The sequence below is a fragment of the Periplaneta americana genome, chromosome 4 (genome assembly GCF_040183065.1).
Source record: "Periplaneta americana isolate PAMFEO1 chromosome 4, P.americana_PAMFEO1_priV1, whole genome shotgun sequence".
Lineage (NCBI taxonomy): Eukaryota > Metazoa > Arthropoda > Insecta > Blattodea > Blattidae > Periplaneta > Periplaneta americana.
The window spans coordinates 88849693-89138050 of NC_091120.1; the positions used below are offsets into that span (position 1 = coordinate 88849693).

Here is a 288358-nt window from a genome sequence, read left to right on the forward strand (position 1 = left end):
GTAAAAACACGTGGATAACTCAGGGAATTAAAATATCATGTGCTAGAAAAAGGAATCTATATTTAATGAGTAGGAATAGTGATGATCCTCATGTTCTTAATTACTACAAGAATTACTGTAAAACTTTGACAAAAGTTATAAAAGATGCAAAGAAAATGTATCTGAATGAAAAAATACAAAATTCAGATAATAAGATTAAAACTATTTGGGATATTATTAAAAATGAAACTAATCGATATTCAAAGAGTGAAAATATTACTTGCATTAAAATCAATGATAGTAAAATAGATAACCCAAAATCAATTGCAAATCATTTTAACGACTTCTATATAAATATTATTCAGAACTTAAACATTCAAGATTGTGCAGAAGATGCTGCACTTGGTTACCTAACTGATGCATTTAACACTGAGTTTTTAGGTCTCAAATTTATTCCCACTACCGCAGCAGAAATCATGCATGTGATAAAACAACTAAAAACAAAATATTCCTCTGGATATGATGAAATTCCAAGTAAAGTTCTGAAAGCTTGTTCTGAAATATTATCCCCTCCGTTAAGCTATCTATGCAATTTGTCAATGCAATGTGGTATTTTTCCAGAAAGACTCAAATATTCAATAGTAAAACCAATATACAAAAAGGGAGATAAATGTACTATTGCTAATTACAGACCCATATCATTATTAACAACATTTTCAAAAGTGTTTGAGAAAGTTATGTATAATAGATTATATCATTACCTGGAGTCCAACAATATATTAGTTTTAGAACAGTTTGGATTTAGAAAACAAAAATCGACAGAGAATGCTGCTTTTAGTTTGGTGGATGAAATACTAAATTCATTAAATTCGAAACTACATGTAGGTGGGATTTTTTGTGACTTGGCTAAAGCATTTGATTGTGTAGACCATAGTATATTAGTAAAAAAATTGAAGTTTTATGGCATTAAAGATGAGATGTTGGGTTGGTTTACATCGTACTTATCAAATAGAAAACAAAAAGGAGAAATAAATGTACCAAATAGTCATAAAGTTACTTATTCAGAATTTAGAAATATTAAACATGGTGTTCCGCAGGGGTCAATTTTAGGTCCATTGTTGTTTCTAGTTTATATTAATGATTTAGCCTTGACCATAAACAATTCATCCCATATAATTTTATTTGCAGATGATACAAGTGTAATTATTTCAAGCAAACAATACGATCATTTTATAAACACTTCTAATACAGTGCTGAATCTAATGAATGAATGGTTCCATGCAAATAAACTAGCACTTAATGTTGATAAAACCAGTGCAGTCAAATTTAGTACACACAATAGTACTCAGGTTTCCTACAGTATTCGATTAAATGGAACTCATCTCAAAGAATCTATAAGCACAAAGTTTCTTGGTTTAGAATTGGATAATCACTTGAACTGGAAAACGCATATAGAATGTATTACTCGTAAATTGAGCTCTGCCTGTTATGCATTAAGATCCTTATCTACTATTGGTGATATAAACTTACTCAAAATGTCATACTTTGCATATTTTCACTCTGTAATGAAATATGGCTTAATATTCTGGGGTAACTCGTCTGAAGCTAAACACGTTTTTGTTTTACAAAAGAAAGCTATAAGAATAATGGCCGGTGTGCATAAAAGGACCTCATGTAAAAATATTTTCCGAAACTTAGAAATCTTGACTTTACCTTGTGAATACATTCTTTCCGTAATGATGCTGTATATTAAGAACCAAGATAAATTCAGTACTAATCAAGACATTCATCATTTTAATACAAGACATAAATCAGATCTTCATCTACCCTCTGTTAGTCTAAGCTGTTTTAAAAAAGGAGTTCGCTATTCATGTATAACAATCTTCAATGCACTGCCTAATTATCTTAAAGATTTGAAGAACAACGAGAAAAGGTTCAGAAAAGAATTAACCAAATTTCTACATACTCATACCTTCTACACAATTGATGAATTGTTTATGCTTGTGAATTGAATTATTCTACTTAAATGACATGTACAATTTTATATAGCTCAACTAAAATATGTTTTTATATTGACTTAATCTGTTTACTATGTATTGTATTTTTTGTTTAGCATAACTGATGAATTGTATGTACTGTAAATTGAATAGTATACTGTATAGGTCAACTGATGAATTGTTTAAGCTTATAAATTGAATTAATCTACTTCATATGAATTGTATAGCTTAACGAAAATAAGTTTGTAAATTGAACTAATTTGATTGTATATGTTTGTATAGTTTGGCTGATGAATTGTATATGTTCTTAAATGATTACTAGTCAGTGTAGCTCTACTGATGAATTGTATACAGACCTACTGTAAATTGAATGGTAATATGTATAGCTCAACTGATGAATTGTTTATGATTATAAATTGAATTAATCTACTTGATATTAATTGCACAAATTTGTATAGCTTAATGAAAGTATGCTACTTTGTATTGTATATATTTGTATAGATTTGGCCGATGAATTGTATATGCTTTAAATTGAATAGTAATCTATATAGCTCTACTGATAAATTGTTTGTTTGTAATTTGAAGTAGTTTGCATGATATGTATTATCAATTTCTGTATATCACAACTGGTTGAATTGTTTATGCCTTAAATTTAATTAAATTGTTTTGTATTATAATATAGCTCAACTTATGAATGATCGTTTGCGTTTGTAAATTTAATAATCTGATTGGCTATGTATTGTATACTTTTAGTAGAGCCATCGATGTTGGTCAGTCGACAGACTCGCTGGGCTGCTGATTCGGAGCTGCGTTCGGGCTTGGGTTGGACCCCCCTTTGGACTTTGGTTTCTTCGGAGGTTTTCCCCAGCCGTGGGACTGAAGCCGGATGGTCTATGGCGAGTCCTTGACATCAACCCCTTTGATTTGATTACCCCCTTTGATTTGATTACCTGGTTGGGTTTTTCCGAGGTTTCCCCCACCGAAAAGGCAAATGCCGGGTAATATTTTGGCGAATCCTCGGACCTCATCTCATCTCACTACATCTCGCCAAAATGTAAAAAAATGTAAAAAAATGTAAAAAAATTGTACAAAATTGTAAAAATTGTAGAAAATTACTAAATTGTAAAACTATAAAAATTTGTAAAAATTGTAATTGTAATATTGTAAAATGTTGACATGTTCCACATCTTAAAGCTTCATTGCTCATGTAAGATCTATGGAATAAAATAAATGAATGAATGAATGAATGAATAACTCAATCTAAAATACGAAACTTATGTACCAAATTTAATTCTGAGACTACTGCTAAATTTGAAGCATATTTGAGCCATTCGTAGGAGGAAAGCTTAAGAATTATTATTTTTAATAACAGCTATTAAATAGGATAAAGAAAACATATTTATATACAGGATGAGTCGTAATTATGTACTATAAAGTATTGCAGAGTATTCTATACACCAAAACAAAAATATTTTGTCATATACACTTTTGGTCGCGACAGCTTCATTATAGGAACAGTTTAGAAATACAAACAACAGATAGTTTCTTAGAGGAATGTTTATTGACATTGCACGTTCATAGATGATGTTCGAAATGTCCATCATTAACTTCACAACACAATTCTGCCCTCCTTCGCCGTCAATGTCTTGTTAACTGGAAGATATTAGGTGTGTCCCAGATTGTATTTCCGACAGCCATGATTGCTACAATGTCTCGTAACATATCATTCGGAGTAAACTAGTCCTTTCATGTGTCCAAAAGTCGCAGGGAATGAGATCGGGCGATCACGCCGGCCATGCAATAGGCCCATTGCGTCCAATCCATCTGCCTGGGAACCATTCATCCAAATGAAGTCTCATGGCACGATCGTAATGCACAGGTGCTCCATCTTGAAGTAGCTACATATTAATCGTGTTGGCAGTGGTATGACGTCCAATTGTTGGGTTAGTTCAGTCTGTAGAAAGCATAAATACGCAGCACCTGTTAATTGTGCAGGAAGTTCACATGGTCCCAGTAGGATATCCCCAATTACACCCATCCAGATATTGATGGAGAACTGATGTTGCGAGTGTACTTCCACAATACGAGTAGCATTTGGATTCTGGTATGCCCAGAAATACTGTTTGTGGCGGTTGAAGATACCATTTCTGGTGAATGTTGCTTCATTCAGTACCAGTATTTTGTTTAAGAAATGTCGATCAGCTGCATTTTCATGAAGTAGCCATTTGCAGAATATCTTCCGACATTCAAAATCAACCTCTCCTTGCAATTCTTGCATAGGTTGTAGATGGTATGGGTGGAGTAATGCCTCATGTATAATTCTCTATACTGACTTCTGAGACATATGATGGACGACGTGCAGCTAATCTGCATGTACTTGTACCTGGTGAACAATCTACGGAATGCAGAATGTTTTCTTCAGCAGCAGCAGCAGTTCTGCAACTTCGCTGTCTACTGGCATTATTCATCGCAGGTGCAAAGTGACCAGTTTTCCTTAGGCGATGTTCCACCACTGCTACAAATGTTTTTGGAGTCGAGCAGAAAAACGTTCAGCGTAGATGCAAGCAGCAGCAGAATTGTTTCTTATTTCACAGTAAATCAATCATATCGATCATTTCACTGTTTGTGTATGGTTCCCCTAGTCTGTATTAGTGCCAACTGTTATATTATGCAATTCAGTAAAGTAAAAGTAATACTAATATCAGTTACAATACTCAACATCATGAATCAACATAACGTCACCATAACTACAAGACATGGCCAACTATGAATACATCTCGTAACCACAAAACATGGACTGTTAATTCCGATTTTAGCCACGGGTAATTGGTAGACTATCCACAGTATAAAGAAGATACAGTAGAGACAACTCTTGTCGGCACCTTTGATGTTGTTGGTACTAAAATCAAACTTAGGGAGGTGTAGTTATCAATGAATCCAACTATGTCGCTAGTATCGGCAGCGCTAACAGCTGATTTTAGTGATCAGCTGTTCAGACATGCTAAACTTTCAGATGAAACTTTGTATTAACTGTTGTAATTATCCCTTTGTTCTGTAGTGATATTTGTGTCTTATTATGCAGGTCTAATGAAAATTCACTTTTTCTTTTCAAAATACATATAAAATTGCAGTGTTTATGATTGAAGTAAAACATAGACTACTATTAGCGAAGTGCTTACCGTTTTATTCTATTTCTTCATATCCATTGCATTTCTTTCCATATAATGTTATTAGCTAGTCAACAAAATTTTATTATATCCATTGTTGACGTAACTTCATCGAAACGAATGTCATGATCTATGTAGCTAATGATTGAATATTACGTTACCAACATAAGCATCTACCAGTGACTTTAAAATTAGCGTCAATTAGTGAATATTTTCATGATGTTTATATACGGAAGTAATTATTATTATGATTATGTTGCCATTCCTTTGCCTCATGTCTTTCATATTGTTAAAAGATGAGTAATAAATCTTGTCAGTTAATATTAAATTATGCCAGCCTGTCGTAGATGAAGAACCATCTGGCGGAGGTTCCAGACAATACACCCGGTTTCGTGACATGCGCACTCAGAATTTGTTCCCACGAAATGGGCTAGTTGACCTTACTGTATCTTCTTTATACTGTGGACTATCTCTGAAATAACGCAATGTTGCCATATCTTGATAAAAATGCAGTATCGGCTATATGTTTATATGACAAAATATGTTTGTTTTGGTGTATAGAATACTCTGCAATACTTTATAGTACATAATTGTGACTCACCATATATATATATACATATATATAGTAACACAAAAATAAAGTTTAAGCTAAATATTAAAATTTTCATCTTCAAGATATTCATTCACCGAGTACCAGCACTAGTAGCAAGACTAAATCCAACAGCCAGTTTTTTAAATTTTGTTTAAAATTGTTTGTCGTTTGTTTTATTTCGTCAGATAGTTTTATTCCCATGTATTGTAGATGCCACTGTAGTAGGGGTAGCCTCTGAGAGGAGAATTTTAACATTTCTTATGTCTAGTATTATAATTACATGTCTGCTGGATACTGTACTGAACAAAAAGCAAAATTGTCGTATAAGTGCGACAAAAACTCTAGCAACTACTGAAGAAAATGCTTTTCTTAATTCTTAAGCTTTTGAAATGCGACCTGCAATACTGCCTATCAGATGAGAGAGTCATGATTTGGATGATTTTTTTTAATTACCGGTACTTTAAAAATTATTTTCCAGTCTTTACAGTTTCCCCAAAATATTATACCATAAGTTATTATAGAATGGAAGTAGGCTAACTGTAGCAACAGACAGTCCTATTTTTAGGCTTGTAATTTGAGCAAGACAGGACATACTAAAACACTCTTCATTTAGTTTTTTTTTTTTTTTTAACAATGTACAATATGTATTCTTTCCAGTTAAAAGTACTGTCAACAACAATGCTCACGAGTTTTGTGGAATTTGGATACCAGTGTTGAAATACTGTTTTAATGTTGATTTACCATTAGGTTTTAACTGGGTTTCAAATGGAATTATATTGTTTTTATCCATTATCATCCTCAGAAGATCGAGTCCAAATATGCCTCCATTCGTCTCTGTCTTCCCAAGCTTTTTTCCTGTTTGTTTTTATCCATATTTAGTTTAATTCAATTTTTTGTGAATCAATTTGTTTATTGTCTCTCTTCTATATGCAGTACTGTTGTGTTATCAATGTTTCTGGTGTTTCTGTCTGCCGACCAGTGCAGGGCCCCCACCCCCACGACCATTGCTGCTTGCATCCGTGAACTCATGTGCTTATCCAGATTAAAACTTACGTACTATGTTATATTAATAACAATCAGTATACACCCTCCTCATAGTAGCTGCTGGAAGTGTTGCCCATCTTGGGTGATACATAATTTACATCATACAGTAGCGGTGCGTCCTATGTGTTCAATGGTTCAGAAAAAGGAAAAACAATTTAATTGTTTAAATAAATTTATTTATAATTTACATTATCATTCTTTGTTTCTTGCTCATCTTTAATAAGTTTACTTGCAGCTGTGATGTATTTTTGTCGTATGAAAACTTATGAACCGCATGCTTGTAAGCTTCCAAGATCCAGTTTTTCCTCTGAACCTCGCTGACCAGCTTCTGGATTTTTGTGCAGGACAAGAGGCAAGGGGAAATGCTGCATGGCAAACGTGTGGTTGCGCTGGTGTTTGGACCAGCGCAGCTGTAGTTACATGATCGTAAGACAGACACACGAAAGAGTTCGTGATGCAAACTGGAAGTTAGCTCCAATCTGTAGCTGAGATCACTCTTTTAGCACGTGTACATGTGTGTTATTGATTGCTGTATTTATTTTTTATTAATGGTTTCTTACAATCCCTTAAATGTCCATTTAATCTTTCTTGGTGTTTTAGTCTTAATATATTCATCTGTGAATGTAAACAGTGTTCGTTTCCAAATAAAATGAATAGTGTTCAATATCTTTTACAAACAAATTTTTCAGTTTTAATCTTGGAAGATAAGTGTAAAATAAAAAAACTTGGAAGGTCGTTACCTCAACTCGATTTAAAGCAAGTACAAACAAGCCGAGATAAGACATTTGCAGGGCTTTCAATGTAAAAAAAAATATGAAAGAAACAGCGGATTTGCGGTTGTAAATCTACAAATAAATTATTTTGTTTCCTATGCCTGCTATTTGCTAAGGGTAAAGATACGAGCACTGGTGTGTCAGATTTAAGCCATTTGATACAAAAAATTAAGAAGCATGAGGAATCTATTGCTCATAAGAATGCTTGCCTAGATTTTTCAGTCCTTGGACGAATAGAAATTAGGCAACAGCTTAGCTGAGCTTTCAGGCAGAATATTGAAAGATAGAATGAAAACATAAGAAAAAAATCGCTATGTTCTTTCAAAGATGATGATGATAATTTTAAGGCAATTATCTACTTTAAAGAACTGTAGTATTTTTTTTTAAATTTTCAGAAATGAGATATTGTTTAAATTGTTGGAAAACGATGTAATATAAAAGTAGTGAACCCCTTGTCATTTTAGGCATGAACCGTCACTTAATTTATTGTAAAGTAATCAAATATTAATTATTGGTCGCATATTACATTTATGTTTAATTAAATTCGCGTTTCAGAAACTTCGGAAAAGAGCAAGCAATGAAAAATAATATATGTGTACTGCAGAGTGATAAATAATTTCACTAATGTGTATTAAGAGTGTATAGCGTGGATACTTTTGAATTCTTGGGATGATTTGTTGGCTCTTATTTACTTACTGCTTATAAGTTCTATTTCACTATATAGTGAATTTTTCCGCTGTTCATTTCACTTGATTACCATTTCCAGCATTCATTTCTACATTTATGAACAAATATTGCTCATATTAGAAAAGGTCATAAACCGTGGAGTACAAATAAGGGAGCCTGGGGAGGTTTGACCCATTATTTTTATTTTATTTTTATTTCCAAAAATAAATTTCCTTAGAGGTGATGAAAACATACCATTAGATAGACTAAGATCTCAGACATATATGGTAAATTACAGAACAGCCTATTCTTAATGTATTAAATTTCATATATGTTTTTTAATTATACTACTTTCTGGGTCAAACCTCCCCGCATAAGGGAGGTTTGGCCCACATGTTGGGAGGTTTGACCCAAGCCTACAAAACAGTACAAGTCTGCAATATTTAAATAAATTAGGAACATGAATACAAAGAACACTATTTCTAACAAAAGTACCAAACACAAATATTATAAAAATATAGAAAATAGTAAAAGTTCCACTGAGAAATAGCACTGTTTTCACTTAACGCACATTTAAATTAATAAATCTCACTGAGAACCTAAGTTTTGAAGACATTCTTTCAGTTCCATCTTGAAAAACTGGTTTTGGAAGAATTTTCATATCTTCAAATGGCACATAACTAGTGTCTTCAACATCAGGATACACAAAGCAGTCTGACCCGAATCGGTAGCGCCGCATGAATTTCACTTTACACTCATATTCTCTGATCTGTATAACTTTTCCAACATAATGGCATGCTGTCGACTTGGTGCAGAACTTAACCAAGACGAAATCACCACTTTTAGCAGACATCACTCCCCAATCTTCATTATTCACCTCCTCGCAGTCGTCATCATCAGTTATATTTTCAGAAGCCTCGTCCTCATCAGCCGTAGGAGTAAAGTGAGATTGTCTTCTCTTTTTCCTCTCCTTTTCAATTGATACAGAGTCCTCACAGTCATTAGGAAATATTTTCCTAATAGTTTTGGAAGGAAGGGTAGCCTGATTTCTCTTCCTATTGACGCGTTCTTCGTACTCTTTCTCAATAGCTGCTTTGACAGGTGTGTCTGTCAACACACGACTAACAACCCTTTTGCGGCCATTTTTACTTTTCTTTGGACCAGCTTTCGGGAAAGGTCTTACTTGTTCTGGTGAAATTCCACTACAACTTGGCTGGGTAATCAGTGTTGGATGGGGTTCTTTGCTTATGGCTGCTGCATCTTCACTGGCAGGACTTGGTCGATAAGTTACATATGAGCTCATAAAATCAGTAGAATTGAAAATAGTGGAATCAAATGGCCAGATCCCAGTGCATTTAAAGCCACTGATTATATTGGCAGGAGTGAAAGAAACAGGAAATGCATTTCCAACAAATTTTGGGATCTGGTAGATAGTTGCAGTCTCTCCTGGATGAGTGGTCATGAAGTCATCAATAGCTTGATTGTAAACAGTTTTGAAGGGCCCAAATACAGTTCTATCAAGTGGTTGAGTTTTATGGCTTGTGTGGGGTGGCAATGTTATTAGTGTGATACCATTGTCCTTAGCGATCTGAAGTGTCTGTGGTGTTACGTGAGATTCATGGTTGTCTAAGATGACAAGCACAGGACGTTCTTTAGAGCACTTTGTGTGTTTGATAAAGTGTTCCCAGTAATGAACAAAGGTCTCTCCAGCCATCCACCCACTTGGACTAACACCAGCACAAGAACCCACAGGAGCACCATCAATCATTTTATCATTTAATCTCTGTCTTGGATAGACAAAGAATGGTGGAACAGCATTTCCTGTTGCACTTACTGCACAGCAAAGTGTAACAAGTGTCCCCCTCTCAGCGGATGTCATTTTTGAGACCTGTTTTTCCCCTTTTGGTGCAATTACCTTGCCAGGTTTCTGTACATTTGTTACCCCAGTTTCATCCAGATTGTAAATTGATTCTGGGCCAAATTTATTGGTGTGATACACAGAACGAAGATTCTGGAAGAACTCGCCTACACTTGTTGGGTTAAAGGCTGTCCCTCTCCCTAGACTTTTTCCCTGGGGATTCCGCAGTGACAGTCTTGGGTGACGATGCATGAATCCTCTCTCCCAATCATAACTGGCTTGATTGTTTTTCTTCCAATTATCACCGATTGGTTTACCTCTAGCGACTGCATATTCATAAGCAAATCTTCGCAACTCTTTAGGAGTAAGACCATAATTCAACCTAGCTGCTGTTAGAAGGTACTTTTCTAAATCATTTTCCTCTTCTGAACTAAAAATCTGAGAGCTGTTGTGGTCTGCCTTGAAAGCTGTTTCATTTCCTTCCTTTACTTTAGAAACATACCTCCCTAAAGTCTTCCTATCAACTTCATATTCAACTGCAGCTGCTCGAATGCTCACATTATCATCGAGGACACACTTTACAGCAGCTTTCATTACTCCTGGATCTACTTTCTTCCTTGGATTTTCAGTAGGTTTCCACTTGAAAGGCATCCTATTAAGAAATAAAAAAAATGTTATGAAATCACACACCATAACATGGGTCACACCTCCCTGCAATTTTGGGTCAAACCTCCCTCATGGGACTTTTTGTATATACTAAAATATTTATATACTTAATAATAAAGAAAACTACACAATAAATATATGAAATTGAACCTAAAAGGATGTAGAATCAAATGTAACTATCACTATTACCATTAAGATTGCAATTACTTACTTGGATTCTTATAAACAAGAGCATCAAACCAACATCAGCAAGCAACAAATCAAACAGGAAGTAGAATCTCAGCTGTTCTTGGTTTCACTGCCTTGATGAGCATAAATATTACCTCTGACATTAAAAGCAAAGAGAACCATGACAAATAGCAGAGATAAAAATGGCAGGATTTCAAATTATAGAGATGGGTCAAACCTCCCCTATGGTCAAACCTCCCCAGTCTCCCTACACTAATATAATTATTAAAATTTGGTAATTTTCTGATATGTGCCTGTATATATAAATTTAATTCTGTAATAAATTTAGTTAGTTTCCATTTTTATAAAATACTTTATTAACATTATGACAATATTGAAAATATTTTAATACAGTAGTTTAAGGCACAAGAAATGATCACGTTGTCAGTGATTTATTGTTAGTTGTACAAAATCATTACATATTTTAAAGGCAGTAGTTTAAAACTTGTAACTTCATAAATTTGAAAGGCAATAGGAGACATTGCCTTTTCTGGTATGGTGTTATAATTCAATAAGACAAAAGCTTAGAGTACAAAAAAAAAAAAATTGTTCATTCCTACTGACTTTTTATGTTCATGGTATTTTTCCATATTCATATTTTTTCGTCAACTAAATACAAATTCCTGAACTTGTCCTTTTACAGATATCAGAGGTCATAAGTACAGTTTTCATAAAAAAATAAATTGTTTTTCTATCAATAAAACAGTGAAGAATTAAAAACAATTTTGACAAGGTCTTATTTTGAACACATAACGGTACTTCATTTCTGAAAATGTGAAATAAAAAAACTGAAATACTTGTGTAACTTTAATTGAAAACCTTATAGATTTTAAATAAATTATATGTATCCTAGTAAGTTATTAAGTTAAATTATTTAAGAAAGTACAATTATATCATTAATCTCAAAAGCTTTGTAGGCCTACTCATTAGCCTATTAATTGCTTTTGAAACAACATACAATCATAATCTTAACAGTGATTCTTTTATTCTTCCTTATTCTGAAGTATGAAGTATGTAGGCATTCTAAAATCAAGAATACTATTTTCGAACAGGCACTTCTCCAACCAGCCCTATTTATCTTTAGTACATGTAGAACTGCCTAATACTCTATATACGGTATCTTATAAAGAAAGATTATTTATTCCCTTTAATGTAGTCTGCAGAGCTCATTACTGTCATGCTATAACTTGTCCTTCACTCAGTTCCTCTTCACTGCGATTATTACCTTCCACTCCTGAATGATTACATGTACCTGTAAAAGTAATAGTAATTGTTTAAATTAAATAACAAAGTACAGAAATAATTATAGCACTTATTCTTTAGCCTATGTAAATTAACATTTCCATGAAGTGCATTAGAAGAAACTTATATGAGTTGTGGAAAGATTCAGAAATCCAAGTTGGTTTTTCATCTAAGAGACAACACCAGACATTCATAAAAGCGTGATTTCTAGTTGACATTCATAAGTACGCGGGATTTTTGGTCATATCATGTAAGCATGGAGCACACATATTTTGTAATTCTACTGTTCTGGCATAAGCTGAATGTTTCTCATGATCGTAACAATGAAAATCTCGACTGGTACTGTACCAGTAATGAACATTATCTATAGTGTTTATGAATTACCGGTACATTACATTCAGGACAAAATAGTTGTGCGTGGACTATTTCGTTTTTATTCACATATCCTGAACTCGGATTTTTATTCTTTTGACGCTGAAGTTCATTGAGATATTTCATTAAGATTTCAATAGATTAGTTAACTTAACGATGTTGTATCGACTATGAGGTTACCTAGCGTCAATGGTCTTGATAACAGCAAATAATATTTTGGCGAAAAGAATCTGAGGATTCAGCAAGAGATTGCCTGCCATTCGCCTTATAGTTGGAGAAAACATCAGAAAACACACAGCCTAATCGGAATTCGAACCCATGCCCAAGTGCAGCCTCAGAGAACGAGTCCCATTTGCTAACCTCAAACCATGCTGAGTTGAGATACTTGTATAGGAGCAGTAGGCCTACATATTTTCTGTGTTTTCTGAGAAGACGTTATTTTTATAACATCACTAGCTATTTACAAGGGAACTACTAACGAGCTCATGTCTAAAGCTCCCCTCAGAGTATACATATTGTTAGACCTCCACATCAGAGAGACAAATACCAAAAATTAGCTGCCTACAGAGTTACAAAATTGAAGATTGAATAAAAGATTATAGAAAAATTACGTAGCCCTCAATCTTGCTCACTCAGCTGGCGAAGAGGATTGAGTGCACGACCTTATCTTGTAAGGCACCTGACAACATAGGCGGACGTTTATCAATTTCATGTTGTAGTTTGCCGATAAGCTATTAATATTTGACTATAATTATTTGTTTACTATGCCGCCTGTGCTTATCTTAAAAGTAAATGATTTGCATTAACGTTTTCGATACATGTGTATCATCTTCAGATGTGAAGTGTTAAATTAACATTTATAATGAAAACCTTGCCTATTAGATGGAACTTAATATGATGATTTTCGGGTCATACTAGTGTGATTGCTTAGACTTAACTTAAGTTGATCTATGATATACATATTATGTTAGGTTAAAATCACTTGCAGATCATGTGGTATAATCTAAAATATATAAAACTATTTAAGAATTGTATACAACTATAAATGTAGTCATAGAAATGTGAAAACTTTGTAGAAACACTTTAAAAAGTTTAAAAACACTTTGAACACTTGTTGGCTGTGTTTAGGCTTCGTTGAATAGGGCAATTTCTGCTGGTCTTGATGTTTGACAACGGACTAAAGCACAGTATCGTTTTGTCTCTAACATGTCTATATTTTATTAAAATGTATGTTGTTAAAACGTTTCATCCAATTGTGGTTGATAAATTGATGTAAATCATAGATATATATTACTGTTACAAGATGGAAGTTGTCGGGTCCATAAGTTTAGTACAGCCTTGTGTGTGGTTTGACGTGTGTTGATCTGCTTCTACTTGATGCTAGGCTGATACTCTTTAAACTTTTTAAAGTGTTTCTACAAAGTTTTCACATTTCTATGACTACATTTATAGTTGTATACAATTCTTAAATAGTTTTATATATTTTAGATTATACCACATAATCTGCAAGTGATTTTAACCTAACATAACATGTATATCATAGATCAACTTAAGTTAAGTCTAAGCAGTCACACTAGTATGACCCAAAAATCATCATATTAAGTTCCATCTAATAGGCAAGGTTTTCATTATAAATGTTAATTTAACACTTCACATCTGAAGATGATACACATGTATCGAAAACGTTAATGCAAATCATTTACTTTTAAGATAAGCACAGGCGGCATAGTAAACAAATAATTATAGTCAAACATAGGCGGAGTTATGGGGGGCCACTGCCCCCCCAAACTTGGCTGAACCTTTTTTCTTTTTAATAACATTAGAACATATTGAATTCAAAGGATTTTTCTTATTTTTGTTTGTGATTAAGTTTATGTGCTTAAATTGACGAATTATTGTCTTCAGACCATGTGTCTGGACTATATTTATTTTAAATTTCTGAATGTATAAGAATTTCTATACCTCATATGAGAAATGGAAGCAATATAATTTTTTTTTATAAGCCTGTACTGATGTGTTAGAATTCTGCAGGTGTTCAAGCAGCCACTTGAAGAAATATGAATAACATAGGCCCTACTGCACATAATGTAGAAAAAGGAAAAGTGATCCCAGTTAAACTTAAAGACGAGATTAAATAAAATAATTAGAATTTACATTTCATATGATATCTTGCGCTTTTAAATAAACAGATAAAGTAAGTGTAAAATTGGTCCTCCGCTGCAGAGTAATGGTTAGCACATTGGCCATGAAATTAGTAGTTTGGACAAGTTACTTGGTTGGGGTTTTTCCTCAACCAATTGCAGAATTGCTGGGTAATTTTCGATGTTGGACCTCAGACTCATTTCGGTATCATTAACCCACATATTATCATCCATACAACAATCCGGGTTAAGTTCACTGTGCGGCGTGCTATATTTGTACAAGAGCTCGGCCGTTTGGCTACCCCATGATTCACAGAATAGAAGTGGTAAGCACAATAAGCCTCAGGCTGCAGTGCAAGTCTTCGGGTCACTCTTCCTTACAAAAGGAAAAAAAAAGTAAAATTGTCTGTATATTTTGTTGCAATCTTACTTTATTTTACAATACCTTTATTAAATGATCATATTCTGATATACTGTACCAAGGTCAAGCTATAATGGGGGGAGAAGATAAATGATGTTCCTATAATCTCGTTATATCAGGATTCTATGGTTTTGCTTTGCCCCCCCAAGGAAACGGTTCTCTCCCCGCCTATGCTTGACAACGAGGAATTCACAAAGAATGACAATTCAACTATTTTCTCCAAATATGCAAAATTATTTCTTAGTGCAACATTTCAAGTAAGTTGGCATAGGCACCTAATTTAGGCCTATTATACCCATTTGTTTGCTGTGGAGATCTAAATAGTGATGAATTCAGAGGGTGTCTGGGGGGAATCTCCGATCTTGATTGGTAGAAATTTGAACTGTCTGAATGAAGATTGGTAGACCTACAGTTAAGAAATCAGATGTGCTGTATTTTTAATGGCGTACTTTTCAGTGTTAGTTTTGTTTGGCAAATAATATAATAATCTTATTTACTATAGCATATACACATACAGCAAATATAAATATTTCAGTGTATGATAGAAAGGAAACAGACATTTACTTTTCTTAAAAAGAAAAGACGTATTGTGGAATCAATGGAAAGTGCAACTGTTGCAATTAATGAAGAAAATTCATAATTGACTGTAAGTGAAAGTGAAATCTATGAACTAGTAATTCCATCTGTTACATTCATCTATGCTGTTAGTGGTGAATTAATGAATTTATTTTTTTTAATTTGGTTTATTTTAAGAAGCTTTATCAACCGCAATGGTTATCTAGCATCTGAGTGAGATGAAGATGATAATGACAGCGAAATCAGTCCAGGGTCCAGCGCCGAAAATTACCCAACATTCCTCTTAATGGGTTGCCGGAAAACCCCAGAAAAACCTCAATCAGGTAACATGTCCCAACCGGGATTTCAATTTAGAACCGCTCGTTTCATATTCAAACATGCTAACCGTTACTCCACAGTCCGGTTGGACACGAAATCAAATATAAAAAAGATTGGAAACTAAATATGATTAGTTGTACAGCATTTCAATCGTACTTAGGGTGGTGCATTTTCTAACTGTGTGAAATACATTAAAAAAATTACTTCGAAGCTCTTCAAAAAACAGGTGCGGTCTTTAGAGCAGTGCCCTTTAAAAAATTTAGAAAAGCTACTGGAAGACGCATTCGTTTAATTTAATTGGTGAGTCATTACCCTACTACTTGTATTAAATTTGGGTGGTTTATGTAAAAAGGACAGTTAACACCAGCTTTACCTCACAATTTTACACAGAAGGTTAGTTTATATGAATTATGTTTTACATAACAGTATTTCATTTCATTTTCATTTGATGTTCTGTCCAAGGGCAGGTCTTTCACTGCAAACCCAGCTTTCTCCAATCTTTCCTATTTTCTGCCTTCCTCTTTGCTTCCTCATATGAGCCATATATCTTAATGTCGTCTATCATCTGATATCTTCTTCTGCTCCGAACTCTTCTCCCTTCACCATCCCTTCCAGTGCATCCTTCAGTAGGCAGTTTCTTCTCAGCCAGCGACCCAACCAATTCCTATTCCTCTTCCTGATCAGTTTCAGCATCACTCTTTCTTCATCCACTCTTTCCAACAGAGCTTCATTTATTATTCCATCTGTCCCCTTCACACGTTCTATTCTTCTACATATCCACATTTCAAATGCTTCTATTCGCTTCTCTTCACTTCGTCGTAATGTCCATGTTTCTGCCCCATACAATGCCATACTCCATACAAAGCACTTCACTAGTCTCTTCCTTAGTTCTTTTTCCAGAGGTCCGCAGAAGATGATCCTTTTAGTATTAAAAGCTTCCTTGGCCATTGTTATCCTCCTTTTGACTCCCTGGCAACAGCTCATGTTACTGCTTATAGTACACCCCAAGTATTTGAAACTGTCCACTTGCTCTACTGCCTTATTTAGAATTCGCTACTTTATCTTCTATATTTTTCTTCCTATGACCATACTCGTCGTCTTATTTGCATTTATTTTCATCCCATACTGCTCACAGCTGTCATTTAGCTCCAGTAGGATATCCTTTAGTGTCATTTCCTCTTCTGCTAACAACGCCATATCATCAGCAAATCTTATGCACTTTAGTCTTCTTCCTCCTACTATCACTTCTCCCATATTCTGAAAACAGTACTTTACTAAAACCTTCAAGTAGATGTTGAACAGGGTAGGTGATAAAGGACATCCTTGACTAAGGTGACCAGACATCCTCTTTTGTCCGGACATTCAAATTCAAATTCAAATTTATTTACAATTTACATACGAATTGAATACATATGAATAGATACCCGAAATGAGCATATGCTCGTGCTCGGGTACAGTCCAGTAGTCTACATGCCCTCCTTTTTAAGCCTTTGTCTGGGGTCCGGGTGGATTTTTAAAAAATCGTAACTTGTATGCCTGATATTTCGAAGTTATCTGATTTGACGCCTTTTTCAAGTAATTTGCCTGTAGATGGCAGCAGCATCGACGGAATATATTCTTTCTGCCCTCTTTAATTTGACTTTTATATGGAGCTAACTGTAAAATCATTATTATTAAGTTTTATCATAATTATTTTGTAATAAAATAGATATTAACATACTTTTAAGTATGATAAAAGCCTAAATCTGTAAAATAAATATTCACGTAATTTAAAGTACAATATAGGCCTAAGTCTAAATCTAAATAGCCATTGGCGTAGCTCAGTCAGTTAAGGCGCAGGTTCGATCCCTGTTTGGGTTGATTATCTGGTTGGGTTTTTTCCGAGGTTTTTTCCAATCGTAAGACAAATTTCAGGCAATGTATGACGAATCCTGGGCCTCATCTCGCCAAATATCATCTCGCTATCACCAATCTCATAGACGCTAAATAACCCAGTAGTTGATACAGCGTCGTTAAATAGCCAAGTAAAAATAAATAAATCTAAGTACAGGTACATAATATCTTCTGTCCCCTTTTTTCGAACGACGTCCTCGTTTTTGGAGCTTTGTGTCCACTTTTTTTATCGATGTGAATCTGGTCACCCTATCCTCGTACTCCTCTCCCAATTTCACTTCCTTCTGACACTTTTTCTCCTATCCTGACTTTGACTCGTTTCATATAAAGATTATTGAACAGTTTTCTTTAACATTTTTAAATTAATGCCTATATCATTAACACTTAGTAGTATTTAAAACAAAATAAAGAATGAAAGCTATATTTATTTAATTGACTCCATTTTTTCTATGTTCCCTTTTGCAGAGACTACCTCTGTTGTTAGGTAAGACCTGAATTATTGTTTCTTTTCCTGCCAGTCTCACCTTCTTCGATATATTACAAATCCCCCTGGGGGGAAAGATTTGAATTCAACACTGGATCTAAATGTGTGCGCAGATTGAGTTGAGATTTCGACATGAACTCATTAACAGATTCCTTATTAGAGTAGATACAATATTTCTTATACTTTACCTATTGCCTCTTTTCTGCTTACCTTGATGTCTTCTGAACTGCCTCTGGACCACACCAGTTCCATGCTGAAAAAAAAGTAATCACTCTTGAAGCAATTAAAAGCAACAACACATACTATAAACCAGTAGCCTACCGGTAACTAATATATAACAAAAGTAAATAACAGAAAAATATTCAGGAATTTTTAAATAATGTTTCAAAATCTGATTACAATAAAAGCTAAATTATTCAGCTATCTTAATTCTTTCAGTCAGATTCCTTCACATCAACAATTGTAATATGTAGTTTAAAAAAATGAAATTTCTTGAAGTTATGGACTATAATGAAAGTTTCAAAATCTGATTATAATAAAAGCTAAATTATTCAGCTATTTTAATTCTTCCAGTCAGATTCCTTCATATCAACAATTGTAATATGTAGTTTAAAAATGAAATTTCTTGAAGCTATGGACTATAATAAATGTTTCAAAATCTGATTATAATAAAAGCTAAATTATTCAGCTATTTTAATTCTTCCAGTCAGATTCCTTCATATCAACAATTGTAATATGTAGTTTAAAAATGAAATTTCTTGAATCTATGGACTATAATAAATGTTTCAAAATCTGATTATAATAAAAGCTAAATTATTCAGCTATCTTAATTCTTCCAGTCAGATTCCTTCATATCAACAATTGTAATATGTAGTTTAAAAATGAAATTTCTTGAAGCTATTGACTATAATAAATGTTTCAAAATCTGATTATAATAAAAGCTAAATTATTCAGCTATTTTAATTCTTCCAGTCAGATTCCTTCATGTCAACAATTGTAATATGTAGTTTAAAAATGAAATTTCTTGAAGCTATGGCCTATAATAAATGTTTCAAAATCTGATTATAATAAAAGCTAAATTACGAGGGGGATCCAGGAAATAACGACCGTTTTGTTGTAATAACTAAAAAAAAAAAAAAAATATTTATTTGAAAAAACAAAGTCTGTTACATAACTGAAACTTCCTTTACTTCTCTACATAATCACCACCTACATTTAAACATTTGTAGTATCTGTTCACTAGCTTTAGAATTCCCGTGTTATACTCCTCTGCCGCCAGTTCATTAAGCCAGGTGTTCACTGTCTTCTTCAACTCTTCATCACTTCCAAAACGCGTACCACCCAGAAAGTCTTTCAGCTTAGTGAAAAGGTGAAAATCGCTAGGAGCAAGGTCTGGACTATAGGGCGGATGATCAAAGATTTCCCAACCGAATTGATCCAGCAATTCTCGAGTTGAAGCAGCAGTGTGCGGGCGGGTGTTGTCGTGAAGAAGCACGACTCCTCTCGAAAGCATTCCTCACCTCTTGTTTTGAATGGCTCGCCGTAGTTTTCGTAAAGTCTCACAATAACGATTTGCATTGATCGTAGTGCCTTTTGGCATGAAATCCAGCAAAAGAACATCTTTGCGATCCCAAAAGACAGTAGCCATGACTTTTTGTGTTGAGAGAGTCTGTTTGAATTTTCTCGGTTTCTTGGGTGATGAGGGATGATGCCACTGATGTGATTGGCGCTTGGTCTCTGGGGTGTTGTGAGACACCCAGGTCTCATCACCAGTCACAATTTGATCAAGAAAGGCGTCTCCATCTGTATGATATCGCATCAAGAATGTCAATGCTGAGGCCATTCTCTGAGTTTTGTGTTGGTCACTCAGTTGCCGTGGAACTCATCGTGCACAGATTTTGTGGTAGCCAAGATGTTGCGACACAATTTCACCAAGCAAAGAACGAGAAATGTCAGGAAAGGCAATATGCAATTCGTCGAGTGATGTGCGCCTGTCTTGCAAGATTCTGTCGTTCACTTTAGTCTTCAGGTCTTCTGTGATGAGTGAAGGGCGTCCGGGTCGAGTCTCATCATGAACATTTGTTCGCCCATTGTTGAACATTTCTTTCATTCGTTGCAGTATCACCATACACTTCTTTCAATTGCCGGTAAATTTCTGCAGGTTTCAAATGTCGGGCATTCAAAAATCGAATCACACTCCTCACCTCACAGTCGGCGGGATTACCAATCACGTCGTTCATTTTGAAGTAACACAAAATGCACAATGGCGACTTGTTGCAACCAGTACTCACAACATTATGAGAACACATGTTAAGGAAGCCAGTTGACCTTCAAACAAGGAAGGGGAGTCAGCTGATTGGCGGGTATGCGCGAACGGTCGTTATTTCCTGGATCCCCCTCGTATTCAGCTATTTTAATTCTTCCAGTCAGATTCCTTCATATCAACAATAATTGTAATATGTAGTTTAAAAATGAAACTTCTTGAAGCTATGGACTATAATAAATGGTAAAGTAAGCTTTTCAACATTATAAAATAAAAAAAATATACGTTTTACAGTTATGTCTCACCTCTGACGTTCCACATTCATCATCAACTGATGCAGATATATATACAACATTAGTATTTGCAGGAGTTCTCCATTTTACATTTTTACTTGTATTTGGAATATTATTCATAATCACTTCTCCTTCACTGGTGAGGTACTGGAAAACAGTTTTAACCATATAAGAAAAGACTCTGCCTTTAAACATATTAACTTTATATACAAAATTAGAGATTTCGGCTGCAAATACTTAATCTCAATGTCAATACTAATTTCTCACTTTATGGTGCTTACACAGGTACTTAAGCTATTTAATCTAATAGATTAATCAGATTTCCTATTATTTCATACATGCATTTGATGGCTATGAAAACTATATCTCCAAGAACAATATGATATTGAAGGGTAACTAAATAAATTTGTTTCCTAATTTCCCGTGCATCATGCATTATACAGGAAACTGTCTTCTTTAGCTGTAGACAAGCTTTCCGTAATATTTGAAATTTAAATTCTCTGCACACGAAATTTAAAATTGTTACTGTGCTTTGTGAATCAGTTTTGTTTTATTAAATAAATTAGTTAGGTACGTTCTAAATGATAAATAGCAACGGTGTCGATCTGTGTGATCAAATTGATAACTACATGGCGGATTTTAGCATATTTGCATGTTTCATTCCTTAGTTTCAAATCATATGTTACCATTATACAAATGCATTCAAGTTAATTGAAACCAACAGTCAAGGTTTTATAGTGCATATATATGCATATTTCAGCTTTTAGCGCATATAAAAGCATATTTTGTTATTTTTTTAGCAATGTGATGCTTAATCCAATATTCAGAATATGAAATATCGAAAAAATGGAATATAGAAGAAATGCACATTACGGTAGTTATATTACAATCTGACAACATGTAGACAGTGCACTGTTGTCGGCGAATCATTGTGGACAATTTACATGGCAATCAACAAAGCACTTCATAATAAAATATATTGCTGAGTGAGCAAATGTATAAAATTGGAAATTATGGTGGATGAAAGTTGAGGTTAAAAGAACAGATAAAGAGATTCTCAAAACAAGACGCTGCTTTATGGTCTGCTTTGCAAGTGCATAAGATTTTGACATTTATTAGAAGAAGGCTGCAATATGATCGGCATGGAAGTTACAGAAAGTGTTAACGAAAAATGTACCAGAATTATACTGCTTAAGCAGTGGGTTGAAGAATATGTAACTTTAAAAAGAAATTAACTACTATATACCGCCAATGTTAAATTTGTTTATTTAATAATCCATTATCTCAGGAATTAATCACGATATCGTACTGAAATTTTTACAGAATAAAGATACAATGTTTCTAAGAAAACTGAAGCTGATTTATCAAGAAATACAAATTGTAAAAAAAGATCTGAATCTTTAAAATTATTTTGGTTTTGTATACAAATGCCCAATTTTTTCATGATAGAAGGATGGAAATTTTAAACACATATCGATAACAATACATTAATGAATTTGACGCACATTAAGTAGTGTATGTACCGGTATATTAGTTTGATCAGAAAAAAATATTTTACATAAAACGTAACAATATGAAATCAACATTACCTAAAAAAATCAAATCTATTTATACAACTTTTATTCCTTAATAAATCTACGTCAGTTTGCTTAGAAACCTCGTATCTTTATCCTGTATAAATAAGCATATTTAACATTGGCGGTATGGGCAGTTAATCTCCCATTAATAACTGATGGTGTCTCAATATTCTCAATGTAGACTATAACAGAAAAACCATCAATAATAGTAAATTGCTTAACATAAAATACTACTTTCTCTCAATCTTAACAGTGCATATTTTGTTATTTTTAGTGCATACATGCATATTTAGCAGTTTTTTAGTGCATATAAATCCGCCCCCTAGTAGTAAGTGTCTGATTTAAGAAAACAGATTGCAGACAGTTTAACTGTACTGATTACTAGCCAACAGTGAAAATGTAACTGCGATTAAATAAATGTTTGTGAACTATATCGACCACGCTGATAACGAAAACGAAAATAAAAAACTAGAATTAGCTCTCGTTTCCAAGTTAAAGGGGGGTGCATTTGATTATATTTAATTATAACACTGGCCAAAAAAAAATTTTTTTAACGTTTCCTGCACTTCATGAGTCAATTCCTACTAATTTTGGGTTGAGAAAAACGAATATGAAAATGAAAAAATTTTCTTAACTCTAGCTTCTGTGATACACAATAGGTGAAAGTATTTCAGTTAACGGATTAAGAGAAAACGATACATTTGAATTACATATGCCAACAACATTGAAAGTGCATTTGAATTTTTTTAAATGGCAGTTACATTCTAAGAGTTCTAAATTGATGGAAGAATACCTGGCAGATGGTTGGGTCTGAAGAGAATCATGTGGTGACTTCATGAGATCATCGTCTTTTAGCTTGCCTCTTGTAAGTGAGTTCCAGAGCATCCCTACACAAAGACCAGCAGTAATCCGCAAGCATTGTTTCATTCCAACGGCCCTGATATCTTTGTTCCATACCAGAAATACCCTGATGGAATCTTTCTCCGTGTTCATCACTGACAGCTCCACAACTAGGAGGGAAAAAGTCTAGGAGTGGAGCATGTTTCATTAAGCGTTGTTTCAGTCTGTTACAAGCTGTGTTCTGGTTGTGTGCTGGAAGAACGTGTTACTGATTAGTGCGTGTGGTCATTGTAATTCCTGTGATTCAATATGCCTCGCAAATGTGTAAACAGTGCTGACAATTTTTGCTACATTTGCAGACAGGTAACATTGAAATTGCAAAGGAGGCCAATAACGCTATATATTAGGAAGGCGTACAGACTGTACTTTGGCTGTGAAATCGAGGACCAGGACAAGCCCTGGGCTCCTCATGTATGTTGCATATCTTGTGTCTCATGTCTTCATTCGTGGTTGAACCATAAAAGATCTTCCATGGGCTTTGCTATACCCATAATCTGGCGCGAATCATCAAACCATGTGAATGATTGCTACTTTTGTATGACAACTCCATTAACACATGATATTTCCAAGAAGAAAAAGTCTTCCTTGACATATCCTAACATACCGTCGGCCATGCAACCGGTGCCTCATGGAGACGGACTGCCTGTTCCTGTCCCACCTGATTGTGATAGTGATAGTGTTGAGGGTGGCAGTGAAACTAGTGCTGCACCATCACCTTCAAAACCCAGTTCTTCGAAAGATGCTGATTTTGTGTGTAACGATGAGTGTACAGAGATTCACAAAATAACACAGTGTGAACTTAATGATCTAGTGCGAGATCTTGAATTGTTGAAAGGTAAAGCTGAACTGTTGGCGTCAAGACTACAAGAGTGGAATTGTCTTGAAAAGATGGTAAATGTGACTGCGTTCCATAACCGCCATATGCCATTCTTTGAACTTTGTATTTTGTAGTGATGTACAGGGACTAATGGCAGCTATGGCCATTGACTATAAAAGTGTTGAGTGGAGGTTGTTCATAGACTCCTCCAAAGTAAGTCTCAAGTGTGTGGTGCTGCATAATGGCAACATGTTACCATCAATTCCGATTGGGTGTGCACCTTACATGAAAGAAACATATGATAACATGAAACAATTGTATTGCGATTGAACTATGACAAGTTTAAATGGCAGATTTCCGGGAATCTGAAAGTCATAGCCATATTACTTGGGCTACAACACGGCTACACCAAATTTTGTTGTTTCCTGTGCCTCTGGGATAGCCACGCCAAAGCACTTCATTATAAAAAGAAAGATTGGCCTATGCGTCAATCACTTGAACCAGGATCTCACAATGTTATGCACGAGCAACTGGTCGAATCCAAGAACATAATTCTCCCTGCTCTTTATATAAAATTGGGCCTAATGAAAAACTTCGTTAAGACCGTGGACAAAACTGGGGAAGCATTTCTCTATTTGCGCGAGAAATTTCCACGTCTTAGTGAGGCGAAAATAAAAGAGGGGATTTTCGTGGGTCCCCAGACACGCAAACTATACAAAGATGAACATTTCAACACCATCCTGACAGGTGATGAAAAGTTAGCTTTGTTCAAGTGTCAACAAACTTTCTAGGAAATAAGAGAGTAGAAAACTATAAGGATCTTGTGGCAAATCTTCTGCACTGCTTCAATAGACTGGGGTGCAACATGTCCTTAAAGATACATTTCTTATATTCCTACTTGGACTACTTTCCTGACAACTGTGGTGTTGTAAGCGACAAGCATGGGGAACGCTTCCAACAGCAAATTTCGGACGTGGAAATGAGATAGCAGGGAAAGTGTAATGCATCAATGTTAGCCGATTACTGCTCTATGCTAATCAGAGAATCACCAGCAGAAAACTACAAACGCCAGGCAAAGCGGTTGCGCCTTCAGTGACCTTCCCCCCGAGGGATAACACCAAGGCAAATACATGCAATGAGCTTATATAGGCAATAACGTATAGTTATCATAACTTCAAAACGAGAGCTAATCTTGCATGTTCACTATCATTTTCGTTATCAGCACACCCGAAAACATAAAGATTAGCTGTTTTCATTCCAGTTACACAAAAAAAGTAAAATTTTGTTGGCTAGTGATATTATTGCAATACAAGGATTTCGTACAAGCAACTTACGTGTTTGTCGTCGCAGTGGCAGCTCCATATTTCACCTACGCTATGTGTACAATTATCAGTATGACATGAACACCAGTACTCTTCTTCTCCTATAGATTCTACAGATGTAAGAGTTTTTTCTGTACTACAAGCATTATAGGACACCGACAGTTCTCCATCTGATGATGATTTCTGCTCCTGTGTTAAATAATCCAATTATTGTTATACTAAAGAGTAGAGGCTTATATTCATATATTCCTAAGTATCTTACTCATGACTGAGAATTTTTTTTTTTTTTTTTCATAATTACTGTTTAACTAGATGGCATTTCGCAAGGCGGCCAGCTGCTACATGTGCCATAGCATTTCTGGTATGTGACGTCACAAACTTGTACAGTAGAACCAATCAGAATCAGTCTATAACAAGTATTTCCAGAGTTCGTTTGTTCACGTGTGTGTGTTTCAATACAATGAATAAGTAAAACTAACATTTACTGTGTATGTGTAAGATAAATAAATGGAAGAAGAGACTGTAAAAAGACGAGTATTGCACAGGCAGGCGTGGAAAATAATGTTTAAGGTTTATAATTATTTTAAAAACGTTGACGAGCAGAACGCTGCTTGCCATCTTGATGCTGGCTACAATGTTGCCAACGCGCAAGAAACGACTGCAGAAGCATGTGGTGTAGGATTGAGAAACGTGCAAAGAATATGGTTAGTGAAGGAAAGAGGGTTTGTTTGGTGTCATGCTTACAGGTACAGTAATCATTAAGTAATCATTAAGGTCATTATTGTCTTTTGATAATTTAAATTCTCTCCTGCACTATTTGTATTGCATGTGCGCATGAAGTACGATTGCCACATCGTGGCAATGTTGTACACTGCCTTGCTCTCTCTATCTGTCTCTCTCGACGCAAACGCTAGCAGACTACCGCCTTCCGAATTGCCGTCGACTCTAGATACATTATTTACATATAAAGTAAGAATTTACAATTTTCATTTTACAATTTCTAATTCTTTTGGTAGTGTAAATTCGTCATCGTCATTGTCGTTGTCATCGTCAACAACAGCACTATGAAATAATAAAATATCTTCACCCTGAATGTTTAACAATGGCACATATTAGACGTAGTTTCTCGGTCTTGAGTAATCAAATTTGATACTAGTCGAAAATATTCAAACTATAAGTAGTGCAGTAAATAATACTTCCTGAAGTGATTCTTTTTTTGTAAAATTGTTAATATGTCGAAGATCAGAAGTTTTAAATAGGAGCTTAACAAAACATTAGGCCTGCACAAACATACAGACAACTTTTTATAAAAGTTAATTAAAATGTATTGTAGTGCATTAGATTATTAAATAACGATGGCACATTTCGTCGACTTACAAGCAAGACACACTGAGTAGAAAATATTACCTATGAGGAAAAGGCGTTCTGAAAGCTCTTAACAAAACTGAATCCTCAAAATATTTAGTAAGTTGTTTCTTTTTATGTGTATTTAATTTTTCAATTCTAAGTGTATACACATACATTATGTACATTGTATACACCTTTTTCTCAGAAGTAATATTTTTTACTTAATGTGTTTTGCTTGTAAACCAACAATATTCTCATCATTTACTGAACTATTAAAACGGCTTATTGCACTAAGTATGAAAAGAAATTAAAAAAACGTAACATTGTCAAAGTCACATTCCACACTGTCTCAAAATTTCCTAACATAGCAGATAAAAGTAAAATAAAGTACAACCATCTAGATGGATCAAACTGCCAAAATACTTACATTGGACAAAGATGTGCTGTTGTGAGTTGTTTCTGTAGTAATAGCATTAGGACTAGGAAGATAAGTACCAATAGCCCCTGGATCTTCCTTTAGAACTGGAGAACCTTCTTGCTGTAAACCTGAGGAAGAACTTTCTTTTTTATTCTTATCACTTAATTTATTCCGAAGACAAGCAAACCATCCATGTTTCTTTTTCTTCTTCTTTTTGTCTGACTTGTCATTGTCAGTTGTAATCATATCCATTTGGGTTTCTGTATCTACTTTTAGAGCTATACTTGTGTTCTCAGTATCTAATGGTTTCACTTGATTATTAGTTGCTACTTCAACAGTTGGTTGGCCCTCTTCAAGGTTATAACATCTGCAGGCATCATCAATCTCAGGGTGAGAAGGTGATGCCATTTTTCGTTGAAACGAATGTAAATTATGAAAGTTCCTGGAAATCCTGACTCGATGTTTAGATGTCGAAGGAACTGATTCTCCAGTTTGGTTATTATGAGTGCAGATATCAGTACAATTAAACTTACATGGAGGTAAAATCAGTTTTTGTGTTGGAAAACTGAATGGTGATGTACTTTTATCTACAGTAGATCTAACAGGAGATGTTTCAGCAATGCTGATAGGAGACGTTGCTGTATCTACTACATTTACAGATTGGCATGATGTTGCTCTATCTGTATGTTCTATTGTTTGAACGCTAATTACAGAGACTGCTTTGTCTATTAATGTACTTTCGCGTGTGGAAATTTTCTGAGATATTCCACCATGCCCTTCCATAATATTGATGGGAGATGTTGCTGTATCTACAACATTCTCATGAGGAAGAGAAGAACATGATACAGCTTTACCTACACGTTCTGTGCTTAGAATGCAAGTGGTAGAAGTTGTTTTGTCAATTGATACTTTGGAAGGAATATTAATGGGTGAGGTTGCAGTATCAACACAAACATAAAGTGGAAAACGCACACATGACGATCCTTTGTCTACATACTTTGTAACATGAATACTGTTGGTAGAAATTTCTTCCTTCATTTGTGTATTAGAAAGAATGTTGATAGGAGATGAGGCTTTATGTATTTGTTCCGCAGATTTAAAACTAGTACCAATAGTTGAGGTTGCTTTGTCTACTTGTGTTTCAATTGAAAAACAGGGGCATGATGATGCTTTATCAATATACTGCAAATTTGGAATTCTAATAGGAGATACTGCCTTCTCAACTGTCTCTTTCTTTGCAGATTTCTCAGACAGAATAACAGATATATCCGATATAACTTCCTCTAAATCTTCTTGCATGGCAACTTTTTCTTTACAAAGAACTTTGCTTGGATGGGAAGAAGACTTCGAAATTACTGTCCTACAGGATGATGCCTGTTGTAATTTTTCAGTTGGTTTTACACAGTCAGAATGACAAATTTGTTTCTCTTGTTGCTCTGATAGTGACGAAGAATTTATAAGTTTCTCAGTATCATGGTCACCCTTTAATATATCTTCTGAATCTCCATCTATATAAATAGAGAAGAAAAAATGTTTAAATTCTTGAATAGCAATTTATCATGTTACGATTTGTGAAATTAAATATGAATGTTTATAACACATTCTTATTTGTTACTGGTACTTATAAAATGGCTGAAATTAATATGGTAAAATAAACTGGAACAAAATGCACTTAAAATATCACTTAAAAAATAGGATACACAGTTGACTGCCTCAGTCAGCTTTACATCTATATCTCCTCAAACTGAAAGTGGAACATATTAACATCAAGAAATACAGTACAATTTTCAATGTACACACAAAAGAAAAGGTGAAAGAAATGTCTTCTTTGCATTTATATATTGTGTAAAAATTTAAATTCGAATGTTATCATCATCAAGACAGTCAAAACTGAAAGACAGTCAAAACTAAATATAATTAATACTCTCCTAGCTAATCCTCCTCCTTCTCGCGAAAAATTTTTGTTTTATGGTCTAGGTATTAATGTAATAACTATGTAAGTAATTGTATTCAATTAGAATTAGAGTCTGGCTGGGCAGAAGAGAAGGCCTACTGGCCTTAGCTCTGCCAGATTAAATAAATAAATAAATAATAATTATTATTACTGATTCTGAAGTAAGAAGGGCTCTTAAAAGCATTAAATCTAAAGCACAAGGCACTGATAACATGAGCATAGTCTTTATCAATAAGTTAGTCGATGTCATGCTTCCTGTAATAACCCATATTTTCAATTCTTCAATTATCACGTCTATTTATCCGCAACTCTGGAAATCAGCTTTGGTACGCCCACTTCCTAAAGTAAATTCACCTACTTCTGCAAAAGACTATAGGCCAATCTCCATTCTTCCCGTTTTATCTAAAGCCCTGGAACGCATCATTCATAAGCAGTTGTCAGACTACCTAATAGAATTTAATCTTTTAGACCCTTTACAATCAGGATTCAGAAATGGCCATAGCACTTCTACTGCTTTGTTGAATGTTACTGAGGACATACGTGCAGCCATGGATAAACGACAGGCTACTGTACTAGTCTTATTGGACTATAGCAAAGCCTTTGATTCTGTTGACTTCGATTTACTATTGACTGAACTACAAACGCTACACCTTTCTGATAGTGCTATCACCTGGATGTACTCCTACCTTACTGGCTGCCAGCAGCGTGTCATATCTAATAATCGTTTCTCATCCTCGCGTACTGTAGACACAGGAGTTCCTCAGGGATCAATATTAGGCCCCTTGCTCTTCTCTATTTATATAAATGGAATTTCTAAATCATTTAAGCACTGCAGATATCAAATATATGCAGACGACGTTCAATTGTATATTTCAGCCCGTCCTGATGCACTAAATGATAGCATTAATAGTCTTAATGAAGGTCTTGATTCCATCTCTTCCTGGTCTCAACAATTTGGGCTTAACCTAAACGCATGTAAATCACAGGATATTCTGTTCGCGAACCGTAGATTAATTCCTGAAGTCAACGACCTGAATATTCCACCTGTGAAACTGAATAAAACAATCATCCCGTTTAGCTTTACCATAAAAAATCTCGGAGTGCATTTCGAATCTAATCTCAATTGGGATACGCATATTAAATATACATGTAAGAAGGCATTCTCTATTCTCCATTCACTAAAAAGATTGTATTATTATCCATCTAAATTAAAACAGACGCTGGTACAGACACTCATTCTACCTCACTTCGATTATTGCGACGTTTTGTTCAGTGATCTCAGGATTGATTCCGCTCAGAAACTACAACGTGTTCATAACACGTGCGTCTGCTTCATTTGTAATGTTCGATACTATGATCATATCTCACCTTCTTTCGAGAAGTTATCATGGCTTAGGTTACATGAGAGGAGAAATCTGCATTCACTTCCTCTCTTATATCGAATTATGCACACTTCATCCCCCTATTATTTATTCGCTCGTTTTCATACTCTCTCTCGCTATCATAATATTAATACTCGATCACAACGCGATAACACGCTAGAAATTCCACTTCACACTTCATCTCTGTATTCCTCATCTTTCACTGTTGCTACCTCTCGTCACTGGAACTCTCTGCCGCCTGAAGTCAAGGGCTGCCGAACATTGAAATCTTTCAAATCCAAGTTAGAAAATTATCTTATGACGAGTTGCCAAACTAACTTACTATTATGATAAGTGTTGTATTGCATGTTTCCACGTATTCACATTTTTAAATGTTCTAGTGATATTTAACTTATTTTATATTTTTGTTTTCATATTTTCCGATAATGGTATATCTCTAATGTGATAAGTTGAGCTATATATAATCATAATTTTCCTTACTGTGTGTACTTAATATTGTATTCATTGTATGCTTTGTACTGCACTATTTTATTACTATTATTATTATCATTATTATTACTATTCTTATTTTATTATTATTATTACTATTCTTATTTTATTATTATTATTATTATTATTATTATTATTATTATTATTATTATTATCATCAATAATTGTCTTTTTTTTATACTTTGTATGCCTCATTTATTTTGACCTGCTGTTCACATTTTATTATGCTTTTTTCTTTCTTTCTGTATGTTATATATTATGTCTGATTTATTCTTACTTGTTGTTTACATTTTATTATTATTATTATCTTATTCAGTTTTGTGTGTAAAATTGTAGTGTACCTTGTAAATTTGTAGTGTTTTTGTAACACAGTTTTTACTCCTGGTTGAGTGTTAGAGAAGGTCGTATGGCCTTAACTCTGCCAGGTTAAATAAATCAGTATTATTATTATTATTATTATTATTATTATTATTATTATTATTAATTACAATCTTCTTCTTCTTCTTCTTCTTCCTCTTCCTTTCATGCTGTAATCCTGAAAAAACTGTTACAATCTACAAGAAATCTTCCATTCATCTCTGCCTTGAACGACCCAATGATCTTTTACTGTTTAGTTGGTAATTTAATAAAATAAAAATGGCGAGCATCTATATTTCTGAATATATGCATTTCTGAAAGAAATCTTATTTTGATCAATGGATGTTTTTGACTTAATTTGCAGAGTCTTATATTATCATGATCCGTGATAACTATTGAATACAATGTAAGATTTTGATTTGATTACCCCCTTTGATTTGATTACCTGGTTGGGTTTTTCCGAGGTTTCCCCCACCGAAAAGGCAAATGCCGGGTAATATTTTGGCGAATCCTCGGACCTCATTTCATCTCACTACATCTCGCCAAAATGTAAAAAAATTGTACAACATTGTAAAAATTGTAGAAAATTACTAAATTGTAAAACTATAAAAATTTGTAAAAATTGTAATTGTAATATTGTAAAATGTTGACATGTTCCACATCTTAAAGCTTCATTGCTCATGTAAGATCTATGGAATAAAATAAATGAATGAATGAATGAATGAATGAATGAATGAATGAATGAATGAATGAATGAATGAATGAATGAATGAATGAATGAATTAAACATTTCTAATAAGCATCAAAATGACAATAGAAGAAAAAGCACTGATTCAATATGAAAAACTTATCAGATTACCAGGAAACAATTGGCATTCATACAGTCCTCTCTGTAGATTGAAAACTCAAAAAAGTTTCATATCCATTGTTCAAGAATTAAAACAGAAAATCAATATCCCGAATTTAAAAGAAAACTTACAAATTAAACCAAACCAAACCAAACCAAACTCTATTAAATCTAGAAAATAATCTAAATTTAACAGAAGAAATACTGAAATCAGAAGTAAACACTGAAATACTAAAATAAGTGAAAGTCTCAGGAATCTTCTATGCCACATCAATAAATTTAAGAATGCAGTTATATTGTCAGACTCCAAAGCAGCTATTCTATCAATAGTCTCTAAACACACACCTTCATCTCAAACAGCAGAAATAACTAAAATGCTCTCTCAATTAATATCACTCAATAAAAGAATTGTATTCCAATGGATACCATCCCATTGTGGAATCCTGGGAAACGAGAATGCGGATGCTTTAGCAAAGAAGGGCAGCACTGCTATTTACAGACTTGTTACTAAATCTACGTATTACTCTGTGAAAAGATTTATTAAATCTATACTGTATACTTAGACTTCAACAAACAAAATTTGATAATACAATCTCAAGGGAAAAAATGGAACTCTCTGCATCAAAATCCACAGTTAATTCCCGATTTACCACGAAAATCGTCTGTAGCTGCATTTAGATTGGCAACAGGCCATGATTGTTTGGCCAAACACCTGCATAGAATTGGAATATATCAGTCCCCTAACTGCCCATTGTGCAACTCAAACCAAGAAATGGATTCGGAACATCTCAAAATCTGTGCTTCAGTGGCTGGCCATGATAATATCTTTGAAAAATATTGGAGTGCAAGAAGTCAAATGACTTTATTGTCAAACGCCTGGCATTAGAAAACAACAACAACAACATTTCTAATAAATTTATTGTCCCAAACATTATAGAAAACTCGTTTTAAATACCTTGACATAAATCATTTCACGATTATCTAAAAAACTGAATAAAAGTTTAAAAATTTTGAAGCTCATGAACTCGTGATAAAACTTTAAATGCTATTTTTATTCAAATAGCAAAGAATTATATAATTCAATGAAAATTCTTAACAGACAGTCATAATCTCCAAAATTAAAGCTCAACAATTCAATTCTTTTTGTTGTAATCATCATGACTAAGTTAAGAAATTTCAGAATTTATTAATTACAATACCGGTACTGATAACTTACAATTCCTCTCTAATTTTTTGTTATGGATATAAGTACTAAAAAAAATGAAAAATAATAAACATTTCAATTATACGGTTAATTACATAATTTTCTTTAAGAATTTATTACAAGTTACTTGACAAAGAAAATGTGAATGAAAGCATTTCATGTTTGAGATGAGAAAATCTGAGCCAGTTATTTTCTTCAGAATGATTAAAAAAAGCCAAACGAGATACAGGTTAATAAAAGTGCCAAAGTAATTACCCTCAAAGAATTAGAGGAGGCCTGTGTACCTAGGACCATAATGTACCTAGGGCCAGTGCTGTTTTCTCTGGAGATACGAAGATAAATTTTAATTTTAACAGTTACACATGTTGGCAACAGTTTAACATATGTTCACATCAGTTTTGGAGGAATTTCATACAGTTGCATTGTTGTTATATCATGCTGACTGATTTTCCTTCTCAGAAGTAAATTTTTGGAGAAATATCGAGATATTTTTTACAAGCAAGGTAAGAAAAGTTATTAATTTATTTATCCATAATAAATATCACTAAAGTCTGTAGATGATACTACAAAAGTTTCATTCGGTAATAGTCCCATATTTTATGTTAGCTATATTAGCTATTTTGAAAATTATGAGCTGTGATTGTATGAGCTGGCCATGGCCCTAGGTACAAATGCATGGAACCAGATTATATACCTATAGAATATATTTTTACATTTCAAATTACTTTACAGTATCTAACTTTGATCATGCATTCTGTGTGTATGATTCTGTTGGATAAATACTTACACCTAAGGCCTTGCATTCACATTACACGAGGATAAAACATACCCATATTATTTGTATCTAGATGCCCAGAAGTAAAACTGATGTGAAGAGACCCCAACCAAATCCAGAAGCTGTTGATAAGGCTGCCAAAAGAGTTCGAAATGATGGACTGAAGGTGCATGAGGCAGCCAGAGAATGTGGAGTTGCAAGAATGACGCTAAAACAGTATCTAGACTACGTAAACCAACGTGATTGTAAACCAGAAGAATATTTTAACAAGTGTGCTGTTTGGACGGTTTTTTTTCAAAACAAGAAGAAAGCAATTTAGTGCAGTAAGTCACCTATTACACGGATACATAGTGGAACTTTTGTGACGTGGAGTTCATATGAATCTAGGCTTCCCCCTAAGACAACATAGGACATCATGCCACAAAAGACAGAGTCATTCTCCAGGCGTGGTTCGAATATACATCTACACACCATTAAAGCTGCTACAGCGACAATGACGAAAACAACAGAAATATGCTGAAGCACTAATCTTCCACTGAAATGCGAAAAACAAATTTGCTTAGCGTACTTACTTGTTCGATCTATGAAAATGTTTCTCAGTGCAAATAGTTTCAGAAAGGAAATCTTTTTGAAAATCAGAATTACCTGGTCTGGTAGCCGGAACTTCGTTCTTCCTTGAAATAGGTTCAGAAGTTTCATCAAGTTTATTTTTGCATGTAGAAGTTGTACAACCTGTTGATATGAAATAAAGTTATAGGCCTAATCTTAATTACTGGTACCGGCATTAAGAACACAACACATAGCTCTGAAACAGAGGTAGGCCTAGGTATATCTTGCTCACTGCTAGCCTGGTGATAGACAAATTTCTTTTCTGAGAAGGCAGTATATGTCTGTAAGAAGAAATTCATCACTCCCATAATATGATGATTATCAAGAAATTGTGGCTAGCAGTTATGCAATTTTATGTTATTGAGAAATGGACAATAAGTTCACTCATAAGGAAAATTCTTTCATATTCTGTAAATCTACAAAAGAAACTTCTGGCTTTACTTCTGTTCATAGGCGGAGTTATGGGGGAGCCTAGGGGGGCACTGCCCCCTCAAACTAGTCTCAACTCTTTTTTTTTTATTATTAACGTTAGAAAATATTGAATTCAAAAGATCTTATTTGCTTTTGTTTACGATTATGTTTCTGTGCTTATATTAACGAATTAATGTCTTCAGATCATGTGTCTGGACTATAATATTTATTTTAAATGTTTGAATGTGTAAGAATTTCTATACCTCATTTGGGGAATGGAAGCATTGTAATGTTTCTTTTGTAACAGCCTGTACTCATGCGTTAAAAGTCTGCAGGTGTTCAGGCTGCCATTTGGAGAAATATAAATAACATTCTGCACAACAATGCAGAAAAAGGAAAAGTGATCCTGGTATAATGTGTAAACTTTAAGACAAGATTAAATAAAATAATTAGAGTTTAAATTTCATATGATATCTTCAGGAAAGCTTAATATAAAAAAGTTTCTGTTAGCACTGTTATATAGTTACGTGTTTCTATACGAGAGAGAAAAAGAGAGGGATTATTTTAAATTATGCCCTATTATAATTTGTAGTAGATCTACAGTTCAAACCCTATACAATTCCGTCCGAAACATCGCGGATGTGGATGTAACACTGTAAGAAAATGCCCCCCGAAAATATCTTTATTAAATTATCATATTCCGATATTCTGTACTGTACTACAGTCTCCAGACCCCAAGTTTGCACTACGAGCACCAAATGTAATGGCCAGTATGCGAGCCAGATTTCTATTTACTTACAGAAGCAATATTTTTTAGGGGTCCAATGTATTCGTACAGAGAAGAGAGATGTCCATGCTATATATATTTGCGCACACCAAAATAAAGTGGCCGAGCATGTAGATAAAAAATGTATATCTCTAAACATTCTGTGAATATACATCAGTTTCAATTATAATGTTTTATTTTCATTGATCATAAATAAATAGCAGTACCTACTTTAACAATTCCTGTTCATTTGCTTCAGTATTCTCAACTTCATAATTCTTTAAAATTGTGCCATGCAATGCAAATATCTACTGTATGTGCTGATTTTATCTTTGCATGTAGCAAGTAGGCCTACACAGTGTACAGACATAGAGTCCAAAGAATATTTTAATTGTAGTTATAAAAAGGTTAAAAGACAATTCATAAAGACAAATCTCTCAAGTAGAAAGATATAAATGGGAGGAGAAATTTCCCACATTTAATGGATACCGGCACCTAATTATAATGTTTTCTAGTCAACTGAATAGTCCTGTAAACTTGATTTCATTAAGTTATCCATTAAAAATAAATAAAAGCTAATATAAAGTAACATTTTACCTCCTTTAGACTTACCAGTAATATATCCATTTTCCTCTGAAATGATTTCTGGAACTTCAGCTCTTTGTCCAACTCCACTTTTGCATGTAGCAGGTACACAACCTAGAGATGTATACATAGCGAACACATTATCATAATAATTAATTTGTTGAGGAGTGATTTAGGAGTAAATCACGAATCAGACACAAAAAATCATTGTTTCAAAGATTACATACAATTTCCCATTTACATTTTACACATTGCGTAGCAAGTCAGCTTTTTTATCATGTTAGAATAACAGTTCATTTCCTTGGATTATGATTTAAAATATCACATCCACGCACGCACGCACACACACACACACATATAAAATCATTTAGTATATACTCAAATAAGAAGATAAACTTTTTTCTTTGAATTGCACACGAAACGTACCTAATCCAAAAAAAAAAAAAAAAAGATTTCTGATGTACTGGTATGCAATTAATGTTGTACAAATTTCACATAATAAAATATTCTTGTGTTGTAATCGCTTGTATTATTTTTCTACTTTCGAAAATCAATATTTAAAAGTGGTAGAAATATTAATTAATGTTCATAATGAGATTCTAAGTATGATATGGACTTTCAAAAAGCCGGTAGCACTGTGAAATCAGAGCATTGAAGAGAAAGTTGTAAAACTATTTTATATTTTAACATTCGTCCATGCATAAAAACGCAGCATTAAGAAGCAGTGTCGGCTAATATAGGTACTTTAAAAAAGAGTGAGCCCAAATTGTTCTGTCATCCTACGTAGCTTTCAAATGATTGTAATAAAAAGGAGTACATTTTTCGACTTCATCTACAGAAAAGTCAAGTTTCCACAAAAAAGAAAATAGCTTCCTTATTTTGTTATATTTTTAAAGTGGCTAATGGTTTTCTAATTCATACATAAAAATGGAGTCGACTAGAGAATAAAAAGGTGGTTTTAAAGAAAATATACGAAAGAGAATGACCCACAAAGGAATATTGTGAAGAAGTTCAGATATGCAGGATCAGTGAAACTAAAAAAAAAACACTATTCTTATCTAGGAGAATTTTTATGATACATAGAATAAGTACTTGTGAAGCTCTATTTTTTAACCAGTGAACATATGTTTTTAACCAGTGAACATATGACAGCAATTAAAATTTAATAGGAAGAAAAGAAAAAAAAAAAGACGAAAAGAAATGAAGCTATGTTAGAAAGAGTGGGTGAAGAAAGAATGATGCTGAAACTGATGAGGAAGAGAAAAAGAAATTGGCTGAGTCACTGGTTGAGAAGAAACTGTCTACTGAAGGATGCACTGGAAGGAATGGTGAATGGAAGAAAAGTTCGGGGCAGAAGAAGATATCAGATGATAGACGACATAAAGATATATGAATCATATGCGGAGACTAAGAGGAAGGCAAAAAATAGGAAATATTGGAGAATGCTAGGTTTGCAGTGAAAGACCTGCCCTTGGTTAAAGAACTATGAATGAATGAATGAACACTAAGCATATAAAAGACAACAAACAGAGATTATTGCTGATACATTAATTTATTCACTGTTTTATTTAACGATGTCTTAAACTGCAAACGTTATTCAGAATTTGTGAATTGTAAAGATAATTATGTATTAGAGAAGAAGGTGAGAGAATAATTCGAGGTCTGCTTCAGCGAAACAACCGAAAATTCAAGTAGTTAAACTAAAGCTTAACTCAGCATTATGGCAAACAGCCACCCAGCATCATGATGAATTTGGAGAGCTACAGTAGACAGTCAAATCTTGTTTCGAAAGCTAGCTATAAAGACTAGGGGGGAGGGGGATCATTGTTCTAACCACACATTACTCCTGTACTGTTTGGATGATCGTTCACCTCTGCTGGGGCATGTGGACGTGAGGCAGCTGTCTGCTGGGAGACCTTCACCCTCCATAGGCTGTCTTGCAATGGATATGGATTTGTATCTCTCTTCGAGGTTAAGGGAAATCACTTCGTCATTTTCATACTGACAAATTTATCAAATTAAGAAATGGTATTACTTCTAATATGTACTGTATGAATTCTATGCGTGTTAAAATGGTAAAATATATTTTAAATACGATTTATTTAACTTGTAATTAAATATATATTACCAGATAAATGTGATGATTTTTCATCAAGTGCTTCTATGATTTCACTTTCTACATTCTCTTCTACAGAATCTTTTTTCTCGGATTCTTCTTCCCAGTCATCTTCATAATTATCTTCAAGTTCATATTCATTCACACTTGTACTATCACCTTCTCTTTCTGATGGTGTTTTTTCATCCTGAAATCAAGTTCATACATTGCTTAACTGGAGCTAACTTATCTTAGAAACATTAACCTATAGTAAAAATGCATGTATAGAATTTACTTCAACTTATGTACTATACGGTATTTTACAACTTAGTTATTGAATCTGAAGATGCTATTGTAAAATAATATTTGGCATAAATACAATGTTTAGACTCGTAGCAGTCTAACGCTGTATCTGATATTTCTCAAACAACATTCTGCAAGGCTGTACAATTAGACTATTGTAAGTTCATAATACAAGCAACTAATAATAAATTGGGTTAAACAAGGTCCGTCTATGCTTATCTTTGAAACAAAAGTTATTTGTACACATTATTTAATAAGTTTAAACGTTTTCGACTCTACAGAGTCATCATCAGAAGTCATGCTGTAGAATACGTATGAGTTTGAATGTGCATTTATGTGATCTACTGTAGTATATAACACTATTAAGGCTACACAAGTTGCAAACAGTAGTTATAAAATACAATTATAAAATCTTATGCTGTCTAGCTGCCAAAGACATCGGCACTTTCACCGTGATCCTCAATTTTTGTGTTTATTATACGCACAAGACACTGCACTGGAATTATGTGATCCTCTTATCACAGACTGTCTAACAAGCTGTAGTCCATCTTCGTTTTAACATTATACTGATGTAACAGCTTACACAAGCATTTTAATTATTTTTAAATTTTAATTACATAAGATTTTATCATGAAACGTTAAAACTTCATTCATATTAATTAAGGATTGTACTTAATGTAGTAACATGACAATATCAACCGGTATCAAGCATTATCGTCTTGCTCAAAATGTGTAATATAGTAGTAAATGGAGGTCTCAGAATTAAGTTTCAATGTACTGCGCCTTTAATTTTATATGGCAGAGTCGTTGGAGATTAACTGCACGAAAATGTAAAAAACAATAAATAATAATGTCTCTTTTACTATCCATGTCACCACAGTTCAGTCTAACCTTTGTATCATTTGATGAAGGAGTAGACGCAGCATTTGAATTATTGTAGTTTTCTTCTTCATCGTCATCTTTAACATGATCCAACACATTCTGTAATTCTTCTTCGTTTCCCACTCTGCAAGTATAATTTAAAATTTTACACGTCTATGACAAAATTTAAAAACATTCTTGTTTTTAGGTATTGAAATATAATAATAATAATAATAATAATAATAATAATAATAATAATAATAATAATAATAATAATAACAACAACGACGACAATGTGAACAATATCTATTCAAAGATCAGATTTTTCAGAAACAATGAACATAATAAAGCAGCCAAGGTGAACTGGAGCCAGATTTTAGAGACACTGGTACGATTTATCTCTGAACAAATTTATTAACTAGAATTTTCCAGACATTATGAAATTAATGAATGAATAATTTATATCATAATGGCTTAATTATCAGTACACAAAGATAATCAGTGCAATATTATCATAAATTTTATACAGAATATTATTCTACTTGTGGCTCCCCCCAAAATAAGACTGAAACCAAGCTTGAGGTATCATGTTAGAATTGCATTTATAAGAAATCATGTTGGTGGGTCATTGTAAGTTCACGTTCATCAAAATAATGCTCACTGCATCCTCTTTTTTCAGGGTTGCCAGATTTTAGATTCACCAAGGAGGGATATCCTTTTTCCAGCATACCATACCTAAAAAATACTAAGTTCTGTCTTTGAGAGTGATGTGAGCATGGGCAGAGTTGATATGTCATGATCGAAAAAAATAAGAGAAGGAAAAACTATTCTCTTATACAACGTTAAAAACTAATATGATTATCAAAATTGCCTTTTTAATAAAAACATTCTAGAATTTGCTTCCTCCTTGAACTGTTAACAGCAGATCATTACAAGTTCTGGGAAAAATTGATGCAGCAATAGTAGACTCATAAAACTGCTCATTTCTATGATTCGTAAAGCTGTTTCTCAAGTCATGTAATACAGAAAGTAGCTCTACAATGAGCCAGTTTTCTGATTACAGTTTTAAATTTGCTTGCTGAAGAATACTCCCAACGTTTACAAGAAACCATAGGCAGCACTGAGCAAGTTCATCTTCAAAAAATGGAGTATTTTAGGTGGTTTCTCTTGTGACAGAAAATAAGCCTTTACAGCTCTGAAATTCCTTAACAGCTTTTCAATTTCTGGAATCAAAGATAGCCACCTTGTGGGCACATGACGGATAATTTCAGTCCATTTCATATCAAGACACTAAAAAAAACGTTTTCAAAGAGGCATTTTTCTCGCTAGTTCATCCACTAAACTCATTATATAAAAAATTACAAAACACTTTATTTTGCATTTAAAAGTATTAAACCATGTCTGACACAATTATTGATCAAATATTATGGGCAACCAATAACAACTATATTTTTATCATGTTACTTCAAAGCAGTGTAGGCATTTTTTTTTCTTTTCAAAATTCACTGAAACATTATCAGCACAATAACAACTGTTTGTAAAACATAAGTTATCATATTTATTTATAATAGAGAGTTATTTATACTTGGAAAATCTTCACTGTATAAATTATAAAAACACAATTATTTTGTTTCTACTTGCTTAGTAGTAAAGTATCTCAACTTACAGTAATGGGAACGTTTTAATATTCCCTTTTTGGTGCATCTGTTTGAATGTCAAACATTTTTTTTTCTTTTTTGACATCCTGAAGTTCGGTGCCAATACTACTGAAAATGGTCATAAGATATTGTTAACTATTTTTTGTCATCTTTGTTCTCTCACAACTATATTTACTGGATATCTCAGAATCTTGAAATTTAATTATTATCCTAAACAATCAGCTGACAATTGTGAGAATACTTGGCACAGTGATATAGAAAGTTTAGTTCCACCTTAATTACAGCGTATACTTCTTTACTTACGCTTAATTTAATTTTAATTTAAATATTTAGACGAAAATAGTTACTAGGTACCTAATGACAAAATTGTACAGGTGATGTTAATTTTCTAAAAGCAGGACTTTTTGGGTTCCGTCTTGATTCAAAGTGGGACGCAGGAATTTTATGTGAAAATCGGGAATGTCCAGCCAAACCGGGACATCTGGCAAACCTGTCTTTTTTCTTCACATAAATGTTGAAATTCCACTTATTATGATAAAGAATAAAATAATAAAGAGACTATATACCGTACATCTAAAGCAGTGTAGAGAATGAACAATATTGACATTTTAGGAGTGAACAAATTTCGACATGGGTAACAGAAAGATATAGTTTCAGCTGCGAATTCTTTTTAACTACAACATAAAGTAAAAAGCAGACCTAAATAGTTAAAACAACATAGGAAATCTGAGGAAACTGTCACACACAGTCAGAAATTTAAGCCCCAAAAGAACTGTTAAGGAAATAGGGTTGAACGCTCTACAACTGAAGGCCTACAGAGTATCAGTAGAAGTTTGGCTTCAGTTTCATTTCACAATAAATTATGACCCTTTAAACAGAGAATATCAAGTATTTCTACCAATAATTTTTTTAATAATTTTAAAAGTTTACGATATAGTAGCAATTCCAGCTGTATGATCACTGTTCTTTATCCATAATAGTTGTATCTGGAAAATAAATATTGCCTATGCTATAGACATACTAATCTACAAAGCTGAAATTAAATCTTTAGAAAAAAGGGAAACGATTTTTTTTTCAGTAGTACCGGGTACCTAAAGTTTTGGACATTATTCTTTCCGAAAAGAGAAGCTTAAAACACTATTTCATAAAAGAAAGCATGTTTAGTATGATATCCTGGCAAAGTAAGGCGTTCAGAAAATAACAAATATTGGTACAGACCATACTAGGTCTACAGCGTTAACAAAATGTTTTAATCATTGTAACTTACATTTTAACATCTCTGATTGAAGTATCTGCTCTGTTATCTCCCTTCCACTGTTTCTGGTGCACAGGTGAATCCTCTGAAACAGCAGCCTTTTTCACTGAATGTTGAGGCCCATTATCATTAGAAAATTTCTGATGATATTTTGAAGTATTATGTTTGTTATAGTCATCAAGTAATGAATCTGGTTTGTATTTTGCAGATTTATCATCATTATTATCATCATTATTTTGTGCTTTTGAAGCATTCTCAGATTTACGTAAATCATTTTCACTATTGTGGGAACTCTCTGACTGGCCTTCTTCTGAAGTAGTTTCATGATATCTCACTTTTTTATTCAGTAAAATTTTAAAATTAGTATTATACACAGGACTTTCATCTCTCCTGCTTTCGGTAATTTCGATAATTTCTTGCTTGCTACTACGTTTATTTTTATTTTTCATGAATTTCTTATTATAGCATTTAATATCAGACTGTAATGATTTGTTATTTCTTTCACTTTTTTCAAAATAGGAATGTTGTGTTTCGTCTACTAAAGGTGATTGTTTTCCTAAGTTTTTCACACCCAATTTGGGAATTTTCCTTGGTACATCTTTAATTGTTGTTTGAACGGATGCTATCTTACGTATGTTGGTCTGTGTTTCTTGTTCTTTTGGGCCACGTTTTGGTTGTATTTCAAACGTTTCTTTTTTAGTTCTATCTTCAGATATACTACTTTTACTATCACTCTCATTGCCAAAGTCAGCATTTTCAATTTGATCAACATTACCATGCTTTTTTCCTTCTACTACCTCCATCTTCTCTGAGCCACTGCTATCATCGTCTGTATCCAATCCGAGCATAGTGGATAATCTATATAGGTGTTCTTTGTCTTTGTAGGTAAAATAAGGCATTGCTCGGTGCCTGAACTCTGATCTAGCCCAAAACGGGGCATCTTCATCATTTGAATCTGAATCAGGACTAGGACTCTTAAATGTAACTGTAGGTGAGAATGGGATTTCCTTACCATTTTGCATTTTCGTCTGCTTAAAACTACTCTTTCTCGGGAGATCAGTACTTGATGTTACATCTTCTTTTCCTTGACCTTCAGTTCTTTGTGTAGTTTCCATCTCTTTCTCTGTAGATTTTGATAATTGAAGAGAATTGAGTTCTTCTTTGTTCTGATAAACTGATGAATTTTCTCTAATAGGATAGGTTCTATTTATTCCTTGTGCATGGTTGAGGTCGAAGAGAAATGGTATTCTATCAAAGAGTCTGTCAAGTGGCTCTTGAGATTGTGGATCACCAGACTTAACTCTCTCTCGACAATTCTTACATATCCCATTAAGAAACTCTACACTTGGAACACTGTTAAGGCAAACCCTACACTGGGATAAATGTACGTCTTCGTTCATAATCTGACACTGAATACAATGGCCACGAAAAAGCTCTGATTTAGGAAAATGCCTGCAGCAAGTATGGCACTGGTGCAACTTAGCAGCTGTTTTTACAACAGTACTTGGTGAACTCGAAGCACGCTGATTTTCTTTATGAACGGGGGCTGTAACAGTACGACATCCAATACATATTCCGTAGTAGAGGTTCCTCAATGGAAATTTATTTTCACAAATCTTACACAAACTTTGATACTGTTCGAAACGTAAATCCTTTTCATTTGAAGGTTTTCGTGGCTCTCTGTGCGAACTATCACTTCCCATCGCTAATTTAGTATTTTTCCTGTGACTAGTCACAATTTGTTTTTTCATTATGTTATTTATGAGGGAATTGTCTTCTCCTTCGTTACTTTGTATGTCTGCCACTGGCATTGTCTGAAACACTATGTCTTGACGATTTCCTTTTGCCTTTTTATCCGACATACTAGGAGTACAAGGTGCTTCAAAAGTATTCACCTTTGTTTTGTGTGCTTGTATTTCAACTGAGTCTTGCACATCACGGTAAACTTCTGATATATCTTCTTCATTGTCTAAACTGCCATCACTCGTGTTCGATTTACATTGGCCAAATTCTAACTGACTATGTGTCACATTACAGTGTCCCACATTCTTGCGTATTGATACAGATGGTGGTATTTTTGGAGGATGTATTCTAACTACAGGCATTTTCTGCACAAACAAATCTCTTTCAATTTTTAAAGTAGGTAGTGCATGAACTGCCAATTTATTTTCTGGACGAAATGCATGTTCTTCTTGTCCTGTCTCAGTAGGAACAGAAGATTTTATGTGAATGAGAGCTGAATTATTATTGGTTATGCCTGCTTTACATTTACAACACTTACAGGGTAATTTATACTCTCTTGAGTCACTACCTTTATCCATCCCTTTAGATTTCATGTTTCTTTTCTGTGAGGCAACTGGTGATGTAACGTATGGGGAACGGTGCTCACAATTGCAGACAGCTGAAGTTGCAAGTTGAGAGTGAGAATCGTGCAGCACATTACTTCTATCCAATGTGTTTGGTACAATTAAGGGATTTATAATATTATGGGGACAAGCTGGTATGAAATTAGGCTTGTCACTTTGGCCACTCAACATCCATTGGGCTGTATCATATTGTTTATTAATATGAGTATGATTCTTAGCATGTGCATTATTGAGACAATGTGATTCTCCACACTGTTCTTTTCGTGATTTTAATAACTTCATATCTAGATTAGACTTCTGCCTTTCTTGTCTAAAATTCGGCACAGTGGGCACATTCTTTGTTATACTGAGAGCTTCCTGAATAGTAGCCTCAGTTTTAAGCATTCCTTGCTGAACATCAGTATTGGTAGCTTCATCCTGATGGCTTCCTAAAATAAACTGTTGCTCTTTGAAATTTTTTCGATTCCTTTTTGTTTCGTGAAGCATAACAGGACTTTTCTTCGATTTCTCTTCTTTCGAACCAACCATTTTCTGTTTCTTTTGCTTGCTTGAAGACACGGGACCAGAGATAAGATGTGCCTAGAACATTAATTTACAGTATTTAGTATTCATTATTCCTGTCTGAGCTATATACATTACATGATAATTTTGATATTCTGAGAAATAGCCGGTAGTTTTATATAAAAAAAATATATAGGTAAAACATGACAAACAACAGTGTTAAAGAGTATTTGTATGACAAATATATATTTTCAGCTGGAAAAATAATTACTAAACGAATTTATTCATATTTAATGAGTATTTTTTTTTACACATCACAATTCTAGTAATGCAGCTGCACATTAACTAAGAGAAAAAGGATCTGAACATTGGTATGTGAGTGCAAATTGAGTGCTAGATGGTCAGACAGAATTCAAATATTTGTCTGAAATTTTTAATATAATATACATATATGCTATATGTACTGCATACGAAAAATTACTTGTCATGAAGGTGACACATACTTTCTCATACGTTTTATTTGTATGCCAATAATTCAATCCCTTTCTCATGTTGCGCATGATATTACTTCATTTAATATGCACTCAAATAAGTTTACACGAAAAACATTATCCATAATCCCAAAATTAAGACATTTGGCCTCGTTTACAAATTGTAGAGTTGAAGTAGGTATAATTAATTAATTGTTTACAAATATATATAAAATAGTTATGTACTGGTATGTAAGGCATTCTTTACAATCCCAAAATTGAGATATTTGGCCTCATTTATAAATTGTAGAACTGAAGTAGATAAAGTAGTGGTTTATAGTTTCAAATTTCCTATTCATTTGAAAATAATAGTTGAAAATAAACCCATAGAACAAGTGTCATAATATTTTTAATTAGGTTGTAATGTACTTATTTACTTATGGCTTTTAAGGAACCCGGAGGTTCATTGCCGCTCTCACATAAGTCTGCCATCGGTCTCTATCCTGAGCAAGATTAATCCAGTCCCTACTATCATATCCCACCTCCCTCAAATCAATTTTAATATTATCGTCCCATCTACGTCTAGGCCTCCTCAAAGGTGTTTTTCCCTCTGGCCTCCCAACTAACACTCTATATGCATTTCTGGATTCGCCCATATGTGCTACATCCCCTGCCCATCTCAAACGTCTGGATTTAATGTTCCTAATTATGTCAAGTGAAGAATAGAGTGCGTCCAGTTCTGTGTTGTGTAACTTTCTCCATTCTCCTGCAATTTCATCCCTCTTAGCGCCAAATATTTTCCTAAGAACCTTATTCTCAAACACCCTTAACCTATGTTCCTCTCTCAAAGTGAGAGTCCAAGTTTCACAACCATAAAGAACAACCGGTAATATAACTCTTTTATAAATTCAAACTTTCAGGTTTTTTGATAGCAGACTGGATGATGAAAGCTTCTCAACCGAATAATAACAGGCATTTCCTATATTTATTCTGTGTTTAATTTCCTCCCGAGTGCCATTTATATTTGTTACTGTTGCGCCCAGGTATTTGAATTTTTCCACTTCTTCAAAGGATAAATTTCCAGTTTTTATATTTCCATTTCGTACAACATTCTGGTCACGAGATACTTTGTCTTTTCGGGATTTACTTCCAAACCTATCTTTTTACTTACGTTGTAATTTTCGAAATGAATTCCAATTAATATGTGGAACAATAAATAGAGCACTACTAAGCAAAGCAAGAGAAGTTCTACAACATTCTGACAGTTCCAGTGGTAACATAAGGAAGCGAGTCATGGATACTTAAAGAAACAAGATAGAAGTAAATTACAAACAGCGGAGAGTATGTTAGTGGTTTACTGTAAGATAACAAACAAATCCCTTTCTTTACATTCTATGCCTATCATAATATGTTCTTTAACCATTCATCCACCGCGCAACAAATGTTTTACAGCTAAGCGTAAATCTCTTAAAAATGGAGTTCCTGGACCTTCATATCTGTTCACAGTCAGTTAAAATGACTTGTAGATACAAACATGAACACAATCCATTCAATAGTTCAGAAGAAAGAGTTGTATATAGAGGGACAAATGACATGCTCGAAATCAACTTTTTGCAAGATCGTAATATTTTATCTTGTGAGAAGGCCGAAATCAGTGTCACGAAAATGACACACCTTTTCATTATACATTTCATATAGGGTTGCAACCCTCCCGTATTTGCCCCTAATTTTTAACAGATTCCCGGCTCCCGTGTTATTCTTCTCTTTGAACATTTTCCTCCCTTATTTTTGCATAATATAAACATTTCTATTCCAAACATTTGATTTTGCCGTGAATGATGATCATTTATATGATGAATTTTGTTGTCTAAGACAGGCATTAAAATGTGCAGCCTTTTTAGAAGGTAATTGTTTCAGAAATGTTAGTGCTCACCCGTTTAAAATCAAACCATGTTAATGTTGTCAATTTGGAAAAACTGGCGAATTTTTGTTCTAAGCTTACCAAGTAGTAATGCTCATACAGAGGATGTTTTATCTCATCTATACTAATAATAAATCTGTAGCCGAAATTTCTCTGGTAATTTTCGATTTTCCAAAGACAATTGGTCCTAACATATATAATTAACCACCCTGAAACCGAAAATCGCTTTTTTGAAAATTTTGTTTGTATGTCTGTCTGTCTGTCTGTCTGTCTATATGTTTGTTACCTTTTCACGCGATAATGGCTGAAAGGGGTTCGATGAAAATTGGAATATAAATTAAGTTCGTTGTAACTTAGATTTTAGGCTATATGGCATTCAAAATACATTATTTAAAAGGGGGGTTATAAGGGGGTCTGAATTAAATAAATCGAAATATCTCGCTTATTATTGATTTTTGTGAAAAATGTTACATAACAAACGTTTCTTTAAAAATAATTTGCGATAAGTTTTATTCCTTGAAAAATTTTGATAGAACTAATATTTAATGAGAAAACTGAGTTTTAAAATTAAAATAACTGCCATCTAAGGCCGTGTAATGAATTAAAAAACAAATGACTTCGTCTATAAGGGGTCTTGGACAGCAACAATCGAAAGCTATGAAAGATAGCCTACAGAGAATGTTTCTGTGTTTGTATGAAGTAATATCGGAAGCTAAATTAACCGATTTGTATAATTAATTATTAATTCACCATTGGAAAGTGTAGTTTATCTAGATGGACATAATTTCTGATATAATATAATATAATATAATATAATATAATATAATATAATATAATATAATATAATATAATATAATATAATATGTAATATTATATAATATAATTTAAGTTATTTGAAGGGTTCACAACCATAGTGGGCCAAGCGCCATTTACTGAATACGTAGAAAACAACGGTTAAAATTAAGTTATTACCGCAATTCAATGGAAACCTATAACAAGTAAAATAAAATATACACATTAAATCTAAATGATGTCAATCTTCATTAAACTATGGTTGCATGTAATAAAAATTAAGAAACAGGTTAAAGGAATTGTCATTGCACCAAATGAGTGTCTCTGGACCAAAATGATCGCATTTTAATTATTTGGATGCAATTTAAATTAAGTAACATATTAAACGATTTATCCTTCTATCAAACACGAATGTTCCCTGGATCAAATGTCTTATTTTAATTATGTAATTACTTTATATTTATTTTTAACGGGTGCAGCGGAGCGCACGGGTACGGCTAGTGAACAATAATTGGACAGATGTTTGAAAGAGGAGCATGACACATCTAAACAAATCAGAGCTGAAAACTGCAGTCGACTTCAAACTATTACGCGAGATAAAATCTACCTCAAAATATTCTTAATTTATGCCTAGCTGCCGAAGTATAGAATAAAGTTGTTTTTTTAGTAAGTGAATAGAATAGTTTGTCAATTTCCTATGTGAAATTTTGTCGATTCTTTAGTCTCCCGTATTTTCTTCTAAAAAAGTTGGCAACCCTAATTTCATATGTATCGCAACAATTCAGTTATTTATGAAATGATGCTGTGAATGATATTACGATTCCTAGTCTATTTTCTTGAGCCATAATTCAAATTACATACATACGAGTATACTGATCGTTTACGAAAATAAACTCTCATTTTTCGGATTACACACGAAAGGAATAATTCTTTATAATCCCAAATGTAAGTTATCTGATTTCATTTATAACTAATACCGGTACGGTTTATGTTGTGCCCATGTAATTAATTCTGAATAAATTCATATCAAATATGCTAGTTACTCGTATACTGTAATAATTTATACGTGGGGTGTAACTTTAATAGTGGCAACACTGCTGTAAAAGCGAAACGAGACGGAGTTAATTGTAATTTCTACCACATGTTAGTCAATGTCTGCCCTCCTCCCCCCTAAAAGGACTCTTCCGACCGACTCAGAGCACATGCGCTGTGGAGAGTTGAAGTTAGTCTCATGTTAGTTACAGCTCTAAGCTGTTGTGTCTCGCCATGTTTACAAAGCAGAAACAGAGATATTGGCTAAAAATTCAATCTACCCGTGGTCGTACAGCACGCCAATGTCATGGCGGTCTTGTTGAGGCATGTGGAGAGACGGTGTTATCATACAGGTCTGTGGCGAGGTGGGTTCGAGCCTTCAACGAGAGGCGTGACCGCGTGGAAAACGTGGCTCGGCCGGGCCGTCTGAGTGTTAGTGAAGAGGAAGTGCAAGCTGTTTCACCGCGCTATTAGACAACGATCGACGACAGACGGTACGTGAGTTAGCCCAGGAGATAGGAATATCGTATATGACTGTGTTTCGTATTCTAAAGAATCGCCTGAAAATAAGAAAAATTGCATCTCGGTAGGTTTCCGGGATTTGACAGAGACACAGCCATGGATTCGATATGACACCGCTCAGACTCACTTGGAGCGTTATGATCGTGACGGAGACGCCTTCTTACGGCGTATTATTGCGCTTGATGAGACATGGGCCAGGTCATACGAACCTCTACTTAAGCGCCAATCAAATGAGTGGCGCCATTACGGGTCACCACGCAAAACAGTGGTGCGTCGTACCCCCACGAATGTGAAAAGTTATGCTGATTGTTGTGTACGACTGTGACGGCGTCATCCTAACACATATCGTCCCGCAGAATGTTAATGCACAGTATTTCCGTCATTTTTTGGAGCACAATCTGAGACCAGCGCGCGTTGCGAAGAAAGCGTCCACACGTTTTGCAGAACCCTCCGATCATTCTGCAGGATAACGCAAGGGCCCTGTAGCTGATTTGTACTGTCGCTGGGAGTAGGAAGTGCTTTTCCATCCACCACATTCACCGGACTTAAGCCTCTGTGATTATGACTTAATCCCAAAGATGAAGGAACCACTTCGTGACGTTCGATTCCAGACTGTTCCCGATATTCCGCAGGCAGTAGGGCGCTCCATCAGAAACATCAACAGAACAGGAAATGCTACAGGGATACTACGACTTCCACATCGCTGGCAACGAGTTGTAGATAAGCTGGTTACTACATTGAAGGACTGTAGAAGTTTCACAGATGTATCATTTGTATATTCGTAATAAATAAATAGTTGTCATTATTAAAGTTACAACCTGTGTATTATATATAATTTATATTAAAGTGATATAAATATAAAACTATATTAGTAATTTATAATTACCACATCTAAACATATTATATTTTTAATAATCAGCAGTAGGTAGGCCTACTACTAAATCAGGAGAAGATTTAAAACTAATTTGATTTTTTAAACTTTCTCCCGTGCTTAAAAAGGGGACTTAGAGCTAGTGACAGATAATAGTGGGTAATGCTAAAAGAAAAAGACCGAATCTTTTATCAGGCAGTGTGTTAGCCCGTCGCGTAATATTTTGCTACGAGTTTTCTGTGCCGAGGGCAATAGAACTTCGCTACATAATCACAACAGTGAATGAAAATAATTCCGTTTTTAATAATTCTTCTGAATTTTTTTTTTTTTTTTTTTTGATATGAACTGTATAATTTTATTTGTCGGTTTATTCCATTCGATAAAAGAAACGCGAAGAATGTCGTAACATTTGATTTGACTTGGAGCATGTCGCCATTGTTTGTTGTTGATTTCAAATGAAGACAAAGAATTAATTATTATTCTACTGTATTGCATGTCATGGTTCTCGAATAAAATTTGGTACTGGTATTTAAAAAAAACTCAGTAAGAATTACGCCCAATAGTTTTAGGGAAATCATTGTACAGGACGAATAGGCAAACGACATGCAAAAAATCAATCTTCAGTTATCAATGATGATATTCCGTAAGAATCTTGAAATCAATTCTTGCAGTATCACAGTACTTTCTCTTTATACTTCTTATAATAATAAAGTATAAAGACTGTATGTATAAGGCAGACCCGGCAGATATAAAATAATATAATCTACGGTATGTCTTTTGCTTAGTAAATATGTTAACATTCACTAAGTAATAATATCTATTAATTACATACACGTACAGTACATTTTCATTTTGTCTAAATGAAGACAAGCATATTTCACTTATATTCGGTACAGTATAATCACAGTCTAGTATATACAGTCACGAAGCTTGAGTTGTGAGGACGCTAGGAACAATAGACTGTGCCGGTATTATTTCGCATTATATTTAATGAGGCGATATTAGCGATCCTAGTGGTTAGCAACTATCTATGGATGCATATTTACTACGTATTGAGCTTCGTGACTGTATATACTAGACTGTGGTATAATAATAGATTGATTTACATATACGAAATAAACTGTATGTGCTTACCTTGTAACTCTCATCCATGCCACAGGCTGCAGTGTTGTGGACCTCATCTCTTCTACTGTGGATGTTTTCGCCGCTGATAAAAGACAAATTAAGACTTTAAGTAACATTTTAAGTCCAATCACTATTGCAGGATATAAGCAGTAGCGGTGACAGTGGCGGTAGCGGTCGCGGTAGTGGTGGTAGTGGTATTGGTATTGGTAGTCGTAGTGGTAGTAGTGGGGGTGGTGGTGATGGTGCTAGTAGTGGTAATGATAGTGGTAGTGGTGGTGGTAGTAGTAGTAGTAGTAGTAGTAGTAGTAGTAGTAGTAGTAGTAGTAGTAGTCTCTATTGCGCAGGCTCTTGGGTGGCCTTCATTCGCAATATATAGACCTAAACAGTAAAATATAAATAATACGTAGGTGCTATATTTAAATGTCAAACTTACTTAAATTTACTGACAAAAGGAAATGCACAAAAACTGTAGAACTTTAAATTAGTACCCGGTACCATATTTACTTATAACTACAAATCCTTGTATTGCCGTAAAAAGTTGTATTTTTACATAGCCTATTATTCCATGTATAATATGAACAATAATTAGATTGGTCATCTAATACGTCATAGATTATAGTAACGTTTTAGAAATAAACAATAATTATATCAAGTCAATACTACTACTACTACTACTACTACTACTACTACTACTACTACTACTACTACTACTAATAATAATAATAATAATAAACAAAATTAATTTCATTTTCAAAGCTATATTTAATTATATTGTTGATGTGTATTCACAATCACAAGTACTAATTTTAAATTACTTAATTATCAATCGATGAATAAATAAATAAATAGATAAATAAGTAAATAGATAAATACGTAAATAAATAAATAATATAGACAAGAAATAAATAACTTCCTCACACTTTCTGATTGCGCGTTTTATGTAATAACTACTTAAGGATTCTTTTGCGAATCGACTAACGAGGTTTGTAACTGAATTTTTGCTAAGTAGTAACTATTCTTACTGCAGAATTAATTCTTTCTTAGATACTTATTAAATCATTGTAGGTGGTACCTGCAAGGGGTTATCACAGACGTTCCTCCAAAAATAGATGTGAGTTATAATTTTCTCTTATACACATACACATACTTCACCTCAATAATTTTCTACAGAATTCAAGCAGAACTTTTATGACTATAAACTTTCCTTCAAACAAGTGTTCGATATTAAGCATATTTCGGAATAATAATTCATTAATATTGTTCTACAGTAAAAAGGATTGTAAGCATAATCACCGTTACAAATAAATATCAGGAAGAAAAACGAATACTAACCATTTTCCTTCATTTTTCTGTTTACACTCTTAACACTATATCACTGATTAAATTTCCAACTTCTTTACCGTGTTAATATTTAGGATTTACCTTGCTTGACTAGTTTCGAAGTCTTGTGCTCAGTTATCCAAGGCCTAGTCTTTGGACAATGCTTTTGGTTTTATCGTACATGCAGTGAATATTATAATGAAACGAGTGTACTCATAACGTAAATTAAATATCATAGCTATCTATAGAATACCTTTGAACATTTTAGAGAGCGATTAAACAATATTTAATCTTCTAAGATTTAACAACACGGTGTAGCCAAGTAGGAGTATTATACAAAGTAGAACAAGCAATTTTCCTTTTAGAAATAAACATATACGGACGCATTAGATGTATTTTTGGCTTACATAGTTTCCAATTTTGGCGTTCGTGGTACCATCCCCAAATACGCCTACAACCTTTTAAAATCAAAAGGATTCACATTTTGCAATTTTCTTCTATAAGAAGTAGTATTTTATTTATCGACGCTTTCAATTGCAGAGGTTATTCAGAGCTGAAATTCAACGTGGGTGAAAAAAGGTAACTCTTGCCTGGAAACGTCTGTCAAGAACAGGGTACTTTTACGTGCCGTAAATCTATGGCATGAGTTACACAGTTTTACTTTGCTTCCGATAAAAACCACACACTTTTCTGTTTTCTTTCAATTCTACGTCGACATACTGACATGCTTGCTATGCTTAGACCATTATGTGCAGCTATTATATTGGGTGTTCATTTCAAAGTGTGTCATGACGTCACTGTTGTGAGTCAGCGATTTGAAGCGAGTTTCAGCTTTTATGTCAGAGAAGTTGCCTATTAATCAAGGCGTTCAATCTGAACTTGAGAACGTGTATGGTATAACTTGAACGTCGTAGCAACAGATGGCTGTCTGTAAAGTCTGTGTGCTACCATAACCTCTTTCGAACTGTGTTTTGCGCGGGCAAGTCGTACGCAGGGTATTTGTTATCATTGGTTGCGTACGGCAACATTCCACAACACAAATCAAATGCTCTGTGTCCATGTTGATCGTCGAAGTTAATGTCAACAAATACGTAAGTAATCGTCTTAACCCTCTCCCCATAACCCGACAGTAAGAAAAAAACAAACCTCAGTACGTGTTTCCAAACAGTTTACATTCCTGCCACAATAGGCATTACCGTAGGTATCGGCAAGTACTCTTCAGCATGAACGCCGTACTTGCTAGGCAACTTCTCTGGCACATAGGTAAGACGCCTCTGCGGAAGTGTAGGAAGATTGAATTCTCTAGGCTCATCGACTAGCCACATGATGGCATACAGCGAGCCATGACACATTTTGAACTGAACACGCAGTAGTTATAATCGATATGTACATTCAGGTCTATCAAGACAGTAATTACCAGGGAAAGGATTTATAAGTAAATACATATTTACTTATAAAGCTAATATAATTTATATTTTGCATTATCTTTATGTTTCACAATGTGTAGGGTTGAAAAATCCTACTTTTATTTTCCATATTTTTCCATATTTTAGAGTTTAGTACATATTTTCGTTAATTTCCATATATTTTCCATATTTCATATAAAACAGTCCATATTATATTAGGTTTAACAATAAAACAAAACAAAATTCCATTAACTTTTAAAAATACATTTCAACAATAGAGATTTAAACACATGTTCAGTAATCCCTTTAACATCAGAGTTATTTGAAAATTAGCAGTCCTATCAACAATGGGAAAGTAAGTTACAAAACTGTATTAATTTAATTTAAAATTTTTAACAGACTTCAGTTGTGCAGCTCAACAGTTAAATGCCAGTCAGAGTACACATAGGTTCAGTTTTGTAAATCATACTATAAAGACGGTAAATATGCCAAAAGTACGTCATTCAGTCAATTTAAAATCAAAACTAACAAGTTACATTTCAGAATTTAAAGAAGATGGTTTATCAACTGACAATAAAATATTATTTTGTAATTTGTGTCAGTGTGCAGTATCATCTACACAAAAGTTCCTGGTGCAACAACACATTACAACTAGTAAACATCAGGCCAACAAACAACTAAATTCCAAGCAGAGACAATTGTTTTTAACACAACCAACAACATCGAATGTAAGATCTGAGTTTAACATCGACCTGTGCCGTTCTCTCATCTCTGCTGATATTCCTCTCTACAAACTAAAGAATAAGGTCTTCAGGGAATTCCTTGAAAAATATACTCAACATACAATCCCGGATGAGTCAACACTTAGGAAGACGTATGCTCCATCCATCTACGATGAGACAATACAGAAGATAAGAGATGAAATTAAAGATAGTTCAATTTGGGTTTCCATTGATGAGACTCCCGACAAAGAAGGTAGACTTGTTGGTAATGTAGTTATCGGTTTGTTAAGTGAACAATATTCTGAACGAATTCTTTTACATTGTGATGTTCTAGAAAAGTGCAATAACAAAACTATAGTTAAACTGTTCAACGAAGCTATGGGTATCCTGTGGCCAAAGGGTATTATGTACGATAATGTGTTATTCTTTATTAGCGATGCTGCCCCTTATATGGTCAAAGCTGGACAAGCATTATCTGTTGTATATCCTAAATTGACTCATTTTACTTGTGTGGCGCATGCATTTCATCGTGTGGCAGAAGTGGTCAGAGACAATTTCCCTAAAGTAGATTTGTTGATTTCATCAGTGAAAAAAGTATTTCTCAAAGCTCCCAGTAGAGTTAACGTGTTGAAAGAAATGTACCCTGAAATTCCATTGCCACCAAAGCCAATTTTAACTAGATGGGGTACATGGCTAGAAGCAGTTGAATATTATGCCGAACATATAGACTCTATTAACAATGTTCTCCTTGCATTGGACTCTGAAGATGCCGTCTCAATTGATACTGCGAAAACAGTTACCTGTGACATAAGTGTGAAGAATGACTTAGCTCACATTCAGCATACATTTTCATGCATCATAAAAACGCTCAAAAGTCTCCAAAATAGGCACCTTTCACTATCTGAAAGTTTTGAAATTATAAATAGTACTGTGGAACAACTGAATCGTGGTAGAGGTAAAGTTGCAGATGCAGTAAGAGCTAAGGTGGACACTGTACTTTCAAAAAACCCTGGATATGAAGAACTACAAAAGGTTGTTGCTGTGATGAGTGGTGATCAACAGTGAAGATTAACTTGGACTTATCCCCAGCAGACATTGTGAAATTGAATTATGTACCAGTTACTTCTTGTGACGTCGAACGCTCTTTTAGTCAGTATAAATCTATCCTCAGAGACAATAGAAGAAGATTCACTTTTCAGCACTTGAAAGAAATGTTTGTAACCTATTGTTATGGTAACAGACAATAAAAATTGTGTTTTGTTGAAACTACATTGGAAGATAAGGTACGTCCATTATATTTTTTGTTTAGTTTGATTAAAATGTACCAATATTTAACGTACATAGTCATTTTTTTTATAATTTTAAGTCCATATTTAATTCCATATTTTGGTAAAAATCCATATTTAATTCCATATTTTGGTAAAAATAACTACATATATATTTACATATTTCATATATTTTTAGTCCATATAAATCCGTTCCCTGGTAATTACACACTGAAAGTATTGTAGATTAATTTGTCAATGTTGTATATACAAATACATAAATACATAATGCTGGAAGAAAATTAGTTGCCAAGATAATTCTGTCCAAAATAGGTTGAAGGTTTGTATACCTTCAATATTTCAATGATAATATTTTTTTCTCTGGAATGCTGCTTACGTTATTTCCAAATTTTTGCGTACGAATGTCTAATCAGACTGTAAGATGTCAAATCGAAAGACAAATATCCTCTGACTATTTGCTTGTCATCAATAAACAGTCCATAGATGGTACTGATTGTACCGTCAGAATCAGATACAACACACGACAATGTTGCACGGTCACTTTTCCACGAGATTACGGATTCTACGACCTAACACGACAGAACTCTCAGATGCACGGAGGGGCGGTAAACGCGAACTTCGTCGAAAATGAATGTTGTGTAAACTAAATAGACAGAAGACACCAAGTCGTGAATCACGATACTTACAGGAATGCGGTCCTACAGACTTCAATAATCTTCCGTAAGATAGGAGTAATAAACACATTTTGCGCGACAACTCGAAAACTCGTAATATGTATCATTTTTAATACACCATAACAAATTTTCTTTAACTTTTGTATGCAATCGCAAGTTACTAGCTACGCCCGACTACCTCTACTGTGAATGCCTGGTTCTTCAGTTGCCTTAAGAGCCTGACTATACAAAATGAAGTCTGGTTCCGTATGTAAACAGAACAAGATGGTCCAGCATGTGCAATCCCTCTGGCTAATAACTGTTCAACCAATTTCAGCTTCTCTTTCAAATACTCTTCTGCAAAGATCTACTTGACTTTGCCGTGTTACATTCATTTATTTTAATGTATAAGGTTCTAGCTGTCAAATATATTTTTTAAAGTAGCAAAACGACACTTAGTTAAACATTTTAAACATGAAAGTGGATATATTTAAAATAAATTTGGTTGGAAATACTAACCTGGAAAATGATGATGTAGAACACAAGTTACTGAGATTAAAATGGCTCCTCTGCATTGTCATATCCATCTGTATGTCCAGCAGTTGACGTTTGGTTGCACGTAAGAGTTTTTCAGCCTGCTTCACTACTGTGTAATTTTGTGGAAATAACACTACGTCGTCGAGGCCCAGGGAAGAAAAGTAATATGCTTCAGATGGCTCATTTCTACTTCCAAAATCCTGGAATAAAAATTTTCAAATGTTTTATTCGTTTAGTGCTTCCATATTTTTAAATTAGTAGGCTTACTCACATACATGAGAATGTCAATTCTATTCTCGCGTTCGATCATAATTTATGTGATTCCTTGTTCCATTAATTGTATGTATGTAAGTATGTATGTATGTATGTATGTATGTATGTATGTATGTATGTATGTATGTATGTATGTATTAACACTACAATTGGGTATACACCCGGTGGCAGTGATATATAATATACAATAATTACAATTACAGAAATAAAATAAAATAAACGTAAATGAAACAAAATAAAATAAACGTAAATCTATAAATATTAGATGCAATAAACCTAGGATTATAAATAAAAACTATTCTATAATAACGCCTACGATAATCAAAAGTAAATCTAACTTATAAGTACTTCTATTTCACCCAACTATTACCAATTTAAATAATTACATATCACCTTAATTAATTACATACCAACTTAATTACATATCATCTTAATTAATTACATATCACCCTAATTTATTTACATATCAACTAAATTACATATCATCTTAATTAATTACATATCAACTTAATTAATTATATATCAACTCAATTACTTACATGACACAACTTAAATAATTACACTGCACCTCCAATTACATTTTCAGTCTAATCTTCTCAAACTTTCCTTAAATGTGTTGATTTTAAGAGGACCACCCTGAAAGATTGCCGCAGGTAAGCTGTTCCAGTCTACTATTGTGCGGTTAACAAAGGAAAATTTTGCCACGTCCGTTCTTTGTTTTCTACATTTAAACTTCCTAATATGATCAGCCCTTCCTAAGTATGATGGTGTTGCTAATCTAGCATTGATATCGGTCCATGCTTTGTGTCCCATTTGTGCCTCAAGCAATGCGGTGAGTCTCGTTTTTCGTCGCCTTGATTTGAGAGGTTCCCACCCTAAATCTTTTACTATCTTCTCACCATGTCCCTTCCCCATTTTGACATATTTTGCTGCCTTGTGTTGGACCTTTTCTATTGAATCGATTTGGTTTTGTCTGTACGGATCCCAACCTACTGTTCCATATTCCATAATTGGGCGAACAAGGATTTTGTACGCTAATTCTTTTGACTTTCGGTTAGCCATTTAGAATACGCATAGAGAAATGTAGTGCTTTCCAGGCTTTCCTTGTGGTATTATTGACTTGTTCCTCCCAACCCAGTTTGTTACTTAAATATATACCTAGGTATTTACAAGTATTCACTTGTGGCACCGATGTACCATTCAGCTGATATCCGAGACAAATAATAATTAATGCTAACGGAAACAATGAGCAAATTGTTCTTCAAACAGAGCATCGAACGTCAGTCTTTCATACTGCAACCACAGTCTACTATATACAGTCACGAAGCTTGGGGTGATTTTTTTGCAAATCTTGCGATAGTTGCTAGCCGCTTGGAGCGCTGTGAGTACTAGGAACCACAGCCATCGTGATCTAATTCAGGCCGTAAGGCAGACTATGTAACTCGCTTAACCCGATCACGAAGGGCGGCGTTTCAACCATATAAATTAGTTGGAATACATAAACAGTAACATATGTTTCTCTAAAATGTAGTGTAATTCCATTAATAAAATTTAAAACAATGATTATGAGACACTTCAGACATAATTTACTTGCGAATTAAGATGTAATATTATTTATGGTGTGAAAATTACGTTGTTCGTATGTGTAATACCTGCCTTTATTTCGATTAAATATTGCGCAATTCTTGTACATTCATTTATGCACGATTCAATAATTTTCAATTGCACTGCACGGATATTTAGATATGTTGAAATTATAGGTTATGTTTACTGTACCAGTTGCCCCTTTCTGTCTAAATTTAGTGATCTCCAATGCCTTGCCATTCATATGAAAATTTAAGGAAGGTAGATGTGCTAAATTGAAATCCCAATATAAATTCTTTTTTATTAAACCTCAAAATAGCTTCCATTCTAAACTTGAAATGTTGACGCGAACAGATTATGTTAACATGTAAGATTCTCTTCACATTAAAATAACACAGTTTTGTAATTATTTCTGCAACATATTATGCAACAAGAAGTAAACGGAACTTATAACACATTACCACTAAATAAAGCTTAGCAATGATAAGCAATAAAGTTATAATATTTCACTGAGCTCCATACACTGAAACAGAAAACCCGAACAAACATTACGGCCTGGTCTAGATCGAAAAAGCATTGACTGTGCCGTATTTCGCATTTTTGTGAAAAGTTCGTTATCGGTTGTAATAACTGTAAATGGCTAAAATACAATAATCTGAAAAATAATATGGGACAAGGAGACGTTTGTAGTACTATAAATTGTAAGAAAAATAGGTTAGAGTTATCCTTCCGAAAGATCCAGGAAGGTGAGTTTATAGAATGTAATATATATTTTATTAAAATAATATATAAACCTTATGTATTTCATATTTAAATAGTGGAAGGAAGGTGTTAATTTTTTTCAAAATAACACGATATCGAAAGTACAATACATTTTATGGTCTGCTAGGGAAAGAGTCTGTGATGAGGCGATAGTAGTGATCCTGGTGGTGAGTAACTATCTATGGATGCATATTTCAACTGTTTACGTTTGCATATTTAGTAAGTATTAAGCTTCGTGACTGTATATACTAGACTGTGCTGCAACTCTCCTTTCTCTATTAAGTATCTAGGTTATTTTTCACAGCATAATAATACTCAGCATATAGTATCTTAACGTTTATAAAAGAGCACTTCTCTAACCACAAGTAGTGGACTTAAATTATTATTTTGACAATACTCAAATGATCATCTTAGAACGAAAAGTACGGGTTTACCTCTCATTCCTCAATATTCCGAAAATTACTGACTATGCAACACATATTCAAATTCGGTTGTCAGTGCTGTAGACTTGTACAGTTACAACAGATAGGTTTCTCATCCGAGCTCAAATTGTATTGGGTACGAAAATACAACTTTTGGTAAACAAATATGGCGTAGCAGATGGCAACTGTACAGACTAGTTCAAATATTTGATTTTTTTTAAATTAAAATCGATTAATGTAGGTATTCATAAAATTATTAAACATAATATCAGGTGGTTATAATTAAACTGGCGGTGTTCAGAGTGGCACAGCACGGACTGTAATGATCGTAGGGGTGTGAAACCTCGTAGATATGCTAATTAAGCAATTCACTCGGGAATTATTAGGCAGAAAATAGTTCCAAGTCTGGCTACCAGGTAAAAACATGGCGCTGTAAGCAGTCAGAACGTGGTATGGGCGCAGGAAAAAGGCAGGAAAGATCAAACACATGATAACGATGGTGGTTCTGGCACGTTTATTAGGAACTAAGGTTACAAACACTGGAATTTGATGGAAGAGTAGGGGAAACGCTGCAGTATATCGAATCTGAAGGACAAAACTCTCATTTATATTACTCCAAGTATAGAGTACGCCATTTGACTGCTTACAGTGCCATATTTTCACCTAGTGGCAAGATTTGGAATTAATTATTTTTACATAATTCGCGAGCGCATTGCTTAATTACCATATCTACGAGGTTTCATACTCCTACGATCATTACAGTCAGTGCTGTGCCACGCTGGACACCGTCAGTTTAATTGTAACCACTTTGTATATCTGATAAATTAGAACGTTAAATATTAACGCCCAGTCACGGAAGTGACTTAATTGTTTTATAACACTGTATTTCTTTCGAAATAGAAAAGGGTAGGTCTAATGACCGTTTTTTAATGTAGAAAAGAACAACAATGGATATATCTCATTTCTAGTGAGCTTATTTTGACAGATTTCTGTCATTCATATCGTAAGTGCTAACATTAAAAACCACATCACATAATATTGAACAACAGAGGGTTTCTGCGTGAAGCATGTTAAACGTGACAAACAAGGCACTTGGAGTTTTGGTACTGGTAAAACTATCATTACACTTATTTAATATTCTGTACGATAGTAATGTAAGTTACATGTAGTTTCACTTACCAAGTCATCGGTATTATTTTGAATATATGATGGTTCTACGTTTTCTCTTTCTTGGTTCCTGAAGCCTTTAGTCAATGTCTTTGGAACTGCGCCTTTAGAATCCAAACTTTTATGAATTTCTTCATGATCATCTGGCTTGTTCTGCATCTCCCTGCAACAGAAGCGATGCAAGTAGAGAAGTTTTTTTCTAAGCACATAGAAGTTGGTTTTTATTCAGAATGTTGTGATACTGAAACAATCTATTTTGAGATTTTCAGGGAAATACACTTTTGCACAAAAAGTAGTTTGGGCATGTTGTCCTACGTACAGCAGCTTCAGCAGCTTCTTCAGAATTATTGGTTGAATTTTTTTTATTCAACAACTACGCGGTACATTTACCCGAGGATAATACATATAATATACAATAATTTTATTAAAACAAACATTTAGAGAGTCTTTATTAGAAAGGGAAATTATACACATATTTCTTCAAAATTGGTTCCTATTATTTTTTCACTATTTTGTTTCTTCCATAAGATCACGTTACAAATAAAATGGTACAAACGACATTTCTCCAAAAATGTTTTTGTCAAAGATATGACTTATTTACATAATCATATCCTCAATCGAAAACTCCTTCAGAGGAAAACTTCAGGACTTAAAGTTATACATATATACAAATGGGTTGTCAATTTTGACACTTCCTTAATCATTAAAGAAATAGAGAAGACTTTTCCTACAAAAAATTAACCGTTGCTTAGAGAATTTTATTATTCCACGAATTGAAAAGTTCTCGAGGAAAAAAAACAGAACTGAAAGATATCCACACGAATTATTGTATCTACTTTTTAAAATTGACGTAATTCCAGCCACTACGGAAATGAGACTAAATAAAAGGTCTATGTTTTTCTGTGAAAACTTAGATTTTCTGTAGACTAAGTCTAAAAATGTACTTTTAGGTAATAGTTTGTCACGCAATTAAAAGACAGGTATGAAGAGATAATTCAGGATTTTTAATAATTTCTAAGGACATTTTTACAAGCAAACTAATATCCACAAAAGAAACAGTTTTACAACATCTCTTTCAACGATCTGATTTCATAGTACTGCTGGGTATATTTTATGTGAATTAATATAAAATTAATTACGTTCACCTATTTCAAACATAACATTCATAAATGAAGTCGCATTTTTCCTCATTTCAGTGACTTCTTTTAAGTGTAGAAGAATTACATTGAACTTTAAAAAGAAGACAACGAATGTCTCAGAACTCAGGAGGATATGGGTCTAGCAAACAACAAAAGGTTCAACTTTAACCGTTAACGATCCGAGGACAAGAGGTATGTCAAAGAGGCCCGCTCACGCAACTGCGAATATTCCTCGTGCTATTTTGTATCTAAATCCATCGCCAAGCCGAGCGGCACACGCTGCACCTATCCCTTCCCTCAAGTTCTCTGTCTAAAAATAGCTGAACTTGACTATTCCGATGTTGAATAAGGGCCACGGCTGTGACCCTGGCTTATTATTAGGCTTCTCTCTCTCCGCATTCCGTTTATGTAACTGGACGAAACCTAATGAAAATTAACTCAGAAGTGTTGCTGTGGGCAAAAAACACCACATCATTACAACGTAGTCGTCTAGAAAAGAGAAAGTGTTTCTGTTTCTACTGCAACATGAATGAATCTCCCTAGCAATGGTAGCGTTTATCGTACGACGTCCGGGATATGTATTTTTAAACCCACATGGTGAGGGGCACAAAGAGGAGAAGGGAAACACTGTTCAGTGACATTGACAGCACATTAAACAACCAACCAATGTTCACTATCATCCATCTATGTTAGTTTTTATATCTACATGATGTATTATTTAACGTCCAGCTTCTGTAAGACTGTCAAGCTATTACAATTATTGTAATCTTGGAATAAAGTGATAGTAGGTGAAGTTACTGTCAAAACATTTTCCTGGAGAAACTGACGAAACTAATAAAAACCTCTACTATGGGAACCAACACTGAACTCCGAAAGTTTCGAATACACATTGAATCTCTTTGTCATGTTTATTTTTATATGTACATTTCAGTGTCGCTTAAATATTAATGGCTTATTAAAGTATGTTAACATTTTCACTATAGCAAATAAATAAATAAATAAATAAATAAATAAATAAATAAATAAATAAATAAATAAATAAATAAATAAATAAATATATAAATGTCCAAATAAATAAATATATATATATATGTCCAAATAAATAAATAAATAAATAAATAAATAAATAAATAAATAAATAAATGTATATATATGTGTGTCCAAATAAATAAATAAATAAATAAATAAAGTAAATAAATAAATATATATAAATGTCCAAATAAATAAATAAACAAATAAATAAATGTCTACATGAATGAATAAATAAATAAACACATAAATAAATAAATTTATGAATAAATGAATGAATGTATAAGTAAGCAAATAAATGAACTCGCAGTAAGAGTGCCCGAAGAAATGATTACAGACTTTGACGATACATATTATTCACTAACATAAGTAAAAATAACTTTTATTTTTGTACCTACATATTACAATTCCCTCAAAGCTGAATTTTCCTAAATTTGATGAAAGAGTAGGAAAACGCTGCAGTATATCGAATCTGAAGGACAATACTCTCATTTATATGTGTTCATGTCTTATGCTAAGGACAGAGTACGCCATTTGACTCTCCAGCATTTCTTATCTTTGCAAAGATACCTTTAGAGTGATTCTGTACACCCTCTGGAATGCCACATGTTTGTGAGGTCTAGTTAATTGTCCTGCAGGGTCCCCTATTGTTTTGGTGAAAGAACTTGGCTTGGCTTTTCGAGGGCTGGAATCGGAACGGATCCTTGTACTCATGTTTGCTTTGGCCCATTATGCGCCCTATGCATGCGATGATTGTCCAAGTCCGACAAGTGACTTGAGTAGCATTCATGAATCCGATGTCTCAGCCCTGACAGAGTCAGATCCCATCCTCAGTCGAGTATCTGATAACCCCTGGCCAGGATCTCAGTTCATCATCATCATCATTGAAAACTCGTATTAACGAACCCCAAGACTTCTTTACAGCCTTTTTTCAACCACTGAAGTTTATAGATCAAATGGGAAGAATGTGGAGAATATTGGTGACATTTAACGACTGTGGTGCATTGAAGGTCAATGAATAACTTTGAGAAATTACATTAACGCATTCGTGAGCAACCTGGAATATTCTCGAGCCAACGCGAGCTTCTCTGTGATGAAGGGCTGAAAACTGTGTCAATAGCTGAACACCACATACAGCATTTTTTTTCTGTAGCAGTAACAATGAAGACTTTGTAACTCCGTAGATATTTTTCGACGAATGTTTCATTCATCCATCTGTCTGTCTATTTATTTATTTATTTATTTATTTATTTATTTATTTATTTATTTATTTATTTATTTATTTATTTCAGTAAACATTACATACCGCTAAAGTATGTAACAATTTTTGACGCAGATTTAACTGCATTTGTCAAGCACTCCATATTACCTGGACCTGTGCGGTCTTATTTCGTGTCAAGTTGCGGCCTCGCATCAGACAATTAACGACCGTGACCGGCAGATATTCCATTTCTGTATATCGCAGACTAGAGTGATTAAGAGTCTGTGCCTGATCGCGGCAACTTGTCTGGCCGCCATGTATGACGGGTAAGTCGAACGAACAGAAAGGCGTAAAGCAAAACGGATTATTATTCACAAACGCAGTGATCAGATCGAAACTCAAAAAATAACCTTAATGAAGTACGCTAATTCACAAAAGAGAAAAGAATGGAAGAAATGTATACTTAAATAATAAGGAAACAGGAATAACACATTTCTGTCTACAATTATACAATAGTAACTTCTTATTCCTCCCAACTACAGCTCGGGATGGGCCTTCTTATATTCGTAAATACTGTACATGTTCGAAAATTTGTTCGATCTAATGCTACAATTAACACTCGATGGGACTCTCGTGATATGAGGCACTTCTTTCATAGACACTATTCTTGTGAGGGCTTGACCTCTTTGACGTGGTTCAGCACTTCGCCAGACCTCCACCAAAGACAACACAGGAAATTACATTTACAAGAACAGAGAGCCATGTGGGGAATCCGAACCCACGACCTTAGCCTCCTCGCAAAATTTAATCTTTAGTTGTATGCATTGATAAACAATACAAATATACATGGAAATAATGTTTAACGAAAAATTAAATAACAGAAACAGAACGTTCTTCGAAATATAATCCATTCTTTTCGGTGAAAGCCCGTCATCTTTCAGGCAGTAGTTAAATTCACTGCGATACGATTTTTTAAACTCGGAGGGAAAGAAACTTTTGTAATTCAATACGTATCTCATCAAACTTACTAATAAAACGAGCCATCGATAGGAATGAACTATATCAGAAACAGCAACGACTGAGCTAGAAGCATCCAGCTTTTGGGACTTGGATTGTGTTGATTGGGTGGAAAGTTATTATGCTGGTAAGGAACACACTTTATGTTGATTAAAGATGGATATCCATTATGCAAAATGTAGCAGCAGCAGTAGTAGTAGTAGTAGTAGTAGTAGTATTTTAACGACGCTTTCAACTGCAGAGCCTATTCAGCGTCGAAATGAGAAATGACCGACAAATTTTGCCAGGAGCCCTCTTTCAGTAGTCTACAAAGAACTTGTAAGTGCTCTAAATCTACGAAATGGAACCTACAGTGTTTGAGAAATAGATAATTATTAATTAGATACCGTTATTTATTTTTGTATAGATTTCATCCCAGATCACATATATTACAGATTGATCATCCCTATGTTAAAATCGGTAGCACTTTGAAGAGAACAACCGCCAGGATCGCCACCCGTTCGCAGTAAACGAACACGAGATGGCAGTACAGTCGGTAATGCAATTCAAATGGGCGTTATGACGTCACTCCTTATTTAAGAACTAGATGGCAGCATAGTAAACCTGACAAAAGTTGTTTCCGTCGAGCAATTTGGGCATATATAATAATTGTTAGAATAATTACAGCAAACAAAAAAATATAATAATTATAACGAAAAATAGATACTCTTGCTATAACTATTAATACACAAATTCATAATCTTAATAAGATTAAACCATCTAGGGTTTCATACAATTTATTTGATTACTCCGTATGTATGAGACCATTTCTTTTCATTCATTTTATTAGTATACATTACTGTAATATACCAAATTCATTTCGTAAGTTGTTCGTAATTGAACATAACTTCCTGTTAAATATCTGAGTTCGTGATTCTGCAATAGTTCACTGACATTGCGTTACCAGTTCTCTTATAGTTCATATCGAGTTCATATCGCTCAATGTTTTGTGTGTGCTTGTTGTCCTGTGATTTTAATTCATAATTGTTGTTACAGGCAATAGAGGACCAAGGTCCACTGCTGCTTCACGTCCACGTACTTCTGTAGAGAGGTGAACTAACATATATTGTTTTAGTTGGTTATTTAACGACGCTGTATCAACTATTCGGTTATTTTGCGTAGATGGGGTTGGTGATAGCGAGAAGGTATTTGTCGAGATCAGGCCGAGAATTCGCCATAGATTACCTGACATTCACCTTACGGTTGGGGAAAACCTCGGAAAAACTCAGTCAGGTAATTAGCTCAAGAAGGAATCAAACCCGTGCCGAGCACAACTCTGGATCAAGAGGCAAGCGCTTTAGTCGACCGAGCTACGCCGGTGGCTGAATGATCATCCAACCAGTACACAGGTAACATATGGTCAACACGATACAGTTGGCTTACGAAACCTGATTCTGCCACTTACTAGGTATAGCTCTCCAAGTTCACTACGATGCTAGGTCGACACCGGTCTCCTACACTTGGAGAGATTTTATGAGAACATTTTTTCCCCCATTAGGACACGAACTAGTGCTCATTCTGTGTCGCTAGTCCAAGACATGACGTCTTATATTACGCAGTTACTGCTCGGTATATTATCACATATTTTTATTGTAATTTGGATGTAATATTTTTCCAGGGGGTAAGGTATTGTGCTATTACACGTATGACTGATGCTGAAACCGGTCTAGTAAGAAAATAATTCAAAAAGGGAACTCTTTAAGAAATGATGAGAAGCAAATAGTTTTAAAAATTGTCTAATGTTTTGTAAATAAATATCCTAAACCTGCGAGGACAGAATTTATTAAATTAACTTCGAATTCACAGATGACAGAATCTAGAAGATAAATTTAAGAAACTGGTTTAAAACACAAAGTAAGAAAAAGGAAAGTTCAGAAAATACTTTATTACAAGTTGACGACGTTGTGAAGAATTCAGTTTGCAATTTAGTTCATAAATTTCCTCTGTGAATGAATCACATACAATGCATAAAGTTTGGTTTTGTTAATATTAATCCAGACGGGATCCCCAAAATAAAGAGCTTTTAAAAACCATTATTTGAACTGTTCAGAGCAAAAGTGGTGTAAGTAAAAAATGGGTAATGAGGGTTAAAGTAAACATTCTGTAAAATACAGCGCAAAGTAGCAATTAATATTCAATTTATTTAAACTATTAGTAGTCAGTGGATAGCAAGAAGGACATATTAATTGCTACTTTGCGCTGTATTTTACAGAATGTTTACTTTAAACCTCATTCCCAACTTTGACTTACACCACTTTTACTCTGAACGGCTCATTTGATATTGGATTTAAGTTGTTGAAAAGAAATAACTTGCCTGTGATTAGACAGATATGACATTACTTTCAGGAGAATAAATTACTTCACAGCATTACAACAGTAAGAAAAGATCATTGTAAATTTTTTACTAGTACTAAAATGAAACTTGGATTATTTAAGAACTTAACCCACACCAATGAAACGACGTTCTTCAGTGGCTGAATTTTATTGCGTTTTACTTCTACTTTTATCACAAGAGATAAATGCTGTTCTAGTTTTCGAAAGCATTTTGACAGAAAATAAATCCATGAATGTTCACCATTAATCATCAAGTGTGTATGGGGATAATGTCTGAATATTCCGCTACTATATCACACTATAAATACTTTTCGCACAAATACCATGCCCTGCTGCCCCAATGACATCGTGTAAGTGATATCCTATCTGTGACATATTTTTACTTTATATCCATTGCTGTAAATAAATTGCTACATATATTACGACAAACCTTCCATCATAAGAAGGTTAAATATCCATATAATAATGCTTTATTCTACTCAAAGATGACAGCTTAAAATTCATTCCCTCGTACTGCTAATTATATGTCTCCTTAGGCTCCTTCGTCATGCAATAGAATACTACATTCCAATTTGATGAAACTTTTAACTTCATGATAATTAATAAAGTCCTCCGTAATGGTTCAATATAATAATTATGTCATGCTTGAAGATGTCTTCATTATATATCGCTTAGAAAAATTTCATAGGAGAAGTGATTGGCCACGGTGTTTTATTTATGTTGTGCAGAAACCATGTTCGTGGCTTCGAGTCTCGTGTGAAACATTGTTTTCCCAAAATGTAGGCCTATGTGAAGATCTACGAGCATAGTCGTCTAAAGGCTGGTTCACAATAAGCCGGGAACGGAAATGACAACAAGAACGGGAACGGAAATTATGTTTAAATAAATGTATTTAAATGTGAACATTCACAATAGTTAAATGTGAATGCTCACATAGTCGCATTACTGCCAGAATGAAAGAACAATACAACAAAACAGAATCCTAAGCAGTAAAAAAGTAGTGGATTTACTCATATAAAAATTATACAACATACGAGAGATAGAGAAAGTTATTTTCTCGTAACAGTATCAACTGCTTCAATTCCTTGAAAATTCTACGTTTCAAATAACAGTTTCGAAATAACAGTACCATATAAACTATACAAGTGCACAGTGGTATCTTGAAACATGTAGGCCTATGTAATGTAACAGCTGAATGACAACATATATTTCCTGTATGCCATATGATCCAGTATGGCGTCATAATTAGAAGAGTTGTGAATTCGTAGAAAAGGAGTGTTTTCTAATACCGAAATGAATTCATAGATCAGGTTTGTTCGATGCAGGAAGTTTAATGTCATTTTAAATTGTTTGTAAAATGGTCACGAAATCGAAGTGGATACCAATTAGAAATAGAACCTTACCCATACTTTCTTTTCTGGCCAGGTCAAGTTCACAATGGTGTTTAATTTATCCAAAAATTGATTTCGGAAAACGTATTGTGCGTCTTCCATGTGTTAAATTTTTACATTACTTCGTTAACATGTTTCAGCCTGTTATCGGCCATCTTCAGAACTGTTGTTGCTGGTCTTGGCGCCATTTTTTGTGTTTCCTGTGGGGGTGTGTTTGTGTAGTGTAATGTGAAGTCAAAGAGTGTGTGTGTTCTGAAATTGAGTTGTGTTCTGCATATGTGGAAGTGGAACACATCACAAATGCTAACCATATCTACAGAGACATCAACACAGACATGGAAATTCTACACATCCAACCAAAAAGCCAGAAACTAAACACTTAGAACAATATGAAATATACAGACACACAAAAACACATCCAAATGAAATTCTCAACACACAACTCAATTTCAGAACACACACACTCTTTGACTCCACATTACACTACACAAACACACTCCCACAGGAAACACAAATAAAAGGCGCCAAGACCAGCAACAACCAGTTCTAAAGATGGCCGATAATAGGCTGAAACATGTTAACGAGGTAATGTAAAATTTAACACGTGAAAGACACGCATACGTTTTCCGAAGTGATATAGTGTTAAAAGTTGTGTAATCTAGATGTACAAAAATTGATAATAAAATTATTTCAGGCTTGCTAAAGTTCATAATACTGCATAATTATTTGAAGGGTAATAATCTAAGCGTTGTAATGAAATGTAAAATTGTACAATCTTTGCAAAAAAAAAAAAAAATTAACGTTCTCTGTTGTCTCAGTGAGGTTTAAATACAGTCATGTTTGAAAATAATTTAATTTAATTTCAAGAATATATTGTTAATGGAACTAAAAATGAAAAACATTTGGAAATAAAACTTATCTCTCCTGATAAAATTCACAATGCAGTCACTTGGGTAGAGACCTACAAATAATTGTTTGATAGAATCCTACACTCAGTAACATAAGTACCAAGATAATTTGTCTTTTTTTTCCAAAACTCTTAGTATCTTCAATCAGTGGTGTGGCCAGAGTTTTAAGATGGGATGGAGAGCAAATTTTGGAAACATCACTTGACAAATTTGTCTGTAATTTGAACTGGAATTATCAATTTGATGTAACAATTTTAAAACTAGAGGATACTTGTGAATTTGCAAAGAGGTGATATAATAGTGGTTGCGCAAAGTTCGATTGACACTGTTACGTAAAAGAGCTTTTTTATTTCATGGCACAGTAGTCATTGACATGAAACTCACTTCTTTTGCATTGTACAATCAAAATTGAGTAGGAGATGTGAACACAATATAGACAGTTACTAAACTTCGTCCTTCAATCGCCCTTCCAGCAATTCTGACACATCGCTGGCACTAAGCATCGAAAGAATCGCTACAAATCTAACTATTAAAATATTTCCAGAGTGCGTGATCAAGCGGACATAGTTTTTATATTTCTTGTTCTTGCTAGATTTACTCTACTTTACACGACTAATGGAAAGGGAGACTGTGTATCTCTACGTGATAATATTTGTGCTTTGCACGCCACTGAACGTGTCCACAGCCACATGCTTAGCGTGTTGTCAAGCTGTACTTCATTCGTCACGCAAAGCAGTCCTCTACATTCACAAATATGTGATGTGGAAAACTCGTCTGAAGACTAATCGTCTCTGGAAGGAGCAATGTTAGGTTCTCGTTATTGCAGACAAAATAACATAATTTTCTATAACTATTTTTATATATTTTATACGAAGTATAAAACAATTGAAGACTGGATATAAAAAGGGTGTAAATGCCAATATCTTTGAAAATTAGCTTTCCAAATAAAAAATAGATAGACAGACAGACAGATGAATTTAATGTCATTCAGCGATTTACAGCCACAGACAACGTCAGAGTATATATATAAATACATGGCTACTACAATATGAATAAATGTAAGAATAAAGTAAAAAATAAATATACAATCACCAGATAATCACAAAAACAGGTTAAAAGTTTTAGAAGAAATAGTATAAAATCAGGTTAAAATGTACAGATTTGTCAATTATATTAGGTTAACACAAATAGTAAGTTATCTAAAACGTAATATTGCTAAAATCATTGACACTGTAGATTGGATTTGCCATCAATGTCCTTCTCAATGTTCAGAACAGTGGTTGAGAATGAAAGCACTGGCTGCACGCAGTGCAAATGCATACGAATGTCTATTACTGGATTAGAGGCTCACTTGATTTTGAAGGATAATAAAATTTTCAGCATGGCTTCCTTCGGCAGGGAGCAAATCTGGGAGGCCCGTGTCGCAGATTTACGGCACCCGAAAGAACCTTGTGACTAATAGAGAGCTCGAGGTATCATTAATTTGGCTATTAAACGTGTACGTTGAATTCTGCAGATGAAAAAAAACGTTATATTTTATTTAACGACGCTCGCAACTGCAGAGGTTATATCAGCGTCGCCTGCAGATGAAAGCCATTAAATAAATACTACTGTTCTTATTATTACTCGACCAAGGCGAGTAGAGCCGCGGTCGTAATGTGAACTATCGCAATGCGGTATTACGAACGCAGGAGCAGTAGCGCCACGACTCCGGGCTGCAGGACTCCACTGGCCTTGGTCGAGAAATACTACTGCTACTACTGTTGCTCTTGCTGCTGCTACTACTAAAACCAAAAGAGTTTCACATATTATTCAGCTATTTGTTCTTTAAACATGGTGTTATTTCATAATATCCTGATTAGTGATAGTTTACTTGGAAATCACATTGAAATTATAAAAATAAGGGAGTTTGGCCAATGTAATTGCTTGAGATGTTCTAGTAAGAAACTTATTTAAAGACTCGTAAAAGAATGCCCTATAAGCATGGAATTAAAAATAACTACTGTACAAACAAATGCACTATTATATTCAATAATCGAATTTCAGAAATAATTATCATTTATAAAACCACGACCGAACGGCATTATCGGTCTATCATTTTATAAATCTGTCTGACTCTATCGAGGAAAAGATATGTCACATAAAAGACAAGAAAATGGTTTACATAAGCTTTGCTGTGTTGCAATAATCGGATTAAGAATTAAAATACATTTAAAAACACTTCCTTCTACAACGTGCACGTGATTTCCTTTCGCATATCATTGAATAGAAAAAACTAATTGATATTACAAGAGAAATGAAAGGGAGATGTGCAGCAAAATCGATAAGCAATTCCTCTTCTGTCATAAATCGCTTCTACCTATCATAATTTATGTTAATGCCTATCATCGGGAGTAATGAATTCCGCCATACACGTGCTGTCACCCCAGAAATACAATTTTTCACAACATAAAAATAAATGTCTATATTTGGACACATTATGATAACATTATTACGTTCGGACCATTGAAAAATATACAGAGTGTAATGACATTTGAGTGCCTTTATACTAAAGGGAGGTAACAAAAAACTGTAATATCTTCATTTTTCATCTATGCAATAGTTCTGCTAGAATTTCATTTTTTAAACATCCATATTTTCAATTCAATTACTATATTCGTACAGTAAATCATTATCGCTGGGATGGCTGTGTAGTCTAGACCAGGGATGTCAAAGCGCCTGTATTACGTGCTCATACTACAAGCAATATGAATTCATCAAGACTAACTTTTTAGTAAGATAAAGTACAATCATCGCTCTTAAGGAAATGTTGTGCGGGTTCTTGACAGCATGCAGTGCAGGTGCTTTGACACCCTGGTCTATATCATCAACTTGTCACGTAGGCAGCATTCGAGTCCCGGTCAGGCTTGGGATTATTCGTTTTCGACGGATATTTTCAAATTAAATTGACTAAATAGTTTACATAATTCATATAATCCTTTTAGTATATTATCTTCAATTTTCGAAATGATCACCTGATCATCGGCAAAGAGCACTGTTTTATTTTAACTTATTTATCCACTGTCTGATCATTTCACAGATTAATTTATACTGCTGCTGCTGCTACTACTACTGCTACCGCCACCAACACCATCATCATCACCATCACCACCACCACCACCACCACCACAATAATAATAATAATAATAATAATAATAATAATAATAATGATAATAATAATATAATAATGATAATGATAATCATAATAATAATAATAATAATAATAATATCTTGTTATTTAGTCAACTGTCCGAAGACAGGTCTGGATCTCACAAGTGATACCAACAAGGTACCACTTACGAGGCAACTAGGCCAAGAGATAATCGGGTAGGGTGGCCAGTTCCTTTTCCCCTCCATTTCATACATCGCCGGCTAGCTACATATTACACTAGTCAGATTTCAGATGCATATAAACAATTGTTCTTCCTCTGACACATCGTCAAGTGAGATGTACAGCCTGATAATAGATGTACATATCAGCCAGAACCTCAGTCAGAGGAATAATATCTTGAAAGGAGTGTAAAACAAAAAGTGGCAGAGGGAAGTTCATTATAGAAAAATGCTCAAGTACAAAACAAACTTGAGCATTTTTCTTAGTGAAAGTGAAAAACAAAATGTTTTTGATATTTTTCATTAGCGGGGTCACACGAACTGTGTTGAAAGGAGAGAATTATTACTTTAACTGTTTATTAAGAAACATTTCAATACATAATTACAAAAAAAAACAACCATACTGAGACATCATCAATTAAAATTAGATGATTGCTCGAGTCTGATAACTGAAGTCTGGTGTGCCTCACCACAGTTCAAGAATGTTTCGAGAACATTTCCATTGACATAATCACACCTCAATGGCACACAGGACGGCTCTCGGCCTACTGGCATTGTAATAATTGCAGTGACCTCTAAGCGTTTGGTTGCTGCAAAACGCTAATGATCTCTCTTTACATTATTACTTCGAGTTTTCTTTTTTCTGTGACTCATGTCATGCGTGACTTGCGGCAATCTGTCACTGCTCTCTCACGCGCATATTGCCGTCGCTCAGTGGACAAAAAGGAAAAGACTGAGAAGGAGAGAGAGGGAACGATTTGCATAATGTATCAGCCAACTCTGGCAAGTTGCCGCCCGCACTCTGACACGTGCGACACAACACACAGTGGCGTACTTGGACAACCATGGCAGATTTCATAAATAATAATAATAATAATAATAATAATCATCATCATCATCATCATCACAGTGCTGTCCAAATTTCACCGATGAAATTTCAAGCTCATCTTCATCTCGTTCATAATTAACGTTTTTTTTTATCCTACACTACTTCAAGTTACTACCTCACTCAACACTGACTAATAAGGAAGAAATCACACCAAGTTTAAATTTCATTCAGTTATGGTGTAAAATTAAGAGTAAAAGAACTGAATTTTGAAAAAAAAAAAATGGGGTGCGAAGACAAGAGAATTGGCTACATTACGAAGGAAAGAAGGGACAAGAAAGATAGGAATAGCAGGACGAACGTGAAGGAGTGAAAGAAGAGAATATCTTAACATTTATTTTCATTTTCTTAGAAAATGTTACCAATAATTATTTTAAAGATCACGTGCATATTTGGTAAATATCATTTGTATTCATACAAAACTACGGTGAAATTGTAAAAATATTATTACAAACTATTTTTCAGGATTGCATACAACGTCCATTCTTTATAATCCCAAAAGTAAAATATTTCATTTCATTCACAATTATTTTGTTTAAGTAGATATACTGTATGACATTTTAATTCTGCACAAGTGAATATAAAATTTAATATAACCATTTTAAATATCATTTTTCTATTTTTGAAAGTGATGGAGATGTGAAGACATATTAATGGCTTGCAATGACACTATGCACAGTATATTTCTACCGTGTCAAATAACCAGTAGCACTGTGAAATAATGTCGTTAAGACAGACGTTGTGAAACAAATAATTATTATTTCTATCAACTTTCAACAAGGCTTAAAGCTACTATATGCCAATACTTAAGAAATAATGACCTTATGGTTATATCTACACTTTGCTGTGATGATTCTTTTGTGCCAAAGGCGGATGAAGATAGGCAAAAATACAACCAAGAATAGAAATAGCTTTATACATGACAATTTCTCTGTAGAAATATTTTCTCCTTCGTTACGAACTATACCATTTCATTTATTCTACGAAATACAAAAAAAAAAAAAAAAAAAAAAAAAAAATCACTTTGATTATTTCATGTCATTCGCAGTAACTTTCCATTGAGTGTTTTAGATTTGAAATAAAGATCCATTATTTGTTTGCTAAAAATAATGTATCCAGGATATATGAACAAAATATGTCCAATAGTTCAGAAAAATCGTTGGACACAAAAAGAAGTCATGAGCAAGAAACTTTCCGGTATCAAGTATGCTGAATGCGTTTATTTCAGTGGAAATCTGAAAATCAATTTTTATACTATCACAATACTTTCCCTTTATATTTGATATAAGGAGAAAGTAAAACAAAGAAGACTGTCCCACCGAATCCTGAAGTTCCTCGTCTTAAAATAATTTATGCAGGAATTTCAGCGTACTAATTGAGGGGTTCGGGAGTAAAAAATGGTAAGGGACGTTTTATTGATTTGAAGTTACAGGTAGACAAACATTTCTACATGCATTAGTTTGTATAGTTACCAGGAAAGTAAAATCTGTATACCTCTGCCATATATTGAGAATTTGGAAAACTAACTACTGCATTAGACGCACAATGCAAGATACTATATTATACGCTATATATCTCATTTTTAACCAAAATGTCCGTTACCATTTTTTACGCCCGAGCACCTCAATTAGTAAAATGACCAGAAATCTAATTGAAGAGAGTGATCCCAAAAAACGCGTTCAATTCCATTTTTATGAAAGGATTGGGCTATTTTTTTACCCACTCGTCTACGGACAGAGCGAGTTTTCAAGTGACACGCACAATAACACAGACTTGTAGGCAAGGATTGTCGTTGTTTTCGAAGAAAACAAGCTTAAAATATAAGGATAGAGGTCTCAATCATAATCATAATCATGGAAATAGCCAAATGGGCTGAACGATTTTTGGGATCACACTCTTCAATTTTATTATACAGAAATTAAAGAAACAAAAATTACATAATTCTTAGATTAAAAGACATAAAAAAGGGTGAGAGTAGGTCCAGCAAGCACTGTTACCTTCATATTTACTCTACTCATCTCTCTAATAACGCACTTTCACTATAAACAAATTTCTATTTTTGATTATAACCGTACAATCTTATTTATAAACTCTGGAGCTCTATAGTGTTCTTTTGACCCTGTTGACCCTCTATAGGGCTTTAATTTAATTTGTATTATTTTCATCAGTGTTTGTATTTCTTTTCTGTATTTATATGTGCTATTTGGTAGGATGGAAGAGAAGACCTTATGGCCTTAAGGCCTTATAAATAAATAAATAGATAAACAGATAAATAAATAGATAAACAGATAAATAAATAGACAAACAGACAAATAGATAAATATATAAAGAGATAACTACATAAACAGATAAATAGATAAACAGATAAATAAATAAATAAATAAATAAATAAATAAATAAAATACTTTTGTTTTTTACATTTTTCCGATATTGAGATCTAAAAATTATGGTCTTTCCCCGCTATTATTCAAGCAGTATACTCAAATGTAATAGATCTGGATTCAATTTCAGTCTGCGAAATGGAAATGGATTTCTTTCTAATTATTCTCATTAGACGTGAGCGTGTTTTCCTTGTTAAATATGTGAGCTATGTTGTCTTAAACAGTAATCTTGTTCACTGCTGGCCACATGACAGACAATCCCTTTATTTGGGAACGTCAAGTGTTGGTTCACAACCCTCGTAACAGTGAAGTCGAAAGGAGCCAAAAGCCTCAATCTTCAAGGGAGATTATTATTATTATTATTATTATTATTATTATTATTATTATTGTTGTTGTTGTTGTTGTTGAACAAATGCAATAACGCACAATGCGGAGCATTTCAATCAGTTGTAGTTTGTGATTTAGATTATAGGAAGATGAAGGTGACGCAATCGAAAGTGAATTTTACTTTCTATACCAAGAAGCAGCGAGAGATCCATCAAGATTTTCCGTGCCACACCCATACATCAAACATCACCAAAATAAAACCTAACGTAACCGCACACCTTCCATGTAAAAAAACTACCGCTTCCTAATACACAGTCATTGAGTAATATGTCAAGAGATTTCACACTCACCAAAATAATATAACAAAACAAATTATTATCTTTTAAAATACGTAGAAACTCTGAAACTTTTGGTTTCTACTTTACGGAGGACTCTTAATGAACTCGTGTCGAAACCTCACCTCAAACTTCGAGCATAGATCTCCACAGTAAATAGGATTAACTGCCCATACTAACTGAAAGCGTGTGAAAACTTACTTGGAATGCCACATTACGAAATAACGACATGTATTTAGAGTAGTTAAGTTGCCTTCCTCCATGAATTAATTCCCTATCACATGCCATGCGAAGTAAGGTCATTCTCACAACGCGCTTTCCAGCTGAGTTAGCACTAGATCTATACAGGTTGATTCATAAGTCACTGTACAAACTTCGTGGGTGTAATGTAGAGGCAAAAATAAGAGTAAACTGTTATATAGCATTTTTTCTGAAATTTGTTTATTTCAGAGTTATGCAGCAGAGTAGGGATCACAAATGAAACACAAACAAAACAAAAGTAATCCTTTCCAGAGTTCAACTAAACAAAGAATTCACAAATTCAAGTAAGTACATAAACAACGTAAGTACATTTACCCAAAACATGTATAAAGTGACGTCCATGAAGGTGAAGACAGTGACGTAATCGTCGTCACACTACTCTTGGAATGTTGCAGACACTGTTCAACTCATTCCGCACAGTTTCAGCGCCATTTTCAATTCACTGCTGTAGTTCTACTATGTTCGGAATTTCAGTACCATAAACGAGCGCTCTGAGACGGCTCCGAAGGTAGAAGCCCAGGGGGTTAAGGTCTGGTGATCTGGCTGGCCAAGTAACTGATTCTGCACGACCTATCCACTTATCGGGATATGCAATATTGAGATACGCTCTTGCCTCACGACTGAAATATGCAGGGGCAACATCGTGCATAAACCATAAGGTGGTTCGTGTAGCGAGTGGGAACATCTTCATGAAGTAGACCACCCAACTCATGTTCCAAAAACTGTCGGTACAGTCGGCTAGTCAGACGCGGTGGTAGAACATACGGTCCGATTAACTAATTGTCCACCATACTGGCCCATGTTTTTAATATATTATGCATCATAATTCTGAAATAAAGCAAGTTCAGAAAAAGTGTTATATAAAATTTTACTCTTATTTTTACCTCTACATTACACCCACGAATTTTGTACTGTGGCTTATGAATCACCCTGTATACTCGGATACGGGGACCACCCAACTTGTCGGTAATTTTTTTATTCAAGTTCGAATACCGCAACCTTACAGTTAGTATGACCAATAACTAATGTTCTATATTTGGTTCGTATACATGGAAGTCGGCCGAGGCAACAGAAATATTGGCCGGAGTTCGGCTCTGGAGTATTGTTAGCAATGCTTTTTTTAGCTGGTTATTTAACGATGCTGTATTAACTACTAGGTTATTTAGCGTCGATGAGATTAATGATAGTGAGATGGTATTTAGCGAGATGAAGCCGAGGATTCGCCATAGATTACCTGGCATCACCTTACGGTTGGGGAAAACCTCGGAGAAAACCCAACCAGGTAATCAGCCCAAGCGGAATCGAACCCGCGCAAGAGCGTAATTTCAGACCGGCAGGCAAGCACCTTAACCGACTGAGCCACGCCGGTGGCTGTTAGCAACGGTTATACACTTCCTATTGCTAGGTGTGGTTGGCATACCTGTCATGTTTGCTCTGAATAAATAAAAAAGAAAGCGAATGGTGTAAGATGAACGCATTCAAAACCAAAAGTGAATAGCGTGCTGTATTTTTTTTTTAACTGGAGAAGGGCGTACGTCTGCTAAAATCCATCGCACAATGATTTCAATATATAGAGAGACATGCCTAGGAATACTCGCTGAAAAGGATTGGTATACGCAGTTTCGTTCTGGCCGAACCTCTCCACAGGACAATCCACGACCAGGGTAAGCGCTCAAGAATATCACGACAAAATCAATTTAGCTCCTGTTCAAGAGAATAAGTGAACTTAGTTTATTGTTAAATATCAGTCAGGGAAATGTCCATAAAATTATTCTCCACAAACACCTGCAACATAGCCCAGGCCTTTTGATAAGAAGAATAATTTTACTTGATAACAAACTTCGAGCTCACATTGTTAGAACAGGGGAAGAGTTGCAAAAGTTTCGCTGGGAAAACGTACCACATCTACCTTATAGCACTTATCTCCATGCAAGCTCCAAATTAAAAAAAAAAAAACTGAAGGGAGCCACATTTGCACAGGACGAATCAGTGCAAAATGCTGCTAAACATCGGTTCACACTCAGGTCACAGGGATTCTATGAAGCCGGTATCCGTCACTTGGTGTCACGGTGCGAGAAATTTGATAACAACAATATTTGAAGACCATAATATTATTCTATGTGCTGTGGAGATATTTGTGCACAGTTGTGGGAAGATTTCGATAAGAAAATAAGAAAATCGTTCAGTTATAGTAGAGCCACAAGTAATTTTCAACATCATCTTAAACATGTTCATCCTTTCCAAGGTCGACTAACATGCTATTTCCAGTTCAACTTCTGAATCAACGTTGGAGCGCCTAATAGTGAAATCTGTGTCCTGTGTTAAAGAAACTGAAATAACGAGTCAACTTGTGAAGTATTGCCAACATATTGACGTGTTTGGCTGGAGCAAAGAGATGTGACTGTAAATAAACTTAAACTGGCACTTATTTTGTTATTCTAGGTTTAATTTGTAATTCAGTAAATATAAAATATTCTTTGTTTTTCTATGATAAATTATCTAGCTTTAATTAGTAAGGTAATCTTTTCGTACTTTGATTTTTATTATAATTGTAAAGTTAATACTAATTGTAATTTTATTTTTAATTGTAATTGTAAATTTAATACTAATTATAATTTTATTCTTCGTATTACAGTTGGAATCTCCTGGTAGAGGGGCAGAGAAGGCCTGACGGCCTTATCTCTACCAGGTTAAATAAATAAATACTAAATACTAAGTTTTTTTCAAACTTCTTGTATACATCATCAGTGTCAATTGCTACTCAATAACCATTTGCAATATACATCAATAAAATTATAAACACTTACAAAAAAAAATGTGTTCTTCTTTATAGCATATAGGGACAAGTAGGGATAATGTGATACAGTAAAAACAAGTCGAGTAATTTGATATAGACTTTAAAAAAATATCAAAAGCTCAGTTTGAAATGTTTAAAACTGCGATTATGGAAGTAAATTTTATGCTCTTTAAGGAGCAAAATTAAACAAAATTTACAAAAATCATTATCACCGTTATAAATGTATGGAAAGAAAAGGCAGTTTTGCTGCTTGAAAAAACTTTGATCTGAAACTCGCTTACTTTTGTTATTGCTCTTGAATAAATAAAGCTAGAATAATTTTTTAATTTTCCTTTTACTCAGAATAGTGTCAATTTCATTTTTCTCTAAAGAAAAGCTGCGAATGTTAATCAGTCTAGCAGTTATTACTATAGCTATGAATGAGAAAGGCTATTATGCTACACTTAGAGCTATTATGATATGATACAAGGGCTATTTTTACTATGAAATAAATTGATCAGATTGATCAATTTTCTAACTTAAAATAATGTATTACCTCTTACAGTATGTATTACCTCTTATAATTTCTCAGATCTTGAGAGATGTTTGAATGGACATGTTGGAACCTACAATACAGTGAAAGTTAAACAATTACACATGTAAACTTATTTTTGCTTGTTTACCTAACAACTTTAGATTAACAATCTTACTTCTTAATGTTAAAATTGAACAAAACTTTGGAAAATACATTATTCATTATTTAGAAACGTATTTTAATTTATTTTAGCAATACAAATTGTATTATAATTTTCTCAACCTATTCCCTTGCACACAAAATAACTATTCGGGCATACAGAAATTTTATAGCATTGGCAGTAAGGTGTTAAAGTTTAGAAAATTGTATACATTTTAACGAGAAAAAGAGGTCATAACAACAGTTGCTAAATCTTAGTCAATTTTAATGTGATTTCAACCATATTTCATTGCTCTGTATAATATGGCCAGATTTATAGCACTGTATCAGAATAGCCCCATATGTGCATCAGAGTAGCCCACACAAAAAGCTCACTTCCGTAACAAATACAACGTCCAGAGTATCACAGTGACAGGTCTGCTGTTGGGGTCCCGAGAAACAGTCCCTAAATTTTTTGTGACGTGGAAAGGGAAATATAAACTAGGCAAAGATATTCAAGACGAAATTTTCCAAAACATATTTAAATACTCAGTTGCCATCTTAAAAATCACTTATATGGTAAACACTCTACATAATTGTTAAATTATATAATTGTGATTGAAAATCTGTATTTGTGTTTTTAATTTTTATCTATATATTTTTTTCATGTGTCCATTCATGTACAACCATTATTGTAAATTGTGTGTTATTCTGTGTCTATAGGGAAGCCTTGGAAGGTCAGATAGTTAAAAAAAAAAAATAATACTGGTTTTGTTTTAATTTTATTCATTATTACAAATAAAAAAAATAATTCCAAATCATTCCATAGATGTCTAAAGTAGCACATGAATTAATTTTTCCAAATTTGTATATACTCTGGTAGAGAAATTACGGTAAAAGATTGATTTTTTGTATCGTAAGAGCCCTACTTGACTCTTAGAATTACTATAAAATAGAATTAGGTGTTTTTATCCGGACTTACAAACTCTGTTCAAGATCGATTAAAATTCGATTAACCGGTCGATTAATCGATTAAAGGCAATCTGATTAACAGATAAAAACTTTTAGTCAATCTACAGCATAACTTTTTACATATCCCTACATGAAATGAGGTCTTTTAGGGACGAGATTGAAAGATTAAACAGAAACATGTAATAAACATTGGGGATCATCTCAAACATGTATAATTCGCGAATAACGTGACAATAATTGAAAATAATTATGACATTCAATGTTCCATATCAACGGTTCCGTCCAACTTTGCAATTATAAAATACAGAGCTCAAAACGATCAAATGAGATTCGTGAGTAGTACATTTGTAATGTGCCGAAGTGAAAACGTTATCCGGGTTAATGCATGATCATGTGTTACAATCATTCACGCTGATAGATTTCTTCATGTGGGGATAATACACAAAATTTCTTTACTCGTAGAAAATCCATAACCTACATTACCTGCAAAATAATCGTAGAATCACTTACCTGACAGCAACTAACACATTTAACATGATTCTCGAACGTGGAAGGAAATCGAACGCTGTAACCTTGATATCTATAGAGCTACGAATGGTGTTTTAATTGATATACACTAACAATAAGTAGGAAACAAAACTTGGCGAGTTTGTACATACTTAAAACATAAATTACTTAGAATAATTGAATAATTTCGAGGGAAAAATTGTTCCGGAGCCGGGTATCGAACCCGGGACCTTTGGTTTAACGTACCAACGCTCTACCACTGAGCTACTCGGGAACTCTAACCGACACCGATCCAATTTTTCCCTCTATATCCACAGACCTCAAAGTGGGCTGACAACCGTCAAGCAACCAACTTCGAGTGCACACTAACTCCGTGTGACTTAAATTGTGGTTTTCTGTTAACGAACAGTAACGTATATTATACAAATCAAGATTTTCAGGTATAACTCCCTGTAAAGTTGATTTGAATAATTTCGAATTATTCAAATCAACTTTACAGGGAGTTATACCTGAAAATCTTGATTTGCATAAATTACTTATTTTGTTCCATCAAATTTAAAGTTATTCCAGTATGAAATGCCGGATATATTATTCGATAACAGATACTTAAAACAATAGCCATCATGTTCCAGACAGACAGTCTCGATCGCGCGTGGTATAATGCACATTTACGTCACGGGAATCTCCATTACGTGCCATGGAGGAATGAAAATCCAAACAAAATGAATTGTTATCAAAGGTAACTTAACAAAAAAGAACACAAAACAATTACACTTTAGAAATTATGACTTCACACCGTTATGAATGCCTATATATATATATATATATATATATATATATATATATATATATATATATATAGCCCGTTACAGTGTACATTTGCAGTAGATTGCAGATCTGCAAAGCTGAAAACCTTGAAGATTTTTTTACTCGCATCAAAATTATAACTTGTGAGAAGAAATTAATTAACTTAATAGCTTAGGGAAGGTTTAAGAGTTCCACATTAAACCAGAAAGTCAAGTATTGATTATCATTATGTTAGTTATATACACATCGTTACATATCCCTACATGAAATGAGGTCTTTTAGGGACGAGATTGAAAGATTAAACTGAAACATGTAATAAACATTGGGGATCGCAAACCTTGGCGTAGTCAGCTGGTGTGCTTTGGGAATGTGTTTAGACAGACCAATGAGAACCCCAAGAAACTTTCTGAATTTTTGGTGGAAATTTATTACTAACTTCATTAATAGAACATAAAGTAATGATGGGGTAATGAAAATCTGCAGTAATAGTCGACCATAATATGACACTTATTTTTAATAGATCATTTAACGAGCTGTAGCCTATTAACTGCGAAGTTACCTAGCTTCGATGGAACTGATGTTAGAGAGAGTTAAGTCCTAACATTTTCCAAGTGATTACCTGACACCCATATAATCAGCCAAAGCGAACCCACGGCCAAACGCAGTCCCGGATGAGTAATAACAACAACGCTTTATTTATTCTAACAGAATTAAGACCGTAAGGCTTTTCTTCCACTCAACCATAGGATGAAAAGTAAATGCATAAAAATATAATAGTAACACAAAAGAAATTATTATATATCTAAGAAAAATTTAAGCAGAAAAATATGGATAAGCCAGAAGAATGTAGAACTTAGATACTTAAATTAGATGACAAATTAACTATATGGTTACTTGATAAACTAGTTACAATAATGAATTGAAGGGTATACTTTATATTACTTGCTATATGTTTCCATTGAATTATGGTGATAACTTCATTTTAACCCTTGTTTTCTACGCCTTTAGTAAATGACGCTTGGCTCACTATGGTTCTGAACCCTTCAATTAACTGCGAAAAAGTTGCATCGTTGAAATTCGTTAAATATCCTGATAGAAGACTCTGACTTGCGTGTGCAGGTACGAGCTGGGAACTTTTCTGAGATCTCTGTGCAGTCTGTCTTATTCTGGTGCTTCTGGTGTTAACATACAGTTTTTATATTTTGTGTTTTGTCAAGCTATGCCAAAACAAGTGAAATCACATTTATTACGACAGTGGATTGGAAATGATTCCATCTTTACCACCGAGGCAAACGTTTTGTTATTTAAAATTGGCTGTAAGTGTACATTTTTAATAATCAGACAATTTTTGCAACTTCTTTCATAGTCTCGGCAAAAGACCTAAAAAAACTATTTCATCTGTTCCAATAACCTAAAATGGACTTCTTAAAAACCTAAAAATCCGGTCCTAGTATTGAATTCCAAGAACGATAGTGTCTACTGTAAAATATGAAAAACACGCGGCTGTTCTATGGAGAAGGACTCACAATAGTGTGTCGCAGACAATGGTCATAGTAATTTTTTGTTCCATTAACTCTAATATACAGACAGATACTGTAATTCAAGCATGTCGTGCTTGAAGGATGTCCAGTGTTGTAGATCGAATATATGAAGTTTAATACAATTGCGCTTCACACTCTTTGTCTTTATTCTTTCGAATTCTGTACACCTCAACACCAAATTACCTTTCGTCTCCTTTCTCTTACCTATACTCTAACCACAACGTAAATACCAGATCACTTATCTGTGGCACACTAAGTATACCTCTCCATAGAACATCTTGTTATGCATCATCGTTTACAGTATCCACCTCGCGACAATGGAATTCCTTATCACGAAGTATTAGGGGCTGCAAGACAATAAACATTTTTAAAAATAGCTTAAAGGATAACCTTCTTAGCAATTCACTCTAATTATACTGACTGAACGGTCACTGACTATATGGTAACTTCTTCCTTTAGACATACATCCTGATAGCGTTGTATTTTCAAAATTGTCTCTCAATAATCTCTTCCTGTTATCTAACATTATTTGAAATATATTAACATTCTATGTATTTTTGTTTAATTCTGCTACACAGGTTGTATTTTACTGTTTAATTAATAGTTCATAGTATTTTACTGTTTACTTCATAAGTAACTATTATATATATGTAACTTTTATCTAAATCAGATTATTGTATTCTTTGTTGCTTGTAAGTTCATACATTTGTATGTATACTTTTTGCTGGTTGAGTGGAAGAGAAGGCCTACGGCCTTAACTCTGCCAGCTAAAATAAATTATTATTATTATTATTATTATTATTATTATTATTATTATTATTATTATTATTATTATTAGGAACTCATTCCTGCCAATGATAGGTTAAGCAAAATTCTCAATATTTATCACTTTTTCTTTTTCTGTGAAAACGATGGCATAATTTTCCCGAAAAATGAATATTTCCTCGATCTATTGAACTGAGTGTATTCACCTTGTCTTGCGTTCGTCCTGTATTGTGTCTTGTGAAACGCTGGCCACATGATCTAATAGTTTCGGTATTTGTAAATAGTCTTGGTTTCAAATCTTCAGATTACGGAGGAGGAACAAATGGAAGGGCCATGCTAGTATGTGAGAGATCAAGAATTCTAATCCTGAAGTAGGCTAGCCTTTTTTTTTTTTTTTTTTTTTTTTTTTTTGTAAAAGGAGGGGGGACTTATGTGATCTCTAGAAAACTCTCCTTTTTGTTCCCCAATTCATAAAATTGACATCACGGCAAAGTTAAATAACTTCTGCAGTTAAAGTTCGGTTATGTAAAACACATAAATAAAAATAATAGGCCTACATGAAACCTAACAGGATATGGTGCATTGCTAACTCAAGATTTCTATGTTTTTTGGCAAACCGCTTCAACAATCCGTCATTCTACACAGTATTGCTATGGACACTTGCCAGACTCCATTCTACAGATTCCAACAACACTTATATTTCAGGCTGAACGAGAACATTTCACCGCCAGAAGTTATATCAACATACTTAAAGCTATCCACTTTAGCACGCTGTTTGGTACGTCACAACTAAAATGGCGGTCTCCTAAACTGGTGACGTCGGCGTGTTTGACGTCACGATTTAAGAGTAACCATGGTAACGAGCGATTTATAATACCAAGGCTGCGGGCGCGAGAAGTTCGTAAGTTCATGTACGAGGGAAGCAAGCGGGGAGTGTAAGGCAGATCAATCCGTTTTAAGGGGGAACACTTCAAAGTGCACACACACTTTCACTAAAGTATGAACGCACACACACGGTACAGTCGAAATACATAACTTTCACATAAATTTGTCGCTATGAAGAATAGTAGGCCTACATCTTAAAAAGTTGAATTTATCAAAAATCGCACTCTAAATAAGAGTCACATTAAATATACGAAAGGGATATACATTTCGATCGTCCTTATCAGATGGACTGGTTGTAACATCATACTGTAAGTGACACCAATAAGGCGTCATTCATTAGACAACTAAGTCAGGAGATAATGGTTTAGGTGACCAGTTCCTTTTCCCCTCTATTGCATACATTTCTGACTATACTTGTTTGTTTTTAAAGATGGGACATGACAGTTACGCGGCCGAGCTTGGAACTACAGTGCCATGTTGCCAATATGGACTACCACGCTGCCAGCTGATGGAAGCTAGCAATTGTCGTTAAGATGTCTGACGTTGAAACATTCATTGACAATTTACGCGAAGGTAAGAAAACAATACAAAAATCGACAGAGAATCAAAGACAAAACGTACCAATGCTAACATTGTGTGCACAATAAATGTCGCCGAGAGAGCTATTAAGTACTCACCACGTGGGAACTGTTAAGTTTGGCAACTCAACCGTTGTTACCATAGCAACAGGCCTACCACGCTATGTGACATTCAGTTGTTTTTCCGATCTCAACGCTCCTGTCATGTCCCATCTTTAAAAAAAAAAAAAAAAAAACAAGTATAGTAACATATTTCACATAATCAGAACTAAGCATTTGATTAACCTTGTATAAAAAATTCTCGTTTTGTTTTTTTTTTTTTTTCAAATAAGCTGCTTCAGCATTATGCTAAAACGATCAAAGGTTAATCTACATAACATTAACAAACTACATCTAACACTAAAAAAAATCTCTTTGATCTTACTGACCATTTCGATCATGTACCAATTCGCCAATGGAGTGTAAGAATCGGTTAATTTTCAAACAATCGGAGCCATTATCACTGCAATATTTTCAATTTCATAATTTTATTATTGTCTAATGGCGGGTATATCTACTGGACTTCGTGTCATTCACACAAGTGCCTCTGTCTAAGAATGACGCAACGTAACTGTAATTTTTTTCCACCATAGCGTTGCTCTCTCTTGGTGCATCACATATCTACATAGCACCGCATGGTGATGATTAATGGAGCTATGGTGGAATACCGAAAGGAAGAAAGAGAATACCCTGCGGGAACCAACCACAGAGCATCTTTTTGTCTACAACAAATTCCATTTTTGGCCACCCCGGTCGGTAATACTACATAACGTCTTTGATCCCAGTCATCTTCCGCTATTAGGTTCATACATACTATATGCATTACTTTTACGATTAATTACATTTTATCTTAAAATGGTCTTCATTTCTTAATTTCTGCCATTCCTTTCAGATTACGTTCACCTATTTCCTGATCTTGAGAACAATAAGCAAACCCAGGATCTCCAGCAAAGGAAAATGGATTCATCAAAATAAGATAACTAACGTCAGGAATAACTGTAATGATGATAATAATGATAACAACAATAATCAAACTGCCCAAATTATTATCAAGATATGTAATATTATAGTATTATCTTAATACATAGGAAAGATTGGAGAATACTGGGTTTGTAGTGAAAGACCTGCCCGTGGGCAGAACATTTTTATGTATGTATATATGTATTTTTTATTTTTGTAGGTTAGTTTAGGACGTTTTATTAACATCTTAAGATTATTTAACGTCTGAATAAGATGAAGATGATAATCCGGAGTCCAGCATCGAAAGTTACCCAGCATTTGCTCATATTGGGTTGAGGGAAAACCCCGGAAAAAACCTCGACCAGGTAACTTGCCCCGACATGCATGCACGCATCTTAATACAAAGACTAAAATCATAATATTGTATATGAATATTTAAATATTGCATGAATTTTCAGATTTTTGGACCATCACAGAACGTTGCATGCAAATGTGAAATACACTACTGCATTTTCATACTTCTCAGTTTCTAAATACACTGTGTTATATTATCCATGAGGTTGTATTTCCTCTGGCACTGCTAGATTATTTAAGTCAAACATAAAGTGAAATCAAGACAGTGTAATCCTTACAATGAGTTATAGTTCGGAGAGCAATCTATAATAACATTTGCACTGCCATACTGTCGCAGTATTTTGAATTCAGCATTCAGTACATCCAGTACTTGTACCAGAGGACCTCAAGCGAAACAAGTGATGCATTTCCAGAAATATACTATATTTTCTCCAATCATAATTTCGCATGGTGTGACTCATGAAGAAGTTCAACTGCCTCGCTCGGCGATATGTTATCAGACCATTAGTCAGAATTGTTGGCACTAATCTCACTTCCTGAAAAAACCTTCACTTTGTTGTAGACAAATTTGTTCCCAATTTTAGAACATACACGTTGTGAAACTGTTTCTCAGAAAATTTCCAATTATAAACAGCTCAACATTTATTTAACAGCAATACTTACATTAATATTTTACTAACACTCAATAATCCATGTACCCTATATTCGTGTTTTGATGACTTGCAATTCTCAAACCTGTAGACTTGTCCTATATGTTTATACCAGTACTAACTTCCCAGTTATCCATATTGGGTCAATAATGGCACTTGCCCAACACAACCACGTGTGATATATATCAGTTCTCCTAAATAAGTCTGTCAAGTTTTCTTGAATCTTCTCGATGGAAAGAGAATGATAGTGGTAATGTACACATATGCATGTTTCATCCTCTAGGATTGTATTTTTTCATTAAGTTCAAATCTGGCAATTTCCTTGTACATCGTAGCCTATTCTTTATTTTCATTATCATCATTGTTCATCTCCTTTTCCTTTCTCATCTTGCTTTGTCTTGTGTTTTCTCCTGGTTTTCTGCTTGAATTAGCTTCACGAGAGCTGGACGAGTTCGTACAGTTAGGCGCGCTTTGGCCCAATATGCGTCTTTTTTTAAATTAAAATCATATTTTGTGATGTTGATGAACAAGTACTCATATGTCGGAAGATATTAATTTTGGGCCCAATGTTTATTAGACGTTTTGTATTTTTTATGAGTACCACTCCTCGAAATATTGAAAGTTCTTAACACCCTGTACAGGCGGTTGGAATTTGCTTTTGTTTAATTTCAAGTGAGACAACAGTTATTGCATATGCAGATATTTATTTCTTGCGGTAATAATAAAAACACTTAAACTCGTAAAGAATTTATGTGACATAACGATGTGAAAGGCGTAGGCATGGTCATCTCTCTTTCTAACAACCCATACAAACCAATAGCAATCGATTTTACATCATTCCACGAGTTGGGGGAAAACCACGAAAATAAGAAGAGAAAATAACAGGTCGCTTTTATCGATTAGAGAAGTTCTCCGACACGAGGCATGCATGATTCTATTATGCATGGAACTTAACGTTATTGCTTGGTTTTTTAAATAAAGGAATGGAATGACGGAAATAATCAATACCTGTCGATGACGATGAATAAATAACGTATAAAACCGAACGATGGAAAACTACCGTAAACAATTAGAAAAGACTCCTTGGAAACTTCCAGAAAATGAGTCAGCAACCGTAACTTTCCGTACATACGTCCAGGGCATAGAGTACAGTAAAAAGACGTTAAAAACAAATAAAGAAACAAACAAAAAGAAAGAAGGAAAGAAAAAAGAAAGAATGGAAGGAAGAAAATAGTCCAATATTTCCCCGAATATACGGTAGTACAACTGTAGTGAAATGGTAATTAAAAATTATATGAATTCCTGTTTGAGGATTGAAGACTACTGATGCAAATGTCTGACATCAAAAGCGCTGCGATTTTCAGAGAATCTCTTCTGTTACTGTTAGGTAATAAACGTTTATAGTCTAGTTTTTTAGCACAAATCCTTATTATTGTATTACTATTTTCAAATAATTATTACGATCTTATATATTACGCAGTACATAATAATAAATTCCATAACCAGACTCTCAAAGAAGGCTACTGTGTACCACTTGGCTTACAGATCCATTTAAACTTGACTTTAAAAACTGGATGATGATGATGATGATGATAATAATAATAATAATAATAATAATAATAATAATAATAATAATAATTATTATTATTATTATTATTATTATTATTATTATTATTATTATTATTATTATTATTATTAAAGCCCTTTAAAGGTCCAGATTGACCAGTCGGCTGCTGACCTCATGCCCACATGTCGAAGCAAAGGTGAACGATCATCCAACCAGAATGGAGATATCGTAGCTTCCCCAAGTGTATCACGATGTTGGATGTGCACCGGTTCCATACACTGATCGAAATTTCATGAGAAAATTTCTTCTTCCATGAGGACTCAAACCAGGGCGCATTCCGTAACGCTAGTTCTAGATAAGATGCCTTAGACCACGACGCCACGGCGCGGAACTAAAATTCTGGATGGGGTAAAAAAAATCAGTTTATTTTCGATGTGCCAAATGTTTTAAGTTTTAACTTCTCTGAATTACAAAATAAAATTCTACTTCCTAACATTTATGCACGAGTACATACTATATATATTTTTTATATGTTAATTACATTCATTGATCAGCTTTAGTTCTATAGCAGGGCTGGGCAGCAAGAGCGGATTCTACTCTCTCACGGGGAGCCATATGACTTCTCTTCATCCCCTTTCTTCCCCGCCGAACACCGCGCAGCGTTAATTTAGTGACGGATGAATATTAAGCGTCCCCGTTTAGAGTCTAGTTCCGCTCCCGATGCCCAGCCCTGTTTTATAGTATTACTCGATCGAGGCGAGTGGAGCCGCGGGGGTAATATGAACTACCGCGATGCGGTATTACGAACGCAAGAGCAGTAGCGCCACGGCTCTGGGTTGCAGGACTCCATTGGTCTTGTTCGAGTAATACTACCAGATACGTAGTACGTGATAATTTAGTATATTATGTAATGCAATTTTATCTTTATTTGTAAGCAAAAGCTGGCAGAATTATGACTTTCATAAATAGGTCGACACCAACAGCTGACTGCATTTCGGCGACTACAGAAAAGAGCATAACGTAACGGCAAGATAGCTAAATTTTATAAGATTTTTCTCAACTCAAATATTTAAAATTGAAAACACTGAGGTCGAAAGATTTAACTGTAATGGGTAGTGCTTGCATTTTCAGTATCAATGTGAAAGAGGCGTTTGTTTGGTAAGGGTAGTACTTTTTGAATTTTAGTTTCCTATTTATATGAGTTGACTTACGAGTACATTTTAGAAACAATTTCCTTACTAAGTGTGGAGAAAAAGAGTTCGTGAACAGGCACAGAGATACTGCAGGCCTACATTGTCGTTGGGCTACAGTTCGGCGGCGATACAAAACGGAGACTTGCATCTCTGAGCGGTGGAGTAATAAATATATTTTAACATATATTTAACTTTTATTAAAGACATTTAGTGGATGCTGCGAGTAAAATGTACGTAACGTCTAGTACTGAATCTTTTTACATAGATGATTTAAACGACTCAGTTTACACAGAACTTCAGTTTCAAATAAATTATTATTAAATGCTATGAAAGGAAATTAATTGGCCAGTTGAACAATTCGGGATACAACAATTTATCAATCATAATTACTGGTAACTTAAAAATGTATTACTAAGTTTATTTCACATTTTCATTATTATTTTTGCCTGATCATTGATAACTATTTTAGATAGCTTATCAAAAGAATTACGAAAAGTGGACCACAGACGAATCTACGGAATATTAATTGGCACTGAAGTCTGAACATTCTGTTGCGAAAAACCATGTCAGTGATACATCACCCAAGGATTAGACTTCCGACGACGACGATGATGATGATCGTGATTATGATAATAATGGCGATGGTTGTGATGATCGCTGTAATAATAATAATAATAATAATAATAATAATAATAACATAACCTGATAATACAGTATATTGTACTTCGAGACAATGCGTATTCGTCTAGGACGTATAGGTACGTAGAAGCAAACAAATTCTACACTACAAATTCAATTTCAAATTTCCAAAAAATATATGACAGTGTTATTGCATGCAATGCACGGATATTAAGCATGTAGACCTAAATTGTTACACAATGTATAGTGTGTCAGGAAAGAATTGACTTCTGTATTTGTAATGTTTTCTTCGATGGTTTTTGAGACAAATTTTAACAAAATTCGAAATCAAAATTGCATATTTTTGGTGCGAGTGTATGTGTTTAAGTACGGTATATGGAATTCGGAATTTAAGGTTGGCTACGAATTATTTCGGTGTAAGATAGAGAACACCAAAAAAGAATGAATTATTATTATTATTATTATTATTATTATTATTATTATTATTATTATTTAGAATCTGACACAGATGAGAATGGGTACTTGTACAATCAATTAATTTCACGAGTAATACCATTTTGATATTAAAAATAACATGGTTGCAGGCATTAACCAATAAACAGCTACAGTGTTTGATCTATATTAAAATACTTTAAAATATATACTGAATTCGAGAGGATTGGTTTCTGTATTTCAAATAAATTAATTTTGATCATGAAGGATTAGGGACGATTAGGTAAAGAAGGCATACCATTTTTTTTTACTATTTCAATGTTTTAAGAAATGAACCCACTCAGTTATAATTTATTGTAGATAGATTACAAGGACATGGTGGGAATATTATTATATTTGAACTTTCAAAATAGGGTAATTCCGGGTTAGATGGCCACAGTTTTTTAAATCACTTAGAACAGGGTAACCGATTGGTAAAGAAGTACGAAACAAATGAAATACGTTCCTTCTAGGTTATATTTCTCCACTACAGTGCCTCAGGGCGCATAGAAATCACTGATGTAATAAAAAAATACGTTTGAAATATAATAGGCCACTGGCCATCTCACCCAACATATGTGGGTGAGATGGCCATAGGATATAGGGATTGATGGCCACCATAATTTTTAAGTAAATTCATAACAATTTTTCGTAAAAGAATGAGGTTTTATGCACTGGACACATAAATATAGTGTCTAAGTGCATAATTATGATTGTTTGAAACTTTTCAACAACTTCATTTTTTGTTTTTTCCTCTTTTAGTGAATTTTCCTTAAAACAACACAGAAATAAACTGAAACGCTTATGAACACATTATAATAATAATCCGAGGCACGACAGCCCATGAAGGACCATGATCGACCAGCCGGCTGCTGGCCTCACGTCCACATGTCGAAGCAGAGGTGGACGATCATCCAACCAAATGGCGGTATCGTGTGATTAGCCCGATGATCCCCCCAGCCCTTACAGCAGGCTTTCTTAACCGGATTTCGCTACCTATCGTAGTTACCAAAGTACATCACGATGCGGGGTGGGCACCGGTCCCATACACTGGCTCAAATTTCATGAGATAATTTCTTCCCCCATGAGGACTCGAACCAGTGCGAATTCCGTAACGCGAGTCCTAGGCAGGATGCCTTAGGCCACGACGCGGGACCTTATGAACATGTTAATGAAACAAAATCCTGAAAGGTCAAAGTAACAATATCTTTTCCAGTTTGTTTCCGGGATAGGAAGCGTTGTCTCACAAGCAAACATTCTGATGGGAGCAAATAAAAAAGTTATTTTTTTTCTTCCGCCATATTAATAATGTCAAAAGAAGTGCTTGTACAAATTTTGGCCACTCGACCGTAATTACGAGTCCATCCAGAAAGTGATTTTACCTGGGGCCGTTTACAGAAAAAAACACAATTACATGGAAAGATTTATTGAAACAGATACAGCAATTGTTGCGCTAATTGTCAACGTATCTCCCACTGGAACTGAGATATTTGTCATACCATGGGATCAATTATTGTACCATTGTGTCGTAGAAGTCAGCTTCCTGGGATCGAAACCAGCGTTGGACAGCCGCCTGCACCTCTCTACCGATCCCATGATATGACAAATGTCTCATTCCGGTGTGGAATGTGTTGAAAAAATAGCTCAACAATTGCTGTGTCTGTTCAATATATTTTTTAATTAAATTGTGTTTTCTTTCTGTTAACGACCCCTGGCGAACTTTTTTTACGGCCCTCGTAATTGCGGTCAAGTAGCCAAAATTTTTATAAGCACTTCTTTTGACGTTATTAACATGGTGAAAAAAAAAAAAACTTTTTTATCTGCTCCCATCAGAATGCTTGCTTGTCAGCCAGTCAGAGAATATTGACAAGTTCTTCAGCAAAAATGTAAGCGAGACTATAGACATCGGTCCCTGTAAGGGAAAATCCATGTTCCTGCATATTTAATATGGCGAACAAACTACATCCATTGTCATTGCCTATGTGTCACTTGGTCCCATTGCACCCTTTGTAGAATTGTCTGTTTTAACTCTACTTTCCAGGGCTTTTATTGGAAAAATGAAATGTAATGAAGGCTTGACGTACAGAAGTGCCATATTTAATGGCTTCAAAAGCACGGTGTAAGTCATCTTCATTCCAAAGACACGTTTGCTGCCGGGCTTTGCTTTATATTTTATCGGAATCTAGAAATAACGATACTTTTAACATAATAATATTCCTCAATTGTAGGCCATCTATCCCGGAAAAAAGCTGGCCATCTCTCCTTTTTTACGGGAGATATGGCCATACCGCGTAATAAAAACTGGCAGCAGTGAAGAGAACAAATACAGTTAAGATAGAATGTTTAAATATGCCTTACCTCTTTAATAATGTTTCCAGCAAATTTCCTCACAAAATGCAGTATTTCTCTATTGTTATTTCAGAAGGTGAAAAATTATTGCTTGCTCACAGACTCACGAACGGCTACAAAACGCGGAAATAATAATCTTCCGTTTTCGCAGGTGCAACAATCACTTCGTTTAATTAACATCTGGCGGCAAACCGATTTTCATTCGAAACAGATGATTAGAATAAAAATAAGAGCGGTTGGTCGTCTCACCCGCATGGCTATCTCCCCCGGAATTACCCTAGTCCTGGATTTTATCAACGAACATTAGATAATGACATAAGAAAGTACTTTTCATAAATATATCTAGCCCCTCTCACAGCACTCCGAGATTCTCTCTTCGCTTGAATTTTACGGGCAGTATTACCGTATTACCGTACATTTGTACCTATCTTTAATAAGGGGGAAAAGACTAACTGTAGTAACTTTCCAGGAATATCACTTTTGTTGACGTCGTACAAAATTTTGTCCAATATTCTTTTGAAATTTGTCCAATATTCTTTTGAAAAGATTAACTCCATATGTAGGTGAATTGATTAGGGATCATCAGCGCGGTTTTAGGCGTAATAAATCGACAATTGATCAGATTTTTTGTATTCGACAGATATTGGAGAAAAAAATGGAAGTATGGAGGTACAGTACATCAGTTATTCATAAGTTTCAAAAAGGCATATGACTCGGCTAAGAGATAAGTTTTATATAATATTCTTATTGAATTTGGTATTCTCAAGAAACTAGTTCGATTAATTAAAATGTGTCTCACTGAAACGTACAGAAGAGTTCGTATAGGCCAGATTCTATCTGACGCTTTTCCAGTTCACTGCGGGCTAAAGCAAGGAGATGCACTATCACTTTTACTTTTTAACTCTGCTCTAGAATATGCAATTAGGAAAGTCCAGGATAACAGAGGAGGGTTTGGAATTGAACGGGTTACATCAGCTGCTTGTGTATGCGAGTGATGTATGTTAGGGGAAAATCCACAAACGATTAGGGAAACACGGGAATTTTACTTGAAGTAAGTAAAGAGATAGGTTTGGAAGTAAATTCCGAAAATACAAAGCATATGATTATGTTCCGTGACCAGAACGTAGAACGAAATGGAAATGTAAAAATTGGAAATTTATCCTTTGAAAAAGTGGAAAAGTTCAATCGAGCAACAGTGACAAATATAAATGACACTAGGGAGGAAATTAAACGCAGAATAAATACCGTATAGGAAATTCCTGTTATTATTCGGTTGAGAAGCTTTTATCATCCAGTCTGCTCTCAAAAAACCGGAGTTGTTCTGGTAAGGTTGTGAAACTTGGACTCTCACTTTGAGAGAGGAACAGAAGTTAAGGTTGTTCGAGAATAAGGTGCTTAGAAAACTATTTGGGGCTGAGAGGGATGAAGTTACAGGAGAATGGCGAAAGTGTCTCAATGTAGAAGCATTGTATTCTTCATCTGACATAATTAGGAATATTAAATACAGACATTTGAGATGAGCAGGGCATGTAGCACGTATGGGCGAATCCAGAAATGCATATAGTGTGTTGGTTGGGAAGTCTGAAAGAAAAATACCTTTGGGAAGCCGAGACGTAGATGAGAGGATAATATAAAAATGTATTTGAGGGAAGTGGGATATGATGGTAGAGATGGATTAATCTTGCTCAGGATAGGGACCGAGGCGGGCTTGTGTGAAGTCGGCAATGAACCTCCGGGTTCCTTAAAAGTCATTTGTAAGTAAGTAAATATTACCGTACATTAACTGATAGTGTCGAATTATTTTTGCATGCTCATTATGATTCTGCAGTTTTTCCTTTTTTGAATAGGAATTATGCATCGCGTGGCGTACTGTTCTAGCAAATAACAAACCATGCCTGAGTAACAAGAGTCACTTTGTCATATGTCGTGCTCAACGGCCGTTAGAACATTGGCGTCAATAATTAGATCGCTGAAGGTTTATAGGAGCCATCACGAGTTGCGTGCCAACTCTAATTGCTAGTCAATGCCGTAACAAAGCTATGTACAGGTCCCAAGGCAAAGAAACTATAGCTTCAACAACAACAACAACAACAACAACAATAATAATAATAATAATAATAATAATAATAATAATGTGGATTATCACCCATTCTCTTTATTATTTATATGAACCGAATAATTAAAGAGTGGAAGCAAACTCGCCATGGATATATACAAATTAACAGACACCTTAAATTGGATTCAATTCTCTTTGCAGATGATTTGGTATTATTAGCACTTTCAGAAGACGACCTCCAAAAGTCAATATATAATTTGCAGCAAGTAGCAGCCACATACAATATGGAAATTTCAACAGATAAAACAAAAATTATGGCATTCTGTGGAAAATACCCAATACAAAGTAAAATTTGTCTCGATAAAAAAGTATTAGAAAGATGTAATAGTTTCCCATATTTAGGTTACAATCTTTCCATTTTTAAAGAATTGGACATATCACAGAAACGTAATAAATACACAAGAGCTATGGGCATTATAAATAGTGTGATGAAACCATCCTTGGTTCAGAAACACACTCGCATACGGCTCTACAACACATTGGCACCACCGATGCTCAGCTATAGCAGCGAAGCATGGACACTGAGGAAAGCAGATAAAAGGAGAATAACGGCTTGTGAAATGCGATTCATGCGAAGAACAGCGGGCTATACTAAATGGGATCTGAAAAGAAACTGTGAAATTTTAAAGGAACTAAAAACTCAACCAGTTTTAGATTACATTGTTCAATATCAGTCTAATTGGAAACATCATTTGAAAAGAATGAGTAATAGTAGACTCCCAAAGGCAATTTATGATTATGTACCACATGGCCAAAGATCTGTGGGTCGTCCTGCTAAGAGATGGCGTGAAAATTTTATGTGAGACCGTTGTCAGGCAGAAGAAGAAGATAATACAGTGAAACCTTTGTATTTGGACACATATGTATGTTAGACAACTCATTATATTGAACATATTTTCTTAGAACCGGACAAATTCCTATGCTTTTATATGTCAATACATCCTCTATGTTGGACACCCCTCAATCCTGGAAGCTGAACCCACCTTTTAGTTCTATCTTGGACGATTCTCTAGTTCTATTGCGTATTTCTGTTGCCTATTTAGAGTTGAGTTTCATTGAACTTGAGTTTCTTGTTTTACAAGAACCATTAGCACAGTGGAATGGGAGGGGGTTTTCCTTGTACAGTACAGCAACTGTGAACCTCTTTCTACATTCCTAGAATTACCCAGTTTGTCCTTTTTGTAGCTGTACTGTGGCTAAATTTGAGTATGAAGTGAAGAGGCATTATTTTTCGTAACAATAAACTTTACGATGCGAAATTATTTCAGTAGGTCTGTAGCATAGAAATCTGTGTTTGTTGAGGCTTCTACCTGTCACTGCAGGGCCGCCGACAGAATTTATGGGCCCCTATGCAATACTGTACTCAGACCCCCGTTGAAAAAAGTAACAATACAAGTTACCAGTTATTCTAACCATAATAATTATTTGCAAAATAAATAAAAGATAATCCCATACACAGTTACGATCTTAAAAGTATACACCTTTATTACGTTGAAAACTTTTAGCAAAACTTCACATTAGCGCAATAGATTATATTCATAGAACATTATTCTTAAACACCTGTATTTTCTAACTTGCTGTCCAACATCAACAAAGAACTCTCCTTGACTTCATTGATGCAAAATCATCAATTATGTCATCAGAATTTAAAGACCTAACAAGATCGCTCTCCAGACTAAGGAGCCAAGGTTACTCTGTCGTTCTTGACACATTGTTTATCTGAATAAATTTTTTATTTCCTTCATTTTGCTGAAGGATCTTTCAGCATCAGCAACTGTCATTGGAATTGTATAGAATATTCTAATGGCTATATAAATATTTGAAATAAAGTATCCAGTTTTAATTCCCTCAGACTATTTAGGAGATTCACAGGTTTCAGTGCGGGTTGGCCCTAAATTAGAGGCATGAATTGATTTTAAATATTTCGGCTCATCACTGATCTCTTTATTAATATCTTCATAATATTTTCCACCCAGTCTAGCATCCATATTAATATCTTCCAATTTTTTCTGTCTCTTTTTGTGCTTCTCAGCTCCCGAGTTATGCCTGTATTTGTCCATTGTGCAGTTAAACTATAACCAGTAACACTAATGAACAGAATTTACTAGACAAACGACAACGAAAAGACGAAAGTTTCGACACGAAACATACAATGTACTGAAAAAGAAACGTATCCTGCGATTTCGGTTTGAGAGAGTCCACTAGCATATTGCGGTGGGCCAGCAGGGGGTTAGTGATTAAAAAGGACATGCCAATAAATAATTGAACGTGTTCAGTACATGCGATGGGAACATAGTTCAGGCAAATGCCGGGGCCCTCAATTGTCGTGTCGGTGAACGATAATGCGGGAAACCGATATTCTATTATATAAAAGTCAAATATTTACATATGAAGTGGTAATTTGTATTAATTCTAGTATTGTTGAGTTAATATGTCAAATTTATGTAACAAATGTTCTTACAAAATTTTATAGTACTCGTATGTATCTACGAATAATTCATTATAATAAAAAGTAATCAGACTCACTTAATCTGACGGGCCCTTATTGCTCACGGGCCCATATGCACTCGCCCCCTTTGCCCCCCCTTCTCGGCGGCCCTGCCTGTCACAGTCAGTTTGTGCAGTTTTCATAGTGCCTCAATATGAGTAGGTATAAGTCGGTGGAATTAACCATTGAAAGGAAGAAAGAAGTTAATGATCGTGTGTGTTATGGTGTTAGTTGTAGAAAAATTGTAGAAGACTTTGGAAATTCTAAATCAACAGTTTCAGACATTAGCAGCTATAGGACTACAATATTAAATGCATGGAAACAAAAATTGCAGCGGGGAAAGAAAAAAGAGTTCGCTAAATTATTAATGATGAACTAAATGACAAATTTATTTAATACTGTAGTTTCTTAACATCATGTACAGTAATTTTATTTCCATTGTTTGCTAAAAAATGTGTACTTCCTCCTACCTTGGACACTCCGTTAAAATGTTGAAATGTTGCCCCTGAGCACGAGTTCACCTCATTCAGAGGCGAGCTAAAGTTTTTCTGTATATATTATATTTTATGTTACAATTATTAGCAAAATAATAAATAAATAAATAAATAAATTTCATTGAACCATACGTTTCACTGCAATAGCAATAATAATAATAATAATAATAATAATAATAATAATAATAATAATAGTAATAATAAAATGTAATATACATCGTCTTAAACTGTTATAAGCAAAGTTCACAGAATTTTCCAACTTTAGACTGAGATCGTTACAAAGCATTCCAAATAACTCCTGGAAACAGAGAAGAAAAGATTTCTAAAAAAAATGTAATAGACGTCATTTTTATGTACAGTAGTGGCAAAAAAACCGGACCGACCCTTGTAGCTGATTTCAGAGCCTTGTTTACTCCAGAGCACGATAGACTGGTAACTAAGACTTTCGTGGTTCGAATCCTGCCTGGGAAGGAAACTTTTTTTTGTTCCTTATTCAAATTTATTCCTCATACTTTTCGATTGTAGCGATATTTTACTATTTAATTAACTTATTATTCCCAGAACATGAATTTTACCAGCAATCGAAAAGTATTGGGAATAAATATGAATAAGGAACAAAAAAAAAAAAGATTCCTTCCTAGGCAGGGTTCGAACCACGAAAGTCTTGGTTACCAGTCTATCGTGCTCTGGAGTGAACAAGGCTCTGAAATCAGCCACAAGGTTCGGTCCGGTTTTTTTTGCCACTACTATACATAGAATAATTATAAATGTAACAAAACCAATATGTCTCTTGGATATAAACCTTCCAGCACTTAGAACATCCATTGATGCACAGTGAACTAAATTATTAAGGTTTTGGGAAAGATGTTTAGCTATAGGTACCCGTAAGTACAGCGGTGTTTAACTTTTTGTAGATTACATACGCTGAATGACGAATACGGAAACCGGGACTAATTTATCTTATCGAACAGAATACAGGAAGAAGGTAACTAGTAAACACTGATAAAGTAGTACTCAATCAGTACGTGCCTTTTATCAGTACGTTGTGTCTACAAACATAGTGAATGTCCCAAAGTCATTCAAAGTTGGTTTTACCTGCTCCTGCGGTTGTGAAATCGGTGTGAAATAATTGCGGAGATATACACACACTCGACGACCTTTGAAACTTACACGTGTCATGCAATTTCGCATTGTAAAAAGCATGGCTCCCGTTATAAAGTGTGTTTGACATATTATGCAGTAGATTCCCTTCAATATCTCGTCTTCAACATTATGCTTTAGAAATTTCTAAATACTGTATGTATCAAGGTGTATATTGACCGATTAGTCTACTCTGCTTCTCTGAACATTTAATTTCAATCTATCCAATTTATTTCAATTTTTCAAACTGATATTCATGTATCAAACGCTTCAACTTCGGCAAGAGGGAAACTAGTTAAGTCAAGAAAGACCTCTACCACTATCCTGTATGAAAAATTAAAGAGTTTAGGACGCTGACCGAAAGTCCTCCCGCCATTGAGACTCCTATACACGGTATATACAAGCTCGCACACTATTTCTTTATCCAATTTGCTCAGCTCTGAAGATGACCACAACACAGCGGTCGAAACGTCAGCCACCAACACCAAGACAACGCGGTATAAGCCCCGAAGTTTACCCAGAGACCATGTACACCAGCCGCGGAAGCCTACGCGAATACTTAACATAGGTAATGTACTATTTCTTCAAAAGAAAAATATGTGGTCTTATAATATTCACAGATACAGAAAGAGTCGCTTTAGTAGAATGAGTTTGAGTCTAAAGAAAGCAGCAAAACAGTACAATGTGATCTGTTGTGACGAAAATCCAAGCCCCCGCATACCGGTAAGGCACGTCACAAACACGTTCATGTCTGAGTATTTCTGACAAAGTAAATATTATTCAACGCCTTCAAAACGGCGCAAATATTAAGGACATTGCTGGAAAGTTTAAGGTAATAGCCTATTTATTTACTTATTTCCTCTTTTACTTATTTACGTACTTCATTATTTACTTACAATTATTTATTTATTTACTTATTTATTTATTCATTTATTTATGCATGCATTTTATTTATTTACTTATTTACTTAATTAATTATTTATTATTGTGTCTTATAGATGTATATATTCTAGGAAATCAAATTAATTTGTAATAACGTTATATAAGATTCAATTTTTGTAATGAATTAACAACTCTTAAATATCCATTCTCGTATGATCGATTTTTTTAAGGACCATAATATTCCTTGATTTTCATGCTCTACCTAAACATGATGCCTACAGATTGCAGGGGACTTGCTTCGCGTGTTGTATCTAACTAGGTAAATATTTGCTTTCTCCTAAATCGACAGAGCAGTGCACTTATACAAATGCGTGCATAGATACAGTACGTACTTCATTTGCCTACTCTCAATTTTTCGGTCCACAAAAATATTTAAAAGTAGTTTTAGGAAGCCAAATGTTTAGCTAATCATTTTAAGTTATAATTGATTTATATCAACGTAATCTCGGAAAGAAAATTAATATTGAATTCAGTTAACATGTAGCTAACAACTGAATTATTATTATTATTATTATTATTATTATTATTATTATTATTATTATTACATATTACAAATTACTGAGCGTAGTACATTTTGTAACAGTTGCATTTTAACACCTGTGAAAATTGGGTAATAAGATATTGTCCAAATAACAACTTTCACGTGTATAAATCTGAAGGCCAACTAGTCAATCTACATGAAATTATTTCTAAATGTACATGACGGACTGTGTAAAATTATTAAAAGTTAAACTAAATTATAACTTAAATATATCTAATGTAGTGTCTGTACGCTAAAATTACATTATCCCAATTTTTGACGCAATATCAAGTGACTCATTCTAACTACAGAGGATGTTTAGAGAAAGAGATATTAGGTATAATACGGCGATGGTGTAATGATGAAGTAGAAACTGAAGTACTGGGTTACATCCGTTTCATACTTGCTTTTCCACCAGAAATCTAACCGAGTGTGTAGAAATTCAAATTCCGTCTTTTTCAATGAGAAACCCGTCAGCTGGCTGAACTAAGGATCTACTACCAATCAGTTTCTTACGTTGTTTTTAATACCTGAAATTAATAAGATATTGGAACGAGATCCTTGAAGTAAATTCGTTCTGTTATCTGTTATTCTACCATTACTCAAGAAGAAGTTTTCACAATAAGTTCGGATAGTGCACACCCAGCATCGTGATCGCGAAATGCGGAGCTAGTCTACAATAAGCAGTGTAATTCAGTCTTGTATACCAGCTTTAATGGCTAGGAGTATCAATGTACATAAGGACATAACACAATGTTGTCTCCGTGCTGGTCAGATGATCGACCACCTGTGCGAGGCAAATAGGAGTGATATTAGCAGCTGGTAGGTCTTGGCTCTACTAGGGCTGTTACGTCACGGATTAAAGTAATAGTTTTTGACGTAGAATACGTACTTTTCCGCACCTAGTATGGATACCTACTCGTTCCGGGATCCGTGGTAAAACAAAAAATGATGGAATTGCAAATGCTTACTGTAACAACATTATGTGTCACAGTCGAATGCTAATGTCATTAGTAGACTACCTATAATTCGGCCATGAACCAATGTAATGCCCGATTCAGACGGTGCGTGTTTTCGTGATGGATTCCAAGCTGGCTGCGCTGATGGCTAGCCTGTGCGCTCACTTGCTGGAAGTAATGCGCTCTGATGGCTGCATTTGTGGCTAGCTTGCTGGATTTCAAGGGTAGGTTCCTTGCTAATTTTCGTGTTGGTTTGCAGGCTGAAACCAATGATGATATAGTATCACTACTGAAACCATGTCGCCATGTTCATTGTTTTTCAACTAAACCTGTTTTTTTTCTGTTTTTTGCTTTCTAAGAAACAGCAATTAAATATCGGAATTTGGCTGTTTTTCACTTATGGCTTAAGTACTTTTTTACGACATTTACTATTGTTAATGTAGGACTTTAGTTGCTTTCCACTCACGGTTTAGTTTCTTTTTGACCATGAGTGTTGGCAACAGATGAAACAGCAGATGATTTTTCCAATTGTGAAAAGAGAGAACAACCACCAACACCGTAGCCAACACGGAAGCCAGCGTCGTACCCACCACGGCACTCAGCTTGCTAGCCAGCAAGGAAACAAGCACAGTCTGAACCGGACTTAACTCGTGTGAACAGGACCAATGACATCACCTTCTTTCGCTACAGGCATGAGGACGCCGAAGTTGCCTATAATATAATTGTCAATTCCATGCGAACTCGCTCAGTAATATCTCAGCATCGAGAGCAGCTACAGACCTATGTTATTACTCGTTGCGAGTTCTGCAATATTAAAGCGACTATTACACTTTTACTATATCATACTACTTTTGACTAATAAAACGGTACGAAAGGATGTGTTTCAACCAATCATGGCTGCTTATCGCTACAATTTTATCACTTCCCTAGCATTTGTTTCTTTGTTTGCCAATATTTCAAACTGCAAATTCTTTACGGTACTATATAACATGCTTTGCGATCGTCATTTGTTTTCCGCATAGATATTGAACTGAAAATGACGGCTCCGTTCATACGTTTTGGTGAAGCTAACATTAGTGAAATAGAATTTTAGTAAGTCAATTAATATTTTATTTAATATTTTATTGTATTAGAGTACTTTGTTTCTTCTAATATTTATATACTTTTTTCTAATCGTGTAATAGTCAATTAAATCTCACTCGAGTTTTGATTTTCTTTAAATAAATCAAAACCTCTAGTGAGATTACTGTTGATGATAGACACATACGTTACACTTTGAGTGAACTATAGTGAAAATTGTCTTATGAATTGGGACTATTTCGGAATGTCGCTTCATAATATGAAGAGAAAATATATAGCATGGCCTTCTCTTATAGACCCATATACTAACATAAGCAATTGCAGTTTCATTCCCGAAAATGGGTGACGTAGACTATTCTATAACCGGTGTTTCCCTGATACAGAGAATAATTTTTTAGCTGGTTATTTAATGACGCAGTATAAACTACTAGGTTATTTAGCGTCGATCAAATTGGTGATAGCGAGGTGGTATTTTGGCGAGATGAGACCTTGAATTTGCTATAGATTACCTGACATTCGCTTTACAGTTGGAGAAAATTTCGGAAAAAATTGAACCAAGAATTCAGCTCAAGCAAGAATCGAACTCACACCCGAGTGCAATCATAGTAAACTCAGCAAAGGCATCTGAAGTCTGAGCTACGCTGGTAGCACCATAATAATACTAGTCTAACTCCAGCCGAGTAAAAAGAAGCACTGTCTTTTAATATAAAATAAAATTCAAAAGTTCTATTTCATATTGTAACTATCGTACCACACAAGTAAAATTAGAGTATATTAATTGGAAAATTCAGATCTTCTATCTCGAAACACATTCGATTTATTTCAGAGTTCCATTATATGGTTGTAAATGGAAACTGAAACTTCAGTGGAAAAAGATAAGTAGATAATATTCACAGTTAAGGCTGGTTCACAATAAACCAGGAACGGAAACGACAACGATAACGAGAACGGAAATATTGTTAAAATAAATGTATTTAAATGTGAGCATTCACAACTATTGTGAATTCTCACATTTAAATACATTTATTTTAACATTATTTCCGTTCTCGTTTTCGTTGTTTCCGTTCCCGGTTTATTGTGAACCAGCCTTTGTGAGTATACCGGTAACAGCAAAAATCCGAAGGTCGTGCTTGCAGGAAGAGATTTCCTTCTGTCGTCATACTACATTGCGCCATCAGTTTCAGCAATTTCAAGAAAAGTCGGTTTCATCCCATTCACAGAATAAGCAGTACAGAAGCAGAGATTTTTTCATGATATAATACAAGGTGCGGCAAAGGAATCGTACGGTTTTAGAAGGCAGGTTTACTGAGCAGCATGAGGAGTTATGGATATCGATCGACTGTTGTTTGTTAGCATTTTTGATGCCATTTTGTGTAATCATGGAAGTATGGAGCTTGGAGCATCGTGCTTTCGTTACCGAGAATGGTGATTCGGTTGTGAAAACCCAGCGTGCCTTTCGTCTCCAATTTAATGTTGGCCTCAACGGAGCAATACCATATTGAGATGGGTACAGAACTTTCGATTATCAGCATCAGCTTGCAGGAAGAAACCACCAGGACACGTTAGAAGTGTACGAACGCCAGATAACATTGAGCGAGTAAGAGTGGCTGTTACGAGGAGTCCACATCGATCAGCTAGAAGGCAGGCTATAGCACTGCGACTTTCAGAACGTTCTGTGCGCCGAATATTGCATTCAGATCTTAAGTTTCAGCCATATAAACTTATGATTGTTCAGCAATTGAATGAGGGAGACTATGTCCAATGCAGGACATTCGCCGAGAGAATGGTGGAAATTTTGGCTGACGAAGTTATGTTCATGGGTGACGAGGCACATTTCCATTTAAATGGTTATGTTAATAAGCAGAACTTAAGATACTGGGGCCCCGAAAATCCTAACGAACTACACGAGCGTCCGCTTCACTGTACAAAGGTTACAGTTTGGTGTGTTGTGTCTAGGTACTGCGTCATAGGCCCGTATTTTTTTTAGGAGAACGGTAACACTGTGACAGTGAATAGTGAACGCTACGTCGAAATGCTGAGGACACTTCTTCAACCAGAACTGCTTAGGCGTCTACGTGGGATTGATAGACAAATTGTATGGTTTCAGCAAGAACGTGCCACGGCTCATACGGCAGAATATTCAATGACAGTTCTGCGCCGCATATTTTCAGGGCACATCATTTCTCGGCGTGGCGACATTCCCTGGCCTCTCCGCTCGCCTGACCTTACCGTCTGCGACTACTTTCTGTGGGATTACCTGAAGTACAAAGTGTACGTAAACAGGCCCCAAACAACTAATGACCTGCCCAGAAAATCGACAACATTGATAGCGAACTGTTGGAAAGAGCGACATGCAACTTCAGGGAGAGAGTTAAAGAGAGAGACGGGCACCATTTGAAGGACATAATTTTCAAGACAATCTAAATATATGTCAACAAAATGGCATACACAGGCAGTTTTTTTGGCAGTAATAGATTTGTTCTAATACACATAACTACTGACTTATATGCATTTGAAAATCGTCCGATTCCTCTGCGCACCTTGTATTAACTCGCTTATTGCTACTAGCAACGGTGGAATTAGTGATGGCGAGATGAGTTCGAGGATTTGCCATGGTATTACCTCATATTTTCCTTAAAGTTAGGGAAACTCGGAAAAATATCCAAGAAGAAGACAATTACCCAGTCGGGATTAGAATCGATGTCAGAGCACACTTTCGACACACGAGTTTCGCTCGCTAACTCTAAACGACGTCAGTGGCTATAATGATGATAGTAATGGTATTAACGATATGATACTAATGATGATTATTAACAGTAATAATTCACATTGGTCGTAAGATTCCAAGTCAATATTTAAAAACAAAATGTTGGGCTTTATACAGTGTGTTTCAAAAATACAGGGAATAATTTCAGGTATGTATTTCCCACATGTAGACAATCAAAATAGTTCATTACAACATGTGTCCGGAAATGCTTCATTTCCGAGTTATGGCCTTCACAACATTGAAATTCACCGGAACGTTTTTCTTTCCGCAGGTTGTTGTCATTACAGAAGATGTTCAAAATGTCCACCTCCTGCTTGAATACAGACCTCACATCGATGTCTCATTGACCTGCGAACACGATCCCAAACTCCTGGAGTATTGCGTATGTCCTCAGAACATGCCACAATTCGATTCCGAAGGGATTCCAAATCAGGCACCGGAGACGAATAAACCAATGATTTTAAATGGCCCCACAAGTAGAAATCGAGAGGGTTCAGATCAGGTGAGCGTGGAGGCCAAGCAATTGGGCCACCTCTACCTATCCATCGATCAGGAAACCTTCGATCCAAGTACCGGCGAGCCGTACGACTGAAGTGTGCAGGAGCGCCATCATGCAAGAAGTGAATGTGTTGACGATTGATCAGTGGAGTGTCTTCTAAAACATGAGGTATGGTGTTTTCCAGGAAGTTTGTGTACGCCTGCCCCGTAAGTCTGTTTACAAGTACATGGGGTCCAACTATCGATCACCAATGATACCGGCCCACATGTTGATGGAGAACCGTACCTGGTGATGAGATGGAACAGTTGCACGTGGGTTTTCATACGCCCATACATGCTGATTGTGGAAATTTGTTATGCCATCTCGTGTGAACTGTGCTTCATCTGTAAATAATACTAAGGCAGGAAAGTTCGGATTTACACCACACTGCTGCAAGAACCACTGACAGAACCTAACTCGTGCAGGGTAATCTGCTGGTGACAGGGCCTGTACACGTTGCAAATGACAAGGATACAATTGATACTCTTTCAACAGTCTCCAGACAGTCGTATGAGGAACATTGACTTGCAACGCTACCCTTCGTGTGCTGATAGAAGGAGTCATGTTCACAGCCTCCAGAATCTCCTCCTGGACTTCTGGAGTTGTAGATCTTGGTCATCCCCTTCCCAAACCAGGAGAATTAAATTTTCCATACTCGCACAGACGGTAATGGAGACGTACAAATGTCTTCCGATCTGGATATTGTCGCTGTGGGTACCTCTCCTGGTACAAACGACGAGCCAGCGCAGCATTGCCGTCTGCCTTACCGTACATGAAGTGTATCTCTGCCAACTCTTGATTTGAATACATGTCGCACAGTCTAACGCCTACACAACACTGAATGTAACCTTCGCCTCGGAATGAACTGTCAGAGTGCCCTCTTAATGTCTCCTTTGACGGCAACGACCTGCGGAAAGAAAAACGTTCCGGTGAATTTCAATGTTGTGAGCGCCATAACTCGGAAATAAAGTATTTCCGGACACATGTTATAATGAACTATTTTGAATGTCTACACGTGGGAAATACATACCTGAAATTATGCCCCGTATTTTTGAAACACCCTGTATACAGTGTACGTAGCATAATATCTCCAACGTTTCGGGAATACTTACAGATTCTATTATCAGGATGGTACAGTGCCAGACTTTATGGCTGCCTACTCTTTTGGATTCGTTTTCTCTGGCTTATCGGAACAACAGCAGCTGAACACGAGGTACTTCTATATAGTATGACCATCCTGGTTTCTCATTTTTAACGACATGAAATCAGCCATTTAAATAAAAATATGTGCATTTAATATCAAAATATAAAATACATAAAATTATGTGGTGGTCAGTAAGAATATGTTATACTTAGACACGTTCATACAGATATACTTGAAGTAAAGAAACTGAAATAAGTTAAAGCAAGCATAATAGTTATTTGCAATATAAAAAATATCGTAACACACAGTCTCCTGAGTCCTAAGAGTATAGTATACGAGATTATGATGTAAGATGTATGTGCAGAGACCTGAAGTGTAGAATAATATATCTGCATCATGTCAGTGACTTTTTTTGAGCTGTAGAAATATATTGAATTTTATTGCACAGTTGTGGTTAATTATCTCATTACAAAATTTACATGAATGCCATAAACGTTGACGTTACGTCGTAACATATCCAGATAAATATAAATTAACAGTAGCTCGTTTGAACATACTAGCATGACGCTATCCATGATGCTGTCGGTTGTCGCGAGGCTCTCGGTAAAACGAAATCTTGAGCTCTCCACTCTTCTTTTTCATCATCATCATCATCATCATCATCATCATCATCATCATCATCATCATGGTTGTAAACCAAGATTTGTTTTTTTCCGCATTCACATGTGGTCTGTACTCTTCCATAATTTTCGAAGATCTTGTTTCTATCAATCTTTCTACGACCCTTCTATTTAACTTTTGAATTATCGATTTCTATTGATATTCTGTCGTAGTTCGGAATCAATATAGATTCCTAATTAAATATTAATAAGCTCCTTGCAGTATTAGTAGTAGTAGTAGTAGTAGTAGTAGTAGTAGTAGTAGTAGTAGTAGTAGTAGTAGTAGTGATATAATAAATTATCCAATAAATCACTGGTTAGCAAAACTTTAAATAATTTCACTAATACTAAGATATACGTATCTCCATCCGTTTTGCTGAAACTGAGATTACTCACGACTTCGAACTTTGGCATGCGACGACCGTGGACCAGAGTTCAAATCTCGGCGATGACAAGTTGTATTTTTGCAAAGTTGTGAAGAATTTTCTCGTGATCCTCCAACTTTTCATCCGTCATTCAACCAACAATCTCCACAACTTTTCTTTCATTAATATTTTCATCTCAAAAAAACTGGTCACCACTTGTGTTTACGTGACGCCGAGTTGATCGTCCGCCATTGCAAATGATTGTTGCCATTTTTACAAATATTTATAGATGATAGTGGTCCAAACGGCTCATATATTTGCGTAAGAGACACTAGAGTCCCCCAGGTTCGTCCTTGCCTGACTGGAACATGACGACTCATGTAGATCTGTGAGGTGCCGTAGACCACCACTACATAAGACTCGATGTTTCGTATATGGCATTGAAATTCATATTACTATAGCATTTACTCTGAATTTGAAACGGTGGAAAAATATAATGCCTTGGCCCTTATTGTCTCCATATTCAAACTCTTTCTGATTTAATTTTCTTAATTTTTACTTTTACTCTTTGTAAAGCTCCCCATGAGACGAGAGACTCCCGTTAGTCTCATACTATGTCCATCCATTACGACGCCTCTGCATAATAGACCGAACAAAAGAAGTGACCTCTGCAGTCTGATCTCATTCTACCATATAGAATCTGTAAGTAGATCCGAAATTGAAGATATAGTACAAGTAGGCCTACAAGCTATAAAACCTATAACGTCTTCCTAAACAAACACCGTGAGATTATTATGGTGTACCGAAGTACATATGATATTTCCGTGCAGGAATTCTGCGTTATCATATGATAAAAGATGGATAGAACAGAGAAAAATTCTCTCCGACACCGGGACTCGAACCCGGATTTTCAGCTCCACATGCTCAGGCTTTATTCACTAAGCCATACGGATTCCAGTTCCGATGCCGGATCGAATCCCCTCAGTTTAAGTTCTATCTCTCACCGTGTAAGCTTAAAATTTCAAGTCGACATTTTCCAGAAAATATAAAATCGCTGCTTGCGAGGCAGTAGCCTATACAACGCAAAGGGTGGCATATTTGATTAAAAATACCGAGAGCAGCTAATCTCCAACTAACCAATGGGAAATGAAAAACCTAGTAAGCGTGAGGCCACCGGCAATAACGAAATTCCAAATAATGCTACTAAATGATTTTTATGCTCGATGTAAAGACATAATCACGGCTATATTTCCTCTCATGTGTAACTAGACTACATATTTCTACGGAGATGCTTGATTTTCAGAACGATGTCTTGCAGGCTAGAGACTTATCTGGAAAGGAGCGTTTTGTGTACATTGTCTTGCACACTGTTATGTAATGCGTATCGCTTCATCCCCCAACCCCTGCAACGAGTGAGCTACTTGGGATCAATATCTCGCTGTATAGGCGACAGAAAAACCGCCCGACTTCAATCATTAAAACATCCACTTTATATCTTCTTCTAAATGGCGCATGGAGGGCTCACGACAAGGGGTTTTTATAACTTAAGAATTGCTCAAAATAATGTAATTATGACTGGCAAGTTCTTAAAACTGTGCAAAAATATTTTAGCTGCATATAAACTAAATTGACAAATTATAAAATATATTTCTAACTTTACGTAGCTAAAGTATCAAATTGACAAAATTAAACCCAAATATGCAACTTACGGATACCGATATTTAAAAAATATCATTAAGATGAGATATAGTACTTTGTCAATGCGCCTTTCACACGTGTTTCAACAATGTAGTTCTTCTACCACATTGCTAATAATGTTACCACTTACAATTTATTTTCTTTAACAATAAAATTGTTTACAAGACACACTTAAAATGAGACCCTTCACTTTGTCAAATTTTTGTCTTCTGATTGCACACAAAAGACCGTTCTTTATAACCCATAAAGTATGATATCTCACTCAATTACAAGCCATTGCTTGGACGATGGGTAGAACGAGAAGGACCTTAGTAGTACCGAAAAGAAAACGAAGACGACTTCTTAGATCGATCGAAAGATGTTGGATCGCAGCACAAAGTATCAGTACAAGTGTCGCAGCGCCAAAGTGAAAAGTGAATTCGTTTCACAAAAATAATGCAACGTCATCGACACAAAGAAGTACAAAATGAGTCACAATTCGAATCCATGACTGTGGGCTCCAAGCGTACTATGCCTTGGCGCCAGCAGAATTAGAAAATTAGGAAATGTTGACGAATTTCGACTCGAACATATTAAGCTTTCACGGTGATGGTATTTAGAAGAAATGTTTTTAGATTTTACACAGTGTATCTCACAGACAAATAACACAGAAAAGTCTCCAACTCAATGTATACCTTCGAGAGGCTATTGAAACAATGTTAAACCCAAGCCACTAGTGGAAAAAAAATCGGAACTATTAATACATCTCATGTTACACAGCACAATCGGTATTACAGGTGTCCATTATACAAACAATATTATTGCTAGTATTTTTCATATTACTCCCCAAGAAATCATAATGATTTTCAGTTTAAATGAAATGTTTAACCGCAGTATGCATACCACATATGGGTTTTGGTTTGACATATGGGTATGGGTTGAACATTAAATTGAAAATCATTGAGAATACATTCCTTCTCCTACTCGATCTGTTTACATCAACGGACGGTGTGTCTTTAATATTCAAATGTACCAGGTTTGTCAACATCTAATCACAGACCAAATGAACAAATGCTGCTAATATCGCTACACTGTCTCCGACTGAAACTATAAATCGCTATTCAAGAAGACAAATCCTGTAAAGAATGAGTATTTATAATGTGTTCAAAATTTTCAGATTGCAACACTTATAACCAATTTCTTCCCATCATTCTCATCGGAATACAGCTACCACTCTCCGACCCAATGCGACAAACGAAGGAACTTCCATCACAAGCGTTAAACCCCCACTACGCTTGCAGATTCAACATCAGGATGCAACAGTCCAGACCTGAAAGATCGTCTACATTGACGGGATTGTTATAACTTCCTAATTCAAATGTTCCAGATTCGGTTGTTTGGACTAGCCAGGTATAACGGTCCCAACAGATTCTTCACGTCTGGGACTGTATTATCCTGACAGTAGAACTGTAAGCACAGTAGTTCCGAAACGCTGAAGACAGTAAGTCCAAATTCATAGCGTGACATGCAATACCTTTCTCCTGATTTTCGATTAAATTCTTGTTCTACACTTGTTCAAAATCAGTTTCACCGACTCTGGAAACAGGGCGAAAAGTCCGTGCACCCCTGGATATAAAATACCGTATTCTATGCATATATTTGTACATACAACTATTCAGCAATCGAGGCAATAATCGACCAATGGAAGCAACAAGCAATCGAACAGTGGCAACTATCAAACAAGCAAGTAGTGAATGAAAATATGGCGGATTTAAGCATTATTTCCATTGAAGAGAGTTTACGAACTGTAGTGTGAATTCACGAACAACAAACAGTTGCACAAGTTATGAGAAATTTTCAGCTGCGTTTTTGGAATGCGCCACCATCCAAGACAACATTATTGGTCTGAGAACGGAAGACATTTACGACAGGATCCATAAAGAATACACGTCGGACTGGGAGACCGTCGACACGTTTGGAAACTTCTGCTGCTGTTGAAGAATCAATAACGCGATCTCCAGAAGTTGACTCAGGGTGCTGCCGAATTGAATATTCCCGTTCAACAATGAGAGACCACGTGCGAAAAGATTTGAAAATTAAACTCTATCGCCTTTTGTCAGCGAATGAGCTATCATATGTGGATTTAATACGGTATGTAACTTGCTTTTTCGACACATCTCAACAAGGTAAAAGGAAAGTTCTTTTTACGTACGAATATGCTATTCATCCAAGTTCAAAAGATCGAATCGTTTAATTTTAGTCCAAGGAGAATCCACATTTCTTTAAAAAATCGAACAAAATCCACCTCGCGTTATGATTTGGGCGGAGGTAACAGGCAGTATTTTTTCGATAGCCCGGTAATCAGACGACGTTATATGATTAACGAATAACTGCTTCCTAAACTCCAGAAGAAATGCATATCTGACACTGTGTGGCTTCAACAAGACGGCGCATTACGTCATTTCTCCATGAGTTTGCGATTTCGCCTTAATGAGCTTTTCCCAAACAAGTGGATTGGTCGGGGATCTGAGAACTTTCCTTCACCTTTACCATGTACACCACTAAATCCAGATCTCACAGCTCCAGACAATTCTCTTCTGGGAATCATAAAGCAGGAATATCCGCAAAAGACACTAGTAGGGCCTACGTGTTAAACGCGAAGATGAAGAACTCTGATGGCAATACCTTCATGACTGTGACGCCACAAATGCTACAGAAAAGAGCAAACGCAACTGAAGACGCATCCGTATGTGCATAGGTCATTGAGGAATGCATACGGATGTTTCAAATTCATAAAAGGCAAGTCAAATCATTTTAAATCTATATTCATGACAGGGGTATAAGGACTTCTCGCTGACTCTGCACTATTTCCATAACAGAAACAAGAAGAGTCTGTCAAAGGGTCTACATCATTTGCCAATGTGGAGTTCCTACTCTGTAAAAACAATAATAGTAATTCTGGCTTTTCATTTTTTTCTCGTACTTAAATACCGGTTATGAGTTTAAAAGAAGCCGATTTATTCTATATTTTTATCCATATGAATAACTAAACAGATTTATACGAAATCTCACACTCTTCGTATCTCAGAGTGCATTGAATATTTTGTAGTTTTCATCCTACAATTCACTTTCTATAAACAGAGTAATTAGCTGTCCGATTTATGAATGTTACAGTCATTGCATCATTTGTGAACACATAAGAATTCAAAGTATGATATATTTACATTCGGCTACCACCATAATAATAAACAACAATGCATTCAGACAAAGTTCTGCTCTTCGCTTCTATATCTTCCAAGGACGGAAAACGTCTCTTCGATCCTTCGGTCTGCAGTTTCATTATTTATTTGGAATTCTGCCTGCAGAATGTCGTACCATTCATTTCAGTATTTATTAATTACGTCTTTAAATGATATGATATTCAGCTGGTTTCTTATGTCTGCGTTTCTGTTATAGGTCTAAGCCATCGTGTAGCCTACCAAGGACCTTAGAAGACGCATCTCTGCAACACTTTATGATTTGTGCTGTGGTCGAAGTCCATATTTCAGATAAATGTAATAAAATAGTCACAACCATATTCTTATAAAATTTAAAAGAAGTTACTTACTTTGTTGAAGAGAATTTCTTTGAATGTGTCAATTAGATAAGAATTATATGTATTATGTTCACTTCAGGATAATTAAAATGTAGGACAGAAATGCTAATTTATTCTATTAATTCATTATTAATGGCATTTTTGATCAACAGATTACTTCTCCCTTTGAATAAACTATATTTCTTATTTTGAAACATATGGTTTTCTGAAGCGACAGAAAATAGAGGCAGAATATGTGCAATAGGGTGGAGTGAAAAGTATAGGAAAAATTTTTTTTGTTGAATTTCAAATCGGCAGGGTCTGCAAAAGTTGTGTATTGATATAGCTATTATTCATGCAAAATCTCAAGTTTCTATCTTAATTCTTTGATGCGCCCCAAGCGCTGTGAAGTACAGAACAAATATCGGAACATCAAACGGTTAAACATTTTTTAAAATAATCTATAAATTACTATTTCAAAGCATATTTCAAGTCATTTTAAACGTCTGATACATACACTTCAGTTACAAATACTAATTTAGGTAATTACTACTAAAATACCCACTTTAAAAAAATTAAAGAATTCTTCAATTTTAATTAAATATTTAATTACTTATGATAGCCCTTGGACAAACGTACATATTACAAATGAGTAAGTGAATATATTATTATACCATATTTAGTTAGTGATACAATTTGTGTAATGTTTTGCAACTCATTTTCCAAATTTCAAGTAATATAGTCAGACTTTGTATTGAATACTTTTATTAGCGACCTTGATTGTAATCCTGCAAGAACAAAACCATATCGACTGTTTTCCCCACAAACACTTTTGGATGTTTCTGTTATAAGGTGAACATATCTCTCAGTCGCTCGAGTGTGACATGGAAATTTGGGTATGTCAATGTTCATCTCCTGCCGTGAATGAATTACATCTAATATTTCTTCTTCTTCTACATTCTTTGTTACTGGTGGTTCGTGTCTCTGTGTTTCTTGCAGTCAGTGAGTTCAGCGTAATCTTTAGCTTAAAAATTTACTTCTGGAACACGGAACATTCTTACACTTGAAAAAGAATACGGGGAACGTCTAGCTGCTGTAATCCTTCTGAGTGCTAGCTGCTGAATGTCTCTTCTCTCATCAGTTATCATCGATAAAAGAACGTTTTCAGAATGAGCAAAAAAGCTATTTCTCTGAATAACTAGATCAATAATGGCTTTTATTTCTTTAGGTAAATATCGAGACAGATTTATGAATTTCCAGACATGATGTGAACCTTCTGTTAACTTTGGTTTCATTTTAATGGAAAACCAGACTGTTGCATATACTTTAATAACATATGTTGTTTTAAGTATTATGCGTTTCTCAGAAGGTTTTTCTGTACTGATATAGAGTCTCAATATCCTGCTTGCTGTAGTCAACCATCTGGAATGGCTTCCGTGGTAACAAATCTGTGGAACAGACACTATTTGATACAACTTGACATACATCATACATGTATTTCTGATCTGTACTTAGATCATTTTAAAAGGGGAAGATCTTCACATTTCTTTATTACTTTCCCAATTGGCCCAGGCCATTCTGTGAAATAAATGTCTTAAGGGCAGGTCATTAGTATGAAGAAGACAAAAATAAACCATTGCAAAGGCCGATTTAGTTCCACTTCCAATAGATGTATGACTCCATCTTTGACTCCAGTATTTACATTTGTTTCCATCACATCCTATTACTTTGAGGTTTTATAAGGAACTATTCTGTTTATGGAAATATGATAACATCTCTTGTAAGATAACTTTAATTCACCACTTTGAACTGTAGTGACTTATGTATCTTGAATCTGGTTCTTGAACAAGTGTGTAATGATCTTCCAATTGAGTAGATGCATGGAACTTGTAACCCTTCTTAATTTGAACTGTTTTAAGGGCTTTTCTTCCATCGAAGTACAACCCATTAAGAGGACGGGAGTTTTCAGCAAATCTTTCTATAGCTTCCTGTCTAAACTTCTTCCTTTCTCTACGTAGTTTACTACGATCGATGACATTACTTGTCTCACCATCATATCCAACACCAATGTCTTGCAAAAGAGCACTAGCAATAGAGGCGGCTGCTCGATTTGAAAGGCCTCGTCGATCACAGTCCCTTGCCATGTTTAGAAGATGCAATTTCATTTGATTTTTCTTTATTCTGGTCGTTGGTTTAATTTTACTTTTATTTCCTTCCCCATCTTCTAATTCTGAACTGTTTTCAGATGCAATACTTATCGGATATTCTGTTGACACTCATCTCCAGTCTCCTTTATTCCTTCACCTTTCGTTCCTCTTTTTTCTTAATATGCCGGGTCATTTTAAGGCCAATACCACTAATTACCATTTTCCTCATGGTTCTATGGACAACAATGAACTCTCGCTCATCACTTGGAATTTTCTTGTATTTGGACACTTGCATTTTGATAAGTCTGTACATTTGCAAAAGGCAATATCAAATAACTGTGAAGTAGTAGTTTTGCAGCAGTTTTTAATTTTAGTTTTGTAATTCGTATCACTTTCACTACATTTGAATGGTTTCAATATGTTTCTGTATTTACAGTGTAATTGAATGATGTTTCAACTACACGTTTGTGAGAAATGTGAGGAATGGATGCTTTCCTCCACATCTTCTCAACATCTACGGAAACTGTTATTGCAATATCTCTGATGTTTGGTTCTTTTGAATGAATATCAAGTTTCAAGTTCCATCTCACAGTTGACAGTTCCTCAGTACATCAGCATTGGTGGGAAGAACATTTTCTGATATTTTTGCTGGAGTGCCAGATATTGGGCATTCTGTTGTGCTCCTTGCACTTGCGGTACCCTTATCCCTTTCCAATATCTCGCTACGACTGTGATCCATATCCTCTCTCAAACAGAAAATGAGATAATATAATAAATTAAGTAATAATAATAAATAAAAACTCATTTTTCTTATTTTTAACTATAAGAAAATTTTTGAAGCCTCTGGGGCGCATCTAAATATTAAGATAAATCGAAAAAATTTCGTACACGATCATTTGACATCAAATGACAACTTTTGAAAGCCCTGCCGAATTTAAATTCTGAAATTAATTTTTTCACTCCACCCTAATGTGCAACAAGTACAATTTTTGAAAATGTATCTCATATTTTGTGTTCTTTTTTTACGTCTGATTGCTTTCATTAAATATAGCAAATTGTAAGAATAAATTTACTTTTAAGAACGCATTCATACAATAAAAAAATCTGTGACACTCAGGCTTGTACGGACAGATTCTGTAAGATTTGTGATGAACAAGAAGTTATGGGGAGTACTCTCAATATATTTTAATTATCTTTACAATTTCCATTCCACCAATGCTTTATTTATATCGTTACATAATCGTCTCACAGATATCTAATAATATCTTAGATTTAGGTGTTGATAGGTAATGAGCTAGCTTCAACACATGAGCATAAAAATAACGCCCCTAATTGATTTCTCAACACTTTCTTAATTTACAGGGTACCTAGATTTTATCCCTGAAAATAAAGGCAATTTAGATCCTTAAACATTTTAAATATGTCCGTAACGGATAACTACATCTATTCTAAGACGAATATTTTTAACATTTGAGTTGTGACGACAGAACAGAAAGCAATAGCGTGCTTAGTAACAAGTGAAAATAGTCTCGCAACATTAAAACTCTCACATAAAGTGCTGAGTTGACTGAGTGAGAAAGCACGTCATTCTCACCTTCCTCAGGCGTATTTGTGCTTTTCTTAAGCAGTTCAATGCATTTACTGTAAAGCAACTTATTATTCATTTATTTCAAGATCGGATTCTCTGGACACGAACATGAAGAGCCGCTAGACGGCGCATGAAATGTCCGCAACACGTACTACATCAAGTTTTTAGTACTAACTACCAACTAGAGATGAACAAAACTAACTGCCGCTCTCGCTTGTTGTGTTCGTTGCATTTGTCTTTCGAGTCTCGACTCGTCATTCTCGAAATAGCATTTGGTCGGCCTGGAAAGATTTCGTAACTTTGAATAACATACATCATTAAAATAAATAATATTATAAATGTTTAAATGAGACAAAAAGACAAAACAGAGCAGTATCTTAGTTATCAAAATGTTCTGGTTCTATATATTACATTACCTATGGTTATATAAATAGAAAAAAAAACAATTCTCAAATAAATTTGCATTTCAAAGAAACATAAAACATAATATTAATATCTTTTTACTTGAGATTGCACACTTGATCTTAAACATATGAAAAGAAAAATCCTAGCCTTTTAATAAGGACCTAATATTTAAATAAAGATTGGGGAACGGATTATTATACTCTGAAAGGTAGAGATGTTTCAAATAGGCTACTTGATTGTTTATACATACATAACAGTTGCCAAAGTAGATAAAAGTTCAGTCAGGTATAAACAACTGTGGCGATTCAAGGCTGCTTGACTTCGGGACTTCGGGAGTCATCAATATTGAGTCTCGGAACACTCACAACCAGTCTTTACGTCAAGGACGCGACATAATACAAAATTGTCGTGCGGGTTTTCGGCTTTGTGGGCGCTGTTAGTCTCTCTTTCTCGATCGTTGTTCATCTCTACTATCTACTATCTTCGTTACACTCTTCTATTGCATAAATAAAGCATCCAAAATCAGATAAAACACTAAATTTTCACAATGTTAATAACCACGGAAAGGAAAATCAGACAGAATTAAACTAAAGGGTAGGATCTGAGAGATGGAACATCCTTACGGGGAGTCAGTCTATACTCTATAATTCAGGGGTCGGCAAACTACGGCTCGCGGGCCAAATCCGGCCCGCCCATTTCTTTTTACGAGACCCGCGATGTAAAAATAAATTTGATATTTTCATATTCTTTAAAATGTCAAAATAGGCGCTATACAGTCAGATTGTCGAGTTGAATTGAGTTGCGACAAAGACCATATTTGGCGTTCCAATAACTTCGCATTCGCACTTTGCTGTGCAATTAGTTTTGATGATATGGTATTAATATTATTATTATTATTATTATTATTATTATTATTATTATTATTATTATTATTATTATTATTATTATACCTTTCGTTCAATAAATTTGTGAAAATCACTTTTGCGGTTATTTAAGTGCAGTTGGAGAGATCAGATTTGTCTCACATATGCAAGAAGGGCTAAAGGAGAAGAAAAAACAATACAATTAAAAATTGCCTGTCCTGATGTCACATGCCAGGTCTTGCCTCTCCACCTGTACGCCGACTTAATACCTTCGAGTTTGCCTCTTGACCCGCAGAGGCTAATATAGTTACTATTTCACCCATTGGAAAAAAGTTTGTCGACCCCTCCTCTATATCAACAATCTACGTGAGTTTCTTATCTTTTGGGCCACTTTTCTCATTTTGATAAAAGGACGTTTCGCTTAAAGGACATCGAAATTTTTTGTTTTCCTTTGGAGAGTATCTGATTCCCCGTCATTCACCCAAGCATCCACATCTAGGAGTGACACGCCGAAGATGTAGTTATTCTTGCTACCTTTCTCAGAATGGAAGACGAAATACATAACACCGCACGATGATGATTAATGGAGCTATGAAAAAATACCGGTAGGGGAAATCAGAGTACTCTGCTAAAAAAAAATATAAACAAATAAATAAAAATAAATAAAAAATAAAAAAAACCTACCTACCAGAAATTCCAGTTGAACTCTCCGCGATCTTCTTCTTCACTAGGCACTACAATTATATATTAAGAATTTTGGTCTTATCAATAACTTTCTTCCATTCCTTCCGATGCTGTATAACCTTCATCCAGTTATTTTTATAAATTTCAAATCGTTTGGGACATCATCTTCCCATCTGTTTCTTGGTATATCACCACGATAGACCTAAAAACTTCTGAAGAGGAAAAGGTCAAAAAGAAGGCGTAAACTACTAGCATATATAGGTTACAAGTGGGGTATAAAACCGATCACCAAGCACTAACACTATCCACAAACCTAACAACAACCGCCAAAGACCGGGCCTCCCCGTCGTCGGCAAAAAAATCAGAACAGTAATTTATTGACATTCATGACGACGACGACGACAATGATGATGATGATGATGATGGTGGTGGTGGTGGTGATGATGATGATTATTACGGTGGTGGTGGAATGATTATAGTGATGAGGTGATGACCATCATGAAGGTGGTGGTGGTGGTGGGGTTGTGGCAGAAGTGGCATTGGAATTGGTGAAGACAATCAGATTAATCTTCCTCCCCTATCAACAATAGCGTGCAAGTCAGACTAAAAGAGGAAGCCAAGCAGAGTAAGAAACAAAGAAATGATAACAGTCATTCAGCTGCCTTGGAAGCTCAGTTGACAGAGCGCTGGTTTACAACGGCTCACAGTGTGTAATTTAGAGAGTCTATCCGGCAAAAAATAATTTCTCGAAAACTAATAGCTCAATTTTAATAAAATTTGGTCTGCAGCTTCAATTATTGACAGTGAGTAAGTTTTTAATAATGAAAATGAAAATAACTACTAATTTTACCAAGTTTAAAATTAACAATATTGTAATATATTTTTCGATTTGAGTGAAAAAAATAAATTGAAGTTCATAATGTGGAATGCGCTTAAAATTGAAAGAGGAAAAGGAAGGAATATTGCTACATATCATACTCATTCAGAAGTCAGATGCATCCCCATCAGAATCCATATCCTCGCTGCTAGTCTCTCCTTCGGCAGCACCGAGTAATGGAGGCTCGGAGAGTAACTGCAGCACTTCTCCTGAAATCGACCGCGATTTTCTCTTCTTAATTTCCTTAAGCTGATGATGTAAGGATCCTAAGAAATAAGTAGCCTGAGCAAAATATCGGTATTTGTGTCTTTTCTTGATGTTTTTCTTGTGAAGACTTCTCAGAAAAGTTTATTATCTTTGTTCCTCGTTTCCTGGGCTTACTTACATACTGTAGTTTACCAATAGGTTTAATAGTGTCTGTCCATGAGCCAAGAGTTTGTGAAGGGTTGTAGGCATTCAATACTATCTGTACATGCATAAAATAATTCCTTTGTCTCTTTTGTGTACATGCCAAATGCCCGTTTATCAATTGCAAACGCGCAAGACAAGGTTTCTAATATTATATATTTAGACGACTTGTTAGATTTTTTTCTATTCCCTTGAAAAATCTTCTTGCGTTATCCCATCGATTTTATTGCGACTGCTTTGCTTTGGCATATCAACAAGTACGAGTAGTTCCCTTTACTGCCTGAACCTAACCTATCTTTAAATTTGGCACTAAATAATACGGTGGATATCAATTAACTATTACAAGATTTTGCATTTTCTCTCAATTCCTTTATATTGATTAGAGGTCAACTGTAAACTAGTAACCGAAGCGAATCCTTATTAGGTGACATTATTGATCATTCCTGCAAAACCAATTTTCACGTTTTTTTTTATTTTATTGCACGAGGAAGTGATGTAAGTGAAAGCTGTTCTACAATATTGGCCACATCTCTTTTTACAGAAGCTATAAAATTCATCTGGGCAGCAGGAAGCTTTTCTTATGGAGACCTTTCTTCAAAAAGTGGACTGCTTTTTCTCCGTTTCGATCTTTCGCTCAGTTCTCCGAAAAATTTACGTGGACGTCCTCGAGTGCTTGTACTGGCAGACTCAAATTGGAATTCTTTTGTAGTAGATGGCAAAGCAATATATATTTCATTCTCAGATTTTGCATCTTCGTTTAAACATAGCACATTCCATTTTAATAACTTTTTATCATTTCTACTGTACTTTTCTCATCGTAATCGAATTTTCCAACATATAAATCTAATTCATTTCTTTATTGACTGTAAAATATCTTCAGAGCAATCTTTGAGACCAAAGTGTTCAATTATATATTTGAGAATTTCATTTTTCCATCGCTCTTGCTCTACACCTCGAAAAGCACATAGTATCTGAAAATAATTAATAGTTACTCTGTATGCGCCTGTTTGCAGAAAAATATCATGAAGTCATACTCAGAGAAGCATCATGAATATCTCTCAAAATTTTATCGGAGTGACAGACGGCTAAATCTTTTAAAATTCAACTCAAAATAATGTAATAAGGTTGAACTTCAGTTCTCTGCACATATTCATTCAGACACTTATTCTAGACAATAAGATAATAATTTTTAGCAAAAGAATGGTCAGTTTACTTGTAAGTATATGCCTTCTTATAATAAATCCACACTCCGTATTAGAGAAAAATATTATATTAACTTCCTCACTTTGCATCATCCAAACACAAACTGCGCGCCTGTCTCTGCAGCGTAAATGAACTTATCGGAGAAATGCAACTTTCGCTCTCTTGTGAGGGTTCCCTACCAGATATAAGCATATGTCTACACTTGGATATTATATTATGGATTGTTATAAACACATTTATATAAGAATTTAGTATCAAAGACAGGGGTGTAAAAATTGATTCTTGGTCGGCTAGTTGCTTGAAATTACACAATGTGCGGCGTACCCGAGTGCAAATCCCAGCGGTGGTGAAGTTTGTGTGTGTGTGTGTGTATGTGCGTGCGTGTGTTTTTTTTTTTTAGATAAAACAAAGTTGAGGCGGTTTTCTCGGCATTTTCTTCTTTTCTCTTTGTCATTCTATCAACATTCTCCACAATTCCCCTTTCACAATCATCATCTCCGTCTCTAAAAATAGGGCAGTACCCATGTTTGCGAGACGTCGAATCCATCGTCAGCAGTGATAGCTGTTACTCGCGGTTTATCGAGATACTGGAAGATGGCAGTGGTGGTGGATTCTAGACGACTCACAGATCTGCATAAAGCAGTCTCCCAGGTTCTTGCTTGCCTGAAGGGGACATGACGGCTCATAGAGATTTGTCAGGTAAAGCAGACCACCACAAGTATGGTATAACGAATATGATGACCAGACTGCTGCCTATGGTCACCAATTCGCGAGACTGAACTTAGGAACGCACGGAGTATACTTGATACATGATGTCATTACCCATTGGGTAGGATGGCACTGTGAGAGTACAGATGATTTCGTAAGAAATTACTTTGCCTTTTTTTTTAATTCTACTTGGCGTGGGTCCTTGCAATCACCACACGTACTTGAGATCCTGTGAGTAAACAAGTGTATTTAATTTAATTTAATTTATTTATTTGATTATTTTACATGCACATTTGTGTTACCGTTAATTTAGCTGTTTTATAATTCACACTACTGAGGAACATGTCAAAAATTAAGAGCATAAGCGTTCCCTTCAGAACGAACTTATAGAGAAGTTCGGAAAGGAATATTTTTTTATTGAAGGAAAAAAACACTGAATTTTGCAAATTGTTAAAAAAAAGTATAAGGACAGATGGAACTCGATTCTTTCAAAAGCAGTGTAATAGCAAAAGGAACATAGAAATATTTAATATTACAATGAAACCTGGCCTTCAACATCAAAATCAGACATAAAACATGAAAAGGAATTTAATTGAGATTTGTGTATAATGTTGGTACATGCCAACATCCCTTTAGGGTTTCTTGAAAAAAGTTATTTTAAGTGAAAGTAGGAGATACTTTTTCTTTCGATACGTTGCCAATGTACTAGTACCTTGTAATTCGGTGCATTGAATTGTGAAGAAATGTATTTTATGTAAGTACTGTATATTTTTTTCTTCTTTGCTCACACACAAATGATTATTTTATATTGTTAAAGCTTGTACAGTATAATGTAAATTGAAACATGTAATGTAGGCAATTGAAGCAGTGAGATCAATAACCATTCAAGTCCATTTACACAAGTTTCGAGAAAAATGCAAAACACTTTTTTTTATTTCTTACCTAATTATTATTTTTTGCACGTAATATTTCTGGTTGTTTTAGAGATCAAGACAAAGCAGTGTACCAACTTTTAAAGTCGTAACACTGTGGAGATATCCAAAATTTAATTTCAAATTTACAAAAAAAAAAAAAAATAAATAAATAAATAACGGCCAGAAGTGGAGTTCAATGGTTATTGATCTCACCGCTTCAATTATTTGTTGTAGGTAATAGAAATGCACTGTATACGAGTATATTATACACTATATACCAAAAAGTAATTGGGCACTGTTTTTGCCCCTTTAGAATCTCGTGGTACCACCTCTTGTTGCTATAACAGCAGCCACCCTGTCAGGCATGCTCTCCACTAGTTTTTGTAGGATATCCACTGAAATGTGTCGCCATTCCTCTTGCAACATGGCACTCAGTTGGACAATGGAAGTTGGCCGCATCTCCCGAGACCTCAATCACCGATCCAATTCGCCCTAAAGGTGCTCAATAGGATTGAGGTCAGGACTCTGTGCAGGCCAGTCCAAACGGTGAACATTATTGTCTGCATACCACTACATAGTAGCCACCGAAACATGCGGCCAGCTTCCATTGTCCAACCGAATGCCATGTAGCAAGAGGAATGGCGACGCCTTCCAGTGGATATCCTACACAAACTAGTGGAGAGCATGCCTGACAGGGTGGCTGCTGTTATAGCAACAAGAGGTGGTACCACGAGATTCTAAAGGGGCAAAAACAGCGCCCAATTGTTTTTTGGTAGATAATGTATTTGTAAAAGTGAACATTTATTTTGTATCCTACTGTGATTCAAAGTTTACCTGTTAAGGCAAGATTAACTGCATTCTCATTCTCCCAATCCCCTCGATCTACACAACACAGCTGTCCGTGCGTTCGTAACTTAATGAGTACCCTGATCCGCAGTCTGATGATGACTGTAGAGAAATGCTTGTTGTGGCGGATGGTGAGATCAGCTTAGCCGGAAAGTAAATCGTCACGTAACTCATTCTATCACGGGTGCACAGGAAGCCTATTTGGACTGAAGTGTTTAGGGATGATTCATAAGCACCTCTATATCCTTACGGTAGTTATTCACAAGTTGCAACATTCTTGGTAAAGTAAGCAGTACGGTGTAAGCACCGCTTAAAACAACACAAGGTAAGAGACATACTCAGACTCTCTGCAAGGAAATAAACTTCAATTTACTTTAAAATTTCGGATTCTAAATGAGCCAGTAGAGCAGATGGACAGCTTCAAATACTTGGGATGTACTATAAGCAGTAACATGAGCTGCTGCCAGGAAGTCAAAAGCAGGATAGCAATGGCAAAGGAAGCTTTTAATACAAAAAGGAACATCTTCTGCGAACCTCTGAAAAAAGAACTAAGAAATAGACTAGTGAAGTGCTTTGTGTGGAGTGTAGCATTGAATGGGGCAGAAACATTGACATTACGACGAAGAAGCGACCAGAAGCATTTGTAATGTGGATATGGAAAAGAATGGAGCGTGTGAAATGGACAGACAGAATAAGAAATGAAGCTATGTCGGAAAGAGTGGGTGAAGAAAGAATAATGTTGAAACTGATCAGGAAGTGAAGAAGGAATTGGTCACTGGCTGAGAAGAAACTGCCTACTGAAGGATGCAATGGAAGAAATGATGAACGGGGTTCGGGGTAGAAGAAGATATCAGATAATAGACGACATTAAGATATATGGATCATGTGCGGAGACTAAGAGTAAGGCAGAAAATAGGAAATACTGGAGGGTTTGCAGTGAAAGACCCGTCCTTGGGCAGAACATTATGAATGACTTACTTTCAGAGAATGGAATCGTGATCGTTGTATTTGTAGTCGCAGATTTTACCCTTTACTGATTACTAGTGCTGTTTATCGATCAAAATATTTAATCGATTAACTATTTGAATTTAATCGATTAATTGATAGATTAATCGATTTTTGATCGAGTTGAAAAATGTTTTAATATACTGTAATACACAATTATTGTTCAATTTAACTTGTGTTCGATGATAAGCATAAGTATTAAATGTTGTATATCTGTATATATTGTATCGTTATATTACAAAACAATTATTTTAATTACTTACTAACATTTTTTTTATGAGACTTATAATTTATTGTGTCCATTTTTCCGGGAATTTTTGAGACAAACATAAATAACGAAAAGTATGAAGACTCACCTGGCTAATACTGCTTCATCCATGATTTTAAACATGTGAGTGCATTCACATGCTCCGAATTAAGTGCTGCTCTGCGTTTAGTAACAATGTTTCCTGCATCACTAACACGAAAAAACTTTTTGTCTGTCAAGAATTTCTCCACGATCGTTCAATTTAAATCCAAACGTTTCACCGAGTTTACCTACAAACCACAGAACACTGATTTTTTTTCTTTATCAAATTAAACACACAACCTTCATATACAAACTCAGTACAGAAACTGCAACTGCAAAACTACAGCAGTCAAAATAGAAGACTGGCCCCTATTGTAATCGAATTACCAGATTTTAGAAAGAAAAGAGGGTAGTTACGCTCTCACTTGCACACAGTGTAGACATGGCTATTTTATAAGGGATGAGGGGGACAATACCAGAAAAGTATGTATTTCATATGCTAGGAAGATGAGCTGACAACAAGATGGAAATTTTCTTCGAAAACCATAAAACTTAATGAGGGTTTCGTATTGTTTCAACTTTCAATAGAGGTAGACTAGGTCACTGTCGTCATATATCCATCTCTTTCTGAAGTGTTTGTGCAAAGATTTTCCCTACACTACCTGGTTTACAGTTAGAAAATAACAGTACTATTGTGCTTTTAAGTAAGCAATTTCAGAGAGAGAAATATTGTCGGAATTTTTAGTATGAGTTTGTATAAACAAAATAATAATTAATATCAACTACAACAGATTAACTTTAATCTACTCGATTATTCGATTAAATATTTTTAATCGAGTAATCTTACAACAGAAATTAATCGATTAAATCTCACAACACTACCGATTACCAAAAAAATGGGTTGTGAGAAAATGCATTCAATCACTAATCGCTTTCTTTACGTTGTTTTATTCCGTCTGCAAGAACACAATGTATCTTTCTTCCTTTCCCAGCAAGGCTAATAACTAAGCAATTTTGTGGGACTCTAGGGTCATGTATCAGTGACGCATATTGCTCATGTCCACGCGGTGTGCTGAGTGATGCCGACTGGGTCATGCATGAGGACGTGACCCACAAGGCTTTCTCCATTCACACGGCGTACATCACCTCCCCTGCAGCCTGCTCCTGCAAAGTATTGATTCCGTAAATACTACACCGGTGGCGTGCGGCTCCGGTCCTTGCCCGCTGCCGCGATAGTAACGCTCGAGTCCTCCGCGACGAGTGAAGTTGCACAGCTGAGGCTTCCTGAAAGCGCGGGTGTTGCTTTCATTTCCAAGGAAGCCTCGTAGCTCTGTTATAAAAGTGTGAGGCAAATACATTAACTCAACTACTATCAAACAGTTGAGGAAAGGTTGGTTGGAGGAGCGCTTATGAAGTACAATAGGTCTACCTGTGCCGTCTGGGCAGGAGATTTGAGCAAAGCAAGTTTTTCTATAGAAAACGTGCTAAGAGTGGCAGCACTTTCGTTAAATTTGCTCTATTTATTTCTTAAACGGCTAACTTTACATTAATTTTTATATTTTCTTCAGCCAAATGTTTACATATATGATGTTCCACTAGGTAAGGCATACGTATTAACCTAGAGTAAATATAGTAGAAATACATTTTATTCGATATTATTTCTATTATGCCACAAAAACACAAAGAAAAAGTTTAAAAGCGATTTTGAGTAAATTCCTGTTATTGAATTATTTTCGCTTAATGATTTCAAATAAAGTATGTTAATATTTCCAAATCTATTATCAGACAGTACATCTCACTTGACGATATGTGTCAGAGGAAGAACAATTGTTTGTATGCATCTTAGTCTTATTAGCATAATATGTAACTAGTCGGTGATGTATACCATGGAGGAGAAAAGGAACTCGCCACCCTACACCTTATCTCCTGGCTTAGTTGCCTCATAAGTGGTGCCTTATTGGTATCACTTGTGAGGTTCAGACCTGTCTTCGGACAGTTGACTAAATAACAACAAAACAATATTTCCAAGTTTCATAGTTCTGAACTACAATGGATAAGAATAATTAGGCTATATGATTATTTCTTCTCATCTGATGCCGTCACAAAAAACGAAACACCTATCTACTTTGTTCGGATGAAATAATAATTTAGATATTGTTTTACTAATGACGGGTATTTGACTGATTGTAATTCATCCATATGAAGGCAGTAGTTATGTAAACCAATTTACCGACAGAGTCGTTGTCCAGGGTGCGCCACATGAAGCTGGTCTACGCTACACCTACGATGAGATGAAATGATGGGAACTTGTTGGAATGCTATAGGGGCACCAGAGCTCCCGGGGAAAACCCCTGTTACCTAGATCACGGACTTGCTCAACGCAAGTTATAAATTGGGGTACATCGGAGATCGAACCTGGATTCACAGGATTATAAATCCAACACTCTAGCTACTTGACCACCGTACTACAGTTTTAGGTGAAGTTAAAATATTCATTTCTACACACTCATTAATTAGAAAGTGCAATTAACAACGCAGTTAAACAAAGGAGGATATAAAAAGTTAACAAAAATTGCCCATGAGATATTCTGGAGTCAGAATTCAACGAAGGGTCTAATCTCGGAAGTTGATAGTGAACATGTTTCGTCAAAATTGATTCAAGTATATAAAACATATTACGGGGGAACCACAGACATATTTGTAGATCACCTGATATGGCTTGTTTTCTTTTCCGGTAAGCAGCCATTACACATCGTATCGATTGCTGTTGGCAGATTAAGGAACGCAGTTTAGGAACTGCTTGTGGAAGGAAAGTTTGAGCAGAGGACGGAAAATCAATGCATGACGAGGGTAGCAAGCGCCGAGGGGAAGCTCGTCACGGCGCTCCCCGGGTGGGCGGGAGTTGCTGGATCAGGTGTGCGCAGAAATCACGTCTGATAGCCACTCCAAGTAATAGAACATGTTTTCATGATTAATATGTTCGGGAAATGCTCTTTGGCTTCCCAGGTTGCCAGCGAAAGCAACTAATTCAGCGGTGACTGTTACATAATTCCCGAACTTCCGCAAATACTAAATAAAGATAATGGTTACACATAAAGAGTGTGAGTTCTTGCAAGTCGATGTTTAAAACTCTTTAATAAGAGACATTATAAACTGCGTGGCAACGGTGGCTCGGGCTCAGTGCTAGAGTGTCAGACTTAAAGCCAGATTTTCAACACAAGTAAAAAGGTACATAATGGCTTTGGTAATAGGTTGAGATTTAGAAAAAATAACCATATCATACCTGAATGTTTGATGCAAGCATTTACAGTATATGGAAATAAGCATAAAATTACGAAAAGCCTCGATCTGAATTTCAGAAGTCGAAATCGAAACTTTATAGATACTAAGTCAACTCCCTGAAACTAACGTAAATCCCAAATACAGCTTGTATGGAAATAATTACACTGTACAAAAGAATTTAACTCTCTGTCTAGCCCAAAAATGAAAGTAAGCTATTCTTGCTAATTCGTTTGCCTTGAATCCGAATATGAAATCTAAAATACCCTATTCTGTTCCATTTTCAGGTAAAAATCGGACTCTATTTATATTATAATTACAAACCATTTTCAACATTTGAAATATTTTAAAATTGAAGCTTTTGAAAGAGGAATTTATAAAATTATTCATGATATATAATATTAACAAATGTGTATATTTTTTTACCTTTTATTTCTGTCGACTATATTCATGTTTTTATTGAATATCACTGGCTTCTGTCTGATTGTCAATTTATATTAAATATTTTCTTTTTTCTGCTCTTGTATGTTATTTATTGATTTGAATTAAGTTACTTGCTCTATTTAGTAAACTGTCCTTGTCCTTGGCTAAGGCCACACCGTACACGAGCCTGGCTCTTACGGTAGTGGCTAGAAACATTTTTGTTTTATAATTTTAATTTGTACTCACTAGCTAGCTAGTTAAATAATAGTACATTATGCAACGAGCCTATAATGATAGTAATTAAGAAGAGAGTATGGATGTTTATGAAACTAGTGCAAGCGAGTTTCATAATTTTCATACGAGCTTCTTAATTACCATTATAGGCGAGTTTCATACGACTTTTTATGCTCGACCATATTTCTAACTTGAAATTATTCAGATGTATACATTTTATTTGTATCTGACAAGATCGGAAGTGAACTTGTTCTAGGTCGTGAATTGTGAGATGTGCGCAGACGAGAAAGTATTGTTTTTTCCGAGGAACAATAATGTCATTGACCTTGTGTAATCCCGTTAAACTTGGTATAACCTTGATTATTGAATTCGACATTGAAAAACGAGATGACAAATTGAATTTATTTGAATATTATTTACAATTAACGCTAATTATTATAGTAACAGGACATAACCTTCTGCGACAATATTGGATTTCCAGCCTCCGTGACTTTTCGCTAATTCTCTTTCGATTACATATCCGAGAATAATCGATACTTGCGGTTTTATAACGGTACAAAGCTGACTTGTCATTGGCTGAACACCTGTAAGCTGAGTTGTCATTGACTGAAAACACCTGTACTTTAATGAACAGGTGTACTTTAATGACATGCATTAAAGGACTGCTACCAGGTGTATAATTACTACATTTCGGCATGGTCGAGCATAAATAAATTAATACAATGCTTTCATATGTTCACTTTCGCAAAGAAAATTTCGCAACATCAATGATTCTAAGTGGTCCATTTTAATGAAAAAAAAAACGCAAATATGATGTCACTGGATTTCAGTCACTAAAAGTAATTGCTATTGCATGCATATACAACAATTATAATATATATTATACTTACAGGTATTTTAAAATAATTTTCCAGGACTCTAATAAGAAACCATCAATAGTCAGCATGCATGCTAGGTGGTCATCTCCCCGTATACTGCTTTTCAATTTGTGACAAATCCCCATTGAATCTTTCCCCATGGTTCTTGCTCATCGTTCCAAGATTCGGTGGGATGAAATCCAGATGGGAGTGCAGAAAATATATTTCCTTGGACATACTGCAACTAATTACCTCAAATGCTTCTAAAAATACTTTTCACCAGCTCAATGTAGCTATCTTCTCTAGAATTTACAAGGGAATTTGAGCACGCATCTTTCAACCCGCGTCAATCTTTCTATTTCAGTGTTTTTTTTTCCGAAACAAAGGGTCCCGTTTGATTATGTGGATTTGAGGACTAGTGAAACTATTCACTGCTAACTTTTAATTTTCCTTCCTTCATCAATCAACAAAATTTGTCTCTTTACTGAAAATCAATCTCCTGTTTGTCCACAACTTTAACAAAGTTTTTCACTTAAACCTAATTTGATACGCAATGACGGTAGCAAAATTTTGAAAGGATCTATAATTGAATAATACTTCACTTTTTTTCCTTCTGGCACTAAACTTTCTCTCAAAGGCTGTTCTTTGACTTAGGCCTATTATCCCGACTGTCCCACTTACATAATAACAACAAAATTTAGTGAATCCTGTTTTCATTGCACCTACACTTGAACAAAATCTAACTGATATCTTAGCGCAAATAAAAATGTTCCGCTGAACGAAACAAAACTAAAAGATATGTTAGCAAGATTGTACTTCCACACACAGGGTGGACCGTAAGTAATGTCATTAATTTCTGGGGGTTGCCAAGAAAGCTTTAATAGAAAAAGGAGCATTTTCTGCGGACCTCTGGAAAAACAATTAAGGAAGGGACTAGTGAAGTGCGTTGTATGAAGTGTGGTATTGTATGGTGCAGAAACATGGACATTACGACAAAGTGAAGAGAAACGACTAGAAGCATTTGAAATGTGGATATGGAGAAGAATGGAACGTGTGAAGTGGACAGACAGAATAAGAAATGAAGCTGTGTTGGAAAGAGTAGATGAAGAAAGAATGATGATGAAACTGATCAGAAAGAGGAAAAGGAATTGGTTGGGTCACTGGCTGAGAAGAAACTGTCTACTAAAGGATGCACTGGAAGGAATAGTGAACAGGAGAAGAGTTCGGGGTAGAAGTATATATGTCAGATGATAGATGACATTAAGATATATGGATCATATGAGGAAACGAAAAGGAAGGCAGAAAATAGGGAAGACTGGAGAAAGCTGAATTTGAAATGTGAAATTTTTGCACGAAAATCTCGCCCAGGAAGCGTAGATTCCTCCGTACATGTAACGAGCTTCACATCGATGCTCTAGCTCGTTCGTGGATTTTCGTGCTAGTGAGTGGGTGTTACGAATGGGGTCAATGCAGCATTATACTGTAGATGGAAAGACGAGAGGGAGAACGGGCGAACTCCGAGAATCCATGTGTCAATTAAGCGACGTTACCTACAGTGCTGTCAAAGCTCATTTAGACCTTCCAAATAGTATACCTATGTAACGAGTTCCACAGAATATGGTCAGAAAGCCAGTAATGAATATACTGTAGATCTTCTGTTTTATAACATATTGCAGCGGGCCTATAATATGAGTTTCAATTGGCTATTTATTTATTACATATTTTAATAAACAAATAATTAGAACTAAGACAGATTGAAATATTGGATCGGGTATGGGTAACAATTAGGCCTAATCGGTTCATCTAGCGACTTATTCAAAATATTTATTGAAACATTCTTTAAATAATATGGATTTCAAACACTACCATTTTTAGTAAATTTAACAAAAATAATGTTGCATTACAGTAGAGCGTCTCGTTTAGGCACAGTAAAAACGTAAAGAAAGTGCAGGTAACGTGTGGGGATGGACGAGCCGTACGATAAACAGGAGGGATGCACAAGGTTTTAGTTACAGCATTTATGGCGAAGCATTAATTGAAATTATATTTTCCAAAAACACACAAAACAAAAGAACACAAATTGCATGACTTTATCATACACACATTTTAACAAACAAGCAATTGTAATGTTGAAATAATTCAATATAACAAATCAAATTTTGCTGCTTGTATGATGTTGCTTTCAAGCAGATTTTTTGCGGTCATAAATTTCATTCTCTGTATGACTAACATAATATTACAGTCTTCTGTGGCCGAATTAACAAAACTACAGTATATTGGTCTGAAGTGACAACATTACTTCCTAAACAGAATAATTATCTCTTCTCAAAGTTCAATTTATTCAGGTACAGTACAGAAGACGGTGATATTATGTTAGTCATACACAGAATGAAATTCATGACCGTAAAAGTGCTGCTTGAAAACAACATCATATAGACTAAGTAGCAAAATTTGATTTGTTATATTGAATAATTTCAGCATTACAATTCCTTGTTTCTTAAAATGTGTACATAATAATGTTATGCAATTTGTGTTGTTTTATTTTGTGTGTTTTTGGAAAATATGTCAATTAATATTAATTAATATAATTAATTGTAACTATAACCTTGTGCATCCCTCGTGTTTATCGTATGGCTCGATCTCCCCCACACGTTACCTGCACTTTGTTTACGTTTTCACTGTGCCTAAACGAGACGCTCTACTGTATATGAGTAAATACTATAGTTCCAAGCTCATATACTTACCGAATTACATCTCTCTCTGACACATTTCTACTTATTTAGTTTCACATCTAGCAAAAAGTCGAATGTTTCTGCATCTACAACATATTGCAAATGCCCAAAAAATCTCGCACCACACAGAATATTAATGGACATCTATACAACGTGTTAAAAAAGAAAAGGTGTATTATTTTGAGAAGAGGTAATATTCATCAAAACAAGAAAAAAAAGTATAATAAACACTGGTCCTAAAATTAATATCTTTGAAGAAACAAGTACTGTGAAATTGCTGCTGTAACAACATCACATTATCTACTAAGATTTTCTTCTTTGTATTTTATATTGTTATTTATCATTTTCATACAGTATCCCAGCTTGTTTTGTCTTTCTCACTATTTCTTCTCGTTTGTAAATATTGGCACGCTGTATTTCCGTTGCATATTGTATTAGTTTATAAATGAATTACAAAAATTTTCAAGTACGGTTCATTGACAGTTTAAATTACGCTTGGCCATCATGATATTTTACAACTCTGTAAAAAAAGATCTTCATAAAAGTAATAATGTCAGAATTCATAAATGTTATTAAAGTAGCGATCCACTTAAAATGTCTCACTCACTACAAAATGTTCAAGTTCGCCAAAAAGGACATGTTAAAGATTCAGAATCATAAAATATGATATTCAATATCACTTGAACAGTCTTAGAAAAACTTTTGTTACACAGAAACTTTATAAGTACCAGAAATGAGACAGTGCGCATGATCAGAGGACGAGCGATCTGGTTCACAGGAAAATGATTAGTTGAGTAATAAGATTAATTTTGTTTCGTTGTATGTCTGATCATGCTCACTGCTTCCTTTCTGGGACTTATAAAGTATATGTGCATCAAAAACTTTTTCTGAGACTGTACCTTCCTCCTTGGTTACTTGTAGTACATAATTGTCCACTGTAAAAGAATTCATTAGGGAACAATGGACTATATTTAAAACGCTAGTGATAGTGATGTAGATAACGATAAGGTGGTGCCGATGGTTTAGACGGAAGTAATGACTGGTAGCAATGATGTCGTTATAACTATAATCATAATAAAGTTCCTAAAAAGCTGAAAATAGAAATACAACGCATACAAACTCATTATCATTTCTTCTCGAATTTTTACTAAAGAGTTAACTAAATATATTTCTAAAATAATATTTTTCTAATTAATATAAAATGCTCATCAGATGTGAACACATTTGTGTTAGGCACTTCGTTATAGCATCATAATATTCATAACTACAATCCTAAGAAAGCGGAGACTATCGGCTAATGCTACATCTTCAACTTAAGAAAGCTTAAAATATAATAGTAAGCATCATCATCATCATCATCTACCATAAGAATCTAGATCGTTTGTACTGTTCCATACTTTTTATGAGGATTAACATTTCACATTCACAGGTAGCAAGATTTTTGATCATGTGATCAGCATGGCACAATGCCACTGACCAAAACAGGACAGAAAAATACGACACTCTCAGTCCTCATGTGAGGGAAATAAATTTCTCCTTTAGCATCGGGAATGAGCGCGGCTTTGCTGCATTTGGAGCTGGAAATTCTACCTCTTAAGCAACAGCATAGAATTACTAACTAGTTATTTTTCAATGTTTCTCCGATACGAACATTACTATTTTAAGAAACCACTACGCACAAATACCGTAAATAAGATCATTTCCTATAATTATACTTAAAATTTGAAGATTAAAAAAAGTCTCTATATGAAATGCAGTACTGTGATGTTATACCGATGCATGTGATCTAGGTGTATCGAGCAGGACTCGTCCTTCGAGCTGCACTCTGTTCAATCCTGGTTGAAGTCTTTCCAAGGTTTTCACAACCATAAATCAAATTTAGGTATTCCCACGGAGAATCGTCGAATTCATCTCGCTAAAATGCCATTTCATGGACGCTAGACGATCCCGCATCGTTCATTAACCAATTTAAAATTTTCGGGTAGGCTCACAAATTTTATGCGTCAATACGCTGCTGACGGGATTGCTGCTAAGGCAAACATCAGCAGTGACAATCAACATCTCCTTTTTTCACATACTCTGAAAACAAGGCACATATTCGCTGAGCTGCGACTCCTGGGAGTAGCCATCTTGTATGCACTGACAGTAAAATGTCGCTTGCTATATTAATTATCTTGTTCTTTCGTTTTACTACCCGTTGCTTATACGCTCGCTCCCATTTGCGCTGTGTATGCCTCGACGTAATGAATTTTCTCTCTTCACTCAATTTCAATCGCAAATTTTTCCAATTTAACTTGTCGACTACATATTGCTGCTCAATTGCATTCGTAGCCTGATTAGTTGTGAATCGTTTGACATCACTGCGAACGTTCTATCGCTTCGCATTCTCGCGTTATACTGCCTTGGCAGTCGCATGATCCGCAAATTCGTATCTCAAATTTCTCCTTTCCGCGTATCGCTAGACGTCACCCGCTACAACTCAAGGTCACATTGCATACAATGATATTTCGTCTGTCGTTCGCCGTTTACTTCATTGGAATATGTCGTGTAGTTTAGAAATTAGAGGTGCAACGAAACTGGAATATGTGTCGGTCGATTTTCTGAGATAGCATTCTAGTACTCGACCGAACTTATAGATAATATTGACGTTAAAAATACACTTTACTAAAATGTGTTGTTTTTCTCTTCAATAGAATATTTATCACTCATTTTTATAACTAATGATGGGTACTTGACCAACCATATGAAACCAGTTATGTAGACCAATTTACCAACAGTCATTGCCCAGGGTGCGCCATAGGAGGCTGGTCTACGCTACACCCGCGATGAGATGAAATAATTATGGATATTTGTTGGCATGCCACAGGGAAACCGGAGGTCCCGGAGAAAACCCCTATGTTATCTGAAATACATAATGACACGAAGTATCGTCACTGTCGACGTCCAAGTGCTGAGAGCACCATTCTATCTTCACTACTTGTTAACAGCGGTAGATCTTTCAGCAGAGCACGAAGTCTCATAGTACGGAAATTCGTGCCTGTTTACAATGGAATTTTCCAGTTGCGGCTTCGTGCAGGCAGCTACATGTGTGTGGGATAACGTCCTGGAGGGGCAGGTCCCTGGATGTGTATTGTATTGATCCCTACAGTTCCCGGACCTAGGCCACAGTGTGCCGGATACAGCGTCATCACACTAGGATAAGGGAGAACCAGGGAAACCGAACAACGCCCACGTGAGTCACCGTAAGCTATGTACCGTTTCCTCAGAAAACAGTCTTGTCTTATGCTAATGCGGCTGGGAAAACAGAATTTTTTCAATATGTACTGGCCATAAATTTAGGTTAAATTTCGACTGCTGAACAAAATTATAAGATATGTGCCAGCTTTCATATGCAAGAAAGTGTCACTTGAATAAATGTATGATGCTTAGAAATTGTATATACATATAATCGCACTTTTATAAACCACAATAACTTAGTAATGAATACATTATAAGCAAAAAGTCATATGACTTCAATCTCTGTGTCTAGGCTCAAACATTATCTCATAATCCGTCATTTTTCACTTCTTCCAGACTTCCTTATCCATGACAGCAAAAGCAGTTAGCAAATGATTAGGGAAAAATGAAGCTTCATTATGCCAGCAGACATTTCTGAATTCATTGAATTTCACGAATTTAAAGATCATGGGAGCACTTTTAATGGACCTATTGGGAAATAGGTATTAAGTTCTTCATAAGTTTTTAAAAGAGTCCATATTAAAAAGAGAAGAAAGTAGTTCGTAGAATTCCGAAGCCAAAAACGTCAGGTTAATGCTTATAGTGGAGGTGGTAGTGTTAATATTGTGACCATTATGATTATGATTAATGAGGATATCACTAATACGGATATGGTTACTAATTATGATGCTGACAAATATAATTAGTGACGATACTGATTAGTATGAAGTTGAAGATTATAATTATGGTGACTATAAAATTATGGTGTTGACAAATCTGATTAAACTGTTTGAACAACAAATGATGTTGTTGTTTAGTCAACTGTCCGAAGACAGGTTTGAATCTCATAAGTGACACCAATAAGGCATCACTCATGAAGAAACTAAGCCACGAGATAATGAGGTAGGGTGGCCAGTTCCTTCCCCCCTCCACTGGATACATCGCTGACTAGTAACAAGTCAGACTTGAACAAATGACGTGGATGAGAAAAATTAAATATTTAATGAAAATCATGGATTTTAGTCTGACGTTATGTGACCACATCCTAGACACCATTACAAAGGCCAAGGGAATCATGAATTAACTCTATCCTACACTCGTGCCCATTATACCTGATAATTTCGTGGCAGACTTACCATGTATAAGATACTCATTCGAACAATCCTAATGATGCTGCGCCTGCATGGGGATACGCAGCAACTTCTATATTTTCAACTCCAGATGGTCCAGAATCAAGTAGAATGGCTATAACCAAACTCTCCCGGCTTTCCGGAGACTGAAGTTCCATGATGGACTAAATTAACAGACAATAATAATTGCAGACTTCATCACTTGACTATCCAGGGGCTAGCATGCGGCTGCAGGACTGAATCTCAATCCTCTCAATTCCGGCCTTGTTCAGTATAATGCTAGGGAGCAGGGGAGGCGGCAAATGGGACAGTTAGGCACTATAATTACACGGAAAGATAAAGAGACTAGCGTGATGCTCAGATCTGTATGATCTTGTTTAAGCCATGGAGTGTGGTGCTTACTGTCGCTGACCTGATTGACAACAATAAGCATGATCTTACCTCTTCCGGAAAGATTGACGGGGCTGGATTTGATTCGGCTTATGGCTCGCCTGGCATCCAGCATAGGTACACGAAGATGTTATCAGCGATGGATGTACTTAATCGTCCGAACGAACGAAGATTACAGTCATGCTCATCTTCAACCTCTCATATAGCCAGACTTCCAACACCTTACCCCCTCTGAGAAGTTTGAAGGAATTGGGTTCGGCGCATGGCTCGCCTGACATCCAGCATAGGTACACGAAGATGTTATCAGCGATGGATGTACTTAATCGTCCGAACGAACGAAGATTACAGTCATGCTCATCTTCAACCTCTCATATAGCCAGACTTCCAACACCTTACCCCCCTCTGAGATGTTTGAAGGAATTGGGTCGGCGCATAGCTCGCCTGACATCCAGCATGCACGAAGATGATATCAGCGATGGATGTACTTAATCGTCCGAACTAACGAAGATTACAGTCATGCTCATCTTCAACCTCTCATATAGCCAGACTTCCAACACCTTACCCCCTCTGAGAAGTTTTAAGGAATTGGGTTCGGCGCATGGCTCGCCTGACATCCAGCATAGGTACACGAAGATGTTATCAGCGATGGATGTACTTAATCGTCCGAACGAACGAAGATTACAGTCATGCTCATCTTCAACCTCTCATATAGCCAGACTTCCAACACCTTACCCCCCTCTGAGATGTTTGAAGGAATTGGGTCGGCGCATAGCTCGCCTGACATCCAGCATGCACGAAGATGATATCAGCGATGGATGTACTTAATCGTCCGAACTAACGAAGATTACAGTCATGCTCATCTTCAACCTCTCATATAGCCAGACTTCCAACACCTTACCCCCTCTGAGAAGTTTTAAGGAATTGGGTTCGGCGCATGGCTCGCCTGACATCCAGCATAGGTACACGAAGATGTTATCAGCGATGGATGTACTTAATCGTCCGAACGAACGAAGATTACAGTCATGCTCATCTTCAACCTCTCATATAGCCAGACTTCCAACACCTTACCCCCCTCTGAGATGTTTGAAGGAATTGGGTTCGGCGCATAGCTCGCCTGACATCCAGCATGCACGAAGATGATATCAGCGATGGATGTACTTAATCGTCCGAACTAACGAAGATTACAGTCATGCTCATCTTCAACCTCCCACATAGCCAGACTTTAACACCTTACCCCTTTCGGGAAGTTTGATAGGAATGTACTCGGCGCATGGCTCGCCCGGTATCCAGCATTAAGGATGATGACATTATCAGCGACTGATGTACTCAATTGTGAGAACGAGGGTAACAATCATTCCCACTCCCAATCTATCATATAACCAGAATTATAACTTCCTACCCATTCCAACTCTGGGAACGTTGATGGAATTGGACTCGGCTCATGGTTTGCACGGCATACAATATTAAGGATGATGCTATCAGCGACTGACGTATTTAGTAGTCGCACGAGAGTAGCAATTATGCCCTTTCCCAATCTCTCTCATAGCCATCGTTCACAAACCTATCCCAAGCCTGAATATAGAAAATGACAATTCAGCATTATTTAGCATGTAAATCTTTGTACGCAAAGTATATTAAGCATTATTCCTCAACTGAAATACGCGCCAGTTACTTCGTGTGAAGTTGAGAACGTTTATAAGAACATTCAGACAGGACAGAAGACAATCGGTGACCGCATAAAATAAGGAAAAATATTTAATTATTAATTGCGCCTCCAAACAATAACTAAATGAGGTTGAATCACATGTGCATATGTAATTTTTCAGTTCTCTTTTCTTATCAGTGTGGAAAAATACATCTAATAAAGGTTGGATTTTAAGTTACATATTTTTTATTTATTACATATTTTGTCATTTTAGCTATGTATTTATATACATATTATTATTATTATTATTATTATTATTATTATTATTATTATTATTATTAGGGGAGACCCGGGCAAAACGAATAACCCGGGCAAAGAGAATAATGCATATTTCTTAGAAACGAAAACAGGTAGCGCTTTCTGCTATGTTGGGGAAGAATCCCAACCAGATTTTGCTGCTGGAACTGACTTGTCGTCATTCTAGCTAGTGAGAGAAGAAGTCAGCGTGTGTTTGAAGAAAATTGACTGTTTTCTTAAAATATTTCAAGGTAAGAGAAACAAATGTACAAGACACAATATTGCAGAAACGTTTTGTTATGTGATAGTAATATATAGGCGATACGATTACTTCTAAAGTGCCGTACTTACGAAGAAGATTATTGACGTTTATGTTTGTATAACCTTAAATGAAAAGCGAAATGGCGTCTGCGGGCAAAGTAAATAGGGCAAAGTGGATAACTTATCCGCTTTGCCCTGCCACCTTTATTTGACTATATAAGCGTTAGCTGTATTTTTGTATGTATTTGTCTATTGTAATAAAGCGTGTTAGATCATTTTACATAGTGGATGCATTAAGTCACACTAATTAAATTATAAATCAGTAACAATGATCTTAATTTTTACTTAAAAATGTCGTAATGTGTTTTCAGGTGGTTTAATTTTCCAAGAGAAAGACGGAACAAGCCAAATGGTCTGAAGAAGCCATGAAGAAAACACTTGATGAAATCAAATCTTCCAATCATTGGTTCTGCTATCTGGCCATACAACCATAACGTGTTTGTTGATGAAGATTTTGCTCCAGATCAACTTACAGATCGCCCACTTGAGATAGAAATCAGCGAAACGACAGCTGGCTCAGATTTAACAAATTCTGCGGTGCCAGCTTCTTCAGTGGCTGAAGAAACAGTTAATGTTCACTCAGAATCAACCACCTCTGTCATGTCGTTATCTTCAGAGATTGAAGGAATATTCAATACATCAATTACACTCAGATGTTCAGTTCCGGTTACACCAAAACCCTCAACATCGTCAGCAAGAGAATCCAAGTCAGTTCTTTTGATTTAGACCAGTGCCAGAAGTGGATGCTCGAAAGATACGAGTTCAACGAAGAAAATGTCAGCGCTCTGAAGTTCTTACATCTATACCGATTAAAAACGTTGAAACAGAAGTAACTTACGGGCAGGAGCAAAAGCAGAAGAAATTCAGGTCTTCAGTGCTAGTGAAACGTCGACTTGTTCAAATTTGTATTTTGTACTAATCTAACGTGCTGTAATGGGCTGTAAATAACATATCCTATCGTCTAATATAACTCATCAACATCGTGTTTATGTGTTGATTTAATTTTATTATGTGTGAATAAAAATTAAATAGAAATGCAAAAATTTTATAGGGATATTCACTTTGCCCGGGTTAACTATTCGCTTTGCCCGTGTACCCGGGCAAAGCGAATAATTAACTATATTTTCTTTCTCAAATCATATCACTGTCCGTAGGTACAAGAAACTAATTGCTGTTTTTTATATATGTGGACAACATGTGTCACAACCAATGTCATGAAGATTTTATTTCGGGAGCACCAAAATATAGCCTGTGGCATTGTTTGTTCTTAGCTTATCCGCTTTGCCCGGGTTTCCCCTATTATTATAGGATTATTATAATCATAAGATTATAATGTTAAGAATAATGAGGAATGTGGTGAATATAATGAGGATGATAACTGTATTAATGATTATCGTAAGAATTGAGGAGAAAAACAGAGAGGTGGAGAAGGAGCAGCAAAAAGTTGAGAATTATAGTACTGTAATGGCAATAAATGATAAACGTTATAATATTTATAAATGTCAAGAAAGCAAAATAAACGTCAGATTATATATCAGGACAAATAACTATGATACAGAGACATTTTAATATGTTTGCTGCACGTGTTACAGCAATGCTACGTTTATAGTCTGAATCCATTATTTAGGTTCAGCTTATTTGGAAATCTTGATTAATTAAAAGCAATGCAATAACAGGGCAATAAAGCACGGGTGTGTGAGAATCAGATCTTGGATCTGTAAAGCCCAAGCCTAAATCCGGATGTTTCATGATTAAATGTGGAGGTGTGAATAATGGAAAACCCTCCGCGAACTGCAGAGCGCGATCAATATCCTGAATCAATACTCCTATCTACAGTCAGAAGTGCTGAAAAGTGAAAGACACGCGGGATATTCTCGGCAAGCTCTGACGCATGATTCCAATATCAGACATACACATTGCATTCGGTAATTTCTGTCTCGTCACTTCTAATCTAACCAATTTTCAAGCCTCCTACACGAAAGCCAGCGAAATACATTGTATCTTATAGTTGGGTAAATATTTACAAATGGGAATTATGATCGGCGACAACCATAAAATTGAAGTAAACGACTAGATTACTTACACTCCGGAAAGAATAATTTCTACGAAAATTTTATGAATATAAAAATATCTTAAAATATTACTTATAATCCGGAAAGGACTAAAAGTATTCTGAAAACCATTTTTCAGAAGTAGGCCTACTTAATGTTGAAACGTCCAAAGTAGGCATATTACTTTTGATCTAGAGAAGTTTATCTACAAGAAGAATACTTTTTGAAAATTCTTATTTTGTTCAGTAGTGTTTAATTCTAAAATGCTACAAAAATGTTAGAGTACAAACTCTAAGAAAATTTCCTAAAATCTTGTCAATACTTGATGTTGTAAGAGATAGAAAATGAACCTTATAATCCGGTAAAAACAATCCCTAAGAAAGCTTTCTAAAAACCGTCACATGTAGTGGAATTCCATGTTAAAACGCACAAAAAAATGTTAATTGGTAATATTCAATGTTGAAACATACATAATATGATTCTGAAAATCCGTAGAGAACAATCTTAGAGAAACTGGTTAAAAAAGCAGTTTTTTTGGCAGTACCCAATGTCGAAACTTACAAAAAATATCCCTCGTAATCCAGAAGGAATAACCTCTAACTCAAATTCCTAAAAACAAGTCTATTTTTCAATAATCAGAGTTGAAGCACACAGAAAAAATGTTCTCTACAATCAGCAGAGAACAATTTCTAACGAAGCTTCCTAAAATTCCAGTCCCTTTTGGCAGTACTTCATTTTGAAACATAATCCGGAAAGAACGTCTCTAAGAAAGCTTTCTAAAAAAACCTCCTTATTTTAGCAACACTCCACATTGAAACGGATCAATTAATACAATTTTAAACATGTAATGGATTCTGGTTTGTAGTGGGGTATTTCTAAAAATTGTAGTTTTTTCAGCATTTGGCAATAATATTTTTGTACTTGCTCTCATCAGCAAAAATAACTGTCGAAATCTTTTCCAATATGCTTTTAACGAAGTTCAACTTCTTCCTATTAATTGTGTTAACAAATAGCCTGTTCCTAGCTATTCTTCCATATGTGTTACTTTTTCTAAAAATAATTCGAATTGTTTCAGGATGAGCTTGTTTGCATGTTCCTCAGCCATCACGGCAAGTTTGGGAGCACTGGATTTTTCTGTACTTGTCTTATTATCCAACGTTCCTCCTTTGGGTTGACAATTTTTTCTGATTATTTTTGCTTCATTTTCAATGCTCTGTGTATTTTTGTATCTATTGATAACACACTGTACAGTTACATGACTCCTATTCACAATTTTAGTTATTTCTCGGAGAGATTTTCCCTTTTTGTAATGAAAAATCATCAGATCTCTTCTGCTCTCGAAGACAGACCTCTTTGACCACCTATGACGACTCGATTGTATGCGTCTGTACTCTGCAACTCCTCACCACAAACTAAGTTTTCTTTGTTCAGTGCATACGCAATACAAACGTACACAGTAGCCTACCTCCCCCAGAACTATGAATCCAGAGCTGTATGAGTCTTATTTTGACATCGAACTATAAAATCTGTGACATCTGTGTAAATCTAGGAATAAGTTAAATGACCAGTGGCGACATAATAATACAATGTACGCTGCTTCTATTCCGCTTACAAGATGTGGAAATATGTTAATGCCTACATTTCTGTTCGTAAAATAAGTAATTATTATGATGGTGTATGAGTTTCACTTTGAGTCACTGTAGGTATATCAGGTTAAATCGATGTAGGTTAACCTGAACTACATTAGGTATATATTAAACTATTTTACATCCCTCTTGAGACACCCTGTATATGTTATTTAACACTATTTCCTTATGGAAATGTAAGAAAGAAAACAAATGAATTTTGAGTAAAACGTCATCTCAATCAAGTCCTCCCAAAATTTAATATTGCGTTTGAGTAGAAATTTTATTTCTTGCATGTGTACAAGTATATTCAATTTATTGAAGGTTGGGATTAAAAATTTCTCGCAGCCTAAGTGAAGGCAATTGTCTACACCTACGCTAGTCTGCCAACAGATGTTGCAAATACTACATTAATACTTGTATTGACTTTGGTTAACACATAATAAATAAGTTAAGCTTCATGTAGAATATAAGACTTTAGTAGAACAAATACTTGAACAGATACGAGTATGTAGAACGAAATTTAATAACATTTAGATAATTTATAATATCAGACTTACGCTACATTATGCAGATTTGGAATTTATATTTTCTCGACAGCAGAAATATAAGAAGTGTACTAAGAAAACAGCTGCTTTACTTACTTATCGCTTACCCCTCCCCTACTCACTTACATTAATGATTTACGAACATTTCTTCAGAGTAGCTGGGAATGTTGCTATCTGTTTCACAGTCTTCAGTGTCACTTTCACGTTAATTAATCACAAGATTTTCAGTCTCGTGATTTAACCACGCTTCTGTTTTCAAATATTCTGCTTCACGTTTTATTACTTGCTGACACTTCTATAACTCAGCTTCTGTAGTCGTGCCATTAATCTCTTCTTCAGCCAGTTTGACAGCATCGTTCAACTTGAAATTAACATTTTCGGCCACCCAATCTTTAACAAGGTCTCACATGTTTTCGATGGTTTTTAAATCAGGATGTTACGAAGACAGGATGTTGGCGCAGTTGGTATAGCGCTGGCTGGCCTTCTATGCCCGAGGTTGCGGATTCGATCCCGAGCCAGGTCGATGGCATTTAAGCGTGCTTAAATGCGACAGGCTTATATCAGTAGGTTTACTGGCATGTAAAAGAACTCCTGCGGGACAAAATTCCGGCACACCGGCGACGCTGATATAACTTCGGCAGTTGCGAGCGTCGCTAAATAAAACATAACATTTTATCGACGGCAGGCGTAATTCACATGTCTAAGTTCAGCAACAAGATAACATTTCGTGCATTTTGAATTGAAGCTTCTGTTTCTTAATTGATTCGCATAACTCGGGCTTAAACGCTGATGTCGAAAATGTATTCCTCCAGTAGTTGACAACTATTACTATAAAGTCTACTAACTTTTTCAGAATTCGAAATCTGTGCAGGATTCTTCTGTGCATTATGGTACGACGGTGGACCAGTGTTTGCCATGCTTGCTAATGGATTCGAAGTTCAAACCCGAGGCGGACGATTGATTTTTAGGATTGATAAAATCCTTATCAGGACTACATTTGGAAAGAAAGTAAAGCGGGGGGTCCCGTAGATTTCTGGCACGTAAAATAATCTTGTTCCTAATAGAGAACTTCATCTATTTGATGCATTTCTCCGCACCGAGTACCCGCTCCAGGATACTGCGTGAAACAAAAAATGGCAGAACTTCAAATGCTTATTGTAACAATACTACGAGCCACAGCCGATTGCTAATGTTATTGGTAGTTAGGCCATGAGGACATCGAAGTTTCGTATAAAATTAGCAGTGCCGCGAGGCTTCTCTCAATTATATCTCGGCATCGAAAACAGTTACAGGTCTGTGCGACCACTAGTTTGATTGTAATTGCGAGTTCTGCAATATTAAAGTGATAATAAACATAAGCGATACACTTTGAATGAACCATAGTGAATGTTTTTGTGCTGGGATTAGTCTTGGGATGTCGTTTGATATAAAGGGAAAATATATTACATGCCCTTCATTAATTATTTTTCTTATCATAAATTCATACTCTACATTTGTAAACTGAAACAAAAAAAAAAACAAACAAAAAATTCAAACCAACATAACTGTAGCTTCATTGAAGAAACTGGCTGACATATTCTGTGCCGGTGTATCCCTGATATAGTGCAGAATTTTTTCTCCCCCATCTCAAAATCTGTCAAATTTGTATGCATCAAAATAGGTCCATAACAGCGATCTAAATGCTAGAGAATTCACTTACAATAAATAATATCATTGTCCATAACCAAAAGGAGTTGACTGGTAAGTTTGATATTAATTTCTCGGTGATCTATTTGCAACAATTACAAAAATTCATTTTACTGTGATACTCACTTATCTTACTCTCAAACTTGACTATGAGGAGCGCGTTTTTAAGGTGAGAAGATACTGCCTTTCTCGACAATGTTAATTTCATGAAGTTTGGGTGCACGTTACAAAAAACTGTTTACAGATATCTGAACTAGATTTTCAGGGAATGTTTTTAGAATATTTATCTTTAATAATACCTACTACAAATTGACAAATATTAGCAGATATTGAGATATAATTTTTTCAAAATTCCACAACATTTTGGGCTAAAATGTAATATCAATATGTTTTTTTTTTAAATAAATCCATGAATGTCACAGCAAAACCCATAGTTATTTTTAGTCTTTGGAGGTCTTGTTAATGCACAAAAATATTTCCAATTATTTTGGATGAATAGCTTTTGAAAAAATGCAGCGGAATAATTTTTTCTTGGTCTTACATTTTTTTTATATTCTCGTGCAGTTTTTTAACCATTTGTCCAAAGTAAGTGAAAATGTTTGTTTGCATTAACCAGACCCAAAGACTCACATAAGATTAAATAACTGTGTATTTTTATATGACATTCATGGAAATATATCCTATACTTTAAATATTGACGTTGAATTTTAGCCCAAAAAATGTGTAATTAAAAAAAATTGTAGTAGGTATTATTAAAGATAAAGATTGTAAAAACATTCCCTGAAAATCTTTTTCTGATATCTGTAACAGTCTTTTTGTACCGTGCACCCAAACTTCATGAAATTAACATTGTCGAGATAGACAGTACCTTCTTACCTTAACCAAACTTCCGTCTCCACCGGCATGAACAATCACTGTCTTCAAGTATTTAGACAGAATTGGCGAAAAATTAATCTCACCACTATTACCCGTCCAACTCTTAGGAACATTGTGACGTGTATGAATTTAAGTTATTGAAGGTCTTCCTTTTACGTATTTTGCAATCTGTCTGAATCAACGATTTTTTTTGTAACCGTAAAAGGTATTATGATACTCCATCAATATTTTTCGTTAGCCTATCCTAGGTTTCAGCTAGTGGAACTCCATTCTCTCCCTCTATTCTCAAAGTAGTTTTACTTCCTGCAAAACCTAAGTATTGTATTTCTTAATTTTTCCTTTTCGTTTTCTTAGAGTCACACGTTCCTTTTCAGTTTTATGAGAACTATAAATAATGTGCAGCAATTCAATATGTCGAAGTCATCTATATTCGACGATGGTCTGAGTTTGGCTTTTTTTTTATCAAGAGTTGAACAAGAAGGACCGTCTCACTTGATTTTATCGTTCCAAGAGAGTGTTTTCTCTTTCTTCTCGTTGACATTTCCTTGTAGTGAATTCCTAGAAATCTCGACTGGCTCAGTCATTCGGAATTGCATCTTGTTAAATGTTTTTATGACTCATATTAAGTTTTTTCTTCATAGAAATCACTCTCTGGCTCCATTATGTGCCATTTGAAATTTCAAAGTGGGGGTGGCTGGGAGGTGGGGGGAGAAATCTAAAATGAATTAAGCCTGGTTTCAGACTTTTCCCTCAATATCTAAAGCAAGGTGTTTTTTTTTTTTTGTTGTTTAAATTGAATTCAATTTAAATAATTATTTAGTCTGCGAAGTTTCGAAATGAAAGCCCTGTATAAGAGTTCCGATTAGTAAGACCGACAGTTATTAGCAACAAACACAAAAACGAAATACTATTAGTGAGACGGACTGTACATGTTAGTGTACACCACCCTCTCGATTAGAGTGAACGAGTTTTCGTCCGTAGTGCACTTATGGCCAAGCCTCACATGGAACGGCCTGGATAAACTTACTCGCAAATGTGAGTAAAAACAAAATTCGACCAATAGTTTGAATCAAAAGGGTTTACAAACAGCAGAGAAAAGGAGAGGTAAACATTAAGATATAATTAACTTTTCCATAATCATGTCCCTCACCCCCCCCCAAAAAAAACTGGAATTTATTTCGTTCTTTATGAGTCTTACGTAAAATAAAGTCTGAGAAGAGACACGTCATTCTTTGGAACGTAGTTCATTACCATTTGCCTATTACCTTACGGTTCAAACATACGCGCCATAAGCACGTGTCTCGGAGGCTGAGAGAACATTCCCACAGAACTGTGCGTGACAACAGAGTACAAGCATGGTTTACATTTACCGGCAATCAACCGTGCGTTCCCCCACGTCCAGCAGTCCCAAGGATGAAGGGTGGGAGTAAGACGTTGTACAATGAAAGGCATTTCACAAACAATAACCTGAAACGGCCACACCCCTTTAAAGAAAATGCTACTTCTAAGTATAAGTCATCTCCTTCCTAATGTCATCTTGGATATGAAGTGTTGATTCTACTGATGAACGATGGGACAACGAACGGTTTAGTTGCCAGATTTAGAGCTGACTTCATATTGTATTTAAGGAAGACTGTAGTTCGATTTTCGAGGCGAACGTGGGAAGTGAAGTTTTTGAAATCTTCCCAGTCGCTTCAGCAAAAACAGTATTATCATCTTGAAACAGCTCAAACATCTTTGCTACAGTTTCACCTATCGCCAATTATGATCATTAGGACCAGGAAGTTCTAGTCCTGAAAACCTACTAAATATGCACGCAAGTATGCCTTCAAAAACCTTAAAATATGCCAATAATTATGCACTCATAAAACTCTATTTCTTTATATATCACTAATAAATAACAATAATAACAATAATAATAATAATAACAATAACAATAATAATAATAATAATAAGTAATAAATGTAATAATATTATAGGTCAATCTAGATGAGATTAAACTTACATTTATTGTTGAAAAATTGAAGCGTGTGAATAGCTGTCCAAAAGAAACGATGGGTTGCAGTTCACGATAATTATATGGCGTAGGTTTTCAATATAGAGAGAGCGTCTATTGTCTCTGAAGATGGATTTGGCTCTTGAAAAGCTTCTCTCAACACCAGTTGAACACATACATGTGAATATTAACATTAAACTGAAAACCACTGACAATACATTTCCTTTGCTACCCGATTTGTTCACAACACAGGCCTATGTTTATTACATTCAAAGGTAACAGGATTGCCGCAACAAAAACGGCACAAATCCCGCACGAATGGGATAATAAGGTCTTCGTAGAGTAACTACTTGGTTTGCTGTTTTAGGATTCTGTGCAGCATCCTCGACGAAATAAGGGCCCAATAATCCATGATCGGACAAGGCGCACCAAATCGTAACCCGGGCACTGTGCAATGGTTTCTGTATAATGACATCAGGTCGTTTAAACCCTAAAAAACTAGTTGTTTGTCGGTTGATGTAGCCATCAAGGTAAATAGGACTTTCATCTGAAAACCATACGTTGCAGAAGAAATCTGGATCCTGATAAGTCATGGGCAACACTCGGCTGCAATACTGTAATCGGGCTCGCTCATCCCTTTCTGTTTATAGACCCTGAGCAACTTGAATGCGGTATGAAAATCCACCCAGCTCTTTAAACATTCGCCGAACAGACCTATCGCTCAAACAAGTTTCAGCGATATTCGTCGTAGACTACGCTTTGGGGTCTGTAACACCTGTTGGAGAAGTCGTCCATGATTCTCGTTTGTGGTGACGGTTCTTGGACGTCCTGTTGTCCACTTTCGTTGACATAGGACTGATCCCGTATGACTTAACTTGTCAATGACAGCTAACATTGTTCTGTTATTTGGTGGCTCATTAAATCGCTCCTCATACTGTTCTTTAACGTGAAGCAAACTTGGCCCATTCTAACGTCCTACTCCGTATGACCGGAAATAATGTTCCACGATAAACACCTTGTCCTCTTTTTTGAGAACCATAATTGCAGAAATGAACACAAAACTTAATTCACAATAGCTCAAACTATTATATACAGTAAATAATAAATACTTCGTTGCTAGGAAAACGTGGACAGCAGATGAACAATAATTTCAGTCTCGTTTGTTTTGCCGCATACAGTACTTTATGTTAGTTTATAATATAATTCATTATTATATATATCACGGGTTTTTCAGCTGCTGCCGCCTTCCTGTCCCTAATCACCACCTCTCTCTCTCTCTCTCTCTCTCTCTCTCTCTCTCTCTCTCTCTCAAGAGCATCTTCCTCATGAAGATCCGTAGCAGTCATGGCCCCTTTGATGCCCTCAAACCATGTTCTTGATCTGTCCCGTAACCTCTGCTATCTGAAATCCATTGGAACATTCTTTTGAACCATCGCGGTTGTTCCATCCTCATAAGTCAAGGTGTCCAAACCAGCTCAGTTGCTTTTCCTCTATACGATCAATTACAGTCTCTTCGGCATTCATTCGTCTCCTTATCCGCTGTAGTCGTGACATCCTTTCACTTCACTTCTTAAATAATGCATCCTCATGCTTTAGCTTACATTGTCCCTAGTGTGCCTTCTATATGAGGGGTACAAATGAAGTTTTACGAACATGAGTTAAGTGCATTCAGGGCAAGCTAAAACGTTTAAAATTTTAGTGGCAAAGGGATACATCTTTTAACCACACCATACACTGAAAATAAAATAAAAAATTTCAAGGAATTTACAAAATCTTAAGTACTTTCAACCACATTTTCTCACAAATAACTTAAGTGCACTTATATCCCTTTGCTTCTGACCCCCTCATATGAGATTGATTGCCCAGTGACAAGTCTGACAAGTGATCTGACGTCAATCCGAAATTGACAGGTGGGCCATACCGCATCGGTCCTTGAAAGAGCAAAATCCCATCCTCAGACAAGCACTGATAAGCCCCAGAGCTCGAGCCCCACCCCGTACTACCCCCAGCCTATTAACTTGATGGAAGACCAGGGCGCTAGCTCTTAAAAGCCACAGACGCGGCTGAAAGCTGGCGAGTAAGCAAATGAGAATGACTCGTGCTCAATGTATTGAGTATTTCGCTGATAATTTTAGCCTCTAATTAGTAATTTCCATTGACAATGTTAACAGTCAGAGTTGGTTTACCAGCAGGCAAATACGTATAGTTGTTAACTCACACTTAAATTTTTGACGAAAGTGAGTTACCCTACTTTTTGTCTAAGAAATGACTTCACATCTTCTACTTGACAAACGGAGTTGTTCTTTTTTTCTTTCTAATGCAACATGTAGGAAAATATAGCTGTTGATTTCCATAGGGTAAAGTGAAGGTATAAACGCCATGCAGGTTATAACGCCATCTAATATTTTATTTCGGAAAAATTTTAGTGTCTTTCACGTGTTAAATTTTATATTCCCTTGTTAACATGTTTCGACCTACTATTGGCCATCTTCAGAACTGGTTGTTGATGGTCTTGGCGCCTTTTGTTTTGTTTCCTGTGGGGGTGTGTTTGTGTAGTGTAATGTGGAGTCAAAGAGTGTGTGTGTTCTGAAATTGAGTTGTAGGGTAAACTCATCTAATTCCGTGACTCTTGTAATTCCGTTATGCTGAATATAATGAATATCACTGAATTATGTGTACATGACAAATTGTTGATAGTTTGTTCAATGGATAGCAGCACTAATCAGCTACGGTCTCAAGAAGTTTGGGCTTCTGGGAACAAGTGCACTACTAACAGGAAGTAATTTCATAGTGCGCCCTTGCTAAGAAGCTTGGTTTGAGTTGTCCTGGTGTCGTATCCTAAAATAAGTTAAAAAAAAAACATGTATGTGCATAATTATACGTGTGTATAAATATATATTTCTATAGAGATTGCTTTGAAGATTTAGAATGTGTACACTCAGTTAACTTACATAATTTAGTCTACAAACCTTAACTTGTCTGCACAATTTCTTAAGGATTTTTAGCATTTGTCTGCCTTACTGTATCACGGAATTAAGTGAACAGAAAATGAAAACTCGTTAAATGAACGTCATATGGCCTGTACGACTAGTTGTCATCTATATTAATTAATTATATAATATTTATTTATAATAATTAGATAATTTATATTAAATAATCGAATATTAACGCCAATTAAAATGAAGAAAATTTTGCATAATATGATATAGATATTTAATAATGACCATCTTCGCATAGGGACCAGCACTCTGTTCCCTGATCCGCACGTGGGTTCGATTCTCGGAACTCTCAGACATTTTTTTAGTCAGGAACTGGTTTCAAGCTTTATCTACCCAGATTCTTAAAGATAACTGAGTATCTGACTCTCAGCAAATGGGTGGATCAATTGTGATCTCTTTCTTGATTGGATGCATCACTTTGTGAAGAACATCCCTCCAAGCAGACCTTTCCTTTTGTTGATGGACTCACATGGAAGTTACGTAGGTCCTGATGTGTTGGCTTTGGCCAGAGAAAACATGATCGTCCTCTTCACCATGCCCTCTCATAACAGCAATATTCTGCAACCATTACGTGTCAGTGTTTATCGTCCCTTGAAGCAAGCTTTAGAAATGAGTTGGAAAACTTTCATATGACGAACTCCAATGTTCCATCAACACGATTTGACTTGCAAAAGTTGTTCAGTTTGGCATATGAGAAGGCAATGGCATCAACAAATATCCGTTCAGAGTTTTCTAAAACGGGAGTTTTTCCATTCAACCCATCTTCTTTGACAGATGAAGCCCTTACAGCTAGCAAATTAAAAGACAAGCCAACTCTTGGAAGTCAACAAACGCAGGGTGACCTTCCAGAAGAAAGAGTTTGCTCAGCTGTCTGTTTCATCACAACAAAATGATTCTGTTCAGTTGCCTGTTTGAACACAAGAGAAACGACGTCAGACTGTAACAGATTTGTTGAAAACACCCACATATGATCCATCAAAGAAAAAGAGAACGGTTAACCGCAAAATAGATGTCAGAGCCAAGTGCCTTACGCTACCAACCAAACCTCCGGCTGATGCTTCACCGCAGAAGTCTACAAAATCTTCTCAAGGAAAGCCATCCACATCACGAGCCAGTTTCTAACGATGAAAATTGGGTTTGTGGAGTTTGTAACGGATCCTATAATGCTGACGTCAAAAAACGAAATAATGAAAATTGGATTGCTTATTCTTTCTGTGGGAAAACATATCATGAGAAGTGTCAAATTGCAGAATCTGATGTTGATGTTTTATGTGTGATAGTTGTGCCACTTCTGATGTTGATCGTAATGATTCAAGTTGATTATATGAATAATGAATAACTTTAATTAGGGTAGTTGCATTCATGTTAATGTTCAAGGTCACAGTGTAAGATTTTTCTGTCTTTATTTTATGTACACTATTTTGTCACGGAATTAAGGTTACAGTGTCACGGAATTAAATGAAATGTGAGTGATGCTTTTAATTTTTTTTCTCTCTACGTAAACACAGCTATCAGTTATTACTTCACGGATTGTCATATTACGATGTTTGAACAAATGTTTACAGTAATAAACAATATTATTTTGTGTTTTCATATGGAAATAATAGTAATAAAATCTTATTATCACGGAATTAGATGACTTTACCCTATGTTGAGAATTTCATTTGGATGTGTTTCTGTGTGTCTATATATTTCGTGTTGTTCTAGTGTGTTTAGTTTATGGCTTTTTGGTTGGATGTGTAGAATTTTCATATCGAAGAGGTGGAAAAATTCAAATATCTTGGAGCAACAGTAACAAATATCAATGACACTCGGAAGGAAATTAAACGCAAAATAAATATGGGAAATGTCTGTTATTATTCGGTTCGGTTCAGAATCTTTTGTCATCTAGTCTGCTGTCAAAAAATCTGAAAGTTAGAAATTATAAAACAGTTATATTACCAGTTTTTCTGTATGGTTGTGAAACTTGACTCTCCCTTTGAGAGAGGAATAGAGATTAAGGGTGTTTGAGAATAAGGTTCTTAGGAAAATATTTGGGGCTAAGAGGGATGAAGTTACAGGAGAATGGAGAAAGTTACATAACGCAGAACTGTATTATTCACCTGACATAATTAGGAACATTAAATCCAGACGTTTGAGATGGGCAGGGCATGTAGGGTAAACCTTGGTAATTTCGTGGCAGTGGTTATTTCGTGATATTTTTTCCTGGCTCTTTCGTGAACTAACCAATGGTCTTACGAGATTCAAATTTCCGCCAAGGGATTGCATATATTGTCCGGTTTCCAGAAACATATAGCTACTCTTTGTGTGACTATTGTAGAGGCTTCTGTGAGCTTTTGTGTTTGGAGAGAGCAAATTGCCGTCGATTTCTCAGGCGTACAAATTTTGTGGATGTTTATAATTACATTACAGACTTATTACTAAAGGTAAGCATATGATATTTGGTACAATGATTTATCATATGTTAATGAAATTTTAGAAAACATTTTTTGGAATTTTAGATACATCTGCAGTCGCCATATAGGCTTAGCTTTACTGATAGAAATTTTAGCTGTTTAAGGCGACATTTTGTTGAGCATTAAGCGTTACATTTTACACTATTTTAAATATTGTATTACAATGCGAATTTTAGAAACCTGAAGATAATATGTGATAACGAAAAAGAAAAAGGGGGGCGCAATGGGTTCAGTGTTGTTTCTGTTTGATTTGGTATCATGCTAAATGCCAAAGAGCATATGAAAAACAACATGTTCTCATGTGTGGTGGATGTCAGAGCGATTCTGATGAAGATTGAGAGTTTTTGTATTGTCATTATATGAGGGTCACTCCAAAAGTAATGCACAACATTTTTTTTAATTTATTTTTTATTCTACACCTTTGCAATTTACGGATGTCATAGATACATCCTTCCCGCTTGTATTCAATTTTAATTTAAGTCGTTCCCGTGAGTGGCGCCATGATAGATTCCTTCAAGATGGCTGCTGTACTTGACATTCGTCAGAAGCAACATGCTGTTATCGAGTTCCTGAGCTGTGAGAATGAGACAGTGGGAAACATTCACAAGAGATGGAAAAGGGTGCATGGAGGTGCAGCTGTCGATCGCAGTACGGTTAGTTGGTGGGAAAGCAGATTATCTGATGAAAGAGGGCACGCCAATATTCGGGATACTCCTCGCAACGGCACAACCTGCACTGCACGAAGTCCTGGCAATGTGGAGCGCGTTAACAACATGGTTGTGTCTGACAAACGAGTAACAGTGAAAGAATTGTACTCCAAGCTGGAATAGGAGAAGCAAGTGTGTATAGAATATTTAAACGGATAAAGAAGCTTTGTGCCAGGTGAGTTCCGAGGATGTTGACAAAAGTCCACAAATAAACTCGAAAAACAGTGTGCAGCGAACTTTTGGACCAATATGAGAATGGTGGAGATGACTTACTTGCAGGAATTGTGACAGGAGATGAAACATGGCTCCACCATTTTGGACCGGAGATAAAGAAACAGACAATGGAGTAGCATCAAGCAAATTCACCAAAGAAATATAAATTCAAAACTACGCCTTCGGCAGGAAAAGTTTCGGCTACTGTGTTTTTCGATTCAGAAGGACTCTTGCTTGTGGACATCATGCCATACGGAACCACCATTAATTCTGACGCGTATGTGCCATTTCTCAAGAAACTTCAAGCTCGACTACGTCGAGTTCGACCACATCGGGAGAAGCAGGATGTTTTGCTATCGCACGACAAGGCACGGGCACATGTCAGTCACAAGACCAGAGACCAGATCAGAAAACTCGGATAAACAACACTGAAACATCCGCCTTAAAGTCCTGATCTGGTACCATGCGATTACCATCTCTTTGGTAAACTGAAGGATCCCTTCGCGGAACGAGGTTAGAAGATGACTCTCTCGTGCACGCTGCTAAAGAGTGGCTCAGACGTGTTGGTCCAAAATTTTACCGTGCTGGTCTACAGGCCCTCGTTCCTAGGTGGCGTAAGGTCGAAAGGAACGGGAATTATGTGGAAAAGTGACATTTTGTTCCTAAAGGATGTATCTACATTCTGTGAAAATAGCAAAGTTGTAGGATAAAAATGTAATTTTTAAACAAATATTATGTATTACTTTTGGAGTTACCCTCGTAATATCCGCTATAGTAAAGTCCGTAATAAAAGTGTTCACCCTTTCAGGGCAATTTCAATTTTTACTTTGATTTGATTATTATTATGTGTTGATATGTATTTCTATGTTTTCTTGTTATGAATATTAGTCGGAATTACTATGTTTGAAGTCTTGTAACAATAAATGATATTTTCATTTGACTTTAATGAATTTTTCCACAATTCTTCTATCTCTCATGAAATTATCTATGTAATATCACGAAATTACCAAGGTTATCACGAAATAACCAACCTATTAGTTTAAGTTATAAAAGTGGTTTTTGGCAATTGTTCAAGAACGTATCCAATCTTTTATGTCTCTACATTTGTACAGCAAGTTATCGTCTCTTAGATGAAAAAATCGGAATAAGGAAATATTTACACATTTGCATTTTAAATTAATTTTTATGAAATTATCACGAAATTACCTATGTTTACCCTAGCACGTATAGGCGAATCCAGAAATGCATGTAGAGTGTTAGTTGGAAGGCCGGAGAGAAAAAGATATTTGGGGGGCTGAGACAAAGATGGGTGGATAATATTAAAATGGATTTGAGGGAGGTGAGATATGATAATAGAGACTGGATTAATGTTGCACAGCATAGGGACAGATGGCGGGCTTATGTGAGGGCGGCAATGAACCTGCGGGTTTCTTAAAAGTCATTTGTAAGTAAGTAGGGAAATAAGACTTTTCTGGAGTTAATTAATCAGTATGGAATCTCATTAATTTGTAGACTAATGTAATTAGAGAGTAATAGTGGACCAAATACAGGAATGTGGTGATACATCATAACATGTATTGTGGTTGTTGAGAATGAATATCATATTTATCATATACAAGCAGCAGCATTCGTAGTAGTAGTAGTAGTAGTAGTAGTAGTAGTAGTAGTAGTAGTAGTAGTAGTAGTAGTAATAATAATAATAATAATAATCATCATCATCATCATGATGTAGAGACTCAGAAACAAAATTTGGGCCACCTGAATTTTCCAAGTTCCAGCTATATTGTATTGTATTGTATTGTATTGTATTATATTATATTATATTATATTATATTATATTATATTATATTATATTATATATTATCAATCAACACTTTCGATTTTATTCATTTTGCAATAAACAGATGAGTTGTTTATAATTAGTACATGTCAAATAATACGTTGCTGACGGCATAATAAATCTTTTACAGTCATTTACGAATGATTTGACGAGTCTCTTCATGAATGCACAATAATCACATTGCTCACAATTATGTTAGTTATGTGCTTCACTTGGACCAGGCATGGGTGTGATCCTCACGCCTGCAATCTTTTCTGCTTCTGAGTGAATAATTTTATCTTACTACTAACTAGCCATGATGCGGCAGTCTGGAATACATAGTAGACAATGGCATTACAATATCATTATTCTTAAATATATTGTCTTCTGTTGCTTAGTAACACAGTCTGTTCTCTCATATCGTCAACATTAGTTCAATGAGTAAGTATGTGTTTGTGAAATTACTTTAAAAATTGTATAAATCGCTGGATAAACTGCCAAAGAAGTTCATGTTTCGCTGCAATAAAGAAACATGTTTGTGATCAAGCTTCATTTTAGAAAGACAGAAATGGTAACTGATAAAATCAGAGGGTGTAAATTTCTGAACGAAACAAGAGCAAACAAACATGGAAGGACTGGAAACAAAATTAAATTCTGCTTCTCCATCTCATCCTTTGATACAGAAGCGCCTACAACATACATCTGCAAGGAGAAATTAATCTGTAAGTATTGCATGCGCTATTATCTAACAATTTTGTGATTGAATTTAATTTTATTTATTGTCTTTACTAATTAGAATTAATTTTACGGTATTTTCTGAAAAATCTACGTAAGTCAATGTTAAAGCAGATTTTTTTTAGTCTACCCAGTATTTATAACTTAGTTTCGCCACTGCTAAATTTTAAAAACTCCCTTCAGACTCTGTATGCCCTTTTTGTACGCATTAGATTGCGATTTTAATACGTGTCAACATGCAGTAGCAAATATTATTACGATGTACCGAAATACATATGATATTTCAGTGCAGAAATTCTGCGTCATTATATGATGAAGGATGAGTGGCACCGGGTTTGAACCCGAGGTTTCATCTCTACGTGCTGACGCTCTATCCACTAAGCCACACCGGATTCCCATCCCGAAGTCGGATTGAATCCTCTCAGTTAAGTTCCAACTCTTGGGTTCCCCCTAGTGGTCTACCCTCATGCACTGCGTCACAGATGTATGACAGTGGCACAATGTCCACACATGTGCGTAGGTGCACTCGTTATGAGTGACTAAGTGGCTGGGAACTCAAGAGTTGGAACTTAAACTGCGAGGATTCAATCCGACATCGGGATGGGAAAACTCGGGTTCAAATCCCGGTGCCGGAGAGAATTTTTCTCTGTTCTATTCATCCTTTATCATATGATGACGCAGAGTTTCATATCATATCATATGTACTTCGGTACATCGTAATAATATATGATATGCGAAAAATATTCACTTAGTGATTTAAGACGGCGCTTATTCCTTCGGATCCCGGCCTCTTAGTCACTCATAACGAGTGTACCTCTGCACATGTGTGGACATTGTGCCTCTGTCATACATGTATGACGCAGTGCATGAGGGTAGGCCACTAGAGCGAACCCAAGAGTTGGAATTTAAACTGAGATTCAATCCGACATCGGGATGGGAATCCGGTGTGGCTTAGTGGATAAAGCATCAGCACGTAGAGCTGAAAACCCGGGTTCAAATCCCAGTGCCGGAGAAAATTTTTCTCTGTTCCACTCATCCTTCATGATGCAGTAGCAAGTATTCACGCAAGAGAAAAGGTAAAATTTAAAAAAAAAAAAAGAAAAGGAAAAAGAAAAAGACAAGACAAGGGAAAAGTAAAAAGAATGAAAAAAAAGAAAGGATAAAGTAAAAGATAAATATAAAAGAAAGGAAAATGAAATGAAAGGAAAAAAGGAAAAGAATGAACAAAGGAAAAAGAATAAGGAAAGGAGAAGTATAAAAGAAAAAAAGGAAAAATTAAAATGAAAAAAGGAAAAAACAAAGAAAGGAAGAGTATAAAAAAACGGAAAAAAGAAAAGAAAAGTTAAAAAAGGAAAACAAGAAAAAAGAAAGTAAAAGAAAAGCATAAAAGAAAGGAAAATAAAAGGAAAGGAAAAAAGGAAAAGAATGAACAAAGGAAAAAGAACAAGAAAAGGAGAAGTATAAAAGAAAAAAAGGAAAAATTAAAATGAAAAAAGGAAAAAAACAAAGAAAGGAAGAGTATAAAAGAAAACGGAAAGAAAGAAAAGAAAAGTTAAAAAAGAAAAACAAGAAAAAAGAAAAAGAAAGTAAAAGAAAAGCATAAAAGAAAAGAAAATAAAAGGAAAGGAAAAAAGGAAAAGAATGAACAATGGAAAAAGAAGAAGGAAGGGATAAGTATAAAAGAAAAAAGGAAAAAACAAAGAAAGGAAGAGTATAAAAAAACGGAAAAAAAAGGAAAGTTAAAAAAGAAAAACAAGAAAAAAGGAAGTAAAAGAAAAGCATAAAAGAAAGGAAAAAAAGGAAAGGAAAAAAGGAAAAGAATGAACAAAGGAAAAAGAACAAGGAAAGGAGAAGTATAAAAGAAAAAAAGAAAAAATTAAAATGAAAAAAGGAAAAAACAAAGAAAGGAAGAGTATAAAAGAAAACGGAAAGAAAGAAAAGAAAAGTTAAAAAAGAAAAACAAGAAAAAAGAAAAAGAAAGTAAAAGAAAAGCATAAAAGAAAAGAAAATAAAAGGGAAGGATAAAAGGAAAAGAATGAACAAAGGAAAAAGAAGAAGGAAGAGATAAGTATAAAAGAAAAAAGGGAAAATTAAAAAGAAAAAAGGAAAAAACAAAGAAAGGAAGAGTATAAAAGAAAACGGAAAAAAGAAAAAAGTTAAAAAAGAAAAACAAGAAACACAAAAGATTAAAAACAGAAAAGAAAGAAAGAAAGAAAGAAAGAAAGAGTAAAATGAACAAAGTAAAAGAAAAAAGAAAAGAAAAGGAAAAGTGAAGTGAAAAAATTAAAAGAAAAGCAGACAAGATAAAAGCAAAGGACAACAAAAGCAGAAAAGAAAAAGTAAAATAAAAAATGAAAAGAAAAAGGAAAAAAGCACGAAAGAGAAAAGAAAAGTTGAAATTAAAGGAAAAAGGATAGAAGAGAAGAGAAGAGAAGAGAAGAGAAGAGAAGAGAAGAGAAGAGAAGAGAAGAGAAGAGAAGAGAAGAGAAGAGAAGAGAAGAGAAGAGAAGAGAAGAGAAAAGGAAAGCATGAAAGAAAAATAAAATGAAAAAAGTAAAAGAAAGAAAAAAGGAATTAAGAGCATAAAAGAAAAGAAGGAAAAAAGAAAAGTAAAATGAAACAAAAGGAAAAAAGAAATTAAAAGAGTAAAAGAAAGAAAAAAGAGAAAAGGATGGTAAGCATAAAAGAAAAATTAAAGAAAAGAAAAGCGAAATAAAAAAAGAAAAGAAAAGGGGAAGGGAAAAAAGCATTATAAAAAGAGAAAGGAAATAAAAAGAAGTAAAATAAAAGAACGAAAATTAAAAAGAGAAAAAGAAAAAGCATAATAAAAAAGAAAAAAACAAAAGAACAAAAAAGCAGAAAACGAAAAAAGAAAAGGAGAAACCATAAGTACAACGAAAAACATGAAAAGAAAGGAAAATAATATCAGAAATAAAAGAAAAGAAAAAGTCAAATGAAAAATTAAAGGAAAAAAGAAAGAAAAAGGAATATGAGAAAAAGAAACAATGTAAAAAGATGAAAGAAAGAAAAGAAAAGCAGAAAAGAAAATATAAAGAGAAAATGGAAAAGGTAAAAAAGAAAGGAAAAGGGAAGCATAAAAGAGGATGAAAAAAGAAAAGAGAAATAAAAAAGATAAAGAAAAAAGGAAGAATAAAATTGATATATGAACAAGCAAAATGGGGAAAAAGAAAGAAAAAATAAAGGGAAGAATAGAGAAATGAACAAGCAAAAGGAAGAAAGAAAAAGAAAGAAAAGAAAAAAGGGAGGGGAAGGAATAAAGAAAGAAAAGGAAAAAGGAAGAGATACAAAAAAGAAAAACAGATGTACAAAAGAAAAAATAAAGAAAAAAAGAAAAAGTGATATAAAAACGGAAAGAAAAATAAAAACATAAAAGAAAAGGAAGGAAAAGAAAAATGGAAAACAAAAATGAGAAAAGAAGAAGAAAAGAAACAAAAGCATAAAAGTATAAGAAATATAAGAAAAGAAAAAAAAGGAAAAGAAAGATAAAAGAAAAAGAAAAAGTGAAACGAAAATATGAAAAGAAAAGTAAAAAGCAATATAATATTTGGGAATGAAAAAAGAAATAAAAGAAGAGCAAATGAAAAAGTAGGAGAGAAAAAAATAGCTAAAATGAAAAAGGAAAAAAAGAAAAGAAAAGTGTAAAAAAAGAAAGGTAAGGAAAGGAAAAGAAAGAAAAAGGACAAAAAGAGGAAGAAAGAAAAAGAAAAAGAAAGAAATGAAGAAAAAGTAAAATGAAATATGAAAAGAAAAAAGAAAGAAAAGAGAGAGTGAAATGAAAAAGGCAAAGAAAAGAAAAAAAGGAAAAGAAAAGCAGAAAGTTAACTGATATTGCTTAAAAGAAACTGAATAATTTGACGCACTGTCCACATGGAAGGGAGGTTGGGATGGGCAGGGCGGAACTCGACATGCAGCCACCTCCTCGTGGTGAGTTCTGGGTTGTTTCACTTCACAGACAATGAATGAAACAAGCAAAGAGCTGCATTATGTATGTTAAAACTGATACACATATAGGCTACGAATTAGTTTTACTACTATCACCACTCCTCTTACAGCAGAGTCCGTATAGGCCAGTTTCTATCTGATGTTTTTCCAATTCACTGCGGACTAAAGCAGGGAGATGCACTATCACCTTTACTTTTTAACTTCGCTCTAGAATATGCGATTAGGAAAGTTCAGGATAGCAGAGGGGGTTTGGAATTGAACGGGTTACATCAGCTTCTTGTCTATGCGGATGACGTGAATATGTTAGGAGAAAATCCTCAAACGACTAGGGAAAATGCGGAAATTCTACTTGAAGCAAGTAAAGAGATAGGTTTGGAAGTAAATCCCGAAAAACCTAAGTATATGATTATGTCTCGTGATCAGAATATTGTACGAAATGGAACTATAAAAGTTGGAGATTTATCCTTCGAAGAGGTGGAAAAATTCAAATATCTTGGAGCAACAGTAACAAATATAAATGACACTCGGGAGGAAATTAAACAGAGAATAAATATGGGAAATGCCTGTTATTATTCGGTTGAGAAGCTTTTGTCATCTAGTCTGCTGTCAAAAAATCTGAAAGTTAGAATTTATAAAACAGTTATATTACCGGTTGTTCTGTATGGCTGTGAAACTTGGACTCTCACTTTGAGAGAGGAACAGAGATTGAGGGTTTTTGAGAATAAGGTTCTTAGGAAAATATGTGGGGCTAAAAGGGATGAAGTTACAGGAGAATGGAGAAAGTTACACAACGCAGAGCTGCACGCATTATATCCTTCACCTGACATAATTAGGAACATTAAATCCAGACATTTTAGATGGGCAGGGCATGTAGCACGTATGGGCGAATCCAGCAATGCATATAGAGTGTTAGTTGGGAGGCCAGAGGGGAAAAGACCTTTGGGAAGGCCGAGACGTAGATGGGAAGATAATATTAAAATGGATTTGAGGAAGGTGGGATATGATGATAGAGACTGGATTAATCTTGCTCAGGATAGAGACCAATGGGGGGGCTTATGTGAGGGCGGCAATGAACCTCCGGGTTCCTTAAAAGCCAGTAAGTAAGTAAGTAAGTAAGTAAGTACTATCACCACTCCTACAACACAAAAGATTTTGCCTACATTTTAAGCACTCTTGCTCTTTAGTATTAAGCAGTGTTCTGCCTGAACTGTTTTATTAATTCACATATAATATCTAAGGAAACAAATTTCTCTGAGCTTCTTCATGTCAATAGCAGGATTAGATATGTATGCTCAAAATCGTAATACATATTTTCTAGTTATTCATTTTTTTGAGTTTCGCGAGAATTCATTTAATTTTTTATATTGCTAGTTCCAAATTATTTTTTGAACTACTATCAAAAGAAGTATACAAATGTAATCACTTACTATGTACCGAAATAGGAGATAAGCTGCATACCATGCACTGATATAAAAAACATTACTTACAATGTAAAGGAAAAGGTACAATAAACACAGTCATATACAGAATGGATGGTAATCTCTGCACCAAAATGAAACTGGTAATAGATCACGAGGAAAGATTTGAAAAATCTAAATAAGCTTTTTCTCAAACATTGACCATTTTATAGGAAATCGTTATGTTTCTATGAAGCTTTTGGCAACATCACGGCTACTGCAAATTAGAGATGAGCATGGGCAGACCGTGGTACTCCAGCCGACTACCTGTACAGCAGTAAACCTGCCAGCGGTCCTGGAGAACTCCTGCTTCAGTGTTTGTGCTCGATGCAACGAACTCTAGCCCGACTGAGGCCGAGAGCGCTGGCCGCTGGGCTCTTTTAAGGGCCGTATTTATAGACATTCTCAGCGCAGGCATCCGGTGGATGATCAGCGAACTAACGTATTTCATATTCATAAACCAGTGTTAGCAATATGATATTATATGAATCCCGTACAAGTAACCAGTCGATAGCCGGGGCTAATTTAGCACGCTCGTAGCGCGGGCTAGCGAAATGTCTATGAATAGCACCCTTAAATCTTATTATATTATCTCATCCCCAGTTATATTAATAAACAATTATTTACACTTGAAATTATCACTTATTTCTTGATCCCTCTAAGCGTAACCCGGTGTATAATCAATATTTTTAAGATGCAATTAAGGTAAAATCATACGCAAACGTTGGACAGATCAAGATGTGTAAATTAGTACTGGCAATAAACTGTCTAAGGCATAAAGGATGGTGATGATGATCATCATAAGCTACAAAAATTCTTAGGCATCTTCAATGCGTTAGTACGCATGAATGAAATATTTTTGGATATTTTTAGCAAGATAATGTAACAGCATACGTTGATGGTTATTTAATGTGTATGTTGGAATCTGTTTTTAATGACTGGATGAGTTTTGAAAATAGGATATCTTAAAAGGTAAATCCTACGAAAGACTCTCGCACACCGAAGGATCTGGAAAACAATGTCTTGCCAACAACAGGATTAATTACACGTAATAAGTTGCAGTATGTGCCGTAAATATGTCAGGCAATCCCGGTATTAGGTCTACAAGTAATGGTAAGAGTAGAATTTAATTAAACAAGATTTGCATTTTTAGAAATTAATTAAAATAGATTATTCTCTTATTGGAAGCTAACCACTCGCTTGTCGATATCGTTAATGGTGTACATCAGATCACAGTGATATAAGTTGTTAACGAAACATTCATTACTATCTTCCAGCTGAAAGTTCGGTCATTTTGGTACTAAGTACGACACATTTCCTGTCATGAAACCTATTTGCTTAAGAAATTAACATCCTCATAAAGAAAGATCCACAACCCTACTTGCCCTCAGTCCTCTGTTGGTTACCATGCTTATTACTGAATCTGACTTTCATGGCACCAGACCAAACCGAGGGCGACGTATTTAAACGTGCGACAAAAATCCTTCCGAAGAAAGCAAAATTTGGGGATCTCGTATCACAGTTTGTTTAAGAACCCGAACCCAAACACAATTATCGACTAGTTGTTTCTTATATCAACATGTTCCTCTGCTTTGTGACAGATCTCTTAGCGGGCAAACATTTCGACTGACACTATTGTACAGATGTCTCTATGTAAAATCATCCCATGTGATCACAGAGGCCTCTGGTAGACAAAAAAAAAGTAGAATAAGGTACGCAATTGGTCCTTAAAAATCACAATGTTTAATAGACATTAAATGAGAGCAATATTATGAATGGATTTAGATTTAAATGGGTACCAGCAATCAGAATATTAGGGAACAGGACCTATTAAAACAATTATTATTATTATTATTATTATTATTATTTCTTTCGTACCTGTAAATGATTTAAATGACTAGAAATGATGAGGGGTCTTGGAAATTAAGATTAAAATGTTAGTTCGAATTTTTCGACAAACCAGGGATCATAAACTTAAAAAATATAAAAAATTAAGGTGTTGATATAAAACGAGTTAACTTCATCCTTCGATACCAGTGCTCAAAGGTACTCCGGAGCTCAAATGAGAGTTTATGAGCCGCACAACAAATTTAAATGAGGTAATTTTGAAAACAATTCACTGAGAATTACTAAAAATTATAAAAAAAATCACAATCAATTTCAAACTTTAAAAATATATATAAAATTTTGTATTTCATACAAGAATGAGTATATAACAATTTTCTGATTTGGGATTGTTTATTAAGTTGCGTAACACGTATCATGCAAATTTCAAATGAATGGCTTTAATATTGCCAGAATTGTATATTTAAGATTGAAAAAGTAGATAATTTTCTTCTGCTGAAACAAGAAAAGTTTCTACAGATAAATGTCCCGAGAGAGCGCATGACCACTTAAAACAGTGGTCGTCAGCATTCGCTGAAATGGGTAAAGGGAAGCGGAGCAACGTGATATGCCCCATCGTGCAGCAGAAAGAGGTAGAGAGCATACCCGCCAGCAGCCACGGGTGCACTATAGTGCAGTCTCTTCTCTGCAGTTAAGAGACGCTAGCCCGAAGGTGCAGTGTGCTGATGACGGCTGACTTAAAATAATAACAGATCATCTGTTTGGTATCCTATCAGGATGCGGTTTTCTTTTATGATACTTACATAGATGAAGCGAATTTTTATATAAAAAAACATTTGTCATATTTGATAAAATTTTGTTATTTATATAGGTCCTGCCCCTTAAAATCATGGGCTATATCTCGAGTTTGCGGCGGTTTACGCAGGTTTCTTATGAATACGTAGATATTCTGTCGCATGATAATTTAAATGTATATACAATAATTTAGCTTTCGAGAACAGAACAGTTGTTATGTACATACACTATAAAATTCATAAAATGAAGGACAGTTATGACCAACTTTAGAGCACTCTGAAAATAAGCTGTTTTAATGTGCGCAGTCGTAATGAATTTCACCCTTCATGCAGCATGACCGTTCATTAACTCCAATGAAACCTTACTCAGAATAACACAGTTTTTTATTAGTCTGCTTGACTACTTTTTTATGTCCTCCCATAGTATGCGAGTGCGTGCGTTTGTCTGAGAGAGTGCTGTTAGTTTAAAATAAAATTTTAAAGCTTACAGCACATTATAATCTGGGCAAAAACATGATTCTGGTCACGTACCGGCCATTTCCATGTTGACCTAACCTAACAGACGTAACGCTGCGTTCCATAGCGTCTAGAACACACTATGGGCTGGGCCTGCTTGACGGCATGAGCCAACAAACACCTGCCACAGAAGCGGCTCGTAACAAAACATCTAGATTTCATAAGCGTGCTTAGCTGACATAGTAAGTTGTAAAGTCTAATAGACCGTCTCCTTTTCCCTTATTTCTAACTTCAAGTCTTTGTTTTCTCGTTACTTTTGAGGTAATATTTTGACACGTACTTTGAAGGGAAAATACGTTTTCAGAAAGTGGCGATTAAAAAACACACTTTTCTCTAGCAGTGTATAGTTTGAATCCCTGTTTCACATAATACAATAAACTTCAAGAAACTAGAAGTTTCAATTTCTGTTTCACAAAGTAGGAAAGACTGTTGTACCTTTAAACACTTTTCACGTTTTATTATTTTCAATTTTGGGAAATTAAATTTTTTAAATGAAAAGATGCTTGAAATGATTATTGAAGATTCCTTTACAACTTCCTGTATGAATTTTCTTATTAACAATGGAAAAAATAAAATGAAGGAATATGTAATGTGTTCAAAGATACAACAGATTCATGTACCTTGGAAAATACCCTTTTGTAAGTTGGAACACATGGAATATAGGTGGGAATATAGCTGTAAAAACTGACAATCATATTTAAAATGTATCTGCCCTCATAAACCAGAGCAGACTTCTCTGATTTAAATTTTATTTCCTGGAGGAGCAATAACTGCTTCAACAGCTTTCTTCAAGGCATTCGGATCAATTGAGGGGCCTCTTAACTCCAGACTTACTTCGTGACATGATCTTAAAATAAAATAGAAACAAAAACCGATAGTATCGTGTACTTTGGAACATGTTCCATGGTACAAGATGTTTTGTGTTCAAAGGTACAAGAGAGTGTACGATTAAATAAATATGGCTCCCAAAACTAGAGATTCGAATAGATCAGGGAAATTAAAATATGTTATTACTCACCAGATGGTAGAGAACACACTGTACTTGATAGTAACAAATAGAATCTGGGTTTGTGTTATAAAACATCTATCAATGAACGAAATGTTTACTTTTGGAACTAAAAAGAATTCTTTTGTCCATAGAACTCATACTTTGCAATAAAACAAACTGAAACTACGACCAGAGCTACTTAGCAGCTTTCTCTGCAATCTAATTCAGTTTGAGTTCTCTAGGTAGCAACAAAAATAATAATAATAAAAAAACAAAAAGTGCAAAGGTACACTATGCTGAAGGTACAACAGTATCCCCTATACATTTAAGAATCTAGGATTCATAATTTTATAGGCGGGTTCAAATCTCAGACAGTTCAATAGATGTCGTGGTAAAAAGGAACTATTTTAGGGAACTTTTGCTGGGGTAATCCCGTTTGTCTTGCTATCCTTTCATAATTTCTCCAATATTCATAACATAATCGTCATTATCATCACTATCAACGTCATAATTACCATTATCACACATTATGTCGTTAAAGATGTAGACTTGCTTTGTTAGTACAAAGTAAATCCGCATAGAGTAACATCTAACGGTTAGCGCGTCTGGCGGCGAAACCATGTGGCCCAGGTTCGATTTCCGGTAGGGAAAGTTACTTGGTTGAGGTTTTTTCCGGGGTTTTCCCTCAACCCAATATGAACAAATGCTGGGTAACTTTCGGTGTTGGATCCCGGACTCATTTCATTGGCATTATCACCTTCATCTCATTCAGACGCTAAATAACCTAAGATGTTGATAAAGCGTCGTAAAATAACCTACTAAAAACATCTAAAACGACTGTCTTACAGCTTGGTAGTGCACTCCACACGAAGAGTGGAGAATGATTTATATGTCAATAAGCTTGCTATTGAGGATGAGGAGCTCTACTGTCAAATCGATATCACTGACGAATTTTGAACCGACTGGTACAGACAGAACTGTATTTCTTACCTCTAATATTTAATATTTAGGAATACAAATTTGACAGGATAAAAGCAGTTCTTGTTTGGATTCATAGGCTAAGACTAGTTTCCGAAATCAGTAACTGACATAGTAATATTTATATTTTTCTCTATTCAGAACAAGAGGTTGATCACAAAAGAATCATTTATCGAGTGTCCTCCGGCTGTTGATAGGGAAAAGCCGAAACTAGTCCGACTATGTTCCCTGGGTACTCAAAAACAGTCGCAAAGAGTCATACCAAGCAGTTGAGTTATGAGTGTCGTGCTAGTTTGACATATTTATTGCTCTGTGTGTGATTCATTGTATAATATTATTTAATATAAAGAGAATACGACACAGAAAAAATAATACTGATTTTATTTAAGATAGCTTTACGAAAAAAACAATCTTACGAATTCTGCAAGAGGACGTTCCTTTTTAATTATCCAGGGATGCACGTTCCATCATTACAAAATATAATTAGATTAGATTAGATTAGATTTATTTATTTAACCTGGTAGAGATAAGGCCGTCAGGCCTTCTCTGCCCCTCTACCAGGGGATTACAACTATAACATGAACAATAAGATTACAATTAATATTAAATTTACAATTACAATTACAATAAAAATTAAAGTACGACAAGAATACCTGATTAATGAAAGCTAGACATTTTATCATACAAGTTAAGGACAAAGAATATTTTTGTATTTACTAAATATACACTCAGGGACAAAAAAAACCGGATACTTCTACATTTGCTTGTATTTTTTTGCCAATTATTTCAAAATGAAACAAAACCCATTTAAACAAAATAATGTTTCATTTAGCACCTTATACGACAACATTTGAAAAAAAAATCTCTGATGAGAAAATTTACAAAAAATTACAAAGGGCGTATAACTATGGCATCGTTTGGTATAACTGTTTTTTCATTTTATGGTGCCTTAAACATTAAAAACTCTTTTTAGTAACGGGCATTACCCCCTCTGGCTTGAATAACTGCATCCATACGTCTTCGCATGCTCTCAATTTGGTTAGCAATGTCTTCTTGAGGAATAAGTTCCCATTCTTCGCCAAGTGCTCGCTTCAACTCTTGTAACGATTCTGGTCTCGGTCGTCTATTCTTAACACGCCGTCCCAGCATGTCCCACACGTGTTCAATTGGGTTCATGTCTGGACTCTTTGCTGGCCATGGAAGAACATGGATTCCCACTTCTTGGAGATAATCTCCGACCGCATGGGCAATATGCGGCCGTGCATTATCATGCATTAAAACAAAATTATCGCCTACAAATTGGCCAAATGGCATAACATGATCAGCCAAACATTCATTTATATATCTATCAGCTGTTAGCCTTCTATTTTCAACAAAAACCAACTCTGTACGAGCATCCGTACACACTCCTGCCCAAACCATCACTCCACCACCTCCATACGGCACATTTTCGGAAATGCAACACTGTGAAAATCGTTCTCCCCTCCTTCTCCAAACTCTTTCACGTCCATCAGGTGAGCACAGATTGAAACGGGACTCATCGGTGAACAGAACACAGCTCCACTGTCCATTTCTGCAATTCCTTTGATCATTTGCAAAACGCAGTCGTTCAACTGGATGCATCCTGAGAAGTCTGGGACCAGTTGCAGGTCTACTTGATATCAGTCCACTTGCTTTCAACCTCCTTCTAACTGTTTTGGTCGAAATTGGGCGTCCATGCATGTTAACAAATTGCTGGGCTACACTAGTAGCTGGCAGGTTGCGCTCCCTAAGAACTCTCAACACCATATACCTGTCTTCATTTGGATTTGTAGCTCTTGGACGACCCGAACCTGGTCTTCTGGTATATTCTAGGGTCTCTCTATACCGTTTTATGGCATCATGGGTTGTGCTTCTAGCCATATTCATAACATTTGCAATGTAACGTACACTGCGTCCATCATCGTAAAGGGCTACAGCTCGAGCCACATCTTCAGGTCGCATCTTGTTTTAAGACAAATGTTACAACCCCACTTAAACTCAGAAAATGTAAAAATAAAGAAATAACGAATGATAACGATAATGAAACACAAAATGGTTGAGACAAAATTGTTATAGCTGAGACTCCGAAAGCAAAATTGGAATATTTGGTTGTAATGGCTTGTTTATAAAACAAAAAACAATCAACAATGTATACACGTCTCCATAACAACAGATGGCTACCATAATATTGTATAAGATACAGTAATGTTTTGCAAAATACCAGCAAATATTAAAGTGTCCGGTTTTTTTGTCCCTGAGTGTATTTGAAAAACGATTTTTCAATACAGCAAAATGAACTTCACGTAGTTTCCTGCACTCTTTTCAACAGGATTGACGCACGTTTAAGTTCAGAGGGTGATCGGCAAAACACTGCTGGCTTAATCTGACTGGTAGACACCCGTTATTTTATGCTGTAGTAAATGTATGGGTTATGTTATTGTACCAATATCCTAGTTATTATATGCAATTGTGTAAACAAATCTACACAAATAAATGTGTAATTGCACATTAACATTGTATGCCTTCAATTGGATCAATTAAGTGTAGTAAAATTAATTTAGCCATATAAATTAAATTACAGTTCCTTGTGGGTTGTGTGAATTTCTTTCCTGAATGTACGGTGGGGTCGAATAAGGGAGGAGAATTCTGAGTATGAGTTTATGAAGTCAAGCGGACGAACACCCGATACATTTTGGGAATCACTATTTTATAGTCTGTCCATATATTTGATTACTGAAGAGTTTGTTTAAAAAAATCCGTTGAATAGTTTACGAGAAATCAACATATGCATAAGAAAAGACAGACGAAAGGCATATTCAGCACGAAATTTTCGGTATCAATGAGACCGAATACACGTATTTTCGCGAAACTCTCCAAACTAACATTTTGTAGGATAATAATGGCTTCTCTAATTACAAAGAAAAAAAAATGAGCGAAATTTCGTCAAGTTAAAGTTAGTAACTATGTCTGTGAACAATTTACAGTATATGCCTTTCTCAGTTGGCATTTTGAAGTAAAATAGATGAACAGCCCTAATCAGAACTCTGCTCGTTAAACAGTTTTCATAAATTTTATACGCAGCCTTCATGGGACGCTATTAAAAATAAATATATTCTCCGTTTAACTGCGTTTTTATGCCGAGTATAACGCGTGAAGCCGTCACTGAACAGCCACTAGAACATTTCTATTCACATCGCGGCTTGCTTACTGGAAGCTTTTTATTTCCAACTAAATCAAAGAATGTCGTAAAGCTAACTAAACATACAAAACGAAATACTCTACCTGCTTGTGAATTCCTCCACACCCTCTTTAACAGTCACGAATATGACACATCGCCTGCAAGCTGGACATAGTATATTTAAATTTCAATTAGTCACATATGTACAGTACCCAAAACACATTTCAACCAGCTTTTTTCACTAACCCACAAAATTAAACGATAATTAATTACACAGTTGGTATATTTTCAAATTTATATTGCTTTCAGTCTCATACATCACTCATCATTATCATCGTCATTTCAATACTATCAGTTTCTTATTACTTTCCAAGTGGAAATAATATAAAATTGATTAAGTTTTTATACTACGCTGTTAGTGGAATGAATAGAGAATCGGCTCTCTACGCCGGTAATATCGAGTTCGAATCCTGGCGGGTCCAGTGGAACTTGTGGTGAATAAAGATGGTGCTTGGTGGTAGATTTTCGGGGGTACTTCAGTTCCTCCTACCGGCATTCCATAACTGATCCATTAATCATCATCATGACTCAGTATTAATACTATGTATATGGATCGCTACCTATGGTGCAAAGAGAGCAGAGCTACGGTGGCAAAAATAACTGCAGTTAAGGTGAGTCACTCCTAGAGGGGGACGCTTAGAGGAATAATGCAAAGTCAAGTACTCGACATTGTATAGAAAAAAATTCAAAATCATGTGCTATACAGAGCGGACCGCTCGAATGTAATTAATTTCAATTGTATGTGACTGGTAAACGGTTGAAGACAGAAACCTACAGTAACGTTTATATGAAAGGAAAACTCAACAAGTTTCGATATGCATATCACCATATCTCTACGTGAGCTCCAGCTGTCACTGTGACGATATCTAGGCGATGAACGATTTCTTGTCAAGCACGTTGGAGCATGTCTTCTGGAATACTCTCAATAACCTCTATGATGCGCTCCCGAAGATCACGAAGGTCTCTGACTGGGGTGGCGTACACTTTATCTTTGACGTAACCCCAGAGAAAGAAATCTTTGACATAAAATCAGGATCAGCACCGAGACGGTCTAGCATCGTATTGGCGAATTCCATCGTTTGGGTTTGTCATCTGGTTCCAGACATTGCATTAATTGCACACGTTTGTGGACAATTCGTTGCAATGTTGATTTTGGTACTTGAAGTTCCCGCGAAGCTCTTCTTAATGTCTTCCGCGGGCTTCGCTCATACGCGGCTTGAACATTTGCAACAATTTCGTCGGATGTTCTACGACCACCACCATGCTTCTTCAACACCGATCCTGTAGCTAAAAATGTATCGTGCCACTTAATGCTTTTAGCAGTTGGAGCATCATGGTTAAACACTCGCCGATACTCCCTTTGCACTCTAACAATTGATTTAAACTCCGCATATCACAACACAGTTTGCGCTTTCATCTGCAGTGTTGCCATTTTGACAATCGATACAATGTACGAAAAGAAACCGTGTCTGCGTACCATCTACCGACAGGATTCGAAACTTTTTGAGTTTTCCTTTCATATAAACGTTACCGTAAGGTTCTATCTTCAACTGTTCACCAGTCACATACAATTGAAATTAGGTACATTCGAGCGATCCACCCTGTATAATAGAAGTTTTGTGCCATTAGAACCTCTCTCTCTCTCTCTCTCTCTCTCTCTCTATATATATATATATATATATATATATATATATATATATAGGGGAGAGTCGGGTAGTATCGGACATCGGGTAGTATCGGACAGTGAGTTTCTTTCATCTACCACACGATGATAGTACCTGATTGACATGGTTACGTTTCTGTGATGTCGCATAGAGAAACGTAACCATGTCATTCTGGTACCACTATGGTGGTAGATGAAAGAAACGCACTGTCCGATACTACCCGACTCTCCCCTATATATGCACTATATATACACTCTATATATACATATACATATATTCACTATTTATATACAGGGTGTTTAAAAAATACGGGGCATAATTTCAGGTACAGTATGTATTTCCCACATGTAGACAATCAAAATAGTTCATTACAACATGTGTCCGGAAATGCTTCATTTCCGAGTTATGGCTTTCACAACATTGAAATTCACCGGAACGTTTTTCTTTCCGCAGGTCGTTGTCATTACAGAAGATGTTCAAAATGTCCACCTCCTGCTTGAATACAGACCTCACATCGATGTCTCATTGACCTGCGAACACGATTCCAAACTCCTGGAGTATTGCGTATGTCCTCAGAACATGCCACAATTCGATTCCGAAGGGATTCCAAATCAGGCACCGGAGACGAATAAACCAATGATTTTAAATGGCCCCACAAATAGAAATCGAGAGGGTTCAGATCAGGTGAGCGTGGAGGCCAAGCAATTGGGCCATCGATCAGGAAACCTTCGATCCAAGTACCGGCGAGCCGTACGACTGAAGTGTGCAGGAGCGCCATCATGCAAGAAGTGAATGTGTTGACGATTGACCAGTGGAGTGTCTTCTAAAACATGAGGTATGGTGTTTTCCAGGAAGTTTGTGTACGCCTGCCCCGTAAGTCTGTTTACAAGTACATGGGGTCCAACTAATCGATCACCAATGATACCGGCCCACATGTTGAGGGAGAACCGCACCTGGTGATGAGATGGAACAGTTGCACGTGGGTTTTCATACGCCCATACATGCTGATACCGTACATGAAGTGTATCTCTGCCAGCTCTTGATTTGAATACATGTTTCACGGTCTAACGCCTACACAACACTGAATGTAACCTTCGCCTCGGAATGAACTGTCAGAGTGCCCTTTTAATGTCTCCTTTGACGGCAACGACCTGCGGAAAGAAAAACGTTCCGGTGAATTTCAATGTTGTGAAGGCCATAACTCGGAAATAAAGCATTTCCGGACACATGTTGTAATGAACTATTTTGATTGTCTACATGTGGGAAATACATACCTGAAATTATGCCCCGTATTTTTGAAACAACCTGTATATATCCTCGAAATGTTTACATACGTTTCTATAGAGTATCACGTAATAAAATATTATTTCCACCAGGCGGCGGTATAGGTCAGGAGGTAGCCGCGTGTGTGTGCTGAACGGAGCTGCGCTCGGGCGTGGATTCGATTCCCGCTTGGGCTGATTATCTGGTTGGATTTTTCCCAAGATTTTCCCCAATTGTGAGAGGAATGTCAGGTATCTCATAGCAAATCCTCCCTCTCATATCACCAAATAGCATCTCGCTATCACCAATTCTATCAGCACTAAACAACCTAGTATTTGATACAGCGTTGTTAAATAACCGACCAAAGATATTATCACACATAAGGGGATTTAACATATCATTTGAACATAATCTGGAACTAATGCTTCGAAGTGAAGTTCTGGGAAGTATTCTTAAAAAAGACGATTTAATAAAGATGTATTATTTAAAAATGTTGACATGAATGACTCTATAAAATCGATAATAAGTTTGTTCACACAGCAGTTCCAAACTGGTTTGAACAATTCCGAGCATGCGCACATGGATTTTACTGTTCGCACAGCTCAAACTTCAAACTCTGACTGTTTCTGACTGTTCGTACAGAGCATATCAAACTGTCACAAATCGATTCCTGACAGTCGGAATTGATTTGCGAATCAAGTGCAAACCAATCTCTAATCATAGATGACGCACGTGCATTAAGATAGTTTTGCCATTGTTTTCTGCATGTTATTTACAACATAATCTAGACGAGTATGCCCTAAATATATAATCAATATTGTATTTTAGTCCTGTTGTCTTCATATAATTGTCATTTTTCAGGAAGGTAATACTATATATAAGCATGCGTACTATTCTAAAGTTTTAGGCCTACCGCATAAGTTATAAGCGTAGTATTATTTTTTATTCATTAACTCTAACATTTAATTCTGTGGATACGTCATGTAAAGCTGTTTTTATTTAATTTATAAAACATATAGCATAGACGAAATTAATGTTTTTATTTTAGTTCACTTTTAAAACGAAATTCACAGTTTGTGATTCTGATGAGTATGTTCTTGATAAAGATAACGCTATACTTCAGAATACCGCGTAAGTACTTATGTAGCAAGACTGTGCAAATTGAAAATAATTTTAAAACGTGTTTTTTTTATTGATGGTACAATGGTAGATAAATAAATAAATAAATAAATAAATAAATAAATAAATAAATAAATAAATAAATAAATAAATAAATAAATAAATAAATAAATAAATAAATCTATACTAATAATAAATCTGTAGCCGAAATTTTTCTGGTAATTTTCGATTTTCCAAAAATAATTGGTCCTAACATATATAATTAACCACCCTGAAACCGAAAATCGCATTTTTGAAATTTTTGTTTGTATGTCTGTCTGTATGTTTGTTACCTTTTCACGCGATAATGGCTGAACCGATTTATATGAAAATTGGAATATAAATTAAGTTTGTTGTAACTTAGATTTTAGGCTATATGGCATTCAAAATACTTTATTTAAAAGGGAGGTTATAAGGGGGCCTGAATTAAATAAATCGAAATATCTCGCTTATTATTGATTTTTGTGAACCATGTTACATAACAAAAGTTTCTTTAAAAATGATTTCCGATAAGTTTTATTCTTTACAAAATTTTGATAGGACTGATATTTAATGAGATAAATGAGTTTTAAAATTAAAATAACGTCATCCAAGACGGTGCAATGAATTAAGAACAAATGACTTCGTCTATAAGGAGCCTTGGACAATAACAATTGAAACAGGGGCCTTGGACATCAACAATCGAAAGCTATTAAACATAGCCTACAGAGAATGTTTCTGTGTTTGTATGAAGTAATATCAGAAGCTAAATTAACCGATTTGTATAATTAATTATTATTTCACCATTGGAAAGTGTAGTTTCTCTAGATGGACATAATGCTATAATGTTATTACAGTAACGTCTGAGTAAATCGAGGACAGGTAAAATTAAAATAACTTCTTATGCACAGAAAATTTGATAGGCTATTTTGTACATTCGTTTTCTGTATTTCTTAAAATAATATTTATGTACACTCATTTTAATCTCAGAGAATTAACGAACAACGAGAGTGTATTGATTTAGTATGCAGTAATAGTACGTTAGCTTAGCAATCCATTATTTTATAATTCAAATTTTAACTATGCCCAATTGAATCGTGTTAAAATACATAAAATATATATGCAATAAATGCAATGCAAAAAAAATGGGTAATGAGCGAAGCAGATTATCTTGCGCTGTTGTAAAAGTTGTTCCCTGGATCAAACGTCCTATTTTAATTATGTAGTTACTGTCTATTTATTTCTAACAGGTGCAGCGGAGCGCACGGGTACGGCTAGTAAATAAATAAATAAATAAATAAATAAATAAATAAATAAATAAAAATATATATAAGTGCATAAACAGAGATGTCTCTTGCACCAAAAATAAATAATTCATTGATGAAATAACGGCATATATATATATATATATATATATATACTTACACGGTATTATTCTGAAGTCGTTCCCAGATTAATGTAATAAAATTATTTCCCGGAAGTGTTTTAAAACAAAAGTTAGGCTAATTTAGGTCTGAAATTGTTTTTTATATGTCTGTTTCAAACAATTCGAGTGATAACAATATGGAATATATATCCAGTGAGGATGAGTTAGGCTTGCTGGAATTATTTGAGGAAAGAGACAGGCCCAAAAATGAAAATTATTTTAAACATATTATTCCTAGGTACAATAATAGCGAATTTATTATTTCGGTGTAACTCGCCAAGTAGCAGAGGATCTCTCTCAACAATCTGAAGTATCACAATATTTTAATTATATTAATTATGCTGTCGCAAGTTCAAATACTTATCTAGACGGCAGTGGTTCCAACCAGTTTGAAAATGCGTTCATACAGCTGAAATCACAGATGGTTTAAGATTAGTTTTCAAACCGAGCATGCGCAATAGGTGAGGTTGGTACAGTTTGCAAATAATTCTCAAACCATCACTAACTTGCTGTACGAACATACCTATTAAATATTTCACAGATCCTTAATTCTGAACTGTTCAGAGACATAGATTCATAGCGAACGTCTTTGGACATGTGGTACAGTACGCTTCCTCTGTATCAACATTCACATCACTTATTTGTCTTATTCAAACGTTAATAGCTTAAATTATTTTTAGACAGAATAAAAAATAAACGACATAGATCTTGTTTATTAACTCTTCATAAAAGCGACTGAAAACAAAGTAGCGTAAAAATCTGACAAGAAGAAGCAGAATTTTATTTGGAACAGACGGGCAAACGAAAAAACGCGCTGAGAAGTAAGAACTGTTGAGTCGCGGACGCAGAAAATCTGAATGAGATCACATCAGCGGTGTAAATCATATCATCATCATCATCATCATCATTATTATTATTGTACAGAGTGAGTCATTCATAAGGCACAAGAAATCCCTACACATAGTGTAAACGATATAAACTGCCAAAATTTTACATACAGTACATATAGGTCAATTGAACAAAATTTCTAATGAAATTTAATTATTTTTCATGATTTTATTTTTCATTTGTAAAATACCATGTTTTTAAGATATATAGTAGTTCCATTAATTATTTGTTTACATTTTTACTGGACTTTAATGCCATTGCAAGTGGCCTTGCGCCAGCACATACCAATACACAACAGAATAACAAACGACTGTCTATTCTCTTTTTCAAAACAAGTTAGACTCATAAAACATAATTTTTTTGGAGGGGGGACCTTGACAGTTACAGAAAAACATTACTTGATATTTTTCTTCAGTTATTTATTCTCTACCACCAGTATTTTTTTGGCAGTTTATATAGATTACACCCTGTATGTCGTACATCAAGGAGATAATCAACAATCTGAACAGGTTGTGACATCATCTGGAAAGGGACCTGCCTTGTGAGACATATTAATATACTGCCGCTATCTTGATGTCCACCATATTAGAATGAGGTCACATTTTTAAATAGAAAAGAAGTCATACGACGTATAAAATGGGATTAGAAAATTTACACAAATTCAATAATTCAATATTAATTAATATATTATGTATATATGTGAAATGACCAAAAAAAGTGTACACAATTTTAAAGCTTCTGTCGTTTGAAATAACGAATATTTTTTAAATTATTCTTTATCTTATGAAAAGAAGAAGCTTTCTGGATTCATATTTCTACTTCTTTCCGTTCAATTTATTGGGTGCAAACCAAGACGCAAAAAACCGAGTTTCCGAGAAAAAATTTTAATTAACGTGTTATATGATATAACACGGCGTAATTATGTTTTATGGAAATTCGATATTAATGGAAAAATAAATTAAGTATAGGGCTCAATATGACCACCGTCATACTCCACAACTTGTTCTTCACTTCTCTATGGCAGAGACAATCTGTATCCGGGAAAGCTGGAGCCAGCAATCAAGTACGCGTTGCTTTAAATGTAAGATGTCACCAATGTTCTCGCTTTCATACAGCTGACTCCATACAGAGTACTATCCGACCGAGTGGTTATGTAACATCCCGGTTCTCCAGCCCGTTTCTGCTGGTCCCTCTGTAAAGGCTAGTGACTGAATTGTTAGGCTTTTTCCTGAAAATATTTTCTGTACGGAATTAGAATTCTACATAATATTATACAATTGTTTAGAATAATTAAAAAAAAAGGGTATCATGAATTAAGTAACTGTCACGTGATTTCCCCCGTTTCGACGACCCTGCGACATAACCACTCGGTCGGACAGTAGTCCATGAGATTTAAATCCGGATTACATTGTGGCCACAAATCTGGAGCAATGAAGCTTGGACAGTTGCTTTGAAGGTAGGTAATTGTTTCTGCAGCTCGGTGGCATGGTGTTCCATCTTGCATAAAGTGAAACTGGCATAGCATCTTAAATGTTCGGAAGCATTTTTCCGAAAAAAATCTGTTGAGTTTAAGCTCGGTGATATCAGATCAGTTTTCACTTCATATGAAACCCCTGAAGAAACCATTACACTGCGACTAAAGTGGTATCTTTCACGAAGTAATGTTTCTTCCCCCCCCCCCCCCCGCGAACATCAGCATAAACCCTCTCATTCTGGGTGTTTCTCGGTGCCTCAACAGTGAATTTCGTTTCATGTATTAACCACATCTCCCTGGTTTTTTCCCGGTGTCTGAATTTTGTTAGGAGTCTTCTTGCTATTTTATTCTTCTCTGTCGGGTATCGTCTGGCAGTTTCGTTATATTACATCTCTTAAAAATGTTCAATTCCAAATCCAGCTTACAGATACACCTGGCTGAGCTGCGACTAAGTCCTACTTGCCCCAACGCTTTTCTTGCACTCAAACTCGTTCTTGGGGCGTCATCTTCACTGTATTAGGCCTATTACATCATGAACTGCTGCAATATTCTCTGTCACACATACCGCACTGGATCTTCCACTTCCTACTTTTCTTTCAATGCTCCCAATAGTACAAAACTTTATTATTAAGCGCTGAACGCTAGTTAGAGACCACTGCTTCAAAGAATATTCTTTCACAATGGAATGTGCAGATAAGTCATATTCACATAAATGACTAATAAAATGTTATCATTAGAAGTCAGACGTCTCATTTTGATACACAATTCGATTCATAACAATGGAAACAAATGATAACGATAAGAATTACAAAATCATGGCCTTTATTTCAATAGTTTAAATAACCAAAAATATGTGTGGGAAACTTAATTGTTTTTACCATTTCATTTCGGACTTAGGGTTTTTTAATTCGGTTTCTAAATCAATACAACCATTATGCATATTGGATTAGAAAGTTTGCTCTTCCATTGGTACGTATATGTATTTTGAATAAATAATACATACTTTGGGAAATGCAGGCTTTCAAATTTTGTACGGTTTTTTGTGTGTGTGTGTGTGTGTGTGTGTGTGTGTGTGTGTGTGTGTGTGTGTGTGTGCGCGCGCGCGCGCGTGCGTCGGTGCGTGTATATATAAATACACGTCCATTCGTTTACATGTTATACACAAACTAACAGAAATGCTGTCTGTTGCAGGTAAGTAAAAAATTACGTTGACAAAAGAGAAAAACATTGAACTCATCCTAATGCCTAGTGAACGAAACTGCCGTGTCATCACCGCAGGTTGCAATCAGTGCCGTTCTGATCGACTATCATTATTACACAAAGCTATAGCAAATTTAATAGCCAGATTTCGTGAAACAGGGACTGTTCAGGACAAGCCACATGTGAGTCCGACAGTCTTACACGTCACATGTAGGGAAATTCAATGACGTTTTGAGACACATGCCTTAATACTTTTTAGCTTCATCACCGATACAACCTGATTTTTGCAATAACTTGCTAAATATGTTCTTGTAAGTCTGATATAATCTAATGATTCAAGTGACTGTAATCAAATTGTCTCATCGTAGCATACACCTTTATAATAGGTTTGCTATTATCAATCTACATTGAACTTTTATGACAGACAGCCAAGGATTTAGTCAGAAATTCTACATACTGACATCACAGCCATGCTAAAAGAGATAAATGAAACATAGTTTAATTAATTTATTTAAAGCAGTCACAAAGATAAGTGCAGAATCTACTAGGTTAGTTATGAATTCTATATATCAAAATATAAATGACATTACCTCGGCAGCACGGTCATAAACTTTTTTCACGTAGGGTAAAGGTTGGTAAATTGTGATACGAGTAATATTGTGATAGTTATTTTTGAGAATTTATTACAATTTTACTGAGCCAGAGAAGGTCCGGTTTTGTGCAGCAACTTGTCCACGAATATTCCCTTAATACGTTGACGCTAAAAACTGATCTTCCTCTCGCTCAGTAAACTTGTAATAAATTCTCAAAAGGAACTATCACAATATTTCTCGTATCACAGCATTACCAACCTTCACCCTTGGATGTAATTATGACTACTTCAGGTGATTAGTCCTTATAAAACTACATTATTAATCACGAAATTTCCTCAAATTGATGAGTACAAATTATGAAGTACCTATGTGATAACCAATTAAATTACGTTATCAATTAAAATAACGTTGAACTCTGTTTATGGGGGAACAGGAAGGAACGCAAAAAATTTGTACCACAAATACAATATTTATCGACCTATACATGCTATTTTTTCCTCTTTGCCTGTCGCTGTCGTATTGAAGGAAAATTTCTCTAAATTCCTTCGATAGAATGGAGACAAACGGAGTGAGACAAGTTACCTAGCAGCTTGGAACTCACATAGCTTCTTTGTGACAGGACATGCGCTCGCGTAGCATTTAGTTGTTCTCTTTATCCTCATTTTATTTGATTTGATTCAGGATTAGCACATATACTGCCACCGCGTTTGTTGTTCAGCGCAGGCCTTCCGTCCAAGCTACTGGTTCGACTCTTGCCTTGGTCACGATGAAATCTGTGGTGCACAAACCAGACCTTGTACAGGATTTTCCCGAGATAACTCCGTTCCCATCTTTCATTACACCAACACTCTTCTCTTCCCTTCCCTTTGTATGTCATGTACAATAGTTACAATCTGGTGAGTGAGCCCAGCCGTCACGAGTTCGGCACTCGAAAGCCATGCCAAAGAATATAGATTATGTTACATAAAAGATATTCCATAATGCACAAGCTGCATGCGTACGAAGATCTACCTCGAAATATTGTCGATTTATACTGGAATATTGTTAGCATAATTAAAACTCTATGACAACGACATACAGTGAATGTAAAAAGTCACCATACACCTATTAAATTAACATAAATATGTCTTAAAGAAGCGTTTTGTAACCTCAGTATGCTAATTTATAATAAATACAATATGATGAAAGAAAGATACAAATATAATACAACGTATAACAAATGAAAGGAAAATAACTCTCGTTTGAATTCTGTTAAAAAAAATGGAAACGTAAAGAAACATTTAAAATCAATGCAAAAAAATCTTCATACACAACCAAGTATTCCTCTGAAACAATTGAATCTCTGCTACAGGTAGGGGACGGGGGTAGTGTCTATTCAGTTCATGGTACACCAGATACACCTGTGTACCAGTGCAGACCGCATTTGTGTACTGTGATAAAGTAATACAGCAATATGAAGTGTAAATGACGTGAAACGACTGAAGAGTAGAGAAGAATTATAATTAATTTGCATAATCAATGTAGGTCTCTCTTCGAAACATAAAAAATTGTAGGAAGGTCTAGAGCAACCATTCAGACTATAATTGACAGAGTTGGTAAGTTAAAATCTTTCAAAAATCGAAGATCAAGCCGTCCAACAAACGTGAATAAACGAACTGAATCACTGATACTCAGAAAAGTGAAAATAAATCCACATATCAGTGCTCTGAAAATAGCGACTGAGTTAAATAATGAAATTCACTTAAATGTCAATCTTTCAACAGTAACAAACTGCCTAAGAAATAATAATTTTCATGGTAGAGTAGCACGTAGAAAATGTTATGTCAGTGAAATAAATAGAAAAAAAAGGACGATCGTGTTTGCTAAAATGCATGTAAACATGACACAGGAGTTTTAGGATAGAGTCATATTTACCGACGAAAGTATGTATTTTCGTCGGATGGGAGGACACTGGTATGGAGGGGAAAAAACACAGCTACAGAAAAAGAATCTGAAACCCACTGTTCTTGTTTGGGGGTGTATGAGCACTGTTGGTGTTGGATTCTTGCATATTATTGATGTAGGGCCCGATCGCAAACTCGTGGCACCAACGTGCGCGACCTTCTTTCTGAGGCTTCGGAGTGGGAGGTTCTGTGTGTGCGGGCGACTGTTGACTCATAGAGCGTACTGTTCAAACACCTCCCCCCCCCCCCAGCAAGACTCTTGGGCGAGTCCATGTAAGTGGATGCCAATTCGTCTTTCGCGCAGGTGCCACGAGTTTGCGATCGGGCTCTAACCATATACAAACCCCATAGAGCATCTGTGGGAAACTCGAAACCAAATTCAGAGAAAGGCAAATGAAGAACAAACAGGATCTGATGGATGTCCTCTTAGAAGAATGGAATAAAATTCCGCCTTCCAAGACTAGAAATTTGATGGTATCAATGTCAAGACGTCTCACAAGAGTTGTGCAAGCAATGGAAAATACCACTAAGTATTAATTTCTGTTAATTTGATAAAGAATTGGACGTTAATTTATAACTATATGAACACCTTTTGTTTGTTGTTTTTAGTTCGTTATTAGAGAAAATAATTACTGTATTTTATATTAACAGAATTGGTCCTGATTAATATATAGTTATGTTTTTAGGTGTATAGGAAAAATAATTGTTTTTATTATGAAATTAAACCCCGTATTTAAGTCTATTTACTTAAAATATTTTGGTGTATCAAGACCTAGACCTACATATATGTAGGTCTAGATCAAGACTATGTACACTCACTATATGCAGTGTTGCCAACCGTACGATCAGGATCGTACATGTGCGATAATTTGGTATCATTATACGATCGTACGATCCATCCCGTGGATAGTACGCAAAATGTACGATCCTGTCGGAAAGGAGGATAAAACATATCAAAAAGAGAGAATTTTAAACATTTATTACAATTTACGACATTTGAATTTATTTATTTATTTATTTACTTATTTATCTATTTATTTTACTTATTTATTTTTATTTATTTATACATTTCTGCAATATTACGGGTATACTTCACGTATACATTTGCAAGTACTGTACAGTCGACTGTCGCAAAACATAAATTTCTATAAACATTGCTCTCCTAATGTCTCCAGGTCCAGGTGACATGACAGCTTGATTTTGGTAAACATTATTATAGCGACAATAAATCACGTAGTGTCCATTACTTGTGGCTATTTAAAAGTGATACTAACAAACATTCCTTTGTTTACTTCCAAATATACCATATAAATGGTGTCTCCAATCCTCTCAAAAGTCTAAACATAATTACTGTTGCACGTAAGCAATAATAACTAATAAGTTGGGTATAATGTTTCGAGAACTCCAAAACAGAAAAAAAATAAACATATTCAATAATATGGGCCTATTTTGTACGTACAAAGGAACAACGAACGGCCTGTTATAGTACTTGCTTGAGCCAGTCGTGTTTCGTGGTAGTAAGAAATCAGGTGTCATTGTGATAGGTTCTGACGTGAAATAGTGGCAATGGAATCAGAAGATAGTGATAGTGGTCCTAATAGGTCCTACACCCAAAAAATCTACAGCCGGTGTAGTTAAATATACGGGACGAAAACAAAATTGTAGAAGATTATGGCGAACAATTCTTAATTTTAAAGCTTGGTTTAGCTCTAATGAAACAAAATGTGCAAGGGCTAGATGTACGTTCTGGCTCTTCTGTTTCTGCTATTGTTGATTCCTGTTGATCCTTCTGAGAATCCTCCCAACATAAGGAGACAATAAAGTGTTTAAAAATAATTTTATGCGCTGATATTGAACTTTTAACAATACATTTCCTTATGAAAATTTAAAAAATCGTTTAAATAAAACAATATGGAGGGAATTTACATAAAATAGTCAAAATAGATCTATGTTACATGTAGTGTACGATTCTTCAATCAAAAGTACGATAATTTGGAACCAACTTGCGAACAAGTCAAGCCTCAGGGTTGGCAACGCTGACTGTATGTAATGGTGCATCAAATATTAATACCGTTGGGACTAAATAATGGAAGTAGCTCAGTTGTATCACAGTTTATTGTAGTTGAGGTTCTTACACAATCCTCTATTTCGTCAGTGTACGCGCTAACAAGTTCAAAATGTAGGTACGGTACCTCGCGCTGAAAGCCAATCTCTCTCATATCTTCAATTCCTCGAACATGATAAGAATACATGATATTTATAAATTTCACTGTGTGATACACACCTTTCATTGCTGCTGATTCCCTGGAAATACTGGCAAAAGTTTCCTGTACACACTCCTGGAAGTTCTGGGATTCCCGTTGTTATCGTGGTACGACAAATTTAAATACTAATCTATCTCTAGGGCTTCTGTGCGTTGAGATATTCTTCATTACAGAAACCTCACTGAGACAAATTTTGATATAAGAGAAATCTGTAAAATTACTGGAACTACACCTTCCAATTCTCGGAAGTAGCAAGCTTTGTGCTTTTCTATGTATCAAAGAACTAGTTCAAAACACACACACAAAGACACACATAATATTGAAAATTGAAACGTCAGCTAGAAGCAGAAACAGTACTACCAAATCTTGAATACATGTTTCCTAGACATGAGTTCACTATCGAGATTTCGGGGACACTATTCATGCAAACAGCAGAAATTCCTCACGCTGAAGTTCAAAACTACAATCGATTTCAGTCCGGGATAGTGGGTCATTTTTCTGACGGCAGTGCATCATATCTTACCTCTTGGAGTAACTGCAGTCTTTCTATCCACTTTATTGCGTTCTTACGGGAATCATTTACGTATAAAGAATACAGACAAAGAAACTGCGCTCTTCTATTAACTGTATAGAGTGAAAGGAATATATTATTTTCCTTTTCAGGTGTAATTGATGAAATTAGAGGAATGAGGAACTAGAAAGTCTAATAACGTTCGGCTCCTTTTTTTTTTTCTTCTTCTTCAAAAGCCGTAAATTTTGGTAAATCAATATTTGTTAGATTTTCATTAATAGCAATTAATTTCTATTAAGTTTCGTCTGCACTTTCCAGACTTAAAAAAATGGATTGTGCCATTAAATTCAGTGCTAAAATCTGGATTAGAAAGACCTTATTTCATGCAAAAAAATTTTCACTGTTGTTCAGCGTAATTACTGAGATATCGTAGGCTACATCTCTTGCCGAACTGCTATTGGAATATCTTCCAACAAATATCTGATATAATTATAAACATTAAATCCAGACGTTTGACATGGGCAGGACATGTATAGTACCAATGGACGAATCCAGAAATGCATGTAGAGCGTTAGTTTGGGAGACCGGAGGGAAAAAGACCTTTGGGAAGCCCGAGACGTAGATGGAAAGATCATATTAAAATGGATTTGAGGGAGGTGGTATATGATGGCAGAGACTGGATTAATCTTACTCAGGATGGAACCGATGGTGGGCTTATGTGAGGGCGGCAATGAACCTTTAGGTCCTCTAAAAGCCATATGAAAGTAAGTAATAATAGTAGTAGTAACAATACAGTAATAATAATAATAATAATAATATTATTATTATTATTATTATTATTATTATTATTACACAAAATTTAAAATACCGATAATGTAAATTATAAACAATTTTAATAATAACCCCCTTGACAAACTTCTACTACTTTAAACTGAATGAAAGAATTTCCATGTGTCGGATAGCCTATCCCACTGACAACTACTATACCGCCAGTCTTGTCTTTCGGTCGGCCTGCCGGTCGTCCTTGAGAATTCCGTCTTTCGATTGTCGCTTGCTCTGGAGCTCCGAATCCCTCCGTATGCTCTCTCTCTCTCAAGGAAAATAGCTCTCTCTGCCACCTACGGTAGTACAGGAGACAACCGGAGGAGAGTTTTATTCGTAATATCCGATTCCTCCGTCAGTAGTAACTCGTCCGCTGAGCAGCACTAGTGCTCCCTATAAACTAGAATTCAACCTAGAAGTCCGCAGTAGGTGATTAGCTTCACGAAGTTGCTGCTGGATTTTATTTCCCGAATTTTGCTCAGGAGACAACTTGTGTTCCGAGATATTGATGCCTTATGTGGCTTAAACCTGGACAGTCCAGCATAATGTGAGGCGATAAGTCTTTATATGTTAGTTTTTCATTAAATTAATGAGTATAATCGACAATAACTTATATTTTAAGATACAACCCATTTCTATTTCATCATCATCATCATCATCATCATATATTTATTATTCTAACTAGAGGTTAATCAAAATTCTATTTAACCTGTGTTATAGAGCTAGTTCCTTTCAATTAATTTGATGTTCAGGATAATGTATGTCACATAAAATACTATTAGTCCCACCAACATTTCTGTATAATAGTGTTTTAAATATTATCTTCCAGTAATTTTGCTTTCATCATAAGATCAAAAGACTTTCCTAACTTGTTTAGGAACGAAAATGCGCTGCCTGTTCATCATATATTTATTGCTCTAACTAGAGGTTAATCAAAATTCTATTTAACCTATGTTATACAGCTAGTTTCAACTAATTTGGTGTTCAGGATAATGTATGTCACATAAAACACTATTAGTCCCACCCACATTCCTCCATAATAGTTTTTTTAAATATCTTCCAGTAATTTTGCTTTCATCATAAGATAATAAGACTTTCCTAACTTGTTTAGGAACGAAAATGCGCTGACTGTTCATAATATATTTATTGCTTTAACTAGAGGTTAATCAAAATTATATTTAACTTATGTTATAGAGCTAGTTTCAATTAATTTGATGTTCAGGATAATGTATGTCACATAAAATACTATTAGTCCCACCCACATTCTTCCATAATAGTGTTTTAAATATTATCTTCCAGTAATTTTGCTTTCATCATAAGACCATAAGTTATCTGAATAGTCTTACTTACTCATTCTATTTATTTCGTGTCATCTCCATGGTCCTATTACTGTCATCAGATAGCTCATGTAAGTTTTACTTACTAATTTCTTCTAATAACAGCTCCAATAAGAGCAGAAACGATAACAGATGAATTAATGTTTGGTACTAAAAAATGTAAGTTATATTTGAATAGAAATCACTCTAACTTCAACAACAATTAAAACTCTTCCCACAGTGTTGTAGATATCGTCTTGGATCGTATGTATATTATTGTGGAAGTAAGTTAACAAGAGAAGCGGTTTGATGGCATTACACTGTTCAATCTTCGCGAAAGTTTAGTTCATGGAAGCAAAGATCTCTGAAATAATAAGCACTACAGGAAACGTAAACAGATGTATTAAATATAACGTGATCATTGCTATGTTACTCACTCAATTCCGTGTCCATGTGCCCTCTGTCTTGATTTCGGAAGAACACGAGTTCCTAGCGACCTGAAAACAAACCACAAAACGTCAGCTTAGAAACAATATACACATAATTCTACACGTCCTTTTCAATTACACTCAAGATTTACAGTGGCTCTAAAAATATCTTATTTCGCAGAAATATTACATGAAGTATAAATGCTCAAAAGAGAACCAGCATGTCAAATTATATTTAACCTATAAACCTAAACAACTAGTAAAATTCATTTTAATAGACAAAGTGTCCATCATGATGATCTTTAGTTTGTAAAATACACCAAATTACTGGAGAAAAAATATATAGAATGTTTCAACGATTACGTTACAAATTTTCAGGACAAGCAGGAAGTTTTAAGAAGAAGAATTTTAGAAAAGGAACACAACCCCGGGAATGTCTCTGTTACTGTTTAAATCAAAACATTTAACACTAAAATACAAGGAAACCAGGTGAATCCTCCAAAATGATTAGATATATTGGAATATGTAATGCACAGAGAAACAAAAATTAGGATTTATGTGCAAATGAATATTTCTTGTTAGGCCATTTATCGCTAAAATTCCTCAACATCTATGAAACACAAGATTTAGAAAACTAACAAGTGATATTTATGTTGCATATTTAGGTTTTGGTGCATATTTCTATGTGGATTAACATTTATTTTTACGCATTAGGCCTATATACAGTATAAAAATTAAAAATCATCAAGCTATTTCTCGACATCTGGGCTTTGAGAATTCTATGTATAGATAAGCCCTACGGAAATGAAATTTGGAGTTCGCTTATAGTGTAAGTTTCGCTTACAATACACTGCGCATGTGCAGTAAATAAGAGCCCCTGTATATGTGCTACTTGTAGACGGCCGTGAGAAATTGTTGCCTACATACAGGTAGACTCCAATTAAGACTCGCTCCAAATTTTAACTTCTTATCTGCACACATAAGCTGAAAATTCAGTTGTGTGCAACGCAAGTGTGAAAAATGACATCACGTATTACTCCACGTACGCTAATTTCTTCTGCATGTCCAAAGCAATTGCCTATCTTCAGAAACATCGTTTTATATTACTAGTAAGACTAGTTGTTGAAGAAAAGACAATAAATGAGAGGGTGAGAAAGAAAAATGTTGAGGTGTGCAAAATACGTAAACTGATCTAGCCTAAGAATCTAGGCTAGATATCTATAATATAAGTGCCGTGATGATAAGTGTGCAACGTATTATTTAGAATCGCAGTAAATGTTGTACATTTAAAGAATGTTCAAATCATTTCAATTTACATACACGTAGAAAGAAACATGAGACAGTATTTTGTGACACACAACTTTGGAAATATACTGTAAATTTAAAGCTAACATATTATATGGGAATTTTTCAAACTACATATTTCTAACAATTGATTGTTATGTTTTAGTGTTTCCTAATTTTAAGTTTCAGAAAAAAATAATTTGAAACATACAGGAAAAAAAAAATATTGCGTTATGTGAGTAACGGCGCTAAACTTTGAAAATAAGTAAATAAATGAATATTTAAATAACAATGTTAAAACTTAACAATACTGGACGGGGGAAGAGTATTTAACAAATCTGCGTTATTTTTAATCCAAGCTTATCAATTATTCTCCCATTTTAGTGCACTTCTGGTTACATTTACATATCTTAAGAGAAATAATCGCTTATATTTGAGCATATTTAGTATATCTTTTTACTGCACATGAATCCTACCCATGGTAATAATAATAATAATAATAATAATAATAATAATAATAATAATAAGAAGAAGAAGAAGAAGAAGAACTCTTACAAAATTCGCAAGATTACACCGACTTTCCTGACTAGTGAATACTAGTACTACAGCGATAGATATCACTGTGTCAATCTATTAGAAAAGCTGTATGTTAGAGGGAGTGAGTGAAGAAAGAATGATGCTGAAACTGATCAAGAAGAGAAAAAGAAATTGATTGAGTCACTGGTTGAGAAGAAACTGCCTACTGAAGGATGCACTGGAAGAATGGTGAACGGGAGAATTCGGGGCAGAAAAAGATATCAGATGATAGACGACGTTAAGATATATGGATCAAATGCGGACCTAAGAGGAAGGCAGAAAATAGGAAAGATTGGAGAATGCTGGGTTTGCAGTGAAAGATATGCCATTTCGCAGAACACCATGTATACTGTATGAATATTACCGATCTCACGGTAAAGATTTCTTGATTCCTTGTGAAATAGATAGGCTACCTCATTTTGCATTCTACATTATGCCTCTAGTATTTTAGTTACAACTATTTTACATTATAACTAACAACCAAAATGCTTCGCAAGTTGAATCTTAATCTCAAATTTGTCCTATAATTCCTCTACTAGCCTTAGAACATTGTGCCATAGTTGTTGAAACATGATGTACAGTTACCCTTAAAAAGAATGAGACGATACTTGGTCGTCGGAAGTTAAAGTTCTACAGCGCGGTTCACTCGATATCACGTAACGATACGTAACATGACAAATAGTAAAGAATTGTTACAAGGACCACAACAAGGACAAGGACCAGAATAAGGATCACGAAGAAGACTACCATTTAAGGCCAGGATTTCACAACATAGCTCGAGTCACAAAATATCATTGCTTCTCTGTACCGAATGGCAAATGCCTGCTAAGGGATCTACATTCTGGACTACTGCTGTCACTGTCTTGTCTCGGTAGCTCATATAGTAGCGTGTCGGTTCCAATGTATAACCGAAACGTCTCGTGTTCGATCCCGGGTAAAACTTTTTTTTTATTGAGGTGTAATTAATTTTTTCAGAGATCCTCGACTGTCTAATTTGTAGAAAAATATGGAATAATTTATGCCCAATTTCTGGGTCTTACAAGTGGGCTGAACCTCGTCAAAATAAATAAATCTTACTTGGATGTTAAAAGTATTCTTCCTCAAACAAAAATCATAAGAAACAAAAAGAGACCTGTTAACTTAAAATCTTGTCCACATGACATCAGCTTCTATTACAGCTCTAAGTCGATCCGGCATGGATGTCACGAGATTGTGGAATAAGTTCTGATCCCCAGCGAGATCTTCCCAGGTGTCAACAACTTGATCCCACAATTCGTCTCGATTTCGAGGGCTTCGGTGGGCATAGGTGGCTATTCTTCTCTTTTTCAATTCCGTCCATAAATTTTCGATGACATTCAAATCAGATGACTTCGGAGACCAATTAATGATTTCGATCTCGGGTCTCCTTTGAAACCATCTTTGAATGCTTGCAGCATAGTGCACGAGATGGTTATCCTGCTGGAACAGCAATGTTCCTTCGGGAAAACGTTCTCGGGCGGAGGGAAGGAATATATTTTCCAGAATATGCTTGTAAGTTCCCGCATTAAACCGGCCATCGATTCGTTCTATAACGCCAGGTCCATCGTAAGACATCCACCCCCAACACGATATGCTAAAGCGCCCCGATCTTTCACGTCGGTGCACATAGCGCTGGTCATGTCGGAGACCATCCTCACGATAGACACGGACAGGACCTTCGTAATCACTCGAGATGGTTGTTTCGTCGGAGAAAATTACATTTCTCCAATCGAAATCCACTCGATTGGTAGCGATTGGCAAGACGGTCGACAGCTTGTGCTTCCCCCAATATTTCCATTTGCGCAGCCCTCCGGCTCCTAATACCGCGGTTCCTCAACCTGCTGATCACAGTCTGTGAAGAGCCGGGAATGTTAGATGCTGCGCTTATTTCGTTAGCAGTCAGAAAGGGGTCCTGTCGAACTGTCTCGAATAAGAGAGCATCCTCTTCCAATGAAGAAATCCGCGGACGCCCAGGAATAGGGCGATTTTTGACCTCTCCTAAATTTTGGTAACGATGAACCCACCTCGCGGCTGTACTTCCAGGAACACCGACCAAACGGCCAGCAGATCTAGCCCCATATCCAGCCTCAACTATAACTATAACTCGCTGTCTCACGTCACGTCGGTTCGCCATTACGATGAGAAATGAGGGATGACGATAATACTTTAGTGTAGACAATGACTATTTAACGTGATATAGAATTATTGAAATAAGAGGCATCTTGCATAGTAAGAGTTAATATATCAACCCTAAATTAAATATCTAAATAACAGGATATAACAGGAAGTCCAATTGTTGCGAAACTAATCAAATTAAATCTAATTACATTAAGTAAACAAACCCCAAGTTATGACACCACATTGCTACAGCTAAATTGGAGGTTATTAACATAAGCATTGAATAGGTCCGTGGTTGTGCGTTGGACGGCAAAACCAAACATCGAAAGTTCGAATATTGCCGAGGAATGTAACTTCTTGCTTTTTATAATGTAAATCAGACTTATAACTACAATCATTCGTATTTCTTACATTATTTATTAATATTTATAGCCAACACTGAATTTGTAAAGAAAATACTTTAGAAATCTCATATGGAATTTGTGATCTGTAGTGACATAAACATAGATTATCTCTCGGAACTTTTCCGTAAAAGTAAATTAAATTCACTCCTTGAAACTGGAAACCTTAGTCGTAGAGTCATTTTCCCACAGCATACAAACTGAAGTAGCACAGCCATTGATAAATGTTTTCTACACAGAATTAGACTGAATTCCTATTCGACAGAACCTATAATCAATGGCTTGTCTGAACATGTTAAACAAATCCTAAGTGTTTCCAATGTCACTGAACAATTTCAAAATATTAATTTAAAAACTAAGAAAGGATCGTAAATGCTGGATCTAGTGATTATTTACATTTATGTCTAAAAAATGAATCTTGGAAAAACATATATGATACTGGTACTATGATATTAAGAGTAAATGTATTGAATTTTTCACTTAATTTCATAATCACTTCAGTGGATGTTCTCCACTCAATGTTGTGAAAAAATTCAAAAGTTAAAACATGTAGATAACGCAGGGACTCCAAAATCTCATATATTAAAAAGAAGAATCTATATGTAATGAGTTGCAATGTAATGATCCTCTTAAATATTGCAAGAAGTACAGTATAATTTATCAAAATTTGTGAAAGAGGGAAATAGAATATATTAGAATAGAAAAGTACAAAATTCAGATAATGCAATTAAACCTATTCGGAATATTATTAAATTTAAACTTGTAGATATCCTAAGAAAGAAAATATTTTTTCATTAAGACCAATGATTATAAAGTAGACGCTCCCAAATCTATTGCAAATTCTCTTAACGTATTATAGTATATAGTACAGAAATATTATTGACAACTTAAACATTCAAGATTTTGCAAAAGATACTGCAATTGGTTACTTAACAGATGCATTTAATAATTAGTATTAATACATGTAAATAGTCAATAACTGCAACAGTGCTGTTTCATTCAATTATAACATGAATAAAATTGAATGCACATTAAATGAAACACTATTGCAAACACGTAGATAAAATAGTTAAAATTAACTGAAGGGGTGTTAATGAAATAATCCAAAGCACGCTTTTAACAAAAATTGTTTTGTGCGAGTGCATTTCTTACACATTACACATATGGGAAAGCTATTAATAAAATATTGTAATAATTACTCAAGAAATGACATAGCCTAAAGACTCTAAATCTTTGTATAAGTTTGTCTATTATTATATATATTTTTTAATTTCATTTTAATTGCTAGTTTTTAATATATATGCATTTACTTGTATGTGTGTGTGTGTATAAATGCATTCATTAGATTAAAGTTTATATTTTTATAACTAGTAATTTTGTATTGTTTGCGATCATTAACACTTAATCTCAGGACTTTGTAAAACTCTATTTCAACGTTACTTAGCTATTTCAACGTTATTTAGACAAAAAAAATCGTTGTGTAGACTAAGAATCGAACTCGCACTCTTCTACACAACACGCAGAAGTCTTACCGTCTGAGCTATTGAAACGACATGAAAGCTTTCCTTTCTGTGCGGAGTGTCGATCTAGTCATGAAGGTCCATTGTCGATTTAACTACACGATTTATGTTTTATTTACGTTATATTATCATATTTTTTGCAGTTTTTGAAGTGAATTTCGGAACGACGCTAGTAACAAACCAAATAGCCTGCATTTAAGTAACTCAATATTCGTTATCTTGTGTATCAGTGCTCTGGTCTCCGATCATGCGCAGTGTCTTACATCTGAGACTTAGGAATATTCAATCGTCTCATCCTTTTTCAGGGAAACTGTACGTATAATACTGCAAACATAAAATATTAAATAACAATGAAGAAAAAACCTCTGATTGTGGTTCTGGCTGATATGTACATCCATTATCAGGCAGTACATTTCACTTAACGAGATGTGTCAGAGGAAGAACAATATTATTTGTATGCAACTGAAGCCTGACTAGTGTAATATTAGCTAGTCGGCGATGTATGCGAGGGGGAAAGAAACTGGCCATCCTATCCCATTATCTCCTGGTCTAATTGCCTCATAAGTGGTGCCTTCATGGTATCACTTGTGATGTTCAGACCTGTCTTCGGACAGTTGACTAATGAACAACAATGAAAAGAAAATTATAAAGATGGATCAAATACGAAATTGAAATATGAAGCAAGAACTTAATATACCGGTATATATAATATAATAAATAAGAAATAGATGCTATAAAAATCAATATTTTCTCATTACATGTTTTACACATTAATAAATAAGAGTAAAATTGATATTTTACGTAAACTTGGCAAATAAATTGTACGCAACCGCTTTCTTAACATGGATTTCTTTTTGAAAATTCATACATCTCCCAACATTTTAACTTAATTACGTCATTACAAATCTGATGTTATTTCTTTATTAATTGTTTTATAATGTCGTACAAGAAAATAACGTATGAAACACGTTTATATTATTATACAGTTATTGCACTCGCCAAAATTAGGAAACTCGCTTCGCTCGTTCCCCAAAAATTGACTCGTGCCATAACGTATGACATTATGAACGTGTTTCATAATATACTATTAAAACACACGTAAATTAAATCATTTAACATGCAGCGAATCAAGATCAACTTTCGTTTTCTGAAATTGGAACACGCGCTGGTTGAGTCTTCATGAAAGAAGAAATGTTCTCATAAAATTGAATCGGTCATTTGTAAACTACATGAGTCACAGAAAACAAGTTTCGAGAAAAATATAAAAAAACTACCTATAGTTAATGGATTTTCTGTTACGTCTGTGAAAGTTTTATGGGAGGACCGTACATTTACTTACTGGCTTTTAAGGAACCCGGAGGTTCATTGCCGCCCTCACATAAGCCCGCCATTGGTCCCTATCCTGAGCAAGATTAATCCAGTCTTTACCATCATATCTCACCTCCCTCAAATCCATTTCAATATTATCTTCCCACCTACGTCTCGGCCTCCCCAAAGGTTTTTTTCCCTCCGGCCTCCCAACTAACACTCTATATGCATTTCTGGATTCGCCCATACGTGCTACATGCCCTGCCCATCTCAAACGTCTGGATTTTATGTTCCTAATTATGTCAGGTGAAGAATACAATGCGTGCAGTTCTGTGTTGTGTAACTTTCTCCATTCTCCTGTAACTTCATCCCTCTTAGCCCCAAATATTTTCCTAAGAACCTTATTCTCAAACACCCTTAATCTCTGTTCCTCTCTCAAAGTGAGGGTCCAAGTTTCACAACCATACAGAACAGCCGGTAATATAACTGTTTTATAAATTCTAACTTTCAGATTTTTTGACAGAAGACTAGATGACAAAAGCTTCTCAACCGCCATTCCGAGGCTTACTGTTAGGTTTCGTAACAAGCTGTTTTTTTACGGTGATGGGTTGTTAGTCCTTCGCCTAACCCCCAAGCTGGAGGACCACCCCTTATCGGCTGCCCACGACTGCTTATTCAATATATTCGCAGCTACCCTCCATATCTGGAGGCCGTCTCCTCTATCCGCAACGGACCATACATTAGTATGTCTAATTACAAAAGCATTATATCTTAATTATCTCATTTCATATCACCTTAAAATATTTTTTAATTTCTTGGACTCATGTTGTTTTAACAAGTACCAATAATAACAACCCCAGTAGCCTGACAAAATGTAGAGTGTATTGTTTGTTGTAGTGTGAAATACATTATTATATAGGTTCAAATCAATTTATATTGTTATTTTTATTTCATATTCAAAATGATTCATATCATTCACAAATTAAATTCAAAATATACTCGACTTAAAAGAAGTTATTCGCGAGTAATGAATTTTCATACCAGTGTGTCACATGTTTAATGGCAATGTACGAGTACAGACATAGCTTTAGTTCACAATAAGAAAATAACATAAATTGCACATTATCCCTCCAAAAAGACGGTGCTTCTTGCTTTGGGATCTCTCTTAGAAGGACTTTTTCTCTTTATATCATGCACTTCTACAAGTCCTTGAAGGTACACAGATACACATCTTATTCATTTTTGCTTTCAAATGACGCAGTTTTGTTAAAAATGTCTATTTTATCTCGTACAGGTACTTTCATAGAACACTGTTGATTTTTTCTTCTACAGAACTCTTGGAATTACGCTCACTGTCCAACACCTTGACAAAGAAGTGCATGATAGCAAATGCGTCATGGCTGCATCATGGCGTTAAGCGTTAAAGCCACATGAGTCCGGGACTGATGTGGTTTTGAAAGAACTCAATATTTTAATATTTTATAGTAATGATTGGACTCACGTTGTCTTGACTGGAAATGATGCAACTACCTATAGTGCTTCCTATAGTACCGATAACTCATTTTCGTAAAGAAGTGGACTCATGTGGCTTTACAAATGACCGATTCAATTTCGGCCAATGTGTGGCACCAGTGCCCACCGAGCATAATTATGCATTTGGAGAGTTATCGTGAATAGCGAAATCCAGCTTCGCAAACCCAGCTGTAAGACCCGAGAGTCACATTGGTTGCATGATTGTATTGGTTACATGATCGTTCATCTGTGCTGAGGCATGTGGACGTGAGGCTAGCGGTTGACTGGTCGTCCTTGGATTTCCATGGGTTGTCATGCCACGGATTTACAACTTTTTAAGACTACATTTTCAGAAGGAAATACTTTAAGTAAATAAATCCATGATAAAACACTAAGATGTCTTGAAAAATAAAGTACTCTGTTCGTATTAAATTTACGTATATGCAGGAAACAAGTAATAGTAATTGTAAAATGTTTGGTAATGGATCATTATGAGGGTTGTTTACACTGTTCACTATTCCGTTCAAAGAATAAAAAAAATCCATTTTCTGACGTAAATAGGATTTAATAATAGTTCTCTGCAAAATTTATCAAATAATGTTTATACTGAACTGATGTCACAACCTTAATTATAACATTGTATCATCTGGAGATGAAACATGTAGTGTCCGAACGACCTCCAAAATAGTAAACGTACATTTCTTTCCGTCTTACGATTAAAGAGCAGACCTTCGTCTGCATGACTGTATAATATATAAGTTTATAGAGAAAGGGGCAACATAAAATTATAAAAGCAACACCTGTCATCGTGAGACAAGTTCCAGACGCGAGCTACGTGACTGGTATGAATCACACGATTTCCATTATTTTCGTGAAAACCAATACCGGAGCTGGAAACCAGTTTGCGGACAGCATTAAATAAACAAGGGATAACAGATGAGTTCCAGGAACGCTCGGAAACACCGATCCGTTTATCATCCATCGCTTGCATTCCACAGAGATTCGGAAGCAAAACCTATTACCATTCGAATATATAGCCTGGCAACATGACACGAGCTTCTGTCCGAGTATGCACACACGGTAACGTAGGGCGGTTTCGTCATAATTGCAATGCAACTCATTATTTCGTTTACTATTCTTGGAAATTAATTTAATGTCGCTGTAGCATGGTTATTTTGCGTCGGTGGAATCGATAATGACAAGGTGGTCTCAACAGATTCTCATTATTAAAAAATGTCGTTTAAATTTTGTAACAGATACTTCATTTATAAAATAACTCTATTTATTTTTAATACTATATATTCGGAATTCGCGCAATTTTTACCTCGTACTGATTATTTATTATATATCTACATAATAGCAGAAAATAACTGAAAAAAAGGCAAAATAAGGTATTAAACTTTAAAATAGGCAACGGAAGTAAAATAGGCAAAAAAGGCAAACTAAAAACTGGCCTATCGTCCCGAAATTTGCGAAAACATGTATTTCTCTATTAAATTCGCAAATGTACCTACTCAGTTAAAAAAGGCATTTTGCCTACCTTCCGGGCTCTACTCATAATCTTATTTATAATCATTTGAAATTCCCGAAACGGATGCCCATACACGGTACGGGTAAAACGTATTGTTCGTCAAAAAGAAAAGGTTGAAAATGTAAAGTTAACAAATAATTTGTTTCTACATGCTGCACACGGCCGTGAATAATTGAATTCGAAAATATGAGTCACACTTCATTTCGCGTAATTGAGCCAACTCGGGAGTACGAAATTCAAAGATAGCGAGAAGTGATTGGTATAAATGTTGTATTCATTATAATTCACAATTGAAACCTTCCCATTTCCATTTTCGCGCGCTCTCTCTTTTCTTATCTTATTCTCACAGTTGCTTTGGGCTAGAAGGAGCAAAATTACATTACAAAGAATATTGCTCCTTACTAGCAAAGACAGTATTAGAAACGGTAAAATTTGTATTTACTTTTTACACGTTTTACTCTGGTGCAACCGCTATTTGTCTGTGTAAGGAAGAAGTCTATTACTATATACTCTTCCTCGAGAATATAATGTGGAATAAGTCTCACGGTTACACAGCTTTTGAAGTTTTGCGAGAGAAATGTGCTTTACTAATATGACCACTAACAGTAATAATGAAGTTAATATAGCACATTAACCGTGAAATAGGTGGCAGCCGCAGCTGCAAGCGGCTCGTTGTATGTAGTGTGCAGGGGACGAGTGTTGTTTAACAACATTAAAGCGTGTTAGAGACTTTACTTTCATTACATGTTTTGTAAACACTGAGTCAATTTCTTATTCCGTCTATTAAGATGGTCTGTATAGGAATTCATTCAGAGGAGGTTTAGAGTAAGACAAACAAATTCCAGCCGGTCGGACATAATTGATTGTTTTCGTGTCGGCAGAAGGCCGCAAAAATAAGGTTCCCTTCAGACGAAGCCACTTAGCTGCGTCACTAGTAGCTCGTTATGAAATAGCGTGACTTAAGTTGCGAAATTACCCTATGTTATACACTATATCACCTCGAAATTATTTAAATTTGAATTATAAGACTACAACCTGAATATATGTAGATGAAATTATTGGGGATCATCAGTGTGGTTTTAGACGTAATAGATTAACTATTGATTTAGATATTTTGTATTCGACAGATAACAGAGAAAAAATGGGAGTATAAGGGTACAGTGCATCAGTTATTTATTGATTTCAAAAAGGCATAGTCTAAGACTCGGTTAAGAGAGAAGTTTTATATGATATTCTTATTGAATTTGGTATTCCCAAGAAACTAGTTCGATTAATTAAAATGTGTCTCAGTGAAACGTACAGCAGAGTCCGTATAGGTCAGTTTCTGTCAGATGCGTTTCCAATTCATTGTAGGCTAAAGCAAGAAGAAGCACTATCACCTTTACTTTTTAACTTTGCTCTAGACTATGCTATAGGAAAGTTCAAGATAACAGAGAGGGTTAGGAATTGAACGGGTTACATCAGCTGCTTGTCTATGCGGATGACGTGAATATGTTAGGAGAAAATCCACAAACGATTAGGGAAAATACGGGAATTTTACTTGAAGCAAGTAAAGAGATAGGTTTGGAAGTAAATCTCGAAAAGACAAAGTATATGATTATGTCTCGTGACCAGAATATTGTACGAAATGAAAATATAAAAATTGGAAATTTATCCTTTGAAGAGGTGCAAAAATTCAAATATCTGGGAGCAACAGTAACAAATATAAATGACACTCGGGAGGAAATTAAACACAGAATAAATATGGGAAATGTCTGTTATTATTCGGTTGAGAAGCTTTTATCATCCAGTTTGCTGTCAAAAAATCTGAAAGTTAGAATTTATAAAACAGTTATATTACTGGTTGTTCTTTATGGTTGTGAAACTTGGACTCTCACTTTGAGAGAGGAACATAGGTTTAGGATGTTGAGAATAAGGTTCTTAGGAAAATATTTGGGCTAAGAGGGATGAAGTTACAGGAGAATGGAGGAAGTTACACAACGCAGAACTGCACGCATTGTATTCTTCACCTGACATAATTAGGAACATTAAATCCAGACGTTTGAGATGGGCAGGGCATGCAGCACATATGGGCGAATCCAGAAATGCATATAGAGTGTTAGTTGGGAGGCCGGCGGGAAAAAGACCTTTGGGGAGGCCGAGACGTAGATGGGAAGATAATATTAAAATGGATTTGAGGGAGGTGGGATATGATGGTAAAGAGTGGATTAATCTTGCACAGGATAGGGACCAATGGCGGGCTTATGTGAGAGCGGCAATGAACCTCCGGGTTCCTTATAAGCCAGTAAGTACAACCTGAATAATTCTTAACAAACATTGGCAAATGCGTATTTTTATAATTAAGTACATATAGGAAGGAAATCTACAAATGAAACATGGAGGACTGAATAAAGCATTGGAGTACGGGTGAGATCATGGAAAAAAATATCGCACAAAACTGCATAAAAAGCGAGAAAAAGAAGCCTTTAAACCCCTGGCAGTAACATACATCTAAATGTTATTGTTCTTATTCGTATTACTGATATTTAGGATGATGATAATAATAACACTGACGACAATGCTAACAATAAAAGTGATAATATTGGTTACGTTGACCATTATAATATCAGTTGTGGTTTTCATAATATCTACGGCGACAATGATTAGGCCTATCTCTCTCAAGATTCAAAAGTCGTCTAAGTTTTTTATGATTTCCTTTCAGGACTATTTTAAGCTCCAAGGGCAATTCAAAGTTACATTTTATCACAGCCTACCTGAATGAAAAAAGGCTAGTAATCTTATCTCAGAATGGCTGCCGCCCACATAAAAATCCCAAACTTGTTAGCATATGTGGGTTTACATGAGCCAGTTATAGCCAAGGTTAGACAACCCGCATAGCTTATAGTCACGAACGTGAGGAACGTAAGTTACAATAAGGTATAAAAACATAACGGTTCTTATTTGCGGAAGTTTTATAAAATCAGTTGTGGATAACGTACTGTTTGTTTTCCAGAGCCATATTATGCGAAAGTTGTTTAAATTATCTTGCAAAGATGACAGGCACTCAAGACAAACTGTATAAAACTGTCCAAACATCTATTAGACTATGAAGTTTATACAGGATGATTCGTAAATAATTGTACATAGTTTTTGGATGTAATGTAGAGGTAAAAATAAGACTAAAATATTCTATACAACCTTTAGCCGCAAATCCTTACTTTCAGAGTTATAATGCATAATGTCCGATCTTGCTAGGCACAAGAAACATGGGCCAGTGAAGTTTTCGGATGTGTCACGTTCGCCTACATAGCTAATGCGGTAGATGTTTGTTATTCGTACACCCCAATACGGTTGATTCCGACCTGATATGACTTATGTTTAGTTGTATGGCGCTCTTGTATTTCCTACAGTCACCACGTTTCGTTAGCATACATTCATTCATCGTAGTCGTTAGTTCAGTAGGCATCAGTTATGTACGGTACGATAGGTCATTCAAGACGAGTTGCTTGGCCAGCCAGATCACCGGACCTAAACCCCCTGGACTTCTACTTCTGGGGTCGTCTGAAGGCACTCGTTTATGCCACTCAAATTCCGAACATAGCATAATTACAGCAACGAACTCAAATTGGCTGTGAAAATATTCGAAATGAGTTCAACCGACTCTGTAACATTCCAAGTTCAGTACATACTTACGTACAGTAAACAAAGTCCTATGAAGTCGGTATCAACTGTAGTGGAGTGTACGAATAACAAACATTTACCGCAATCACTATGTAGGCAAACATGATACAGCCGATGGTCTTATTCGCCCATGTTTTTGATGCCTAGCAAGAAAGGACATTATGCATCATAAGTCTGGAAGTAAGGATTTGCGGGAAAAGTTGTATAGAACATTTTAGTCTTATTTTTACCTCTATATTACACCTACAAAGTTTGTACAGGTACTTACGAATCACCCTGTATAGATATGATCAATAATGAGCGAGATGCGGTGCGCTCATATTTTCTTATCACTAAGCGACACTTTCACTGTCAGCTACCAACCTCCGTCAGTATAATCATGAAAAGTCACTCTTCATATCCGATAATTATTGCATTAAAAATAAAAAAGAAATACATAGCTTTATCTATAAACGTTCTATACGAAATGTTTGATCATTTACAATATCCTATGTAAAAACATGTCACTTCCTACTACGCTTTCTTTCTTGTGTATTTCCAGTCTCTCCCTTTTCTAACAAGATTATAAGGTTACACGATAGGATAACTAAGAAATCAACATCTGGAAAATTCTCTGCAAAAGTTCTTTGCATTTACCGAGCAGAGGTAATAGAATGAATGAGAAACAAACACTCGTTGTTGTAAACCCCCATTTCAATCACACGATCACCACTAAAGAAATTCTCGCTAGCAGGCCTACTGACTGTCAAACCAGCAGGAAACTTAACTCCCTTCCATAGAAACAGGGTGAGTCCAATTGTCTTGCTTTTGTCTTGTGCTACCTCACTGTTAGCTTGTAAGGGAAACTCATAAATAGCTGCGGGGTAAGGCGCGCTTGGCGATAAGAAAATAAAATGGGCGCACTGTATACCTTATAACCAAGACAAGAAGGAAAAACAAAACATTCAAAGAAGATCCTTTATATGTACTATCTCATTTCTTTGCAGTATGAGAAAATGATCCATGTATTGTGGGTCCCTATCACCAAGGCATGGAGCGTCCTCAGGTTGCGGATAGAGGAGACGGCCTCCAGATATGGAGGGTAGCTGCGAATATATTGAATAAGCAGTCGTGAACAGCCGATAAGGGGTGGTCCTCCAGCTTGGGGGTTGGGCGAAGGGCTAACAACCCATCACCGTAAAAAACAGCTTGTTACGAATCCCTACAATAAGCCTCGGAATAGGACTGATTCTCTGGCACGACCACAGCAAAGGAATAAGGTTTTGAGATTTGGCACTTGGAACGTAACTAGTCTTTATAGAACAGGAGGGGTAACATTAGTAGCAAAAGAACTAGTTTGATATAGAATAGACTTCGTGGGAGTACAAGAGGTTAGGTTAGATGGGAATGGCATATCACAAATAGGAGATTACTTGTTGTATTATGGGGAACGAAACAATAATCACCAATTAGGAACAGGATTCTTTGTTCATAAAAGAATAAAATCAGCAGTAAAAAAGGTCGAATTTATCAGTGACAGGTTATCATATTTAGTACTTAAGGGTAGATGGTGCGACATCATAGTTATAAATGCTCACGCCCCTACAGAAGAGAAAGACGACCATATAAAGGATAGCTTCTATGAGGAATTGGAACATACTTTTGATCAGTTCCCTAGATATCACATGAAAATTTTATTGGGGGATTTCAACGCTAAAGTAGGACGGGAGGATATTTTTAGACCAACTATTGGAAAAGAGAGCCTACACGCAATTAGTAGTGACAATGGAGTTAGATTAGTCAACTTTGCCACATCGAAAAATTTAATTGTCAAAAGTACAACATTCCCCCATAAGGATATACATAAATATACTTGGACTTCTCCAGATGGATTGACACACAACCAAATAGATCACATCTTGATAGATAAACGGAGACATACTAGTATAGTAGATATTCGAACTTTCTGACCACTATTTGGTGATTGGAGAATTAAGAGAAAGATTATTAGTAGCCAAGCGAGTAGAGCAACAAGTTAATATTACTAAATTCAATATTTTGAAATTAAAGGACGAGGAAGCTAAGCAAAATTATCAGGTCGAAATTTCGAATAGGTTTGCCACTTCAGAAAGTTCCGACGAAGTTGAGAAAGAATTAGATGTTAATAGCGTGTGGGAAAATATCAGAGATAGTATCAAAATTGCAGCTGATCAGAGCATAGATTATTATGAAACTAAGAAAAAGAAACAGTAGTTTGATGAAGATTGTTGCATGGTAGTAGAAAGAAGGAAACTGGCAAAATTGAAATTCTTACAGGATCCAGTTGAGGAGAAGAGAGATAATTATTTCAATGAAAGACGGGAAGCAAGTCGTACACTTAGGAATAAAAAGAGAGGTTACTTGAAGGAAAAACTGAATGAGGTAGAAACAAATAGTAAGAATAAAAACATTAGAGATTTATATAACGGTATAAAGGAATTTAAGAACGGATATCAGCCAAGGGTAAACGTGATCAAGGATGAGAATAGTGACTTGCTTGCAGACTCTCCATCAATCCTAAACAGATGGAAAAACTATTTTGCGCAACTACTAAATGTACAGCTGTCAAAAAAAAAAAGTGGCCGCACTCGTGAACAGCGAATATTTTCAAAGTCCACTTCGGGTCGCGGCGATGTTACACGATGCATGTGCTTGTACAAGCAGTTCCCGAACTATGAAAGTGTTCCATGTCTGCGCCTCGTAGGCCAGCGGTAGAGTGCTTGTTTAGTGATTCAAAGGTTGTGGGTTCGGGCCTTCTTCAAGTTTTCATTTTATTTTTTAATCGTTCTTTAGCGATGTAAATGCTATTCAAATTATCATTTATATTCAGTTATCGTTCTTTATGGATATCACGTTATTTATATTTTGTTATCGTTCTTTAGAGATATGAATAAAATTCAAGTCATCATTTGTATTCTGTTATCGTTTTATAACGATATGAATAACAATTTTTATTATTGTATCTCCAATGGTGGTTAGCCCTATTTTACATATGTATGTTAGGGCTATAGTTTCATACACAAAAAAAGATAAGCATAAAGAAAAATAGAAAAGAAAATTAAATTAGCTTACGCGATGTAAACAAAACATAAACAAACCGTAAATTAGGCATTGCGATTGCAAAATAAATATCAGGTATCAATTTGAAACATACAAAAACATTAACAACACACATACGTAACACTTCTATAACACAAATACGCAGCCTTCCGTACCATACATCATAAATTAATACACAATAGTCATACAAACACAATCAAACTATAATTACGACATTGCGACGACATCAAGCATCACATAACTGACTCACATACATAACAAATCAAGCATCCGTTACAACACATACACTTCAACATAGTAACCACACTTTTAAAAGTTACAAATTTTGCTCCAAGAAGAATAAATAGGACACTGTTACTAATTACTATTCTTCTACAATTTCTTAAATATATCTGTAATAAATCTGTGAAATTCCGATATGAATAATATTCACGTTTTTTATATTGTTATCGTTCTTTAGCGATACAGATAATATTCAAGTTATCATTTATATTCTGTTTTCCTTCATTAGCATTATAAAATAATATTCAAGTTATTTATATTGTTATTGTTCTTTCGCAATATAAATAATCTGTATTTTATGTAAGTAATTATTATAACACAAATAACCATCCTTCTTTGTAAAATAGGTTATTTTATTTAGATAATTAAATAAGTATTATATAATATCTTATATTAATTAAACAAACCGATATTTAGGATCATTTATATTCTGTTATCGTTCTTTAGTGATACTGTATAAATAATATTCTAGTTATTTATATTGTAATCGTTCTTTAGTGATATAAATAACATAAATTTAATATTAGGTTTCGAAAAATCCAGTTGCATAATACTGGTATTAGTTTTTCTTTTTGTATTATTACATTATACTATCTTGAACCACAATAAAATGAAAAGGAGTAACGAGGAATTGAACCTGAGACGTTGACATCTAAATTTCAACGTTCGTCCGCTGAGCTACGAGGGCAAAAGTGTGGAAACATTTTCGGAAAAATTGGCCCAATCACACTCTAAGATTTTCTGATGATTCGTAGAAGCTAGTCCAGGATGCGGGGGGCAAAGGCTAATTGAGATTTCCCGGTCTCTGATCGGGTCAAACATCCTGATAGAATTAATATTTAACCCTTGCCGTGACTTTCGGTGAAGTCCGGAGGGCCCAATTAGTCAAATCCACTCTCCTCATCTCCATGCTTGGGTCTCCTGGAATTTAATAAGATGCGAAAGAAATAGTGGTGTGCGGAAAGCAACGGGATGTTACCGCATTTAGGCCTATCCTTCCCAAGAAAAACTGCAAACATAAACAAAGGAAGCTTTTAATAGAAGAAGAAGAATATTCTGCGGACCTCTGGAAAAATAACTAAGGAAGAGACTAGTGAAGTGCTTTGTGTGGAGTGTGGCATTGTATGGGGAAGGAACATGGACATTACGACGAAATGAAGAGAAACGAATTGAAGCATTTGAAATGTGGATGTGGTGAAGAACGGTGCGTGTGAAGTGGACAGACAGAATAAGAAATAAAATTGTGTTTGAAAAAGTGAGTGAAGAAAGAATAATGCTGAAACTGATTAGAAAGAGAAAAAGGAATTGGTTGGGTCTCTGGTTGAAAAGAATAATAGAAGACATTAGGATATGTGGATCATATGCGGAGACTAAGAGGAAGGCAGAAAATAGGAAAGATTGGAGATTGCTGGGTTTGCAATGAAAGACCTGCCCATGGACAGAACACTTATGTATGTGGGTATGTTCAGAATGTCTGGAATATCGTGTCTAAGAACAGTCGCTATTTGCAAAGACTAGTCGATTCCATGCCCACTCGACTGCAAGATGATCGAGATAAGAGGAAGATAGACTAAATATTGAATTGTGGCTTTTTGTTTTGTTTTTTGAACGCTTAATTGTTTGAATGTTTTAAGGCCGACGCCAGTAAATTTGTTTTGTTTATGCCACGAAAGATATTTTTATTGAGAATAAAATCTTTTTTCTTTCCATTTGCAGCCACAATATCATAATGATAATGATAAAGTCATGGCATAATATATTAATGAATCTGATGTTAATTACTAAAATAATCGTAAAAGAGAAAGGAGCCATTATGTATAGTTTGTCTCTCTCAAAAACATAACAAAAAATAACATAAAAAGCACGAGGTTGTAGTCGAACGCAGGACCTCATGAATAAGAGGCCTGAACGCTACCATTACCCTATCGAATCACAGAATGAATACTTCAATTATAACTGTAGATATCAGGCAACGTGGTCCAACAACATGTAACATCGCCTGTCTCCGAATTATAGCGAAGATACCCGAAGGGAACTTTGTTCCAGGAGAGCGGCCACTTTTTGTTTTGACAGCTGTACATAGACCAAATAGAAATGATCGGGACGAAATTGAAATACAAACTGCTGAGCCATTTATACCCGAACCCACGCTTTCAGATGTCGAAATTGCGATAGAAAATATGAAAAAGTACAAGTCTCCAGATATCGATCAAATTCCAGCAGAATTAATACAAGAGGGTGGAAATTTATAAACTTGTACTTGCTATTTGGGAAAAGGAAATTGTACCAGAACAATAGAAGGAGTCCATAATTGTATCTATTTTTAAAAAGGGGGACAAAACCAACTGTGGTAACTTTAGAGAAATATCACTTTTGTTGACGTCGTACAAAATTTTGTCCAATATTCTTTTGAGAAGATTAACTCCGTACGTAGATGAAATTATTGGGGATCATCAGTGCGGTTTTCGGCGTAATAGATCGACTATTGATCAGATTTTTTGTATTTGATAGATAATGGAGAAAAAATGGGAGTATAAGGGTACAGTACATCAGTTATTCATAGATTTAAAAAAGGCATATGACTCGGTTAAGAGGGAAGTATTATATGATATTCTTATTGAATTTGGTATTCCCAAGAAACTAGTTCGATTAATTAAAATGTGTCTCAGTGAAACATACAGCAGAGTCCGTATAGATCAGTTTCTATCTGATTCTTTTCCAATTCACTGCGGGCTAAAGCAGGGAGATGCACTATCACCTTTACTTTTTAACTTCGCTCTAGAATATGCCATTAGGAAAGTTCAGGATAACAGGCAGGGTTTGGAATTGAACGAGTTACATCAGCTTCTTGTCTATGCGGATGACGTGAATATGTTAGGAGAAAATACACAAACGATTAGGGAAAACACGGAAATTTTACTTGAAGCAAGTAAAGCGATCGGTTTGGAAGTAAATCCCGAAAAGACAAAGTATATGATTATGTCTCGTGACCAGAATATTGTACGAAATGGAAATATAAAAATTGGAGATTTATCCTTCGAAGAGGTGGAAAAATTCAAATATCTTGGAGCAACAGTAACAAATATAAATGACACTCGGGAGGAAATTAAACGCAGAATAAATATGGGAAATGCGTGTTATTATTCGGTTGAGAAGCTCTTATCATCCAGTCTGCTGTTCAAAAATCTGAAAGTTAGAATTTATAAAACAGTTATATTACCGGTTCTTCTGTATGGTTGTGAAACTTGGACTCTCACTCTGAGAGAGGAACACAGGTTAAGGGTGTTTGAGAATAAGGTGCTTAGGAAAATATTTGGGGCTAAGAGGGATGAAGTTACAGGAGAATGGAGAAAGTTACACAACACATAACTGCACGCATTGTATTCTTCACCTGACATAATTAGGAACATTAAATCCAGACGTTTGAGATGGGCAGGGCATGTAGCACGTATGGGCGAATCCAGAAATGCATATAGAGTGTTAGTTGGGAGACCGAGGGAAAAAGACCCTTAGGGAGGCCGAGACGTAGATGGGAGGATAATATTAAAATGGATTTGAGGGAGGTGGGGTATGATGATAGAGACTGGATTAATCTTGCACAGGATAGGGACCGCTGGCGGGCTTATGTGAGGGCGGCAATGAACCTTCGGGTTCCTTAAAAGCCATTTGTAAGTAAGTAAATGAGAAAATGATACATTACTGAACGCAACTTTCATGGATTTATTTTTGTTACTGGTTTTAGCCAGAATGAATTTGAATTAAGGAACATTCTATAGTTTCAAATAAGTGGAAATATTACAAACACAGAAATAGTTATATAGCTATAATCTTCCACCGCCGATTTTATAGGAAACAGTATGCCAAAGAATCAAATTATGGTTTCAACATAATTTCCATTGCTTTTAAATAACACCTATGAAAAGAGTTGCATCATCTTGTTTACTCAAAAACAATGTAACAAGGGATAAGCGCGACAGCTGCAGTAGACCGTTGACCGCTGACGACGGCGGAAATCACACCGAAACGGAACCATAAGGCAACCCAAGGTACATTATCTACTTTAAACGCAATTTTATCAACTCTAAAGTTTTAATCTTTTTTAAGTTTTTAGAATTTATCAATAAACGTTATAAAGTAAACTATAAGAAGAAAGAATCAACAAGATCGTGCATTATATTATGTGAACAAGTCTCTCTCTCGCACGCACGCACGCAAACACACACACACACACTAAAAACTGCATGAAAACTTTAGTTCTTTCATACTCTACTATTGCTTTAGCTGTGAAATTATTTAAGCATTAACATTGTTATAGTTAACGACAAGTTGGACAAAAAAGACACTCATAATAAATTATAGCAAATACTTTCTGTTATAACAGTACACTCAAGAAATCTTAAAATAGGACATAAATGCGTAGAAAAGGATTATTAGAATTTGAAGTTTTAACGGATGCAAGAGAAATGCTGTTCTATGATAAAATGAGGTGCGTTCTACAAGCCCAGTTGTAGCTTAGTAACTGAAGAATTCTCCTCAAAGGGCCAACTGTTCGGTTTCAGAAAGATCTTTTAATATTTCTGCATAATAGCTCAGTTGTGAGGAAACTTTCTTCCGGAACTTAGAGTTCCTTCACTTTCATTCCACCATTGCTTCATTATTGCTACATAATCTCATAGACTCTGAATATCCTCTGTAGTTACAACGATTTTTAACTACAGAGACAACACACAACTATTGCTATATCGAAATAAGTAGTCTGATATAAAAACTATTAAATTGATGTTAAAAATATTACTTGGTAAATGCTGATGCTCTAGGCACAACGAAGACTGCATCCAAACCCTTCTTGAAGCAAGGAGTATTCCAGGAATTGGTAAACATTCGTAATCTAGAACGCGGGAGGCACATCGCCCGGGTAGAGGGCTCGGACGGGAATCGATCGGATGACGTCACGCAACGCTCAAGTGCCAGCGAGTTTGCTTTGCACCGGGCAAGCACCTACCTCACTCTCTCCCGTTCTCTCTTTCTACGGGCCCGGATTAGTCACACACCAACATGCACACACGAGTTCGTCGGAGACAGAGCTCTGCGAGCCGTGACAGGAATTGCTGCTAATTCCAAAATATGCACACCGAAACAGCGAGTGAAGCGACAATACTGCAACAGCAAATTGCTCATTTTCTCATACGGCATAACCCGCTTGGGTTGTAGAAACAAGGGAAAATTCATAATGTAGTCTACGAAAGACAGATATTGAACTCGGTTGCCTCAGTTTAACCTTCCGTATGAATTGTTGATTTCGTCAGACAGCTTCGTCAGCGTTTGGCTTTCATAATGGCACTAGAGAATGAATACATGGCTGTATCTCAAGGATTAAGCGTTTTAGGATAAATATGTGGATTCATTATTTTCGTGAAGAGAACCCTAAGTTGTTGAAAGCACTTCAACAAAACTCTGAATAACCCATTTTAATTAGAAAATTATCACTGTTCAAATTTAGAAACACATTCAAATGGATTTGCACAGTTTGCACAGTGGATAAAGTGATGTATCTCGATCCTATATAGAAATGCATGAGCATCATGTATTGTACGATCGCTTTAGTAAACTTCGTCATTCATTCAATTACAATATAAGGAACAGGGCTCAGAATTATAATACTATGTCTGAGAGAACTAATAGTAGCTGTGAGATTTTAATCAAGAATCAGAGATGTGCTGAGACTTCAAAAAATGACCTTTCCTTGGATAGGTAATTGATTATTCTTTATGTACGCTTATTGTTCTTTTCCGTTCACAAAAGCTATATAATCCGTGGTGCTACAGCCCGTGAAGGGCCTAGACCGACCAGCCGGCTGCTGGCCTCACATCCACATGCCAAAGCAGAGGTGGATGATCATCCAACCAGAATGGAGAACCCCCCACCCGTTATAGCTGGTATACGAAATCGGATTTTCGCTACCTATCGTAGCTTCCCAAGTGCATCACGATGCTTGGTGGGCACCGGTCTCATACAATGGCCGAAATTTCATGAGAAAATTTCTTCCCCATGAGGACTCAAGCCAGCGCGCATTCCGTAACTCGAGTCCTAGGCAGGATGTCTTAGACACGATGTCATGGCGCGGGACTACTTGCTCTAGTGCCTCATTTAATATTCGCACGTTTACCTACTTTATTTTTCTTCCAATATAGTCGTCTTATTTGCATTTATCTTCATCCCACACTGCTCACAGCTATCATTTAGCTCCACTAGCATATCCCAATAACCAAAAATGTATTTAAAATAGGCTTAAGGACTTTACTAATAGACGGTAGTATATTATGCACACTATTTAAAGAGTGTAATTGATGTTTTGTTATTTGAAGTGTTGTATCAGTCAAGAAGTATGTTGTGTCAGTGAAGTGTGCTGTGTAAGTGAAGTGTGTTTGTGGCAGTGAAGTTTTATAGTTTATAGTGGTAGAGCAAAGTATTTGAAAACTGAAATGTTTTTGAAGTGTTTGTGAAATCAGGATAGTATCAGTGACATGTGTCGTAGTTCCAGTGCAGTGAGTGAGTTGACAGCGAAATGAGTGTAGTGCTGAAATGTACTTGTGGATGTATGAACATATCATACCCATGGGTTTTAGTTTGAACTTAGGGTTGAGATAAAAATTAGACTTACTTTAAATGTTATTTTAAGTGAACCTGCTTCATTTAATTTAGAATGCTCCTTGTTAATATTATTATACCTTCTTATTATTATTTATTAGTATTATGATTTATTATTATTATTAATTATTATTAATTTATTATTAATTGTGTTTATTATTATTTGTCATTATTGAGTTATTAGTTACCACTGCCACTGGATATTTAACCATTTGCAGTGTGAATAAATACATACATACAGTACATACATAAAATACAATACAATACAATACAATACAATACAATTACATATATACATAACATTACATTACATACATACGTCTCCTCTTCTGCTAATAACGTCATATCATCAACAAATCTTATGCACTTTATTATTCTTCCTTTATTATTACCCCTCCCATGTTCTGAAAATGAGGAGATGATGATATGCCGAAAATATAGCGATAGTGGCAGAGAAAGTGACGTCCTCAGAGAAAACCTGTCCACAAAATCCCCAAAGGACCTATCCGAAATCAAATCTCGGTTATCTTCCATGAGAAGCCGCCAAGTAATTAACTGAACTGGAAAGAAGATGAAAATTAAAGAAGAAGAAGAAGAAGAAGGAGGAGGAGGAGAAGGGGAAAAAGAAGAGGGAAGGAGGCAGAGAATGGTCAAGAAAGTGAAAAAGAAAACGATTTAGAGTTAACTTCCTTTCACATCTGACAGAAAACAATAGTAAATGACATTCACCATATCGCACAGCACATCTGAGGTGTCCGAACACTGTACTGGAATGACTAACTATTGCTCGGCACAAGGACGCCACAAGGGCAGACAACCGCTTCATCAAGTACAGCGTACAGAGCCATTCATCATCACATCTGGACCATAATGTTCAGCAAGCTTCCCTCTACTTCAATGTAAGCTTCCAGGAATAGGGTGTAACCTGGGACAAAGGGTTTTGTATACGTCGACAACAATGCTCCGCTAATTTCCAGGAATTTGGAATAGCCAGGAAATCTCATATCACATGTTTGCTTCCTAGAAATGAAATGCAAAATTTACTATATTACTGTAAGATATGATTGAAATTCACGCGATCAGGCACGATATCACCATTCACAACTGTCACAAAAAATATAACATTGGTGAATGATACTCATTGAGTTTTCCAATAAAATCCATCATAGTATCATTTTTATTCACTATTATTAGTTTTGAATATAATTTTTTTGTTAACTGAAACCATACCTACTATTTGGCTTCTCGTTTTCAAAATTTATCCGCATATCATCAGCTAAGTACAAGATCTCATTATAACAATTTACTCATTATACCCTACCACAAGACATCTTTATATTCTTCATCCTATACAGTTTCAGTTGTTAGAAATTGGAACTCGCTTCCGAGTGATATAAGGGGTTGTTGGACAATAGCTTCATTTAGGTCAAAATTACATAAATTCTTACTTAACAGATGAATTGCTGATTAATATTTGTTACTTATAATGAAACTAACATCTGTCCATTCTTATTATTATTATCTTTAATTTCTCTAAATAGATTTACAAAACCTCTAATGGCAATTACATTAATATTCTCATTATAGAAATAGAAATATATATATTCTCCCTGTAACATAGTCCTAGTAAGCTTATATTAAATTAATTTTCATAATTTTACTAGCTATCTCAAATATTAAATTAATTATAATTCATTGAATTAAATTAGCTCATAAATTAAGTTACTACTTTACCTTATAGATTTATCTAAATTTAAATAAATGTGTAGTGAAGATTATTGCTGGAGAACCTTTTAAGTGTAGTGAAAATATTTGTAATTTAAATTTATGTATTGTATTGATTAAGGCTGGTTGAGTGGAAGAGAAGGCCTTATGGCCTTAACTCTGCCAGCGAAAATAAAACATTATTATTATTATTATTATTATTATTATTATTATTATTATTATTATTATTATTATTATTATTATTATACCTACAGTTCAGAGGTAAAGGATAATATCTAGAAACTTATTATTTCCAACATAGTTACACATTAAAGTCAACACACTCTTACAGAAGTTAAAGTATTTATTTTTATTTTGGTCATTAAAAATTAAAATGAACGAGTTTGTGATTTCTGCCAAGTGCGTACAGCTTGTTTCAGGGATTTTGCCCCTGCAAAAAGTAAGTAGATAGACCAAGAGCGAGTTACTCATCACTATTGGAGGGCTGGGTCACACAGGTCAGGCGGCGCAGTCATAACACCTAACACTTCCTTCGCGGTACACTCCGTCTTAAAACATAATATTCTTCCAAATGTCCCGTTACTAAACACTACGTCTGTTGACTAAATAATATCATGATGACTTATATTTTCTTGACATAAGTGTCCCTCAGCTTCGAGCATAGATATTATTTTCATTCCTCCTCTTTCCTCTTCCCCTCCTATGCACATTTGTGATTAAATTTCTTTCTTAGGACACAGCTCGCTCACTAGCCAAACAACCAAGGACAGGGGCCATTTACGCTGAATCGAGCTGTATGTAATTTGTTTTAATAACACTTAATAAGTATAAATATCATTATCTCCAATAGCTCCAAGGATTAGACCAATCAGTGTGTTCTAGTCATCATGAATTATAAAAACAAATGATAATTTTGGACCGTAATATTGTTCTTTTCCCGGTATGTTTATACTGTAATTCCAGAGCTTGTGTGGTACGTAATCAATCCAAGTGGGAAACGAATGCACGCCGAACGCAGTCTTTGAACAGCAGGCAAACATATCTACCGCCTGAGCTACGCCGGTAATCAGTTTTAAAAGACACAGTCAATTTCTTCTGTATGTGTTTAATGTGTCGACTGAACTTCAAATTTTCAATTTTTAGCGAATTTCATAATTTTTATGATCCAATGGTGTATGTTCTGCCGAACTTTAGTAACTGCATCTCCACTCCTTTTATTCTTTTTAATTGTGTGTGAGCTCCGGTGTAGCTCGGTCGGATGAGGCGCTTGCCTGTCGATCCGAAGTTGCGCTAGGGCGTTGGTTCGAATTCCGCTTGGTCTGATTACCTGGTTGGGTCTTCCCCAACCGTAAGGCGAATATCAGGTAATCTATGGTGAATCCTCGGCCTCATCTCGCCAAATACCATATTGCTATCACCAATCCCACCGATGCTAAATAGCCTAGATATAGTGTCATTACATAACCAACTAAAAAATTGTGTTTTCTTAATGTCTATGAGCTGTACAGAGATTTTGATAATGGCAATGTTTTATAAAAGTTTGGTATGCTTAAATTATATAATTATGTTATTTTCGGGATAATATTATTGCTTTTACATAATTTTATTCACTTTCAACAGTGTTAGAATTTTTGCAATATATGTGTGTGTGTGTGTGTGTGTGTGTGTGTGTGTGTGTATCAATATTAGCGAGGATCGTTAGAAGATAAATTATTCTTTTCACTTAATTCTGTAATTCGAAACATAAAATATACTCAAATAATAAGGTAAGAAAAATAAGATAAAAGTAAAATAAAGACACGGATTTGTCACTCTTAACGGACTATGTGATCTGAAGAACGGTTAGCATCTAAAGTATTTTTAGAAGCCTTCAACTAACCTACTGATTCTGAGTGACAACATATGTACGGAATGATTTAATTACTGCAACAAAATAAATTGGGCTTCAATTATTCTGAAGATATGAATATTCAGACTATACCAAAGCTGAATAATGATCCCTATATAATTCCACAACATGAAATAAGTAAATGCAACTCATATTAATATAAAGAGATGTGCACAAGTCGAGATTTACAGATATCAGACAAATCCAACTATTGATCCACACATCAGAGTTTCTTGTGATACTGTAATAGCGAAAGAGGGAGAACAGATAAGGGAAAGGCGGTGGTGGTAACAATAAATATTTATTTTAAAGTTTCTTCATCTACAGAAGCTATTCAGAGGCGATAAAATTAAGAAAAGCCACGATGGATACTTGCTCTGTTCTCATTTTATACACATTTCACATCGATCTTAGTACTCTAAAGTCAGATACCGTCGACTTTTTCACCATTTTTTAGGGTTTGTGTTTATGAACCACATTTGACCATTGTAATTCTATGCAGTGGACGTCTTCTTCTTCTATCCTGTTTAGGAAATGTATTCCTGTTCAACTCTCAGAAATGACTATTTTTACGTGATCTACAAACATTTCGTTTTTCTTTCGGTATATATGTTAAAATTTCTTTCGGTAATCATCTTGCATTCATTCTTAGTACATGTTCTTTCCAGTTCTATTCATCTAATTTATATTATTAACTATGGAATATAGCCTAAAATTCAATTCTCTCCATATGTCTTCATTTATTAGTTTATCCAATTTGGAGCAACCTTTCACTGACCATAGCAATTTAATTTGTGTCTGAAATGTTACTACTATATTTTAGTGAATTATTTTTTGTGGAGTGTGACGTTGTTTTGGGCGGAAACATGGACAATATGGAGAAGCGAAGGGTAGAGAAACGATTAGAAGCATCTGAAATGTGGATATGGAGAAAAATGAAGCGTGTAAAGTGGACAGACAGAATAAGAAATGAAAGTGTGCTATAAATATTGGGTGAAGAAGTAATAATACTGAAACTGACCAGAAACAGAAAGATAAATCGGCAGGGTCAATGCCTAAGAAGAAACTGCCATTGAAGGATGCACTGGAAGTAATGGTGAACGAGAGGAAAGTTTGGGGCAGAAGATATCTAAAAATTAAATTAGGCCTATGTTTCATTTAACAACGCTCGCAACTGCAGAGGTTATATCAGCGTCGTCGATGTGCCGGAATTTTGTCCCGCAGGAGTTCTTTTACATGCCATTAAATCTACTGATATGAGCCTGTCGCATTTAAACACACTTAAATGCCATCGACCTGGGCTGGGTTCGAATTCGCAACTTCGAGCACAGAAGACCAGCGCTATACCGACTACGCTATCCAGGCCAACTGGTAGAAGATACCAGATGATAGACAACATTAAGATATGGATCGTATGCGTTTACTAAGAAGACGGAAAATAGTAAAGATTTGAGAATGCTGAATTTGCAGTGAAAGACCTGCCCTTGGGCAGAAAACTATGAATAAATGAATTTATTTCTATTTTAGTGTCAAGTTTCTGATATTATACTTAAACATTTATTACTTCATAATACCTGTAAGCCACCGGCGTGGCTCAGTCGGTTAAGGCGTTTGCCTGCCGGTCTGAAGTTGCGTTCGGGAGCGGGTTCGATCCCCGCTTGGGCTGATTACCTGGTTGGGTTTTTTCCGACGTTTTCCCCAACCGTAATGTGAATGCAAGGTAATCTATGGCGAATCCTCGGCCTCATCTCGCCAAATATCATCTCGCTATCACCACACTCATCGACGCTAAATAACCTAGTAGTTGATACAGCGTCGTTAAATAACCAACTAAAATAATACCTGTAACTTATATTTTCGAATGACTGCCATGTAACTAACGCGTGTTTATGAAGGTAGGCTACCTACATTACTTGCCGCCTGTTATTTGAATGGGAAGGTTGCGCACGTGGTTGCCTTATCGACCACGCTTAGCAGCTACAATGCCGAAGCTGTCTGCAGAGTTGCCGCCAATGAAACCAACACCACGTGGTACAACACGATTTTACTGCATGCGATGCGTTCGTGCTCTGGGACTCGTTTATAGCTTCTGTGGCTACCCAGCCAGACGAAAGCTACAATCTTGCCCTCAGTTACGTCCAGGTACTGCGTAACAAAAACTGGCACGAAACGAGGAAAGAAAATCAACACTCTCTGTCGCGCCTACGAAATACTATCTAGGTTACATGCAAAACAATCTTGTAGGAGAAGTTGCCGAGCAGTCACGGCGATCTCAGTCTATAAGACTTACATTCACAAAAAATAAGATTTCAAATTAAAAATGAGTGTCATGGAGAAACACTTTCACGTCACGTATGTTCTGCATTCCGAAACATGTTATATCATGTTGTCAATTACTTTTGTGCATATAAGTATTTAGATTTGTACACGTAAGTACTGTATTTAGATTTATACAGATGAAGATGCGAGACCTGGCATGTGAGTTGTGCGATAGGGGAAAAGGAGTTATCTGGAAGAAAGTTTGTTTCATAAGGGTTAGTATTATAAGAATCTACCGTCACAGAAGGTCATCTCAAACTAAAATCTATCTTCCTCTTCCATACCCATTGGTGATATGGCTACGACAATGATAAGATCACATATTATATTGTACACATAAGTAATTAGATATGTACTGGTAAATGTTTAGATTTATAGCGTATTCTTTTATTCTCGCATTTTTTTATTTATCTTTTTTTTGTTATTTGTAATTGCCATTAAATGAAAATCTATTCGTAGTTATAGTCCCATCGCTCTTATTTCCGACAGCCAATCACGTTGCAGGTCGGCTACATTTAAACGTGTGCGTCTTGTGATTCGCTGCTGATCACGTTATGCATTTCCTATGCCTCGATAAATACTTAATATAATCGTCCGCCATTTTTGTTCTTTCGTTGGCGTTCACAGAAAGCACACGAGAACGTTATTTGTAGCTCAATTACTTCCTCAATTACAGTGCGTTTGATTTATTATCATAGGAGTTACGACATGATAATGTTTAACGGTGTGGCAATAGATTCCTCGTCTGGTAGCTCGGCAACGAAAGAACAAAAATGGCGAACGATACTACCTACCTAGACTTTACAGAGCCTTCACTTCCTAAGGTGTAAGCAAAGAGGAGTCACGCCGGGAAAACAGCGTCGCGACTATAGTCACAATCATTCATTTACATTCCGTCTACGTCACTTAACTATATTCTTACACTAATCTCCTTTATCTCGCTCGACAGGAACATATATTGACACACATTCGAACACAAGCACAGATTCGTATATTCACATGAAACAGCTATTCAAATAGAAAACGAAATGGAGGAAGGATGAATAAAGAAGTAAAGAAAGAAAGAAAGTATAACACAACAAAGATAGAGAAAAAGAAGATATCTGACTACATTGAAAAACTATTTTGTTTAAGTAGACACATCTACTTGTTTCACAAACCTACGTATATTATACTGCATTCATTTCTAATATTTTTCTGCATACAAAATTAGCACTTAAAAGTGACATACACTTTGCTTTGGGACACTTACTGCTACCTGAAGAATAAGAACGTTTCAGTAAATGTAGTGGTTAACTCGCTTATTAGCCTGGAGACTTTTTGGATTTGGAATATTCCCAATCAAAAGTACAAATGATTTTGGATCCTAATTTCTCCAATCTTTTCTATGTTTTGCCTTCCTCTGAGTCTCTGCATATGATCCATATATTTTAATGTCATCTATCATCTGATATCTTCAAACTCATATCCCGTTCATTCTTTCCAGTGTATCCTTCAGTAGGCAGTTTCTTCTCAGCCAGTGATCCAACCAACTCGTTTTCCTCTTCCTGATCAGTTTTGCCATCATTCTTTCTAACCCACTCTTTTCAACACAGCTTCATTTCTTATTCTGCATTTCACACGTTCTATTCTTCTCCACATCCACACTTCAAATACTTCTATTCGCTTTTCTTCACTTCGTCGTAATGTCCATTTTTCTGCTCCATACAATTTCATGCTCCACTCAAAGCACTTCACTAGTCTCTTTCTTAGTTCTTTTTCCAAAGTCCGCGGAAGATGCTCCTTTTACTATTGAAAGCTCCCTTGGTCATTGCTATCCTCCTTTTGACTTCCTAGCAACAGTTCATGTTACTATTTATAGTACACCTCAAGTATTTGAAACTGTCCACTTGTATGGAATTCAATTTGTTGACATATGATTAATGTGTTATTTTCAGTTCTTTCTTCTGCAATCATTTATTTCTGTATTTAAATTATTTACACTAAGCACTTTTTTATATCTTCACTTCTTCTTTGGTCTTCGAATGTTATTCTTGCTATAAATCTCAAGAGTCCGTTTACTCTTGATTATATTCTTTTCCTTGCATAAAATCTGGGATTGCCATCGTTTATAAAACCCAAAACTTCAAGAAAAAAAAATATTCATCTTGGAGGATAGAGGTTCAACATCCAGAAACTGTAGCACTGCGCTACTGCTGCGTACTAGAATGGTTGTTTATTTCACATGCGTAGTATAGCTATAGTAAGATGACCGTCGGGTCACTTTGGATGGATTTTACTATAATTAGATATGGCCTAGCACATAGTTGCGTCACTTTATTCCTTTGGAAAGTTTTCTTTATTTAAAACCACTTTTCACTGCACACTGTCGGGGTCATTCTCCTGCTACTTGGTCTGTGTGTGGACTATAAATACTCTGAACTCTACACATTAAACATATCCAAGTCTTTGTCCTTTGTGAGAGCGTCGATATTTCTGTTTAAATAAAGTTAACTTTTTCAACAAAAATCTGCAGTTATCCGATTGCCTAGTGAACATGTTTTTCATGCCTGAGAACAGACTTAAATTCACATACGAACCTAAAGTGAAGATTAAAGCAGACATACGCGGTTAGGTATTTTTAGGAAGATATTCCCAGTTTAAGATACTTGTTCACTCATTCCAGATTAATTCTTATTATCGTAAGTTATGACAATATTCCTCCTAGTAGGCTACAATAGCTTCCTGCCCAATCCTATAACCCTTAATCATCACCATGTTTACGAATTGCATGAGAAAAGGGTAAAAATGTCCGAGTTGCGTGCCGAGGTTTTCTAGGAGGTATCGGAGTTGCGTGCCATCACATCCACAGATAAAAATAGGATTAAACAGGACAAAACGTGTAACATTTCCCTTCTATTTTTCACGCGTGAATTATTAAGGCGCTTCCGGTGAGAGGTACTGGACCAACTTTCCTACAGCCTCGACCTGGCACTCACTAATTTCCATCTCTTCGGCCCGTTGAAGAAGCACCTGGGTGGTAAGCGATTCAACACCGATACGGCCGTTCAGTAAGCCGTGATAACGTGGCTTCAGGGACTTAACGCAGATTTCTTCTATGTCGGCAACGATCCCTTGGTCTACCGTTGTAACAAGTGTGTGGACAAACATAGCGACTATGTTGAAAAGTAATGCGTACCAGTGTCCTACTACCGCGTATCAGTATATCTGCCTATGAAATGACGTTTGTTCATGAGAGCTCTTGTTACTTTACTTTTTGAAGCACCCTCGCACATTGTTTCATTTACAATGCTGTTGCAAAATTCAAGACACCATTGGAAGCGAAACGTAGTTGCAAGCTTATGAACCAACAGTATGTGCTTGATAGCCTTTTGAAACTCGACTCTTAAGAGAGTCCAATGGCACGCCAGCACACAATCCAAGTGTGTGTTCAAAAATCCCCGCATACAACTCAAGGTTTACTTTTTCCACTTGCACTAATTCCACATGCAATTTAGGAGCGCTCAATCATACACTTAATATGTCATCAAATCTTTCGCGACAGATCAGCCAAGTAAGCAGCGCAACAAATTGCCAACAATGCCGTCCACTGTTGGAAAACAAGATGAATAGTTGTGTAGAATGCGTAGAAATCCCCCGAAAAAAATATATGATTCAAAGAGATTCTTGCTTATTAAATATCAGTGCAGAATAAACACCGACAACTGTTTCTTATTCAAAGACTGTTTTCCCACTTTTTTTAATGTATATAACATGCAATTATGATGAGTGAAGGTAAAGCAGCATCACAAATAGGCTACGCACACTATACAGTAAAATCCCGCATAACAGAACCTCACTTAACTGAAACGGTGGAGTAAAAATACATAGGTACCGTATTTTCCTTACCATAGCACGCACTTAAAAAAAATACTGTTTAAAATATATCCGCGTCTTATGTTTCAAAGGTCTGATAATGCATGCCATGAGACCAGCTACTGTCTTGTTCTCGCCCAAAGCAAGGCTAAAAATAAGAATGAATGCTCTTTAAGGAATCCAGAAGGCAGAAGAATCTGCTTTAAGAATTGAGAATTCACGAGTGTACTTTGGTCCTGTCAAGTGAAAGTCATTTTTTGTTTACGTATGTTTTGTTCCATCTATCCCCTGCCCCATCTGAATGAGAAGTGACAAGTGATTCCGTGATTATTCACTTAAGTGTTGCTGCAAGTATTAGTAAGTTATTAGTGTGTATTGTGTTAAAATTATTTTGTCAAAACGTCATAGCAGATTATACACTTGGTGTCCCAACTGTCTCGGATTGGTTTGAAATCAAAATCAAAAAACTTCTAAACCATTCTTATAAAATATCAAACCACAAAATTATGAAAGAAACTCAGTTCGAAGAAGGTTAAAGAAGCAGTATTTCCCTGGTTTATCCAACGACATGCAAAAGAGATGCAATTACCCGGACCTATAATCTAACAAAATGCTAAATTATTGGCAGACATGTTAGGAGAAGATGGAAAAGATTTTTATACTAGTTCTGGCCAGTTAGATTTAAACATAGATATGGCACACGTCAGGTAGGCCTATATCTAAGTGAAAAGGGTATAAAGCAAGACCTGTACAGTTGCAGCATGACATATAGTTCATGTTTAACGTGAGATGGCTCCACTTCTTTAAGGAAGTGTTCAGTTATGAAGAGGTAAGTGCTGTGTGTTGTATGCATTTAGCCTACATTTCGCTGTGATTTTTAAGCTGTGTTTTGATTTTGTGGAGTAAATGACAAGATTTTAGGACAAAACTTCCTTTACATATTATTTATTATATTGATTTCTCAACTATTCTTTGGGGTTTTCGTGTGACGGATAGTTTTAATACAGTTTTTACATTATTGTGAAGGACCTTAACGTGCAGTCCCATTTAAAATGAAGACAGCGCAGAGTTGAGCAATTAGGTGCGACATCTGTCCCTGCAGTTTAGGCAGGGGCGGCTTATGGGGTAGTGCCAGTGTGTCATGGCACCACCAATGAAAGAAACAAAAAATAATATCCTAAAAAGGAGTTTAAATAGTTTATTTCTACAGATTTTATTCGTATTTCATCTGAACGAGCGCGCGCACAGATCGGGACGCACTCTTGCAGCGTTTTTCCGAACGTTGGAGCCAGTTCGGTATGGCACTGCCTGCGTCAATATAACACTGTACAAAAGGCTACTGATTCAAGTTTATATGCGTTTCTTATGGCAGACACTGAGCCGAATTCAATTTGACTTAGTAGGTAACATTCCGCCCGCTAGAGGGCAGTAATGCAGAAATTTCGCTAGATGGCGAGGTTGTTTGAGATGTTAGGCAGGGAACCATCAAGCGCAGACTTGCACGAAAACACAAGTTCCGCGCCAAATCTTAATATAATGTTACCAATTCAAAACTAGTGCACACAATTTGGATTTGAATGTGTAAAATTAACTATATTGAATGCGGAGATAGTCACTCATGGTTCTTTTTAGAAAGATAAATATTTTTTTCATATTATGTAACACTATCTGTTAATTTTGTGTAATAATGGTTTTATTTTGCGGCAACTAAATATCGCTACACTGTTGCTAGTATTGATGCTTATGTTAACAATACATGAGATCTATACAGGACATGAACAAGTGTTACTCAGGCTGCTGCCTTGGATTCGGCCTAACGTGTTCATTTATTATCTATATCATTTTTCGTCTCATGTTTTTTTTTTTGCCAGTAATTTTACTAGTAATAAAAGTTATTTGTATTTGACTTAACAATACAGTACTGAGAAAGGTTTGCATTATCTGTATTTGTAAATTTCGTTATTAGTTTCGGAAATGTTATTGTAACTGTGACTAGGTGCATTATTAACTGCACATCTGTAAAATAGTGATTTAGTTAATGTTTTATTTAACATAATGTAAATCTATGATTATCACCTTTCACTAGTGTGATTTGCGTGCAACTTTTTTTTTGGCACTACCACTAGAATGCCTCACCGGCTGCCACTTACTTTAGGATAGCCTACTTACCGCAGACTTTTAAAGGGTGACGTGCCGCGTATTGTTAGGCCTACATTTTTATTACATTTATTTTTATGCTAAAATTGTATCGTTTAAGCAAACTTACAGTAGACAACAGACGTTTCAATTATTAATATTAAATACATATCGTAACTTTTCATAAAATGTTATTTTTTAAGTAAAATATCTGCAATTTTACAGCCTTGCCAATAATGCCAACAAATTACAAACGAAGGGAGAGAGCCACGGAATGTGGAACATGGAGTGAGACAAATTTGAAAGAAGCTGTTCAACGGATACAAAAAAAGAGAGATTTCGAACAGAGAAGCAGAGCGTTGCTACGGTATTTCAGAGAGGACTATTCGCAGGCGCATGACTACAGGAAATATAAGCAAACCTAGACTTTAGCTGAACTGTGTACTTCTAAACCTCCTCCTCCCCGCTAGAGATGTACTGTGTACTTCTAAACTCCCTCCTCCCCATCCAGCAACGTTGCAAAACGTCTATTATTGTAAACTTTAATAATGAGTTAAATATTGCAATTAGAAAAAAAATGTAAGGACATTTTTTCTTCCTTAAAGTACGTTTTCTTCGGTGCGACTATTGCGATGATAGTTCAACGATGATCGTGCAACGATAATCGTTGAGCATTATTTCTTTGTATTTTCTAGAGTCGCGGCAGTCGCTCGGAGGAAAACAGCTCCATAGAAAATACAAAGAAATAGTGCTCAACGATTATCGTTGCACGATCATCGTTGAACGATCATCGCAATAGTCGCACCGAGGAAAACGTACCTTCATGACGTGAATAATCATCAGTTAAAATAATGGCACTTATACCCCTTGCATCCTGTGTATTAGAAAATGGGCAGCGGTATGTAATCACTATTAAACATTGCCACGCAAAAAATGACGGAAAACATTAAGTGAATAAATATAAACAAAGTAATTTATCATTAAATACATCAAAATGAAATTCGATAATAAATTAAATGCATGAATAAAATGTATTCGGAAGAAATGAAAATTATTGTTCTGATTTATTTCCATATTATTTTGAAATAGAGCAGAAAACACAAGGAAAAATCCAAAATTTAAAAATGCCTAATTTTTATGGAGAAATTTCTTTCCTAAAATAATATTACAAAGAACCTGCCGTATGTAATTCCAGATAAGACGTGACAAATTTTAAAAGTCTTCGTTTATGTTCATTGAACACAATACGAACTTTTCCTTTACGACAAGTTCGTAAGGATTAAACTATAAGCCAGTGATGCGAATTGTGACGTAGACCTCACTGTCACAGTTGGGCCAGTGAACTGGGCTGACATTGAATATCACCAACTCGGGGAAAGGCAGACTTGCGAACTGGGAGGACGCCAATCGTTGCCGCTCACGATTATTTATAAATTGAACTCATTCTGGATCTACTTCAAGTTTCTACGGGAAGTGTAAACTACGCCATGACATATCGGGGACTGCACCAGTAACAAAAATAAGAGAAGGCAATGAAAACGGCAAACAAGGCCGGGCTAATCTCCCTCCCTCACTCCCTCCCATAAAAAGGCCCTCGCTCAATACCGACATAATTCTGCTGCCAGTTAAATGCTAAATTATAACAACTGCAAAGTAAAGGCCAATTTGCTTTATGAATGTGTAAACAGGAAAGATAACAGATGCGATCATTTGTAAAATTATATGACAAAGAATGTTCTACAAATGTTCCAATTAAATTGAACATTTCTCCTCTCAAATGCAGCTTATTCCTATGCATGCATGAATTACAATACATACACACACGCACGCAAACACACACACAATACATAATCAACAGTAAACTTGTGTTATTTTTTGCATGAATATTAATGTATATTTCATTCATGCATTGATTTGATTTATTTTCTAATTTAATTTCACTTTTATTTAATGAATAACTTATTTATTTTGCATTCACGTAATGTCACCACTCCTCTTTCAAATAACAGTGTTTTAAAGAGTATCGTTTTTCATGGATATTTCAATATTCATATCTTGCAGAAATACAGAGTGTAAGGGGTATAAATGCCGTCCTTTTCACAGTCATCAGGGACGGTCTTACAGGATCAAAAAATGTTCATACAGCATAGGGTCAAAACTTGATAGTTTTCCCAGAAAAAAAAAATTCTTCTTTTATTTCATTCGCGTTATACTGCTTATATCGTTAGTAAAATTACGAAAACAATTACATCAGTAGGTATATCTAGCAGAGTTAATATTAATTTAAATACATATTTGTGTGTTCTATTAAGTTTTCGTGAAATTAAATAAAATTGCATGCTTAAATTAGTTAATATTCTGGTGTGAGAGACGTGGCAACGTGTTGAGCAGGCAGTACTCTGCACAGACGTACAGTACGTACAGTTTCCCTGAAAAAGGATGAGACGATTGAATATTCCTAAGTCTCAGATGTAAGACACTGCGCATGATCGGAGACCAGAGCACTGATACACAAGATAACCAATATTGAGTTACTTAAATTTAGGCTATTTTGTTTGTTACTAGCATCGTTCCGAAATTCACTTCAAAAACTGCAAAAAACATGATAATACTACGTAAATAAAAGAAAAATATATACATAAATCGTGTAGTTAAATCGACAATGGACCTTCATGACTAGATCGACACTCCGCACAGAAAGGAAAGCTTTCATGTCGTTTCAATAGCTCAGACGGTAAGACTTCTGCGTGTTGTGTAGAAGAGTGCGAGTTCGATTCTTAGTCTACACAACGGTTTTTTTTGTCTAAATAACGTTGAAATAGAGTTTTACAAAGTCCTGAGATTAAGTGTTAATGATCGAAAACAATACAAAATTACAAGTTATAATATTATAAACGTTAATCTAATGAATGCATTTATACACACACACACACACACGCATATGCAATGTAAATGCATATATATTAAAAACCAACAATTAAAATGAAATTAAAAAATATATGTAATAATAGACAAACTTTTACAAAGGTTTAGAGTCCTTAGGCTATGTCATTTGTTGAGTAATTATTACATTATTTTATTAATAGCTTTCCCATATGTGTAATGTGTAAGAAATGCACTCGCAAAAAACAATTTTTGTTAAAAGTGTGGCTTTGGATTATTTCATTCTCACCCCTTCATTTAATTTTAACTATTTTATCTACGTGTTTGCAATAGTGTTTCATTTAATGTGCATTCAATTTTATTCATGTTATGATTGAATGAAAAAGCTCTGTTGCAGTTATTGACTAATTATATACAGGGTGTTTCAAAAATACGGGGCATAATTTCAGGTATGTATTTCCCACATGTAGACAATCAAAATAGTTCATTACAACATGTGTCCGCAAATGCTTCATTTCCGAGTTATGGCCTTCACAACATTGAAATTCACCGGAACGGTTTGCTTTCCGTAGGTCGTTGTCATTACAGAAGATGTTCAAAATGTCCACCTCCTGCTTGAATACAGACCTCACATCGATGTCTCATTGACCTGCGAACACGATCCCAAACTCCAGGAGTATTGCGTATGTCCTCAGAACATGCCACAATTCGATTCTGAAGGGATTCCAAATCAGGCACCGGAGACGAATAAACCAATGATTTTAAATGGCCCCACAAGAAGAAATCGAAAGGGTTCAGATCAGGTGAGCGTGGAGGCCAAGCAATTGGGCCACCTCTACCTATCCCTCGATCAGGAAACCTTCGATCCAAGTACCGGCGAGCCGTACGACTGAAGTATGCAGGAGCGCCATCATGCAAGAAGTGAATGTGTTGACGATTGATCAGTGGAGTGTCTTCTAAAACATGAGTTATGGTTCCGGTGAATTTCAATGTTGTGAAGGCCATAACTTGGAAATAAAGCATTTCCGGACACATGTTGTAATGAACTATTTTGATTGTCTACATGTGGAAAATACATACCTGAAATTATGCCCCTTATTTTTAAACACCCTGTATATTAATACTAATTATTAAATGCATCTGTTAAGTAACCAATTGCAGTATCTTTTGCAAAATCTTGAATGTTTAAGTTGTCAATAATATTTCTGTACTATATACTATAATACGTTAAAAGAACTTGAAATAGATTTGGGATCCTCTACTTTATAATCATTGGTCTTAATGAAAAAAATATTTTCTTTCTTAGGATATTACAAGTTTAAATTTAATAATATTCCGAATAGGTTTAATTGCATTATCTGAATTTTGTACTTTTCTATTCAAATATATTCTATTTCCCTCTTTCACAATTTTTGTTAAATTACACTGTACTTCTTGTAGTATTTAAGAACATGAGGATCATTACATATAGATTCTTCTTTTTAATATATGAGATTTTGAAGATCCTGCGTTATCTACATGTTTTACTTTTGAATTTTTTCACAACATTGAGTGGAGAGCATCCACTGAAGCGATTATGAAATTAAGTGAAAAATTCAATACATTTACTCTTAATATCAGTAGTACCAGTATCATATATGTTTTTCCAAGATTCACTTTGTAGACATAAATGTAAATAATCACTAGATACAGCATTTACGATCCTTTCTTAGTTTTTAAATTAATATTTTGAAATTGTTCAGTGACATTGGAAACACTTAGGATTTGTTTATCATGTTCAGACAAGCCATTGATTATAGGTTCTGTCGAATAGGAATTCAGTAATTCTGTGTACAAAACATTTATCAATGGCTGTGCTACTTCAGTTTGTATGCTGTGGGAAAATGACTCTACGACTAAGGTTTCCAGTTTCAAGGAAAAGTTCCGAGAGATAATCTATGTTTATGTCACTACAGATCACAAATTCCATATGAGATTTCTAAAGTCTTTTCTTCACAAATTCAGTGTTGGCTATAAATATTAATAAATAATGTAAGAAATACGAATGATTGTAGTTATAAGTCTGATTTACATTATAAAAAGCAAGAAGTTACATTCCTCGGCAAGATTCGAACTTTCGATGTTTTGTTTTGTCGTCCAACGCACAACCACGGACCTATTCAATGCTTATGTTAATAACCTACAATTTAGCTGTAGCAATGTGGTGTCATAACTTGGGGTTTGTTTACTTAATGTAATTAGATTTAATTTGATTAGTTTCGCAACAATTGGACTTCCTGTTATATCCTGTTATTTAGATATTTAATTTATGGTTGATTTATTAACTCTTACTATGCAAGATGCCTGTTATTTCAATAATTCTATATCACGTTAAATAGTCATTGTCTACACTAAAGTATTATCGTCATCCCTCATTTCTCATCGTAATGGCGAACCGACGTGGCGTGAGACAGCGAGTTATAGTTATAGTTGAGGCTGGATATGGGGCTAGATCTGCTGGCCGTTTGGTCGGTGTTCCTGGAAGTACAGCCGCGAGGTGGGTTCATCGTTACCAAAATTTAGGGGAGGTCAAAAATCGCCCTATTCCTGGGCGTCCGCGGATTTCTTCATTGGAAGAGGATGCTCTCTTATTCGAGACAGTTCGACAGGACCCCTTTCTGACTGCTAACGAAGTAAGCGCAGCATCTAACATTCCCGGCTCTTCACAGACTGTGATCAGCAGGTTGAGGAGGGCTGCGCAAATGGAAATATTGGGGGAAGCACAAGCTGTCGACCGTCTTGCCTTCGCTACCAATCGAGTGGATTTCGATTTGAGAAATGTAATTTTCTGCGACGAAACAACCATCTCGAGTGATTACGAAGGTCCTGTCCGTGTCTATCGTGAGGATGGTCTCCGACATGACCAGCGCTATGTGCACCGACGTGAAAGATCGGGGCGCTTTAGCATATCGTGTTGGGGGTGGATGTCTTACGATGGACCTGGCGTTATAGAACGAATCGATGGCCGGTTTAATGCGGGAACTTACGAGCACATTCTGGAAAATATATTTCTTCCCTCCGCCAGAGAACGTTTTCCCGAAGGAACATTGCTGTTCCAGCAGGATAACCATCTCGTGCACTATGCTCCAAGCATTCAAAGATGGTTTCAAAGGAGACCCGAGATCGAAATCATTAATTGGCCTCCGAAGTCACCTGATTTGAATGTCATCGAAAATTTATGGGCGGAATTGAAAAAGAGAAGAATAGCCACCTATGCCCACCGACGCCCTCGAAATCGAGACGAATTGTGAGATCAAGTTGTTGACACCTGGGAAGATCTCGCCGGGGATCAGAACTTATTCCACAATCTCGTGACATCCATGCCGGATCGACTTAGAGCTGTAATAGAAGCTGATGGCATGTGGACAATATTTTAAGTTAACAGGTCTCTTTTTGTTTCTTATGATTTTTGTTTGAGGAAGAATACTTTTAACATCCAAGTAAGATTTATTTTTTTTTGACGAGGTTCAGCCCACTTGTAAGATCCAGAAATTGGGCATAAATTATTCCATATTTTTCTACAAATTAGACAGTCGAGGATCTCTTAAAAAATTAATTACACCTCAATAAAAAAAAAGTTTTACCCGGGATTGAACACGAGACGTTTCGGTTCTACATTGGAACCGACACGCTACTATATGAGCTACCGAGACAAGACAGTGACAGCAGTAGTCCAGAATGTAGATCCCTTAGCAGGCATTTGCCATTCGGTACAGAGAAGCAATGATATTTTGTGACTCGAGCTATGTTGTGAAATCCTGGCCTTAAATGGTAGTCTTCTTCGTGATTCTTATTCTGGTCCTTGTCCTTGTTGTGGTCCTTGTAACAATTCTTGTACTATTTGTCACGGTATGTATCGTTACGTCGATATCGAGTGAACCGCGCTGTAGAACTTTAACTTCCGACGACCAAGAATCGTCTCATTCTTTTTAAGGGTAACTGTACATGTCAGCTGAATTCAAACTCCCTGTCCATAGGTGTATTGCCGACCGCTCGGCTCGGCTCGCGAGCGGATGAGAGTTGGGTACCAGGTATTCGATAAACAACTTACAATGTCATTCACAGTAGTTTAGGAATATCATATGTTATTAATTTATGGAGAACGTCATCGTAATTCAAGTGAGGCAAGAAGATGTACCCTCAATGTTTTCCGCAATGAAGCTTACCTAATCGGCGAACTTTTGTAGCGGTTTCTCAACGATTACTAGAAACTAGGAGTCTTCGAAAATCACACAAACAGAAATTTCTTAAAAAATGGTAATGCTTTATGGAAGCAAGAGAGATTAAAATGTTGTATATAAGAAAAAGTTCGTGTGATTTTGTGCAGTAAACCATTGTTTATTTTTAGATATGCATTTAAAAAAATGGACAAATATTTCCAATATTGTTAAATAACATGGAAATTTACTATAACGTTCTATTAATGAGATTTAAAGTTTGTATTTGCTGTTCCTTTTATGTAAAGAACGGTCCGCCCCTGCATTAGAACAAAGCATCTGTTTTGTACCGGTATGTTTGTATCCGCTTGAACTGTACCGTGTACTTGTAAACCCCACCTCTTCCCCATCGAGCAACGTTGCCAAAAGTATAATATTGTAAACTTTAATGAGTTAAATATTTCAATTAGAAAAAAATTGTGAGGACATTTTTTCTTCCTTATGACGAACAATCATCAGTTAAAATAATGACACTTATATCCCTTACACTCTGTATAACACTAAGCAATTTATTCTTCTTCATACATTTAGTAAGATATCGGCCTGCTATGTAGGAGAGATAAGAAGTAACTAGCTAATTATTCTTCTGAACCTAGTAATGCTATTTAGGTCAGAAACAGAGGCCTCAGACTTACAACATAATTGAAGACAAAATAATATTTTAAAGTTTTATTATTTATGTAAATAAATTCCAGATTGTTTTAAATGTTAACTCCAGACCGAGGTCACTGTCATATCACAATAGGAGACGCGGTTCAGTGATTACTACTGAGAACGGTAAAAGACTAATACAGGTAAAGCCAGTATTAGAATTGGTTTTACCAAGAATTATTTTGTGTTGTACAGTAGAGTAAATTGTATAGTGCAAACGTACTTTTAAACCTTTTAGCCTTAATTCTAAGGTGCCTAGAACAATTTTTTCTTCCTGAATTCTTGAAATGAATGTAACATTTTTTCAAACAAATAATGATTGTTATATTCTATTGCCGTAGAAATTCCACTCCAGTCTTCAAACACACAATTCAATTTCGGCTAACAATCTTCATTCTTAATTATTATGTCTCAAAATTATGTTATAGTTACATACTTATTCGCAACTATGGCAAAATAGTAATGTATTACTATTCATAAAAATTGCTATGCTGTGTTCATAAAATTTAAATTGGAACGAAGTGCTTCATGCCAAAATTAAAGAACTTGGCTCTTCAAAAAGGCAAATGTTTTTAACACAAATATGCAATAATTTATCTTACAGAAGTATTATCTATAAGGACTTACCCAATGCGACGATCGCCGTCAATATTCCACGGTTCATACTCAATGCCTAGATCTTTCCTGGAAAAATACCCCACGGAACAACTGGATAATACGCAAGGTAGACCAACGTCGGGAACGACGTTGCTCGCTGGTCACTAGTCACCGGGCCGCACCGAGCCGTGTCAAACAAACGACAATCGAAATGGTGGTAATAAAATTGGCGACTATATTCTTAAATAATTCACTCCATTAGTCAAGTGCAAAGTTTAGCAGTACAACGGCGGTGTTTTGAATGCACCAAAAGAAACTGCAGATATAGTAAGATCTTAAAGTAGGTTATCACAACTAAATAAAGGAGAAAAAGGTGTGTTTCAGGAAATATCATTCAAATTAAGGAAAGTAAATTTCCGGTTAATGTTCGCCAAAGTGTTAAGTACGTAATTATGGTCGCGTTGCCGTTTTATTTGTGGTCGAGAAAAATATCTCATCTTTAACGAAAAAAACTTTTAGAGGCCAAGAAATTATCCACCACTTTAATCATATTATTGTTTACCATAAGGGCCATGACCGACAGGATCATCTTGGCTGCCTGCGCATGCGCGGACTTGGTTAATAAAAACCTAAATTAATCAAACCTAACTTTCGTATATGCAAGATGTGTAACCGAAGCAAGAAGGGATCCTTTTGATTTAATCTGGAATGTACACACGAAAATAAATTCAAGTAAGGATCACGCTGCCACTGCATGAGAGTACCGCGCATGCGCTAAAGCAAAACTGTTCCTGTCGCGAGCCCCTCATCTAAGACACGCAAAATCTACTCGCAATATTTACGCAAATACATCTTGTCGCTAACAGTGCTGCTATCTCTCAGTAATGTTTATAAAAAGAATAAATCCTTGTACACAGATAAACTGCACAGTAAAATCCATTTTTTCTCTGTGCTAGAGATGTTGCAGCATTTATTTCCATGAAAATGTCGAATAGATTTTTCGACGTACGGTATGCAATAAAAGAGGAGAGGAACTGGCCATCCTACTCTATTATCTTCTGGCTTAATTGCCTCATGAGTGATGACTTATTGGTGTCACTTATGGGGTTCCAACCAGTCTTCGAACTGCTGACTAACACACACTACCGTAAATAACATTTTCTCTTTATATTTATTTTCGTATAAAGAGCAATGAACATGAAAATTAGAAAATCTTCAGATCCTATTTTCAGTCAAATAATTTTTTCTTCGTCATTTCTTTCAAAAACAGACTCATTATCATCATCATCATCATCATCATCAGTCTTCAAGTGTTAGACCCCAGTGAACCTGTTACGGTCTCTTGCCAGCGTTTCCTAGGTCTTCCTAAATTTCTTCGACCTCTTGGGACATACGAAAAAATCTGCCTGGGCCATCTAGAGCGATCCATCCTCTTGACATGTGTCAGCCACTGGAGCCTGTATTGCTGTAGATAATGGACAATAGAGTCAATTTTTAATCCCTTCAGAATATCTACGTTCCGATGATGGTCGAGAAGAGAATATCCAGCAGTTTTACGCATGAATCTAGTTTCGGCTGTTGTTAGCCGTCTTTCGTCGCATTTTCTTAGTGTTCATGCTTCACTGCCATAAGCCAACAGACTCATTATAATTGTATAAAATTAATACCCTACATTTCATGTGCATTACCATACAAACTGACTAGTAGGTGTTATAAATGGACAAATTCTGTTCAAGAATTTCGGAGGAAAGTCGGACTCAGACGTACAATCAGCAAGTGAAACAGACGGCATCCCAGACACCTATGTTTTGATATAAACGATTTTGATATCGTGTAGGCCTACTTGCGTGAAAATCTCAAAATGTAGCCTATTTCTTATAAAATCTCGACATTTTCTACAGGCTCTGAGGGAGAAAAAAATTATATACTGTAGGCTTATATATCTATAATATTGTTGAGACACTAGCCTTCGAAACCGAATGAATTATTACTAGAATGCCAATGATTTTTCTTCTCTTCGTCTATACTGCATTATACTTACCTAAGACTATGCGCGCAATGGCAACTTTTCTGAGCCACAATTTAATTGTCGGAATAGGCCAATTTGTCTTTAATATAAATTACGCAATAGTTGCGGTAACTAAAAAGTTACGCGAATTTCATGTTCGAGGTAATTCAGCTCTTGAATTTTTCATGATACTCAACGTGTTCTCGCACTGTAAATGATGATTAGTTGCTTCCACACGAGTCCAGAGACACACTGTCTTAAAGCATTTTCTAAGTTAAAACTCGATACTTTCATATATTAATCTCTAATATTCTTTCATAGTAGTAGTAGTATTTTATTTAACGACGCTTTGAATTACAGACAGTAATCAGCGTCGAAATTCAATATGGACGACAAATGATCCATGAGTGGTAGACAAATTTTGCCTGAGACAATTTACAGGAACGTGCCGTAAGTTTACGACACGGGGCCCAAAGCTTTACTTCCTCCCCCACAGAAGCCATGCTAAGGATTACACCCTTTAAAATTTATCGCCCTCGGCAGTGTTTGAACCCGCGAGTGGCAAGCATGCTAACCAGTCACCGAAAACGACTCGTTATTCATATTGTCACAGCCGGTCTTTCTCTGGTTACAACAAATCGCAAATATGTTACGAGATTCAACGTCCAAAAGATTAATGAAACTCTCTCGGCTCATTCTAAAACAACTTGACTCCAGTTTATTTTAAGTCGTAAAATATTGTCTGTTTCTAAATTGGTTTATTTTACGACACTTTATCAATTGCGATGGTTATCTAGCGTCTGAGTGAAATGAATGTGATAATGCCAGCGAAATGAGTCCAGGGTCTAGCGCCGAAAGTTACCCAGCATTTACTTTTAAAATGGGTTGAGGGAAAACTAGAAAAACCTCAACCAGATAACTTGTCCAGGATTTAAATTCGGGCCAGCTCGTTTCACGCTCAGACATGCTAACCGTTACTCCACAGCGGTGGATTATAAATCGGACGGTTGATCAGTTAGATAGGTTCTAAATCATTTGCAGCGTTGTTTTTGTTGTTCACAAAATAATAGCACAAACAAAGACAGGAGGCTGTCCAGTAACCTATAGCCTATATGAAACAACGAGTCAAAGTCAGGATAGGAGAAGATATTGTCTGAAGGAAATGAAATAGGGAGAGAAGTACGACAAGGATGCCCTTTATCATCTACCTTGTTCAACTTCTACTTGCAGGATTTGGTGAAGAACTGGTTTTAGAACTTGGGAGGGGTAAAAGTAGGAGGAAGAAGAATAAAGTGCATAAGATTTGCTGATGATATGGCGTTATTAGCAGAAGAGGAGATGATACTAAGGGATATGCTACTGGAGCTAAATGACAGCTGTGAGCAGTATGGGATGAAGATAAATGCAAACAAGACGAAGACCATGGTTGTCGCAAGAAAATAAAGAAGGTAAACTTGCGAATTCTAAATGAGACAATAGAGAAAGTGAACAGCTTCAAATACTTGCGATGTACTATACGCAGTAACATGACCTGCAGCCAGGAAGTCAAAAGGAGAATAGCAATGTCAAAAGAAGGTTTTAATAGAAAAAGGAGCATCTTCTGCGCACCTCTGGAAAAATAACTAAGGAAGAGACTAGTGAAGTGCTTTGTATGGAGTGTGGCACTGTATATGGGGCAGAAACATGGACATTACGATGAAATGAAGAAAAACAAATAGAAGCATTTGAAATGTGGATATGGAGAAGAATAGAACGTGTGAAGTAGGCAGACAGAATAAGAACTAAAGCTGTGTTGGAAAAAGTGGGTGAAGAAAGAACGATGCTCAAACTGATGATAAAGAGAAAAACGAATTGGTTGGGTCACTGGCTGAGAAGAAACTGCCTACTGAAGGATGCACTGGAAGGTATGGTGAACGAGAGAAGAGTTCAGGGTAGAAGAAGGTATCAGATGACAGACGACATTAAGATTATGTGGATCATACGCGGAGACTAAGAGGAAGGCAGAAAATAGGAAAGATTGGAGAATGCTGGGTTTGCAGTGAAAAACCTGCCCATGGAAAGAACACTTATGTATGTATGTAAACAATAAAAACGTATTTCTGTGAAATGTATTTCAAGGAAACTATTTAGTCTCTAATGAGCGTTAGCGGACTTTCTGCTTGACCAATTTGTTTATCACGCAATTATTCAATTATAAGTGAGCGCTAGGCCTATGAGAGGCATAATGCTCTGATCCCACATCATACAAGGTTTAAATGTCTCATAATGAAAGAATCAAAACTCCAGAAGATGAAAGGAATGTATGCATATATACGTTATGCAGACCTTTAAAAGTTCAAAGGGGTAAGGTTCTACTGTGCGGGCACAGGAAACGGCACTTTAATTGATATTAGCTGAGTTTTAAGTGCTAAAATTCAATTTCCAAATATGAGAACAGTTTAAATGTTTATGAAACACTGAGGGGGGGGGGAGCAGAATGAGTTACAATTACATTAATTAGTCATGTAACGTGCACCCAGCAATGTTGGATACTTTAGTTAATTACGTAGTGGAAGTGGCGCTTTTTAAAGGACGGTGTCATTTTTCAACTCTATTACTTGACTTATGCATGCTATTCTTGTTTTAAACATTGTTATATTTTTATCATCACAGATAACTTCACGTACAGTAGTTCATTACCTGTTCAGAAAGACTACTAGGTTTAGTATGAAAATACAATATAATCCATTAGGCCTAGCCTACGTGATAACTCTCTTTGGAACTTTTTAAGCTTCTAACACTTGGGTCACAAAATGAGCACTTTTAAACGGTATTATGCCATCAGAGTAGCACGCCAAATAGGTAGATACTTTTTGAACAGTGCTATTATATAGATAAAATTAAAATGCCTGTTTTCACATTTCAATTCATATAGACTTCTGGGATTTTGTGCACACGTTTCGATTAATTTGCTGACCAACAATACAAATTGCACTTGTATACCGCATATTACTGATCAAGAGTGTAACCCTAACTGCTTATTTACCTCGATTAACCTTAAGTCAAATATACAGAGTGGAAGTAATATAATTGTGCAGATTTTAACAGCTTATTCCTTGGATAGAGTACAACAAAAATTATAATACACTTTTTTTTCCTTGATAGGAGGGAGGGAACATCCCACGCACTACGACCTGAGGTCTATTGTACACTCCCCTATACTGGATGAGTTGCGTGCCCACCGATCCTCTAGCGCAGCGTTGTCAGACACAGCCTAAACGGAGCGGAGCGCTCCACTATAACTCGTTGCGTGCTCCGGTGCTTCCACAGACATAAGCAAGTTCACGCTCCGACTGGACGTCTCTAGCACCACAACCGGTTTCGGAGCTTACAACTCCGACACTACTGCTCTAGCGCACCGACTTAGCCACTTGACCCCCTTAACGACCAGTCCCTATAGCCAGCAGAGTCCATGTACCACTCCTGCTTCGGCAACCCCCCCCCCCCAGGCTCCCTTAACGATCCGAGGCGGAAGTCCTCCCCCGAGAAGGTCTGCCCCGGTTTCCGTTGCAGAAGCTATCCGTCATCACATGAATACAATCCACGGAGGCCGGTCGAGAGAGCCAGGAGCTTCGGAGGGCCCCTGTAGACCGATCTGACAACCAGAAGAAGTAACGGGATGATGAATGAAAGGATGATAGGGGAGGAAAGAGGAAAGGAAGTGGCGAAGATGAGTGAGATTCCAATCGCCTGAGAAGTAAGGGAAAAACCCCGAAAAACCTCACCCAGACAACTCGGAAGACTGTTCGGCGATCGGGGATCGAACCCGGGTCCGCTGGGTTAGGAGTTAGAATCGCTAACCCCTCAGCCACAACGCTGAAAACCTGTCAACTTTGATAAATCAGTACATGTATTCCTACCATTAGACTCGAACAATGAGATAAGTTTTTACATGTTAGCTATAAGATAGCGCCCGCAATAAAATTAGGCGTAACGAAATTGCTCAGTTTAAATGCATCTTAACTGAAAACAAAACACCTTAAACAAAGGAATAATTTCAGCATAAAAATATAAATTGTAGTAGCAACACAAAACAGATAAATAATTAAAAAATAATATAGTCTAATCTGATGCCTTATGACTTGACAAAGAATAAACATCTGCATCCTAAGGGCTACATTGGCGCACTGTTAGCCGAACAGTCTTCCGAATATTGGAAGATACGGATTCAAATTCCGGTGAGTTCAAACAACATTTGCGTTTGGAGCACTTTTTTTGCATGTTTTCACTTTTCTTATCAGAATTCCATTATTCACCATCAGCAATCATCGTCGTTCTGATGTAAAGGAGATCAAGCTCCAAACGTACATTACGAGCAACGTTTATAACGGCAAAGTAAAATGCAGTTCCTGCGTGTTACGAAGACGCTTGATTCAACGATGAAAACTGAAGTATTTGCTGATGGAGTAGAAGAAATCCTATACATAATAAAATCGTAATCTTTAGAAAATACAATAATGTGAGAAAGGACAATACCTCTTATTACGTTTTATTTCCACGTTGTATCTAGAACAAATTTAATTTAATTTAGCTTAAAATTTCTAACTATGACTGTTCCACATTGACGATAAAAAGTAGAAGTGCTGACTGTGGTTACGATGAACTTGAACACGGACCAAGGAAGTGATGCTATCACGTAAATTCATTCTTCCACGAGATAACCTCGTGATACGGAGCAATATGGTGAAATGAGTGCGGATGGAATCCTTACAAAGTGTTAGAAAATGAGATGTGTGCAAGAAAAGAAGCAAAGTTGCGGAGTGAAAACTTCTCTTCTAAATGAGACATACATTAAAGTCTTACACTATAATTCTTAGATAATACACATTCTGATATGCATTGTCTTTAGTGTGCCATGTAACGTTACTGTTTATACAATGTAGCAGTAAAATTTCAAGATATGTTTTGTTTCGTGTGTATATTGTACCTGATTTCAATAATCTTGTTGCGACAATCTCAAAAACATTAAATAACACTAGAATTATAAATGTGGACGAAAGCGTAGAGGTTCTACTAGTGCAGTACTACTGACTATAAATTAAAGGAGAACCAGAAGTGAGAAATAGTAAATTTTCTAGAGCCACAGATGGCGGGTTTATGTGAGGGCGGCAATGAACCGCCGGATTCCTTAAATACATTACCTTCTGTTCAGATATTACGGACAGTTTTATCATTTTCCGTTTTTTCATTCTTGATTAAGAATGTTTTGGATACTTGTTATGAGAACTTGAATGTGGCCTCCGCGATCTCCAGATTTCAAACCGACGACTTTTGATTGTGGGGTTATCTTAAAGAACGAGTTTTCCTGACACATCCAACAACTCTACTGCAACTGAAAGATGCCATCACGCAAGAAATTGCCAATATTCCAAAACATTATCTGTAAAATTCTGTGCATGGTGTCGCAGACAGAATGCTGTCCGTTGAATAAGAGAACGCCGGACATTTTCCCAACGTTTTGTAAACCCCGTTGTTTGCCCAACACTGTGATGTTTTTGTTTTTTTCCCTGTATCTAATATTATAATATTTATAGCGGTTTAATGTTTGAACTGACATTTGAAATACCCTATATATCAAGACATAATTAGCGCATGAGACATAACACTATCTTTTTTTAAAAGAAAACAAATAAATGTTGTTGGTGTTGAACACCTTTACTGGCAGTAATGATGCAGGGTAACCAAAGTTTTCTCCAGTTGCACATTATTACAAAAATAAAAAAATAATTCTCAGAAAAAGGATCATCCATTCATAGTGTTCTGCCCAAGGGCAGGTCTTTCACTTCAAACCCAGCATTCTCCAGTGTTTCCTATTTTCTGCCTTCCTCTTAGTCTCCGAATATGATCCATATATCTTAATGTCATCTATTACGTCTTTATATCTTCTTTTGCCCAAAACTCTTCTCCCACTCACCATTTCTTCCAGTGCATCCTTCAGTAGGCAGTTTCTTCTCAGCCAATTCCTTTTTGTCTTCTTGACCAGTTTCAGTTTCCTGACTACTTGTTTTACGAGTCTCTACACATTAAAACTAGTGACTGTAAACATTTTAAGTGTTTCAAAACAAAAAGGTTTCCTTCTTTCCTAGAAAGTGCTCGCTACCAAATTCTTCTATCGGAGCACTCATTTCCAACCGTCTAGCTTTGTTTTGTTTTAACATGTTCACTGAACAGCAGACCTGAAGTGTGTACGCCGCGCTATACTCCGTACATACACACAATGCTGCGGGTTGCTCGAAGGCTTTAGGTCACCAAATGCAGGACACTACTTATCACAAGACAGTCTCTTCAGAATAATACAGAATAAAGTGGAAGAAGGAGACTCTCATCTATCATCTACCACGTCTTATTGGAAGAAGATAAACTCTACTTTGCTGCAAGGAATTGAACCTGGGTTAGTAGCAATAAACGCAAAAGTTATTTAAATTTTAATCCTAAATTAAAAATCATTCATTGTATTCTCAGAAAACGTCAGTTTGATTAGTTACAAGAGCAAGCTTATCCTTATTCGGTTTCTTCCATTCGTCTGTTTGATTTCTTTTAACATGTCAATAAATCGAAAACTCCAATAGCATCCACTTTCTGGAACAAATGTAGGTTGTATACGCTACGCACGTGCATTGGCTTCCAGACAGAATTCGGGAATAACAGCAGTTTTTGCGTCAAACAGTTGCTATTTATGGCTCTAAGATAAATAAAACAAATATTTAACTTTCGATCCAGCCGGTCATATGTGGTTAGTGCATTGATTATTCACACATGATCCGTTTTCTTTCTGAACGTAGACGTCAGTGTGTTCATATAGTTAAAATGAGCAAGAGTCAATTTATAAATTCACAAATCATCATCGCTTTACTACTAGAGAAATCTACTACAGAACAGGAATACATACTTCATGAAACTTGAGATTCTTCATCGTTCTCACCTTCGGCTCAAGTTTCTCGGCTGAATTTCTGAATAGATTTATCATATTCTTTTGTCAAACTTTTCTCACAATTATATTGCCTGCGTGAAAAATAATATCTCATTTTATTTATACGTCATGTTATATATACTTACATAAAGTAAGATCTAACAAAACGGCCACTTTCCCATAGAGATCATCCTAATAAATGGATGATTTTCTTTTTCTGAATCGACTAAATTCTAAATAAAGCATTTCTCATTTCTGTGATTATCTCGAATCGTTATTAGTAATAAGACAAGTTCACAGATTCACTTCTGCTCGACAGCCGGCCATAAATTGTTCGGAATACCGTAATTTCTCTAACAGTGAATAAATCATGCAAAGGATACGGAACGTATTTTACTTAACAATACGAGTAAACACCTTTTTAAATATACCCATGACAGTAAATGAGCAGCATGAGCCAAGTAATAGAATAATTCTTGCCACTTCAAAGTAAATGATTCTTTGTTAATGACCTTTCTACTAGTTTAAAAATGAAAAAAGAGAGGTTAAAATGTAAAATATGAAACAGAATACACTGAATATATTTCCTTACATTAATACATTCAAGATACTCTACTTATTGTTTTATTTTAAAATTACCTGAATAAAATGGTCACTTGTCAATGAATATTTAAATTCTTACTCATCATAGTTAACTAGTTAACCATAAGACAAGACTCAGTTTCCATAATTCACAACTTCTTCACCTTAATTTAGTAACAGTCTGCATTAACGATTATTTTCAAAAGCATATTCCATAGCTCTCAGATTTCATTGTCCTATTATAGACTAAAGGAGAAAATGTCACCCCTTAAAAATTCATCCACATCGACCAAGTCTGAACCCCAGAACTTCCATTTAATCACAAGCCTGGTTATCACTATCCTACCGTGCATGGCAATTTATAAACATGTAAGATAAAAAAGGTACGTGTCTTGATACATGCAATAAAACATTAAAATTGCGATCTGTAATAGCCACAGGCCTATGGATATTCAACTATGAATTACTAATTTACGTAACTCACAACGAACAAGTTTAATGAGTGTCTGTAAAACTGAATGGAGATTAGTCAGATAATTAAATTTTGAAAGAGAATGTAACTGAAGGAATTTATAGCAGATAAACATAAAACGAAGTAAAAATCTGACAAGTAAACATACTCATGGGAGCAGGTAAAAAAGTTAATTTTTTTCTTCCACCGTGTTAATAATTCCAAAACAAGTACTTATACAAATTTTGGCTACTCGAGCGCAAATACGAGAACAGTCGAGAAAGTAAGTTTCTCTGGGGTCGTTTACAGAAAGAAAACATAATTTCAGAGAAAAATTAATTTCAACTGATACAACAATTGTTGACCTATTTTTCAACATATTCCCCACCGGAATTGAGATATTTGTCATATCGTGGGATCAACAGAGAGGTGCAGACGGCTGTCACACACTGGTTCCGATCCCAGACTGCAGACTTCTAGGACACAGGATACAAAGTTGATTCCACGGTATGACATATCTCTCAGTTCTCATGGGGAATATGAATATATTAAAAATAGCTAAAAAATTGCTGTATTTGTTCCAATAATTATTTCCATGAAATTGTGTTTTCTTTACATAAACGGACCCAGGGAAACTTACTTTCTGGATGGCCCTCGCAACTGCGCTCGAGTAACCAAAATTTGTGTAAGTACTTATTTTGATATTATTCACATGGTGGAAGAAAAAATATTAAATTTTTGTCTGGCTCCATGAGAATATTTGCTTGTGAATGATTTCGCACACAATCATCAAATTTGTTAGGGCACAGGCCTAATACATAACAGCGGATATTATTTAATTGACCAATTGCATGAATGATAAACAAATACGAGAATTTTTGTAACAAAACTGAAAGTTAGTTATATATCACTAGCAAAAACACAAAAAAGTTTAATGATTATTATAATAACACAGTACCTCCACCTTCAACAATAGATCGTGTATACTGAAAATGAAATAGGGCTATACTAATACCATAATTTACTTGGCTATTGGTAAGTATTCAAATTCAATTACGCCTATTTCCTGTCAAACACTTTCTCTAATATTTAACTTAATGCATAATGGCTTTTAACCTTGTATAGAGTGAATCAAAAGTCAGGAACCTCCTTATTATATATCTGATACTGCATATTAGGCGATATTCCCATTTATTATAACAATAATGAATCAACCAGTAACATATTACAATAGCAACAATCTGCTATCTTCGAGGCCGCCATATTGGACAGGCCTACAACTTTGAAATTTCAAATGGAAAAAGGGGGTTATGTGACGACTCCAAACTGTGTAAACGTTTGTGACAAAACCAATGGCAAAATTGGTTTTAAAATATCTCAATGTCTGAAGAAAATATCACACATTGATGTTTCTATAAAATTAGATACAACTTTGAAATTCCAAATGGAAAATAAATTATATGAAATGTTAATAACATCAGGACGAACATCGTCCTGATAACATGAAACACATTTTATTTTTTTTACAAAATGTGTTCAACATGATGTCCGATGTCCATGCAAATCTAATGGTAGCAGTGCATACATTATCCATGACCTTGTAGTATCTAAAAAATACTTCTTAAAAATGAAAAGCGGTGACAATTTTATTGAAACTTAAATGTGCGACATTTTTATAGGAATATAGACATCTAAAAGCCGATTATTCCATATAAAATTTTACACAATTCAGAGTGGTCACTCGATTCCCTTTTCCACTTGAAATTTTAAATCTGTATATAATACGGCGGCTTTTGATTGGCTGAATCATTGGTATTATAATAAATAGGAGCATCTACGTGTATATTCACCTATAACACACGGTATCAGACATATTATAAGGTGGTTCCAGACTTTTGATTCACTCTGTATGTGTGTGTGTGTGTGTGTGTGTATGTATGTATGTATGTATGTATGTATGTATGTATGTATGTATGTATGTATGTATGTATGTATGTATGTATGTATGTATGTATGTATGATGTATGTATGTATGTATGTATAACTCGTTGCACGAATGATTGTCGAGTTCGAGAGAGACATTGGCGCTGCGTTATACGATACGATCCAGTGTTTATGCTTTAGTTCGCCTACTGGCAGCCGGCAATCATTCGTGCAACGAGTAATATGTGTGTATGTGTGTATGTATGTTTATGTATGTGCGTGTGTGTGTGTCATGTAGTTCATTTAGTTTTTTCTTATTTTCCATTAATATTAGTACATGCACTTGCATCCACTGCCTAACTCTGATAGACAGGACATAGTGGCACATGAACCTAGGCATGTGATTTTGAATCTATACTAATAATAAATCTGTAGCCGAAATTTTTTTGGTAATTTTCGATTTTCCAAAAATAATTGGTCCTAACATATATAATTAACCACCCTGAAACCGAAAATCGCTTTTTTGAAATTTTTGTTTGTATGTCTGTCTGTCTGTTTGTTACCTTTTCACGCGATAATGGCTGAACGGATTTCGATGAAAATTGGAATATACATTAAGTTCGTTGTAACTTAGATTTTAGGCTCTATGGCATTCAAAATACATTATTTAAAAGGGGGGTTATAAGGGGGCCTGAATTAAATAAATCGAAATATCTCGCTTATTATTGATTGTTGTGAAAAATGTTGCATAACAAAAGTTTCTTTAAAAATTATTTCTGATAAGTTGTATTCTTTGAAAAATTTTGATAGGACTGATATTTAATGAGATAAATGAGTTTTAAAATTAAAATAACTGCCATCTAAGGCGGTGTATTGAAATAAAAAACAAATGACTTCGTCTATAAGGGGCCTTGGACACAACAATCGAAAGCTATGAAACATAGCCTACAGACAATGTTTCTGTGTTTGTATGAAGTAATATAGGAAGCTAAATTAACCGATTTGTATAATTAAATATTATTTCATCATTGGAAAGTGTAGTTTCTCTGGATGGACATAATGCTATAATGTTATTACAGTAACTTGTGAGTGAATTGAGGCCAGGTAAGATTAAAATAGCTTCTTATGCACAGAAAACTTGATAGGTTATTCTATATATTCATTTCCTGTATTTCTTAAAATAATGTTTATGAACATATTCATTTTTATCTCAGAGAATTAACGAACAACGAGAGTGTATTGATTTAGTATGCAGTAATAGTACGTTAGCTTAGCAATCCATTATTTTATAATTCAAATTTTAACTATGCTCAATTGAATCGTGTTAAAATACATAAAATATATATGCAATAAATGCAATGCAAAAAAAATTGGGTAATGACCCAAGCAGATTGATTATGTTGCGCTGTTGTAAAAGCTGTTCCTCCTGAGATTGAAGAGCTCCCACAACAAATTAAAAACTTTCTAATTCGAGTACATCCGTTATCAACACACTTTTTACATAATATAATATAATATAATATAATACAAACATAATAATAAATCTGAAGCCAAAATTTTTGTGTTAATTTTCGCTTTTCCAAAAATAATTGGTAATAACAATTAATAGCATGTTAAAGGAATTGTCATTGCACCAAATGAGTGGTCTCTGGATCAAAATGATTGCATTTTAATATTTTAAATACAATTTAAATTAAGTAACATATTAAACGATTTATCCTTCTATCAAAAACGAATGTTCCCTGGATCAAATGTCCTATTTTAATTATGTAATTACTTTATATTTATTTCTAATGGGGGCAGCGGAGCGCACGGGTACTGCTAGTATTTAATAAGTGATGGGGTATAGTATGAAGGAATGTGTTTTGCATAGGTTTTTAGGTGTAGTAATTAAAATGTATGGCGCGTAAAAGAATCCTGCCATTGATAAAGAACTCCAGACAAAATTTTCTAGCCATTTATCGTCCGTGTCATAATTTAGAGGTAATAAATGGGCCCATATCAGTCACCTAAGTGCACATGAGCCTGTTACCTGCTTACCCGTAATCCATACTACAATAATAATAATAATAATAATAATAATAATAATAATAATAATAATAATAATAATAATAATAATAATAATAATAATAATAAACGTGGGATATAATGATAGAGACAGGATTGATCTTGCACAGGATTGGGACCGATGGCGGACTTATGTGAGGGCGGCAATGAACCTCCGGGTTCCTTAAAAGCCGTAAGTAAGTAAGTAAAAAATAATAAACAGCAAAATAGTGAGTACTTTTATTACGTAGTATGTCGCACGTTAAAAAACATTCATCCTCATTATCAATAAGAAAGAGAAAACTCTCCACTCTCTTCCCAGAAATTTCATGTTCTCTCCAATAATTGGTCGTGGGCCCTAACTCCCTACTATCCACAGATACCACGCTTTGCCTCGCGTCTCCTCAAATTTGCGTTCCCTACTCTGCTATTTCGGTACGTTTCTCATCGTATCTCCGCAAGAGACAAATCTCATTGTTTCTTACTCTCACTTTCACGTTCATTGCAGCTGAAGATTGGAAAATAAATCTTGTTGCACGAGTCCATTTCCTTATAGGAATTAGAGTGTCTTCCTGTTTTTCTAGGAAGTAATCAAGATTCGATCTTGCATCAGATGTAAGAGCCACGTTCGTGTGATGAAAATGACGCGCTGCGACGCAGTAGACGCTACGTTTTTGTACTATTTATAGAAACTAAACACACGTCGGTCGCCGGAGAACAGCCCACAAACCCACCGACACTTGGCATATAGCCCAAGAAACTCGCCCACACCTTACCTAGGGTGACTTCCTTTATAAACAACCACAGAAACTGGCAGCACGCATGCCACCAAAAATAGAACATCCCGAACTGCATAAATAAATTTGAATTCTCCCCCACTTACGAGTAAAAAGTACATTAAAAGGGAAAACAAAGCGTCCACACGCGTGAGATTGGCCGGCGTCCAGGTTTTCTTAGTAAATGCAGGCTCTGTTTCTTTCCTCACACACACTGTTAATCATATCAGACGATCCCACAGTGCAACTCTTAGAGGGGAAGCACCAGTGATTTCGTTCCAAAGAAATTCCGCAGGAAGGAAACATAATAAATCGGGCGAAACACTCCTTAGTTCTTTGTTACTTCATGCGTAGTTTTTATGAAACATTCATGATCACCTTCAGAACTGCTCCTTCATTGCTCTCAACCTGCAACTACAGTGAATATAGGGTAAGAAAAGTACTCTTACGCCCTGTTTTGCCAGTTATTATGCATAATAAACTAATGCTGTCATCAACAGTGCGTAACACACATTGTACAAAACTCTATATGCATAGCAATACTTCCGTAACAAAAAATGCATTCTAAAGATCAATAGGCTTACACAACATTTCATAGTAACAAATACTTGCACACTATACCAGAAAAATAAGTTATCACAATAAATAAATTCCTTTTCTAGAACTCGGTATTCTCTATAAAATCCTGTTGCGTTTATCGCAGCCTTTGTCGACATCTTTAAATATTTATGTAAGTTATTCATCTTTTTGACGGATTTATTGGAAATTCTTTTTTTTCTCAATTTCATTTCCAACAGAAGCCACATACTCTCAATATAAGTAATTCAAGTTTCGTGACTGCAGAGAAGTAATCAGTTTTAGGTAGACACCGTACCCATTCTTTGGAAGTAATGACGGAAAGTAGCTATAATGTATGCTCAGTTGCATTGCACTTATTAGGTAAATTATTGTGCAACACTTGAATTATATCCATCCTTTATAAATTAAATAAATAGCTATAAACTTTCCAACAATATCATTACCTATGTAGCTCTAAATCACCAAATGATTGCCGCTATCTTCCACAGTAAATCAGTGATATGACCTGTCTAGTTCACCGTGTTCCATCTAGTTTGGTTTTCGTAAAAACATTATTCTGCCAAAACTCCATTAACTACTTACATACGTACAATTAAGCTATCTTCAGTATTCATCCAGTATTTTATCACTGGCGGTTCAATATACGTATAGTTAGGCTTCATTAAAGTACCATATTTCAAGTAATGAATAAATATTTAAATGTTCGGTATCTTTAGTCTATAAACTTATCTTTATTTCAGTTAATGGACTAAAAGACATTATTAGAGGGTGGAACCGGGATACTTTAGCAATCAATGTACGCAAGCAATGACTATAGCTTTTACACATTGCGGACATAAACAAAGGTAATACAGTCTGGTTATGACTGAAAATAAAGTACATGAATACATACCTTATACAGGGACATCATTTTATTTTTACTAACATTTCTAATATTAACCTGGCTATACTTTTGCCTTAAAGGATGTGAACCGGAAACACCGTTCGCTACCCCCTTCCACGACTGGAGTTCGATGATACAGGAGTAAGATACAAACAAATCACTTTACTAGGTATAGGAGGGATGAAAAGTAGTTCATCCATTTACGTAAAGTAGGAAATATCGCGATTTTGAGTTTGATAATTTTCATTGGGTTTTTCTTTAATCAAAATATTCTACAGTATTAACAATAAGTGTTTTACTCACGAACTGAGCTGTCCGTTCGGACGTATTAATTATGCAGTGTATATTATACTGTCTACAGCACATTAGCGTACAATATAGAGAAAGAAGTTAAATTGAAAAATAATCATAATATGGATATTTAAACACATATTTGAAAATTGTGGCCGTTCATTTCGATACAGGTTTCAGTTCTTTTTTGCATATTATCACACATAGACTATTATACCTAATTCCAATTACCAGTTTCGTCCTTCGTACTAGTAACTCATGTTGAAATAATTGTGTACCTACTCTATAAAAGATTACCTTACGTACTGTAAATTCAATCTTCACTTCTGCCCGATCCAAAAAGATAAAATTATTCAGACATGCTATCTACTGTCCATCCAAGTGGTTTTGTCGCAGGGTCGTAGAAAGGGGGGAAATCACGCGACAGTTAATTAATTAACGAGGCCTTTTTATTGAAGTTATTTTAAACAGTTGTATAATATTACGTAGACGTCCAATTCCTAACAGAAATTAATGTTTTCAGAAAAGAGCTAAGACAGCCCAGCCACAACGGGACGGGCAGAAGTGAGTAGGGGAAACCGGGATGCAACATAGGCAATCGGACGACAGTACCTGTGCGAGAATATGATTCAATATTGAAAGCGAACATATTTCTGGAACGTACTATACCCACTAACTCAGTACTGTTTGTGTTTACTATGACCGTAAGGAGACTTTGACTGTATACGCTTGGTTTTGTATGGAGTAAGGTTGGATGTTTACTAGTAGAGGGGGTGGGAGTGAAGTATATTAAAAAACTCAGGTACAATAAAAATTGAAGTAAAAATAGAATGATGTCCCTGTACTTGCAAGGTTCCGTCTTCTTCAGTTTCGTTGCCGGCATTACAATGAACAACAAAATACATCCGAAGATTTGCGAACTGAAACGTCCTGCGGCGATCACTCAAACAGTTTTTATATTTTGAGAACGACCGTTCATCATCACAGGATGTCAATGGTGAATGCAAATAATACGACTGGTGTTTCGACATTGCACTTGTACACGTACCAAATACAGTAAAGCGTCTCGTTTAGGCACAGTGAAAACGTAAAGAAAGTGCAGATAACGTGTGAAAGAGGACGAGCCGTACGATAAACCCGAGGGATGCACAAGGTTTTAGTTACAACATTTATGGCGGAGTATTAATTGAAATTATATTTTCCAAAAACACACAAAACAAAAGAACACAAATTGCATAACTTTAGCATACACAATTTTAAAAAACAAGCAATTGTAATGTTGAAATAATTCAATATAACGAATCAAATTTTGCTTCTCATGTGATGTTGCTTTCAAACAGAAATTTATGGTCATAAATTTCTTTCTCTGTATGACTAACATAATATCACAGTCTTCTGTGGCCGAATTAACAAAACTATAGTATACTGGTCTGAAGTGAAAACACTATTTCCTAAACATAATAATTACCCCTTCTCAAAGTTCAATTTATTCAGGTACAGTACAGAAGGCAGTGATATTATGTTAGTCATACAGAGAATGAAATTCATTACCGTAAAAATGCTGCTTGAAAACAACACCATATAGACTAAGTAGCAAAATTTGATTTGTTATATTGAATTATTTCAACATTACAATTCCTTGTTTGTTAAAATGTGTATATGATAGGTCTAATGTTATGCAATTTGTGTTCTTTTATTTTGTGTGTTGTGGAAAATATGTCAATTAATGTTAATTAATATAATTAATTGTAACTAAAACCTTGTGCATCCCTCGTGTTTATCGTACGGCTCCACTTCCCCCACACGTTACCTGCACTTTCTTTACGTTTTCACTGTGCCTAAACGAGACGCTCTATTGTACACATAAACACTGTGACAAACAACCTCGACACTAACGTCAGACAACTGTTCACTCTGACTGCGCACAGTACTCTGCTGGCTTAGGTTCGGTTCCTACAGCGCGCAACGGGACGGCTGACAGGTCATTTTACGTTCTTAACAAAATGTACCTACGAGAGTAACGTCCATGTCTAAGCTCCGTTGTGCATCAGCCTATTGCCGCCCACAAGCCCGCCGTCTAGACATTATATAATGATCAATTAGCTTTCATTATCAGGTCTACAAGATTGCAGTTATATAATGAACACATATATATGCTTTTGGTTAAAAGTCAAAATCACAATTAAAATAAGTTAAAAATTCATCATAGAACATAATATAAGTAAATAGGCGTTTAACCTTCAATATAAATACGTGAATGAATAATCACAATGTATTAAAAGCAGCTTCAATACATCTTCAGCATTTTGATGATTATGTTTTGGTCAAGTTTTACGTTATTTTTACATATGCATGAACTGCTAACACAATTTCTGATGTGGCAACATGATTCGACAAAGACTGGGTAGCTACTAGGAAAGGGTTCTTCTTCCACAATTCTGACAATTTTTCGTCAACAAGAAATAGCTACAAAACATATCACAGATGAAGATTCCTGGTTGTATAATTGCAAAGCAACTGCGGAAATTTCTTAAGAAATGCGTCTCTTATGTAATAAGGCATTTATAACGCGTTCGACTTACATAAAATTTCCAAAAAGAGTGCACAAAACTGTTTCTTCATTCACTATACACGTACTCATAACACAAATAAGACATTGTACCTTTTATAAATCTGGAAATATAAATAGTGAGCATTTTCTGAACACGTTCTGTGTACAAACACAACGCGGATGCACATATAAATATATGCAGGCCGAATAAACAGTATGGAACATTATTTATAACTTTTTAGTGTTTAGTTTTGTTGAATAAAGTTGTGTAGGTCTAGAAGAGTTATCTGAAGTTAATCAACAAATTTTACACATGTTTGTAAAACAGCAGGCCTACTTTTTTTATTTCATATACAAAAATTAAAAACTTAATATACGGTGTCATTTAAAAAGAAACAATTTCTTTGCATGTCCTGTACAAAATGAAAAACTATTGTTTCACAAACACGTGTAATTCTTTATTTACTCTAACAGCTCTTTACAGTATTTATCAATAAAACTAAAAATTAAAACGATGTTATAAGCAGTCTAAGCAGTTTTACATACAATTTACTGAAGAGAAACGACTAGAAGCGTTTGTAATGTGGATATGGAGAAGAATGGAGCATGTGAAATGGACAGACAGAATAAGAAATGTATTGGAAAGAGTGGGTGAAAATAAAATAATGCTGAAACTGATCAAGAAGAGGAAAAGGATTTGGCTGGGTAACTAGCTGAGAAGAATCTGTCTAGTGAAGGATGCACTGGAAGGAATGGTTAACGGAAGAAGAGTTCAGGGTGGAAGAAGATATCCGATGATAGACGACGTTAAGATATATGGACCATATGCGAAGACAGAAAATAGGAAATATTGGAGAATGCTCAGTTTGCAGTGAAGAAAAGTTCGAATTAATGATATATATATATACATAAATACATACATATATGTGTGTATATATATTTCAATATAATTTCTAAATCTAAACATTAGGCTATCTACTACATTTAGATTTATTCGGATGTCTTTTAATCACTTCCCCTGCCGTATAAATCCATACCATTATTCTTCAATAAGCGTCATCGCACATTTATGTGCACCCCAAACCGAAGTTCGAGATCATAAAACAAAAACTTAAATTCTAGGCACTCTGACAATATTAACAGTATGCCTGATTTAAATGATAATGAAATAACCATGTCGGTAGAATGAAACGTAGAAAATAGTACACATATAAAATTTAATCCAATCCTAATCTATATTAGAAAATTTCAACAAAAGTGGGCCTACTGCACCTGTATCTCCCTGCACGCAACACTCTGAGGTACAATACATGTTTTTCATTGAATTAATAGCGCTCTTATTGTAAAAATATATAAAACAGGGCAATATTACACAGCAGACGTCTTATCGCTTCAAGTCATATGAAGATATTCTATAACAGCAAAACGCACGTGGAAATTCCATTCCATAAAATGTTAACTTTTATACTGCCATTATTTTCCGTATGTGAATAGTTCGTTGTTATTACGCTTATCTGAAAACATGCTTAGGGTCAAATGAGTTATTTCTGCTCGTATGTTATGTTCATAAACCAAGACACACAACATATTAAAATCGTTCCTAAATAAATGAAAGAAGAATATAGTATGTACACAGAAAAATATAAATATCTGTGCATTAACTACAAGGAAGCCACAGTATAGAAGCCTGCACTATTTCTGTCGACAGATAATATTCTAAATAGGGATATCCTGAACTAGCACCAACAGATAGCGCGTGTGTATTTTGAGGGGTGCGCTTTGCGTGTGCATTTGTTTTCCGGTATATAAACATTGAGGATTTACGTAGTGTATTAGTACATTAAATACTCTTAAAAACAACTCAAAATGCCATTTTTTTTGTGTGTTCCTATATGTAAAAACCAGGGAAAGCCTTTTATCTTTATTCAGGCCCTGAAATATTCTGAATATGTGCTTCAAACCTTAAAAAATTTAATTATTAAATTGCGTCTCGAAAGTGCTAGCTATTAAACAAAAATAACTACTTCAAATCAGGAATTGTTGGCCACAGTTTCATTTTGGAAGAGAGAAAAGAAAAATTAATAAAATATATGCAACCTCGACAGCAAGCTATGTTAGCTTAGATTACATTCAGTACTTCTAGGAGTCTCCGAAGTTTACGCCTGCAGTAAACTCTCGATAAACTGGGATGTTTATTATTCAGAACGATCCATATTGAAATCCATTTCGTGAATTATGTTTTAATGTGCTGTAGACTAATTATTAAAACCATGTTCTTACTTCAAATTTTCAAAATCATCCTACATAGTATTCAAAACTGCATGTCCTTAACGTACAAAACACAGTATTGGTAATAATCGTGGTACTACTGCGATCATATTATATCATCTTATCAAACATTGCACGTGATCTTTCTGCAACTAGAGAAAAAATACGAGGAATTCAATCTCGATAGTCCCTTCCCTGTAAAAAAAAAAAAACACATTGGTGGCTGCATATCCTGTTTCTAGCATACGGTACTTACAACACTAATGATTAAAGAGGTAATATTCAACTTCGACAAAGTTCCTTTTTTTATGTATTAATTTTTTTATTCGTGCACCTCGTTCTCAAAGTTCTCGTTTAGGTTCATGAATATTCAATTTACTCGTATCTATATTATGCATACTGCAGATTTCTCCACCCATCTCTTAAGGGGAATCGCTCAGTATTATACAAGTTCACGCTATTATTTATTGTAAATTAAATTAAATTATAAGATAAGAAAATACTGAATTATATTAAATTATGCTAGGTTATACAAAATAATTATAAATATAATTTTGACACGCACAGAAAACCTACAAGCGGGAGAACGTAATCAACTGTACATAGCATATGACATAATACAGCCCTACAATATGTTGTGCCGCATGGAACGCTCCTGCCATCTAACGGTAAAACGTCGCATAAGATATCCCTATTCCAGAAGCTTCTAAATGCGTCAATTACTACAATTTATATTTATTATAAATTAACTCCGCGGTAAGAGAAAAACAATATGCAACTGCCGTAACTATAGTTGTATGCGATCAAACCAGAGCTTCGATCCCAGAAATCTCTTCATATGTTGTGCATACGGTACGGAAAACTTAAACTTTCATTTAAATTGTTTAAAATCTAGGTCTACTTATTGGCACAAGAACATTGTTAGTCACTTTGCAGAATTATGAGATAAAAATGATCTTAGATGCAAATTAAACAGCTTTTTTACGTATCCTAAACCGTAAATTGTGAAGTGCAGACTGTCTTGGAATAATAGTAAAATAGTAGAAATAGTTGTAGTCAGGGTGAGAATTAACGAGGGGGATCGGGGGATTTCCCCCCGTTGGAAAGCTATCCTCCTCTCATAAATTCATATTAACTCATTTATGCCCAAGACTTTTTTTTGTTGAATATTTTCATAATTTTTCCACCGCCACAAGAAATTGAAATGGAAGTTAGTTATTGTGCTGCAGGCTCCTTTGATTCTTCTAGTATACACAGCAATAAAATAAAAGTTAATTTTGTAATTCATTCCTTTGGATTTTTGCAGAAAAATTAGCTAATGCAGACTGTTGCGAAAACGCAACACTAGGCAGGTATGGGTTAACATCCCTGCCAAGGATAACTTCTATCCCCCCTCACAAAATATAATTGTTTTAATATGAGTATACTTTATAAAGTATAAAGTAAGCAAATAAAATAATATTAATGTATTATCATCACCGGCAAGCTGACAACAATCAATGACTTAGGAATTACACATCTTATTTTAAGCTGCTCATGGACGTAATTATTATTATGATCAAGATGCAAGACAAGCAACTCAGTGCGACCAAGTGTTGAGCCGTATCGAATGAGGATAATAATAATTTTATGTATGGTATTCTCTATCTAGGATTCTATCCCCCCCTCACCAGAAAACTTTATTCGCACCCTGGTTGTAGTAGAGGAAGTGTTATAAATATGAAATAGTGTGACATACGATCTGAGACATGTTGTATTCTAGCGGAAGCCTTCCAAATTACTACGCATTGATACTCTCTTTCGCGGGAATGTGTTAGTTTGCAGTTAGAAGCTGAAATGTTGAAACGTTTATCATTATTGAGTTTTCGAGGAAAGTGAAAATTTTAACGGTAAGTTCTTTCCTTGAATATAAATTGTTATTCTTCAATGTTAGAAATATTAATGATATATATTCATAAACAGAAATTATCTGCGTTTATAGCAATGTATGTTAAATTGATTTCGTTTTTAAGTTAGGATATGTTATGACCAGGGAACGGATTTATATGGACTAAAAATATATGAAATATGTAAATATATATGTAGTTATTTTTACCAAAATATGGAATTAAATATGGATTTTTACCAAAATATGGAATTAAATATGGACTTAAAATTATAAAAAAATGACTATGTACGTTAAATATTGGTACATTTTAATCAAACTAAACAAAAAATATAATGGACGTACCTTATCTTCCAATGTAGTTTCAACAAAACACAATTTTTATTGTCTGTTACCATAACAATAGGTTACAAACATTTCTTTCAAGTGCTGAAAAGTGAATCTTCTTCTATTGTCTCTGAGGATAGATTTATACTGACTAAAAGAGCGTTCGACGTCACAAGAAGTAACTGGTACATAATTCAATTTCACAATGTCTGCTGGGGATAAGTCCAAGTTAATCTTCACTGTTGATTCACCACTCATCACAGCAACAACCTTTTGTAGTTCTTCATATCCAGGGTTTTTTGAAAGTACAGTGTCCACCTTAGCTCTTACTGCATCTGCAACTTTACCTCTACCACGATTCAGTTGTTCCACAGTACTATTTATAATTTCAAAACTTTCAGATAGTGAAAGGTGCCTATTTTGGAGACTTTTGAGCGTTTTTATGATGCATGAAAATGTATGCTGAATGTGAGCTAAGTCATTCTTCACACTTATGTCACAGGTAACTGTTTTCGCAGTATCAATTGAGACTGCATCTTCAGAGTCCAATGCAAGGAGAACATTGTTAATAGAGTCTATATGTTCGGCATAATATTCAACTGCTTCTAGCCATGTACCCCATCTAGTTAAAATTGGCTTTGGTGGCAATGGAATTTCAGGGTACATTTCTTTCAACACGTTAACTCTACTGGGAGCTTTGAGAAATACTTTTTTCACTGATGAAATCAACAAATCTACTTTAGGGAAATTGTCTCTGACCACTTCTGCCACACGATGAAATGCATGCGCCACACAAGTAAAATGAGTCAATTTAGGATATACAACAGATAATGCTTGTCCAGCTTTGACCATATAAGGGGCAGCATCGCTAATAAAGAATAACACATTATCGTACATAATACCCTTTGGCCACAGGATACCCATAGCTTCGTTGAACAGTTTAACTATAGTTTTGTTATTGCACTTTTCTAGAACATCACAATGTAAAAGAATTCGTTCAGAATATTGTTCACTTAACAAACCGATAACTACATTACCAACAAGTCTACCTTCTTTGTCGGGAGTCTCATCAATGGAAACCCAAATTGAACTATCTTTAATTTCATCTCTTATCTTCTGTATTGTCTCATCGTAGATGGATGGAGCATACGTCTTCCTAAGTGTTGACTCATCCGGGATTGTATGTTGAGTATATTTTTCAAGGAATTCCCTGAAGACCTTATTCTTTAGTTTGTAGAGAGGAATATCAGCAGAGATGAGAGAACGGCACAGGTCGATGTTAAACTCAGATCTTACATTCGATGTTGTTGGTTGTGTTAAAAACAATTGTCTCTGCTTGGAATTTAGTTGTTTGTTGGCCTGATGTTTACTAGTTGTAATGTGTTGTTGCACCAGGAACTTTTGTGTAGATGATACTGCACACTGACACAAATTACAAAATAATATTTTATTGTCAGTTGATAAACCATCTTCTTTAAATTCTGAAATGTAACTTGTTAGTTTTGATTTTAAATTGACTGAATGACGTACTTTTGGCATATTTACCGTCTTTATAGTATGATTTACAAAACTGAACCTATGTGTACTCTGACTGGCATTTAACTGTTGAGCTGCACAACTGAAGTCTGTTAAAAATTTTAAATTAAATTAATACAGTTTTGTAACTTACTTTCCCATTGTTGATAGGACTGCTAATTTTCAAATAACTCTGATGTTAAAGGGATTACTGAACATGTGTTTAAATCTCTATTGTTGAAATGTATTTTTAAAAGTTAATGGAATTTTGTTTTGTTTTATTGTTAAACCTAATATAATATGGACTGTTTTATATGAAATATGGAAAATATATGGAAATTAACGAAAATATGTACTAAACTCTAAAATATGGAAAAATATGGAAAATAAAAGTAGGATTTTTCAACCCTACACATTGTGAAACATAAAGATAATGCAAAATATAAATTATATTAGCTTTATAAGTAAATATGTATTTACATATAAATCCTTTCCCTGGTTATGACTTACATCAACGTGACAAAGAATATGAAATACTAGTGTTATCAGTATTCTATATTTATACCTTGGTCTTTTGTTTCATTACTAGTGATGGCACCTGTAGGAGGAGTGAAAACCTCACCTTCCAATAAACTTAAAAAACAGTGGAATGAAAAGGCAATTCAATAAACCATGGAACAAGTTCGAAAAAAAACGTGAGAGACGATTCATCTGGAGTCAGTATTATGGTCGGGAAAACAATTTCTAGGAAAGCTTTCTGATGATGCAAGGGGAGAAGAATGGGTTATGTGCGAAATGTACAATATGTGGACACACGTTGATTGTGCAGGATATGAAGAGAGATGTTATATTTGTGATTATTGCAAACAGGAATAGTACCAAATGCCAATTGCTTTGTAGTAGCTTTTCTTAGAGACCATTTTGGCTTTACAATTTTGTTAATCTTGTAACTTGTTATTAGTATTCCATACTTGTACCTCCATTTTTATGAAGGAAATATGTAAGATTTTGAGGAAATTATTGTTTTCAAACATTTTATAACATCTTATGAACTTCTAAGTTCGGTGTACCATTCACAAAGACATTCAGCAATAAACAGGACGATACTTTACGCTCAGTATTCAAAACATGTAGGTTCCGAAACGAAAAAACAAAATGGTATTCCATATTTGTAACACTTTCTCTAATAGTAGTAGTAGTAGCAGGCCTAGTAGTAGTTTGTTTATCGCAGCTTTCAACTGCAGAGGTTATGCAACGTCAAAACTCAACGTGGGTGAGAAATGTCCGACGAACTTTACCTGGAATACTCTATCAGGGACAAGGTTATTTTACGTGCCATAAATCTACGACACGGGCGTCTTGGGTTTATTTCCCTCCCAAAGGAAGCGATCCTAAGAAATTTATCGCACTTTAAAACTCATCGTCCTCGAGAGGATTTGATTCAACGGTAACCGCAAGACCAGCGACGACAATCTTGGAGAAGGAGGCGATGAAGGGGAAGACATGTCAGCTGAAAGTCGTTGTTCGTATAATACATTCGCTAGTGTCCATTGACACTGCTCTGTCGCATCCCTGTCCTGGCCACAGATTTCAAACCAACCTAGATCGACAACTTCGCATAGGCAAGCGAGGCCGGAAGCCGCCATTTTTAAAACGGCCAAGAACTTGCAGATAATGCAGTAGCCCATACATACTGAGTGTGACGTTATTACAAAAGTCGATGTCATGTACCACTTTTATAGATACACAAACCACAGATTTAAAACCTACTGAGATCGCTAACTTCACATCGAGAAGTGGGACCGGATGCCGCCATTTTTATAGAGGAAAATGTTCCGTGTTGGCTCTATAGATTTCTGTTGTATCTTGTATGCTACATAAATGTGCAGTATGCATATTAATTGTGACGTTATCACAAAATGTCGGTGTTATGTGCCGGTTTTTTGGGCGCACAAACAGCTATTACGTTAGTAATACGTACTTTCTACCCATTCGACAAATGACGGAACAGCTAAATAACGCCCTCAGTCAGTCAGTGATCTAGATAGATTTGAAATTGAAGGGTTCAAAACCATAGTGGACCAAGCTCCATTTACTAAGACCATAGGGTTAAAATGAAGTTATTACCATAATTCAATGCAAACATACAACAAGTAATATAAAGTATACACATTAAAACTAAATGATATATCAATCTTCATTAAACTATGGTATTCACTTGCTTTCTCCGTTTTTAATAAATGGCGCTTGGCCCACTATGGCCCTGAACCCTTCAATTTATGGTTCTGGTCAGGATCTGATTAAGGCACGAGCCTATGGTGCCTCTGCTCAGTGCCTCAGAATCTAGGGACAAGCCGTTTTTAAATGAATTATGCAAATCAAATAGACAACAAATCTGGCAACTGAAATTCAGAATTGGGGAAATAAGTAATTACCGGTACGTAATAAATTATTACGTTAAAAAACACATCAAAAATCACTTTACTGTTTTACGTTTAGAGTAATAAGTCAATTGCAGAGTTGAATGTGTTCAACTTGTAAAAGCTGGCTACCATGTAGGCCTACAATTGTACAGTTTATTCAAATTATAACAGTATGTATATTTAAATAATTAATAATGAATTCAGCAGCCGAACTCAACATTGTCAGTTCTCATTGTATTGAGTGTTAAACCAAGTGCCCAGTGCTTGTATTCCTTGCAGTTTATCTAGTTTTTGTTGGTACAGGATCATTATTGGTGAGTAATGGTAGTGTTAAAAGTGTTTTTGAAAGGAATATCCATAATTAAAAACTGGAATTCCAAGCAAGTTTGAGTTAGTAGCCAATAAAATAAAACGGAAAACTATTGAAATTCAACAACAGGAAAAACAACGCTTATCATTCAGCAAGTATGTTCGTTCATATGTTACTAGCAGTACCGATAACTCCTTTGCCCACAGAGACCTCCAGTTTCAAAAAGTTAAGAATGTTTTAACACAGACTAATGAAGATTTTGACATAAAGAGAGAACAATCCGCCACAGCTACTAAATTGTGGAGAGCCAAGATATTTTTTTTTTTTTTGTATAAGCCTAAGCCAGAATTTAGGAAAAATGAACATTGCTTTCAAACTCCTCAATTACTGCACTAGAGGAAAAGAGAGATAGTCCCGGTACTACAACTAATGCAATCAGCTCTGACCTGTCTTGTGGCCACACATAATCACTGATACCTTATGAGTCCACTTTATTTTTAAACTTCTCCTCAAAATAGAGAATTAATAAAAACCTGTGAAATACATGGTAAAAGGAGATAGGTGACAAAATTGAAATAAAATAAGATAAGCCTAGTTATCATATATGAAAAGGGGCTTCATAAACAAAATTAATCTCCGGGCCTCTGAAATTATTGTAAATCAGGCTCTGGTTCTGATTAAGACAGAGAGTACATGATACTGACAATACACAAGACACCAGAAATATAAAATACACCTTTAAAATTCAAACACCTAATTTTCGCTACAAACGTTTATATCCTAATTAAAATGTACTTATTTACTGCTACTTTGAGCTAAAGGAAACAAACATATCGCTGTTCAGACTTAAAAATTTCGCAGTTCAATGGCAAGATAACATGCCTTGACAAGACGGCACATAAAGACGTCTCGTAAATTCCACCCACACGGTACATTGACTCAACAGATAATTCTTAACGGTACAATCCATCCTTACAAGTTGTTGTGGTCTACTTCATGATAAAGGAGATTTTAAAACTATACTAGCAAAAAAATTTATCCTGCTATATGCATGCATATGCTATAAATGCACTTAAAATAGGTCTGATAAGCTCTTCACTATACTAAAATGTCTGAAATGAGAAAATACTAGAATTTCAATACTTGGTATTTTATTATAAACAGTGTATTTACGTAGGTACTTTTATTGGAAGTCTGTCCTAAAACATTACCGTATTTTTATATAAATAGTACAAGTATTAAGTAAAGAAAAATCCACACGAACATAAAGAGTACAAATATAAAGTAAAGACAAATCCACATGAACTTACTGAAAATTTAAAAACGAAACAAACAAAAAAAGCTGACGAAACATTTACTTATTCTGAAGACAATGTCCATATCCTCTCAATATAGCACTATAGCATTTTTGAAGTAATTTTTATTGTGACAAACCTAATTAAATAATTGTTAAAACATTGTCCCTGCTTGCAACTTGGCAACAAGTACAAGAAAACAATTCAAGTATCATTTTAAAGTGTAGGACCTTGTTTTGAAATGCTAGTCATACACTATAAATGGGGTTGATATCAAGTCTTCAAATTTTAGCAAGAAGTGATTACAGATTTTGATGAAAATTGCGTCTTTCGAGTTGAGTAAGGGATTCACTAGAAATGATATAGTAATTCAACGACAGAATTCCGTAATACAAGTATAATGCAGAAATAGACTCAGGGATTTTGAATAACAAAAGCAAAATTCCATCTTCATTGACCTGTCACACACAATCCGAAAGTCTATATTTATGTATTTTCACTTGCACAGAAGTTCAGTATCACAGAGAAATCAATGATAAAAGAACTTGCGAACACAAACTGGAGAAGTATGAGGCATATATTCAGACGATCACGAAATTCGAAAAGTCAGTAAGGTTTAAATTATGTAAGAGAATGCCACTGGTTGAGAAAATGTCGGCGAAACAAGGAAAGTATCTTGTCGCTAAATGTTGCATCTGATGTACGAGGGAAAGACACTGAGGTTAATTAATACCAATTACTCTCCTCTCCAACACAATCTCATTAATAATAATAATAATAATAATAATAATAATAATAATAATAATAATGTCTTTATGAAAACGATTGTGTACAACTTGCCCAGTTCTTCAGTCACTTTTTTATTTGTTGTAAGAACCAATCTAAGCAAAACTCTCAGCATCAGCCTTTTCCACCATGATTCATACAGTAATCGAACCCGATAACCACGGTGGAAGGCAGCGATGCTAACCACTCAGCCACGAATGAGCATAGGCAGATTTATGGGGGGGGGGGCACTGCCTCCATAAACTTGTCTGATCTCTTTTTTTTTTCTATTAACATTTGAAAATATTGAAATCAAAAGATCTTTTTTGCTTTTATGATTAAGTTTCTGTGCTTAAGTTGATTAATTGATGTCTTCAGATCATGTGTCTGGAGTATAATATTTATTTTAAATTTCTGAATGTATAAGAATTCCTATACCTCATTTGAGGAATGGAAGCACTCTTAATTTTCATTTTGTAACTGCCTGTACTGTGGTGTTCAGGCCGCCACTTGCAGAAATATGAATAACATACTGCACAACAATGCAGAAAAAAGAAAAGTGATCCCAGTATAATGTGCAAACTTAAAGACGGGATTAAATAAATTAATTAGAATTTACATTTCGTATATCTTCAGGAAGGTAAGCTTCATATAAAAAAGTTCGTTAGCACTATTACGTAGTTTTATTGATGTATGCATGTGTATCTGTACGAGAGAGAAAAAGAGGGAGATTGTTTTGAGATATACCCTATTATAATTTGTAGTAGTCCTACAGTTCAACCCCTATACAACTCGGTTCGAAAAATCGCGGATATGGATGTAACACTGTAAAAAACATGCCTCCCGAAAATACCTTTATTAAATAATCATATTCCGATATGCTGTACCACAGTCAAGCTGTAACAGGGAAAGAGGTAAATTATGTCCCCCAAAACCCCGTTATATGGAGATTCTATGGTTTTGCTTTACCCCAAGGAAACAGTTCTCTCTTCGCTATGCGAACGAGACAATCTGATTAATAATGCAATATATATTTCACACTTCTGTAGATTGCTCTCAGAATAATACCTAATTCAATGTATATTGTAAAATATTTTTATAATTTTCTTTACAAATATTATTAACATTGAGACCTCTTCTCTACCTGTAATATAATGTAACTAATTACAACATAATTATGTTGAATAAATATTTCGTTGCCATTAGAACGTCACAAACATGCCTGAAAATAGTTGAAACCAAGACACTTCGCATTAGTACACGATTTCTGTTGGAGAGAGAGTTTAAAAAGTACACGATTAAATTCATTCACACTTTAATACGATTAATGTTCGAAAATTCGTGTCTTTTCATACAATCTTCTCTCTACTTCATTTAAAGGAAGAAAAACAGGAAACTTGTGAAGGATTTAAGATATGTAATATGAATAAGAAACACTGTTAACACCGAAAAATATGTTTTATTTTACGAGTAGTGGGTATCGCAACCTTAATTCATTATTACAAAGCAGTAATTACCAAGGTATTCCTAGAACACTGATTGGATAATTCGGAGGCACTGCCATGTTGTCTACAAATTAATTAAGCAATTAACATAAAATTTGTATAAAGAGCATACGTTAACATCCAAGCAATGAGAAACAACCATTTACAACACAATCCTACTGTTATGTTTTATATATTTATATATTTGTTTTAAATCTATTTTTACATGTATTTACAAAAACACTGGGGTAGTATACTTCAGAGAACATAAAACATACATATATATTCACTACTGCATTCAAATGTAGACAGTTTGTATCCTCTTCTTATTAAAAAATACTGACTTACAAGAACTCTGGGAAAAACAAAGGTACAAAAACATCTTTCCCATGCTATAACTTTCTAAATATCAACAAAATATTCAAGTACAATAGCTTTTAGTCCAACTCTTGTAATGAAAAGTTGTTAAAATTTCGATACTCCAGCTTTTATCGGGAATTTTACTACAAATGAATTGTGTAAGATTACTGTAGATAACAACCGTATCTACAGATTCTAAGTTCTTATTTCTTCAAAGTGATTTTCTGTGTTAGAGATGAGCCACTAACTAAAAAATGGCATCTGCATTGGTTCATTCATTAATAACAGGTGTGATACTTCATAGTTCCGCAGTAACTGAACCAAAACATCCCCCCACACTGGATACTTCTCAAATTGTAAAACTGTTATAAACGTATTAAAGCATGAAAAGGAAAATATTTTGTAATTTTAAAAAAACTTGGACTTATTGAACCAAAGTACAACAAATATTTTATGTATTCTTCACAGCAGAGCACATAGGGAAATTGTCAAACTCTATTAAGCCATACTTAGTACTAATTTACAGATTCTTAAGAAAGTGTCATAGAAAACGCCTAACATACACATACAGTATGTACTGGTCTCACAAAATACAGTCCAATTCAGTTCAATATTCCATTACGAATTTCAAAGTTAGAAGAAATTCTTTTCACTTTTGTTCTTAAGAAAGTCACTTAAAATATACATTCCCACGAAACGTAATTAAATATGCAATTCATTAGTAAATAAAAAATGGTTTAAAATATACCTACTTAAAACTTCTTACGTGCAGCATATACTTGAAACCAGTAGAGGCTGACTGTTCTACAGGTCCGGCTTAATACAATGCCAACCACAATTGTTACTTTTCCTGGGCTCTGCTAATTCCACTGTTTATCTAATATTTATTTTTAATCAGATAACGTGTAATGAAAAATATTCACAAGATTGGATGTTAAAAAAATTGTGTGAAAGGGGGGATTGTTTTGGCATGTACTGGATTTGTAACAGTCTGAAATATGTGAGTTAAGTCACTGCAATGAAATCACTCGTTATCACACTGTTACATTACAAAAATGTTACTATAAAAATTCTTCTTTGTACAGACAAAATGAAGTGGAACATTCATATGTTCATATTAAAATCTTCCAGCTTCATGAAAAGACCAACTTTACACAAATGTTTACTTTTTTCCACTTCTTGTTACAATTAATCAATTTGCAGCGCAGCAAAAACCTATATAGAACAAGAGAGTAAATATGTTTCTACCTACTAAATTTAATGCTACTACACAAGGGATTTTTTTCTCATTTAAAACACACCAGCGAGTTTTGGAGTTCCTTCATTGGGACAACTAATTACTGAGTCGCCCAGGCATTGACTAGGTTCTTATCATAAGGAGTGTTGGTGGGGTTTCATAGGAAAAAGGAACAAGGACAATTAATAATATTACTGGCAGAAAAAGACAACAGTGACAGTGTGAAGAATGTGCAGCATGTTCTTTGCCAAAATATTAATAGCTGGGTCATGCACAACCTGGAAATAAAGCACTATGTCACAAGCAGTTAAATTAAAATTTTATGCTGCAGTTTCAATTTTATTTCGGATCATAATGATCAAAGTTAGTTACTTATAACGATTTATTACAGCGCATAGGAAAATCCTATTAAATATTCCGTACCTTCATCACTGCCTAATTATTGCAGCTATCCAAAAATGCAATTAAATTGTTAATTACATGTAGCAAAATTCCAATAAAAATATTACCAAATGACATAAATTGCAATATTAAGAGAAACATAAAATCGCTGCCGCTTCGATATTGTTATATACGTCTATATGAAATAAACTCCGCATATCAAAGTCTATAACGTTCCAGATAAGAATGTGGTTGTGCATCAATAATAGTAATTTTAAGAGTTTTAAATAAATAGGAAACTGGAGGTAAGAACAGATTGAAATTTAACAAGTTTTAAACATATTTTGGGAAACTGTATATTAAAGATACTGCGGAAGCCTGAAAGAAATTACTGCAACGCATAAAGAAGTAAAGTATGTGAAAAGAGCACAAAATTATAGAAAGACTTGAAATGCCCACAAGGAACTTTTATATCATCAATTAATTATTTATAATTATTATTACAAAACACTTTGTAGTTTAGTAGTGTACACAAGTATTTGTTACAGCAAAATATAGCTTAATTACATGAAAACAAAGAGGCCTGAATGTGCTCAGCTAATATTGCAGGTTCTCTTGTACACTGGACTGGCAATTGAACACTTGTTACAGCAAAACGTGTGTTACTTGCTTGGCTACATGCAAACCTGCTAAGTTCTTAAGTTTCTTTCACTTTGGTGATTATATGTAGACAGTAGAATACTCTTTTGTGAAAAGTGAAGGATTCTTTTATTTTGAATTTGACTCTACAAGGATACTGTAACAAGTGATATCTCACCCAGAAGAAAAGCAGCAAAAACACCTGACAATGTTTTAATAACGTTCGAACAGTATATGTTCAGACATTGTTGATGCAATCATAATGCACTGTTCAGATCTTAAAATAAAAGTCATTGCCTATGAAAAGCTTGTTAGTTAACATGTTATAATTTATGCTAAAATACTTCAGTGCTCTGACTTTCCAAACAAATACGAAAGGGAATATAAGAAAACTTTCAATTACCAATTTCAGATTACCTGCACATCTGACACTTATAATTTGTACACTTAAAAAGAGTCCATTAGTTTTAATCTGAATATATTACAAAAAAAGTTCCGTAAAAAATTAGCCCTGAATCAAAAACAGAGCTGCTACTTTAAACTATACACATTCTCTCTGCCGTTCTTCTCCGTAACTTGCCCTTCCTTCCAGGAATACCTGATGTAGCTTACAGTTAGTTATAGAACTTAATTGCTAGTCTTTGTACCTCAGCCAGATGAATATGATGTCTTTGTCTTATAGTGTGTTGAAAAAGACAGAATTTAGGAAGAGGTGTTAAAAAGAAAACTTGTGACCGTGCAAATTCACAAGAAAAATTTATCAGACTGTTCAAATCTTATGTACAAATGCTCATATTTTGTTATATACATATAAGACAGTCTTTCTGAAAGACTTGAAATAAAGGTAGTCACAGCTTCTATGTTTCCTTTTTGCTAACAAGAAATTATATCCAGTAGCAAAGAAATATGAAAAACATATGTAACACATTTCTAGTTGTCAAAATGTGTAACAAATGGCCATGTATTTTCTTAAAAATACTCTATATGCCATTACTCGTACGATGTCCATACAAAGATTTCATTTCAAAAGACAGGGTTATTATACACTCCGTGATATTCTCACATTCCAGTTGTGTTCCACTTCAATTTCCAGTTACATTTGAAGACCCTGCATTTTAATATACAATGCATACCATTACCCTTCGTAACAGATGACTATCAACCATGTCAAGATGAAAGTAGCCTTACTTTGATCAAGAAATAATATCGTAGAGGGACCTTTACATTAACCTTCTATCATCAAATCATCATATCCTGAACCGGGAATATCCAAATAGTAATCCTCCCAGAAATAGCTAGCCTCAGTATTTCCCGGGTGTAGGAACTTTAGAAACCAAAACCTGCTGCCTTTTATCTCTCCATTGACTTCTTCTTCTTTAGGATGGGGTAATAGTACCACACACCCTTATTCCTTGCCACATTCCAGGAGATCCTTTCGCTAACAGACCTCCTGTTGCAGTACACAACTCCTCTCCCACTTGTTTACAGAGGAGAGAAGTCGGAAACAAATATGGAGACAAGTAACCCATATGACTGGGTTCTTCTCATGTTGGTTTAAGTCTCCCTCTCTTTCTTCACTTTGAACTCTTCGCCCAAAATGGTTGCAATTTCACCTTGCATGAATGCCCAAGGAACATTAGAATTGGCCAGAGGACACTTGTCTCCACTTGGACAATACACCTGCAAATAAATTAAATAACACATATACTTCTATAGTGAGAAGACCCGAAAACTAAATAAATATATAAAATAATATTAACATTTTTCTTTAATATAATATTCACAATATTCACCTGCTAGAAAAGTTTATAGTTCTTTAATTTTTTACATTACTTTGTAAAAGGCACCACACTTTGTGGTGTTGAAACCAATAATTTTGCAAATTAAGTTTAAGTCGTTTTTGGAAAGGGGAAGGAAACTGTTTCCCCCAACACAGAGTCTTTGTAATCCTTAAATTCTTTTCAATAAGCTTAGAAGAAACTCACTGTTGAATTTTGCATTGGAAACGACAATTGTCTGTCCTGACAAATCAAGTAATTGGGGGGGGGGGGGGATAGATTACCAACAAGTTATAAGAAGGACGATCCATCAACAGCAACATAAAAAAACCAGAGAGAGAGAGAGAGAGAGAGAGAGAGAGAGAGAGAGAGAGAGAGAGAAAATCTTTGTAGATACTTCTTATTTTATAAAGCTCACGATATATATTTAAACAATTTAGATAATACAACATAATTATAATTCAATTTACTGGTGTCATTTCGGACAATCAATCAGAAGCGTCTTAGTTTCGTTTTCATATATATGAAAATAATGTTGTAGCTACATTAATAAAACATTATTCATTTTCTTAATGTCTGTAATACAGTAAATAATAAAATTATGTAAACATACTAACCTCTGATCCAGCCCCCTGCCTCTTAATACTCTCCCGAGAGCAGGGGAAGCAGAACTTGTGGTGAGGGACGGAGGGACACTGGACAAAATGTGTATCCTCGAGCCGTTCTTGGCACAGTGTACACTTGAGCGTAGTTGTGCTTGGTACAGCACCAGGGGTTCCACTACTAGCACCTCCTCCAGGATTGGCACCAGCTTCACCAGCACCTCCAGTTGGTGTACCAGCGCCTTCTCCACCAGATACACCATTACTGTTGGTTGTTTCACTAGAAGTCACAGTTGTAGAACTCACATGTCTACTACCTGATGAACGACGACCACTTGTGGAACCTAAAGACAAAAACAAAACAAATCTTGTAACGAACTGATAAAGTGAAAACTATTTCTTGAATTGACTGACTGGTAATATTTGTATTCAAGAATGCATATATTGTTTACATATTTCTTATCAATCACGATCATTCTGAATAATATTAAAAAATGAAGTTATTTCTAAACTACGAAATACGGTGGAGGAAATCACATTAGAAATGTAACCAATATGAAATCCAACCATGCATAAAATAATAATACACGTAATAAATATTCAAAAATACTCAGAGCTCAGAATTTAATTAAACCACCACATTTTTATCTTTAAAAACTGAATATTCCTTATTATTATAAATTGTTTTTGTGAAATGGCTATCCGTATATTTGAATTTGGCTGTAAAAGGAAGTTACGAACATCTTAGGTTATTTAGCGTCTGAATGAGATGGTGATAATGCCAGTGAAATGAGTCCGGGGTCCAGCACCAATCAGGCTTGTAAATTAAATATCAAGCATTACATACTGAATTTACAGAAGCGAATTTTTACAGCAGTGTTCTCAGCAAGGCCACATGTAATACTAACAGCAATCTACGGTACTTAGTAACATTGTAATGAAACTAATTAATACCACTAGTGAGATCAGTTACTTTAAAATAAAATTTGAACGAGTAAAACGAATTAAGCACTTTCTCAGAGAGACACAACAGATCCTGCTGAACTTTAAGAAACCATTCTGTCACAAGATTTTCACGGCTATAAACTAAATGGCCACATGTAAAATATCAGAGATATAACGAAGAAACGACTTCTATATTTTTATTTACAATATTCACCAATCTTTCCTAGAGGAATATTCTGGTCTAAAATAATTTAAGAACGTTACAGGAGAGGTGTAACTTCGAAAGTGTTGCAATTGATATCAGAAGGAATATAAAATTTACATTATTAAATCACAAATGCCGTCGCTTTTACACAAAATTTAAGGACACAACAATATTTCTAATATAAAAATAAAACACTTTTAAAACTACCAATAGGAAATTACTGTGTTAAACAATCAACAATAGGAAATCAAGACCTATAATGTAATGGTGAAATCACGAATAATATTTTAATGCTTTGCTTTTTAAGAGATACTGAAACAATATAATGATATCCGCATGATAGGCCTATATGTGTCTTTGTATAGTATAAACAGAGACTTACTATTATTCATTATTAAGAATAAGATTAAGTAGAAATTACTGAAAAATACCCAGGTACTTAGAGGACAATTTTTGGAAAATTGCTATAAATAAATTAAGGGTGCCAAACCATAACAAAAGTGCCATCAAAGTAAATTTACAGAGGAAAGAAAAAACTGAGCTTGGTGCATATGCAATGTTACAGCAGGCATACGCTTCTCTCCTGCCAATGGAGCACTACTTGACGCCACATGCAGTTCTTGCAACACTAGCAGGTGGAGAGTGGCACATACACATACAACACATTTTCATTATTAACTCAATTTTAGCAAGGGGTGGCACTTACAACATTATGGTTTGGCACCCTTCAAATTACGAACTCTGAAATACTCGTATTGGCAATGTATCTCGGCAGAAGCACCAAGAGAACAGGCAAAGTAACATGCCACAAATAGCATCATTTCAACGAATTATGAGCAATGATGTAAAACCCTGACGGTTAACGTTAGCCTTCAAGCATTTTCATAAAACGTAAAAAAAAAAAAAGTTTGGATCTAACATGTGAAATCGAGCAGTTCACTGTTTTAAGAAATATTGTTGAAAGAATAAAACGTATAAGTATAATGCAAAATAATGCTTCTTCTAATGCAGATTGCACTACAAATCTAACTACAACAATAAGTAGTCTACAATAAACGCATTATGCATTATCCTAATTGGCTATTTCGCCTCCCAATTTCAATGTTCTACCTATCAGGCTGTGCTGCTGAAAACCATGCATTTAAATCTCACTCACATGTCATATGTAGGCCTACACATTACAACGGGAAGCAAAATACGAAGATCAATATTACTTCAATTTAACACTGCCTTCAGTCACAATATATTTATATTTTACACAAATATTCCTTCAGTTACACAAGTTTTTTATTCCACTGATTTGTTTAACATAATTCGGTACCTAGGCGGTTATTTTCGGAATTATCACCTTCAAACACGAAATAAATATTTATGCAACTAAAGAAGTAGTGAAATATGTACGTGACAGTCATGCATTTCTAACATTCAAGCTTCTGTTACATTTGGATATAGGTATGATGTTATTCATTATACCATACATTTACACATAAATTTAGTAATGCAATACTCACTCTACTGTATAAGGTGAAATTCGACAACATATATCCTGAGCTACACATTGAAAGATATACGTGCACAAGACAGATACGTAGAAACACTTGAATATGATATAAACATATCATGCTATTGCTAAGCACTAGGGGAATGTTCTCAACAAGTTATTTACATTTTTACTGTTAGCATTAAATTCGGAACAATTGAAAGCCTACTGCCAGTGTCAAATACCTCAGTTTCCAAACAACAGTATTCAAAATGTTGGGGTTAGAGAATTGTTGCAAATGTAAAAATGTGCATGCGAAATATACTTAAATCCTTGTAACTATATTTTAAAATATACTTCAAACAAATTTGTCACATCTTTCTCGTATTTTATACACTCTGATAAGAGAAATTACCTAAAAATTCATAAACAGCAACAGAAAAAAATGTGAAAAAGCAAAAGGAAGAGGTTAGGAAGTAAGGAGTGACGGAAGGGATGGGAAGAGAGATACTAAGGAGATACTAAAAATTTAAACTCAAAATAAGAAAAAATAAAACCAAATCTAAATCCACAACATCCCAAACCCAAGACCAAGCAACCAGCTTTCCAAATAGCATATCCAAGCAGCTGTAAGTAATCCCCGGTCAAATTCCACCAGTCAGATCATTTACCTGAGGAATTAGGTGAGTGCTGAGAGCCTCTCGAGGCTGACCTTGGGCCCCCAGATCCCGGGGGACTCCCCCCAGCACTTCTAGGTGAACCAGGGGGCAGGTTATCGGCAACTGACATGAGGGCTGCCATAGGCGATTGCCCGTTGCTACCCTGTTGCTGCTGCTGTTGTTGCTGCTGCTGAGAAGGGGCCTGCGTGTTGGGTTGCTGCGACTCCGGGGGGGACCCGGTTCGGGGGCCCAGGGGAGAGCCTGCTCCCCCATTACTCACGCCCAGAGGTACTGCGGGATAACCTGCACACATGCAACACAAGATTCGTACGATAACCAGGCGATCCCGTGCAGCGCGCAAGCCGATCGTAGCACTCAACAGGTCAAACTAAAAATATACAGAAAATAAACAAAATAGTAACAAAAAGGATTTGAAACAAAGGAAGTAGATGATGTTTCAAATAATAAATTAATAGTACTTCGACTGGTCTGTGACTTAACTATGAGAGTGGGGAAGGGAATTTTCAATTAGATTTCCGATTCGAAAACGAAGTCTACATCTCGTATCAGCCAATTAAGACTCGCCTTTTTTCAACAAACTGTATGTAACACAAAAGCTAAGATGAGCAGAAATGCAAAAAGTTACATCTACCCTAATCAAGAACATGTCTAAAATGGCTTCTGCTTTTAATCAGAAACTCGGCTGGAGAAGTAGAAATCATTTTTATATATATTTATGTAGCATGATGAAAAATGAATTACAGTCACAAAAGTATGAAAAGTAATTCAGACTTCTCTATACAAGTATAACTGCTTAAATTTCCTGTCGTAAAAAGATAGTTTAATTAAATTTCGAAAAATAAAAGTGAAATCTGAGAAACTTGATACGTGTATCGCTTATTTTAGGTTCGATTAGAAATAAGATACAAACAAATACATAGAAATTACTATGACATAATTTTAACTTATCTTGCGAACGGTGGAAAAGTTGAGTGCTACTTAAAAAAATTGAAATAACTTATAGCCTACAACAGTAATTATTATATTAAAACTGAGATCAGTACTTCTTAGCATTTTAGTTGAATGCAACTTTACCTCGCAGCCATGGAAAATTACACAAATAACGTGGTTACATTTTCGATTTAACAAACATTTCAGACACACTTATAATAATCAGTTTCAGACTATGACGATTAGCACACCCATTTAATTAATTCTGCATGTTGCGTTCAGTTACTGAACAGGTAACTTAAGAAATTTCATGGCAGTAAATGTACAACAAGTAACTCCCAGACACTTGTTACTAAATTTGTTATAGGCTAACCCTAACATTCAAGGTTCTAAATAACCGATACAGTTGACAGATGTAAGATTATATCTGAATAATAATAATAATAATAATAATAATAATAATAATAATAATAATAATACATTGAAATTAAAGTAAAGAGAAGAGGTCGATTAATGTATTTTAGGTGAAATAGAAATGTAAGTAAAACTCAAGTCTGTAAATTATCAGTAACGGAAATCTGTGAAATGCAGATAGTGTAGGCTATTTCAAATATTGAAGAAAATTGTTTCGCCAAGATTTCATCCAATATTTTATATACGGTACTTAGGTATATATGTATTGTTATAATAGCGAAAATAAAAATAATATTTCAAGTTGTTCATATACAATGGCAATAATTATTAAAATTCATAAGCCAAATTACATCTGCAAGTCATCAGAAGATAGTAACCACCGATAGGCTAGTGTAATCATAATTGCAGTTTTTTTTTACCTAATTTATTCTCAGAAGAAAATAAGTTCAATATTTATGTTAGAATCACGGTTTTTTTTTATTAAAAAATTTACAGCCCTTTGCAGATGGAAGTAAGGTTTTCATAACTGTATTTTAGAGTCTAATTATCACCCGACTTTTCACATACCGCCCTTTCCTCTCTTAAATTATAGATATTAATATGAGAACTGAATTTGTTTAGTATTATGCTAAAGATCATTACCTCACATTTTGAATAAATACTTTAAAATTATAGCTAACTATTTAATGAAGCCATAATTAGGAAAATATAAGTGAAATGAAGTCACGTTTATGATAAATAACTTGTCAGTAGGCCTAATTAACACCTAATGCTCCATCCTCGGACACGAGTGCAAAACTACTCAGAACTAAATTGTACTACAAAGTCCACATGCAACAATGCTCTTGTCATGCTATTACAATACATATCTAAATGTATGAATAGCAGTATATAACCAATGCATAAATAATGCAATATGCATGCACAGTCTATATGAAAACAATCAAAACTTGCATCGCATGGCATCGAAAAACGAAACATGTTATGTAATTCCTTCCTGTAAGTCGTATTTGTACTTTTGAGAACACATATATTATTTTTGTGTCACCATATGATCTATAAATGTTATGTTTTACTTAATGTATTAAGTATAATTAATAAATATTATAAGCTTAATAATATCCAGAAATGCTCATGGTAAGAATTGGGTAGATATGCGAAAAAATTACTTTTTATAAGTGGACAATGTTCTTATTTTTGTTTTTTGAACACAATTAACATTATTTAAAATAAACTATTATAGTAATACATAAAGTTACATACGCCTACAGCATAACCTTATAAAGTAAAACAAAGTATCTTTCGGTCCCGGATTCGATTCGTTGAACAGTAACAAATACATTTGCATTTCCTCTCAATTTATCCCTCACCCAACCCATCTTTGTATAAAACCAGCTATTTTACATGATCGTCAATCTATTCATAATTGACCCTACGAGATATTACCCTTATTCCTCCTCTGACATAGTAAAACAGGTGTTTCACACCCAGTTAATTAATAGAATAAATGGCTTTAGAATAAGTACACCATTTAGTAGATTTAAATCTAATGGAACTGTATACAATAAATATTTCACGTAACTCAAAAACTTCGACTTTCTATGGTTAATTATATGTACTGTATGTCATTGACACTCGAGTACACGGATATATCTATAAAATTTACATTGTAAATATTACGCTACAGACATTCAATGATACATTTAAAACAAAAGTTGATTACAAAAGAGTAAATGTTCATATTTTATTTTTAATAGCGTGATGGAAATCTATAATATTGTACTGTATACGTAGGTTCTTCACCGTCTCTTCTCTCTGTCATGTACGCTATTTTGTGAGATGGTTCTTTGAAAATATTTTCAAGGTCGATGTAACCGTTAACTTCTTTACCTGAACATAGGATGAACCGGGGCTGTAGCACGGGGCAACCGTTGAAATGTGTTCAAAAGTGAAACATAAAGGGAATCGCGAACATAAAAAACCAGTTTCGGACAAATTTGGCGGGTAATAATAATAATAATAATAATACCCGCCAAATAATAATAATAATAATAATAATAATATTATTATTACTACTAATACTACAATCTTTGGCGATGTTTCCCGAAATTTATTTCGGTAGGAATTTCAATTTACACACTGAATTTGGTCCAGTTGGATATATTGTGCAAGGAAATTATAATTTTGTATACAGCCTTAATTAATGCTTTGTTGTTTATTGTTTAGTCAACTGTCCGAAGATGGGTTTGAACTTCATAACTGACACCAGGGTGACCAATTCCTTTCCCCGCTCTATTGCATATATCGCTGACAGCAACATATTACGCTTATCAGACTTCAGATGTATACAAACAATAATAACAGATCTATGGTTTACAAAACATATCAAGTGAGATGTACTGCTTAATAATAAATGTACATATTAGTCAGAACCTCAATCAAAGGGTTGACGACCTTATGAAATTAAATTATTCAAATTCAAAAGAACACTGAAATGAATGCTATAAACAAATTAAAAATTATATCTACACACAAAAACTGCAAATTACATAGATAATGAATTTATTTTAAACTAGCGGTATTTCAAAAAAGTACTTTTTTTCTCCAGAAAAGCCAATTAGGCTATATCTCCTGACTACACTCGCTTCCAGTAAAAGTAATTACAATTTGTTCTTGGGAGAAGTAAGATGAGTTACCTGATGTACTTCATTTTAATATTGTAAATCTCTTAAAATACAACGGAATACAATTTGTAATTACACATTATAATATACTTGAACTATCATTCCAAGTAATTTACAATTTTAAATGTTAGAGAGACATAGTATAAACTAATATTCAATGTTTATGCGTATGTACAATAATTACACTTTTAGACTACATTATCTTTTTTTTTTAACTTACAAAAGGAGAAAGTACTACGCATATACGGACTAATGTCTTGTTAGGTAAACAATAAAATGACTATATGTATACCATAAACCACGTGGATTTATTTACTTTTCTGCGTTAGCGCTGCTCTATGGTTTTGAAACCATCGGAGGAAACGAACCCTGTTACACTAATTCGAATTATGAAGCCAAGATTCCATTGTTTACAGAACACCAGTAAAGTAGAAGTGACCTAAAGCAAAAAACTGATAATGATAAAATGTCCAAATTAATCTTAATAGTGTATAATCATTCAGTTACTCATTCTAACATTCCCCGAATCATAAGGTCACGAAATAACGTTTCTATGTGTGTTTTTAGAGAAATCGATATACATCTGAAGAGTCCATGACCATGTCCATATTGTCTCGAGGGGAGGAGGCCACAGAGGTGAGAACGAGAAATAAACGAACGGAGAGGATTTCATTATCCAAGTCACGGTAGACACGGATGGATTCCGATCTTCATTCGTGCACGACGATCGTGAATTCGTGACGTGACCATCCCACTAAGAGCATAAAAAGTCAAATCACGAATAGAAGGAAAGACACAGCGTATGAGTTGTTACATTGAAAGTCTGCCATTGTATGTATAAGGGAAGTTATATTACTAACTGGCTGACTACCAAGGTTAACATTAATATCGATTCAAGATGATTTCACTACCAACGAGGCGAGGGACTGAAGTATGGTCGTACCAACTCGAGGGGGTGGTCAACACCACCACGTGGAATTCATATCGATTTTGTCCCGAGGTCTATGCCTTTAACCTTCAGACGAATGCATGCATGACAGAAAATATTGCGCTACTAAAGAATAATAAAAACATGTTCTTCTATTAAACAATAGAGATGGTTGCAGTGTACGCACGCAATGGTGAGGCACAATTGTACAGAAGTCGCGGCCATGGATTCAAATCTCCTTTGCGGCGAGAGTGTTTGCTCACTATGAATGAAATGCTATGCTGTACGTTAGCAAAAATATCAGGGGAATTACACGAGTGTCTTCTAGTGTCCTGTTCAAAGAAGTTAATGAATTACGTAAGTATAAACCGACGCGTATGAAATCATCGTCTAACAGTTACTAAAGAACAAATTAATTACCAATTTTGTCCTATTTTGCAGATACGAAGAGAAATGTTCGGTTTAGAAGGCAAGAATTTATTGATGAGTACTTTAACCGACTAAAGAATACATGAGAGAGAATAGATTGCTTCAGTAAATTGTCTCAGACATGGCTTAAAATGGTTTAGAATCATGTGAAAGAAAGTAATCTGCTACACGTACAGAATGAATATGATAAATAATTAATTTCTCTTGCTCACCTCTTTCATTATGTTCAGACTATATTTTAGACCACATGACAAACCAACAGAAGAAATTGTATTTCTCATCAGATACCGTTTTAAAGTAAAGTGGAGCCCGTAACAATAGAAGATTCCCATTAACCTAATGAATTATCTAATTAGGAAGATTAGATTAAATATTTTACAAAGGAAGAAATTTGGAATATCTTTACAAGCACAACCTTATCTATATATCGAATTTTTAAGAGAAAATGGGTGATTTTATTAATACTGCATCTGTATGTACATAATCTTAGATATGTCCTGTAGGCTACTATATTTTGCAATATTTAAAATTTAACGTATCGCATAAAAATGAGTAGATTCTCTCTTACACTACCAAGAAGGAAAATGAGGCTCGGGCTTTCCTAATGTTACATTAAGAGGTGAGTTATCGGCACCATACTCAGATAATTTTATCCCAAAAAAGAATCTACTGTTTATTTGATGGGAAACTGAATACAAGTACTTTAGAAGAGTAAATAAATTATATACCATTTTCTTCAAGTAAATGCTTACTTATTCTTATGAATGGGGATCCCTGAATTTGCTGTCAAGTCCTGAATCTGGCAAAACAAGAACTGATTAATATGTGTATTTGATAATCTATTCTACATTATATCATGCATGATTCAATGTTTCTCTTTATTGGAAATGTAATAGCCTTCGTAAATACGGCTTCAATGAAAGATGTTATGAAATTTATTGTTAAAAATATGAAATAGACAAACACTTTCTTTTAAAATAATCAACTAATATTGTCCACGAAATATTTGCATGGCATTTGATAATTCATTCATAGCTTTCTGCCCAAGGATAGATCTTTAACTGCAAACCCAGCATTCTCCAGTCTTTCCTATTTTCTGCCTTCCTCTTGGTCTCCGCATATGATTAATAATTAACTCTTACAAATTACTTTTCGTACTTGAGCGCCGAATTCTTGATAAGACAAACTTTTTAATTTTTAAATAGTGATAATAACTGTCCACTGATTAATAGCAATGAAGTTGTATTTTTGTAACTTATATTTTTATTCATACAACACATTTTAAATGGCATTCTGTTGAAAAAGAACCAATCCAAAAATTAGAAACGCTGACCTATCATATGACTTTTTTCGAAGCTTTGTATTTATTTTTATATTTTGATCTCTCTCTCTTTGTCTTTGCAGAATTGAACTGATAAAAACTGATTGTGAAAGATATTTTAATACAGTATATATATATATATATATATATATATATATATATATGCCTACACTATTGTTATTGAAATACGACTACTTTCTGCTCAGTTTCGGTATGGTGAGGTTTCGTCCATTTGTGAAGAATAATGGATGTTTTTATGCTTGCTAGTGTGAAATTTGTTTCAAATATTGGTACATTTAACTGAATATTGTTGATGAACTGTTACATATAACTATTTCTTTCCAATGTACAAGATTTCTTCACTCCCAGCGGCTGTAAGTAAGTGTATGGATGAATGCTCATGTAAAAGCAAACTGACTACTCAGTAGAAAGTACAAGTGTATTCTAGGATGTGCCTGCGGAATACAAAAGTTAGAAAGAGAATCTAGGACGAAAAAAAGTGGCAATTTTTAATTAGGCATTACATTAAAAAAACTTTCGTAGTTAATTTTATGAAGCAAGAAGTGGTAATTTAAAACGCGAGAAAACAGTTTAACTCTATAAAGAAGCAACGAATTTTCATAATTCGTTAATATTACGAACTTGAAACACACCAAAGCTGCAGATGGCAGAAATGCAGTGAAAGAACTTTAGTAGTTTCATGATAGAATACTGTAAATAAAACATATATTAGTGTTAGAATTTGAAAAATTCTCCTTTCATTTAAATTTATATTGTAACTCAAATACAAGCTATTTCTGAATTTTCGATTTGTCTATCCGTTATGTCATTCAACGACTTGGCAACTTCGCACAAGCGTAACAGAACCGACGATATGGCATCACTGGATGACGAGTCATCAGACTCGCAGCACACACAAAAATCCGGTCGAATCAACATTCCACGGCCCCCGAGCTTCAGTTCCGACCATTGTCGAGACAAGCCGAACGAAAAGAAGGCCATGACGACGCGTTATGACGTCATACCAGACAGGAGGATAGTCAGGCAACCGAGGCGAAATGCCAGTTACGAACGTGAACGAAACACAACGACTTCCGTGACATTCACGAGTGCAGCAAGCAGATATAATGGGCACCACAAATAACTTCTAAACCACCATGTAGTGAGTCACTAGCTCCGACAGGCGGGAAAACTTAAACGTAGATATGCTTACATCAAAATGAAAAACTCAATCTGTATGTACATTAAAAGTGCGCTTAAATACATTTTAAGAATGATGTCTTAAAAAATGCTTTTTAAACACATGTCGTTTCTCTAACACTGTCTTCAATATCTGATTCGCGCCTTACGAGTAATTTTATCAGTTTCAGACTCCATTTGAGATACAGGCGGAAATGATTAGAAATACGCCAGTAACACAATAATAAAATTGTAATCCCTGTTTACAATAGTTTATTATACAATCTTGCAATATATTTTGTCCATCACATCATTAAACTTTATAGGAACTGTTTGTGAAATGAAAATGTAATCAATAACAGCTTGCGATGAAATATTAAGAAACGACAATCCTACAAAGAATCATTGGACGTTGTATGGGGGGATATTACAACTTAGAATACTGGCGGGTCGTTCACGTTTCGTTTTAATAACTTCTTAGTTATTATAAAACTTGCGCACTAATACCAATAAACTTTATTTAAATCACTATTATACTACCTGAAGAAGCATGGACGGTCAGAAAGCCATAACAATTATGATCACAATAAATTTCGCGGAAGAGCTGCCTAATTGCAATATTTTGTTATATTAATTGCTTGTCACGCATATAGGCCCTAATATAATTTTAATTCCAACGGGCAACAAACGCCATTTGAAGAACTAGAAACTTCTTTTTAACAATTAAGTCTCGCTAAAGTATGTGGGAAAAGTGCCAAAGTCAAAATGAGTTCATCCACACACATGTTTATGCAAGGAGAGTCCCGGGAACAGGAGCCGCATAACACCAAAACTAGCGGGAACACCTGGCCAGAGTTCAAATATGAGACGACAGTGCTGTAAAAACAGCTACAGAAGTATTTGGAGTGGAACCGCAAGGTGTGACGAGAACGATCTAAAAGAATGGATTCTCTTAACGATACTAATGTGACAGAAATTACTACAGGAACGAATTTCAATATTTGATTTCAACTGTGAAATTCAATTTTATTATGGCACGAAACAGAACACATACGACTGATATGTTGTTCAAAACTGTAAAATTCGTCTGCCAAACAGCATTACACTTTCGTTCAAGGAATCTCATGTTAATAATGTGCAGAACGATCGCTCAGAATAACTAATTACTCATGTCGGAAAATATATTTCTTCATGATGTGTTTACATTTAAAACAAACAACTGAAACCGCTCCTTGAGTTAAAAATAAGTAATATCTAGCGTGTCAAGTTGAGTATCAGAAAATATAAACTATTTTCACTTCATTCAAATACTCTGAGCAATGCGGGATGTGAGGGGGGGGGGGAAATCTCAGGCATCATTCCAGCTTGGCAACGCATATCTCAACCATGATTCCCTGCCTGAATGACGTCATGACTTGGCAACTAGCCGGCCAGTAAGCATCTTGGAAGTAGATTTGAAGGGGCTCCTTTGTTTTTTGGTATCCGTCTGTCTTCCTCGACATCAGCAGTGGAAGCGCCAAGCTATGTCCGTTTATGGTTTGATCAATATCCGTTGCTGCTGCCGCCTGTTTCTTGCTGGGTACCGACAAGAGAGTAGGTCGACCGCTGTGCGCCTGCAGCGTAACAAAGAGGGAACAGGCAACATGGGTCAGAGGGAAGGAATCATTCCAAACTCTGTAGGGTGCTGGGGGAATAGCTTGAATGAATGAGAAGCAAATGTGGTGCACATAAATTATGAGGAATGAATCTTAACATATTTCGTAAAAACGGTCACGAGTTTTGATCTACAACCGTAAGGAATCTGGTTAAAACAAAACCATCAGTGTACATACAAAAAAAATGCAACAAAAGTCGGAATTCCGAAAAGTAAAAATAAAGTTGCATTTTTTCAATCTCGAGATGTTTTGTACCTTGCAAGGAATGCATCAAAATATCGATTCCCCACGGGTGGTAGCAGATAAAAAAAAAGTAAACCTCTGCGCACATGCATGTTGCGCATACTCTGTCGTAAGCGTGACGTCACGAACGGAAACGGTAGCAGCCATGCGTGTCTCCTACTAGTCAATCTCCCCACCCTTATTCAAAACGTGCATGCGTGCATGTCTATATTGTGACTTTTTATATAATCTGCTTGCTCTCCCATGGTGCCTAGTCAAGGCGGTCAGGAACGAGCCCCCTTCCGTTTTCACACCGTCACATGACGACACTACTGACTCACACATGATAATAAAGAAAACATGGCATATGGTAAGAACTTTCTAGTCACTTTCTTAAGTACATATACGAATTTTGGCTATTACTGACGAATTCCACGACGTATGTAATGAAATTACATTGTTAATTTCTCGTAAGAAAGAGAGAACAACGACCAGGCTTAAGTTTCACATAGACTTACCGTTAGGTTTGTAGGTGGCAGTATCGAAGGACGGCGCCCTAATGGGGTGTTTATCTTTAAATCGGCTCTCCATAAACGGCCCTGTATGTGTAACGTTGGCGGGAAGTGACTCCCCCCTTGTGAGCGGTGGTCGAGACGAGGGAGAGTGTTCTTCCACGCTCATCATTCTCTTCGTAGTTGGAACCCCATCTCCGTTCACGTGGTGATGTGGATGATGCTCGTCATCCTCGTTCGAGGTGGACAGACCTCTCTTGAGACCGATTCCTGTCGACGACTGCGGAGGAAGAGAATTTGGTCGGTTCCCATTTGCGGAATGATGATGCTGGGACTGTTGCAAGTTGTGGTGAGCGGCCGCAGCAGCTGCCAAATGAGCAGCCGTCGGTAATCTCACAGTTCGAGCCATCGTCATCCCAGCCTCGTGTTCACTAGAACCGGCATCAGCTGACGAGAGGGTACGTGGGACGGCAGTACCTCGAGGCGGAGGAGGTTGAGGTACACTCGACGCAGTCGGATATTCTGCCAATAGACCCGCGGATCGAGGGTGATGGAGGGTTGCATAACCATGATGAGGACCTCCGGGAGGAGGTGGGGGTGGCTGTTGCTGTTGCTGCTGTTGTCTACTAGGGACGTGTGCAGCCGGAGGCAGACCCACCACTTCCAGACCCGCAACACCATTCTGATGTTGTGTTTCGTGAGGGTTACTCGAGGAGCGATGAAGACTTCCCGGTTGAGGCTTTGAACCGGAGGAATGTCCACTAGAACCACTTCTGGATTCTTGAAAACCATGGGCTCGTTTCATCTGTCGCGCTGTATCCAAGACCAACTCGATGCGGTCCGCACCTTCATAGTTCACACATCCCCGGCACACAGCTTCCGAAAAATCGTGCAACATTGCCCACGGCATGCGGGGCAAATCGCACAAATAGCAGTGCTGTCGTTTGCCCATTTGCATCACAGACATTTTAACCATTAATTTTATAAACGCCCCCCAATAAGAAAACCTTCGAGAGCTACATGCAAATTATACACAACTAAACAGTTTTACAACCTATGTCTAGCACACAAACACTTGTTTGCCACAGTATGTCATACGCATTAAACAGATTCAAATGTTATCGTTCTATAATACGCAGGCAAATTAACTTGTTGGCCTGCATTCCTTTCCCTAGATGTCACGTCAACTGCACAGCAACAAGTTCCTCTTACAACAATCCACGTCACAAAAACGGAGAGCGAATCACACAACACACTGTTCGTCACACAGACTGGTACTGGACTTTCCTGCTCTGTCGGCTGACTGACTTACACACTCCCCCTCTATGCCACAGACTGTAGTCGTCATCATGCTCTGCGCAGAGTCGGTACTGAATACCACGCAAATCACGCAGGCAGTCGGCGCAGCCAATGCCGCGCACCCAACCTCCTTCGCACCCCGCCGCTCACTTCATCAGCACGAAGCGTGTTTTTTTTCTTTTTCTTTTTTCTTTTCTTTTTTTTTTTTTTTTTTTCGAGTAACCAGACAAGGCAACCTGTTCTCTCAGCAGTAGACGCTAAAGCCACAAGCACGGCATTAGGTTGCATCCATGTTTTTACCGTTAAAGTTTTCTGCGTACCCAACATGGGAGGCTGTATACAAACAACAAAGATTGTTTGTGAGAGCAGAGATTTTCACGAATTTTGTTTTCATAAACATATGTAGACAGTTTGCGTATTTACTTCTATTGGTCGAGGTTTATTAAATAACAAGCGATATTATCTTGATTACAAACTCTTTCTAATAATGTCAATGATGCCAAGAGCTCGTCTCTGATTTCAATCGAAGACCGTCGCTTACTCTACATGAGATAATTTCATGAACTATAGCTGAACG

The 288358-nt window shown here is 35.3% G+C and overlaps 3 protein-coding genes across 3 annotated transcripts; all 3 read right to left on the minus strand.

The window, feature by feature from the left end:
- Positions 1 to 8390: 8390 nt before the first annotated feature.
- LOC138698029 (tigger transposable element-derived protein 4-like) lies at positions 8391 to 11159 on the minus strand. The gene is made up of 2 exons (XM_069823709.1): positions 10954 to 11159; positions 8391 to 10728 (listed from the first exon to the last, which is right to left on the minus strand). The coding sequence occupies exon 2, from the start codon at positions 10725 to 10727 to the stop codon at positions 8781 to 8783; it is 1947 nt and encodes a 648-aa protein (XP_069679810.1). The 5' UTR covers position 10728; positions 10954 to 11159; the 3' UTR covers positions 8391 to 8780.
- Positions 11160 to 11288: 129 nt separating this feature from the next.
- On the minus strand, positions 11289 to 192409 carry LOC138698030 (uncharacterized). The gene is made up of 14 exons (XM_069823710.1): positions 192354 to 192409; positions 62650 to 62800; positions 58412 to 58629; positions 52515 to 52587; positions 42918 to 45850; positions 40023 to 40137; positions 38862 to 39036; positions 36761 to 36847; positions 35008 to 35094; positions 27364 to 28862; positions 25602 to 25778; positions 20986 to 21120; positions 18628 to 18670; positions 11289 to 12222 (listed from the first exon to the last, which is right to left on the minus strand). The coding sequence occupies exons 2-14, from the start codon at positions 62794 to 62796 to the stop codon at positions 12146 to 12148; spliced, it is 5766 nt and encodes a 1921-aa protein (XP_069679811.1). The 5' UTR covers positions 62797 to 62800; positions 192354 to 192409; the 3' UTR covers positions 11289 to 12145.
- Positions 192410 to 267856: 75447 nt separating this feature from the next.
- Pits (Protein interacting with Ttk69 and Sin3A) lies at positions 267857 to 287895 on the minus strand. Its single transcript, XM_069823711.1, has 4 exons — positions 286489 to 287895; positions 276200 to 276490; positions 272914 to 273242; positions 267857 to 272198 (listed from the first exon to the last, which is right to left on the minus strand). Exons 1-4 carry the CDS (start codon positions 287456 to 287458, stop codon positions 272073 to 272075), a joined length of 1716 nt encoding a protein of 571 aa, XP_069679812.1. The 5' UTR covers positions 287459 to 287895; the 3' UTR covers positions 267857 to 272072.
- Positions 287896 to 288358: the final 463 nt, after the last annotated feature.

What these genes read in the sequence shown, in the direction of transcription:
- Pits (XM_069823711.1), bottom strand. Translation starts at nt 287,458, where the DNA reads ATGGTTAAAATGTCTGTGATGCAAATGGGCAAACGACAGCACTGCTAT. An exon ending in TGCCACCTACAAACCTAACG is followed by an intron (nt 276,491 to 286,488) that starts GTAAGTCTATGT and finishes GCATGTGTGCAG; the next exon opens with GTTATCCCGCAGTACCTCTG. An exon ending in GGCAGGGGGCTGGATCAGAG is followed by an intron (nt 272,199 to 272,913) that starts GTTAGTATGTTT and finishes ATTTATTTGCAG; the next exon opens with GTGTATTGTCCAAGTGGAGA.
- LOC138698029 (XM_069823709.1), bottom strand. Translation starts at nt 10,727, where the DNA reads ATGCCTTTCAAGTGGAAACCTACTGAAAATCCAAGGAAGAAAGTAGAT.
- LOC138698030 (XM_069823710.1), bottom strand. Translation starts at nt 62,796, where the DNA reads ATGCAGAACAAGCCAGATGATCATGAAGAAATTCATAAAAGTTTGGAT. An exon ending in AAAATAATACCGATGACTTG is followed by an intron (nt 58,630 to 62,649) that starts GTAAGTGAAACT and finishes TTTTTATTCCAG; the next exon opens with GATTTTGGAAGTAGAAATGA. An exon ending in GCATGGATGAGAGTTACAAG is followed by an intron (nt 45,851 to 52,514) that starts GTAAGCACATAC and finishes TTAATGTTCTAG; the next exon opens with GCACATCTTATCTCTGGTCC.